Genomic DNA, 288,358 nt, shown 5'->3' on the forward strand with positions numbered 1-288,358 from the left:
AGAGTCTTGTTAAGAAATATGATATGATATACCATGTAGCTAATAACTATTGTCACTACAATATACTTTGTACAGTTCTATGCTTTTAGTATATCCAAACAATTTAATTCTGATTTGTGTTAAAGAACAATTTGATCTATTAAAGTCAGTATTAATAGTAGATAGCAAACTGCAGTATAAGGACTGATCTTATAATGATATTTTTTCTAAACTTAATGTGTTGCATTTTGTTTTTCAATTTAGGCAAAAAAACATATTAAGGTCATAGTGCATTTTAAAAGACGTTTAAGATATGTAAAGTAGTTATACTTTGGGCCCTTTATTGTGGACTGGGAATTAGTCCATATTACAATAAAACCAAAGAAAATATTTTACCCTTCTGTTCTGGACAGATAAGACAGGAAGCATAAAAAATATATGAAAACGATAAAATAAATGTTTTGTGTTGTAGTTGCATACACTTCCTACTAGTGAAATGCAGGCCGGCCCGATACCCGGGTTTGCGTCGACCGTGCAACCCTCTTTGCGGTGTATGTGTATATATATATATATATATATATATATATATATATATATATATATATATATATATATATATATATATATATATATATATATATATATATATATATATATATATATATATATATATATATATATATATAAAATCCAAAAAGGTAAGGTGCACACTGGGATCCTTTGTAGCTTTTTTTGAAAAAGATAAATTTTATTCAATACATGTTAAAAGGAGGTCAACGTTTCGGTCTGTTCCTAAGACCTTTATCAAGACCAATATATATATACACACAGTTAGGTCCATAAATATTTGCACAGACAACTTTTTTTTCTAATTTAGGTTCTGTACATTACTACAATGAATTTTAAATAATGTACCAAAATTGGGACTTAACCTCTAGTCTTGGGTCCGTGGATAATACAATATTATAATTATATGAAGCCAAGTGGTAAGATAAAAAGCAATATTTATTCACAACCATGCCATGATGAAAAGTTAAAATAACATACAATTAAAATTAGAATTAGCAGCGCTGCTTCCAATTTTAATTGTATGTTATTTTAACTTTTCATCATGGCATGGTTGTGAATAAATATTGCTTTTTATTTTACCACTTGGCTTGATATAATTATAATATTGTATTATCTACGGACTCAAGACTGGAGGTTAATTTCCAATTTTGGTACATACATATTTAAATTTCATTGTTTGTGGACACTCTTATTCTTGTGGCCCTGGTTATAATAACAATCACTGATATCTTTTGCTATTTTCAAGAATTTTAAATGAAACAACTCAGACGCAGCTGCAGACTTTCATCTTTAATTCAGTGGGTTAAACAAAAAGATTGCATAAAAATATGAGTAACTAAAGCCTTTTTTTAAACACAATCACTTTTTCAGGGGTTCAAAAGTAATTGAACAATTGACTAAAAGGCTATCTCATGGGCAAGTGTGGGCAATTCCTTTGTTATGTCTATCAATGAAGCAGATAAAAGCCCTGAAGTTGATTTGAGGGAGGGGGGCTTGTATGTGGAAGATTTGACAACATGCGGTCAAAGGAGCTCTCCATGCAGGTGAAACAAGATATCCTTAAGCTGCAAAAACAGGAAAAAAAAACATCCAAAAAATTGCCACAATATTAGGAGTGGCAAAATCTGGTGAAAGCACTGGTGAACTCAGCAACGCAAAAAGACCTGAACGTCCACGGAAGACAACAGTGGTGGATGATGGCAGAATCATTTCCATGGTGAAGAGAAACCGCTTCACAACAGCCAAACAAGTGAACACAACTATCCAGGAGGTAGGTGTCTACCATAAAGAAAAGACTGCATGAAAATAAATACAGAGGGTGCACTTCAAGGTGCAAGCCACTCATAAGCATCAAGAATAGAAAGGCTAGATTGGACTTTGCAACAAAAAAAAAATCTAAAAAAGCCAGCACAGTTCTTGAAAAAAGTTCTTTGGACAGATGAAACCATGATCAACCTCTACCAGAATGATGATCCAAAGCATACCACATTATCTGTAAATTGGCGGAGGTAGTGTGATGGCTTGGGCGTGCATGGCTGCTAGTGGCACTGGGACACTAGTGTTTATCCATGATGTGACACAGGACAGAAGCAGATGAATGAATTCTGAGGTGTTCAGAGACACTGTCTGTTCAAATCCAGCTAAATTCAATCCAGCTAAATTCAGTCATAATACAGATGGACAATGACCCAAAACATACAGCCAAAGCAACCCAGGAGTTTATTAAAGCAAATAAGTGGAATATTCTTGAATGAGCATGCATTTCACTTGTTGAATACTAAACTTTAGACAGAAAGGCCCAAAAATAAACAGCAACTGAAAGCCGCTGCAGTAAAGGCCTGTCACAGCATTAAAAAGGAGGAACCCCAGAATCTGGTGATGTCCATTAGTTCAAGACTTGATTGAATGAAGTGATTGTGTTAAAAAAAGGCTTTAGTTCCTCACATTTTTACGCAATCTTTTTGTTCAACCCACTGAATTAAAGCTGAAAGTTTGCAGTTCAACTGCATCTGAGTTGCTTCATTTAAAATTCATTGTGGTAATGTACAGAACCAAAATTAGAAAAAGAAGTTGGACCTAACTGTGTGTATATATTGAATTAGTTTAGAAATAGATGTCTGAGAAAATAGTCCATATGTGAAAAGTCTTGACAAAATCGTACAACAGTTAGAATATTCGACCGAAAAACTTGAATTTTTTTTAATATCAAATGAAAAACAGCGTCAAACAGACTGAAACTCTCGACAATCATGAAGGCAAAAACCATGTTCCAATTGTAAAAATGAGTATTGCCTTTCACATGAAGTATTTTTGGATTAGGACTTTTAGCATCTTCAGAGCATAATAAATCTAGCAAAAAAATTAATTTTTGTCTTCTAAAAATTTGAGTTATTCTCCTTAAAAACTCGACCTGAAAAATTTGACCTGACAGCTTTTACTAATTCCGTACTCTTGTATTCGTAGATTTTACAGTCTTTACTAGTGATGAGCAAATTTTTTCGCCAGGCATGGATTTGTGGTGAAATTCCGCACCTGAGATTTTTTTTGCAATTCTGTGACAAAAATTTGCAGCAGAAGATTACATAGTGAAAAAAGAGTGGCCAGGACTAAAAAGTTGCCAAGACAAAATTTCCACAGCAACAAAAAAGTCGCCATAAGCAAAAATGGCCATTGACTTTAAAGGGGTTCTAAACCCTACCATTACACTGTCCCACAGGGCCCCCTGTTTTTTATAGGAGTTATAAATTATAGTTGCAAAAAAAGTCACCAATGAGAATTCTTCTGATTAAATAAATTCAAGAGAACTGACCAATGAGAATGCTGAATAGGGATGGGCGAATTTTACCCGTTTCGCCAAAAATTCACCTCCGGTGATTTTTTTTGACACACGTCTTTTTTTTTGACACACGCCGCCATACAAGTCTATGGGCGTCATTTCCACGGCGAAACAAGGCAAAAAAAATCGCACATCCCTAATGCTGAATCCCAGCACTATGTCAGGCATGTTCCTGTTACCTTACATATAAAGATTACTATGGCATTTTTTTTCTTCATTATATTACATTGAAATCAGACATGGGATTAAGGACAGATTTGTTCAGTGCTGCTTAAAGCTTCAAACTTTAGTTGCAGGAACAAAGAACATGGAGCAAGATTTATACAGATCAGCTGGGATTCTCATTGGAGAATGTTTTGCATATTAATGCAGCCGGTGCCCGGTGATTTGGGGAAATGTTTTGTAAAAATTTAATTGAGCAATTTTGCTTTAAGAATACAACCCTGATGGTGCTGGACTACAGCTTCCAGCATGCCTCAATTTTTAATATATAGTATAGTATTCTGGGATTTGTAGCCCAGCCACATATACACAAATAGGCAGGGATATCCATAGCAGTACATAATCTATTAAAAAACTCCTGTCAGTGTATAACATTTATGATCAGAAGATTCATTAATGGTAAAGGTGCCACATTATAAAAATAGTAAAATAAATAGAGTAAAACTGCTTCTGTTTTAAAACAAAAAAAACAAAAATTTTAAAATTTTAGCTACAAAATAAAGTGTTAGGGGATGTGTTTCCTATTTATTCTTAGATGTTGTCAAAATGTGCTGCAGCACGCACTGCTGAATGCTCCACAATCCCATCACATTCAGCCATGCTGAGTTATCGTAAATGTTTATCACATTGGATAAGTGTAATAAATGCTACACTAGTACACTGTAAGATCCAATGTAATAAAGCAAAATTGAAAATTCTTGAGACAGTACAAATATGTTGCTCCTAATGATTCTGAGATGGTTTTACAGCTCCACCTCCGCAGGTCATTGCTTTCAATTTCTGAGTAGGGTGGCATGAAATGAACTTGAAATAGAAGAACACTCATAAAAAAATGTATTTGGGAAAAACGATAAATAAGGTACTAGGTAATAAATTGAAGGTATAAACATTTTGAAATATAAACTGAATTCTGCCAGGTAAGGCATTTGTTAGCATCACTGATCAAACAATGGCACTTTTATATACGGGAAATATGTAAAGGGTTAATATTACTCAAACCTTAATGCAAGTGATACTTCTGTGACCCAAGTCACTTGTTTTACCACCTCTTTACATTGTTTTAGAAGGAATCAACCTTCCTGTTGCTGGTTAGGACATGTAGGGAAGTTGGTGCACTTATTAAACCACATCAATTTAATTTTTTAACGCCCAAGAAAGCTCAATGTATGTGCTACAAAAAGGTATATAATCCATTAGTAAATACTCAACTGCCCATTGGTTAAGATTGGTTTACCATTTTTCCAGGATGTAACTGTTGCTACCATTTAAATATAGTATTCATAGGTGTAGGTTTCATATGACTTGTGGGCACATAGTTACAGTACTTCAGACTAGAGCACTGCAAGGACAGCTCACAGGAGAACTTACACGTACTTTCACTGAGCCTTCTTAATTTAGAAGCTTTACATTTAAATGAATTTATCTCAATATCGACTGCTACAAACTCCGATCTAACCCGCTCGGGTTTTTAACACTTATTTATTATTACGTTTTCCAGAAAATTTGCTTTGCAGGAAAAGCTCAGATTTTCAAGTTTTTTTCATGAATTTTCCCCGAAATCTCAGAATTTTTCAGAGTTTTCACCCGAAAGCTCCGAAAACGTTGTGAAATTGCCAGAAACCCCCGACACAACCAAAAATCAATGGGTCTGTTCCCATTGACTTTTATGCAACCTTTGAGATGCTGTTTGAGATGCTGTGTTTTTAAATTCAGGCTTTTTAGTCCTCTGGGTTTACTAAATTTGTGATTTTTTAAAAGTCCGATTTTATAAAAAATAAAAATCACGAATTTTTTGGATTTCGGGGAACTAAGGGTATTCAGAGCTTAGTAAATAACCCCCTTAGTATGGGGGGGGGGACTTAATTTTATTAGCAACAAGCGTCACTGTACTTTAGAACTGGAAAACTTATGACTCACTTGTCCCTTTTCTATAACATACATTTATGACATGTTCTAATCTATGGATTACATAGACAACACAAGATCATTTGGGTCTTCATACCTTAAGTCTACTAGAAAATCATTTAGGCATTAAATAAACCCAACAGGCTTGTTTTTCTTCCAATAAGTAATAATTATGTCTTAGTTTGGATCAAACACTAGGTACTGATTTATTATTACAGAAAAAATGAAATCTTTTTTTTGGAAAATTTGGATAAAATTGAGTCCATGGCCTTCCTGTAATTCAGAGCTTTCTGGATAACAGGTTTCCTGATAACAGATCCCATGCCTGTTATAGTATAGCAGAGTAACTCGTCCCACTCCTTTCACTCACATACATTATCTCTTGCTCTCACTCCCACCCCTCTTCCAATAGCAATTTTACAGTGCAGGACATTTCCTTGTCGCTCACTGGCACAAAACATCAAATAGCTTAGAACTAAAGAAGCAACATTTAAAACTGAAGACCAAGTGGAGAATATGTTGATGTTTCTAAGTCATTTTATAAATTGTTTTACTGCAATATTTTAGACATTATTGTTTTTAAAAATGTATGTTAAATTAAATATTATTTCAGAATTTTTCACAAACTCTGTGAGTAATGTAATGTGCAGCATCAAACCCTTAAAACCTCTATACCATTTGTAAGAATTCACATTTATTTTTATTCACTACACACATTTCACTCAGTCAATACATAAGAATAAACGAAAAGGCAAATAACTGTATTTAAATATATATTTTAGGAAGGTGCTTTCTTTTCTAAAAGGATGTTCACAAAAAGTTAAAGCTGAAATCTATTTATAGATTAGTTCAGTTTGCCCTTTGAATGAACATAACCACGGCAGAGTTTGTCTGTATTTTATTATGACTGTCACATACACTGCATTAAGAGTTCAGAAAATGTTTCTCAAAAATAGCTCTTTCTGGTTTTTTTTCTTATTACTTGCAGCATCTAAAAGAGCTGTCTGCTCTAGTAGAATTCAGTTTCAATAAAACTTTAATAAAGTATATTTATAATAGGATTGCACTTTTATGCAAGAGAAGTTTCCCAAAAGTGAGTGATACAATAGTAAATCTTAATTTCAGCTGTAATTTATACATTTGTTAAAAGGTATGCACAACTGAAGTCATAGCTTCATAGGATTAATATGGCTGTAAACTTTTAATTTATTAAAACTCAAGGTGTTTTCTAGACAAGTATCAATTTCTTCCCATACAAGCCAATGGATTAAGCCATTGACTGATTTTTTTTATTTACTTTTACCGGTTTCATTTTTTTTTTTACCCTTTGCTTTGTTTTTACATGTCAGCAACCTTAAAACTAGGGCTCGATGGTTCAGTGATTTAAAGGGGATGTAAAGTCAAAAAAATTAATTTCTTTAAGGGGCCCACTTCAATAAAAAATTCTGTACCCTTTCATAAAAATAGTTATTTTCTGTGCTCCAGTTCCCCCTTCTCTCCACCTGCACAGACTTCAGTCTGCATGAATTCCTTGACCCGTCCGGCCGGCCAACTTCAAAACAATCTTCCCTCCTCTGAGTTCTGAAGTGTCAGGGAAGCAGCATGCGGAGTTGTCAAAAAGTTTAGCTTTAATCAAGAATGAACAGATTAATTACCCCAAAGTTTAGAAGAAATCAGACAAAAATAGTGAGTAACCAGAAACAACATAATGCAACAATAGATAAGCAAAATAAATAGTGGAATTCCACAGCCATGTAGAGGTCTTACAAAATAGAAGCCGCAGGAATGTACTTACCTGGGACAGATCCAGCAATACTTTGGGAAACAGTGAAGGTTGTCACCAGAGGTAATCTCATCATGCTAATCACTAAAGTAAAGAAGAGCATGAGGAGAAAATACAAACATTATTACAAGAAACAAGAGCACAACAGACCAAACACAAAGAAACACAGATGAGACAGATACAAGAAAAACTAGAAGAAAAGAGGCTCATTCACAGAGCAAGCTTATCTAAAATACAAGAGAGACTGCTACTCCCTAGGGAATAAACCCACTAAGATGCTGTCGGTATTAATAAAGGAACAAAAGAACAAAACTTTTTTAACACAAATGAAAGACTGTAAACAAAATTACACCATAGTTACCCAGAAATTGTGAAGTGCTTTCAGGAATTTTACCACGCACTGTTCAATTTGAACCCAGGGACACAGTCTGAAAAAAAAATGAAAAAAAAAATTGAAATGTATTTACAACAACTTCACCTACCCAAAATCTTAATATGAGTACAAAAAGAACTGGAAAAGCCTTTCTCCAAGGAGGAACTAATAAAGGTATTCACCAGCTAATAAAAGCTCAGGTCCAGATGGATACAGTGCAGGATTCTATAAGGAATTTCATCAATAAATTTTACAGACATTACTAAACCATTTTAATGCTATTTCAGAAAAAAAACACTTCCAAAAACAATCCCAAGAAGCACAGAGAACAGTATTACACAAGCCAAATAAGGATCCCTACCTATGCGGATGCTATACTGTAGGTCATTTCTCTTTGTCAAAAATTCTGATGCCGGTGACAATTCCGATGCTGGTGACAATTAAAGGTGCCCATAGACTTTACTGGGCATCGGAATTGTCACCGGCATCAAAACGATTTTGACGAAATACGCGTTTCTCACGGGAGAAATTCACCCATCACTGCCTAGGATAATGAGAAGGCTAATAGGGGAAAATACTAGGTAGTCTGATCATGTAAATTCAAGGAAAGGGATGTATTATGCTGTTTTTCTGTTTTATTTAATTGTTATATTCTTCTGGTTCTTTATCTCCCCCCCCTCTTCCCTTCTGTACACCCAAAACGACAACAGTTTTAATAAATAAAGACTTTCAAAGTATTGCTTATCATTTTGAAGTAAATCAGCCAACAGAGGCCGGCTGGGGTTGAGGAATTCATGCAGGCTCCTTGCACTTTGAGAAAGGGAGCTGGAGCACTGAAGATCATGGTTTTTATGAAAACTATACATATTTTTTAATTAAAGCAAATTGAAGATAGGTTTATTTTTAGGCAGTGTACCTGTAATTACACTTTTTTGAGTTTACACCCCCTTTGAACAGTGGCTTTAGGATAGGATGTTATTTGTGACAGTTGGGCCTACCATCTCAAAATTGCTACTTTCAGAAACTAAACTACTTGAAAATACATAAAATATTCAGTACCCAACTGAGTACCCGACTGAACCTTTAAACAAATATGTTAAATCCCCTCTTTTGGACATGTCTGCACTGTAGGAGACAAAATGCTAAATAATATACTGGACCCTTTCCCCCTCTCCACTCCCTGCTCAAACCATATTTTCTCTTTGAGCACAAACATAGTAAACCTCCTAATTCTAGAAAAAGAATGCAGAGATTATAGCATATAAGAAGGTGGAGGCTATGGGGCAGATTCACTAAAAGGCGAAGTGGCTAACGCTAGCAACTTTTTGACAGCGTTGCCACCCACAGGGACATCGACAATTCACTAACAGGCACAGTCACCAATTTGCTAGCGAACGGGACCATCGCTAGCATTCATTCACACTCTATCATCACGCGACTTTTCACTGTGGCGAACGATCGTTACTCTGCAAAGATGCAGACAGTGCTTACAGTAATGTAATATTTTACAAGAATACCAAAAACAGACATATAACAAAGACCAGTGGAAATCTCCTTGAAAAACTATTAATGGAGATTTTGTTGCTAAGAGCTTACAATCTACTGTATACACAGTTATTCCACAAAACATTCTTTATAGTGCTTTGTAATAGTTGTGCAACATAATAAATGTGCCCTCTTTCTTGAGTGCCAAAGTTGCATGTAGAGGTGTTGTTTCCAGCAAAAATGTGGAATTTATAACCAAAGATTAACTTAGTTTCCAACCATATTCAATAACTTTTGCCATTAAAAGTACAGCTATAACAGAGCTTTACTTTTGTAGACTGCTACTTTTACAAAGAAATAGCAAAACAAGGAGAAATTTGTTGAATTTCATTCAAAATGTTGTTAGGTAACACTGAAGACTGATGAATATAAAAGAACAGATCTATTTGTGTAAACCCGCCAATAAGACATGCCAGCTTGAATAATAGATCACACCAGGAAAATCAGTAGGAGCCAAGAACAAATTTTTGCTTTTGCTTTTTACTTGTCATGTTTTGGAAGCATTTGGCTTAGGTATGATTGTTACTGGCCAACGCCTTTGTTTCTAGAGTCTCTATCCTTTCCAAAGACCTGCATTCAGAAATGTATTTTGCCTAATAAAAAAATTCACATAAAAAAAGCCTTTTCTTCAACAGCTCATCTTTAGCAAATGATTACATCAATACGAGAACAATATTATGATAAACTATAAAGTTCAACATCACAGGAATATCGTCAGAGTAACTTGGTCATATAGGTGACATATTTTAAAACTATAAAGAAAGATATTGCAGATATCAGTCAAAAAATACAGGAAAGAAAGTGTGAACACAATCTATAAATTGAAACGTCTAAAGATCAACAAAACCAATTTCATGATTCATGAAACTATTGTGTTTAAAAGCCCTCATTTGTCACTGGCACCACTGCTAAAGTGTAATACTATTTATGTCCAATGCATTATTATATCTATTTACAGCACAAGAGCATCAGAGGTAGTGATGGGTGAATGTATTCGGCAGGCGCGAATTTGCTGCTGGCGAATAAATTGGTGAAACGCCCGCAAAAATTCACTGGCGAAAATTCGTTGGCGTCAAAATAAATGGAGCTTAAAGGAAGAAATTCTAAATAAGGCGAGAATTTCGGCACAACTCATCTTTGAAGGAAAGACAATTGTTTTATTTCAAGACCTGTCTAGGTACACCCTAACAAAGAGACAACACCTGAAACCCCTGACAGACCTACTCAAAGCAAAGAATATTCAATATCCCTGGGGATTCCCCTTCTGTCTTATCGTAATGATGAATGGCACACAAATAATCTTACGATCGTCTAAAGAAACAAGAACTGTATTCACTAAACTACAACTGGAAGAGGTTCCTTTGCCTGGCTGGATGGAAGAAGATGAAGAAGACTTTTCCATAGAGGTGGATTCGGACACCGATTGGAGAGAAGTACCAGCTCGGAGAAGAACACCGAGAACACCCAGACACAAATTGATGAAGGATTATAATCTTACCCCCAAAAGGGTTAAAGACTGACCTAATCAGCATGGTTCACCTGTGGTCAATCTTCTCATCTACCAGAACAGAAGTCCCATGTCGGCCGACTCAAAGTGGACTTATAACAACTCCCCTTATGCTTTACAACTTGGTCTTATAATTGCTAAAGAGGTCCCCAAGTATTTTTCTTTTCTCACTTTCTATTTTTAGGTGACAGAATGATTTTCTTTATTCGCCCTGTTTGACTAGGTGAGATCGCAAAAACTACGGAGCCAGGAAGACCTTGAAGGAGGCGAACAGGGTTTCCTTCACCCCCAAGTAAATCTACCTGCCACATTATCTTTCCTATGTGAGGTCTTTTTTTTTTCCTCATTCCTCATTGAGAGAAGTGGCTTGTTGTACAAGGTTAACATATCTGAGGTTAACAAATGTTGTTCTACATAAATTTAGTTATGCTACAGTTCATTAGCATTTTTAAATTCTTTTTTGAGTCACAGTTTATATGAAACTGTTATCACATAGTAGAAATGGTTAACACAAAATGTACATTGGAATCTTTTAATGTAAATGGGATAAATTAACCTGTAAAAAGATCATAGGTCCTTCGAGAATGCGGTAGACTAAAGGCTAAAATAGTGTTTCTACAAGAAACCCATTTTCATGTGGGAAAACAACCTGCTATATATTCCAAAATTTTCACTAATAACAATCTGGAGAAAAAATCTTTGGGGGTCATAGGGACATGCCCTTTAAAGTTAAAGACATATTAAAAGATGAGAAGGGTAGATACCTGATAATAAATGGCACCTTAGCCAATAATACTATCACACTTGCCAATGTCTATCTCCCAAATCAAGGCCAATTGAATTTATTAACTGAAATAGCAGGGTAGTTGTCCGCATTCTTGGAAGGCCTATTGATAATGGGTGTGGATATGAATATCCCATTGAACCCATTGTGAGACTTATCTTTACGCAAAACTAACATTTCATTTAAGGTTCTGAAAAAGTTCAAGTTAACTTTACAAAGTCAACGTGTTATAGACACATGGAGGAGCCTTAACCCCAAAGTTAAAGATTACTCACACTATGCAAAAGCATAGAACAGCTATGCTAGATTGGACTACATCTACAGCAAAATAGGTTGCATCTACTGAAAAAGGCTAGTATCGAACAAATAACAATATCGGATCATGCCCCTACACTTCAAAAACCAGAATTTATCTGGAGGATAAATGATTACATTTCTATAAAAAAAAGGAAAACCTAGAAATCTCCTTAATAAATATAGATTTGAAACTTTATGCCAAGATGATTGCAAATAGGATGAAGAAGATAATAACTCAATTAATCCATTCAGACCAATCAGGGTTTGTACCCTCCAGAGAAGGGAAAGATAATACATCGAGAATTATATCACTTATACATTATGCTAAGACTGAATCCATTCCATGTATGCTTTTGACAATGGATGCGGAAAAAGCATTTGATAGAGTGTTCTGGGACTTTCTAAAATTGACTTTATCTAACTTTGGGATGGGGGAAATATTGATCAACAAGATTATGGCGTTATACCAAAACCCAACAGCCCGAATAAGAGTAAACTGTCTCCTATCTCCAAATGTCCACATCAATAATGGCACGAGACAGGGGTGCCCCCTGTCACCAATATTATTTATCCTAGTAATGGAGGTACTCTTATCACATATTAGACTAAATGTAGACATAGCTGGGCTAAAAATCAACCTACAAGATCATAAATCGGTCGCCTTTGCGGACGATCTTCTTCTAATAATAACCAATCCCCACATAAGTTCGGCATAGCATAAAAAGTGTTGGTCTACCCAAAAGGCAAATTTTCCCTTTTAATGGGCAGAAAATACGATCAGATATCTAGGAACAAATATACCTAATAATTTAACACATATTTATAAATACAACTATATGCCCTTACTTGAAGAATTGGAAAAAATCAATTGCCAATTGGAATAGGATGCAATTGTCCTAGTTTGTTAAGATCCAAATAATTAAAATGATAGTCTCATCAAAACTTTTATATCATTTACAGATGCTTCCCGTTTACATACACAAATTTTTTTTCTGTAAAGTAAAAATTAATATCAATAGATTCCTGTGGAATGGTAAGAAACCAAGATTGAAATACAGTAAGCTAATATTAACAAAACAACAAGGGGGTTTAGCAGTACCAGATACTTACCTTTACCATATAGCGATACATTTGCATCAAATCCTCCAATGGAACCTGAAAGAAAAAAAGAAAAAAATTTGGGTAGAAACAGAACAATATTTTTCTAAAATTCCCATTTATTATACGATCAGGGCCACAATACAAAACTTCCCCAAACAGCTGACAAGACACCCACTAATAGGTGCCTCACTGAAAGTCTGGAAAGAAAATCTAAATACGTGGAATTTATCAACCAGCAGACCACCTATGACACCTCTCTCAGGAAACTTAGATTTCCCCCCTAGCATAGAAAGGGCATTTGCTCATTGGGTCTATGCAAACAATAGACCATCTATATTAGCAGATTAACAAAAATTCTAGATTTACAATCTATCCAAAAAACTAGACAAACGCATCCTCTGGATTTATGGTTTTATAAGCAGTTACATCATTATATATCCTCAATGGAGACAGAATTGTGGGACAGGCAACAGGGAAAAGTTAATGCAAAATCCAGAAAAGATTAAAAAACCAATCTCGTGGTTCTATAAGGGATGCGTTCTAAATGTCTTAGACCCTGATAAAGAGACAGAAAAACGGTGGGGTAAAGAGCTAAACTTAGAGATCAAGGATGAAATGTGGGCACAAATATATACATTTATGCAAAAAGCTCTGTAGCTACCAAAACACAGGAAACTAATTACAAGCTAATTACGCATTGGTACTACACACCTAAGAAACTTAATAAAATGTTTAAAAATGTTTCTGACAAATGTTGGCATTGTAACAGACAGACAGGATCTACAATGCACATATGGTTGTACATGAATTCACACTTTAACTGAGGATTGACAAAATATCACTAGTAGTCACTCAGGATAGCTTTATGGCTCTTTACAAGTGTAACACCCTCTTGGCGACCCCCATGGTGCCAAGGTTGTACCAGCTTACCAACTCGGGTCCTGAGTTCCCTTTGCAAGGTGAAAGGTACTGGGGAACTCTTCTCGGCCATTGTCTTCACCTAACGGGGTCCTGGAATACACCTGATGATAGTCCCATTAGGAAAAAATCACTCACACACTTTATTATATAGCACTTTATTATTATTCCCCCAAAAAAGGGGAAGTAAAACACATTTACATCATATCATTTGTAACCCACTCCCCTGGGAACATGTGGCAGTCCATTTCCTGACCCTCCATGACAGGCAAAATCCCGCAACTCCTTTGGCAGACAAAGAGTCTCAGTCCCTTTTCCCCAAAGAGCACATGTTTCACAAACAGGAGATACGCTAGATCCTTATTCTTTTTCTACCCTTCCTTAGGCACAACTCACCCTTGGGATTCACACAGATGGGTAGGCTTCTCCTGAGCTGGAACAGGCATCCACAGTGATGAAATCTTTAGAAGCTCCAGGCTCTCCTAGCCGAGCACACAACAAGGCTTTAAATCCTTCAGGGTATTGCTCCCAGCACTGTCTATAGTGTGAGCACGGTAAACCCCCTTTACACCTTACATCCAGCTCCCAACGTTGTCTATAACATGAGCACACAGAATTCCTCTGCAGAACTACATCTCCCAGCACCAACCATAGCCCGAGCACCAAAGATGTCCATCCAAGCTCCAAACCGGCATGGTTTAGCTTTCCAGGCTGTTGGAGTACCCTGCATCATCCCAGAGGGCTATCAAACTCCTTTTAGCCCCCCACATCTTTGCATAAGTTCTGGTCACCTTCCTACATGAAAGTGAAAGTAGGAATCCTCCAGCATTAATGGCTGACTGAGCACATGGCATCCCCTTTTATATGGTTGCACAGCACCACCATGTGGCTGCTTTTGTGTCAGCCATGCTACACCAATCCAGAAACCCTGTATACACCATGAGGCGCCAAATGAAAAGGGGAACCTACGCCTCAGGGTCCCTACACAAGCATTCCTACGTCTTTGCAATCATGGAATTGCCCACTTTCTCAACCTCCAGTCAGGTTATAATACACATATTTTATATATGCAGTGCATTTCAACAAATTACTGGTAACGGCCAGGCCCGGACTGGCAATCTGTGGTGTCTGGCAAATGCCAGAGGGGCTGCTATGAGGTTCCATAGAAAGTTAGTATTTAGTGGACTGGTGTAGGCTGTTTGGGCCTCTGTGTGGGGTGATTGGGCCTCTGTGTACCTGAAATGCCAGGGCTTATTTTTATTCTCAGTCCGGACCTGGTAATGGCCAACCATTTTTCAGGTTCAAACTGGACATTTTATTTCATTCTCCCCTGTCCAATTACAAGAGGCAACAAATCTGTTCAAATAGAACTCTATATAACAGGATTGCTGTTTTTTCTGCTGGGCACACTAGAAAATTGGAGAATTTGTTGCATAGACTAAAAATATAGCCCATTATGCTTAACCCTATATGGACTCATGATAGTTCTTTTGTTCAAGATGAATAAAAGCAAAATTATTACTTCATATTTACTTCTCCCTTAATATTTGTCCCTAGCTTCTTTAAGCTTGGCATTCACTAATTCTCCAGGTGCCATTAGCTTGGCTATTGAAGTTACAAGCTTGATTTTTAAATAAAGAAAATATCAAAATTCCATTTACCATTGCCACTCCCCATAGAGCTTGGTGTCAATGGTTGAAATTTCTTAATAAATAATCTATTCACCTTATGGATTCGGCCAAACCCCAGAATCCTTCACGAAAGATTGAGACAAATACTGAACCTAAACTGAATTAGCATATGCAAATTAGGGGTGGGAAGGGGAAAACGTATTTTATTTAATTGTTTTGTGTCACGCAATTTCCCTCCCCTAATTTGCATATATGCAGAAGTATTCGGCCGATTCAGAATCCTGCTGAAAAACGCAGAATCCTGGCCGAATCCCAGACCGAATCCTGGATTCGGTGCATCCCTAAAAAATAAATCCATTGACACATGAATGTAATAAAAATGTTTATTTTATTGTCAATCTTTATTGTTTATAAAATAAATAAAGAATTACTTTTAAAATAAAAATAAAGTAAATATCCAAACAAGCCTACAATTTAAAAAAAGTTATAGTTAATAGTTTTACAAAACAAAAAAGCTATTGAAAAACTTTCCTGAATGTTTGATTTAACCATATTGGAAAAGGAACCTTCTAAATGCAGACAAAAAATTGGCAGGTGCTGCCTTGCCATTCATTTTTATTTTACTCTAAGCAGTGTAAAAAAGAAATTCTGGAAGTTCAAGACAAAGACAAAGCAGTGTTTTAACCTCTTTGTACAGTTAACATACATATACATATAAAAAAAACAAAAAAACAAATACACCTAACATGCCACCAGGATAATACTGCATTAATATTAAAACTGCAAATCTGAACAATGATTCTTATATCTGCATATTACTGAAGCATTTACTGCTAATATAGGAGGAGGCACTCCTTGCACCTAGCTGTAAACGTACATTGAAAGTCACAATTGCTTATAATAATACACAATAATGCTTTATGTCAAGGTCAACAGTATTATGAGCTGGAAAGTAAAGCTAATTTTACAGACTTTTACAGCCTATCACCATGGAAAAGTGAAAAGACGCCGGCGTTTTTTGGGGACTTAGAACATTTTTCAACAAAAAAATTGAGGAAGTCCTATACACTCCATTGCACTTCACCTGGTCTGAGCTGACGAAGGCAAGTCTGGCGGAACAGCTACCATTCAGTAAAATCCACATCTTAGTGAATTTGCGCAGTTACATCCGTTAGCCAGAGCAAAAATTTGCCTGGCGTTAGAGTGCAAAGTTGCACTAGTGTCTATCTCCTTCACTAGCAAAGTTGTGCCTGCACCCATTAGTAAATCGACAAAGTACTGAAATTATGTCACACTGGCAAATTTTCGCCAGCGTTAGTCACTTCGCCCTTCAGTAAATTTGCCCCATGGCTCCTTAGCAGCAATGGATTAAAACAGAGGTGCATCGCCCATTGCGTAAAAAAACCTTTTATTATTTAAAAATCTTAAAAGTAATGCACTTACACTGTGCTTTAACACAAACGATTCTCAGTCCCAACGTTTAAGCCGTTTTGATGTTCATTCCATAAGAGATCAGGTTGCAGGCATTCTGGCACTCACGCTGAATCTTGACATGATGTAATCACTAGTTCCGCTGTCCAATAGCTTCTGCAGATGTGTGAAACTGTGGTGTGAATTAAGCACATTGTGTAGACATGATGATCAAATTACAAATAAGTCTGTGTAGCCGTTTCCATAAATATCCTATGTAGAGCCTATTATGTCTCAATCTTTTAGTTGGACATCCCTGTTGTAGAGCCTACAAAATACATGAAAAAATGTCTATATGGTTCCGACAGAATCCAAAACTTCTCAAATCTTTAATTAAGAGACTTTCCAGAGTGGAAGTGTCACGTTCGGCACCCTATATCCAGAACCCAAGCTAAGCTCCCTGGTCTCGGCTCTCACTTCTGCCTTTTACCGGCGCCTTTCACCTCGGGAGGAGCAGTTGTCCTCGTTTCTGGACGAGCAAAGGGGCACAATCATCTCACCAGGATACTGGAAGCAAGAACACCACCAGGAACAGGCAGGCTGGAATCAGGATTGAGAGCGTAGAATAGTCGATGGACAGGCAAAGGTCGGATTGGAGAGGTCAAAATAGTCACAGACAGGCAGGATCAGGATTGGAGAGATCAGAGTAGTAAATCAGGCAGGCAATGGTCAAAACACAATAGATCAGTCAGGATTCACAAGGAATTAACATCCAGGAACTTCTAAATAGAACCTAACAACGGGAAATACTAAACACACTGAATTCCCCTTTTAAACTGTTTGAATTTGGCGCCATTGTGCACTGACGTCACACGCCAGCGTCATTGTGCCTTTAAGAAACAGACCTGCGCAGCGCGCGCCTTAGAGAAAGCCAGCACTGGAGAGGAAGGAGCAGCGCATGTAGGCCGAAGATGTGCCGGTGGACCCCACTAGATCACTAGATCACCAGGGTAACTTTTTTCTTACAGGTAGGATGTAAAAAAAACTTATTATTGGTGTTCTATTGGTTCAAGCTGGGTGATGAAAAAGTAAGGCAATGGAAACCTACTTTCCGTTTCCATAATATGATAAATAATGTATTGATACCTTTCCCATTTTCTGTTAATAAAAATATAAACTAAATTAAAACTATAATCCTTGAATTCTCATAATTCTTTCAAATGAGTGGTGACAAATGGGACATACCACTCCCTCAATAACTTGGGTAAGGTTCAGCAAGTGAGCTTAACACATGAATACATGTCTATTTTTTTTTTTACGTGGTATGAATCTTTACATAAAAAATAATTGTCTGAATAATATTTTTTCAATAAAGTTTTGAAAAATTAGTACTTGAACAAACAAACTACTGGGAAAGTCGCAAAACACACAAATACAGTCATCTTGAAATATCTGACACAATGACAATAGTCTGCAAAGCCAATTTAAGTACAGGGTATCATTTAAATGCAGATGCAGTAAATGCATAATCCAGAGTCAGATTCTACACAGACAATGTACTTCTACACTAAGCAAGGATATATTCCCCACATACTGTATTTGTTTGAATTAAATCATTTATTTGTGTATGCTGTTGAGAGGAGTTTAAAGCATGTAGGCTTAAGAAGTGAAAATTACCTGAATGAATTCTGGAACACAAAAGAAGTGTTGAAATTGGTTTTGTTTAACATTCCATGTATGTGCATTTTACTCAATACTGTCCTCCGCAATAACATTCTGAAGGTTATATGTGCAGAGGTTATTCCCTCTTCATTGACTTAGGTGATAGATTTAAAGAATTATGCCAAAGGGAATCCTATTGGATTTTCAAATTGAAGACCAAAAAACTTGCAGTAATCACTTTTTTAGGTAATAACTTTTATTATAGTTTTAGTGTTATTATAAATTAGAAGTACTATCGATAGAATATTATTTTCAGAAGAGTTTTAACTTTTTCAACATTCATTGAAATATTTGTAAATACTACATTTTTAATAACTACGAGCCACAAATATGTGCACATTGTGTATAGTTAAGTTTTACATTGATATAGCTGTATAACAGTACATACAGTAATTATGGAATTTTGTTCCACAATTAAAGTTAAAGTTGGTAAAAACAAAATTATAAACAAGAGTCTGAGTTATTAACTATTCTTTACTGAGCAGAAAATACACTAAGGGGGTTATTTACTAAGATCCGAATGTATCTCATGTTTTATTCCGAATGAACACGATTTTAACATTTGGTTGTTTTTTCCTGAATTGTAGGGTATTTATCAATATTCCCGATTTGCGGTCCGTAAATTCTGATTTTTTTTCTGTATTAATCGTACAATTTATGAGTATAATTTTTCAAAAAATAATTGTGATTTTTGAGCAAACCCCGAAAAATTCTTAAATTTTGGAAAAATTTAAATGGACATTCCTTTCCATACCTCCTGTTTTTTTTAACCAATAGAAAGTTCTCCGGCATTTTAGGCACACTAGCGTGCATTGCTTTTCACAGTTTGGAAAGCACATTGAGGAGGTGGATTTGGAGGATGCCCAAACCAAGTTTTGGAAAATGGAGAGAATGGGAAGGGAGCATGAGCCTTGGGGTGAAGAAATGGAGGATGAATGGCTAGTGCATGGTGAGGAGTGATGAAAGGTCTCAGGACTTGTTTGAGTGGGGACTGGAGGAGGAAGAGGAGAGTGTCTCCACTCACACAAGCTGTGAGCCACAGAAGGGAAAAGGTAGTAGGGGATCCCAAGGGGTTAGGGGCAGGTAGGCTAGGTGGGGGCACTGGAGGGAAAGGGCACCAGACCCTGGGGAGGGGGAGGAAGAGGAGGAGGACTAACAGGTCTGTAGGCAGGGGGGGTGGGTATAGTGAGGGCAGGGGGACTCAAGGAAGGGGGGTTAGGGTTGGGTAGAAAGGGGGTTTGGGGTAGATAGGGGGACCCAGGACAGGGGGGTTGGGGAAGGTAGGGGGACCCAGGGCAGGTGGGTTGGGGTAGATAGGGGGACCCAGGCAGGGGGGGTTAGGGTAGGAAGGGGACCTAGTTTGAGTAGGGGGAAGGAGATTGAGGATGAGGGGCAAAGCTCCAAAATTGGCCCCCAATTGCCCCCAGTGAGGAGCATGAAGCAATGGTGGATGAGGTTATCCGACGATGGGACATTTTGTTTGGTGCCAATGCATGTCGGATCAATGCTGCCAGACGCAAACATCTCTGGCAGCAAGTAGCGGATGCTGTGAGTTCTGTAAGCAATGTATGCCACAGCACTGATGTGGTGTACAAGCGCTTCAGTGATTTGAAGAGGGGTATACACACCAAGTTTGTGGCAAGGAGAGCAAGGATGCAGAAGGCAGGTGGAGGGCCACCACCTGACCCCCATCTGAAGCGTTATGAGCACCGCCTTCTGGAAGTCGTGGGTGAAAAAGTCACCGGGACTCAGAGACAAAAGTTTATTGTCCCTATTGTCAAACATGTTATCAGAAATGTCTTGTCTTCTTACTTATAGTGAAAGAGGCCCCTATTTGAGGTGCCTTGAGACTTTCCCCTCTGCAAAAGCGGAATGTCCAGAAAAAATTATTTTTTCAAATATAGCAAAACAAAAGAGAGGCCTTAGGATCTATTACTCAATATAAGAGAAAAGATCCAATAAAGAAATGTCAAAGTACATAAAACAAACACAATTTTAAAGGACAAGGAAAGTTAAACTAAAGAAGTAGGCTAGAAATGTTGTACATTATGTTTTGTGCTTCTGTACCAGCCCAAGGCAACCACAGCCCTTTAGAAGATCTGTGTCTCCAAAGATGCCCCAGTAGCTCCCCGTCTTCTTTTCTGCTGATTCACTGCACATGCTCTGTGCTGCTGTCACTTACTGAGCTTAGAGACCCACTCACAATATACAGTACACATAGAATAGAAATGTCACAGTATGAGGCTGATTATTAATTAATATGGATAATTACAGTATGGCAGCACAGAAACCAATGCAACTAGAATGAGAATTTAATATTCAGCCCTGTAGCATCAGCTTATATGAAAGGCCAACCTCATTTTCTTTTGATAATTTGCCACAAATGAAAGAAGACCTGGAAGATGGCTGCTGGAAACTGCAATGCTGTGACTCTGCACCGAGGGGTAAGTAAAAAGTTAGGGGCATTTCTCTGGGGGGCAGCTAGGCTGGGGGGGGAGGGAGGGGCTCTACTTTGGGTGGAGGGGTAGGGGTTTTTTTTTGTTAAAGGGTTTATTTCTCCTTTAACTTTTTGTATTACCTAAAAGCACAATGCCCTACAAAGAATGGCTGCTTTTTGCCTTTTGAAACTTGGAAGACAGCATTTGCATTGTAAATATTAAGCCCTTACTGTCTCTACAGACCAACTCTTTTACAGTGGCCATTAAAGGGTGTGACCACAGGTGTGGGTGTTGTAACAACCCCCGCCCCCCATCATAGGCACAATAAAACTCTTCTAACTACTCAGCCATACTTAATAAGGGATTGTAATAAATGACATTTCTCAAACTTACACCGGAGGGAGGGGGGGGCAGCACAGGGAGCATGGCCAAGGACTGGTGGAAGGGTCCAGGCTGTTTGTCTGAACAGAACATAGATATATGTTCTTCCAACCAGCAGACCTCTTCATCAACAGTGTCCAGAAGGTGGCGCTCAAAAGTTGAGTGCGTCTGGCAGCAGGGATCAGATGGGACTGCGCACCAAACAACATGTCCCATTGTTGCAGCACCTCATCCACTAGCACTGCATTCTCCTCACTGGAGAATGGCAAGTTTTTTTCTTGAGGACCCTCGTCCTCCTCTTCCTCCACTCTCCTCCTCCTCCGCCTCTCCTCCACTCCGTCCCTGCTCCACTCCGTCCCTGCTGGGCTCTCCCCCCTGGCCTTCCATATCCCTAGCTGCTGGCCTTCCATATCCCTAGCTGCTGGGCTCCCCTCCCTAATTACTGGGCTCCCCTCCCTAACTAATGGGTTCCCCTCCCTAACTAATAGACTCCCCTCCCTAACTAATGGGGTCCCCTCCCCCTTCCCTCTAACTAATGGGATACCCTCCCTCTAACTAATGGGGTCCCCTACCTAACCTAACACCCTGCCCCGAGAACCGCTGCCAGGCCAGGTAACCTCCTGCAAGGGTACTGAGGATTCCTCCTATTCCTCCTCCAATTCCTCAGTGGCCCTTGCCCTCCACACCCTCCACCTGTCCTGGCTGTGGTTCCAGAGATTTCTCCCCCCCACACTGGCTTCCCTAACACTAGATCCCCTATCTATCCCCTGCCCCTGGGACTCAGGACTTGGTTGAGAGGCAGCTCCCTCCACTCCTTCCTCTTGGCCCCCCTCAAACAATTCCTGAGCCCCCCCACCACTAACTTCCTCCCCCCATTCCTGTGCACCTTTCCCCCCTCCTCCTCTCTCCCCTGTGGGCCATTTTTCAAAAATGTGTCCAAACTGAAAGTGCGCAATATGTCCGTTTATGCTCCTAAAATGGCCACTGGAGAACTTTCTATTAGTTAAAAAAAAACAGGAAGTATGGAAAGGAATGTCCGTTTTCCGAAAATTTTCCGAAATTTCCGTATTTTTCGGTATGTGCTCCAAAATCACAATTATTTTGTGAAAAGTATACAAATCAATCGTGCGATTGCTTCCCAAAAAATCGAAATTTACGGGAAAAAACAAAAAGTTAAAATCGGGTTCATTCGGGCCTTGATAAATAACCCCCGTAGTGTTAGAAATTTTATTTATATTAATTTAAATGTTTCAATCTCTGAAACAGTTTGAATACCTTTTTATAATAGTAATGTACAAACCTTGGTTTATAAAAGATTTGTAACTGTAGCCTCTAAAATAAATAATCCCAGTGATATACTTATTACATTAGCATTTTCCCCTCATTTTGCCTCAGACAATCAATTATGGCTACACTCCACTGAAAAAAAACCCTTAATTCTACATTCTTTAAAACCATGGCTGTACTTTATGATGACCCGGATCGTGCTTCTTCTGCCGACTCTGCATTCGTAAATTGTGCCAGGGGAAACGGGATGCGGAGGTGTATTGCACCGAATTCCGCCGGTGGGCAGTGGAAACTGGGTGGAACGACATGGCGCTTAGCAGCCAGTTAGGTATTGGGCTTTCTGATTCAGTCAAAGACATCCTTGTTAATTATCCTCTATTTACTAATCTGGAAGACCTCATGTCTCTTGCCATCCAAGTAGATAGAAGACAGAGGGAGAGAAGGGGTGAAAAGGGTACTTCCTCTCATTTTGGTGTTACCAATGTTAAATCTTTTTTTCCGAATTTGGTTACCAATGTCAAATCTCCTAATCCCTCTGTGCCTTTACCTCAGGAAGAACCCATGCAACTGGGCATATCCCATCTATCTCCTGAGGAAAAGGCCCACAGGCAATCTTTGAGTCTTTGCATTTACTGTGGGAGAAGGGTCATTTTCTGAATCAATGTCCTAAGAGGCCAGGAAACTTGGATACTGCCTTCACAGTAAAGTTTAATATTCCCTTAACCACTTTAAATCCTCCCATGAGAATATTAGCGGTGGATAAAAAACCCTTAGGGTCAGGTTTAGTAACCAAGAAGACTGAAGTCTTAACTATGTGTACAAACAAACTACACTGTGAGGAATTAACCTTTATATATATATATACTGTATATATATTTATATATATATATATATATATATATATATATATATATATATATATATATATATATATATATATATATATACCTTTATATTATTGAGGGTGCTTCTTCTCCTTTAATATTGGGGTTACCCTGGCTCCAGACTCATAACCCTCATATTTATTGGGTAACTGGGGAGGTTCTCCAGTGGGGTTCTAAATGTGGTGGTTCTTGTGTTCCTCAAGTGGTGGCTACTACCTCTTTAGAAGGGTTACTGTCAGCTTACTCTGAATTTGCTGATGTTTTTTCTAAAAAAGCCACAGAAACCTTACCCCCCACAGACAGTATGACTGTCCAATTGACCTTGTCCCAGGTTCTTCTCCTCCTCATGGTAGAACTTACCCTGTCTCCTTACCCGAAGCGCAGGCAATGAGGGATTATATCCAGGAAAACCTTGAGAGTGGGTTTCATCAGACCCTCTAGTTCCCCCGCTGGTGCGGGTTTCTTTTTTGTTGGGAAAAAAGATGGTGGTCTTCGCCTACAGGGGTCTTATTAAGATCACCATAAAAAATCTTTAACCCCTTCCTTTGATTTCCGAATTGTTCGATCAAGTTAAAGATGCAAAGATTTATTCTAAACTTGATCTAAGGGGTGCTTACAACCTCATCCATATCAGGGGCTGGATGAGTGGAAAACGGCCTTTAACACCAGGGATGGCCACTACGAGTATCTGGTAATGCCGTTTGGTCTTTGTAACGACCCCACAGTGTTCCAGGAATTTGTTAATGATATCTTCCAGGACCTGTTGGGGATATTCGTAGTGGTCTATCTAGATGACATTCTAATTTTCTCCCCCAACCTATCTGATGTTCAGGAAGTTTTGCTTTGGTTAAGGAGAAATAACCTCTTTGCAAAACTTGAAAAGTGCACCTTCGAGGTGTCTTCTGTTCAGTTTTTGGGTTTTAATATCTCCAGCAAGGGTCTAGAAATGGACCCTGGGAAAGTCAGGACCGTAATTGAGTAGGCTCAGTCTCTTTCTTTACGTGCTACCCAGAGGTTCTTGGGTTTTTCCAACTACAATCGGCAATTTATAAAGAATTTTTCCCTGATAGTAGCCCCAATCACTGACTTAACAAAAAAAGGTGCAGATCCTAGCATGTGGTCCCCTGAGGCTATTCAAGCCTTTGAATTCCTCAAGAAGGGATTTGTGTCTGCCCCCATTCTTCGTCACCCTGACACCACTCTTCCTTTCATTGTAGAGGTTGATGCATCAGAGGTTGAGGTAGGGGCAGTTCTTTCTCAAAGGCATCCGATAACCAACAAGGTGCACCCCTGTGCATTTTTCTATAAGAAACTATGCTAACTATGATATTGGAAATAGAGAACTGTTGGCAAATCAAATGGGCCTTTAATGAATGGCGCCACCTGTTGAAGGGGGCTAAGCATGTGATAACGGTCTTTTCTGACCACAAAAACCTGCTATATATTGAGTCTGCCAAACGATTGATGGGCTCTGTTTTTTACACACTTTAACTTTTCCCTTACTTACAGGCCAGGTTCCAAGAACACTAAGGCAGATGCACTCTCCCGGAGTTTTGAATCCAACTCGTCTGACTCTAGTCCTGGTGGCATCCAAGTAGCTGAGGGCTCCTCCAGAGGCAAAAGGCGGTCACACTACAGGTGAAGCACGAGCCGAGACCAGGGTGCTTGGCATTTGTTCTGGTGTTGGGTGCCGACCGTGACAACAACAAGGGCAACAGTACATTGGAACTAAACTTTAAAGATGAAGACTCCGAGCTAAATAACACCCCGTAAGCATCTTGTAGCCAAGATCAATTTTCATGTTGACTCAATGATGACACAAGTTATCCTAAGACAAATACTTTTATCATGATCAAGTAGGATATTAAATTAGAATAATGCAGCTGGCTGCTCTAAATGATAGTTTTTTGTTCTCTGAAATATAATTTTGGAAATCAGATTTTTTTAAACTGTATTTGAGAAAAAAAACCGGATCAAATGCACTGACATTATAAATTCACAAATGTATAGAGCTAGGATGCTATTTAATTAAAATGCAAGTTAATAGCTCTTTAATTTTTTAATAGTGAAAACAAAAGCAAACCAATTATCAAGACTGAAACTGTGTTTTATTCTTCTCTTCATCTAAAAGAATGGACTGTAAGAATGTACAGTCTGATAAAATTAAGGGAATGTGAAAGTATTTACTGCAGTAGAATAACTGAATTGCACATTTCAATAGCACGAGGAGGCAATTTACTTTCTTTCTGAACATGCTCTGCCATTGATAGCTTCTCATGGTATCAGTAGAGACTACACTCTTGTCAATCTACACAGCTCTTCAAAACTCCCCCAGCCTGCAATGTCAGAAAAAGAAGTAGCTTTGAAATCTAAATCAAAGAGCAGTGCCCCCTTTAGGGGAAAATGATCAACATATAAAAGGAATGTTCTTTTCTGTTTGCTTCCTCGAAAAAGTTCCCCTGTGTGTCTGGAAAATATTTTTTTTATGACTTTCCATGTGAATGTTACTATCAATGCATTTGCAAACTGCTTTTGTATCTGATAAAATAAACAGAAAGTGAGCAAGAAGTTCCAGAAAAGTACAGTCACACAAGCACAATATTTAGTTAAAAGGCTGTTTAATGATTCTGAAGTAAAAATTAGAAATCAGAACAGGCTATATCCCTAATGTTCTTGTTTAGTTTGTACTCCTACTACAAAAAGGTGATTGGTGTATAATATAACATACATGAATAGCAAACCTTTAAAATGCAGCCATCAAACATACTTTAACATGTTCTGTTTTTTCCTCAAAAGCTTTTTATGCTTTAAGTCAGCTGTATACAAGAAATGTAAAGCTCAACACATGCACCATGAACTGAACAACTAGGTTCTGTATGACTTAATCCCAATTAAATAGCAGAATACTGGTATGCAGCACTAACACTGTACAATATTATTAAAGTGGGAGTTTTTATGATATTTTGAAGTGGAAGTTCACCTTTACAATACATTTTAGTATACCCCAAAAATTACTTTAAACAGCCCCAGAATAACACACATTTCACCCTCCATTCATCCTTTTACCTATCTGAGGTTTTCAAAATCAGATAGTGAAGGAGGCTTCAGGAAAGAACAGAGGGTGGAGATTTATGCTAGACAGGGAAGTAGCTAAAAGAGCTGCAGTTAAGCTGTTTGTGATGGAGAAGAAAAATAAGACTGACTCGAAGGTGAAATGTATTTTATTTAGGGGGCTGTTTAGTAATCTTTTTTTTGTAATTTTTGTTTTTTAGTATTTGTTTTAAAGAATAAAAGTAAACCTTTTTTTCTCTCTAAAATTACTCCTTACGACTAATTGTGTGTGGGGGAGGTCAATTCCATCTTGTTTAAATAACAAGTACATCTAAGGGGTCTATTTACTAACAATCAAATTGCATTTTTCCACAAATCCTATGTTTCTAAAAAGCTCTAAAAATCCAAAATGTATAATGTGTAAAAACGACAACAATTTGTAATGTCAAGCTTCACCAAGTTTTGGGGTCCTAGAGAAGTCAAAGGGAGCTGTACTGGTCTAATTGGACTGCTTTTAACCCTTTAAGTGCCAGCAGAATTTCACATTTTGGTTACGCGAATTGCCAGCCGTTTTTGAAACATTTTGTGCTCTCTCACTTTAGGGGCATTTTCTGAGGGGAAACCTATAGTTTACCTAGGAAAACTATACATTGTTTTTTTTGGTAGAAACTGAGCTTTCTAAATCTGCCTGAGTTTTCATGTATTTCCACCTGTGCAAAAAAATTTATAGTGCTAAATACCAAAAAAAAATGAAAAATTACCATTTTTCATCGTATATCAATTTATACCAGAAAAATATTTCATTTTAGGGATGAAAATCCAAAAGCCTTATGTCTCTCGAACGTGCCAATACCAGATATGTATAGTTTTAGGGAGATTTAGGATTTCTGTACAGCAAAAACTCCCGGCAGTATATTACCGAATTTTGAAAGCACTAAGGCAGAAAACGGCATGCTTTAGATTCCAAGGCAAAAAATCCTGAAACCGTAGGTTTACCCCAGAAAACCATACATTTTTGAAAAGTACACATTCTGCCGATTACAAAATGGGTAACTATGTCTCTCTACTCCCAACTACCAAACATAAAAGCTTGTCTGAAAATAGCGGTTTTTCAAAAAAAAATTCAAAATTCTGAAAAATCATTTCAAAGGTTTTATTTTGCTGCTCTGCATATCCCAAACTATATTAGGTACCAAGAAAAAGCACCTGAAATATGATTGCCAGGGGTCCACTGAACAGTTTGATACCCATTATGCATAGGTTTACCAAAGTATCTGGCATTTAGAGACACCAATATGAAGTTAGCACATCCAAATTGATCAGGACTTTACTTCAGCTACTGAGAAATCAACACATTGACTGCATTTTTTGTGGGGTAAAAACACAGAAATATATGTTTACCCCCCAAACCCATATATTTTTGGAAAGTACACATTCTACTGAATCTAAAATGGGTACCCATGCCTTTCTGCTCCAAACTACTGAGTCGCAAGGCTTTCCCAAAATTGTCGGTTTTGGTGAAATATCTGAAAATTGCCTCAAACCTTCAACTTCCCAGCACCATATCGCCCATGTATCATTACGTACTAAGAAAAAGCACCCTAAATATGATTGCCAGGGTTCCTCTGAACATTTTGGTGGTCATTGTTCATAAGTTTACCAAAGTATCTGGCATTTAGAGGCCCCAAAATGAAGTTAGCGCATACAAACAGTCCCGTGGGTAACTTCAGCTAATGAAAGATCAACACATTGACTGCATTTTTGTGGGGTAAAAACACAGAAATATATGTTTACCCCCCAAAACCCATATATTTTTGGAAAGTACACATTCTACCGAATCTAAAATGGGTACCCATGCCTTTCTGCTCCAAACTACTGAGTCGCAAGGCTTTCCCAAAATTGTCGGTTTTGGTGAAATATCTGAAAATTGCCTCAAAGCTTCAACTTCCCAGCACCATATCACCCATGTATCGTTACGCACCAAAAAAAAAGCACCCTAAATATGATTGCCAGGGTTCCTCCAAACAATTTGGTGGCCATTGTTCATAGGTTTACCAAAGTATCTGGCATTTAGAGGCCTCAAAATGAAGTTAGCGCATACAAATAGTCCTGTGGGTAACTTCATCTAATGAAAAATCAACACATTGACTGCATTTTTGTGGGGTAAAAACACAGAAATATATGTTTACCCCCCAAACCCATATATTTTTGGAAAGTACACATTCTACTGAATCTAAAATGGGTACCCATGCCTTTCTGCTCCAAACTACTGAGTCGCAAGGCTTTCCCAAAGTTGTCGGTTTTGGTGAAATATCTGAAAATTGCCTCAAAGCTTCAACTTCCCAGCACCATATCACCCATGTGTCATTACGTACTATGAAAAAGCACCCTAAATAGGATTGCCAGGGTTCCTCTGAACATTTTGGTGGCCATTGTTCATAAGTTTACCAAAGTATCTGGCATTTAGAGGCCCCAAAATGAAGTTAGCGCATACAAACAGTCCCGTGGGTAACTTCAGCTAATGAAAAATCAACACATTGACTGCATTTTTGTGGGGTAAAAACACAGAAATATATGTTTACCCCCCAAAACCCATATATTTTTGGAAAGTACACATTCTACAGAATCTAAAATGGGTACCCATGCCTTTCTGCTCCAAACTACTGAGTCGCAAGGCTTTGCCACAATTGTCGGTTTTGGTGAAATATCTGAAAATTGCCTCAAAGCTTCAACTTCTCAGCACCATATCACCCATGTATCGTTATGCACCAAGAAAAAGCACCCTAAATATGATTGCCAGGGTTCCTCCGAACAGTTTGGTGGCCATTGTTCATAGGTTTACCAAAGTATCTGGCATTTAGAGGCCCCAAAATGAAGTTAGTGCATACAAATAGTCCTGTGGGTAACTTCAGCTAATGAAAGATCAACACATTGACTGCATTTTTGTGGGGTAAAAACACAGAAATATATGTTTACCCCCCAAACCCATACATTTTTGGAAAGTACACATTCTACAGAATCTAAAATGGGTACCCATGCCTTATTGCTCCAAACTACTGAGTCGCCAGGCTTTCCCAAAGTTGTCGGTTTTGGTGAAATATCTGAAAATTGCCTCAAAGCTTCAACTTCCCAGTACCATATCACCCATGTGTCATTACGTACTAAGAAAAAGCACCCTAAATATGATTGCCAGGGTTCCTCTGAACATTTTGGTGGCCATTGTTCATAAGTTTACCAAAGTATCTGGCATTTAGAGGCCCCAAAATGAAGTTAGCGCATACAAACAGTCCCGTGGGTAACTTCAGCTAATGAAAAATCAACACATTGACTGCATTTTTGTGGGGTAAAAACACAGAAATATATGTTTACCCCCCAAAACCCATATATTTTTGGAAAGTACACATTCTACAGAATCTAAAATGGGTACCCATGCCTTTCTGCTCCAAACTACTGAGTCGCAAGGCTTTCCCACAATTGTCGGTTTTGGTGAAATATCTGAAAATTGCCTCAAAGCTTCAACTTCTCAGCACCATATCACCCATGTATCGTTATGCACCAAGAAAAAGCACCCTAAATATGATTGCCAGGGTTCCTCAGAACAGTTTGGTGGCCATTGTTCATAGGTTTACCAAAGTATCTGGCATTTAGAGGCCCCAAAATGAAGTTAGCGCATACAAATAGTCCTGTGGGTAACTTCAGCTAATGAAAGATCAACACATTGACTGCATTTTTGTGGGGTAAAAACACAGAAATATATGTTTACCCCCCAAACCCATACATTTTTGGAAAGTACACATTCTACAGAATCTAAAATGGGTAGCCATGCCTTATTGCTCCAAACTACCGAGTCGCAAGGCTTTCCCAAAGTTGCCGGTTTTGGTGAAATATCTGAAAATTGCCTCAAAGCTTCAACTTCCCAGCACCATATCACCCATGTGTCATTACGTACTAAGAAAAAGCACCCTAAATATGATTGCCAGGGTTCCTCTGAACATTTTGGTGACCATTGTTCATAAGTTTACCAAAGTATCTGGCATTTAGAGGCCCCAAAATGAAGTTAGCGCATACAAACAGTCCCGTGGGTAACTTCAGCTAATGAAAAATCAACACATTGACTGCATTTTTGCGGGGTAAAAACACAGAAATATATGTTTACCCCCCAAACCCATATATTTTTGGAAAGTAAACATTCTACGGAATCTAAAATGGGTACCCATGCCTTTCTGCTCCAAACTACTGAGTCGCAAGGCTTTGCCAAATTTGGCGGTTTTGGTGAAATATCTGGAAATTGCCTCAAAGCTTCAACTTTCCAGCATCGTATTGTCCATGTATCATTACCAGCATAAAGCATCCTAAATATAAACATAGGGGTCTACTAAACAGTTTGATGCCCAATATGCATAGATATACCAAACTATGTGGCGCACAGAGACCCCCAAATGACAATATGTATAGACATTTTCACGGCTGACGCGCTGGCTGCTGCAATATAACCACTCGGTGTGTGTATTATGCGACATTAGACCCCCCTAACAGTACAGAGACCCCAGAAAACCATATATTTTCAGAAAGTACACATTCTGACGAATCCAATATGGGTAAATAAGTGTTTCTACTGCAAACTGCCAAACTGCAAAGCAATGCTGAACATAACGGTTTTTATCAAATTTCTGAAAATTGTCACAAAGCTTGAATTTTACCCCATTATATGCCCCACATTTCGTAACTTATCAGCATAAAACATCCTAAATATGAACGCCAGGGGTCTACTAAACACTTTGATGCCCAATATGCATATATAAACCAAACTATGTGGCGCACAGAGACCCCCAAATGACAATAGTGTATATACATTTTCACGGCTGACGCGCGCTGGCTGCTGCAATATGAGCACCTGGTGTGTGTAATATGCGACATTAGACCCCCCTAACAGTACAGAGACCCCAGAAAACCATATATTTTCAGAAAGTACACATTCTGACGAATCCAATATGGGTAAATATGTGTTCCTACTGCAAACTGCCAAACTGCAAAGCAATGCTGAACGTAACGGTTTTTATCAAATTTCTGAAAATCGTCACAAAGCTTGAATTTTACCCCATTATATGCCCCACATTTCGTAACTTATCAGCATAAAACATCCTAAATATGAACGCCAGGGGTCTACTGAACACTTTGATGCCCAGTATGCATAGATATACCAAACTATGTGGCGCACAGAGACCCCCAAATGACAATAGTGTATATACATTTTCACGGCTGACGCACTGGCAGCTGCAATATAAGCACCCGGTGTGTGTATTATGCGACATTAGACCCCCCTAACAGTACAGAGACCCCAGAAAACCATATATTTTCAGAAAGTACACATTCTGACGAATCCAATATGGGTAAATAAGTGTTTCTACTGCAAACTGCCAAACTGCAAAGCAATGCTGAACATAACGGTTTTTATCAAATTTCTGAAAATTGTCACAAAGCTTGAATTTTACCCCATTATATGCCCCACATTTCGTAACTTATCAGCATAAAACATCCTAAATATGAACGCCAGGGGTCTACTAAACACTTTGATGCCCAATATGCATATATAAACCAAACTATGTGGCGCACAGAGACCCCCAAATGACAATAGTGTATATACATTTTCACGGCTGACGCGCGCTGGCTGCTGCAATATGAGCACCTGGTGTGTGTAATATGCGACATTAGACCCCCCTAACAGTACAGAGACCCCAGAAAACCATATATTTTCAGAAAGTACACATTCTGACGAATCCAATATGGGTAAATATGTGTTCCTACTGCAAACTGCCAAACTGCAAAGCAATGCTGAACGTAACGGTTTTTATCAAATTTCTGAAAATCGTCACAAAGCTTGAATTTTACCCCATTATATGCCCCACATTTCGTAACTTATCAGCATAAAACATCCTAAATATGAACGCCAGGGGTCTACTGAACACTTTGATGCCCAGTATGCATAGATATACCAAACTATGTGGCGCACAGAGACCCCCAAATGACAATAGTGTATATACATTTTCACGGCTGACGCACTGGCAGCTGCAATATAAGCACCCGGTGTGTGTATTATGCGACATTAGACCCCCCTAACAGTACAGAGACCCCAGAAAACCATATATTTTCAGAAAGTACACATTCTGACGAATCCAATATGGGTAAATAAGTGTTTCTACTGCAAACTGCCAAACTGCAAAGCAATGCTGAACATAACGGTTTTTATCAAATTTCTGAAAATTGTCAGAAAGCTTGAATTTTACTCCATTATATGCCACACATTTCGTAACGTATCAGCATAAAACATCCTAAATATGAACGCCAGGGGTCTACTGAACACTTTGATGCCCAATATGCATAGATATACTAAACTATGTGGCGCACAGAGACCCCCAAATGACAATAGTGTATATACATTTTCACGGCTGACGCACTGGCAGCTGCAATATAAGCACCTGGTGTGTGTATTATGCAACATTAGACCCCCCTAACAGTACAGAGACCCCAGAAAACCATATATTTTCAGAAAGTACACATTCTGACGAATCCAATATGGGTAAATAAGTGTTTCTACTGCAAACTGCCAAACTGCAAAGCAATGCTGAACATAACGGTTTTTATGAAATTTCTGAAAATTGTCAGAAAGCTTGAATTTTACTCCATTATATGCCACACATTTCGTAACGTATCAGCATAAAACATCCTAAATATGAACGCCAGGGGTCTACTGAACACTTTGATGCCCAATATGCATAGATATACTAAACTATGTGGCGCACAGAGACCCCCAAATGACAATAGTGTATATACATTTTCACGGCTGACGCACTGGCTGCTGCAATATGAGCACCTGGTGTGTGTATTATGCGACATTAGACCCCCCTAAAAGTACAGAGACCCCAGAAAACCATATATTTTCAGAAAGTACACATTCTGACGAATCCAATATGGTTAAATAAGTGTTTCTACTGCAAACTGCCAGACTGCAAATCAATGCTGAACGTAACCGTTTTTATCAAATTTCTGAAAATCGTCACAAAGCTTGAATTTTATCCCATTATATGCCCCACATTTCGTAACTTATCAGCATAAAACATCCTAAATATGAACGCCAGGGGTCTACTGAACACTTTGATGCCCAATATGCATAGATATACCAAACTATGTGGCGCACAGAGACCCCCAAATGACAATAGTGTATATACATTTTCACGGCTGACGCACTGGCAGCTGCAATATAAGCACCTGGTGTGTGTATTATTTGACATTAGACCCCCCTAACAGTACAGAGACCCCAGAAAACCATATATTTTCAGAAAGTACACATTCTGACGAATCCAATATGGGTAAATGTGTGTTTCTGCTGCAAACTGCCAAACTGCAAAGCAATGCTGAACATAACGGTTTTTATCAAATTTTTGAAAATCGTCAGAAAGATTGAATTTTACCCCATTATATGCCCCACATTTCGTAACGTTTCAGCATAAAACATCCTAAATATGAACGCCAGGGGTCTACTGAACACTTTGATGCCCAATATGCATAGATATACCAAACTATGCGGCGCACAGAGACCACCAAATGACAATAGTGTATATACATTTTCACGGCTGACGCGCTGGCTGCTGCAATATAAGCACCTGGTGTGTGTAATATGCGACATTAGACCACCTAACAGTACAGAGACCCCAGAAAGCCATATATTTTCAGAAAGTACACATTCTGACGAATCCAATATGGGTAAATATGTGTTTCTACTGCAAACTGCCAAACTGCAAAGCAATGCTGAACATAACGGTTTTTATCAAATTTCTGAAAATTGTCAGAAAGATTGAATTTTACCCCATTATATGCCCCACATTTCGTAACGTATCAGCATAAAACATCCTAAATATGAACGCCAGAGGTCTACTGAACACTTTGATGCCCAATATGCATAGATATACCAAACTATGTGGCGCACAGAGACCCCCAAATGACAATAGTGTATATACATTTTCACAGCTGACGCGCTGGCCGCTGCAATATGAGCACCTGGTGTGTGTATTATGCGACATTAGACCCCCCTAACAGTACAGAGACCCCAGAAAACCATATATTTTCAGAAAGTACACATTCTGACGAATCCAATATGGGTAAATAAGTGTTTCTACTGCAAACTGCCAAACTGCAAAGCAATGCTGAACATAACGGTTTTTATCAAATTTCTGAAAATTGTCAGAAAGCTTGAATTTTACCCCATTATATGCCCCACATTTCGTAACGTATCAGCATAAAACATCCTAAATATGAACGCCAGAGGTCTACTGAACACTTTGATGCCCAATATGCATAGATATACCAAACTATGTGGCGCACAGAGACCACCAAATGACAATAGTGTATATACATTTTCACGGCTGACGCGCTGGCTGCTGCAATATAAGCACCTGGTGTGTGTAATATGCGACATTAGACCACCTAACAGTACAGAGACCCCAGAAAGCCATATATTTTCAGAAAGTACACATTCTGATGAATCCAATATGGGTAAATATATATTTCTACTGCAAACTGCCAAACTGCAAAGCAATGCTGAACATAACGGTTTTTATCAAATTTCTGAAAATTGTCAGAAAGATTGAATTTTACCCCATTATATGCCCCACATTTCGTAACGTATCAGCATAAAACATCCTAAATATGAACGCCAGAGGTCTACTGAACACTTTGATGCCCAATATGCATAGATATACCAAACTATGTGGCGCACAGAGACCCCCAAATGACAATAGTGTATATACATTTTCACAGCTGACGCGCTGGCCGCTGCAATATGAGCACCTGGTGTGTGTATTATGCGACATTAGACCCCCCTAACAGTACAGAGACCCCAGAAAACCATATATTTTCAGAAAGTACACATTCTGACGAATCCAATATGGGTAAATAAGTGTTTCTACTGCAAACTGCCAAACTGCAAAGCAATGCTGAACATAACGGTTTTTATCAAATTTCTGAAAATTGTCAGAAAGCTTGAATTTTACCCCATTATATGCCCCACATTTCGTAACGTATCAGCATAAAACATCCTAAATATGAACGCCAGAGGTCTACTGAACACTTTGATGCCCAATATGCATAGATATACCAAACTATGTGGCGCACAGAGACCCCCAAATGGATATATAGTAGATAAAATTTACAAGGCAAAACAAAATAAGGCAGTAAAGGGTGAAATGCAAAAAAATCCAATAAAACCACAAAAATCAATGTTTTTTTTCCAGACTAGTGTTATCGGCCGTCAGAATCACAGTTTGAATATTTTAGATGGTCCAAACAGGTTATACGGCTAGAAACAAGTGAACACAACATATGCAGAGCTGAAAATGCAATAAAATGGCTAAAAATTCAATAAAATGGCTAAAAATGCACCAAAATACCCAAAATTGCAATATAATCACCGAAATAACATACAAAAGGTATTGCACAGTACGGTTAGCGAATACGCTATGCGTAATGGCAATAAAACATTTTTTTCAGCCAAAAAAAGAAACGAAGCGATAAGAAAAAAAAAAAAAAGCCACAATGCCATGTATGTGCGTGTGCGTGTGTACAAATGGTAAATTACATGTTATGTGCGCGTGTGTGCGTGTGCACATGTGTGTAAGTGCAGTGAGTGTAAGTGACCCCCCCAATCCCCAAAAATGTATGTGTAAGTGTGTGTAAGTGTGAATCTAAGTGTGTATTACTGTAATAAGTGTGTGTTGGTGTGTTTGTGTGTGTAATTGTTGCACTAACCTGAAAAAGTCGCTGGAGACTGTTGCAGGCGATCAGGAAGAGCCTCTGGAAGACATCTGCCTCGTGGTTCCTGTCTGTGTGCTGTGGGGGCGGAGATCGTCGATCCGGTGCAGGCTGCAGCAGCAGGACACGTAAGTAACACGTGCCTGCTGCTGTTTTTGGGCCCCTGGGCGATCGCGCCCCAGGGGCCACTCGATCCCCTGCTCTGCTCGTTGCCTAGGGGCAGGGGATCGAGCAGGAACGGAGCGAACGGCTCTAACAGCCGCTCCTCCGCTCCTGAACCAGGAAATGCTGCAGAACGTAGAATCTACGTTCTGTGGCATTTCAAGTACCTTTGCCACAGAACGTAGATTCTATGATCTGTGGCATTTAAAAGGTTAATCAATTTCAGGTTTATTTTTCTCTAGAAATTGTCAGAAAACCTTGAATTTTTTTAGGTATTTGCATTTTTATTGCTTCATTCAGCTCTTTTTTCATTCACACTTTTTGATAATTGAATATTTTAATAAAGACAATTGTGGTTTTAGAATTTGAGGGGGTCATTTATAAAGTTTGCGCAGCGTATCATTTATTCGACTTCGACCATTCGCCATCTAAAACCTGCCAAATTGCAGGAGTCATTTTTGGAGTCCATTGGTGGATTTCAAAATCAAAGGTTTTTTTTGTAAAGACTTCCAATCGTACGATTCCAATTCTGGCGAATTCGAACAAATTCGGACCTGCAAAAAAGCTTTGATTTTTTTTAATAAATTTTGGTTGGTCTTTATGGTCTTTATGAATTTGAATTTCGAAAGTTTTTCAAATTCAAAATTTGACCATTGATAAATCTGCCCCACTGTATTATTTCCAGGGAAAAAATGTGTTACACTGTAAATTGCCTGCTAACAATCGGTTAAAATGGTGTTGAAGGGACACTGTCATTAAAATATGTCATATCTAATTTTGATTGAACATTATATACAGGTATATGGTTATGTAAATAACCATAGCATTAGACATTTTCAGAAAATATGATGGTTCATTTTCAGCCTGCGTATGTCCAATCTACATGCAAAGTAAATGGCACAATTTGTGAACATTTGATTTCCCAATCAATGTTCATGAAGTGTATGAAGTAACTTTGCAGCCAGTCACCATGTTTTTGCAAATCACAATCATTCAGTATTTCCCCATGTCATTATAGACTTATGATTGGTAAGAGAAGGAACCATCTGGATTAATACAGTATGTTCCCTGGATCTTTGATGATAGCTAAAGGTGGCCTTGGCTTACAGGAAGCTATCTCTTTTTCGAGGCATATGGAAAATGTTCATGATAAAACACAACCTTGCCAGTTACATCTGTTCAGTAGATTTACATGGACTTTTATGCTGGAATTAGTGCATCTTGCACAATCAAAATTACCAAAAGTATAGAATCTGTAATCACAAACTTCATTTTGCCAAACAACAGAATGCGGTTCACATCAGGAGTCACTATAACTAGTTTCTTAACACAGGTCAGAGCCTACCCATTTTAAGATGTATGGCTATTGACTATGTTCCACAACGCACTAGGGTTGATAACAGATTCACAATGCTTATTTAAAGTGAATCAGAATGTATTTATAGGCTTAGCACTTAGCCTAACAGGCTCAATGAAGAATTGTTTAATCCAAGTTGGCAGTGGTATATTTTTCTTTAGATGCTGGTGTAGTCAAGCTTTTTATGTTTAAAAATTTCTGTTTAACTGGAACACCCATATTTATGTATACAGTTTAATTCCCATATAGGGTCACACGTGTTGTTTTATTAGTGAGCTAAATCCAGATTATCTGTAGATGATTAAATATTATTTTAGAAGAAATATGGTTGTAAAATAGCCTGTTCTGATGTGCTTACAAATATGCAATACACTTATGTATAGTGATGGGCGAATTTATTCGCCAGGCGCGAATTCACGGCGAATTTGCGCGATTCGCGTCCAGCGAATAAATTTGCGAAACGCCCGCGAAAATTTGCGGTAAAAATTCGCCGGCGTCAAAAAAAAAAAAATTCCGAAAAAACGGGCACCGGCGTCAAAAACGGGCGCCGGCGCCAAATACGGGCGCCGGTGTCAAAAACGAGACGCCGGCGCAGTTTCGCTGGAATCGAAAAAACGGGCGCCGGCGTCAAAAAACGGGCGCCGGCGTCAAAAACGAGACGCCGGCGCAGTTTCGCAAATTTTTCGCCATTTCGCGAATTTCGCGAATTTGTCGGCGAAGCGAAACGGCGCAAATTCGCCCATCACTACTTATGTATTCTTTATTTCTCTATTTATCTTCTATTCATACCCTATTAATGGGTCTTCCACGTTGTATTTTTGCTTGCATATTTATTATTGTATTTTATGGGGAAATTTGAATGATTCAGAAGCAAACCCTATGGGTTTTGGAGACTTGTTTTAATACCTTATAATTAATGTTATTTCAATCAATATTTCATACTGCCATAAACGTTTCAGTAATACAATTTGTTTAATTAGATTGTTACATTCAATTATATTTTACATTTCTTAAATCATTACAATTCATGCAAAATAAATATATACACTAAAATAAAAAACAAAGGATTTTGCATAGCCATTTACAAACATATATTAAATTAGTTTTATAGAAAACTGGAAAAAAGCTCTGAAGTGTGATGTCTCACATCTTATAAATGTTCATTTATTTTGAAAGCATGGTACAAGGTGGACTGACAAGCCCCACTGAATCAAAAATAATATCAAATATCAAGACTCTGTTCATCCAGCTGAGGAATGGTCAGGGGTGAGCTACTAAAGTCTCAGCAAACTATTTCCAGGGGATTTGTTTTATTCCTAGAAGAGAGAGAAAATACATTGCAAGTTATTTAAAGCATTTATATAACTATTCATAGTATGTGTTATATTTTACAAATATTTTAATCAATGACTAAAAATGGTGTATGTATAGGATATAACAAATACTGTACCTATTTGACTATGATGTTTATTGAATTGAATCAAGATCAAAATGTTAATGAACCTTTCAACATTTATGCCTTTATGCAAATTATGGCCTACGTATTTGGCACGATTCCCAATGGTCCTCTTTTCCCCACCTCTCTCTTAGTTTAAGCCCGGTGCTGGTTAGAGTGGTCGACGCCTCTCCTACTTGAATAACCCCTGCACATTTCTTTTCTTTTCTGTTCTCTCTGGTAAATTTTCTTCCTTAGGAGGTTGGTAATTTCGTATGACCGATTTGTGTTCATTTAATAGTATTTTCATGCTCCTACTGGTTTGGCCTATATAGGCCAAGCCACAAAGGCATTTTATAGTGTATATTATATTACTGCTGTCACAGGTGTGAAACCCTTTAATCCCGTGTTTTGTACCTTTTTGGGGGTGTTTGGGTACTGTATTCCCTTTAATGATCCCATTGCAGTGGCTACAATTACGGAAGGTGCCATTTGTTTGAATCATAGGAAAAGGTTTTCTTTTTATCTTTTGTTTAGGTTTTATATAATCCCCTATACTCCTCCCTCTTCTATAAGAGAAGAGCGGTGGTGGGCCAAACAGTTTCCCGTATTTTGGATCTGATTTTAGAATGCCCCAATATTTTAGAATTGTTTTGGGTACTGTTTTTGCATTAGCACTGTAAGTAGAAATGTAGGGTATTGTATTTTGTATTTTTGCTTTTTTATTGCCTTTTCTCAGTGTACTTTCTCTAGGGGTCTCCCCAATTTCCTTTTGTATGGATATTAGGTGTTCCTTATCATAGCCTCTGTCTACGAATTTTTGTATCATGTTGGTTGATTCGGTCTCATATAATTCCTCTGTAGATGTTATTCTACGTACTCTGGTAAATTGGCTGTGAGGTAATCCTTTTATAAGGGCAGGTGGATAGAAACTGTTGGCCTTTAGCAGATTATTTCTGTCCGTGGCTTTCTTGTACAGTGTAGTGCTAAATTTTCCCCCTGTATGTGCTATGCCTACATCCAAAAAATCTAGTGTACTTGGGTTACACTCTAATGTGAACTTAATGGAGTGGTGAATACAATTCAAATAATCCAAAAACTCAAACAATTTATCTTTAGTACTTTTCCAATGGACTGATGTCTGAAAACAATATACTAAATGGGTCACTATTCAAGAGGACCGAGAGGGTTTATTTCTAATACATGGACTCATGTGTTTTTTGAGTTTTGCACTTTTCACTTACATGATTATATTAATAATTTACGGTATAAAGCACATTGTGTGAGTTGTTCTGCATGTCTGACGAAAGGGCACCCCCCCCGAAACGTTACATCTGACGTAATAAACGTGCAGGGGTCACCCCCGCTACACTTGCTATCGTGTGTCTGGTATCTTTCACGGATCTACGTATTTGGCACCCATGAGAGTGTTTCTGACATTGCCAAAAAGATATACAGTGTATGACAGGTGGAGGTGTATTTATCAACATTCTTATTCTGGTGTTAGAGGATTATGAAACCAAACCACAACTAAACTCAAATTCTCTAAAAACTCAAATGTCATGGTATGAACAAAAAAATGCTGAACAATGCATTAAAAATCACATATACATCTAAAAAGTTGTTTTTTGGACAATTCCTAGTAAAAAAATCTGAAAACCTCTAAGTCCCAATTGATTAAAGTGGTCCAGTAAGATCAATGCAGCTCTGATTGACTTCTATAGTATAGCATCTCAACAACTTTAACTTGACAAATTTTGCATTAATAGTTTTTACACTTAAAAAATTTGTGGATATAAAAGAAATGTGGTTTTTAGTAAATGGGCTCCTTAGTAGTAACATAATTTAATTAATAGTAACTTTACAGAATATAGTTGGTGCTCAAGGTATGTGGAAGTCAAGCTTCCAATAATTTACAGTGCAGGCATAAGTAGTCCAATATTAATATCATTTAGAAAAGAACATCCTCACGTCAGACCTTTTCAAGGCACACACAAAAAAAAACATTTATCTACAGAGCCTTATTTTCTGACAATGCCCCTCTTTTTTAGCAACATACTGTAGCTACCCACAATTCCAGGTCCAGCTTATTTAGGAGGTTTAAGTACCAGGGTTTCTGTGTGATTTTATAACACTAGGAGAAGTAACATGAGTCAGTCCTGGTTTTTCAGCTGCTTAACCAAAATTCCACTATTTTGAGCCAACAAATGTGTCATCCCCTCATTTTCAGATATTTATAATTAAAGTAACATGTTAAAGGCTGCTATGTCAGTGTTTCTACTGATTACTGTGTACTATTTGTTTTTGTAGATGGCTTATTGAGCTGCTCCAGAGAACAAGACACTGACAAGATATCTTCAACACATTTTAAACAAATAATAATTAACCCATAACCCTACACTATACTATGCCCTAAAAGTACTGATTTAAAAGGAAGGCAAATATCTCAATCTGAGGCAGTTTTTCTAATGCCAAGATTCTGGTCAAAATATTAGGATCCTGGTTAGTTAGCTCATAAAACATAAATTTAGCAGAGAATGATCATTCATCAAAAAAGTATGTTAAATCTGTTCTGCATGCAGCTCTGTATAGCAGGATAATAAATTAATACAGCAAAGGGGTAAATACAGTAGAAAACACAAATAAACACAAATAAATAAAACACAAATAAATACAAAATACAGTTACAGTATAAGTGCTAAGTGTTAGATTATAAACTCTATGGGTTCTATGGGCCAGGAGGAAAAAAAACACCAGCACACCCTGGCCTCTCAAAGGATATTTGTCCGGTGCTCAGTAAAAAAGGGTCGGCACCCTCAAATAGACTTGGATAAGGAAGAAAATTACCTGCACTCAGGACTCGATGCAAGCGGGCCAGGCCCTGCCTGTTTATTACAGAGTAACGTTGAAACATTACTCTGTAATAAACACGCAGGGCCTGGCCCGCTTGCATCGAGTCCTGAGTGCAGTTAATTTTCTATGGGCCAGGGACATCCTCCTACTTGTCTCTTTAAGTGGGTGGGCAACTTGCAGACATAGTTAGGAAGTGCTGCATTTTCCATTAATTATCACTGTATTATAAGTTCTTGAACCAGGTTAGATGTTATTCAAGTGTTGCAAGAGTTTTGAGTTTATTTACTAAGAGACTGAGGGTAAATTGGCTCAGGAGAAATTCAAAGATGACATTACAAATGTAAGCAGCAGCAAGAGAGAAAGGTTTACAGAGAGAAACAGCAGTTTTAGTGGGTTGCCCAAGCAGTTGAGAGGAATGAAGGAGGAGGCCTGGATTGTATGGAGACGAAAAGGAGTTCTGTTATTCTTTGATTTCACTGTCTTCCCACTAGGGCTTTAAAAATAGCCAAAACACTTGATTCTATGGTACAGAATTATTTTTTGAAAGTTTTTACAAGTTTAGCTGTTGCTCACATTTATTTACAAAAAATGGTTAACCCCTATGCAACCCCAGACTAAAGATGTTAAAGGAATTGTTCAGTGTAAACATAAAAACTGGGTAAATAGATAGGCTGTGCAAATTAAAAAATGTTTCTAATATAGTTAGTTAGCCAAAAATGTAATGTATAAAGGCTGGAGTGATTTGATGTATAACTTGTCAGTCAGACACTACTTCCTGCTTTTCAGCTCTCTTGGTTTACACTGACTGGTTACCCTGGTTACCAGGCAGTAACCAATCAGAGACTTGAGGGGGTGCCACATGGGTCATATCTGTTGCTTTTGAATCTGAGCTGAATGCTGAGGATCAATTACAAACTCACTGAACAGAAATGTACCATGAGGCCCCCCTTCAAGTCGCTGACTAACTCAGAGTTATAGAGCTGAAAAGCAGGAAGTTGGATTCTGGCTGTTTTATTAGACATCCAGTCACTCCAGCCTTTATATATTACATTTTTGCCTAACTAACTATATTAGAAACATTTTTTATTTGGCACAGCCTATGTATTTATCCAGTTTTTCTTTTCACACTGAACTATTCCTTTAAGATGGACAGCGGAAAAAAAACTGGTAGTAGAATCTTCCTTTCTTATATAACTCCTTAGTTCCACTATTTCACTGTTAATGTTTTTATATTAGCAAAAGTGATACAAATAATACTGTTTCTTTTCTTATACAATATTCAGCTATGAAGTGGTATTATATTATAACAATATTTCTACTCCTAATATATTAAAATTGTAGATCATTGAGATAATGATGTCAGTATTTCATACATGACTTCAAAATAAGTATTTTCTTAATACTTTTCAAGAACTGTACTTCTATCAATCTGGTGCACTTTCAAAGAACATGGAATTCATCATTTTGTTGTTAATTGACACATACTGAAAGCCAAAACTTCTCTGATTCACTTACTGTTGGTTTTCTTGGATGACTTTATTGGCATTAAACTATAAACACCAGCCGGTCATAATTAGAAACATGTGAGCTGGATGGAGTTAAATTTGTCATTAAGTTTTAGGTTTCACATCCAAGAAGCTGACTAGTAGTTTAATAATGGTCTACTAATCAGATCATGTATTTCTCAGTTCAGAGGTTCACGTGCAGCATTTTCCCATGGATGGGGTTACAAGCAATTACATTGACAAATCAAAAGGATATGTAGGAAGGTGTATTTCTAATTTTAATAAACCAAGTTAAAAAAGATTTTACTTATATGTGAATATATCAGTACATATTGTTATTTACCTGGAACTCCTAAAAACGTGTTTATTTCATGATCTGTAGAATTTTGTTAATCTTTGTCCCCAATAAAACCTGTTATTAATATTATTACACAGACAGTAAAATATAGGTATCCTCCTACTATCACTTCAGGTTAACCTTTTCTTTTTTTCCTCTTCCTTTGCTTTGAGGCTCACACAGTCTAATGATCTCCTTGTTAAATGAATTTCTGAAATATAGAAGCTTCTTGTAAGCTACTTTTCCACCTCTAGCTATTATCGAAGGTTCATGTGAACATATTAAATCATTTTAACGGCAAAAGGAAGGGTTGGGTTATCTTTTGATAATATTTGTGTGTTCTTTGTTGCCCTTTATACTGGACTGTATTATCTAATTATAATATAATTATAATGTGTTATAAACATTGTTTCTCTAGTTATGGGCCATTTGGATTTGTACAACCCTGACAAATTTGTAAATTTTTTTTTTATTATTTCCAAATCCTAAAACTTGATCGAATATTACTGAATTTGAATCAAATTGGACTAAACTTGAATCAAGTTTTTTCTCCGAAAAGAACTCGAATGTCAGGAAGGCCATTGACATCTTTAAATGGTCATCACTGCCATTGACGTCTACACAAACTTGGCAGGTTTTAGGTTATGAATAGTCAAATTTGAGTTGTTCCCTGGGTCAAGATATGATACATATCGAATTCCAATTCAAGTTTGTATTATTCCATATAGTGATGGGCGAATTAATTCGCCAGACACAAATTTGAGGCAAATTTCCGAGTTTTGCCACAAGCAGATTATTTAGCAAAACTGCGATGAAAATTCGTTGGCAAAAAATCTGGCGTCCAAAAAAAATAGACGTGTGTCAAAATTGTCGTATCATCGCATGCATCAAAATTTTTCATAAAGCAGAAAATTATATTTGCCTGTCATATAAGCTGATGCTACAAGAATGATTATTAAATTTTGATGCTAGTTGTGTTGGCTTGAGTTGCCAGGAACACCAATAATGAAAATTATTTACTAATTAGCATTATATTACAGTTATATTATGTATATTCAGTATATTGTGCATCTGTCCCTAAGATTAATAACTGACAGTTGCACAAAGCATGTGCAGTAAATCAGCAGAAAAGAAGACGGGGAGCTACTGGGGCATCTATGGAGGCACAGATCTCTCTGCTAATGAGCTGTGGGTGCTTGAGCTGGTATATGCCTGAATATCTTTAAATAGATACCTATGCTATTAAATTGTACATATATTTGTTGGAGAAGAAACTGCATTCATAAACTGACTTTGACTAGTGGTACTTTTAGAGGCAAGTGAAAAATATTTATAGCTATTAATTACTGATATTTAGGTTATTTCAATCTTACCTTATTCCTAATTACTTCCCAGCTCTTTGCCATGTGATTGAAAATGTAATATACAAACATGTATGACCTATTTATGATAGGTCATAATCTACTCAACAGTAGAATGCAATTTCTTTACAATCAATGTAACTTATTAGCTGCATAAGTGTGTAGAATAATCATACTGAAATATAAAATGTACAGTAGTCATAGTACAATGTACTGCATTGCCTTTGCTGAGAAGCATACCATAAGTTCACATATGGTTGTTGCTCAAGGATAGTGAGAGATCAGTACAAAAGCATAATGAGAATATCCCTAGTGAACTATTGTTTATTGTAAACGTTCACACCTTACAAAGTATTCGAGAAATATTTAACTGCAGGAAATGGATTAAGCTGCTCCTTAGGATAAAACATATTGATGCTATTTGTTCTTAGAGTTCAGTGCTCATTGCTCTTTACAGCTACATGTGATATTTATTAGTGAAGCCTTTTGTATAAATTACTTTGTCCGTCCAAAAGATTTTTACAGGCTACAATAAAAAAATAAAGGAAATCATAACGGGGGAAAAATAACAGGATTAGTATGGCAGAATTTTCTACACTTCAGAATTACAGCTTGAAATAATTAGCAGAACTATACAAAATACCCAAAGGGGGTGATTCACCCTTTTTCCAGAATTTAACTGTTGATACAGTAAGTTTACAGGAAATGACTAGGAATCTGGGTGAGGCTCTATATATTCTGCATTTTAGTGATTCTTTTATATAATACAGTCAAATCAATGTATCTGAAAGTAGTTTTTTTCCCCAGTAGATAAAATGGCTAGCCTAAAGTATAAATATTAAATATTGTTCCTGCTCTTCATTTATTGAAAAAGTAATGTGAATTTATATAAAGGGGCACTACCACTGTTTGATATTGTCATATAGTTCTGAAAAGCAAAAGAAAGCATAATAGTATTTTTATTGTATACAGTAAGTGAGTATTTATGTTACATCAGTACTATGAAAGACTTCCCTTTACCATACCAGTGCTGTAAATATGCTAAGCTGATCTTTTTTTTCTGGGATCCAGGGAAGGGAGTTTGTGTATGTAACGTTTTAATAACCATAATAACAAGCATCATCATTCCCAGCAAGTAACAATTTGTAACCTCAAAAATCTCATCTATCATGCTGGAGTTCACTAACAGACACATGCATTCATTCATACTCAAAATAAGAATATCATTCATATGAACAGGTTATGTCCCAAGTCCAAAGAGATAAAGTACAGGTACTGTGCAACACTTCTCTTGATACTGATGGACAGAAATCTTAAAAGGCTATTTACAGTATATAGATTAAATAGGCTTTTAAAGTGGAACTGTGACATTTTTTTTAAATCTGTATTCATAAATATTTGTATTTGTTTTATAATTTATTTATTTGTATCAGTGAATATATTCTATAGATCTGGTCTGAAAAATAACCACATCTAGTCCTATAGACAGCAGCATGCATAATTGTATCTACACAATCCCTTATGCTATGCAGAGTAGGTGTAACGGTCGGCACCCAACACCAGAACAAATGCCAAGCACCCTGGTCTCTGCTCGTGCTTCACCTGTAGTGTGACCGCCGTTGGCCTCGGGAGGAGCCCTCAGCTACTTCGATGCCACCAGGACTTAAACGATAGGTGCAAGGCTATAGGTTCTGGATAGACAGAGGGGCCACGACTGTAAAGCAAAGTCTTTGGGCAGAAGGTCGTAGTACAAGGCGTTGGGCAATAGAGTAGTCAGATCACGCTGGGTCGAGGCAGGCAGAGAATAAGCGTAGTCAGGCAGGCAAGGGTCAAACCAGGTAGTCAATCAGAAAGGATTTAGCAGAAGAGGTAGTCGGTATTCAGGCAAGGGTCAGGATCCAGAGGTCAGAATAGTCAAAAAGCCAGGCAGGGGTCACAACAGGAATCAAAACAGGTTCAGACAGAGTTAGCTTAAAGCTCAAAAGCACCAGGAACAAATCCAATCACGGGCAAGGTCTCACAGCCCCAATGAGCCTTATATACAGTTCAAATTTCGCGCTGGTGTCATCACGCCAGCACGCCTGCGCCTTTAAATTCACCAAGAGCGCACCGCACGCGCCCTAAGACACCGGCGCCTGCGGCCTACAGGAAGCCACTCGACGCGGCGGGGAAGGTCCCCATATGCTTTCATATGGTTTTTTGGTCGTAGAAAAATCGTTCGTTCCAAGGATTTAATCGATCGACCGATTTTTCGTTTGATCAAACTAATTGCGGTAAATCCTTCGACTTCGATATTCGAAGTCAAAGGATTTACATTCGGCAGTCGAATATCGAGGGTTAATTAACCCTTGATATTCGACCATATGTAAATCTGCCCCCAAGATTTCCCTTCGGCATAATTATATCATAGATGGGACTTTGGTGCTGAGCCCACAAACTTATCTGAACATATGGAATTATTCTGCTTCAGGAGCTGCTGATGTGAAGAAACAAACATGAAATACATAGCTCTCACTATTTTCAGGTTTGTTTGTTTAGTTTCAAATTCAGTTATATAAAATGGATGAATTCATTTTTTTCACCTGATATGCATATGTGGAATTAGTTTTTAGTGAGTAAAGAAAATGTTTGCATCAGAATTTTGCCATGCATTGTTTTGACAGATAAAAATACAGGGAAAATGCAAGAAAATGCCCATTGACCCAAATACATTTGTTGCACGAAAAATGAGAAGAAAAAATGCTCACTGATTCCAATGCATTTGGAATAAGAAAAAACAAGGTAAATGTATATTGACTCCAATGATTTTTCCACTGTTTGGTAAATATTTTTGCAAAACAGGGCAGTTTCACTCATGACTAGAATAGATACTAGAGGGCAGATTTATCAAGAGTCAAATTCCGAAGTGTTAAATACTTCGAAATTCGACCATCAAATTGAAATACTTTGACTTTGAATATCGAAGTCAAAGCATTTTTCACCGAATTTGGCCATCGAACGATCGAAGTAAAATCATTCAATCATATGATTAAATCGTTTGAATCGAACGATTCAAATGATTTTAGCGTACAATCGAACGATTTTACTTCGATGTGTGAAGAATGGTCTAGAAGGTCCCCATAGGCTAACATAGCACTTTGGCAGGTTTAATTTGGCGAAGTATTGAAGTCGAAGTTTTTCTAAAGAGACAGTACTTCAATTATCGAATGGTCGAATATTTGAACGATTTTTACTTAGAATCGAAGTCGAAGTAAATTCGAAGTCGTAGTATCCTATTCAATGGTTCGAAATATCCAAAAAATTACTTTGAATTTCAATTTTTTTTACTTTGAAAATTCCCTTGAATTCGACCCTAATACTTTTCATATGTCATCTTAATGGTGCAGTCACACTTATGCCATGCACTCCTTAATGCTCGTACCTGATACCCATAAGGTAGTTACTAAATAGAATTATCTCCATCAGATTGGGCAACATTAGGGAGCATATTTATTAAGGTTTGAATTGTAACAACTCACAAATTCGAGTTGGGAATAATCCAAACTCAAATTCAAATTCGAGATTTATCATACCTTGACTCTGTGAACAATTCAAATTCGATACGCCACCTAAAACCTGCAGAGTTCAAGTTTTTTTCAGAGAAAAAAAATCTATTCAATTTTAGTCTTATTCAATTCAGATTGGATTCGAGTTTTCGAGCCTGTAATCTTTGTTAGAATTTTAGATGTTTCGAGTTTTGTCTTAAATAAGATACTGTTCTAATTTTTAGGTTATTCAAGTTCAGTGGAGGTAATAAAAAACTCTATCACTCAACTTTTGATAAATCTGCCCCTATGTATTTGTTAAACCATGTGGCCCCACAGTAAAATAGCTGTACAATCTTCTTTTGATTAGAAAAATTATTATTTTTATTTATTCAAGGTCATTTCACAAGGGCCTATTTACGAAGCCTCTAAACTAAAAAACTTTAAAAAGAATTTGATTTACTATGCTCCAAAGCTGCTAAAAATCCAGAAATACTTCAGCTTAAACCTGTTGAAATCATGTAAAAGTCAATGGCAAATGCTCCCTATAACTATTGGAAATCAATTGTTTCAGGTTGTTTGCCCTGGTTTAATTTGATAATACAAATTATTTGAGTGACAACTCAAAAAAGTTGAGTTTGAGGCCATCAATTACAAAAAGTTGCATAATACAAATTGAGGTTTGATTTTGTCACAATGTTTTTTCGAACAGATTTATTTCTGAACAATTATTGGTAAATTAAGGGGGTTTGGGAGTTTGTCGGAGTGAGGAAAAAGTCAAGTTTTAGTAAATAACCCCAACAAACTCTAAAACCACCACTGTCATTGAATTTTATAAAAAGTGCAAACAAAAAAAAAACACTGAACGATGCTGGAAAAAATCCAAAAACCTCAAAGACCTTGCAAAAAAAATCCAAAAATGTCTAGAAGTCCAAATTGATTTAGAGAGGTCCAATAAGATCAGCACAGATCCCATTGACTTCTATAGGACCTTGACAACTTTTACACGGTGAAGTCTTGCCTTTTCTTGGTTTTCATGACTTTTACACTTAATAAATCACAAATTTTTTGAGTTTTTTTTAGAAATACAGGAAAATCACACATTTTCAAGATTTGTGGAAAATACAGAATTAATTTGTTGGAAAATGGGTCACTTAATAAATTTCAAATCTTTGGGGGGGCAGATTTATCAAAATGTGAGCTTAGAGCTTTATAAATAAAAACTCACCCACGTTCTATTCATTCCTATGTTTTAAAAAAAATATTGAAAAACTACAAATTTTTAGAAATTTGCGTAAAAAAGAAATGTTCCAATGTTAGTAAACATGCCCAAATAATGTTCTTACACAGTCTAGCCAGACTAGAACTCAACATGTGACTAAAAAAAACCAATGTGTATTAGTGTAATTATATAAATGAGTGTAATGTGGGGGGAAATGCCTTTTACATACTTTACTCATGAAGAGCTTCTGGTTACTTTTTGTCTTGTTACAATTTGCTATTTGTATTACATTTCTGGCAAAACTCTTTTAATTGTGCGAGATCTGAGCCTCTAAATTATTAAAATATATAAAAGAACACTACTTAGGAGTATGTAAAAAGAAGTGCATACAAACATTGGATGGAATTATAGACACTTATAGACACATCTAGGTGACAATATTAATCTCCAATCAGATTCTGTATTATGCCACAAAGTGAAAGCAGTTGCCACTTTGAGATCTATATTTCCAAACAGAGAAACTGAAAATCATTCATTTTGTTAATACATTTTTTTTCGATAATGAATTAGCATGATTAGCGCAAAGTTTAAGGCTTCCTGAAATAGTTAAATCATGCATTAATTCTGCTTATCTTCCTATTAATGCCCCCGAAACAAAATTAATATCTGTCATATAACAACACATTTTATGGGAGGTTTAATCAATAGCTAAGTAATCCTCCTGTCAATCGCTAATTAATATAAAGCTAGTTATTTCCTTTTCATTTCATGGCTGTTTTAAAGAATAAAGGAACCTTTTTAAAACTCCAGGTTCTTTACTTTGACCACAAGTAAATATCAATAATAATTTCATGCAAATCAATTTCTTGTTATAAATGTGATTATGATCTTTTCTATGACTAAATATCGATTTATTCTGTACTATTTTGAATTGTATTTTCTTTTGTATGATTTGAGGAAAACAGTTTATAGATAAATATGCAGTACTTTAGAGTGGCATTTAACTCCAATGAATTGAATAAATCATCAAAAATGAAAGACTTCAGACTACTTTTACTTAAATAATGGGTTGTTTATTATAACTTTTTACTGTTTGCAAATTATTTTATTTTAACAATGAAAAACAATACATATTTTTAATGGTATTTAATGCTAACTTGTTTGTATTATGTCAATGGATGCCAAAATGAAGTACAAGCATCTATTATTTACAAACCCAGTTTCTAGTTAGTTACTCATAGCATAACCCTTGAAAATGAGCATGTGAATACAAAGATATTGCAGTTGGGATACTAATTGAATATATTTAATGTGGATATTCAGATGCATATTTGAGCTCACTCTACAAGATTTGTATTTTTTATGCTACTGTATATGCTAGAATGCTTGTTGGTTTCTATTTAGCTCAACATCATGGGTTTCCTTAGGCAACTACGTTGATACAACAAACACTGTGTGCAATTGTTCAGAGGTCTGCGTATGGTGCAGTTTTACCCTATGTTGCTAAGGTTACTGCTGATAGGAAAGGAGCCTGCGGAGGCTGTGTTTTGAATTCCACGGTAGCGTTGTTTGTTGGTTTATTGTCAGATCCATTGGTACGTACCTGTAATGAAGAGTAACAAGGGCATAAGTTAAATACTCGTCAGGGGAGTTGTGGAAATATCCTTGCTATCCCAAATGTGGATAGAGATGAATGCCATAAATGAATAGTATGTGACTTTGATGTTTTTAATTTACACTCAGGGGCAGATTTACATAAGGTTGAATATCGAGGGTTAATTAACCCTTGATATTCGACTGCCGAATGTAAATCCTTCGACTTCGAATATCAAAGTCGAAGGATTTACCGCAAATAGTTTGATCGAACAAAAAATAAACCTTAAATCCTTCGAAATCGTTTGATTCGAAGGATTTTAATCCATCGAACAAACGATTTTTCTTCAAGAAATTGTTAGCAAGGCTATGGGGACCTTCCCCATAGGCTAACATTGCACCTCGGTAGGTTTTAGGTGGCAAAGTAGGGGGTCGAAGTTTTTTTTAAAGAGACAGTACTTTGATTATCGAATAGTCGAATATTCGAACGGTTTTTAGTTTGAATCGTTCGATTCGAAGTCGTAGTCGAAGGTCGAAGTAGCCAAAAAAACATTCGAAATTCGAAGTTTTTTTTTTATTCTATTCCTTCACTTTTTAAGTTTCACTTGCTCACTAAGCTCCAGACAATTGGTGCATTTTTCTAATGTTATATTGTTTCACTGGTTGGGGCCAAGCCCACTTATGATATCATCAATTTCGGTGTCTTTTCTTAATTTCAAAGAGATTGTATAGTGTATAGTTTTCACTTCCTGAAGATGGCTCGAGTATAGGAGATTAAACTTTGAGAAAAAAAAATATATATACAATAACAAAATAAACCGCACTCACAGGTCTTTTATGCAACAATGCTGTGGTTTAATTAAGTGTATCAGCACTCACCATCGTGTTAGCAAAGGCCAGGTGCTCAAAAGGTAATTTCATTAGATGTTTTTACCGATAACAGCTGCATGACCAGTTTCTTTTGAACTGTGAAAGATCCTCTCCAGTTGGCTTTTCGAAGTATGTTGTTGTTATCAGCTACCTGCATATCAAGTAAGAGTAATAAAAACTGAAATAGCCATCAAAAAGTTCTTCAAAGTATTCCAGTACTAATTACTGTACAAGTCTGTACTGTTTGCATTCATGCATACATAACATATATTAATATTATACATTTGCATGTATAGGTATATATAGTCCCCATATTATAACCTCCACTTCCTGCCCCTTAAAGTGGACCTGTCATCCAGACACAAAAATCTGTATAATAAAAGTCCTTTTCAAATTAAACATGAAATCCAATTTCTATTTTTTATTAAAGCATTCATAGCTGTTGTAAGCTCATTTAAAAATCTCAGCTGTCAATCAAATATTGTCTGCCCCTCCTCTATGCCAGTGGCATAGAGGCGGGGCAGACAATTACTTTCACTTTCCATTCAGCACTTCCTAAATGTCACTGCTCTCCACACCTTCCCGCATTCTCATAACCATTTAATTGTGTAGCCAGGGCAAGGAAATGGACATCAGGTCCCCCATTCTGGTGCACAAACAAGATTCTGAGATGATACAAGGCTTGCCTTAATAAAACTGTCCACAAAATGGCTGCTTCCTGCTTGCTATAATTATGAATTCCCAGACTGAAGAAAACAAAATTCAAATAATTTATATAGTGTAATTAAAGTTCATTTTGCTTGACTAATGTGATAAAATAGGATTTGGAATGTTTTTTTTGGGTGACGGGTCCCCTTTAATCCCCATCTGCTTACCTCATGTCTTTACACAGCCACTATTTTATAGGATCTGCTTTCCTTCCCTTGACCTTGTCTGCCCTTTCCTAGCACAATCAGGCCTTCTCCTCTTATTACAAGCCCCAATCTCATAAACCTTAGTAAATAAATAATTATGGTGAAATGTATTAAAACTTTAATAGCATATAAAATGTTCAATGCAAACCATGTTTCCAAACAATTAATTTTTATAAAAATATAAAAAGTTTAAAAAAGATTTGCTTATGTACTGTTAATTGTATGTACGGATTGTTTGTGTTGTTTATGTATTGTTTGCAGTTATATTTTAGACTATACTATAGGCTTTATATTTTCATCAGTTTTATAACATTTCTTTTAGCTGGTTTATCTTTACCTCAGAGACAGGGCTTTTCGTTGTCCTTTGGTAATTTGCTGTTTTAGACCTTGTTTATTTCTTGTAGTTCAATAAAGCAAGTGGATTTAGTCATTGATTTTAAAATTATATATGTAGGAACCACAGCACACAATATTAATAGCTTGTTATATGAACAGTAAAGCAAAGAAGAGAGACACAAACAAAGAAACAGATGCATGCACTTACCAACATACTGTTTTGTTTGCTTCTGCCTAATTATTAGGCTTTCTGAATCTTTTTTTTTAATGATCACTGGTATCTTTTAACTCCCATTGGAAAATGAGATTCCTGTGGGATTAAAATGAACCACCCAGCATTATGACTACAAATGTTTTTTTTTAAAAAAGAAAGCATGAATACTCTGTTCACAATGAAAGGGCAAGTCAGTAGAGTAAATTAAAACACTTTTTACAAACTACCACTTCAGCTTATTCTGACATTAATGCAGCTTCCTGTAATAGAGAGAAGAAAATGCTATGTTAAACAGTATGTTATGTTTCTATTTCAACATCAGACTGTTATTATTATGCCTTCTCAACGCTAACATAATTTTTTATGGTAATCTAAATGGATTGTTGACAAAGCAAAATGCCTCCAATGGAAAAAAAAAGATTTAAATATGGGACTAACTAATATAATGAAGAAACAACAAAAAGTCACATATCATTGATGATCATATTTTTTAAATGTTTATTTAGGGGCAAATTTACTTAAGGTCGAATATCAAGGGTTAATTAACCCTCAATATTCCACTGTCGAAGTTAAATCCTTTGACTTCGAATATCGAAGTCGAAGGATTTATCGCTATTTGTTCAATTGAACGATCGAACTAAAAATCCTTCAATCGAACGATTAAATCCTTCGAATCGTTCGATTCGAAAGATTTTAATCCATCGATCTAAAGATTTTTGTTTGACCAAAAAAAGCTTAGAAAGCCTATTGGGGGGGGGCGGTCTTAGCCATGGTGGAGAACAGACGTCTGTGCTAGGAGCTCCGTCCATCTGATCCATAGCAGCCTGAACACAAGCAATTATTTACGCCGACACACAGCTCGGGTCATTCACCCAAGACACAGCAGCATGGGGAGAAGGGGGACCCGTGCACAACGCACCACCATGTCGCCATACCTGCACAAAACTCCCGGCCGGGACACATTACGGAGCTCTCAAAATGGCGCCGGATCCGATGACGCACCTTCAGAACGCTTCACACAGCTACTTCACCCACCGGTTCAGTGAGTACTTCGCCTGCCTCGACCCCCAAACACCAATCCCCTCAACATTCTCCCACAGATGCACTGCACACCAAGCGCTCATTAGAGCAGCCTGTGACTGCGCAGATACTGGCTGAACAGCTCTCTTATTTACAGACGGCCCTCACCTCCACCATTACACAAACTGTCTCTGCAGCAGTTAATGTTGCGATTAAAGAGATTCAGAGGGAGGTGACTGATATTGGGGACCGCACAGACAAATTAGAAAACTTTACTGATGATTTGGCACAACGCCTCATGAATGTTGAGGACGACAATGCCGCACTTCGGGAGGAAATATTCCAATTGCGGGACATGTGCGAGGACCTGGAAAACAGGTCCCGCAGACAAAACCTGAGATTTAGAGGGTCCCAGAGGAGGTGACACCTTCATAGATTCCAAACTACCTCAAGGACCTATGTTCCCAGATTTGTCCAGACATCCCAGATACCATGTGGAGATTTGATAGTGCCCATCGCTCCCTAGGCCCCAAGCCATCCTCTCCTAAGCCCCCACGGCATATCATAACCTGCTTCCACTACTACCAAGGCAGGGAGGCCATACTGGCAACCACGAGATTCACCAACACTCTGGACTTCCGCAATCATAAGATCCAGATTTTTGCGGACCTCTCCCCTATCACTTTGGGTAAGAGGCATGAACTGCGACCCCTCACACAAAAGCTTAGGGAGCATGGGATTCCCTACAGATGGGGGTTCCCATTTAAACTGGTTGTCAATCGTGCAGGCCACTCATACATTCTGCACAACCCCCAGAATGCAAACAGATTCTTAAAGGCGCTTGGCCTTCCCACCAAAGAACCACCGGGATCGAATGGCAAGGCGACTCAGGCTCACCCAGCTTCTCCCATCAAGCCTCAATTGGGCCACTGTCAGCAGCAACACCACCCCGCCAAGGCTCGCACTGAGCCCCTCTCCCCTTTGGGACACTTGAAAATATTCTACCCTGACCCCTTGGGTCTTCATTTCAACTATGAATTTTGGAAAAGCTAATTTTAGTGCCTTGAGGGCTGCCCTACAGAGCATTGATTGGGGCATTAGGTTTTCAGCTAAAAACACAGAACAGAAATGGTTGTCCTTTAAAATGATATTAAATCATTACTGTTCTCAATTTATTCCCTTAAGGACTAAACGTAGAAGCTCTAAGAATCATCCTGTGTGGCTTAATACAGAAGTAAAGAAGTTAATGGGAAAGAAGAGAAAGGCATTTAAAAACTACAAATCTGTAGGGACAGAAGCTGCATTTAATGAATATAAACACTGTAATAAATGTTGTAAATCAGCAATCCGGAAGGCTAAGAAAAGAAATGAAGAGTTAATTGCGGTGGAGGTGAAAACTAACCCTAAAAAGTTTTTTAAATATATAAATAGTAAAAAGATGCAGGTTGAGACTGTTGCTCCATTAAATAATGGTACCAGTATGGTTGTAACAGATACAGATAAGGCAAATGTGTTAAATCAGTTCTTTTCTTCAGTGTATACAATAGAGGAGTGGGGTCCCCCAGGGCTCAGTATTGGGTCCACTTCTATTTAACTTGTTCATTAATGACTTAGGGGAGGGTGTTGTAAGTAATGTATCAGTGTTTGCAGATGACACAAAATTATCCAGCCCAATTAATTCCATCCAGGATGTGGCATCCTTGCAACATGATCTTGACAAACTGGCAATCTGGGCAGCTAAGTGGCAAATGAGATTCAATGTTGATAAATGTAAAGTCATGCACCTGGGATGTAAAAATATCCAAGCCACTTATACCCTTAATGGGACTGCACTAGGCAAATCCATTATGGAAAAGGACCTTGGAGTCCTTGTAGATGATAAACTTGGCTGTAGCAAGCAATGCCAGTCAGCAGCATCAAGGGCAAATAAGGTCTTGAGCTGTATTAAAAGGGGCATAGTGTCAAGGGAGGAGGGGGTCATTCTTCCACTGTATAGAGCACTTGTAAGGCCCCATCTAGAATATGCCATACATTTTTGGTCTCCATCACTCAAACAGGACACTATTGTATTAGAAAGGGGAACAGAGAAGGGCAACTAAGCTGGTAAAAGATATGGAAAATCTTAGCTATGAGGAAAGACTGGCCAAATTGGGGATGTTCACGCTGGAGAAGAGGCGCTTAAGGGGTGATATGATGACTATGTATAAATATATAAGGGGATCATATAATACTCTCTCTAATGCTTTATTTACCAGTAGGTCTTTCCAGCTGACACAAGGTCACCCATTCCGATTAGAAGAAAAGAGGTTCCGCCTAAATATTCGGAAGGGGTTTTTTACAGTGAGAGCTGTGAAGATGTGGAATTCTCTCCCTGAATCCGTTGTACAGGCTGATACATTAGATAGCTTTAAGAAGGGGTTGGATAGCTTTTTAGCAAGTAAGGGAATACAAGGTTATGGGAAATAGCTCATAGTACAAGTTGATCCAGGGACTAGTCGGATTGCCATTTTGGAGTCAGGAAGGAATTTTTCCCCCTCTAAGGCAAATTGGAGAGGCTTCAGATGGGTTTTTTGCCTTCCTCTGGATCAACTGGCAGATAGGTAGTTAATAAAAAAAAAAAAAGGTTGAACTCGATGGACGTGTCTTTTTTCAACCTTACTTACTATGTAAACTATGTAAACTATGGGCTATAGTCCCAACACATTGGATCTTCTGGATCAGACGCAGACCTTTCTGCTTCAAGCACCACCTAGTCCAGACTAGTATCCGCCAGGGCACAATGATTATACCCCCTCCTGGAGGAGCCTGTCTTGCCCCTCCGGAGTCGCAGACCTCAAATCTGCGCCTCGCACGTTCTACTTACTACAGGCCATTTTTGTTCTAACAGCCCTACTGTTGGCGCAGCTCAAGCCAACTCAAGTTAATCTCCCTTTTTCTCTATTTTTTTTTTTCTTCCTCCATTTTTCCTTTTTATTCTTTAATTGTTCTACTTTTTTGAATATGTTTTCAGTTTTGATGTTATTGATATTGTTATTTATCACATGCAGGCATTGTATTTCAGTGCACTACTGTTTCGATAGGAATGAGACAGTGTGGGAGGACTATCTTATGGGACACTTAGAATTTGCTTCTATAATATTGTATCATGCATGTAAGGGGAGGGGAGAGCCTGGACAACTTTACTTCACTCCCGATTCTATACATGGGCTATACATGAACAAGCAACCATTTACCCCTAAGGATTATGGCTAAACTAATCTCCATAAATTCCAAAGGCTTAAATAGTATCCATAAGCTATACCTTCTATTAAAGGAACTAAACAATGCCCGAGCAGACATTGCTTACATCCAAGAGACCCACTTCCCTGCAAGTGGTTCAGGCACAATTACCTCCAAATTTTATCCCAAAAGCTTTTATTCCTCAGGCCCACATAAAAAGGCAGGTGTTGCCATTCTTATCCACAAAGACTGCCCATTCTCAGTTGACCAGGCTATCCCTGAAACGAATGGTCATTTTTTGCTGCTAACAGGGACGTACGCTCAATTACCAGTAACGCTCCTAAATATATACTCCCCTCAATAGGAAACAGATCCATTTTATACGTAAAATCATTCGTAAAGCCCAAAGCCAAACCCCTACTCACATTATCATGGGAGGGGACTTTAACCTAACCTATTCTCAAGTCTCAGACAGATCCCATCCGTCACCTGACCAGGCTGCCCACAATCTTTCCAGGCTTTTTAGACAAGCCATGAGACAAGCCAACTTATTCGATGCTTGGCGTATCAAACACTCAACATACAGGCAATACACTTTCTATTCCCGGGTGCACAAAACTCACTCCCGTATTGACTACTTCTTTATATCGCATCCCTGCCTCCATTTACGACATTCCTCTGATATCCTCCCAATTTCTTGGTCTGATCATGCTCCTATCACCCTCACTTTGGAACTGTCTAAACCCCCTCTAAGGGAAACACACTGGCGTCTTAATGAAACCCTCCTACACGATTCAGAAGCCTTTAAAGATATTGAAGCCAAGCTCAAAGATTATTTTAAACTCAATGAAGGCTCTGTTGATTCCTTAGCCACGTTATGGGAAGTCCATAAAGCTATGATCAGAGGCCACCTTATTGCCCTATCGGCCCATAAAAAGAAAACACGCATGGCCAACTACCTTCTGCTACACAGACAACTGCGAGACTTAGAAACACAATACAACATGTCAGGTTCTGAAACCTTACTGAGGCAGCTCAATCAAAAGCGTAGGGAATTGGCAGTTTTAAAGCATAAACAGGCAGAAAAGGCCATCTTTTGGACTAGGCAACTTTTCTATGAAAAGTCAGATAAACAACACACTCTACTAGCTCGAAGATTAAAACACCAACAGGCTCAATCAAGAATAACCTCGCTCAAACTCCCTTCGGGCAATTGACCTTTGACCCAGAGCAGATTGGTTCCCAATTTTTCGACTATTACTCTAAACTGTATAATCTGACCCCCACATACACAAATAAAGTGACCCACAAGGAACAGATCACAAAATTTCTGGAATCTCTCAAACTCGCCAAATTCTCTGAAGATGACCTTTCCTCTCGGAATGCTAATATTTCTGCAGAGGAGCTCACAAATGTACTTAAGCAAATGCACAATGGGAAATCGCCGGGGCCTGACGGCCTACCCTACAAATATTACAAACTCTACCAGCACATAATTTTACCCTACCTGGTCCAACTCTTTAACCTATATCTACAAGGCAATCCTATCCCTTCCACAACTTTAACTTCCTATCTATCATTGATACCGAAGGAAGGGAAAGATCCCACCATGTGCCCCAACTATAGGCCCATAGCCTTACTAAATACCGATCTAAAGCTGTTCTCTAAACTCTTAGCAAACAGACTAGCCCCTATTTTGCCAGGCCTAATCAACAGGGACCAAGTCGGCTTCATCTTAGGCAGACAAGCAGGGGATAACACCAGACGCACCTTTGACCTGATTGAGATTCTCCAGAGGAGAGGCGACCAGTCCTTAATCCTCAGCCTGGATGCCGAGAAGGCATTTGATAGATTGGACTGGACCTACTTGTTCTCTTGCTGGAACATCTCAATCTCTCTGGCCCATGCCTTGCTGGCATCCATAACTTATACAGTACGCCCTCAGCCTACCTCAAACTCCCCAGACAATCGCGTAAACCCATTTCAATCTTTAATGGGACGCGGCAAGGCTGCCCCTTATCCCCCCTGCTCTATGCTTTGAGCATAGAACCTTTGGCAGCCGCTATACGCCTCCATCCAGATATAAAGGGAGTCCTAGTAGGGAAAACTCACTATAAAATAGCTCTCTTTGCCGATGACGTCCTGCTCACGATCACCAACCCCCTTGTATCCTTGCCAAATTTACATCAGTTGATAAACACATATAGTACCCTATCAGGATATAAATTAAATGTTGATAAGACTGAGGCCCTTCCCTTACGTATCCCACAACGAGCCCTATCTGCTTTGAAAGCCGCTTTCAATTATAAATGGAAAGATTGCTCTATCACCTACTTAGGCACCTAGATCCCAGCTGACTTGAGTCAGACATATAACCTGAATTTCAAACCCCTTATACAACATACAAAGAGCTTGCTGTAAAACTGGTCCAAATACACCATTTCCTGGCTGGGCAGAGTAGCAGCTTTAAAGATGTCTATTTTACCTAAATATTTGTACTTATTTGAAACTCTCCCCAGCTACATTTACGGCTATCCAATCTCAATTCAATCTTTAATGGGATGCGGCAAGGCTGCCCCTTATCCCCCCTGCTCTATGCTTTGAGCATAGAACCTTTGGCAGCCGCTATACGCCTCCATCCAGATATAAAGGGAGTCCTAGTAGGGAAAACTCACTATAAAATAGCTCTCTTTGCCGATGACGTCCTGCTCACGATCACCAACCCCCTTGTATCCTTGCCAAATTTACATCAGTTGATAAACACATATAGTACCCTATCAGGATATAAATTAAATGTTGATAAGACTGAGGCCCTTCCCTTACGTATCCCACAACGAGCCCTATCTGCTTTGAAAGCCGCTTTCAATTATAAATGGAAAGATTGCTCTATCACCTACTTAGGCATCTAGATCCCAGCTGACTTGAGTCAGACATATAACCTGAATTTCAAACCCCTTATACAACATACAAAGAGCTTGCTGTAAAACTGGTCCAAATACACCATTTCCTGGCTGGGCAGAGTAGCAGCTTTAAAGATGTCTATTTTACCTAAATATTTGTACTTATTTGAAAGTCTCCCCAGCTACATTTAAGGCTATCCAATCTCAATTCCATAACTTTATCTGGGCTCACCAAGGCCACAGAGTTGCTAAATCTGTCTTGCTGACACCACTTAGACAGGGAGGTTTGGGAATCCCGGACCTACAAAAATATTATGAGGCTGCACACCTAAGACAGCTACTGGCCTGGTCTAGCTGGTCCTCGCACACTAGCTGGGGTCATATTGAAAATGTCTTGATGAATGATTTTCATTTAAATGCTTGTACTTGGGACCACTCAGACTTTGCCCAGATTCCCACCTCTGCACTTTCTGCAACCCAACTCACCTGCTCAATATGGCGTAAAACTAGGCTCAAACATAACCTAAGTTCTTCCAAGTCAACCCTGGCCACGTCAAATTTCCCCCAGGGATGGAATCCTCATTTTACACAAAATGGTCCAATTCTCACTCACCTGCTCAATCCCCTCACTCATGAGATCCTGCCTCTCCAAACGATCCAGGAAATGTTTCCACAGACACCCATCAGACTTTTCGAATACTTCCAAATTCGACATTTTTTGGGACCCTACGTTGCTTATGCCAAAGCAAACCGCCTTACGGCTTTTGAACTGTTAGCAACGGTCGGCTTGCCACAGAAAGGCCTTATCACTAGAATCTATCAACTAATTTCCATTCCCTCAGGTCCCACACAACAGAGACACAAATACATGGACAAGTGGGATCAGGCATTGCCACATCCATTGACAGCTGAAGATTGGTCCCTTATTTGGGATAATGCTAGGCGAATGGTCTCCTGTGTCCGTCAAAAGGAGAGCATCTTTAAAATTCTGAACTTCTGGTACTACACCCCGGACCGCTTGCACAAAATGTTTCCAAATCAACCTCCCACTTGCTGGAGAAATTGTGGGGCCCAAGGCACACTCCCACATATTTTTTGGGACTGTCCCTCCATACAACAGCTCTGGAAAGAGGTAGCAGATCTCATTAGCCGGATAATAGCCCGTCCTGTCCCATTGGATCCAATTGTTCTCCTACTTGGTAAACCCATCCCCAAATTACGTAGATGTGGTCAGGCTCTAGTGAATCAGATCTTAACGGCTACATGTCTAGCAATTGCCTCCAGATGGAAGGACCCAACACCCGCCAACTAAGCCTGAAATCATCCGGAGAGTTAACAGCAACAGAATATTTGAGTCAAACATTGCCTACATGCAAAACAGGATGGATTATTATCTCAAGGTCTGGTCATTGTGGGAACTTAGAGGTTTGGCCTCGTAGCAATCCTTGAGACCCTTGTGCAGTCCTCCCCATATTACGTCATGATGCCCATGTCCCTTTGGTCATATCACTGGTTCTATCTCCATGCCTGAGCCCACCCCCTCATTGCTCATTTTGTCCCCCAATATGTATGTAGTTTATCATAACCCAAGATTATGCCTGCCTTCCATACAACCGATGCAAATGCCTGTTGCACTACAATGTCTCTTGCTCCTATTGGAGCCCTTTTTATTTTCTTTTTCTTTTTATGTTGTTTTGCACTAACCTGTGACATATGCATTAACTTTTACGTTTGTATGTACCACAAAGTGCTTTATTTACTGAAAAATTGCAAATAAAACATAAGTTACAAAAAAAAGAAAGCCTATGGGGACTTTCCCCATAGACTAACATTGACTTCGGTAGCTTTTAGGTGCGAACTAGGGGGTCGAAGTTTTTTCTTAAAGAGACAGTACTTCGACTATGGTATGGTCGAATAGTCAAACGATTTTTAGTTCGAATCGTTCGATTTGAAGTCGAAGGTCGAAGTAGCCCATTCGATGGTCGAAGTAGCCAAAAAACATTCGAAATTTGAGGTTTATTTCCACTATACACTCAAGCTAAGTAAATGGGCCCCTAAGTGTAAATATAATCAAGATCCCATAGAAATCATTGGGAGCCGTGCTGATCCTATTGGACCTTTTTAATCATTTAGACTTATTAGAGGTTTTCAGATTTTTTTTTGCTGGTAATTGTTTGAAAAACTAAAATTTTTAGTTTCAGAGGTTCAGCATCTTTTTTAGAATTGGATCTTTTAATAACTTTCATGGCATTTGTGATTTTAGAGAAATAGCATTTATTCATGGTTAAGCATGGTTTCAAAAACCTCAAAAACCACTAAAATTCGACCTTCAATAAATATTCCTCCCAACTGAAGATTTATTGTTAATGACAATTAGAATGGCCACAAATATGATGAAATGAAACAGAAAACAGTGTGGCAAAGGTAATGCCTGGCATTTTAGTAAATATTATTTAAATTTTAAGGGTGATGGATTATTTTTCTGTTTTTCAAAATAATACACACAAATATATAAAAATAATTATATAACAAAACAGTAGTACTGAAATAAAAATATACAAAAAGGTGGGATTTAAAAGTTATAAAAAGTTGTAAAAAAGAAAAGAAGCACATATTAATCATTATGTTCTGGGTAAAAACAGGAGAAGGCAAATAAGAAAGGACCTAAATTATGACTCATATGATAAAGAGATGTTGAAGAACATAATCTATCTTTTGATACAATTCACATTCATGTATGATCACATTTAAATTTAATTGACTTGAGCACAGTTTACCTCTTTATAGATCCCTCACTTTTAATATGCAGTGTAGCTTTGGATACCCATTCACAGGTGTGCTACAAAACGAAAACATACACTACAATGAAACTGAGGCGAGATAAACAAAAGTTACAGGTTGTGGTACTGTAACTCTTTACAAACACATTAGAGGGCATTACAGAGTGGTAGATTTTTTTTCCACACAGACAACAATAAAAAATTATACAGAGGGCTTCTTGGTGGGCCGGTAATTTAAATTAATCAGATTCAAAGAACCAGGAATTTGTCTCTTACTTTTTGTTCTTTGCCTGTTAAGTGCAAGAAATATATTTACAAAATGTAAAATGTAAGTAATGCAATAGATACGATGGAGCCGGTATGGGCGGAAGAGGGACATGACTGTTAGGTTATGGGGGGAGAGAGAGAAGGGCAGGAACTTTGGCCAGATAAAAGAGGAAAAAGGAAGTGTAGAAAGGGGGGGGGAGTTAGGGGTACAGGGGGATAAATAGGAAAGGCGGGAGAGGGCACTTCCTTTTCCTACCTGGGATCCACAGGTGACACAAGCCCACCCTACCCTCCCCTGTTTTTGGGATTTCATGGAGATACTTGGTTGGTATACGGGGGAATAATTTTTAGGGGGTTTTTCGGTGGTGTGAGCAGTAATGGGTTTAGTTTTTGTCGCAGCATTTGGCGGTGGTCCTGGGAAAAAACAGAGAGTTAAAGAAGGGATTATTATGAGTTACGGAAAACGCAGGAATAATGGATAATTCGCCAGCTCGGGCATGGGGTCCCTTGGTGGCAAAAAATGACAAATACCATCGAGTCGGTGTACGGCGGCTGTTGGGTAAAAAACATAATTCATGTGGGTGCAGTGGTACGGAGGTACAATGCACATGATAGTAATCCCAGGACCATCTGCCCAAGGCCATCAGGACAGTTTAAAAAATAGTTAGGGTTAAAATAATATGTAATGTTATGGATGTTTAAAAATGTTGCATATTTGTTAAATATGAATAATATTGATTATGGATTATTGATGTTTGGTTGTTTGAACAGAAGGATTAATAAAGAAGCTGCGGCCATTATTATCCAACAGAAAATGGGTGTTGTCTTATTTGAAAAAGAAGGTTCTGTGGGTAAGGCCTCAGCCTGGGTGAAGGTGGTAAGTATAAGGTTAACCCCTATTTATCCGAACTCCCCTCCAGACCTTAGACAGTCATGCCAATATGTACTGTACAACACACCTTTTATTCAGTTGTAAACAACTCACACAAGATGTAGATTACTGAGCAGCCCTGCTTTAACTGGCCAGAATGAACCAGCAATTGTAATGCACTACTGATAAACAACATGGCTGAGCTGTATGCAGTAGGAAAAAATGTTACAGTGTGGAAGCACACTAATACACCATTTATATCTGACAATCTGTAAGAAAAAAAAAATATGTATGTATGTATAAAAAAGTAGTGATGGGCGAATTTATTTGCCGGCGTCAAAAACGAGACACCGGCGCTGTTTTGCGAATTTTTCGCCATTTCACGAATTTCGCAAATTTTTTGGCGAAGCGAAACGGCTCAAATTCGCCCATCACTATGAAAAAGTATTATTAACTGCACACCATAGTTTGGATGTATGTTTATTTCAGCAACAGCTTTAAGTAACACAGCTTAGTAAATGGGCATAGAAATGTAATAAAATGTATTTACAAATTAATTCTATATAAGACTAGTGTTTTAGATTTCAGTGGTACATGAAAGCAGACTGAAAATCCTATTGGTCTTTGTGATTGTCAACCATGCTATATGGATCCTCTTCCACATGAACCAATCATTACTATGGGGCAGTTCAATTATTTCTTAGGGGTGGTTTTGCTTAGAAAATAATGTTGTCCTAAAAGAAAGTAAATGCTGATCAGATTTTGGCATATATGTTTGAACAAACATGCTTAATATTCAAGTATATTTGCCTGGAAAGTCATATACAGTTTACTATATAATGTGGTTTGTTCTTAAGTCAGGCAATATGGTTATTTCTCTTCTCTTGCTAAATCGGCTTGAATTTTCATTTGCTATACAATAATTTAATAATAATTGCACTGTAGAGAAATAACTGCCTGAGGGTACAATGAAGATGAAGTCATCCCAGCATTAGCAAATATTAGAATTTACTTGTTTTACTTAGTTATATCAGGTCAATGTTTTTGAAAAACATTGCAGAATAATCATGTCCCCTCTAACCAGTTTAAGTGCACATATCTGCACTCTCTCCAGCTCATTTATATTCCTCTTAAAGACTGGAGTCCAACACTGCACTGCATACTCCAGATAAGAGGGACAACACCTGATTTCTACTTTTCTAAAATGGGCGTTGGTTAAGGCAGTCTCTCCCTCTTAAAAGCCGCTCAGCAGTTGGTGGGGGAGGATTTAGCACAGAGTTTGAAACCAAGGCACAGGAGATGTTTACATAAAGAATTGGTACTACACAGAGAGGTAATATTCCTTTTTTACTATGATTAAGAGATAAATAAGTTAATGACCACCGTGTGGGGTTTTACCTTGACGTGGTATGGTGGTTTATCAATATTATGATCATAACTTTGTAATAAAAAAAACCCTGTTTCAAAATTACATGCACTTGCATATTTACTTGAATCATTTAGACAGGGCTTTAAACTTTTTGAAATTGGCCTCAGGTGTGCATCCACAATCCCCCCTAATCCACCATGCATAGTATTTTATACATTTAATTTGATATTACCGCAGCATATAACGTCTAAAATATTAATATCATAGCAGACTGCTGCGTTTAGAACGAAAGAGGCACTATCTAGGTGCGACCCTTAGATTTATTGCGGCGGCAGCAGAAGTAGGTTCTGTTTCCCAACCATTCCGAACCAACCCCTTCACCCACAGTATAAACCCTCCCAGGTACTGAAAGAGGGAATAAGTGAGTGCAGCACTAAGCTTGCTGCGTTGATGAATTTATGATTCCATTTACCCACTGTTTCCAAGCCAACCCTTTCTCCCGCAGTGAACACCCTCCCGGTCGTTAAATAGGAGCAAAAATGTACTCGATGGTAAGGACATTAATTGTGTAGGATATAAAATAAGACAGTCCCAGCACCACAGCCACACCAACCCCTTCACCCACAGCATAATAACCTCCCAGTGGTGACAATAATCCCATTTCTTTCAGGTATCTTGAGACACCCTGCCTAACTAAATTAAAATCGTGAAAGAGTATGCGCCTGATGCGCGTTTCATTCACAGCATGTGAACTTTGTCAAAGGCTGCAAATCTGCTGACAGTATACATCTACTTATAGACATGGATCAGTTGTGTTTTGCATTCACCAATGAATCCATGCTGCATCATAAGGGGCGGGGCCAGAGGCCAGAGGCAAATAGAGCAGAATCCCTCTACCCTAAATATTGTATTAAAGTGGCCACATTCATGCATCCTGCATTGTATTTAGAGCGGAGTCCCTGTACCTTAAATATTGTATTAGAGTGGCTACATTTATACATCATGTTTCAGGGCAAGAGGATTCTAGACACAATGTTGCGGATTATTTGAAATAATTGCATAAAGTAAAAGACTCATAAGGCGCCATACAGTGAAAATCATGTTGTGGCCAGGATTATATCATTTAGATCTTGATTGAAGTTATTATTATGTTTCATCATTAACATTCTGTCCTTATTATTATGCTAACACGTTAACATCACGGAAATATATCACATTCTCATCATGAAGGATTTGAGCCAATATAGCCTATTGTACCCCAGCTGGTATGTATGGGAATATACCCATAGTCAGGGAAGGTGAATCATATGAATACATTCATAATTATACTTTCATTCAAACCAATAGGGTTGAGTGCATTCATAGTGAAAATCCATTCACTTTCTTTGGAAAGGAGTGCTTTCTCAAGATCACCCCATCGTATACCCAGAGATATTTTAGAGAGCCCCATGGCTTTAAGGCCACTACTGGAATGGTTATGATGTTCCAAAAAGTGGCGGCTGACCGGTAGCAGTTTCTTATTAAACTTAGCTAGATCTGGGGCATTATCAATGCTTGCGACATGCTCTAGTAGTCTCTTCTTAAATGCCCGGTTGGTCTTCCCAATATAGATTTTGTCACAAGGGCAGATTAACATATAAACAATGTTAACTGTATTGCACGTAAAACTATGTGTGATTCTGTGAGTTTTCCCAAATCTGTCTATTACTGTATTTCGGTTATGCATATATTTGCATGCTTTGCATTTACCACATGCAGAAGTACCCGTAAGTACAGGCCGATTTTCTAATTTGGGCAGATGGCTTTTTACAAGCCTATCCCTAGGGTTAGGTGCCCTGCTACAACAGGTTAGTGGTCATGGTCCCAGCATTGTAGATAGTACTGAATCTGTTTGTAAAATGTGCCAATGTTTAGACAGATTTGTATTGATGGTAGGCCATTGTTTGCAGAAAGTACCTATATATCTGACCGGTTGTTCTTTGTCATATGCGTGTCGATTTAGTCCCTCCAATAATGTTTCTCTGCGTGTCTTTAGTGCTCTTGAATGGGCCTTTTAATCACATTTCGTGAATAACCCCTTGCGATCAATCTTTCTGTTAGTTCACACGCTCTTTTATTGAGTGGAGATCTGAGCAATTACGGCACAGACGTAAGAATTCACCAACATGGATGCCACGTTTTGTAGCCATGGTATGATGGCTCTGAAAATGAAGAATCAAATTGGTAGCTGTCGCTTTCCTAAATAAATCAGGACAGATAGTACCCTGCTCATTTATTGAAATTGTGATGTCTAAAAAATCAATACTGGTACTGCTAATGGTGTGCGTCATTTTGATGTTAAGATTGTTCTGATTGAGCTATTTTATGAATTCAATCAGTAATTCCCGATCTCCTTTCCACAGAAACACCAGGTCATCGATATATCGAAACCAATGTGTTACATGTTGCGTGTATTGGGACATAGGATCACTAAAAACCCAATTAGCTTCCCAGCAACCTATGAAAATGTAGGCATATGTGGGAGCAAATGCAGCCCCCATTGCTACTCCTCGCACCTGTAGATAGAATTTCTCATGACATATAAAAAAATTATGGTTAAGGCAGAAATCTGTTAGGTCAGCCATAAAGTCTATAAATTGGCTATCCCATTCACTTTCACTTTCCATAAAAAAGTGGCCTGTAAGCCCTGTTTATGTGAAATAGAGGAGAAGAGAGATTCTACATCACAACTTACTAGTAATGTGCCACTGTCTATTGAGATGTTCGAGAGTTTAAGGAGGAGGTTGCCAATATCCCTGATGTAGGAGGGCAATGTAGTTACGAACCTATGTAGTTTCCTGTCAATATAACGACTTGCTTGTTTACATAGGTTACCATTGCCAGACACTATTGGTCGACCCAGGGGTTTGGCCAGGTTCTTGTGTACTTTGGGTAACATGTAAAATGTGGGGTAACCAAGATGTTATTGTATAGTGCCTTAGATTTAGTTTTAGTAATTAAACCTGTCTGTAAACCATCACGTTTTTAATCTAAATTCAAATTATCATTGCCACAATTGGGTAGATTTATAAAGTCCGTCATCACTAAAGCCCCAAAAATAATTACTGCAGAGCTAGTATTTTTTGGAAACAGACCGAACTCTGACGAGAACACTGCCGCATATTTCAACACAAATAGTCCTACAAACTAAGTGAGTAGTTCCGAAGCGCATATTACCTCCCCTTAAGAGGTTAATACACTATTGTGATTTTTCTTTTCTTCAGGTATCGGGATTATACCGAACTAGCGCACCAACAACCCCCTTTTTTGTCTGTTCTAACAGTAACTCATTGAGATCAGATAAGGCCTGTTCGTATGCCTGTTGCTCTGTATGGGGACTGGCCAAGGTATGCATGAGGTCATGTGGGTTCTGGAAATCTGGTGTCGCCAACAGTGGATTAACTAGGGATTGAACATCTCTATCAGAGCCTTTATAAAAATGTTTCTTCAATAGTAATTTATGACAAAACAAAAAAAGATCCTTATATAGGTAAAAGATATTGATATCATGGCTAAGAGAGAAGGATAGACCCTTTGTTTAAACCAATTGTTGTGTTACTGTAAGGGTATAATCACTCAATATCTCTGAGTTTGTCTCCCTCTGCTTCGATTCCATTCTCAATGATTGTGTCGACGGTATGCCCATCTGTCTCTGTTTCTTAACTCTCTCCCCCCCTCTCCGAATCCTTTTCTGTGATCTACCTCTAAAAAAGAGGCAGAGGGTGGTGTTGGATTAATAGGCATACCCGGATTGTTAGGGGTATCATCATCAGATCTTTCTAATCTTGAGAGTTCACTCTGAGATGTATACCTCATTCTCTTTGTGACCCCATTTAAACACCATTCCCAATGTAAAATCTGTAGTATCTCTCACAAATTTCTGTTTTTTCCTATCAATAATTTCTTGTGAAATTCGGTTATTTTCCACATTAATTCTGGACAAGCGTGAGGTATATACTTCATTCTGTGAAAAATTGGACAGTTGTTTCTCTATGTCATTAATCTTAATAGTCAGATCTGACATAACCTGTCTCTCATGCTCACATGCTAAATTGATTAATTGCATGGAACATTGGTGCAGTATACCTTCCCACTTAGATTTGAACTGATCATCTTGTACTTCAAATGTGGGAAGAATCTTAATGTGCATCCCCCTCAGAATTATATTATTTTTTATATATTCATCATATGTAGATACTGTCCACCAGGCTTGGTAAGTTTTATTTCCTGTTGTTGGTATTCATTTAGTAGCAGTTTCAAATCATTATTAGTCGATGTGGGACCACCACTCTTGTCAACATTAAATACATCTGATAATTGGGTCTACCATTTGTCAAAACTGGATTGCAGATTAGGAATGGGGGTTGCCATACCTGCACCTATAGAGGTTGTGATTGATGTGTGTTGCACCCTGATTTTCCAAGAAATCGTGGAAAAGCTTATAAATCAATAAGTAAGGAGTATTGGGGAGCACCACCCATCAAATAGGAAACAACCGATGGTGTGCAAGGTCAAATGATTAAACCAATATAGAAAAAAAAAAAGAAAAAGAATTGACCTACATATTGCTTTGCACCTTCCCATCCCTCTTAGTCCAAAAACACAGTCATATGTCTACCCCACAACATGTGTTAAAACTTTTAATAAATATCATTAAGAAAGAGAAAGAAAAAAGTCCAGATTAACACCATTAAAATAATTTTGGATTCTTTTTACTGCTTGCTGCAATATCCTTTTACATATCAATTTTAGCTTGACTTATAGCTTTTTTTGCATGATTTATTGGCCTCCTTGTACCTTATAAATGATTTGGCTGTCCCAGCGAACTTGAAAGCCTAAAAACCACGTCTTTTCTTACCCACCTCAACACCAACACTTCTATTGAACCAAAAAGGTTTTGCTTGGCAACGACGTTCCTTGCTTACAAGGGGAATATACGTATATTTATTAAGCAGCATTTTAAAGACTTCCCATTTTGCTCTGTGTTTAACCCTGTGAAAAGCATTTCCCACTTAATATGTTGCAGAGATGCCCTTAACCTGTCAAAGTTTGCACATCTAAAATTTAGTGTTTTAGTTACTCCCTTATAGAATTGCTTCTGCAACAGAATCTCAAAGGAGACCATTAGTGATGGGCGAATTTATTCGCCAGGCGCGAATTCGCGGCGAATTTGTGCGATTCACCGCCAGCGAATTAATTCGCAAAACACCTGTGAAAATTCGCGGCAAAAACAGGTACCGCCGTCAAAAACGGGCGCCGGCATAAAAAATGAGATGTCGCCGTCAAAAACGAGACACCGGCGCTGTTTCGCTAATTTTTCGCGCAAATTCGCCCATCACTAGAGACCATGTTATGATCACTATTCCCTAAATGCTCACCCACAGAAATGCTAGAGATTAGTTCAGTATTATTAGTTATTACAAGGTCCAAAAGAGAGTTATTCCTAGTAGGTTCTTGAACGAGCTGGAATAAAAAGTTGTCATTCAGCATATTTACAAACCTACTAGCTTTTTCTGTCTTAGCAACCCCATTACCCCAGTCAATGTCTGGATAATTGAAGTCACCCATAGCAACAACTTGACCCAGCTGTGAAGCCGCTTGTATCTGCAAGAGTAGCTGGGCTTCATACTCGAGACTTATACGAGGTGGTTTATAGCATACACCAATGATAATTCTCTTTGTAACCTTTTGCCCAGTCAAAATCTCTACCCAGAGGGATTCGACACCCTCACCAGTGCCAGCTATGGTTATTTCTTTAGTGCATGGCTTTAATTCAGGCTTTACATATATAAAAAACCACACTCCTCCACACTTTTTAATCCCCTTGTCATTCCTAAAAAGGGTGTAACCATTTAAATTCACAGTCCAGTCCAATGTTTCATCCCACCAGATCTCAGTGATACCAATAATATCATAATGTTTAGAGCATGCAATTAATTCTAGGTCTCCTATTTTGCCTGACAAACTCTGTGCATTTGCCAGCATACAGCGGAGGTTACTACTTTTACTTTTGAAATTTGAATTACTTGGTGGAGAATTATATGTTAAGTTAGTATTATTCTGTTTTCCTTGTAACAGAGGGACTCCTTAGCTGGTAAACTGTATGCCCCCCTCACTCCTCCCCCATAGCAATCCCCTTACTAATCCAACTGCCCCATCTACCCTAGCTTCCCCATAATTCTTTATCTCACCCACCCCCCCCCCCCCTTGCCTAGTTAAAGACTCCTCCAACCTCTTAGCCATTATTTTCCCCAACACAGTGGACCCCTTCCATTGAGGTGCCAACACACGACTGTATAGGTTGTACCCCTAGGAAAAATCAGCCCAGTGCTCTAGGAACCCAAACCCTTCCTTCCTACACCAAGACTTGAGCCACACATTTGGCACCCTAATCTCCCACTGTCTTCCTAAACTTGCATGTGGCATGGGCAAAATTTCCAAAAAATTTACATTGGAAGACCTTCCCTTGATCTTAGAGCCTAGATCCCTGAAATTACTCTTTAAGGTCTTCCATCTACCATTTATTTTGTCAATAGTACCGATATGCACTAAGACAGTTGGGTCATGCCCAGCCCCATCCAATAATTTGTCACCCCGATCAACCACATGCCGAACCCTGGCACTAGGTAGACAGCAAACTGTTCGGACAACAGATTACCCTATCTACTTTCCTAATAATTGAATCCCCTACAACCACAATCTGCTTAAACCTGACTCTGCTCTCCTCCCCACAACTACTAGAGAAACTGGTCTTCCAGCTGTTAGATAGATCAGCCCCATCTAGATTTGCTAATCCAGAGTTCACACTCCAATCTTTTTAACACAATCTGGCAAATTTGATGAGCTGCGTAAACTCTGGATCAGCCTTCATTTTCCTTTTGCCCACCTTAGATTTTCAACTGTCACCCAGCTAGCTGCCTCAACATCCTGCTGCTGTTCTCTTCCCCCCAAGTATCTGACCCCACTAGGTCCTGCTCAGTGAGCAAGAGACTCCTTTCAAGATTGTCAATTGACTGCAGTGTTGCAATTTGTTGCTCTAGTGCTCTAACTCAAGCATTCAAAGTGGCAATGTGCTTACAACCACCACAGAGGTAAGCATTTTGGATCTCTTGTTCCAAATCTGCATACATATGGCAGATTATGCACTGAGTCATACCTTCAATCTTGCTAGCACTCATTATCCCGGTTACAGATCAAAACCATAATAATAAAAAAAAAAAAACTGAGGGAAAACTAACTGCAAAGTAAAGCAGGTTGTGACAAACTTGCTGAAAAAAACAGAAAAACCTACAAAAATATAAAAACTTTTTATAAATATAAAACTTTACTATTAAATAACAGTTAATAACAAATACTTATCCTTTTCAGTTGATTTGTTTGCTTTTAGCTGCTTTTTCCAGTCAGTAGCCTGTTTGAAGCAAAACTCTTTTCAGCCAGCATTCCAGAGTATACAAGAGAGACTGAAGGAAGAGATCTGCATGTCCCCTCTTTTCCAACTTCATCATCTGTGAAAAGACACAAAGCATCAAAGATGGGCAGCTGTGTTCATAATATTCTGTAGTATAGATAAGAGAACTTTCAATGCAATCCCTGTGTTGTTATCTCAGCTACTGATGAGGGCAGCAACGCAATACACTCTATATTCATTTTTCTGATGTCTACTAGCAGATAGTGATGGACGAGTTTGGGCCATTTGGCTTCGCCGGAAATTAACAAACTTTACGCGAAATTTGTGAAACGGCGAAAAATTTGCAAAACTGCGCCAGCGAATTTTCGCATCGGTTTCAAGAATTTTGGGAATTCGCCGCAAATTCGTGCCTGGCGAATATATTCACCAATCACTACTGGCAGAATCTAGGATGAAAAGACAATTATTTTGTATCTTATTCTACTATTCTCCGATTCCTCTGCATAGTCTGGTTTGATGAAGATAAGGAATCTTTTCAAATGAGTTCAAATACCAGATTTATAGATAGGGGTATTTTACACTGTTAAATAATTCTGCAAAACTATAATTGCCTTCTACCTTTCACAATTCACTTTCTGCATTTTGTAAAATCTGCAAACCATTATTGTATTGCATTATAATGTTAATATCAATTGTGTAACACAGTAACCAAACATCAAAAAGGAGGAGATACTGTTGTTTAGGATAGCAAAGGTGTTTTTAAATCTTTCTGCTTTAATTACAGCAACAAAGAACATGGAGCCAGATTTACATAGGTCACATGGGATTCTTTTTAGGAGATTCTTTTCCATTTCAACTGGGCTACTGCAAGACTGTGTAGTCTGATTCCCTCCCCTTCCCTGTTACTGCGTGAGAACAAAAGACACAAATACATCAGCCTGTGTGGGTAAGAGGTCGGCCACAGCTTTATTAAAACAACAACAATTGTCCTTGGCCTCCCTAATTCCTGAACCACATAACAAGTGGGTTATCGCAGTGGGCATGTAAAATAAACCAGCACACACCAACATTATGAGGCCAAGGACTATACCCGCCCACTGCTGTGACATTGAAACATACAAATTGAGTTCCATTTTTAACAACAAGATTTCAACATATATGAAATGCATAGCTGTACATAGGCAGTTTTTTTTAAAATGTTATTTACTTATGTATTTAATTTTTTTTTTAAATAAAACATGTAATAAAGACATACAATCAGCAAACTATCACCATCTTTTAAAACCAGGGATGGGGGGGATGCTGCTCCGGATTGAAGTACCACGAAAGAGCGCACCGTGGGAACAGTCCTGTCCCAGAAGAGGTGGGGTGGTGAAAAGGAGGATGCCCTATTCTAATCTGCCCGGCAACAGACTCCTCACAGCATGGAGGGAACTGTGCAGACACTTTTAGCTCCACAGTCCCTCCGTGCTCTTGCTATGCGCTTCATCGCTTCCAATACCAGCATAAAAGTACACTGGGATTTGTAGTCCAGTAACAATTTATTAAAGTGTACAGTCATTTAGATCTCCTTAAAAAAAGAGAAACAGAACAAATCAAGACACTGTAGGAATATTTTAAAGCAAATTTCAAGGAAAATTCATGCTTACTCATTCAGAATGAACACCTATTTTTTACATTAGAATTCATACAACCCTAGCTAAAAATTGAATCATGGCCACTTCACACATATCTAATTGTTGAAGTGATGCTGCATGAAGCACAAAATGAGAAAACCTCTTTTATAAGCTGAATAGGTGCATCCAAATGCATGAGTGGGGAGAAGAGGGACTTTTTGGTCGTGTGGGGGTGCTGCTACATCCTAGAAAGAGTCAGCAAACTGGGTATGTGACTGTAACAACTTACCCCGGTTGGGGTCGGCGGGGACGCCCGCCATGATCTTCTGTGCCGGTTCCTATGGCGTGCGCGGCACGCCTTCTTGCGTCTTAAAGGCGCAGGTTAGCTGACGTATGACGTCAGCGCGCAATGGCGCAAATTTTAAATGGTACTTAAAGGTACATTTTCTTTTTGCAAACTTCCTGTGATAGGAGTTTGTTCCCAGTGCTTCCTAAGCTTTTGCTATTCCTGTTTTGAACCTGTTTGATTCCTGTTGTGACCCCTGCCTGGCTTTTGACTATTCTGACTTCTGGATCCTGACCCTAGCCTGAATACCGACTACCTCTTCTGCTTAACCATCTGATTGACTTCCTGGTTTGAACCTTGCCTGCCTGACTACGTTGATTCTCTGCCTGCCTCGACCCGGCCAGATCTGACTACTCTATTGCCTAACGCCTTGTACTACAACCTTCTGTCCAAAGACTTTGCTCTACAGTCGTGCCCCTCTGCCTATCCAGAACCCTCATCTTGCACCTCTTGTTTAAGTCCAGGTGGCATCCAAGTAAGCCGAGGGCTCCTCCCGAGGTCCAAAGGCGGTCACACTACTGGCGAAGCACGAGCCGAGACCAGGGTGCCTGGTGTTGGTTCTGGTGTTGGGTGCCGACCGTTACAGTAACTATACATTATCCTCCTTTTTAGGACCAACATTTATGCTCAAAAGAGGATCATTGTGCAAATTAAAAGCAAATATTATAAGCTACTGTACTGTATTTTGGGTTATAAAATCCAGATCTAACTCTGACTATGGATCATGAATCATTTGATCACAAATGCAGGTACATTAAAAGGCCCTTTTATCAAAATTTACATTGGTGTGGTTTTAAAGGTTTTTGAAACCACAAAAACAACACATTTTCTCTAAAACCATGAATGTCATAACAATTTTAAAAAGCACATATGAGCAAATATGCAGAACAATCTGAATAAGAATATGAAAACCTCAAAATTGTCATTGTTGTACAACTTTTCACAAACCAATAAAGCCACAAAGCAATGGAAGATTTTTACAAGGGACAGCTCCCATTGACATCTACGTGACCTCAGCAGCTTTTAGATGGAATTTGAATTTGTGTTTTTTATGGTTTTAATATTAAATAAATTACAAAATAATCATGGATTTGAGAACTATTGCAATAATATGATTTTAAGCGTTAAAAAGTACAATTTACGGGAATGGGAAAAATGCAAACATTTATAAATCAGTATTATGATATATTTAATATGAGCTAGAGAGCATCTTTAACTGAATTATACTATTATACTGTATTGTACTGTAGTAGTACTGCAAATCTTTTACCCTCTGCACATGTTTATTTAGGCTTAAGCAGAAGCAGGCTATTGTCATATGTATCATATTATTCATTGTCCATGAACTAGTCTTCTTCCTCCACTGATTTCAGCATTCAGGTGCCATATCAAAAGAAAAGGAATACCAGGGTTAATCTACTGACATTCAAAACAATATTCAACTGTGAATTTGGGTAAAAATAAATAAAAAGCATTTTTTTACATTTTTGAAAACTTGATTTAAACAGATTTTAAAAAGCACAACATGAAGGGAAAGAAAGTACTTTGCTTAGTAAATAGAGTGTTCAAGTTTGAACAGAATCCATGAACCAGATAAACAATACACTTCTACCAGAAGTACATTAGAAATGAATGAGCGTTCATAGAACTGTGTTAATTTCAAACTGTAGTCTGTCTTTAATCCTCAAAATAAAGTGTGTATATATATATATATATATATATATATATATATATATATATATATATATATATATATATATATATATATATATATATATATAGAGTGAATAAAGTACCCCCTCTTGTAAAATATAAGGATATTAAAAGTTACCGAGGAGTTTCATGACCATATAAAAACACGAGGCCGAAGGCCGAGTGTTTTTATACAGGTCATGGAACTCCGAGGTAACTTCTAATATCCTCATATTTTACAACTGGGGGTACTTTATTTATTATAATACACAAATTTTAGTAAGTCATGTGACAGAAATGACATCACTACTCACCGTTTATAACTGATGACATCACTACTCACCGTTTATAAGGATATAATTTACAGGATATTCATGGCTTTTGTGTATTATATATATATACACACACACATTATACCTGTGGCTGAATTCTCCTTTCACAATAGCTTGTTATTGGTAAAAGCTTAGTTGTCAAGCATTGCAGTAAAGAGCAAATCTTCAATTGTGTCTATTCAGTTGATTCTGGCTTCATACCAGGCTACACACCTGCCAGATTTATCACCCATCTCAACATGTCATATCAAATCACTGCTCAGTTCCAGTTTTGTACTGCTTGTTAAAAGTGTAATAGTTGTAACTCTTAAGCCTCAGGCTATAATTTTATGTGTGTTTTCTCATTTTTGTCTTTATTTTTTTATACTGTGCTTTGAGAACTTTCCTTTATGTGTCATGCATTTATAGCTGCTGTTAAATAATGGTTATGTTAAACAGTAGAAAACAAAACCTGACCCATAGTTTATATATTACTGTAGCTGCTGATAATGCTCACTTTTGTGCTTTTATTTTAAATAGTACCGTTTTAATGAGTTCTCTTGTAAATGGGGCAGTATTGTGATTAATACTTTTGTCTGATAACTGGGGATATTTATATATAGAACCACAATCTTTTTAAACCCTATAGTAAGGCAGCTGTGCATGTGTTACTTGCTCCTCACAGCAAGAGCACAATTAGACCATAAAACTTAGCTCACAGTGCAATCTTAGTGATGGGTAAATTTGCCCCGAAAAATTCGTGAAACGGTGCCAGAGTCTCGTTTCTGATGCTGGCGTCCATTTTTGGACGCTGGCGCACATTCGGCTGTGAAAATAAAAAAATTTGCCGATCACTAGCAATCTTAAGTCAGTAAAGTGATTTATTTGTACAAGAAACTATACTGCCACAAAGCAATGTTATGGGGTATAATGAAATGACCTTGGGCATGTTTACTATCATTGGAGATATATATCACCAGTGATGTTGCCCACAGCAACCTGTCAGATTTTTGCTTTTGTTTTTTTAACTTGAACAGGTTTGGGAGCTGCTATCCAGAATGCTTGGGACCTGGGGTCTTCCAGATAATCTGCATCTTCAAACCTTAAGTCTGCAAGAAAATCATGTAAACATTAAATAAACCCAATAGGCTGCTTTTGCTTCCAATAAGGATTAATTATATCTTAGTTTGGATTAAGTACAAGCCACTGTTTTATTATTACAGAGAAAAAGGATATCATTTTTACATTTGGATTATTTGGCTAAAATAAATTCTACGGGAAACAGCCATTCCGTAATTTGGAGCTTTCTGGATAACAAGTTTCTGGATCCCATACCTGTAGTTGACTGAATCTAATTGCTGTTTGGTTGCTATTGGCAACATCACCAGTGATATCTCCATTGGTGGTATTAGAAACTAAACAAAAAATTTAAATTCAATTGTTAGTAAATTACCTCCCGTAGTAGGCACCCTCCTAAAAGCACAAAGAAGATAATGTGAGGTCATAGGAGGTTGGCTTTTCTGACAATTTTTATGTACACTAGGGGGCTAACTTTTCGAATTTCTAATTTTTTTTCTCTAAAAGTTTCTGTTTTTATTTCTGTAAAACACAAAATGGGAGATTTATATAGGGGAATGTAATAAAAGTCGGTAACCGAAAAACTATTTGCAATGTGAAAAGTTATGCCTTTGCGCAAAAAATTTTGCTTTACGCTAATTTAATATAGCATTTGCAAACCCAGAAACTGTTTAGCGACCACTTCCGACAGTTTGCCAATTTTATAGTTTGCGCCAATGTGCAGTAAATGTAATAAAACTTCTTACTGAAAAAGTTATGTTTGTTCCAAAAGATTACGTCACCTTCAAGCACTTCTTAAGAGTGTGCAATTAAAATTCGAGATGGATAACTATGTATGTGAAAGTGTAGTGAGAATCTGAATGTTAAATAGCTCCTTTGTTTCTGGGCATGAACAGCAGATTTTTGTCTCAGAAAGAAGGTCTGCCTTGAAATAAGTGGCAGTGGCAAGGAGTTAGGTGGAGAAGAATGTGGTATTTAGAGCCTAATAACCTTGAAGTGAAGGCTGACTGTAAATTTGGTCCAGTAAGGGTAGGGTTATTGGGCCCTTGTCTACCTCCATTGAGCATTCAGAGAAAGCCATTTATAGATCCTGCCAACCCAGGCATATTGCCTGAACAAACAGGATTCTGTGTTCGAGCTATGTTTTCCTGGAAAATTCAGATCTAGAGAGTGAGCTCTAAAGCATCTTCTAGGCAAGGAGCCCCCCTATAAGATATATTGGATCTAACTGTCAATGAATATCTTTGAAGAAAGACTTTGTTCTAACAACAACCACATGTGTTAATGCTTTCTTTCCTTGCTTAGGTCACACCAGCCAGACAATGCAATACTTTCAAACTGAGGGATAGGATGGAGCACGCAAGTTTGCAGGCTCTGCTGCAAAATACTTTTATTAATCCCCACATGTTTCAGATCAACATGGATTCTTTATCACTTGATAAAGGATCCATGTTGATCTGAAACATGTTGTGATTAATAAAATATTTTGCAGCAGAGCCTGCAAACTCGTGTGCTCCATCCTATCCCTCAGTTTGTCAATGAATATCTGACACCCAACTCCTGCATGAAGAGAGGTTGAAGAGAAACAGATGCTGAGAGAGGGATAGTGAAGATAAACTTGATTATTTCAGAAATTATAGAGAATGTTTAATTTATTGTATTTCGAAAGTTTCTTATTTCAGAATGCTGAATCTTATATAAAATGTTTATTTTGGCTATAGTTCCCCTTTAATGAGCAAACAGAATTGCAAGTTTTTATTCACACTGTGAATGTACATAATAGCTTTTTAAACATGGCATCATTGCAAATATTTATGTGCACACTCTGTGCTTGAGTTCCACCACAACTGTGATGGTGGAGAAAATATTCTCAAAACAGTTTTCACAAATTGTGATTTGAAATGTTAACTGTTAACACTTTTTTCCAGTGCAAAGACTGTGCACAGTGGTCACATTCACGCAAACACTAGTCTTATTTGTGAGCTAGTTGAGAGTATTTGTGTGCAATGCTAATTTGCAAAAAATAGGAAGGTGAGCCCAGCAGTGCAATATTTTAGTATTTAGGAACATGTCAATACAATGGAGGAATCGGCGTCCCACCTTGTAGCAACGGATCAAACGGAATTCCCTTTAGCATGCTTGATAAAGGCGGTTACCCCAAAACGTTGCATGCTGCAAATTATTTAATAAATCAGCAAGGGTTTACCCTGCTAGCAATACCTGTGTGCCAGTGAATTTCGTTTGATCCAGCCTGAACTGTAGCCTCATCACTGGTTACTAGTCCTGCCCTCTAGGGAATGACCAGTTGACCTCTGTCTCTTTCAGTGTTCTGACACTGCTGAGATGAAGTTGCATTTACTCTTCTATTGCGAGCAGCTCCCTCTGCTTCTGAGTAGCAGCTCCTTGTTCTCAGCAACAATATGTCTTGCTTGCAGGACAAACCAATTTTATTTACTTGTTACAGTCTAACTAATGCTAGCAGTGTGCCCAGAATTATCCTGTGTTAATTGAACTACAGTGTAGTTCTGCAGCTACTTCATGTGCCTAATCATAAAGATCATTGCCTTTAATTTGCACTGGATTAAAAGACACTAGGATCCAATAAATGTGAACGCTTATGATACTTGTGAACATAACACAGACATACTTGTATTATATTAATAGCATATAAACAAAATTAAAGCATTGTATTAATATGAAGTTTATTTTTGATTGATGTATAAAGTATTTATATAATGCAGCAAAAGTTTGTGACAACATCATCATGATGTTGGAAATGTTAACAAGAATAATAATGCAGAAAACATGTCTCAAGCTTAAAATCGAAAATCTGATTTATACATACACAGATATATAATATGAAAGATATTCACAATTAATTAGTGTACATGCTGCTTTAATGGAGATGTTATTAAAATGCAATTTTTATGCCGAATGGAAAAGTACATTATGGGTGATTACTGATTCATCTGTCTGAGGGGAAAGACTTTGAAAATAGCTGAAGTCAAGTCCACTGCTAAGGAGAAGTGAACTGAATATTTGGGTGAGGGATTAGTTTGACTTATATTTTAGGTTAAATTACAATAGCATTACTTTTTCTGTTGAATGTCTGAGAGATTGGTTATTAGCCATCTATTAACAGCAGGCACTTAGATAAGCAGATGGATTAGGGACATTAGTGGGGATATAACTATTTTTGTTTAACCGAAAACCAAATAAAATGCATTGTGTTTGGGAGAAACATATGAGATCTGGAAAAGCTGCATTAAACACTTGTCTAACAAGAAATATAAGAAATATATCCAAAAAACATGCATTACAATTGTGATTCAGTATACTTCACTGCCTTCTGATTAGATGGATAAAATAAGCATATTTACATGTTCAATTGGCATCATACATACAGTATGTACAACCATGCTAGAGCCTTTAGGATATCTAAATTTGAAAGAAATTGTAAATAAATCTGCTGCATATTTTTGATAAACCACAGCACTCTAACACCGAGTTCCATTAATTTTATGTATTTACATAATAATGCATTATTACTGTTAATGAGTACCGTATATACTCGTGTATAAGCCGACCCGTGTATAAGCCGAGGTACCTAATTTACCTAAGAAAACTGGAAAAATGTATTGACTCGTGTATAAGCCTAGGGGCCCCATGTCAGATTTCAAAATGTGAATGTGTAAATGTGTAATCATGTTTTATGGCATAGAAATCTATCTAAAACTATTTAAAAGAGCCTCCCCATAATTCCATCAGCAGGAACATGACACTGCAAAAATATGCTTACCCTATGTACATGTACAGCTCCACAGATAGCACTCTGCTGCTGGCAAACTTGGAATCAAGCTTTAGGACCTTTTAACAATGGCCGCCAGGGGCCCTGTGAAAGAGCTGCAGGACGGTTCACTGTGTCCACTCTAGGGGCGGCGCGTCCTTCCCTGCCGGCGTAGATACCGTAGATATGCCCAGCAGTGCGACCCCCTGTGACCCGGCCCCAGCAGGACTGTCTGTGACGCCGCCCGGAGCAGGTCCAGGAGCTCCGGGCGGCGCGTCCTTCCCTGCCGGCGTAGATACCGTAGATATGCCCAGCAGTGCGACCCCCTGAGACCCGGCCCCAGCAGGACTGTCTGTGACGCCGCCCGGAGCAGGTCCAGGAGCTCCGGGCGGCGCGTCCTTCCCTGCCGGCGTTCGCTCCCAAAATGGCGGCGCCCATGGCCGCCACGTGGGTAGCGGCCGGCGCCGCTACCCACGTGGCGGCCATGGGCGCCGCCATTTTGGGAGCGAACGCCGGCAGGGAAGGACGCGCCGCCCGGAGCTCCTGGACCTGCTCCGGGCGGCGTCACAGACAGTCCTGCTGGGGCCGGGTCACGGGGTCGCACTGCTGGGCATATCTACGGTATGACCCGCGTATAAGCCGAGGTTGAGTTTTTCAGCACATTTTGGGTGCTGAAAAACTCGGCTTATACGCGAGTATATACGGTAAGCAAATTCTTTTTATTGTCAAGAATTAATAATGGAAAACTATACCCCAAAACAAAAGTTTACATCATTTTAAGTGGCATATTAAAGAATCTTACCAAAATTAAATACATATTAAAGTAAATATTGCCCCTTTCCATCTTTTCTCGAGTCCCCATTTTATGATATTCTCTGTTCTGCCTCAGAGATCACCTGGCAAGAAATACTGCAGCTCTAACTGTAACAGGAAGAAGTGTGGAAGCACATGTGACCTAACATGTATTGTTTATTTGGTTTATTTGTGTGCAACGTGAATCGCAGGGTCCCAGGGGGTGAGCCTTATTTCTTAAAATGGCAATTTTCTATTTAGGATTACCCAATGGCACATACTACAAAACAATATTATCATGAAAAAGTTTATTTACAGGAAGCAAGGTTTTACATAAGAGCTATTTTTATTTTTACAGAGACCTACATTTTTGGGGGGTATAGTCTTCCTTTAAACTGTACCAAAAAATTAACTGATGAGGGGTTGTTCACTTTAAAATAACTATTAGTATGATGTAGAGAGTGATATTCCGAGACAATTTGCAATTGGATTTAATTGTTTTATTATGTGTGTTTTTTGACTAATTTAGCTTTTTATTCAGCAGCTCTCCAGTCTGCAGTCACAGCAATCTGGTTGCTAGGGTCCAATCAATGCAACCATGCATTGATTTGAATAAGAGACTGATATATGCATAGGAGAGGCCTGAATAGATGAATAATATAAAGTAGCAAAAACAATACATGTGTAACCTTACAGATCATTTGTTTTTTAAATGGGGTCAGTGACCCCCATTTGAAAGTTGCAAAGAGTGAAAAGAAGAAGGCAAATCATTAAACAAATAATAAAAAAATAAATAATGAAGGCCAACTGAAAAGTTGCTTAGAATTAGCCATTCTGTAACATACTAAAATTTTAAGGTGAACGATCTCTTTAACTGATATGGTATAGTTATTATTTAACAGAAAAAAAATATAATCACTTTTAATGTACATCTTTATGTTTGGGCATGATAACCTTTCCTTAAAGGAAGCAAACTGATTTTTACAAATATTATTAAAAATTTTAAAATGATTTAATGCAAATCAGTCATAATGTCTTTAGATATGAGATCTAATATTGGGAACCCCCTTTTTTTAGAAAGTTAAAATACTTTTTAGATGGGGTCAGTGACCCCCATTTCAAAGTTGGAAAGAGTCAGAAGAAGAAGGCAAATAATTAAAAATACTAAAAAATTAATAATGAAGACCAACTGAAAAGTTGCTTAGAATTAGCCATTCTATAACATAATAAAATTAACTTTAAGGTAAACCACCCCTTTAACTGATATGAAAAATGTATACAATTTTAAACATTTTAAAATATATTTAATGCATTATTTAATGCAAATCAGTTATAATGTCTTTAGGCATGGGATCTAATATTTAGAAAGTTAAAATACTGAAATTGCGATTTTCTACAGTACATGCATTAATAAACATGTCTTTACTGTATAATACTTTTCCCTCTATATTAAGAAATCAGTGCATTGCATATGTGAGTATTTGAGAGAGATCATTTATCTAGAATACAGTATATCAGACCCCTGCAGTCCAGACTATAGATCCCCCATACCATATTTCAATATATCACTTGTTTGTTCTGGTATCAGGCAGACCTCCAAAGGGTAGTAAAAACTAAGTGCACTGTACAGTACCTCATCCATAAATGGATGAAGTATGGGCAAATTTACATAATAAATACGAAATATCAAAAACCATAGAATTTTTTTGAAAATTAAAAATGTGGGGGTTAGAAGAAAATGCACTACAAATCACAGATCGTTTTCATTTGTGAACTGCAAACTATACAATTTATAAAGCATTAACGTAGCAATTAAAATTCATAATGTTATATTGATCTAATGAAAAAATAGCTTCACAAAACAGCATCAAATGTACTGTTTGATTGCAGTTCATAGACCAATTTGTGTGTCTAGAGAGTCACAAATATGAGAACTTGAACACCTATTTTAATAACTTTTTGATATGGGGGTCAGGAGCAGTCAGTAGCCAGTCGGGAGCACCCTTGAACAGGGAATCTGCACGCCGATATATCCCAAAGAGACCGCTCTGCCCGCGGCTTGCGAACACTTCAAGAAACAGGAAAAGGGGACTTCACCGGACAGACTTAATCATCACGTGGAAACCATCTTGATAAAATCGTACATGCTTTATTGAAAATACTTCTAAAATCACAAGCGGGCAGGGGATATGTGCTTGACGCGTTTCGTGACCTCTGAGTCACTTCATCGGAAGCATAGGTGCCCCCTACTGGGCTCACACTAATATAACAGTCATCATTAAGATCAAAAAGAAACACCTGATTAAAAAGATCACATAGAGGCGTGCAATAGCACTCAGTAAAGGGATGTAAAGTATCAAAAATGGTATATATAAATAGTGAGGCTATAATGCAGTCCATACATGCAAAGGTATATCCAGATACCCATCTGTCGAACATGTATTACAATGCCAAAAATAGAAATTAAATTACCACATCAAAATAATAGTTTAACAAATTAACGATTTAGCTAAATTGGACATTGTAAGCTGGGAGAACAAAGAAGAAAAACGAAAACAATTAAATAAATTTTTAATAACTTTTTGACCTGTGTGTTCATGTATAACCACCTTTGAAATGACTGAAACCAACCTAAAGCAAGACAAAACCTAACAATGCTTACTTACTTTAGAACAGTCACAATTGTAAAGTCTAGCTAGCATCTTCAAAATGAACAGCCGTGAACATTAAATCTATATCTATCTCTTTCCTATCTATATATTTATGTATCTAATAGGTGAAGAACTGATGAATTAATAAATAATTATTTCAGGCTGTAGGTTGTCAAGGAATAAAACACGATTAGACCCCTAACTCAAGGGGGCAATTTATTAAAAATTTAAATTCTACCTAACTCCCAACCACGATCTGACTTAATTTACTAAAAATTCAGATACAAGAAAAAAAAACATACGTGAGGGAAAAAACTCAACAATTCTAATTGTGAAACAGTAACAGCAAAAAACATGTTCCGATTGTAAAAGGGATCATCCATCTGCCATTAACTTCTACATGACATTGACAGGTTTAAGCTGGAGTATTTTCACGGAGTAGGACAGAAAGCAAAACACACCGACAGATAAGAAATTTATATGCTATACTAATTGTTTTATCATGTGAGTGTAATTTTGTATGCAGGGATGTGTTGAACTACAACTAAATACTGCACTTAGAAAAGATCCCTTGTCTCTTTGCGCTTTTACTTTTAACTACATATTAACCATTGCTGTTATATGGCATATGGAGATTTTTGCTTCATTATATTACGCTCTAATCAAACATTGGATGGAAGACATATTTCTAAATCAATTTAAGGCTTCCTGTTTTCATTTGCAGGAACAAACAACATGGTACCAGATTTACATGGATTAGGTGGGATTTTCATTACTGGATAATTTAGCATTGCTGGGTAAACGTTTTATAGCAATTATATTACTTACAGCACTTACTTTACATGGGATATAATACATCTATAAGACTCACAAGGTTCCCTCCATATTTTCCGAACCAAAAAAAATTACAGATAATTGAGAATTTACTAATATAATACTGGTTACCATTAATTGTATATACATTTTATGATATCAATGTTGCTGTTTCCTATATTTATATATAATTTATTGTAAAAATTTGTAGGGAGGACATGCTGCTGTTTAGTTATTCTGTGATAGAAAAACTGTATTTAAAACTGTCAGCTCCAGTTGAAGGAACAGTAAAAATTGAGCCATCTATTCACTGATCAAGTGGGATTTTTATTAGTTGAAGAGAATTCATTGATGATATTATATGCAAATCCATGGCAATACAGCCATACCCTTCTCACTCTGCAATAAAATAATAAAGCAGAACAATAATAGTTCTAGTATTTTAGAACTATTATGTAAACTGTGGTTGAACTAACATAAATACCCCCTATACAATATTGCTGAGCAAAATCTATCTTTATCTGTCCAGTGTCAGTGACCCAACGTATGCAGAACAATCTGCTAATAAAAATGCTGACTAATCTGAGTAAATTTGGTTTCATGTCCTTTCATCCTGAAGGGGCTGAATGTATTAAAAATAAATGTCCATTATTATACTCCCCCTTCTAAATTTTGATTAAACAAATCAAAAAATGCACAGTTATCTCTGCTATGCTAGATAATGATAAGATGACTGATAATGTGCTGGTAAGTAGGATTCTTATTGTTGAATATTCTTGCATTTATGCTGTAAATAGGTTTGAACTGCCTACTACAGGGACCTAAAGAACTAATTGAAACAAAGGTCGAAATCCTTAGTATAGGTTGATCCATGAACTGACCCTTTTCTTCCTCTGTATCATCTAGGCTTGAGGTAGGTGATATCAGGTTGATCCAGTCATTTGGCCTAAGGGTCAAACAATTTCATCACAATGATTGAGATACAAGCTGTCAGGTCCTTGCCCCTACAAGGATTTTCAAACCTGCCCTGGCTGAATTTCATACAGATATTGCTTGCTTTTAGGCAAGTTTGACTTGGTCAAATGGTCATACTTGATGGACAAGCATATTTTTTTCAACCTTCAATCTGCTATATAAATACATTTTATTGATTTTATACTTACATGAAATCTTTATAAAATATAAAAATAAACATGATTTTACCACAATATTTAGTGTAAAATGTTGTTTTTTTTATGCACCTTAAAAAATATACCACTTAATGTAAGCATCCAGAACCATGACAAAGTAAACAAAAATAACCAAAAAAAATGTTTTCAAAATAGGCTGCATACATATTAGCCAACATTTCCTGTCCTTTTATCTCTTAATTGATAAATGTGCTATTTTCATTTTTTATGATTCCAGATCAAGGAACCGTTTCTTTGAATCAGCCACCGCATGCTTGACAAAATTTACAGGAAGTCATAAGTTGTATACAACATTGGCACTGATAACATTACAGCAATAAAACATAACCTAGAGCCAATGATTTCAAAGTTAAAGAGCTTAGATAAGATGGTATTGTTTCAACTGACAAAGCTCTGAGCTATAAAATAAATTACTAGACTTTATTTCTAATAGGTCAGTTCTTGCTATAAAGTTAATCTTCTAGAACTTTCCATATTCACTTCTGAATGTGGCATTATTAAAGTTTCATGGAGCGCACTAACATCACTAAAGGACACTTTCAAAACTCTTATTTCAGATGCAGCTGTATAATACCTAACTAGGCTCCATTTGATGTAGGTAGCAGGAAAATCCCTTGTAACATCGTGTAACCATTTATCAAATGATATCAAGTGAAAAACGTCTTGAACATATCAAATCACTTAACGTGTTCTGTCACATGCAAGAATTACTGCTTCCAATAATCTTATACGGTTTTAGTAAATAAAAAACCAGGAGTAGAAATATTACAAATATTCCTGCAATTAAATTGAAAGAGCAATAGAAAGTTTAATTTCCATAAAAACGTAAATTACATTAGTCTTTCAAAATTACATGAATCCATATAAAATGAAGACTATAATATGCACACACAAAAGTAATATCTGGACGAGAGAGAGAACCTTCACTCTGCCTTACTTATAATCATACTGTAGGTGTTAATAAAGTGTTAATGTTTGTCAAGCACCTGTCCTGCTTGTTTTCCAATCATATTCATCCTTGGTCTTCACTTAAAACCTTAAAAGGTACAAGAGTCCCCTGGTGGTTCTGACTTTGTCAGACACATGACTTACAAAATTGAGTGGTGAGTAATTTCTCAGTTCTTATTACAAGCATGAGTAAATCTCATGTTATGTCACTTTTTGGCTATGTGTGTCCAATAATATTACTCCTGAATATGGCAAAAATTATTGCATGTTATATATTGACCACAACTGCCCATACGGCAAAACGTATTACATTTTGTATACAGACCACAACTGCCCATACCGGTATATAAATTCCTTCTTGCTTTCGAGAGAAAGTGTAATAGTATGTATGTTGTGTACAGACATTGGGACAAATTCACTAACCTCTGAAAATTTACCAGCGACGGCTTCGCTCACATCGCAATACGTCGCCAGCCGTAGACAACGCTAATTCACTAGAATCCGAAGTTACGTCCAGGATGCTGAACGCTGGCAAAGTTTCAAACTGCGCCAAGCTAAGCGAAGTTGTGCTAACATTTCAGTAAAATCCACATCTTAGTGAATTTGCATAGTTACGTCCATTCACTTTGGGAGTGAAGTACCACTAGAGTCTATCTCCTTTGCTAGCAAAGTTACACCAGTGACCATAAGTAAATCTGCGAAGTTCCGAAATGAAGCCACGCTGGCGAATTTTCACCAGCGTTAGTCACTTGCCCTTTAGTGAATTTGCCCCATTGAATCAAGAAGAAGGCAGTAAGATATTATTAGCTAAAATGTTATTCTGTAGTCCTATCTAGGGAATTACTTTATTCAGCAATGGCTTGTAGCATTGTACATATATAATTTGGGTTGACATGGGCAACTGACAAGTTCAACCCTATAGTATATCTTCCAGTATAAATGATTCAAACTAGACTAGAACTAAAAAAAAACCTTGCTATGCCTCTGTCTCTTAGCTCTTTTTATATTCCTTGCAATTTTCTATTTATTTTGTTGCTTTTGTCAAACACAAACAATGTTAAGTATTATTAGAATGGTAAACATGAATTCTAAAGACCTTCTAAATTATAGTGTCTGTTTTAATTACTTGATATTTGTTTTCAGAAGACTTAGATAAAGTGAGCGCAGATCACCATAATCACTCTGCAGAGGTGAACTAATTAGGAGCATTAGTAATATCCAAAAGGATACCTTGGAGTTCTTTCACAGCTGTCAATAGTAAAAACTGCAATCTTGAATCCTGGCATTACACAGCACAGGTGATTTTAAGGGATTAAACCCTTTCGTACATTAGTAGAAAATAGTTTTTGCTAATTACGTTCTAGGAGATAGAAAAAAAAATACTGTGTGATAAAAAAACAGCAAGAAAGTGACATTGTTACTTAGCTATCAAGAGCTGAATTGTCTGTAAAGTTTTTTAATTTCTTCTTATAACTTTCTAAGTACATAAGGGAGAACAGTTTGACATTTGAGACATGAATCCCTTAAGCTACTATGCCCTGTTCAGAATGGATTGCAACAGACAGATTCTTTGGTTGTCTAGTTATATAATAATAAAGCCAAGGCACTAAGGAATTTAATACCAAGTGGGATATACAACTGGATGATAACAAATGAGTCTCTCTAAATTAAAATGTGTGTAGGGCATGTTCATAACATTTATCGTATCCCTTATGAGTGAATGAAGTCTCTACAGTTTCTATGAACTTTACTTTAAAAATTGACATTTTTCCATGCTGAGTCATAGGAGCAATGTGGTCCAAGAGGATTTTTTTTGCTGCTAAAGTACATAATGTGAACAAGCTTTCTATAATACAGCAAAAAGACAGATTTCCCACTGTCTCAGCATAACTAATCATTCAAAGGATGATAATTTTTGAATAATATTTCTTTCTCAGATCTATGTATGTATTGTAATGTTGGAGATACTAAGGACTCTTACTGATGAGCAGTTGAAGCTGAACTCCCCTGCAGCTGAACGCAGAAAAACGGAACGCAGGTGAGCGCAGGAATACACGCATTAAGCTTTTTTCAATGGGGCTGTACTCACACAGGCGCGTGTAGGCGCCGAACGCAGGTTGAGACGCAACATGCTGCATTTTTCCTGAGTTCGGTGCCTACACGCGCCTGTGTGAGTACAGCCCCATTGAAAAAAGCTTAATGCGTCTATTCCTGCGCTCCCCTGTGGCTGAACGCAGAAAAACGGAACGCAGGGGAGCGAAGCTTCAACCGCTCATCAGTAAGAACCCTTAGAAGCACACACAAGGGTTGAATTTTGAATTCATGTGAGTTTTTTAAAACTCCAATTAACTTGAAATTTTTTAAACTCGGGTGAACAGGATCGACCTGAAAATCTAATTTGGATTTTAAAAACACGATTTGACTTTTTTTCTCTGAAAAAAACTCAAATGTTAGGAATTCTGCAAAAAACTCCAAATTGATCCTTGGATGCCTTTTTATTGACTTTAACAGCAATTCAGCAGATTTTAGGTAGCGAATAGTGGAAATTAAAGCACCAGAGTATGATAAATCTCAAAAATCGAATTCAAATTTTTTGAAAAACTGGAATCGAATTTGAATAGCTACCTAGTCTAATTTGACAGTTTTGACCATAAAAAAACTCTAAAATTCAAATTTCAAATTCAAATTTTCACTTCAGATACTTGATTAATCTGCCACTTACTGTTCTTAAAGTGGAAAGCTCATTAATAATGTTTAAACTAGTGATCCCTAACTAGTGGTTTGTGGGCAATATATTGCCTACCAAGTCTTTTGAAGTTGCTCCCAGTGGCATCAAAGCAGATTATCGTTTTTGGATTTTGGACTTGGAGGTAAGATTTAGTGGCATTAAGATCATGTGCACTGCCAAACAGACCCACCCATAGTCTAAGTCTCCCAGTCCAAATAGGGGCCACCAAATAAACAATTACAGCCCTTATTGGGCACCCTCTATGAACTTTGGCACCCTCTCTGAAATGTAGCTCACAGGTAAAAAAGGTTGACAAGCCCAGTCCCTGTGGCTGGAGATGATGGCCAATACATTTGGCCTTTTCCCTTCCTTCTTCAGGTTGCATGGTGGTGATCAGGGCATACATGAATGTGCTCAAGATGTTAGCATGTATGCATTCCCGTGGCCACTATGCAGCTTGCCATGTCATGCCATGACTATGAACTGGCCATAAAAGTTAAAAATCTTCAATAAGCAGTTCAGTTTTGCATAGTAAGAACATAAAATAGATGAACTGGAATCACACTCTTCACTGTTTTAAAGGGGAACTAAAGCCTAAAAAAATATGGCTAGAAATGTTTGGCCATGTGTTTTGGGCATTTGTACCAGTTCAGAGCTATCAAAGCACTATAGAAGTAAAGATCCATGCCTCTGAATATACCCATAGCTGCTCTCCATCTTTTGTTTTGCCAAACTAGTGAACATGCTTAGTCTGCTCTTGGCTGATGTCAGTGACTTGAATGGCTCACTTTGAAATTCGAAGTATTTTTTATTTTAATCCTTCACTGGAGCTAAATAAATGTGCCCCTGAATCTGTTTTGTGGAGCAATGCTGTATGCTTTATGAATAAAACAACTTAAGGTTGCTGGATTACATTTCCCAGCATGCTTTAACAATTGTTTGCAACGTTAACTATTGCTGAACACAAGTGCTAAGATCCCCTTAAATATGTAATATCAAACTGTTATCTACACATCACAGATAAAGTGACATACTATCTCTTCTCTTTGAGAAGAGACAAGGAATGAAGGGACAGTTAGTGACAGCTGCATTGAAGTAGGTTTCTGGTTTCTTCCTCCCTTCTGCAAATTATATTTTCTCCCTCCCTTCTTCATTTGAGATTAACGTTACTATACATCCTTGAACAGTTTGGGAAGTAGAATTGCTTTACATGAAGACTGGCACATTTGATCCAGCCTTTTTACAGGAAACAGGGCAGCTTTGCTTATCACTAGTAATAAAACATTCCTTGGGGGTGCTGGGCACTTATTATTTAGAACAAAGCCTCAGAATAAATTTAATTTGAAATTGTGAAATGCGGAGGACTAGGGGATGCTTCATTCTTGCTGTAAATCAGTAGTGACATTGTTTTAACAGTGGGTAGACTGTTTCAGTTTACTTTCAGTTTCAGATTTTGCCCTGTTTAGTGCAAGACATAAAAACAGATACTTAGCACAATATTTGTTCATTAAACTGATGTTAATGAAATAGTGTTTACTTCACCTTTCATTTGTACATATATGTTTTTATATTTTCATTCATGGTTTCAATATTTATGAATATTAAGTTCACAGAAACACATTCCCCTTAATGTTTAACTTTAGACCTTCTTTATCTTAATCCCTTTCTTGTGGCACTTTATGGGGCACATTTACTAAGCTTGAGTGAAGGATTTGAAGTTAAAAAACTTTGAATTTCGACATTTTTTTGGGTACTTCGACCATCGAATAGGCTACTTCGACCTACGACTTAGAATCGAACGATTCGACCTAAAAATCGTTCGACTATTCGACCATTCGATAGTCGAAGTACTGTCTCTTTAAAAAAAACTTCGACTACCTACTTCGCCACTTTAAACCAACCGAGCATCAATGTTAGCCTATGGTGACCTTCCCCATAAGGTTTCTAAGCTTTTTTTGATCGAAGGAAAATCCTTCGATTGATGGATTAAAATCCTTCGAATCGAACGATTTTTCCTTCGATCGTTTGATTGAAGTATTTGCGGTAAATCCTTCGACTTCGATATCCGAAGTCGAAGGATTTTACTTTGAGGATCGAATATCGAGGGTTAATTAACCCTCGATATTCGACCCTTAGTAAATGTGCCCCTATGTGTGTTGCCAGTGAACATATAGTTTGGCACAAATCAACAATAAATCAACAAGAATCTGAAAACAGTACAATCTATAGAGTCACAACTATACTAAATTTCTGCTGGAACTGTACATTATGTAGCAGGAATACACACATTGTTAAACGATTGTTGGAGACAGAACCATTTTAAGTATATATTTTGTAATGACATTTATGGGCATTATACTTTGAAATTATTAACTACATGTTTCTTCTCAATAGCTTGAAATAATGTTTAGAAACTGTATTTTGTTTTGAGAATAGGAAAGTAATCATTTTTGGTTGCATTTTACAACAGAAAATATACATGTTACTGTTTAATTATTTCTGTCTTTTCTCCTACCTTGCGCATTTTGCAAGGCAAGTGGGAAGTTTAACGTTAAATGTGCATTTCAGAGCTTGACCAAAATGAATATAAAAAGTTAATTAAGTAAAAGGTTGCTCTTTGAAGGCCTACTTAGAGGATTTATATTTCTGATATTTGCCTGGTTACATATGCTGAAAAACGTAATTTAGAAAATGTGATTCGGTAATAAACATTTTATTATTCAGATACTTCACGCTTAAGCAGTATTTGGTGATTTAGCCCTTTGACTTAAATGTTTAGAATTTTGGAATAAGGGTAATATAATCCCCATTTTTATAAATATCAAGTCATCTGAATATTATTGCAGAGTTATGGCATGATGATTCACAGGAAAGGATACAAACTAGTCTATACCTCAACTTTTGAGGTTAACATTGGAAAAGTCAACCAGTTAGAAAAGCCACCTTTATACTTTCAAATATATTTTATAAATAAAATAAATGGATCTACTGAAAAATAAGTTTGACTTTGACAAAGCAGCTTTCCACAACTCCTTCTTTCACTTGTTTTTCAGTTCAGAATTTACCATATAATTTAACAAAATTATTGAATGATGCCCTACCCTACAGCTCCATACTGACAGTTTGGACAACTCTTCTTTTGCAAACTGCTTTAGTTCACCCAGATTTTAAGAATGCCTTCTACCAACTATATCTAGATCTCTTCTTAAGTGTTCATTGTGATTTAGATTTACAGTAGATCTATTGCTGGCCACTTCAGAACCGTGCAGAGTTCTGTCTTCAACTATTCCTGGGTGCCTTTGTAGAATGTTCTTCAGGTTATGGTCATGCTGCATAATCCACAAATTGTAATCTGTAATCTGAATATGGTTTCTAAATTGTGCTTTAAAATGCCTTGGTAATCTGCTGCTTTCATGATGCCATGAATATGCAAGGTACTCAGTTCAATGCAGGCAGCAAAGCAACACCAAAATATTACTAAACGTCTTGCATGTTTTATGTTGAGAACATTTTCTTTTCTTTGAACACATCAAGGATAATTGCTTAAACGGAAAGCTTCCTGAAGGATTTTGGTTTGTTTATGTGTGTTTCGGTGAACTCAAATCAGGCTTTCATATTTGTTTCTGTCAACAGCAGTTCCAGGCCAAAACAATATCAGTGATAATACAATATCAGAAATCATCTACCCCTATTGCCCCCTCCCTCACACCATAGCAACCATCATCACTACCAACCTCCCCACTTGGAAATTTCTGTTTCATAACACAAGCTTGCCGCCCTCTGCCTAATGCACTGCTGCTGTTGCCTCCCATGCTAATAACTGCTGGTGTTATAGAAGGGTTAAAGTAGGGGTTGTCAGCCAGAAGAGGTATGAACTCAGTGCCTCCCTAGTGCTGCACTAGTGCCTATCCCTAGTTCCGACCTTGGTCATCAGTTGGGTCTTCATGGGTCTCCTACCATAGAACCCTATATCCTTGAGTTAGTGATGTTTATTTGAGTTAAAATTGTTGTACCTTGTGACTAACCTTAGCATGAACCTGCCGTTGAGATTGTCTATGTTTTCTTACAATTTTTGTGAATGAGACAAATCTTCTGTGATGAGTGATCTCATGTGAATGAGAATCTCCTGTGATGAGTAAAATCACCCTGAATAATTCATGAAATCATGAAAAAGTTTGTGAAATGGTGACATTTCACAAAATGCTTTGAAGTGAATAGGTGTCTTTTCTTCCACATTCTTTTTTGCACAAAAAACATTGGAATCAAAGTGGTGTTTTTTCCTAAATTTTTTTGGGGGTGGAAAAAAATTCTAATAACGCTGTACATACGATGTCTATAAATTTTTTCTTGTGACAAAAACTGTTTTTTTTTTTTGCCAAAACTCTAATACTGCCAGTGGCATATTTCTTACATTTTCTCCCATGTTTATTCTTGCACAAAAAATGAATTTCTCTCCTAGGGGCACATTTACTAAGGGTCGAATATCGAGGGTTAATGAACCCTTGAATTCGACCCTCAAAGTTAAATCCTTTGAATTTGAATATCAAAATCGAAGGATTTTGTGCAAATTCTACGATCGATCGATCAAATTAAAAATCGTTCGATCGATTGATAAAATCCTTCGAATCGGATGATTCGAAGGATTTTAATCGATCGATCGAACGATTTTAATTCGATCAAAAAAAGCTTAGAAAACTGATGGGGAAGGTCCCCATAGGCTAACATTGTACCTCGGTACTTTGACTATCGAATAGTCGACTAGTCTAATGATTTTTACTTCGAATCGTTCGAGTCAAAGGTCGTAGTAGCCTATTTGATGGTCAAAGTACCCAAAAAAATACTTCGAAATTCAACGTTTTTTTTCATTCAAATCCTTCACTTGAGCTTAGTAAATGTGCCCCATTAGTGTAAGAAACCCCACTGCGAAATTCCACTGCAAATTCACTGAAATATTGCCATTGGTAAAAACCATGAAACTGAATCAGGCAAAACATTTGCTCAGCCCTACATAAGCTCACACTGTGGGTTAATGTTAGTTCCTTCATTAGTGGCTTGTTAATAATATTAACACTTCTTCTGCTACTGTTGCTGTTGATGCTAGATGCTTATTAGCAACATGAAATAATGAAAACCAACATCTACCTACTTTTTTGACTTCTTAAAAGAATTGTCCTTTGTCTTTTCATAAATACTAGCAAAGGCAAATTGAGTTATTGATATATTTGTTAGTAGTAACATTATATGCTGTACACATGGCCCAATAGTGGCTAACAAAACATATTGACATCATTGGATAATATGAAAACAGGATCATGGATAATATGAAAACAGTATAATAAAGTAAAAATATTAAATCCATGTTTATGGTTTTAACCATCAAGAGGATTACAGAGGATTAGGAGGTTGCAGAGATTTTTTCCAGTGAAGCAATCACTCTGATAGTAGAACATATCATTGTTACAACTGATACAAAATAATAACTACAATTACTGTAGAAGAATTTTGGTATGTTTAAAAACTGCCTCCTATCCCCCTCCTATTCCCCAATGAATATATGTTTCTTTTTTGAGATGAAATTTGTTAAACTACTTGACTATTTACATCATAGTAACTTTAATCAAGGTTAATATTTCAATATTCTAAAACTAATATGGTGAAAATATATTTTGTAATGCATATGTGGTTATAAGCTTCATGCAAATGCAGATGGCTCCAGCATAGGCACAGGTGTATGTGTCAAAATGATTAAACCACTGACTGTACCAACTGTGCTCATGTTTCAATTCCTTCAAATCATGTGATGTTGGGGTCCTGTGGACAACCTTTTAAATACTGTACTACATACATGCATGTATATACAATGTTTGTATAGAAATAATCAGTTGATTTAACATTACTAATACAAGATGTAATTACTGTATAGGTTTATGGTGTTACATTTGTGTGAATGTCTGAAAGGTACATTATAGCAGAGAAAACTTGAACACTTAATTTGAATTATACACATTGGGGGTTATTTATCAAGCTCCGAAATTATCTCAATATTGGCTGCTACAAACTCCGATCTAAGCCTCTCGGGGTTTTAACGCTTATTTATTATTACATTTTCCAGAAAATTTGCTTTGCAGTAAATACTCAAATTTTCATGATTTTTTCAGAGGTTTCACCCGATTTTCACAATTTTTTGGAGTTCTCACCGAAACCTCAGATTTTTGCCCGAAACCTCCGAAAATTGCAGGTTTGGCACAAGACCCATCGCAAATCAATAAAATCATTGGGACTTCTCCCATTGACTTATATGCAACCTGAACAGGTCTGAGATGCTGGGATTTCAGATTCTGAGTTTTCCAGTCTCGGGGTTTAATAAATTCCGAAAAAATTGTGAATTTTTAAAAGCCAGATTTTATAAAAAAAAAAATCACGATTTTTTGTGATTTTTGCATTCGGGGCTTAGTAAATAACCCCCATTATGTTAGTTGTTGGGATGGAGATGGAGATGGAGAATTGTGTTGTGTTTTACAAATATTCAGGGAACCAAACCAAAAACAAGAAACACAAATTCATTACAATGTCCAATATATAATTGGTCATCCCTTTCTAGCACTGCCACTGGTTTTGATCCAGACAGCCCAGTTTTTTGAAGGGCTTCCCGGGTTAAATCTGCCTTCCCATTTTTCCAAATGAGAAAAAAATGGGCAGGATTTCTTGTGATTGACGCACTGACCAGCCAATTGCCACATCATAGCCCTGATTGCACAATCCCCCCTTTTTTGGCTTGAAATTATTCATGTTATAAAATATAGAGGATGAATGATTTATGATTTAAAATCATGTTGTGAGAAGTTTACCTTGTGGTCTAGTGGGGGTGCGTCAGGGACACCCATGGTGCCAGCCACGTCCACATCCTGCTTCCTGCGCATCACACTCTGTAGATCTGGCATGTCTCGGCTGCTTCAGGGTTTCCATGCTGTTGTGTGTGACATCATTGCTCATTGGTGCGAAATTCAAATATTTAAAGGGGTCATGGATAATAACATACTACCCAAACTAGGTCTATTTTCATAGTTCCTTTGTGAGTTTTCTAATCTCCTGATCTGTTCTTGACCCTGCCAGTCCACAACAAAGTCTTAGTTTGCTGCCTGTCCTGACCTTAGCTCGTGTCCTAACTATTCCCTTGGATCCGGTTTTGATACTGCTATATTTGTGTGTTGACCCGGCTTGTGACCTCGACTACACTCATTTCTCCTGATTGTGTACTGCGCTGCCTGATTGGGATCGACCCAACCTGTCCCTTGACCAGGCCCCAATTTGTGGAAAGGCCACCAAGCCATCAGGATTTTAAGGATATTTGCTGGAATTTTTCAAAGATAGATAACATTTAGATACAATTAGACAGATAAGATTGATAAAAATTGTTATTATTCTCTCTTGTTTTTGTTTTTTTTCCATGATTTTACAAAGTATGATTATTTTTGGAATGTAAATATTACCGATACTAGATAATTTCTAAAGTGCTGAAAATATTGTTCAAACTACAATTTTTATGTCTTGTTCAACCCATTGGAATATTGAAGGTTTTTTTTCTTTCAAATTATTTAAAAATACTTCAATTGTTCCAAACTTGTCAAAAACTTGTCAAATTGTAGAGATTCATGGTGTTTCATCAGTTTTATACTATTTAAAGGTTTGATTTTTCTAATTCTACAATAGAAATCATCCCTTCCAGCATTTTATAATAACCTTGCCATTTGACATTAATAACAATATACAGTGTTTAATTACACTGTAATCAAACTTCTTAAGTGGACTTTTAGGGGGAAATTTAATAAAATTCACAAAGTGAACAAATTTGTTTAAGAATAAAAAAACACATGTTGCATTTAATATTCTTTATTAGCTTTTATTGTATTGCAAATATTATTTGTGCATTGCAAACTCTTAAGACATGTTTTGAATGTAGTGTAAAGTTGGGGCAAACATAACATTTTATTACATATTGCTGTTGCTTGAGGGACAAAGGTGCAAATTCACTAGTGCAGATTCGCCAGCATGACATCATTTGGTTACTTTGCCGATTTACTAACGGGCGCTGGTGTAAATTCTTTGGTTAAGTGGACCTACTCTAGCGCTACTTAGCACCCTTATGCCAGGTGAAGTTGCGCTATGGCGAAGGGACGTAACTACGCTAATTCATTAACTCGCGCATTTTACTGAACGTTACCTTTTGCGCCAGACTTGCCTTCGCCACCTCAGACCAGGCGAAGTGCAATATAGTAGATAGGGATTGCTTCAAAAAAAGTTGAAATTTTTTCTAAATCCCAAAAAACACTGGCATCTTTTCCTTTTTTTAGGGTGATAGGCTGAAAAAGATTGCACATTTTTTTGGGGGCACCGTCCTTCCCCCCTACATTTCCTAACATATGGCACCTTAACTATACATTGCATTGCAAACAGTTTTTCCATTAGTGACCTATATTATATTTCTCATTATGCTTTCAGAGCTAAAAAAATGTAGAAAGTTTAGTGCCCTTCAGCAATAATTATAAAACCAAAATTAGTGGAGTATCAAACCAAGAAATGAAGACTGTGTAAACAAAGTAGGCAGTCTTTAATTGGAGGATCCTCTTGGATCAAGTTCAGATCCTGACCCTGGAGGACCCATACAAATTGTATTCTGCAGTGTTTCTTTAAGAATACTGTACATCTGAATTATTTCTTGACTACAATTACCACCATGTTTTAATCCTTGATCCTGTTTTAATCCTTGATGCTGGAGAATGTTGAGCACATGTTATCTTTAAATTCCTAAATGAAAAATGAGTCCGTCACTAGGGGGAATGCCAACAGCAACACAATAGAATGAAGGCAGCGCACTCCTGGGTATCAGAAAATAATCGCTTATCTCCAAGTCAGTAAAAAATGTTTTATACTTTATTTCAACATAGTATCAATCAAATAAACATAGCATCTGCGGTATGAAATGTTTTGTGATACAACACTTCCTCAGAGACGTCTCTGAGGAAGTGTTGTATCACGAAGGGACAGTCAGGTTAGCAAAACAGTCAGGTTTAGGAAATTCAACTAACAATTACTTACAAATGCAGCCCTATCAGTGAAAAACGATCAACATGATCTAAAGGTAAACTTTTGATGCATATTAATATTTTGAATAATAATTTTTTAATGTCAGTATCACTTTAAAGAACTCTTTGGAAGATCACGTTCCCTTAACTCAGAGCTTTTTGGAAAAGAAATACTATACTTGTAGTATATCGCACTGTAGTTTATACACAATAGAGCAGAGGATGGCAGGTCCCATTAATGTCCCACTGGTGCTCTGTCCTGCCATGTGTGGACTGCAATAAATTCACACATTAGCAGTAAATCTGCATTGTTGTTCTTTTGTCCTCCACTTCAAAGTACTATTGATACCAACTCACCTTCACCCTCTAAGATAAGAATAGCCTCCAGAACTCCTATCCGCGATGCATCCTGTGCGAGAGATGTTCATGTCTGCTATCTCTTCCCTTTTCCTTTTCTCATATTTCTTCCTTTCCTCCCTCCTCTTCCTTCTACAACGGATGCCTTATGTTGACATTAGCGGTTTTTGTTACACTCGGGGATGTAATGTTGCTCCCTCGATATTACTGTGATATTATATGATGTGTGACCAAATGGACACCTTATTCTTTTATCTGACACCCTGAAGTGTATTTCCCCTTTTCTTCTTTCTGTAACCCCTTTGGAAATTTCTAATAAATCGGAATTTAAAAAAAAAGATAAGAATAGCATTTTAATAATTTTATCCTGACAATAATATTCCAAATTTCTTTTAACAGTCTCCATGAATTGAATTGAAATGTTGACATTTAAATGATGTAAGCTATAAAATGCCCATTTCAGTGTATGAAAATTATTTCATTATAATTTTGATTCCTTGTTTACAGAAACTAGTTAGATCAAATGTACCCTCTGTTCATTTTTTAATAAATATTATTCTATGTTATGGGCAAGCACTTAACAAGATGCGTGTTGTTTCTTTCTTTATCTAAATTCAAGTTAAGCATGCATACGTCCGTTTCCCCATCAAACAAAAGCAGAAAATGAGTGCCTAGCAATATAAAAAATTTAGTGCATCATAATTAAAGAAATATATCACTATTAAAAACATTCAGCTATTAATAGTTTTAGCCCAGTGTTAGAAAAGCCAATTAGTGGTGCTTTTATAAACTAATTATGGGTGCATTTAATTGTCATATCAATAACTGCAGTGCACCCCTACAGTAAAGTCGATTATTACACCAACTAATCAAAAACAAAACTAAAACAATCAAAAACAAAACAAAAACAAACTTTCATGTTAACTCAACGAGAGTTCTGTTCCTGAAATGCAAATTTGTGCAAGGGAAGTAATAGACAAAAATCAGACCTGATGGTTCATTTTTCATTTTTTATACTGACTGACCTAAAAGTGTTGTGTCTTTGTGCTATTGGAAGTGACTTCTTGATTGGCATAATGAGTAAAACAGAAAAACAGATGGTTTTCATCAGAAGTTGCACAGAAATCCCAAAAGTCTGTATAAAATGCTGACAGATAACAAGAGAATGCTATCCTCTTGAGCTAATGTGGATTAAATTTTAAACATCCTGTGAACAGCCTCGCAATATGCAATGTTTCTGGATTTTGTAGTCAAGTATAAGGATTGGATTAGCATGAAAAAATTGAATGTGGTTATAATTAGAGTCACTGTACATAATGTTGATGATAGGGATTTACTGACAACAAAGCTGCATCCTTCAGTTCTCTATGTTGTTATTTACGTAGGTTATTTAAAAATGTGTCCTTTGAATCAACTTTTTTTTGCTAAACTTTTTAGAAAAAATAATTATATATGATACACAGGATAATGTAGTTAACTTACTATTCACATTGGCAAATTTTAAATTATTTCAATTTAATCAATATAAATATGTATGGCTGCAATGAGCCATGATATGGGGAAAACACAAAGCAATACATATCCAGAAATTCAATGCAAGCTGTACCTTGTAAGCAAATACCCCTTTAGTCCTTTAAATTAGTGACTCAAAAATAGATGTCGAAACAAGAGTGTGTCCCGTAATGTTCAGTTACAAAACATTGTGGTGAGCATGGAGTGCCAGATCAAAGAACAAATTTAGAGCACTAGACCTCTCTAGTCATGCCATAATGAATTCAGTCCATTTACTGCATCAGTATTAGTGGTTCTGTGTATAGGAGTGCTGTTCCAACCAAAATCAGCAAGGCAAAAATAGAAAAATGGACCGAACCTCCATAAAAATTTAAAAATCCATTTAATTTGTAGCTATTAAATAAATATAAGAACAAATAGAAATATCATCACCTGATATGTTTCAGAAACATCCAGTACTACAGCCTATGACTAGGGACAGGATGTGTCAGGTGATGATGTGTTTATTTGTCCTTACAGTTTTTTAATAGCCACAGATAAAAAATCAGCCCATCCTTCACAAATATTTTTTACTAATACATAAATGAACAGTAATACCAAAAAATTCATGTTTTAATGGAATGACATTATAATATACTGTTGCCCTCCACTGTTAAAACTGTCATGGGGGCAGCCATTTAAGCATAGGATACATAGTAGATAACAGATACATTCTGAAGAATCAAGTTGTATACTACAGACCGTATGTGTTATCTGCTGTGTATCCTACACCTTTTCTCACATGTGGCTATTATTGAAGACTTCCAGTCCAGGTTCAGTTGTGACTAAGTTATCACCTGCCTCAAATAAAACTGACTCTAGTCTGTGCATGTGGTAAGGAACTTAGAATGTAAGCTTCATGCAGCGATGATGTCAGCGATGAAACTGGTCATCTTTTTGAAGTGCAGGAGAATACTCTGATGCTATATAAATAAAGGATTATGGCATTGAGTGCAAATCCCAGACGTTTTCTCTTAGTTCTGTAATCAATAATCTTCATTTAGACTTGAACTGTAAATTGATGGCTCTAGGATGGAAAGGCTACATCTTGAGTAAGGTGAAGTATCAGAAAGGCTTTCTACTGTATGTATAAGAAGAAAAACAAAATGAATGCAACAGATCTGAGTATCCATAGATGCTTATGCATTGTATAATTGAAGAAGTCCGAATGTCAGCGTGAAAGGATTTGTGATATAAATGGAAAAAATGTAATTGGCGCTGTCTTATCAAGCTGAGTTTCTTCCAGGAAGAAACCATTAGACGAATTTGTATGAAATATATGTTTCATAACATTGCCCATAGATCAAGACTGGGAAATAAAACAATGCTTGACCTTACAGTTTATATTAGACTAAGGCCAGACACAGAAAAATAATATTTAGGTCACACCAGTTGTCAAGGTATTTTTCATATAGAAGTTGGAGTTTGTAAAGCCAAACAAGCCAAAATATATACCCTTCTAACACATCAGCTATAAATCAGATCTTAGTGTGCCCAAGTACTTGAGGATATATATTTCAAGTAAGTCTAATATAGTTATATGACAGAATTATTGCAGAAATATCAACTGTGTCATTGGCAAATGCAATGTCAAGCTGCTTTTGAACTGGCTAAATAGCAACTAGTGTCCTTAAGGATTAAAGTGCATGATGAGTAGATGAGCCTGTCCTGCCAATCTGTTTATCTTACTGACATTTCGCCATATGGGGTCAGATCAGTTATTTCTCATATGATGCCAAATTATCTAAAAAGCCCTGCAGCATTTGCATCATACAAAATGTCTAAAGCTGAAAAGAAAATCTTTGTTTAGTTCTTGATTTTTTTGTTGTGTCTTCTATTTTTTTTTCTCTTTCTCTGTTTGATGCCTTGGAATTGTCACATACACTTTGTAATTTTAGAATGGCACAGCAGGTTCTTTTTAGCATTTTCTCCAAAGGATACACTATTCAAAATTCCTGTTGATACCAGTATTGGCTATGATAAAATGTGTACTTGCTTGTGTACAGAGATTGCATATATTATCTTTCTACTGCATAATTCATACATGATCATGATGAATGATGCTGAAAGGGAAATATCTTGTCCATATAAATACAGTATCCAGTTAAATACAAAAAAATATGTGTCAGTCCTGCTTCTTAAACTTCAAACTTGTTAGATTTATAACTGTTGCTCATACTGCATAACAAATTAGAATGTGAAACCATAATTTCATTTGCATTAAAGCCTATTTATTAGTCAGCAAAAGGGACATTCCTTTGAAAAAGGCACCTTGTGTATGAACAGAGTATACACACAGCATAGTACTTTTATTAGATCCTTTTCTGCCCTCCCCATATGTCTCACCAGAGTAGTAGGTGTTTTCCATATTAGGGGGTTTTCACCATACCTTAAATGATCAAACGTTAACTGAATAGTTACTGTATGTCTCATGTGTGTATGTCTGTATGCCCCCTTCATGTCACTGAAGAGGATAGAGACCTGCAAAGCAGGAAGTTGAGTTCTGACTATTATGTGAGACATCCAGTCACTCCAGCCTTTATACATTACATTTTTACCTAACTAACTATATTAGCAACATTTTATATTTTGAATAGCCTATCTATTTACCCAGTTTAATTTTACACTGAACTGTTCCTTTAAGACTACTAAAAACATTTTAACTCTATATGATTTTTATGCCACTATATGGATTTATGCAGTTCAAGTACAAGGTACTGTATGATAACAATGAAAAAGGAAATAATTTTAATTTTTCTTTTACTTTCGTTAAATTTTTCCATATTAGTGATCTCTTACTGTATGGGACTTTATTTGCTTGAGTGTATATATAAATGTAAGTTCATAACTATATGGATATTTCACATATGTTTGTACCCTTCTCATTTACCTGGTGCATCCATCCAAAGCAATAGATGCTGTTGTTCCGTGTGTGGGAAAAAACAAACCAAGAGGAGGTGGTTGCAAATCTACAGGATCTCATACATTTCTGAAACAAAACTACAATGATAAAGGAAAACTCTGAGCATATAGCTTCCTTTAAATGGGTGTAGGTCAAACACCACTTTATCGAACATATTTATTATCCGAGTAAACAGACCTTGCCATTACATAACACAACCATACATTTTTTTCCCAAATGCCAGCCACCACCGTCGCAATGGGCATGTAGGTTAAACCAAGAAAGCATATACCAAATGGCAAGTACGCACTTTATACCCGCCCAAATGCTGTGACAGTAACAAAAAAATGTACTTAATATGTACATGAAAATAGATACAATTTTAAGAAAAGTAAAACAAGCATAATAATGACAAATACACAGTATAATAGGGCTTCCTAGACAAGTGTAACTGAAGGGAGAGAAGCTTTAACCAGGTTAGGAAGGCCAGAGGGAGCAAGGGGTTAAGGTTGACTAGGAGTAGAAAGGAGGAGGGCTTACCAGGCCGGGAGAAGCCATTTGGATTGGTATTCCTCCAGTCTGTGTGATCAGCTGCTATGGCAGCTAGGTAAGCAAGGGGATGCTTACCAGAGTGAGGTAATGGGGCAGTAGCCTTCTATAAGGGGAGTTTGCTGGTTCCTCTTTGTATAAGGGTCCTGGGAGGTATGATTTTGAGTGAGGCTATTTGCTCCTACTTGCCCATCCAGGTGCAGCACATGTGGGTAGCCAGCATGGCAGTGGCATGTTCACTCGTGGAGTAATTGGTTAGGCAAGCATTCATGATGGATTGATATTTTACTACAGTTACATGTTCTTTATACTGATGTGCTTAATAAAGCTGCAGCCTTTTAAACTTCATCCTGGGCTCCATGTGGCATTTTTGTAATAATTATGTTATATACAGGGTTAAGAGGAAAGGGTAAGACCATTGACCTTAATGCTGCCAGGTCATAAAAGCAAATTTCCAGAATCAATTGAGCCAGAACCAATCAGCGCTCCAGGCTCCAGAGAGAAAAGGAAGTTGATAAAAAGTTACCCTTCCTTAAAAAACAGGCCCTCTGCAATTATTGTACATACAGGGCAGGGAACAAAGTGCAAGAAACAGGGTTGGTTGCCCCAGTTACACTTTGCACCAAGCTCTGCAAGAAGTAAATGATGCCTTATTTGCCTGAGAAAAAAAACAGATACATTTTGTTCTACAGTAAGTTTAAAATAAGGTGTGGTGTTTTGTGAATCAAAAGGCATGCATACCTTTTACTTGCCTCTAATTAATCTAAGGACCAAGTAGAGTGACCATATCCAGAAACACAACACTTCAGAGGCATCTGCTGTCTTCTGTGTTCATTAAATTATGCAATAGTGTTTGGACAGAAAGTTTGAATGTCTATAATTAAAGGTGTCTAGGAAGCTGTGAGAATAATCTTTGCATGAATGACATATGCAGATAATATAAAGTATTTTCTAGCTCAGAAGAGTCTAGTAGGTCGAGAGCTAGGAATGACTTGAGAAAATAAAATGAGAAAATTAAAACAAAATGAAAAGAAACATATCTTCAATGTCAAATTTGTAATTGATTGCTTTTTAGCAGACATGGCAGAAATGGCAACTAATTCCTAATCCAATTAACATAATGTGAACTAAATAGAATAAATGGTTTGAAGTCATAGTCAATACAAATTGTCTGCAAATCATTACAAATAATTTACAGCACAATTAGAATTTTGCATCATGCTGCTGTTGCACCAAATGGAATAATTTTCTCAACTTTACTTTTACATCAGTAATGCCCATGGACACAATGGAACAGACCAATAAAATAACAATAGCAGGAAGTAATAAAATCACTGTGTTGTGCCAAAGCTTCCCTACTTCTGGCCTAGTTAAACTGATCATGTTCAAAATGTAGAAAATTGGTATACTTACCATCGAAATCTTAATTTCCATTAGTCCGTAAAGCAGCACATGAAAGGGTAAACTCCCTGATTCTCCCTGGTAGAACAGGCAGCAAAACAGTCAATTAAAAATTTACCTCCATAAAAACCCCAGGAGACTCCTCCCACTCATGTTATTTGTCTAGCCTTCTGTCAATAAAAAAATTGACAACACATAGTAAGAAAAGGTTTCCCTGGTGGTCTAGTGGCAAACGCTTACCCTGGTGGTCCAGTGGCTTTCCCCTGGTCATGCGGGGGCACCCGCCATGCTTCCGGCAAAGACGCCCACAGCATGCATCCTTCTCCTTTGGTGCCCGGGTTCCCTATGGCTTCCTGGTTTATGTGCCGGTGTGATGACGTCAAGCGCAAGGGCGTGAAATTCAAATAGTATAAAAGGGGATTTCAGTGTTCTGCAAACTGCCCATTGTTAGGTTCTATTAGTTGTTCCTGGTGCTTTAGTAAATTGAACCCTGTCTGTCTGATCTTCTGTGCATTGATCCTTGCTTTGCCTTACTATCCTGATCGCTCCAATCCTGACCTTTGCCTGCCTGATTACTCCGACTTCTCCAATCCTGATCTTGCCTGCTTGCGACTTCTCTGAACTCTCTAATCCTGACCATTTGCCTGTCCACTGACTATTCTACGCTCTTCTATGCTTGTGCTGGCCTGGCCTGCCTGTTCCTGGTGGTGTTCTTCCTTCCAGTATCCTGGTGAGTATCTAGCTTAGCTCCTCTCTCAATTAAGTCCGGCTGCATCCAATTAGCGGAGGGCTCCTCCCGAGGTGAAAGGCGGCGGTTAAAGGCAGAAGTGAGAGCCGAGACCAGGGAGTTTAGCTTGGGTTCTGGATATAGTGTGCCAAACGTGATACACATATGCAATGCTTAATTCATTTATTTTGGGAGGAATATAATTTGTGCTGCCTTATGGACTAATGGAAATGAAAATTTCGATGGTAAGTATACCAATTTTCTACTTCCATTACATCCTACAGGCAGCACATGAAGGGGACTTTGCTAGCTTCCCGAATAATGGGGGGATCTTTATCTCTTTGGCATAACTGCTTGCAAAACTTTGCTACCAAATCCTGTATCCTGGGAGGACATGATGTCAAGTCTGTATTGCTTTGCAAATGTATGTAGACTTGACCATGTTGCTGCTTTGCAGATTTCTTGTGGGGAAGTGTATGATCTTTCCGCCCATGAAGTCGCCACCCCCTTGTGGAATGTGCATTCACATATTCTGGAGGAGTCTTTTCATCCAATTTATAACTTGAAATAATTACCTCCTTTAGCCATCTAGCAATAGTACTCTTAGAGGCTTTCCACCAAATAGTACAAAAAGATGCTCAGATTTTCTCCATGCCTTGGTTCTCTCCAAATGCACAGTTATCTTTTCAGATCCAGATTATGATATAATCTTTCTTTGTCATCATTAGGTTCAGGATAAAATACAGGTAAACAATATATCTGCATCTGAAACCCAGGGTATAGATACTTTTGGTACAAAGAAAGGCAGTGTTTTTAAACACACTTTAGCCTGAAAAAACTTGCTGATGTAACTGCTAGAAATATTGCTTTTAACATCACCATTTTCAGCGAAACCTTGTCTATGGGCTCAAATGGCGATACACAGAGCTTATTTAGTACCAGATTAAGATCCCAAGGTGGAACATGGATCTTTTGTAGTCACCTTTAAAAATCTCTTCACCATTATATCGACTGAGAGTCTCATATTAAGATGAGCCGACAAAGCAGACACTTGAACTTTCAAAGTACTGGGTTGTAATTCTTTTTCAAGCCCTTCTTGTAGAAAGTGCAACACCTATGGAATTTCTCCACATTTTGCAGACATGCCTTTTTGTAGACACCACTTATTGTAAGTTTTCTATACTCTTCTATATAGATGTGGACTTCTTTCTAGTGTCTAGTTTTTTTCTGTGAAAAGCCTTGGTCTAATAACCTCGAGCATTCAGCAGCCATGCTGACAATTTCAACCGGCTGAGGTCTGGAAACAATATCCCTTCCTGCTTAATCAGATCCTCCCTCAAAGGAAGTGTCCAGTAACTGCCCTGGGAAAGATGTAACAGATCCGGAAACCAATTCCGTCTGGGCCATCCTGGAACTATTGCCACCACTCATGCTTGATCCTGTTTCACTTTCTTTATCACCCTTTGTGGAAGAGCCCACCTCTTTGTCAACTATAAGAAAATATGCTGGTTCAATGACCACTCCTCAGGAACCACTGTCTGCTTGCTGAGCTTGTCTGTCCATCTGTTGTTTACACCTCTTATATGAATCGATGATATATGCGTCAGCTTCATCTGAACCCACTTCATCATGCATAACTGGATCAATCTCCTTGACCTCATGCCCCCTTGGTGATTTACTGTATGATACTACTATATGATACTACTGCCATATTATCTGACTGTATCAACACATTCTGATTGATAATCTGGTCCTGAAATTCTCTCAGCGGCTTTCAGACTGCCTTCATCTCCTCTATCTCTCTGTGACCATAAAACTTGGGCTGACTGCTTCCTCAGATGAGCACCCCATTCTCGTAATGACACATCTGTTGTTATCACTACTGGTAATGGGAGATAAAAAGCAAGACCTTTGTTCAGTTTGTGACTGTGTGTCCACCAACTCAATGACTTCCTCAGATGTTTCAACACTTTCATACTCTTGTCCAACCAGGAAAACTTGCAATGCCAGGCTTTCAACATGTGAAATTGAAGTCTCCTTATCTGAGCTTTGGCCCACGGCACCAGTTCTATTGTCACTGTCATAAATTTCCAGAACCTTTTGTTGTTTGACTTATCTTGGCTGTCCTGTTTTGCCTTATTTTCTGAGCTTCCTGAACAATTCTCTTAATTTTCTCCTGAGGAAAAAATATCTTCATTTGCTTGGAATCGTTGATAAATTCCGAAAATTTTACGTAAGTTGAGAAAAATAGATTTTTCAGTGTTCAGAATCCATCCATGATTCTTCAAAAACCTTAAAGTTCTTTCTAAATGGATTTCCATTTCCAGCTGACTAGATACTTTGATAACCCAGTCGTCCAGGTACAAAACAATGTAAATGGCTTCTCTCCTTAGAGGTGCTGCCAGAACCACTACAAACTTCATAAATACCCGTGGAGCAGATGTTATTCCAAAAGGCAGTGCTCTGAATTGAAGATGTCTTACCTTTCCCCTGACTCATACTGCCTGTCACAGCTCAGCAGAACAGCTCCGGGCTGAGCTGACGTCACCTGCTGAATCGGCCGGTGTCTCTGCGCCGGCGCCTGTTGTTGGCGCGGGCGCGTGTGCTGATGCGCGCGCGCGTTTTAACGCCGGCGCGCGTTTTGGCATGCGCGCGCGTACTGGCGCACGCGCGCGTTCTGACGCTGGCGCACGTCATGACGCAGGCGCGTTCTGACGCAGGCGCGCGTTCTGACGCAGGCGCGCGTTCTGACGCAGGCGCGCGTCCTGACGCAAGCATGCGTCCTGAGGTTAAAAGGATGCTCAGGCCTAGGCTCAATGCGAGGTGATCGTCTCTACTGACACTAAGCGTTTTGACTTTGATGATTCTTCTGATTACGACCACGGCTTGTTCCTGACTACTCTTCTGATTACCCCTGGATCTTGTGACTGATACTTCTGATTTCGACCTCGGCTTCTCCTGACTACTCTACTCGCTTATTCCCTAACCGGCTCCAGCTTCCTGATTGTCTCCAGTGTATGACCCGGCTTGTTCCTGACTTTTCCAGGGTAAATGCCCAGTGGAAGATTATGTGACGGATTTCCGTACATACGCCACCGACACCGAGTGGAATGACAAGGCTCTTAGGCATCAATTCCGTTTGGGTTTGAGCCCCACTCTGAAAGACGAATTAGCCAGAGTAGGAATACCTGACTCCTTGGAATCTTTGATTGATCTTTGTGTACAGATTGACCGACGTCTAAGGGAAAGACGTGCAGAGAGAGCTACAACATCCTCTCTTGGAGCATCCTGGGTTCTACCTAAAGCCCCTCTATCTCCACATGTCTCTTCAACTTCCTCGCTCATCTCGTCTTCTGCTTCTACGGCAAGTGTCCCGGAACCCATGCAGATTGGACTTATTAGAGCAGCTATCTCAGCTCAAGAAAGGACTCGGAGAAGAGAAAATAATCTATGCTTATACTGTGGGCTTTCTGGGCATTTTTTGAGAGACTGTCCTACCCGGCCAGGGGGTAAGCATGTTCACCCAGTTTGTCTTCCATCCTCATCTTCCATCATTCGAGATTTGCCTCTGCTTATTGTTCCCATTTCCTTGCAGTGGCCCCAAGGGTTCCTCGAAAGTAAGGTCGTCATAGATTCGGGAGCCTGTGGGTGCTTTGTGGATACGGAATTCATTAAGACTCACGATATTCCAACTCGGCCCAAGACACAGCCGTTTCTTGTAAGAACTGCAGATGGCTCTCAACTTTCCTCCGGACCAGTGATGCTGGAGACTATACCACTGTCTGTTGTTATGGACTCTAATCATATTGAGACTTTGTCATTTGATATGGTGTCTTCTCCTCTTTTCCCTTTGATTCTTGGTTTCCCTTGGTTGAAAACACACAATCCTTCAATAAATTGGAGCACTGGGTTATTGCAATTTTTGTCCGCAGCCTGTAATTCTCATTTTGTCTCGCCCAGAACCAATTCCAAATTATTAGCCTTGTGTTCACCCCAAGACCCTAGTTTCCAGGCTATTCCGACCTTCCTTCATGATTTTATGGACGTCTTTGATCAAAAGGGAGCTGACACTTTACCCCCTCATCGAATCTATGATTGTCCTGTGGACTTGCTTCCTGGGGCTCCTATTCCTTTTGGACGCATCTACCCTTTGTCTGAACTGGAACTGTTGGTCCTAAAAGAATATATCCATGAGAATTTGAAGAAAGGATTCATTCGTCCTTCCACTTCTCCTGCAGGAGCAGGTATTTTCTTTGTAGAAAAGAAAGATCATTCCTTACGTCCTTGTATTGATTACAGACACTTGAATCAAATTACAGTGAAGAACCGTTATCCATTACCCCTTATACCTGAGCTGTTTCAGAACCTTCGTGGGGCCAAGATTTTTTCAAAATTAGATTTACGGGGAGCATACAACCTGGTAAGAATTCGACAAGGAGATGAGTGGAAGACAGCTTTCCGTACACGTTTTGGACATTATGAATATCTCGTTATGCCATTTGGCTTATGTAATGCTCCCGCTACTTTTCAGCATTTTGTCAATGACATTTTCAGAGATTTTTTGGATCAATTTTTGATTGTCTATCTGGATGATATTTTAATTTTTTCTTCTTCAGAACAGGATCATGAGATACAGCTAAGAAAGGTCTTCAATCGTTTGCGGACTCATCGGTTGTATGCTAAATTGGAGAAATGTGAATTCTGCAAGTCTTCAGTGGATTTCTTGGGGTTCGTAATATCATCCGATGGAGTCTGCATGGATAAGAAGAAGGTGTCCACTATTCTTGACTGGCCTGTTCCTTCTTCCCGAAAAGCAGTGCAAAGTTTTGTTGGATTTGCTAATTTCTATAGGAAATTTATTAAAGATTTTTCGAAGATTATTGCTCCTATTACAGATCTAACCAGTTCCACTAAACGTTTTCAGTGGTCTACGCAAGCACAGGAGGCTTTCGATCAGCTGAAACTTCTTTTTACGTCTGCTGCCATTTTGAAACATCCTAATCCTGTGTTGCCGTATATTTTAGAAGTTGATGCTTCTGAGACTGCTATTGGAGCCATTTTATCTCAAAGAACCGGCAATAATAACGCCCTTCATCCTGTGGCTTTCTTCTCAAAGAAACTTTCAATGTCGGAGAAGAATTATGATGTTTCTGACAGGGAACTCTTGGCCATTAAATCAGCTTTTGAAGAATGGCGTCATTTGTTGGAAGGGGCTTTACATCCAATCATTATCTTCTCTGACCATAAGAATTTAGAATATTTGCGGACCGCCAAACGACTTAAGCCAAGACAAGCCAGATGGGCATTATTTTTTTCTCGTTTTAATTTTCATATTACTTACAGGCCTGGCTCTAAGAACAAGAAAGCAGATGTTCTTTCACGATTGCACGCTCAGGAAGAGAATCCTTTGCCGCCAGATACAATATTACGTCCTCAAAATTTTTTTCTTTTGCAGACTGAACTTATGTCAAAGATCAAGGAAGCGTCCTCTTCTTTATCTCCACACGGGGATTTGCAAGTTTGTGATGGATTATATTTTCTGAAGGATAAAGTCTTTATTCCAGAAGCTCTTCGATTGGAGACCCTTAAGTTACTCCATGATCACCCGTTGGCAGGTCACATGGGATATGTCAAAACTCTGGATCTTGCTCAGAGATTTTTTTTCTGGCCCCATATGGCTAAAGACTGTAAAGATTACATAGCCTCCTGTGAGACGTGTGCTCGTTTTAAGGATTCACGTGTGAAGCCTCTAGGTCTACTACGTCCCTTGCCAGTTCCTACTCGGCTTGACTTTCTGTTCCATTTCTGTTGACTTTATCGTGGAACTTCCTTCTTCACAAGGTTATAATATGATTTTTGTAATTGTGGATCGACTCTCAAAGATGGCACATTTTATCCCTCTTTCCGGGGTGCCTTCTGCAGCCTCTACAGCGGAGGTATTTATTAGAGAGATTGTCAGGCTCCATGGAGTTCCGGATGAGATTGTTTCGGATCGGGGAGTGCAGTTCACTTCTAAATTTTGGAGAGCACTATGCAAGGCTTTAAAGATTAAGTTGGCCTTTTCCACAGCATTTCATCCACAGTCCAATGGACAGACAGAGAGGACTAATCAGACATTGGAACAATATCTTCGTTGTTTTTCGTCTTTTCTTCAGGACAACTGGAGTGAACTTTTACCATTGGCGGAGTTCTCCTATAATAATGCTCTTCATTCCTCTACCAAGCAAACTCCTTTTTTTGCTAATTATGGTTTTCACCCTCATGTTATTCCTAACCTTCCGAAGGGAATAGAAGTTCCAGCAGTACAGGAGAGACTTTCTTTTCTTCTTGAGAATACTCAGAGAATCCAACAAACGATGTCTCAAGCACAGAATAATTTTAAAGTCTTCGCTGATCGCAAGAGGAGGAAGGATCCAGAATTCCAAGTTGGAGACCTGGTGTGGTTGTCTACTCGGCATATCAAACTTCCGTGTCCTTCCAAGAAGTTGGGTCAACGTTTTTGGGTCCTTTTTCCATTATTCAGCGTGTGAACGAGGTAACGTTTAAACTTAAATTGCCGGCTACTTACAAAATTCACCCTGTTTTTCATGCAGCTCTACTAAAACCAGTGGTGAAGAACACCTTTTCAGGAAGAGATCACAATCCTCCAGCTCCTGTGTCCATTGAAGGGGTGGATGAATTCGAAGTAGAGGCTGTTTTGGATTCTAGATTCCGGCGAGGTCGACTTCAATATTTGATCCAGTGGAAAGGCTTTCCTCCCGAAGAGAATTCATGGGAACCCATGAGTAATGTACATGCTCCTCAACTTATTGAATTGTTTCATAAGTCTCACCCTGAAAGGCCAGATCCTACATGCACCCGGAGGTTGCATATTGAGGGGGGGCAATGTCACGGCTCAGCAGAACAGCTCCGGGCTGAGCTGACGTCACCTGCTGAATCGGGCGGTGTCTCTGCGCCGGCGCCTGTTGTTGGCGCGGGCGCGTGTGCTGATGCGCGCGCGCGTTTTAACGCCGGCGCGCGTTTTGGCGTGCGCGCGCGTACTGGCACACGCGCGCGTTCTGACGCTGGCGCACGTCATGACGCAGGCACGCGTTCTGACGCAGGCGCGCGTCCTGACGCAAGCATGCGTCCTGAGGTTAAAAGGACGCTCAGGCCTAGGCTCAATGCGAGGTGATCGTCTCTACTGACACTAAGCGTTTTGACTTTGATGATTCTTCTGATTACGACCACGGCTTGTTCCTGACTACTCTTCTGATTACCCCTGGATCTTGTGACTGATACTTCTGATTTCGACCTCGGCTTCTCCTGACTACTCTACTCGCTTATTCCCTAACCAGCTCCAGCTTCCTGATTGTCTCCAGTGTATGTCCCGGCTTGTTCCTGACTTTGTCTCTTCGTTTGCAGATAAGTGCTGAGTCCTTATTCACAAACTGTTACTTTCTGTGGGCTCTATCGGCACTCCTGCTATTCCTTATCTGGGACCGTCCTGTACCAACCCCCAGGGCGCAGCTCAGTGGGAAGCGTGGGGAAGGCTTATACCTTCAGACTCGCCCTGATACCTGACAGTGCCACTCTTAGGAACTACTTGCTTCCTTGATGTACCGGCACATGCAGGTATGCGTCCTTTAGGTCTATCGTGACCATGAAATCCCCTTTGTTGAGTATGCTCTGCACTGTTTTGATTGATTCCATCCGGAATGTCCATCTTTGAATGAATTTGTTTAAGTATCTGAAGTCTACTACTAGCCTCATTTGGCCTCCTTCTTTGGAACCCAAAACATTTCCTAATATATCCTTTGACCAATCTCAGAGTTTGAAACATCCTCCAAAACCTTAATTTGGATAAAGTTTTCCACACGTTCTAGTAATTTGATCTCTTTTTGTGATGATATAACATTTTTTTAAATAGGTTGAATTCAAAAATCTATACGATATCTGTACTTTATTAAGTTTAACACCCATCTGTCTATTATAAATGTTTTCCATTGATCGTAAAATTGGGAAAGCCTTCTGTCAACCTCCTAAATTCCTTGAAGACTTACGTCAGAAATCCAATCTCTCATTTTTAGGATTTTTGGCCTTATTTCTTCTGTCTCTATCGAAGTCTTCTGAAGTCTTCTGAAGTCCTCTGTTAGAGTATCTGAGCTGCTTTGCCCTGGGAGATCTACTTCTGGATTGATAGCGGAAAAACTATCTCTTTACTGCTCTAGCCTTATCTTGTGATAGAATCTTTGCTTTGTCTCCTTTAATGCTCTCGATCAGAAAATCAAACTTTGTCCCAAATAACCTTCCTGGTTCAAAGGGCAGGGAGCACAAACTATTTTTGGAAAATTAATCTGCCTTCAAAGCCTTTACCCACAAGGCTCTTCTACCCTCTAAAGACAGAGCTATCAATCTTGCACAAAGATTGACAGATTTAACTGTCGCATCGCAGAGAAAATCAGTAGTCATCTCTTTACATACCTAATCTCTATCCCTTGAAACGCCACTTTCAATATCTTCTTCCAAATTATCAACCCAACATTTCAATGTTCTAGACACTGAGACTGTTATTATTGCCAACTTGGACATAGCTGCAGCCACCAGATACGACCTTCTTAAGTCTGTTTCTGCTCTGCTATCCATCGGATCCTTTAGCCCAGATGTTTCCTCCACTGGTATCATGGTCCTCTTGGACATTCTTGCATGGAAATATCTACTTTAGTAGGCTCCTCCATGATACATCCTGTTCATGCAGTTTAAACATCTGTTTAAATCTTTTTGACACCTCTGGTTTTTAGTAGGCTCCTTCCACTCTGCCTCCATTCGCTCCTTTATTACGATTTGTCTTGTTTTTTCTTTTCATGATCTTCTATCACCTTATTTACCGCCTTGACCAACGTATGGAAATAAATATATTCCTTCTTTTGTATCCATTTTAACAGAAGCTGATGGAGAAGAAGCTTCTCCTGAATCGGACTCCTCAGAGACTTGATCTAATATAATAACATCATCTTTATCCCCAGGAGACGATGGTGCAACAGCCTGCTTCATTTCTTCATACGTTTGGCTCATCATATTCTTCAAGAATCTGGTAAAGTATTCTGACTGCTTGACCTGGTCTTCCCCTATAGATGCTTTCATGCATTCCATACACATCTTCTAATTATGCTCATCCGGAAAGGGCTGTTCACATGCCGCGCATAATCTATGTTTCATCTTGTGTAAGCGTTTTGTGGAAGACCTAGACATCTGGTCAAAAAGAGATTGAAACAAACATCAGCACAGCTGACCTAAAAGCATAATGTATTAATGGGACCCAAGAGAAAAGATACCACTGTCCTCTAAGCGATCACTCTCCCAGCCTGGTATATTGCTTATAAAGAACTGTTGCCAAAGGTAGAAACCATTTCTGAGGTTATAAATACCACTACCTCCATTAGTCTAGTGCTTGAAGAGCGGCCAAGCGCAACCAAGCGCTAGTGATGGACAAATTTATTTGCTCGGCGTGAATTTGTGGCACATTCCTGTGTTTTGGCACCGGCGAATAATTTCACGAAACTGCAGCGAAAATTTGCCTGTATTTATGAACGAGACGTCGGCGGTGTTTTGTGAATTTTTTGCCATTTCACAAATTTCGCTGAAAAATTTTCAGCGAAGCAAAACAGGACAAATTCGCCCATCACTACCCAGTGCCATGATCACTTCCTTCACGCGCGCCTACTGATGATGTTATCATTGCGCACCGAAACCCGGAAGTGTGCACTGTCAAACAGCGTGTCTCCCTCCAGCAACAACACGGAGCATCTCCTCTGCTGGGTTACCTCTTCTAGCTAACAAAGCAGCATAAAACCCAAACAGACTGCTACAGCACCTGGGAACTTCTTGTTCCCCTGAGAGCTCACCCTAAGGTAGCTACCTGGACAGTCCTCAAACCCCGCAGAGCCTGGATCTTCATCTTTCTTCGCCACTGTCCACAAGTAGGACAAGAAAAAAACACGAGTGGGAGGGGTCTCCAGGGGTTTTTATGGAGGTAAAATTTTAATTGACTGTTTTGCTGCCTGTCCTACCAGGGAGAATCAGGGGGTTAATCCTTTCATGTGCTGCCTGTAGGACGTAATGGAAATCATTTGAAATATTCTGAAGTGTATCTAAATATTCAATCTGGGGTGTTAGCACCCATTGTCTATCACTGTATATATTAGTATATATATTAGAATATTGTATATTATTCTTGGAAGAGGTGTTATGGAGAGCTTGTTCTTGTAATGTGTCTGTTTAGGGGCCAGGCTAGATAGGTAAGACTCTTTGCATCATCTGGGGTTGGGGGCAGAATCAAGCAAAGACTACTGCACAACAAAGTACAGCTGAGGTAATAGTAGGAAAAATGGAAAAGTCATACCCAATTAAAATCCAGAAGAAATGCTTATCAGTAAAATGTTAAAGGGTAGAGTTATCAAAAATCAAGCTGTCATATTTTTACTCCATTTTTGAAAAGGCATGGCATAAAACGCAAACACTAATAAATGCGTGAGTATATGAAAGAAAAAAAAATGGGAAAAGTTGCCAGAAAAAAAACGTGGAAAGTAAAAAGCTGGCAAGTTTCTATAGAAGCCAAAGGGAATTGTTTTCCCCTTTAAAAGTCCGACCAGAAAAACAATTTGACTTTAATAAATAACCCCCTGCGCGACACTGCAGAACATTGAATTCCACATATCCAACAGACAGTCCTGAAAGGGATACTGTCATGGGGAAAAAATTTTTTTTTCAAAATGAACCAGTTAATAGTGCTGCTCCAGCAGAATTCTGCACTGAAATCCATTTCTCAAAAGAACAAACAGATTTTTTTTATTCAATTTTGAAATCTGACATGGGGCTAGACATATTGTCAATTTCCCAGCTGCCCCAAGTCATGTGACTTGTGCTCTGATAAACTTCAATCACTCTTTACTGCTGTACTGCAAGTTAGAGTGATATCACCCCCCTCCTTTTTCCCCCCAGCAGCCAAACACAAGATAACAGCTGCCTGGCAGATCTAAGAACAGCACTCAATAGTAAAAACCCATGTCTCACTGAGACACATTCAGTTACATTGTGAAGGAAAAACAGCAGCCTGCCAGAAAGCATTTCTCTCCTAAGGTGCAGGCACAAGTCACATGACTGGGGGCAGCTGGGAAATTGACAAAATGTCTAGCCCCATGTCAGATTTTAAAATTGAATATAAAAAAATCTGTTTGCTCTTTTGAGAAATGGATTTCAGTGCAGAATTCTGCTGGAGCAGCACTATTAACTCATTTTGAATTTTTTTTTTTCCCATGACAGTATCCCTTGAAGAGATGGCTTTACTGAATATTCTGTTTTATAGAAAATGTCATAAACCAGCAGCAGGTTTACTACCAAAATCACATTGTTTCTGAATCAGCTCCTTTACTTATCCCTGATGCATTAATCCACTTTACATATTAAAAATATTTATGTATTTATTCTAATGCTCTTAGTGACATATAAATGTTATGTGGCTCCAATAGTTATAAAATCATGCTTCTGTATATGCCATCTAGCTAACAGTTATTTAGATTTTATGCAAGGTCCTCAGGACATAACAGACATCAGTTGAAAAAAGAAATATGTCTGATGCACTCCATAAATTCCCTTGAGAATTCTAAAAACTGCCATAAGCCATTCCCTCATTTTCCTTCACTTAAGGCTGAACATAAATCAGAATAACTCATTTTCCAACCCACGTTAATGGACTAAACACATATCATTAACCCAGTCCAGCGTAATTTTATGATATTTATGTATTACTAGTATGAGACAGGATGTTACGTCCAGACTGGCTGATGAGAGATTAGAGATAAATGTATTTCCTGGTAACCCCTTGTATACTGCTTTACTTATAAGCACTTCATGCCTACTAAATTTGCAGTACATTCCGAATAGGCATGTTTTTCCCCTATTTACTTTTTTGCTCTACCCATTTATAAATAAAGACAATTAATCAATGATAAAGTTACAGGAATTTAAAATAATTATAATTGCCATACAAGAGGGAACATCACTACCATTATTCAATGAATAACACTCTAATTCTGCTTGTTCTGCAAAATAAGGGTATATGATCAATAAACTACAAGCTATTATTGAAATAGAAAATTATACTATACCTGAATGACTGCCTATGGCTAAATGGGTAAGAAATCACTGGCACTCATAGGGCAGGTGCAAGCAGGGACAAGCCCTTGCGTTCATTCACAGAAAATGCAACGTTTCGGGGTCAGACCCCTTTATCAAGCATAACATTTTTCTTGTGAGAGAAAGCTATTTAACACCCTCCTGCGTGACATCATACACTCATCATCAATATTAGCATAAGTAATGAAAAATTTAACCCCATAAATGACAAATAAAAAACAAGTGAATTATACAAAAATTGGCATAAAATTTACATAGAAAATAGTAATCTCCGTTTATCCCAAAGTGATATAGTCCCATAAAAATTCATTTATTAGCTGGATAAAATCAGTTGTAGAAAAACTTGATAGAAAAATGGTACAAAAAAAGTACAGAAAAAATGTACAGAAAAAACTTAGCCAAAGAAACTCCACAAAAATGATATTTATGGTAATGTCCGAGCAGTACATTTACAGAGCAGCCTCGATTATTAAACATACTGCAACAATGTATCCAAGGTAGCTCATCTTAGCAACATATGTATCGTACATGTTAGCACGTTTATCATACTCAGGGGAAAGAAAGTATAAAAATTTCTTAACAAGATACAGTACACTGATAATCACATGGCATAACCCATTGCACACAATGTAACATTCGTAATTAGAGTAGCAAAAAGCTAGATACAATGTGTCTAATGGTATCTTACCCTACTTGAAGGGAAGGGAAAAGGGAAGCTGATCCTATCACTGCTGAAAATCACCCGCAGCTTTACTATCTGAAAAAATAGATAAAAATATTAGATAGTTTATATCACAGATAGCATGCCATATTGAACTCTTCTTTTACCCCCCTGGGATGTTTGGATTGAAGTAACCAGGTCCAGTAACATTCACGCTGCAAAAGCAATTTTTTGATCTCATATCCCTGTTTGTGCATCACCTTCTCGAGAATTTGCCATCTTAATTGGGAGACCCGATGCCCATGATCAAAAAAATGTTTAGCCAGTACTGTTTCTTTCTTAAATCTCTCTTTACAAGTACCCTTTTGCTCTTTCTTTGTATCAGTAGCTACCGGCCAGTAGTTACGTATAATGGATTTATGTTCATTCAATCTGAGTTTTATGGCTCTACTGGTTTGTCCCACGTACACAAGCCCACATGGGCATTTGATTGAATAAATCACCTCCTTGCTATCACGGGTAAAGTGCCCCGTAATAGCAAGCTTTGACCCCTGCTGGGGATGTGAGACACTATTCCCCGGGATTATACCGCTGCAGTGACTGCAGTTTCTACAAGGATATGTGCCCATGCTTCATTCAGATAGAGCGACAGTGGTTTTTTTTACCTAGATAATCTTAGGTTTTATCAGCTCATGAATACTTTTACCCCTTCTATATGAAAACATAGGGGGTTGTTTTACAATCCCCCAATGTTTTAAAATGGTCTTTTTAATAAGTTTGTGGTTAGTGTCAAATGTTGATACAAACGGGATGCGTGGATTCCTTATTACATTCTTTGGTAATTTCTTTAGGGTGATATCCCTTTTAAGTTTCCCCACTTCCTCCCGTGCATTCATTAAATCAGGTAAATTGTAACCCCTTTCCACAAATTCAAATTCCACTTATTCACCATCTTAAGAGATTCTTGTTCATATAAAGATTCCGTAGAGGTGATCCGTTTCACTCGCATTAACTGGCTTTTAGGCAAACCTTTCACCAGACCCTGTGGATGAAAACTTGTGGCCCTTAGCAGATTATTCCTATCAGTGGGTTTGCAATATAAAGAAGTAACAAACGAGGACCCTTGAACATGCACCAAGACATCTAAAAAATGTAATTCGTTTGTATTGGTCTCAAGGGTAAATTTAATGGTGGAATGAACACTGTTAAGGAAGAATTTGAATTCCTGCAACATTTCAAATGTGCCTGTCCAGATAAAAAAGGTATCGTCCACATACCTCATATAGGACGATATAAATGGGCTGAATTCAGCGTTAGGAAAAAATGTGTGCATATTCAAAGTGGTCCATGTATATGTTAGCGTACGCCGGAGCCATGTTGGCCCCATGGCGCAACCTTGCAACTGAAGGAAAAATTCGTTAGAATAGGTGAAATAGTTTGTTAACATCATTTCAAGTAGTACACAAATGAAATTAACTTTATAGTCAGGAAAGTTAGTAGCAGACAAATATGCCCGTATGCATTCAATCCCTTCACTATGAGGTATGGAGGTAAACAAATCCTTTACATCCAGTGAGCATAAAAAGAATTCACCAGTTGGTATGGTAACACCAGATAATCTATTAAGAAAATCTGTGGTGTTGACCAAACAAGGTTTGAGCGTTGGTAGAATATCCTGTAGAAACATATCTATGTAGATGGATAACGGTTGCCAAAGGGAACCTACATTCGAAACTATAGGTCTCCCAGGAGGGAGAGCTCTTGTGTATTTTTGGGAGGAAGTACAAGTAAGGTGTTCTTGGAAACTGTTGATATAAAAGTTGATAAATCTCTTCCGTTATAATTCCTTCCATTACAGATGCATTCAAGAATATATTTAATTCATTCTTAAATTTATGAGTTGGATCTGTATCCAATTTTTTGTAATGGTTAACGTTAGTTAATTGACGTGTAGCTTCCCTATCATAATCGCACTTATTGAGTACAACAGTGCCCCCTCCCTTGTCAGCTTTAGTAATAACCACCAAAGGATTCTGTTGCAAAGATTTTAAAGCATCTTTTTCAGCCAATGTGATATTCTGTGCACCATTAAAGTGATTAGAATTAAAGCTGTCCAATTTCTTACGTAAATCCAGTGTCACCATTGTTTCAAATATATCAATTGAAGGGAAATTCCCAGGGGGTACAAACAAACTTTTCGTGCCCAATTTACTTTTTAATTGTCTCGTGAAATCATCAGCCTTAACTAAGCTATCATTCTCACCAAAATAAGCTTTCAATTTAAGCGATCTAACAAATTTAAATAGATCAATAGTGTAAGAAAAAGATGCATTAGTATGTACAGGGACAAACCCTTGTTAAGAACCAATAGTTCGTTAGCAGAAAGTTTGTATGAAGATAAATTAAACACAGTATTTACCTCCCATATGGGCGTGTGCCCCTGCGTTTGGTTGGTGGGTAATATCTGGCTTCTGCCCTTTCCCCTCCGTGTCTTTCGTTTCCTCTTGTGCGGCCTGACTGTAAAAAAGGAGACCCAACAGAACTTTGTGAAGAGAGCAATGAAGATTGCTCCAAATCGGTCAAGCGTGTAGAGGATCTGTTGGAAGGCGCGGTAAAAGAAGAGCGCTGCTTGCGGTAAGATCACCTTGCATCCTTCCATGTATAAACCTCTCCCCTCTCGTAGTCGTGAGTGTCCCGTTTGAATTTCCGCAACTTGGTCTGTAGGATCTCGTGTTGCAGAGTTTAAATCTTTGCATCCAGCTCCTGTAGCGCGTTCCTGTTGGCTGGCTCAGGTATGGCAGTATATTCATCCTCTAGGACGTGTATCTGCTGTTTCAAATCTTTCGATCCCACTTGAAGCTGTTGAACGGTTAGCGCAATCAGGTCCAGGCTGCAGCGGTTGAGAATTCCCTGCCATTTCGCCGTGAACGCCTGATCGTCTTTGAATAATGCCGGCTTCAGCGTGATCCTTAGCCCACGTGGTATTCTCTGGGCCTTCGCATACTCGGCTAATGAGGAAGAGTTCAGCGCCCATGATATATCACGGCGCTTTAGCTGCTCTAGTTTCCGAAAAATCTCCGCCTCAGACGAGGTAGGTGGTGTAGGCAAACTCTGTGCCGACTGCAGGATTCTTTTTCTCTCAGTTTCAGTGAAGCCAAAAGTTTCAGCTTTCCTGGCCGTTGTATCAGCAATATCTGCAAATGACATATTCACTGAGGCTCGATTACTGGGGTGCTGAGCAGAATGCCGAATAGGGATGTAGCGAACGGCGGAAAAAATGTTCGCGAACATATTCGCGAACTTGCGTCAAAAATGCGAACGGTTTGCGAACGTCGCGAACCCCATAGACTTCAATGGGAAGGCGAATTTTAAAAGCTAGAAAAGACATTTCTGGCCAGAAAAATGATTTTAAAGTTGTTAAAAGGGTGCAACGACCTGGACAGTGGCATGCCAGAGGGGGATCAAGGGCAAAAATGTATCTGAAAAATACATTGTTGACACAGCGCTGCGTTTTGTGCTGTAAAGGGCAGAAATCCCAATACGTCACTCAGGTGATGTTTCTGGACACGGAATGTGAAAAAGCTCACACAGCTAGGTGGCACTTGGTTAAAGACTGGGGAAACAATGCCTGCAAGGGCAACGTATACAGTAGTGGATACGGAATATATTATTGCTGCTGTAAAAACATCACTCAGGTGATGTTTACGGACACGGAATTATTATTGTTATTTAGACAGAATGTGAAAAAGCTCACACAGCTAGGTGGCACTCGCATACCTCCCAACTGTCCCTCTTTTGACCACTCAACCCCCTGTCCCTCTTTTGTACTGGAAAGTCCCTCTTTTCTCTGCACTGAACAGCCAGAAAAAAAACAGTTTCTAACTTAATTAGCTTTTGGCAGAGAGCTCAGAACAGCTAACAGGTGCAAATAAGATACTTTGTAACAATTTTGACTCTGGTTGGTGCTGGTGGTGGTGAACTACTAGGAGGAGCAGCACACCAGTCCCTCTTTTCTCTGAACTGAACAGCCAGAAAAAAAACAGTTTCTAACTTAATTAGCTTTTGGCAGAGAGCTCAGAACAGCTAACAGGTGCAAATAAGATACTTTGTAACAATTTTGACTCTGGTTGGTGCTGGTAGTGGTGAACTACTAGGAGGAGCAGCACACCAGTCCCTCTTTTCTCTGAACTGAACAGCCAGAAAAAAAACAGTTTCTAACTTAATTAGCTTTTGGCAGAGAGCTCAGAACAGCTAACAGATGCAAATAAGATACTTTGTAACAATTTTGACTCTGGTTGGTGCTGGTGGTGGTGAACTACTAGGAGGAGCAGCACACCAGTTCCACTCCCCAACACAGCTAGACTAATAGCACTGGGCTCTTACAGTAGCAAAGTAAAAAAAAGAAAAAAGAAAATAAAAGCAGTCCTTACAAGGACTATTGGGTTACAGGCAGCAGCCAGCAGATGAGAGATCAGCAGCAGGACAGCTGCCCACAGCAGCTACATACAGAGCACTGCAGTAGAAGGTAGATTACTAGCCAGCAAAGCTACCTAACCTAAAATGTCCCTCAAATCCCTGCAGAGTTCTGTCCCTACAATACAGAGCAGTATCAAGTAGATTACTAGCCAGCAAAGTTACTATCAACTGTCCCTCAAATCACTAACAGCTCTCTCCCTACACTAGCTCTTCCAAGCACACACAGGCAGAATGAAAAAACGCTGCAGGGCTTCAGTTTATATATGGAAGGGGAGTGGTCCAGGGGGTGTGGGGGTGGTCCAGGAGGGAGAGCTTCCTGATTGGCTGTCATGTATCTGCTGGTCTGGGGTGAGAGGTCAAAAATAAGCGCCAGCTAAGGCGAACCCAAATTGGCGAACGTCGCGCGACGTTTGCGAACATTCGGCGGACGCGAACAGCCGATGTTCGCGCGAATTAGTTCGCGGGCGAACAGTCCGCAACATCCCTAATGCCGAAGGCAATGGATTCAGATGAAAAGCTCTTCTCGCACTCCCTGGCCTTCGTGTTGATTGCCCGGTGCACGGTGACGAAGGGGTCGGCGCCCTCCAACATCAAATGGATAAGAAATGACTGGCACTCAAAGGGCAGGTGCAAGCAGGGACAAGCCCTTGCTTTTATTCACAGAAAATGCAACGTTTCGGGGTCAGACCCCTTTATCAAGCATAACATTTTTGTTGTGAGAGAAAGCTATTAAACACCCTCCTGCATGACATCATACACTCATCATCAATATTAGCATAAGTAATGAAAAATGTAACCCCATAAATGACAAATAAAAAACAAGTGAATTATACAAAAATTGTCATAAAATTTACATAGAAATTAGTAATCTCCGTTCTTCGTCACCGTGCACCGGGCAATCAACACGAAGGCCAGGGAGTGCGAGAAGAGCTTTTCATCTGAATGCCTATGGCTAAAGACAGTGCTGTCCAACTTCTGTGGTAGAGAGGGCAGAAATTATTCTGGCCTACATGGTGGAGGGCATGCTGAATTGGAGGGGACTGCAATAATGGTGTAAAATGTGGAAGGTGCTAAAACATCCATTTAACACTTTGGGGCAAATTAACCCTCAATATTCGACTGCCGAATGGAAATCCTTCGACTTCGAATATCGAAGTCGAAGGATTTACCGCAAATAGTTTGATCGAGCAAAAAATCATAAGATTCGAAGGATTTTAATCCATCGATCGATCGAAAGGTCGAATAGTTGAACGATTTTTAGTTCGAATCGTTTGATTCGAAGTCGAAGGTCGAAGTAGCCAATTCGATGGTCGAAGTAGCCAAAAAAAATATTCGAAATTCGAAGTTTTTTTTATTCTATGCCTTCACTCGAACTAAGTAAATGGGCCCCCACATGCTCCATTGGCAGGAACAATATTGAGCCAGATCAGGTTGTCACTAAATGATTCTGTTGTATTCGATTGCATTCACTGGGTGATTATGAAACTATATCGTTTAAACAATGTTGATGTTGCTGCACGACAGCACCCAGCATGCACAATATAAGACTGTGATGAAACTTGTTCCAAGCATTCATGCTTCATGCCCAATTTGCAGGGACAACATTTAACCAGATTTACACAGATTGGGTGCAATTGTCACAGAATGATTCTGTTGCATTCATTGGGTCAGTTTATCAAACCAATGTATATTTCTTTAAACATTGTTGATGTTGCTTGAACTATAGCACCCAGCATGCTTTAAGCCTTTGTAATTTGTTACATGAGCTGTACATGAATTCACTGAACAAGGCTTGTGTCCATCAGTTACACATTACAAACAGGGAAATTGAAGCTGCTCCATGTTTGTATTTGTGTGGTAGATACTGTAATTAGCTCTCAGTCACCCTGGGTGCCCTGTTTAGCTGTTTATTCGAGGAATAACAAATACTGGGGAGCAGCTCAGTTCTGTTGTTCCTGCTGTACCCAATTAAAACCACAATAATACAGCTACACTGAGATCAGGTCACCTACTCACATAGTACATTAGACAGCCTGAACCTCATGCCTCATCATGACTCAGTTGCATGTGCCAATTCTGATACAGCACCTCCAGATCCAACCTGCACTGATGCATCTCCTCCCCAGTTTCTGAGTAATTTGCACGCTCCTCTATCGACTACTCTAAATCCATCTTCATTACTTCTCTTCTAATTAATCAATTTAAAAAGGTTTTCTGGATGTGTTATATGCACCTGATATATGCACCTGATATCCCAAATTATCCCAAAGACCTCTGCACCTGTGTCTGCGTATCAGAGCAGATTTGGGGCTGCTTGATAGAGCCCATCATTTCTTGAGCTCCAAATCACCATTCTTTAAATGCTGTTGCATGCTTTCATTGTTTGCAGACAAAGGGACCATCCTTGCCAAGATTTGCACCTCTAGCGCCATAGGCTTTCTCAATCATAAAATTCAAACAAACACAGATTTATGCTTGGCAAGAGGAAAGATTTAAGACCAATCACGCTGAAATTAAGAGAGAATGGTATCACCTACAGATAGGCCTACCTACATGTGGTAAATGATATACCACATATGGGGGAATGTAATATGTTTTGTTAGCGCAAAAAACGTTTGCAAACACCTTTGTGAACGTTAGCGACCATGTTTGCGTAATTTTTGACCGATTAAAGACCTCGATGACTTCATTGCAAACTTTGCGACAATATTGCTTTTGTGAACTTTTGCAATGTATGTAATAACATTTCACAATCGCAAACCATTTTTTGCAACAAAATATTTAGCAAAAATCCAGAGCAGGTGTTAAAGGTTCGCAATGCGCCAGTACGATTCGTAATGCAATAAAAGCATAACAAAGAATATTACATTGCGACAGACAAAATTTTGTTTGCAAAGTTTTGCTCTTTGCAAATTTTATTACATTTCCCTCTAAGTGCTTACAAAAGTATGGATACATTAGTTAAAAAAAAAAAGTCCACTTGCTTTTTGTAAACTACTCAGTAATCCCACCACCAACTGCAAGAGCTAGAAGTACAGTATAATAGTGATGGGCGAATTTGCGCCGTTTCGCTTCTCCGGAAAATTCGCGAATTTCGCGCGAAATTCGCAAAACAGCGAAAAATTCATGAAACGGCGCCGGCATCTCGTTTTTGACGCCGGCGCCCGTCAAAAAAATTGACGCCGGCGAATTTTTGCCGCGAATTTTCGCGGGCGTTTCGCGAATTTTTTCGCTGGCGGCGAATCGCGCAAATTCGCCGCAAATTCGCGCCTGGCGAATAAATTCGCCCATCACTACAGTATAAACTTTTCATAAGTGTTGCTCCATTTAAATGTCATTAGAATTCCATCATTCATCAGCATATTATAAAGGGATACATCTTTGGTAGATAACAAGATAACTGATATTGCACTAGTAGGGATGATCCTCAATGGAGAATCTTTTTGAATCTGTAATTACATTTGATATGACTGCTTTGGAGAGCTAGAGAGCCTGAACTTCAAGGTTTACCTTCATATTCCATTTATCTTATTTTCTAATACCTCTCTGCAATGTGTGATGCTGGGTATCACACCGAATTTCCGGTTTTGGCAAAAAATTTTGGACGTACGTTTGGAAAAGTCGCTCGCACCAAAACCGTCACGCGTCAACACTATTCGGACACCCAATCACATTAACGCCGGCGTCACTTTTCGATGTTTTGCTGAATTTTTTGGTGAAGCAAAATGCAAGAAATTTGCCCATCACTAATGCTGGGGCAAAATTAAAATATGCTATATTTTGATATTTTGTGTATATTGTATATCATGTAGTAAGTAAGTTTTTAAAAATAAATACACATATAGCAGTTTAAATTACATTATCCCTGTATAATGCAAATAATGAATCAATTCATGTTGAACTAGATCTGTAATTTAAAAAAAGAACAGACCTATGTGTTCTAAATGCATATTGTATATATATACCTATATATAAATGTATTTTTTTCACATATGAATGTCACATCAAGCATTTAGCAGGGGTTTGCAAATGGTTCAGATATTTAATGACTGACATATATAAATGGAACAATTTGCATCTACTTTAACAGTACAGTGGTGTCATTGCTTCATTTCTCAATATTTATATTTAACAAAAGAACATTCCAGGGATTATTCTGAATAGTGTACAGAACATTATACAGTACAGTAAAGTGCACTGCAATTATTATAATCATTTGTCTTACAGAGGCGCTTAAAGTTTTCTTGTTGTAGTAGGTCAACAAGTTTCATTGCCTTGAGGTAATATCTAGGTAATAAAGATAAAAGTGTCTCTCACCAATCTTAGAAATCTACAGAGAGTAAATATGAAGGTCAGAAAGTGGCAAGAGATGTCTTAGTAACAATATGTTCATCATGGGGAAGGTAAAAAAAAAAAACATATGTTCAAAATAAGCTTAACTTGCCTGACAGAAATACCCATATGAGATTAATTTGTCGAAATTTTTTACTCATGGTTGGTTATAATAGACTGAAATAAAAAATGTAATCTTGTTTTATACAGATTATCTGAAATTGTAACTCTTGTTTAAATGTTTGCTAGTTTGTGGTTTAGATAATTATCATAACTCTTGGTTTAGGTAATTACAACCAGCTTTTCCTATAAGAGAACACACTTTGTTTATATTATACATATTTTATAGTATACAGGTACGGGATCCGTTATCTGGAAACAACGTTATTCAGAGAGTTCTAAATTACAGAAAGGCTGTTTCCCTTTTTCTCTATGATAATAAAACAGTACCTTGTACTCCAACCAAACTAAGATACAAGTATGGGACATTTTCTCCAGAATGCCTGGGACTTGAGGTTTTCCAGATAATAGATCTTTCTGTAATTTGGATCTTCATTGTGCTGTACCATTGGTTAATTGTCTTGTGATGTTTAAAATGTATATGTTTTGTGCTTTTATGCTTACTTATCATGCCACCTAGTGACCAAAGCTATACGACAGGCTCCATATTTCCTTGTTTGTAAAACCCTCCTATTCCCTTCCTCATGTGTGATGTCAGTTCCTCCCATCATCCATTTGTGCTCCTGCTTTCTATAAGTGAGGAGCTACTCTGAGGTTAGGAAAGTAAATATTCTTTTTGACCTGCAGCACTTGTACATCAACTGCTACATTTATCCATCCACCCCAAATAAAGCAGCTGTGTGGATTCCAAGTGTCTGGTGAGTTCAGCTGACAAAGATTGCCTTCAGTGGTTGGACCATCTCCATACAGGCCCTGCAGAGAGATCTCATGGGGAAAAAAGTAAAAAAAATTCGAAATTCGAAGTAATTTTTGGATACTTCAACCATCGAATAGGATACTACAAATTCGAATTTACTTCAAATTTGATTCAAAGTAAAAATAGTTTGAATATTTGAATATTCGACAATCGAATATTTGTTTACGAAAAAACGTTGTTTACGAAAAACTTAGACTTCAATACTTCGACAAATTAAACCTGCCGAAGTGCTATGTTAGCCTATAGGGACCTTCTGCAGCATTTTTGTAAGTTTTTGAAGTCGAAGTAAAAATCGTTCGATCATACGATAAAATCGTTCGAATTGTTTGATTCGAAGGATTTAATCGTTCGATTTTACTTTGACCGCAGAATAGCCAAATTTGATGAAAAAAAGTTTGAATTCAATATTCCAATTCGAAGTATTTTAATTTGATGGTTGAATTTCTAAGTATTTTTTACTTTGAAATACGACCCCTAATAAATCTGCCCCTAAGTGTCAACTAGAAATCATATAGTATTTTACCTTATTAGGTGAATATCAGGTGCAAATTGAGCATAGAGATAGCAGAAATATGTTGTTTTTTTTAGCACATGTTAATTTTTCAAAACTTTATCAGTTATTTTATGAGTAAAACATTCATAACTACTTATTTTGCTATATTCTCAAGTTGTTACACCAGTGAGTTTTTTTCATCTTAATAAATCTCAATAATCTAATAAAAATTGGGCATCACAAGTTCAAATATGATATTTGCTGCAAGAAAACTAGAATTGCAGTGAAAAAAAAAAGTCAAAAACTCAAAACTATGGCCAAAAATTAAGATATGCAAACTTTGTAAAGACATATCTGCATCAAAAGGTTAAATACAGAAGTGAAATTGAATTACTGAATTTTATTAATTGTATGTCCTGAAGTCTATGCAACAATATTTTGATGTGCAACAATATTTTGCATTGAGAAAAACATTCATTTAAGGCTTTCAAGTTAGATGGGACAGCTGAACTACATAACTGTGAGTTCCTTTTTAATAGATCCAATTAGTGATGGGTGAATAAATTTGCCAGGTGCAAATTCGTGGCGAATTTCCATGTTTCAATGATGGCAAATAAATTTGCAAAATTGCGGCAAAAATTTGCAGATGAAAAATCCACCAAATCAAAAAAATTTGGAGTGTGTCACAATAGTCGCACGCATAAAAATCGTATTGCGTCAAAATAATTCGGACGCCCATTAACTTCAATGAGTTTTGCAAATTGTTTGCTGTTTCACAAATTTCCCAGGAAATTCGCGAATTTTTTGGAGAAGAGAAATGGGACAAATTCACCCATCACTAGATCCAATTCTAGTAATTTAATTATTGTTGGCTGGTTTAAAATAAAGTAGCATATATCCTTTTAAAGGATATATGCATTCATACTGTATTTATACTCTCTTCCCCATACTCAGAAAAAGAACCCTTTATTAAGTCTGTTGTTCTCTGTGTGATTCTGTTTATATAATAAAAAGATTTTGGAAAGTTTCCCGTGAGGCAAATTGGCGGTTTTCTCCGGAAACACAAATTACTCTATAAAGTCTACATTTACAAACAATTGAAGGGTAAAATTAGCTAAATGGAGTTGACTGAAACACCCAAAGGTTCAAATGAGCTATGATTAACATTGAAGAAAGAGGTTTAAGTCTAAACTCAAAATGCAATTAAACAGCTTGATTATTAAATATGCCATTTAGATATTTCAAGCACAGTTTATGCATTCCAAGGTATTTACATAAACTACTTCATCCAAATTTTATGAAAGTAATTTTAAGTATAGTGAAGAAGGTGTAGTTCATACTGGGGTCTCATACTGGATCTGATATTCAACAGTGAAAAGAGCATGTTTGGCTCAATTGTAGGTTAAGTGCTCACCTACAATGAACAGCCTCCCATACAAGGAAAGATTCATGATTAATTATTCACTACAACTATTCCACAAACATGTTGAGGGTGAAAGAAGGGTTTGTAAATAATTGCAACATATACTTTGGCAAAATATTATACCATATTTAATATAAAGTTAGGCACTCTTGAAAATCATTCCTAATGCCAATGTAATGTAAGGAATAAGTTACCTGGCAATACCAATTTTTAACAATAACTTGGTTTTGAGATTTCAAGTCAAGTCATCGTAATACATTTTTAAAATTAGTATTGCCAATCCAGTTTTTAATCCCCTTAAGGAGCTAAAATGCACTAATTTTCTTTATAGATACTTAAAAGTAAAATTGGCTGTCAAATCTGCAGTAAAAAAATTGATATTCCATTGTTATTTTGTGCTTACCAATGGGTTGGTTTATCAAATATCGTATAGGAGAATCCTACTGAAATCACAGCAGTTCATTACTGTCAGTACATTTTTTCTGCCATTCTAGAAGTGATGAGTACTCCTACTTGTCCCCTTTAAAGGAACAGCAGTTATTGAATATTATAATATACTTTAATCCCTGAAATTAACATTGTTTATCAAATATATGAACATTACATCACTCATGCCATCTTATTTACTTGACACTAAGGGGCAGATTTACATAGGGTCGAATATCGAGGGTTAATTAACCCTCGATATTCGACTGCCGAATGTAAATCCTTCGACTTCGAATATCGAAGTCGAAGGATTTACCGCAAATAGTTTGATCGAAAGATCGTTCGATCGAACGATTAAATCCTTCGAATCGATCGAAGGATTGCGATCTAGGGGGGTGAACTAGGGGGTCAAAGTTTTTTTTAAAGAGACAGTACTTTCGAACGATTTTTAGTTCGAATCGTTAGATTCAAAGTCGTAGTCGAAGGTCGAAGTAGCCAATTCGATGGTCGAAGTAGCCAAAAAAAATCATTTGGAATTCAAAGTTTTTTTTATTCTATTCCTTTACTTGAGCTAAGTAAATGGGCCCCTAGTTCGAGTGAAGGAATAGAATAAAAAAACTTTGAATTTCGAATGTTTTTTTTGGCTACTTCGACCTTTGACTTCATATAGAACGATTCGAACTAAAAATCATTTGAATATTAGACCATTCGATATTCAAAGTACTGTCTCTTTAAAAAAACTTCGACCCCCTACTTCGCCACCTAAAACCTACCGAGGTGCAATGTTAGCCTATGGGGAAGGTCCCCATAGGCTTTCTAACAATTTTTTGGTCGAAGAAAAATTGTTTGATCGATGGATTAAAATCCTTCAAATCGAACGATTTTTTGTTCGATTGTTCGATCAAACTATTTGCGGTAAATCCTTTGACTTCAATATTCAAAGTCCACAGATTTACATTCGTAGTCGAATATCGAGGGTTAATTAACCCTCGATATTCGACCATATGTAAATCTGACCCTGTGGGGGCAGATTTATCAAGGGTTGAGGTGAATTCGAGGGAATTTTCGAAGTAAAAAAATTCGAAACTCAAAGTCATTTTTTGGATACTTCGACCATCAAAAGTAAAAATTGTTTGAATATTCAACCATTCGATAATCGAAGTACTATCTCGATTTGAACGATTTGATCATTTGATCGAATTATTTTACTTTGATCGTTCGATGGCCAAATTTGGTGAAAAATACTTTGACTTCGATATTCGAATTCAAAGTATTTTAATTCGATGGTCGAATTTCAAAGTATTTTACACTTCGAAATTCAACCCTTGATAAATCTGCCCCTTAGTAGTACAGACACAAGTCACATCCACATAGTAATGGGAAACGCATGACTTAAACATTTCCACACAGGACAAAAGTTTTTCCTCAAGGGTGGAGAAAGCTTCATCATAATATGTAATAATGTAATAGTTGCAATTAAAACACAATAGTTTTTTTTATCTTTTTTCATGTTTTTGAAATCTTTCCTACATGAGTGATATTTTAGAAGTTGAATATATTATGTAGCCCTTTCTGTGCATGATTACTGTAAGCTGCACTTGAACTGACCTGCGTGCCCTTCCAAAAGCTCTGCTTTTCTTGGCTTTCAGCAGATTCTGCAAACAATGACATAAAATCAGAAGAAAACTTTAACTGTGGTCCCTCTGGAGGCAAAAGTCTATGGCAAGTCCACATTTTACAAACAGAAGTATAATGACAACTTCGTTTTTTTTTTTTTTTAAAGGTAAGTTTTATTTCTCATTTTTAAACACACACAACAATCATACATACAACGAATAAGTACACTCGCAGATTAAACTGTACAAGTTAGGCAGGAAGAAAATATGGCACAGGCTATCACCAAGCATAACACAATGCAGTCATTGAGCAGAAGAGATGGACACTATCAAACTCTGGTGAACTTTACATCTGAAGGCTAGGTTGGGACCCTCGAGGATATGTAGGATAGCAAATCATGAAGGATTTCATAGGAGGAGATGGACTCTGCTAATACTTGTTATAGAGGGGTCGGGTCAATGTCATTCCACAAGCCCCAAATTTTATCAAATTTTGTTGGTGTTCCCCTAACTTCGTAGGTGAGCTTATATAGGGGTACTGCTTTGTTAACCAGTTGTATCCACGCATTGAGAGAGGGTGAGAGGTTACCCATCCAATGAAGGGCTACAGTTTTTTTTGCATAAAAGAGTAGGATACGAAAAGAGATTCGAGTATATTTAGCTGGGATTATGTCTTCTAGGACCCCCAAAAGGCAAACTGTAGGTGAAATTATTCTCGGAAAGTCAAGATTATCTGATAGATAGTTTACGACTTGTGTCCAAAAGCTCAATATGTAGTGGCATTCCCAGATTAGATGGAAGAAATCCGCAGCTTGTTGGTGACACCTGGGACAGGAGTCGCAGGGGATCTGGCCCATCAGTTTGAGTCGTGTGGGAGTTATGTAAATATGATGCATAATTTTATATTGTATTAGTTTGTCTTTCAACGATATCAGGCCAGTGTATATATGTTCTGTTGCTTCCTCCCAGTTATCTTGCTCAAGGCCTACAATTTTGGTATTCCACCAGTCTTGTGCTGATCGAAAAGGTTTGGGGCCGGATATACGGGTCAGGGTTAAAGCACCAGTGGAGGTAATATATTTGTGAAGCTATGAAATACCAATGGAAGTTGGGGAGGGCCAGTCCTCCCTCTTCGCATGGTGCACACAACTTTGACCAAGCGATTCTGGGTGTTTTCTTGTTCCAGAGAAAGGGAGTCACGATTTGGTTTATACTTTTAAAGTATTTTTTTGGGATAAATATTGGCGCATTATGGAGTAAGTAGAGAATCTTGGGGAGGTAAATCATTTTAATGACATTTATTCTACCCCAGAGAGACAGAGGGAGTTTAGTCCATCGATTTAAGGTATTGGCTAGATTAACTAAAATTGGGTCGAGGTTTAAGGTAGTGTATTTGGTGAGATCTGTATGGACTATCACTCCTAGGTACTTGAATTGGGTGGCCCATTCGAGTGGGGTCTCTTTTGGTAGAGATCTAGGTTGGTCAGGGTCAATGGGGAATAAAACAGATTTTTCCCAGTTAACTCGTAGTCCGGAGAATGAGCCAAACCGGGTGACCAGGTCCAGGAGGGCAGTAAGAGAATCATTGGGATCTGCCAAATATATTAGGAGGTCGTCAGCAAAAAGGGAGATTTTTTCCTGAATAGTGCCGTAGGTTAAACCCTTGATTAAAGGAGATTGTCTGGTCAGTATTGCTAGAGGTTCTATTGCTAGGGCAAATAGAATTGGGGAGAGGGGGCAACCTTGCCTTGTTCCCCTTGTTAGTAAGAAAGGGGGGGGAGATATGGCCATTAACTCTCACACGTGCGTGGGGTTCTTATATAGAAGTTTGATCCAGGATATGCATCTAGGGCCAAATCCGAAACAGGCTAAAACCTCCCACAGGTAATCCCACTCCACCGAATCGAAATCCTTAGCAGAGTCTAGGGAGGCTACTACTCTGGTGCCTGTTTCAGTATGGGCAATCTGCAGGTTGGTAAAGAGTCTGCGGAGGTTGATGTTAGTGGAGCGTCCTGGCATAAAGCCAGATTGATCAGGGTGGATAAGGTCAGGGACTACCTGTTGGAGGCGGGAAGCGAGGACCTTAGCCAGGATTTTAGCATCTGTATTTAGGAGAGATATAGGGCGGTATGAAGAGCAGTGAGTTGAATCTTTACCCGGTTTAGGGATGACAACTATGAGGGCCTCTGTAAATGATGGAGGAAGAGAATTACTATCAAAAGCACTTTGCAGCGTCTCTAGATATTTCGGGACTAATTGTTCTGAGAGAGCTTTACAACTTCGTTTTTTTAATTCCAATGAGAATAAAAAATGGCACACATTTTTTCATAAATTATTGTATGCAGAAAACATGAATAAAAAGGCAACTCTGAAACAAATGTAAAAACAAATATTAATGATGTGCCAGCTATGTATTATGTTGTCATTTATTATTCATAAATAGGGATGTAGCGAACTGTTCTGCGGCGAACTTGTTCGCGCGAACATCGGCTGTTCGCGTCCGCCGCAAGTTCGCGAACGTCGCGCGACGTTCGCCAATAGGCATTCGCGTCAAAATCCTTCGACCATTCGACCATTCGGTCGCTAAAATCGAACGATTTTCGTTCGATTCGAACGAAAATCGTTCGATCGAACGATTAAAAATCCTTCGAACGATTTTCGGATGTTCGAAGTTCGCGAACTGTTCGCGAACTGTTCGCATTTTTTGCCGGTGTTCGCGAACACATACTCGGCGGTTCGCTACATCCCTATTCATAAAACACCAATAACAACCCTTGCTCATTACAGTCTTGTATTGTACCTTTCAAACTACCAAACCTTATTTCTGAAGACAACAAAAGACGGTAGAAACTTTTTTTTTTTTTACCATACAGAACTTAAGAAATATAAACACAGTAAAGTTTGTCATGGTGTTAAGGTTAAATTATAGTGCACACAAAGAAGACATTTGTAATGACAGCAGTAAATTCACTGTAAAAAGTGATGGATTTTCTAGAAAAATTTAGACATATTTACATTAATATTATTTGTGATATTGCTGGGAGAGATTAGTAAAATTTGGTTTTTTTTTACTATGATCCCAGATAGAAGTGCAAAAACATTAAGGGGGGTAAAAGCCCTATAGAGCACATTCAAAGGAAACTTCTATCTTGTGGTTCACTACAAGGCAAGCAGTATGTTATGTTAAGTTAATGCTCTTGTTTTATGAGGTCTCTTGTATTACAGAATTAATTATTACAAGAAATTGCTAAATGTCTATTTCAAATAGATGAGTACAGTATCAGACTAGTGTTTTTAAAAACCCATCAGGAGACATTAAACATGGGGTCTGCAACTATTGGTTGTTTTTTCCTCTGCTTTCTCTTCACTTCTGTATCTCATTGTTTGTCTATGCGCTGCTTTGACTCTTTAATGTGTCTTTCCTTTATATGAAATATTCACAGATTCCATTGTTTACTATTACATCACTGTAGTATGGTGAGATCCCTATAGAGAAATGGAAAAAAAAGAAATAAGCTGAACTTGGAAAAAACAAAAACAAAAATGCAGGTCCATAAATATGTAAAATATATAATTTTAAGATATCAGCTATTATAAAGGTTTAAAGATGCTGGCACTTGTAAACTAGACAAATTTAGGATGGATCCTTAAAGCAATACAGTCTGATAAAATTTGCTCCAGCTCTACAGGGATACTGACACGATGAGTGTGTGAATAGCCTCCAGGGAGAATCTTGCACAGTCTGTTTATTTGGTCTTCAATGGAAGCATTAAACACATTTCTTTTAGCTTCAGCTGTCTTGCTTTGCTTAAAGGGGATGCAAATATTATTCTCCCATTTGCTGCTACACTACAAATCACAGAATACCATATTAACATAGTCTATACCATGCTGGGAGCTTGTCACTAAAAAGTAAGTAATAGTATGTTCTTCCTTGTGATGTTTCAACACAGTGCGATATTTTTATGAACCAAATTCACACAATAACCCTTTTTGTAAGATAACAGATAACAACAGTGACATTATGTATAGTGATGGGTGAATTTGGGCCATTTCGCTTTGCCAAAAAATTGGTGAAACGGTGCTGGAGTCTCGTTCTTGATGCCATCGTCCGGTTTTTGGACGCCAGCGCACATTTTCTGGCGAAAATGCGCTGGCGTCAAAAAAACAGACACCGGGGTCAAATTCTTTTTGACGCCGGTGTATTTTCTCTGAGGTTTCGCAAATTTATTCACCGGTGGCAAATCGCGGGAATTCGCGCCTGCCAAATAAATTCACCCATCAATAATTATGTAGTACTAGACATTAAGCCCGTTAAATTAACGGGCGCTAGAACATATGTAGTCAAACATTTATAAATACAAAATTGTTCTAGTCTAAAAAAAATTTGCCAGAGACGGTCCGTGGGGCACATGCGCAGTAGTTCGCCAGAGACGGTCCGTGGGGCACATGCGCAGTAGCGCAATCCCACGGATACAGGGACTGGACGCAGAGACACTTGAACTTTATTATATAGGATGGGTAGTGTAATCATTAGTGAATTCTTTCAAAATACTATCAAGAGTTAAAGCATGCCAGGAGCTGTAGTCCAGCAACACAGCTTTTCAGGTTCAAATACCCATTGAATGCAAAAGGGAATTGCACTTGATTAGCATAGATGAACAGATTGGGCATATTTGTAAATGTGAAACAGCAAAAGAAATGTGGGAGGAGCTACAGAAAGTAAATGAGAGGGCACATCTCAGTAATAAACTGTACATAATTAGAAAGCTCTACCAGACTAAGCTAATGAAAGTACAGTATATGCAGAATTATATAAAATGCACCTTAGAATAAGATGACCATCTGTCCCCATCCCACAGGGACAGGCCATGTTTAAGGACTTGGTTTTCTTCACTGCCCTGTCTCCAAAACAGTTACCAGAAAGATACCTGTCAAAAATGTCCTATATGTCCCAGCTCTTGAAAGTAACTTGTTACTAAAAAAGCTAACTAAACAAGATATATACTTTAAATTTAAAGGTGACAACTGTGTTATTGCTAAAGGGAGTTGCATACTTGCAAGGGAAACAATCAGAGATTAACTCTATCAGCTGCACTGTAAGGAAATGGTTAAGACTGCCAAAGTGGAAAGACATGTAAAGTGTATTCACACATCACACCGCCACCTTGGGCACAGACATCCTGAAGCAATTAAAAGGCTAGTTCAGGACCAGCCTGTCAGTGGTATAAAAATTGATGCATGTAGTAAGTTAATGATATGTACTGTACTACTACTGCATAAAAGGGAAAATTACAGAGAAACCTTTTCCAAAGGCCAGTAACAGCCAAGCTCAACAGCCCCTGGATTATTCATACAGACCTATGTGGTCCAATTAAAACTCAGACTCCAGGAAAGAAGAAATATTTTTTTTACTTGTATTGATAACTCCTCAAGGTACACACTGCTGCAGAGCAAGGATGAAGTTCTAGGCCTGTTTTCTTAATTATGGACAACAAAATGTAAGCTTTTTTAAACTCTTTTACAACCTGACTCCAGCATTGCTACTTCGTAGTTCTAGGCTTGTGCCAGCCTCTTTTGAAGTTTTCCTGGTGTTTGACTCCCCTTTCTGAAGGTCTGGGGCGTGTGCACCCAGGCCCAGCAGTGATAGCGGTAAGCTCATATAGAACGTTCTTAAATGTAGTAGATACTGGTTAAATCATTTTGGTCACTTATTATTAAATAAAAGTACCCAAATTGGGGTTATCCTCAATCACTTTGGTATAAGTGCAAGGGTATGAGCTCATCAATGGACACAGCTTACCTAAAGTCGGAAGATCTTCTGCCAAACAATAAAAAATACCGACTTTTTTGCATTGCTACCACTACACATCCAAATACTGTACATTGCCATGTCAATTCTTTGCAAACATGTACCTATGGGATCTACTGGAACAAAATGTGTTTGAGCTTGTGTACTGTGAGACTCATGATATGATAGCAGATGCTGTGACAAAGCCACTTCCAAGATCCAACCTTGAAAAGCTCAGACAACAACACCTTCTCACTCATGTACTGTTATACTGTTTACTTCTGCCAGTAGGTGTCAATGTTCATGTTGTATGTTCATACATACAGTTTTAGTGGAACATTTATGTGCATTCTGGGAAAAGTCTCCCTGATGTGATAATATATCCAACTTTCTTCTGCATGTTTTGAGGAGAATAAAGTACCAGTTATGATTGCAGCATCATTCTGATTGGTAAGAGTTCTGACTGCCACTGCACATCCAAGTTACCCAGTTACTCTGCTAACATGAAGCAATGTAGCTATGGAGGGTATATGTCCTCTTAAATATTATACTGTTCAAACCTATGGATTGTTATGACTACTGCTATAGATAGAGCATGCTCAATCTTTTTATATCTTGAACAATACTGTATATAGTGTACATATTGCACACCCCCTCTGGAACTCTGAATGCTCTTAATATAGGCAAATCCAAATGAATCTATTTAATAAATGAAATACACACGAATGTGAGTTATCAACCAGCCTGTATTTGAGAGTAGGCAATAATGTAAAACATCTAATTCCTACTATATATGGATCTTGTATTTTATAAAAATTGCTAGGCCAAAGTTCGGTATTTATTTTTGCTGTAAAAAAAAAAATCAATTTATCAATTTCTAGAACTGTAGGCATAGTAGACAAGCAGTCAGCACAACGATTTTCACTCTTTTTTTGTGGGTGGTGCACTTCCACCAGTGGCCACTTTCCACTGGCACCACAAACGACAAAAGACTTCAGGACAGCACCAACAAATTCTTTTATATTAAAACGCCTTTATTCGTGCTTCACAGGGGCATCACGGCAACGTTTCAGGCCACATGGCCTTTTGTCAAGCTTACTGACACATAATCAAAATTGGCCTTTTATACTCTATCTCACCACCCAGTGGTCTAAAAGTGTTAATACATTCACTTCAATAACAATCCAAAAATAAAGTGCGTATTACCAAATATCAAGTGTCCATCATATCATCACATGTAAATCCATCGTAAAGTGCAAATTAGACAAAAAGTCTACAATATTAAAATCTGTAGAAAAGATAAAAGTTGCTGATGTGTGGGATAATACTGTTAATGCGATAAATGTCCCCCTTTTTGATTATATCTACTTTTATCTTTTCTACAGATCTTAATATTGTAGACTTTTTGTCTAATTTGCACTTTACGATGGATTTACATGTGATGATATGATGGACACTTGATATTTGGTAATACGCACTTTATTTTTGGATTGCACAAATAAAGACGTTTTAATATAAAATAATTCGTTGGTGCTGTCCTGAAGTCTTTTGTAGAACTGTAGGCATGTCTAAAACAGCAAGAAGAACCTTTTTAATATGTTAGGGCTGTTTTGAAGTTTGCAGTTTTTCAAAACACAAATACATGTCTGGAGACTTTAAAAAAAAAATTAAAGGTTTCGGTTTATCTTAGAAGTGGTGTCTAAAGCAGTAACACATATCTTTTAATGTACAATGTTGACTTTTTGAAGCTTTTTAACCCAGCAGCAAACCTTCCTAACATTACTTAGAAGGAGTCATGAATTATTCTTTTCAGGTAAAAGTTTAAGGAAAGCATAACATAGTTATTTTGAATGAAGATAAAGTTTTTCCACCTCTGAAAAAAGCATGAGAATGATTGTATCAGTTCAGGCTTTAAAGAGACAGGTAGATAAATGTACCTCTAAAATGTCGCTGGTAATTATTTAAAGCATTATTACAGGTTCTATTTTTAGCACGCTTGGGAGAAGCCCATTTATTGATCCTACTATAAATGAAATTCACAGTGCTGGAGAAAAAAAACATCATGCCACTTTGCCTCTGATCATCACACCACAGCCTTACAGGGGCTCTAAACCCCACAGTTATACAGTCCCACAGCGCCCCCTAGATTTTTATAGAAGTCGCTAAAGAACCTTATTATAAATTCAAGAGAACTGACCAATGAGAATGCTGATTTCCAGCACTATGTCAGGCATGTTCCTGTTATCTTACATATAGAGATTAGTATGGCATTTTTTTCTTCATTATATTACACTGGAATCAGACATGGGATTAAGGACAGACTTGTTCAGTGATGGGAAACTGTGCTTAAAGCTTTCAACTCTAGTTCCAGGAACAAAGAACATGTAGGCAGATTTATACAGATCAGCTGGCATTCTAATTGGAGGATGTTCTGCATATTAATGTAGCTGCTGGCCATGGTGATTTGGAGAAAAGTTTTTGAAAAATGTAATTGTGCAATGCAACAGAATACAACACTGATGGTGCTGTGCTACAGCTCCAAGCCTACATCAACCTTCATTATATAATATAGTATTTTGGGATTTGTAGTCCAGCCACAAATTAGTAAAGTTTGGTTGAGCAGTGAAGCAGGGTTTAGAACCCCTTTAAGGAAAATCCTGCCCAGTTTTCCTTATTTGGAGAACTGGGCAAGCAGTATTAACCCAGGCAGCTCTTCCAATAACCAGGCTTTATGGGTCAAATCCAAACATCTGGCAAACCTAGAATGATCCTTGAAGGGTTAGAAAGTATGGTAGCTGTAGAACAGCAACATCAAAGTTGTATTCTTAAGCAGGGGTGTGTAAAGCTGGGCAAATAGGGAAATTGTTATGTCATTGGGAGGTGCACAGATAAACTCCCCGTCTGAGGATTTCTGCTTACAAAACAGTTACAAAGGGAGAATGGAAAAGGTTAAATATGAATTATCTATGCCCCAAGGCCTAAATTTCCCCATTTGCCATGTTTAGTTCAAGTCACAACAAAAACATAGATTGTTTTGGAATGAATTAATAATTAAAAGTTATGATCACTATTGATGGGCGAATCTGACTTGTTTCGTTTTGCTGAAAATTCATTTTTGGGAAAGGTAGATTCTCTCTTAAAGGGTTACTTTCACTGATATAAAAAAAAAACACTTACAATTTAGTAGTTGCTTAGTAATAGGTTTTATCTTATTATGTTTAAGATATAATGTAAATGCTTTAATTAGTGTTACAACATTGTTGTTTGTCTTAGGCGTATGGCAAATTCTTTGTGCATTGTGGTGAGTAGTGATGGGTGAATTTGTACCGTTTTGCTTCGCCGCAAATTTTGCTAATTTCCCACAAAACTGGCGAAAAATTCACGAAATGGCAATTTTGACGCCACCGACAAGTGTCGTAGAAACTTCAACGACGCCATCAAATTTTTTTTTGACACAGGCTACTGCACGAATGCAGCTAATGCACAAATTTATTCGCCGGCGCCTGCCGAATAAATTCGCCTATCATTAGTGGTGAGCGAATTTTTTAGCCACACGTGGATTCACAGTGAAATTCTGTGTGACTGTGTTATTGTAAAATGCAGAAAACTATTTGTGAAGCAGATTTATCAAACATCCACTGCAGTTCAGTGGATTTTGCGCTATAGCTATGGTTGACCTTTAATTTATATGTTTTTCTTATTTACCGGTAAGTATCACAGTTCTTTATACCACTCCAGTATTGTTTAACTGTTACATTAAAAATGCAATTAATTATTCCCTATAATTATAAGAGCACTGAATGTCAATGTGGGCATGACATTTCCCAATGTAGTCCTAACTGGAATTTGCACAGTATTACTTTGTTCTGATCTATTATTTTTTTCTTTGGAAAAATACCTTTTTTATAATGCTCTTTGCTTTCCATTTCTTCATTTTATAGGTGCTACAAAACATTAATACACCTTGGCAGAATAAGCAGGTCACAGCTTAAATAAGATGAGAGAAATAATCTCAAGGGAGTGTAGAACTGTATCACAGTTGACCATTTTCAACTCATATAAATTCAGATATTCTCAATGTGAAAGTAGTTATTTCAAAATGATACTGACAGTAGAAAAGAGTGATAAGAAATATTGTTTGGCTTTTGGAACAGATTTACCCTATTGTAAAGCTTGTAATGCACAGTATTTTTTACTATGATAGAATACATTTGATTTTAGTAAAATGTATGTATTAATATTGATATATTGCTGACCACAGTTGTGACCACAATTGCTGATCAAGCTGACACGCATAAGAACTTTCTAGTACATCACTGTCAGGCTTTCCGGGTCTAAGTTAAGACTGGCAAAAGATCACTAGAACTGTCAACTGGAAGTCAAGTTGAAGTCAGAACCAAAAAGACCCAGGTTATTATTAAGCATCAGTCATGATCTCAGACCTACCATCCCTAAATAATCTTAGCACCTGTGAAAGCATACTTACTAGCACCATGATGTAACTGATGCATATTATTAATGGAGAGGTATAACACAATCCACTAATACAATGAAAATGATTGCAGATATTCCCCCACTGGACTCATTCCAGTAAATATATGAATGCTGATTGAATAAAACATATTTATTAACTGCTGAGTTTCTAAAACATATCTATTAACTGTTTCTGGAGATCCCATATAATATCCAATCTTTCAATTTCCTGTCCCTTTTCATTTCTCTTACTATGCCTGACCATGAATGGTTGAATTAAAACAAATTGCAATTTATCCACCTTAAATGATGAATAACTCTCCACCTAACCGAACCAGGAACCACAATAATATTAATTATCATAATAGTTACCCCAACCCAGTGCTTTAGTAAAAACAGCTATATTTTTATAAGTATTCAAAATAAATTGGAGAGTTGTTCAGCAGTCAGATGCTATTGCCTATGCCTACATAATAGGGGCAAACCTCAGGATCTTTCTCTGTTCCTGGGGCCAGTTCCCAAAATAGATCCAAGTCAAACCAAGAATGAGAATCTGCATTGTTAATTATTCCTGGTATGTATTTATCCCTAAATAATTTACTTATTTTTAAACAAAGTAACAGAGCAAATGAATACTAGGTTCCAGGAATGTTAACTCCTGGGGCCATAACCCTAGACATAGTCCCCAACATATGGCCCCAAAATCCAAAACATCACTCTAAATCCCAAGAGTATTAATTTGTTTGCCTGCCAGAATGATTGGATTATGTTATCAACAGAATATAAAATGCAACTCTTGGTGTGTTTTTGTTCCCTGCTAAGACAAAAATAATTTGCTATTTTCGATGACCCCTTCTTCTTACCTTGTTGCATACCTTGAGGTTACAAATTGTTTTACTTAATGGTATATTTCTAGACAGTCATGTCCAAAATATTGACACCTTTGCACTTTTTAAAAAAAATAACTCAGAAATTAAAAAAACAAAAATACTGATGGTGTTGTTTTCTTTGAGGGCTTTAATTAGTTGTTTTTTTTTTTTACCAGAAAGCTTTAATCTGTCCACAGGACATTCATTCACAAGAATTTTAATTTTTGTGTGTGATTGAAAACCCTAGTTGGTGAAAAGATTGTGCATGTTGAAACTGTTGTGTCTTGTTCCTGAATGCAGATAGCGAAGAAGCACGCACTCCATGGACCAACGGATAAAATAAAAGATCTTTATTGAAACAGCTAAAACAATGATCCTTACGCGTTTCGTATCCGTAGATACTTAGTCATAGGCATAATTGAAAACAGCCGTGAGCTAACATTTAAACAGATAAAAAGGATATGACGTATAAATCAGTGATCCTAAATTTGAATTTTAAATTTTTAACCCTAAAATTGTTTCAGCTGAAACGAAAAATTCTGCTTTTGTACATATTCTTAAATCAAATTAAATAGTTAATTTATAAATCACAGTTAATATGATATTTCTTAACATAATTTTTATACAATTTTTATACACAAAACGATCTATTATTTATGTGGATAGAACACTAAAATTAATAATGGTAAGTTAACAATGATAAGTTAATGAATCACAATTTACATAAACTTTAATCGCTTTAAATCTAGCATCAAATTCAGAAGTATTCATTTACATTGCGAGATTTATGTTAGGTATAGACTTGTATTGCATATCATATTTATATCTATATCAGGCATCAGGTTTAAAAGGGAAAAGGAAAGAGGAAGGGGACGCAACCCAGACCATCTTTCGGCAAAAACCCAGAGAATAGCATTATTTGAGCTTCATCTAGACGTCTTACGGTTGAACTAAAATATTAGAACTGATCCGTTATCAGCTTTATTAGGCTTAAGATCGAAGCAATATGCCAAAGTAGATTACTATTATCTTGAAACAAGTTCACCAAAACTTAATGTGCTTTTTACAAATTAAATTATAACAAAGGGTGATTAAACAAGCTTGTTTAATCTACGGATACGAAACGCGTAAGGATCATTGTTTTAGCTGTTTCAATAAAGATCTTTTATTTTATCCGTTGGTCCATGGAGTGCGTGCTTCTTCGCTATCTGCATTGATATTACTCCCCCAGCTACGGGTTCGGGGCGCTGCACCCGGGCCACTCTGTGAATTCGGTGAGTCTTCATCTTTACTAAGATTGCTGTGTTTGTGATTTGTATGCTGTGCACCGAGTGAAATTGCACCCTCCAACGATAGACCCAGGGTTTCTACACCTGGGTCCTACTCTGCGCTGGGTGAGCGGTTAATTAATTAATTTTGGCTTTACTTAGGGACCAAGCCGATAATAATTTTCTTGTTCCTGAATGTTGGCTTGAACCTGTATTGCAGTAGATTAAGTTTCTTTTACCACCATTCAAACAATCCTTTGCTGCAATATTTAATCAATTTATCTGAAGTGCACATCCAAGATCATTTTGAATGCCATAGCATTGTGTTATTCAACAATTCAGAAATGGTTCTTTATTTGCAAAGGTAATATATTGTCAATCTCTCCTTACATTTCACCCATTTGAGAAGATATGCAAAAAATCCCCACCATAAAGGACCCAATATAGAATATCCCATAGGAAATATCTGATCAATTATGATCTTGCATTTGAAAATTTGTTATATTTTTAAGATGGATGCATCATCACATGATGAATATAAATTATCACCAAACTTTACTATGTCATCATTAATTAATGAACCCTTTTGATGGGATCAATTTTTTCTAAATCATTATAAATACGTGATTGGTGAAGCAGGTATGCAGGTATGAAACCTGTTATTCCGGAATGCTTGAGACCTCAGATTTTCAGGATAACTTTCTGTAATTTGGATCGTCATACTTTAAGTCTGCTAGAAAAGCATGTACACATTAAATAAAGCCTATAGGCTGGTTCTGTTTTCAATAAGGGTTAATTAGATATTGGTGTGGATGATGTACAAGGTACTTTTTTATTTAACAGAGAAAAAGGAAATCATTAGATTATTGATATAAAATTGTAATTCAGCTTTCTAGATAATTGTTTTCCAGATAAATGATTCCATACATTTATATTGAATAAAATATCCTCTCAACAATGCATGCATTCATTTTCTAAATACTATTTCAATTACAATCACCAATTGAATAAATTGAAAAAAGAGAGCTTATATCTATGACTGATATCAGACCAAGTTGTCATATCAAAATAAATTCAAGCACAGTGGGTGAATTTAATTAAAAAGATATTAAATACAAACATTATGTTATTCAAACTGTTTTTTTTTTTTTTTTTGGTTGACCAATGTTAAACTCTTTGTAAAGCACAGTGTTAACGAACAGTAAAATAAATAGTTTTCTTCTTATTAAAAGGAAAATATCAATTGAACATTCTAGCCACATGTGTCTGGTATATGTCTTTTTGCCTTTCATGCATGAATACATTCTATTAAGTAATTTTATAATGTGCTACGTTATGATGACCCTTTTCCTAGTCCTTCTCACCATAAAAACATCAAGAATCATTTTACATTCTACACATTATGAGTTAGCTGGAGCAGAACACATTGAGGTTGGAGTTCAGCTCTTTAGGCCCATTTGTACAGCATTGATGATCGCAAATATTTTCTGGTTCAGAGAAAGACAGAGTACTTGGCAATTAAATACAGATAGTATCAATGAACTACATAGCAAGACTTTTTAACACTTTAGGAAAATTTAAGAACGTATTTTATTATAAACATTGAATTGATGATATGAACAAACTTCACTCCTTCAATCTCTGCATAACAGGCCCATTAGAAATATATTTTTTATTAATACATGTAAAGCAATATTAAACATTGAGGGGCAGATTTATCAAGGGTCAAATTTCAAATTTGAAAAACTTAGAAATTCAAATTCAAAAGACCAACCGAAATTAAGGCAAAGGTTTTTTTGGCTGAATAGGTTTGTTTTCGATCAAATCTGTCCGTATTCGGCCAAATTCGAATTGTATGAATCAAAGTAATAGCACATTCGATTGAACAAAAACCTTTGATTTTTCAAAGTCCACCAATTGACTCCAAATAGGTTCTAGGAGGTCCCCCATAGGCTAAAACAGTAATCTGGCAGATTTTAGATGGCAAATTGTCGGTCTAATTTTTAAAGAGACAGTACATGGTAAATTTCAAAATTCAAATTTTCTATTTTTTCAAATTCAAATCGAATTTGGACTATTCCCTAGTCTAAGTACACAAAAATTAGCTCAAAATTTGAATTATTTTTATTTTAATTTTTACTTCGACCTTTTTAACATCCTGGCAAGCATTCATATTTAAATTACTTGATTTGCAGTACAGTAGTGGTATCCATTAACCCCTTATCCAGAAAGCTCTGAATTATGGAATGGCCATCTCCCATAAATTCCATTTTATCAAAATGATCCAAATTAGTATTTCCTTTTTCTATGCCTTAGGCATAGAGATGGGGCAGACAATTATTTTCACTTTACATTCAACACTTCCTAGATTTCACTGCTTGGGGATGGACATCGGGTCCCTATTCTGGTGCACAAACAAGAATTTGAGATGATGCAAGGCTTGTCCACAAAATGGCTCCTGCCTGCTTGCTATAATTATGAATTCCCAGAAGGAAGGAAACAAGGTTCAAATAAGTTATATAGTGTAATTAAAGTTAATTTTGCTTGACTAATGTAATAAAATAGGATTCTTAATATTTATTTGGGTGACAGGACCCTTTTTAATGTTTAAATTATTTTCTAGTAGACTTAAGGTATGGCATGCTAAATTACAGAAATAACCATTGTCATGATACAGGCCTGTAATAGTTAATAAAACAGGCCAAGGTATCATGAGAAATATTTCTACCAGCATCTAAATCAGACACATAACAGGCCTCTGTTCACTATGGTCAGAGGGGTCAGAGCTGTAATGCCCTCCTCCATGCCCTGGCTGATAAGAGCCATTCCATGGGGAGGGGGAAGCCCAAGGAGTGAGAACGTAAAGTTCCCAGGAAGACCCTCAAAGGTGAAGTGAAGGTCACATATAAGGTATACTCAAATATATTTATCCTTACAGAACCCATACCTGTTGTACGAACAGTATAAAAAACTGATGATGGGTTCAAGGCAATTTCATCTTTCCAACGAGTCCAAACATGACTAGGTTTGGTACTCTGTGTATTAGATATGGATATCTGCGCAGGGGCAGGTCACACAGTATTGATGTATTTAGTATCTATGGAATCCCTGAGAGAATTAATAACCAATGAATATAATATCATCTCTCTCCTATGTTCCAATAAGGAGTTATGGTCATTATATTCTTGGTCCAGTTCCTACTCACAGGAGGTCATAAAAACTCAATCTGTGTCCTGCTAGGCCACACCCCCTTACATTCCAGAGAGAGGGGGGAGTGTGCAGTTACCTGATGCCCTGAAATCACTAATAAATAGTCAGCTCTTCTGACTAAACTTTGGATTTACTTTGGAGGACCAATTGCGATTGGAAGTTATCCCGTTTGTTTCCCCTTGCCTCCAGGACCAGGAATTCTATATCTTTGGAGTTAAGTATAGGTTTTCCATGTTTTCCCTTTTATTTTACAACTGTTTGTACTTGTATTATTGAATGTATGTCTCTTTTGTAACATCTTTTTTGTATTTTGCACTGTTATACCTTTTATAATATTAAAGAGGATTTAATAAGATTGTCTTTGATGCTCTAAACGAACCTAGCCTGAAAGAGTGTAACTGTGAGCCTTAACCCTCTGTATGCTGAAGTACTTGTTGAGTCAGTTGGAACTAACTGACTAAACTGAGAGAGTGTTTAATGAATTGGTGTATTGTGAATTATTACCTGTTAGAGAGAACAGGGGAATAGTCACAATAGGTTTCTATCGCCTGTGAATGATAGATGGTGGCAGCGAATGAGTTTTGTGGGTGTTGGTTGGTGTTTGGGGTGCTTTTGTGTTAGTCTAACCTGTGTGCAAGGTGGGTGAGAGACTGAGTGAGTGACCCCTGATAGCCACACCTAAAGTCACGTGCGGTTGGAAGTACCGTGTTCGTGACAGCCATTATCCGGAATACCCAGGTCCTGAGCATTCTGGATAATAAATCCCATACCTGTAATAGCCATACTGTATACTGCATATATTTCTGTGTTTAATATATTCAAACATACACACAGTAGTCTTTATCAGGAAAAAGAATTTATCTTGGAGTGCATGATTCTGAACAGCCGAGTAATTATAGATCAAGCAGACCGCAAGGACCTAGGTGGGTGACCAGGGGGTCTGCTGCATAAAAATCCCCTCAGCTCCCTTTTTAACACAACAAATGATTGCATGAGTGGCATTCTGGGAGGTGTTGAGAGTGAAGTTGCTGTGTGTGCCAGCCCCAATAAAGATTTTTCTCTAGTGGGAACCAGAACTATATATTTTTGTGTAATGGGAAAAACATTGCACCACTATATATCACTTTAGACATCTGATATACTGTATAAAACAAACATTGACAAGTCTAGTGTTGTTTCCTTCTTCCATGTATTCAAAATCTACCAAAGTAGCTGCAACCAAGAAATTAGAAATGTTGTCTACAAACATGAAAGCAGAATAGTACTGTTTAGTTAAATAGTCTCAGTCAAGAACCACTATATCATATGCATAGTGTGCATGGAAATATACACCTTACACAATACAGTTCTTTTTTTCTGCAACTAGAACCGAAAATTTTAACCCAATTTTTCATTGCAGTATGTTCCATATCAATTAAAGTTTAATATAATAAAGTTAAAAAACACAATAATGTCCATAAGTAAGATAACCACAACATGGCTGACATAGTGCATGTAAACTGCATTATAATTGGTGAATTTTCTCATACCTAGGTTCCTCATTTGAATCAAGTGCTGCCTAAGGTAGACATTGCTTGTTTGTAGGGGCAATCTGCAGGTCTCCGCAGAGACCAAAGTGCTAAGACCTGTGGCTATTTGCACAATACCCTACCCCAACTGCAGCCTTTTTTTGCAAACTGCAACATGAATGAGCCCTGCTAAGTTTGCCTAGTAACAGTAAGCCACAGCAACCAATAAGATTTGCTTTTAAACAGGTGACTGGTAAATTTTATATGTTGATTGGTTGCTGTGGGTTAATTCTCCTGGCCAAACTTTGTGCTCTTATTAAGTACCCCACACAATGGTTATTAGAGAGATGCTAGAGTGCGTACTAACAAAAAAAATCTTGTTTTAAAATATTACAAATGACTGCATAATAGGACAAACAACAATGTGCATAAAGATTAGAAGATAGAGTATGAATTTATAATAAAATAAGCTTATATTATATCTTGTCACCAAGGAATGCTTTAATAAATAAAATGTTCAATAAAAAAAGGAAAACTTCTGTTAAAAGTAAGAAATCCTTGTGCTTTGGACTTGTAGCTCAGTAATAAGCACACAAATTACAAATCCATCTAGGATAACTGTATATCTTCTAATAAATCCTCATGTTCTGAAAGGGGCAGCTGTTTCAATAACATAAAGTGATGTATTTAGTTTTTAAATCTCTGGGAGATTTAATGTTACAGGTCCAGTTATGAATAAGAAATAACATTTCTGACAATGATTTGTCATTGCAGACCAACTTGGCAGTGCTTCAGACACAACTCTTCATTCAGAAAATAATTTGTTATGAAGCCTTATTTTTAATTTGTCAAGTAGAACACATAGGGGTTATTTATCAAAGTCTGAATTTATCGTATTTCCAGCCACAAACTCCGATCTAATTTCAGGTGGGTTTTTTCAGGGGGTATTTATTATTAGATTTTCCCGAAAATTTGATTTGTGGGAAAAAAAAATCTGAATTTCACAATTATTTCAGATTTTTTCCCCAAAAACGATTTTGTATGCCTTTTTCTCGAAAACACATTTTCGGGGTATTGCACAGCACACATAAAAAAAATCATCAGGATTTCTCCCATTGACTTATATGCAAGCTCAACAGGTCTGAGATGCCGCACTTTCTGATTTGGACTTTTCCATCCTCCGGGTATAATAAATTCTGAAAAATTTGTGATTTTTTTAAAAGTCCAATTTTATACTGATAAATCAAAAAAATTTGGGATTTTTGCATACACATTATACAATGACAATACACTCATGACTTAATTATTTTTTTAGTGTCCATGTTCAGCAACTTTGACGGTGATTTGAAGATTTCAGAATAATTTACAATAAAAATACAAGCTCATTTCCAAAAAGTGCTTCTCATTGATAATTGTGTTTTGCAAATATTCGGTGGGGTCTTTTTTAAAGTCATAAAGTCGGACCGTGCCTAAAAAGAGATTTGCAAACATTAATTTCAATAGCCATTACATTTACAAACAACTCTTTAATTAATTTATATTGGATAGTTGCTTGTAATTATATTTTTGGGTAAAGGATCCTTTTAATAAATTTACTTATTTTTCAAAGCTGATAACTTTGTTAATTCATCAGAATGTGTTTATTGTTGCGCACCACATGCATTTTTACTAACACTTTACTATAGACTTTGTTTGTTGTTCACATGGGAGTGCAATACTCTTTGTACTAAATGGGGAATGAATGGGTGACAAACGGAGAAGAGGAAAGAGGGTTACACATTGGAGTAAACACAGGTAATAATGGTCTATAGGGCTCATTTACCATATAGAATACAGTGTGCACTGTGCAAAAAAAAAAAAAGGCTGCAGTTGGCTATTTTTGCACACTGAGTTCTTCTCTCCTTGCACTGCAGCAGGTCTCTGCTGTTAGTTTTAGGTTTCTGTGCTCCATAAGTCAGAATGTAATTTGTGAGGGGCAAAGTGGGGGAACAAGGGCTCTCTATGTGCATTCTATTCATCCAATTACTTGAGTGTCATTCAGACATGAAAGTAAAGGAGTGGCCAGCTCCATGTAGTAGCTCCCATCCTACCCAGCTATAGTCAGGTGATCCCACTGGTGGCTAATAAAAGGACAGCCAAGTTTGGGAGTTTTACTTTGAAAGCAACAAGTAAGTTGCAGGAAAAACTTAGTCCCTTTCTAAAATGTATTATAAAGCAATGGAATTCTTAATGAATCAGATGCAATTTGAGTGTAGGACTGGCCAGATATGGGATGACTTTGACGTAGTTGGACAGCTTAAATACATAGCTGTATGTACAAAATGTCTCAATGTCTTAAATATATTGATAATAGGTTGAGTGTAGAGGACCTCTTGTATTTGTCTATATGTATTTTGTGGTCACAGCCTAATTACACCCCTGCCTAATGGTTTTTATTTAATCAATGGTGAGCACAACTTTCCCTTGTTTGTTTTAAATTGGAAAACTTGGCAGCAAACTGTAAAATAAGGTTCAATGTTGATAAATGCAAGGTTATGTACATTGGTACATATAATATAAATGCAAGTTATACACTAAATGGCAGTGTCTTAGGGGTTTCCTTAATTGAGAAGGATCTAGGGATTTTAGTGGATAACAAGTTGTCTAATTCTGGGCAGTGTCATTCTGTGGCCACTAAAGCAAAGTATTGTCTTGCTTAAAAAGGGCATAAACTCAAGGGATGAAAACGTAATTTTGCCTCTTTATAGGCCACTGGTCACCTGGAGTATGCAGTGCAGTGTTGGGCTCCAGTCCTTAAAAAGGATATAAGTGAGCTGGAGAGAGTGCAGAGATGTTGAACTTATGTAATAATTACTGCTTACCCTGTTGGTCCAGTGGTGTGACCTCTGGCATGTGGGGGGGGGCAGCCCGCCAGGGCAGCCATCAGGGGGAGAGTTGTAGGGGGCCCCAAGGGTAAGGGGGGCCCGGCCACGCCACACTTCTGACTGACTTCGGGAAGGCATGGACGTTTAAGGGGCCCTGGCCACCAATTTTCTCATAATGTGGGGGGGGGCCCTGGCCACCAATTTTGGCCACCAATTTTTTTTTCTCATGTGGGGTCCTAGCCACCAATATTTTTTAATGGGGGGCCCTGTCCACAAATGTTTTTTTTATATTTGCCGCCATTCTGGCGTCTAGATGGCATTTTTATTTTGAATTTGGCGCCATTGTGACGTCATTGACGTCCTTGCGCCGACGTCGGCGCGCTGACGTCATCGCGCCGGCGCCGCTACCCACGTGGCGGCCATGGGTGCCGCCATTTTGGGAGCGACGCCGGCAGGGGAGGACGCGCCGCCCGGAGCTCCAGGACCTGCTCCGGGCGGCGATCGTGACAGTACCCCCCCCTCACGGGGGGCCTCTGGACCACCAGGACATGGCTTCTGGGGAAATTTAGAGTGGAAATCCCTCACAAGACGAGGAGCATGCACATCAGAGTGTCCTTCCCAGGAGCATTCTTCAGGGCCAAAGCCCTTCCACTTGATGAGGTACTGAAGAGAGCCCCTGGAGATTCTGGAGTCAAGGATCTTCTCCACCTCATATTCTTGTTGACCATCCACAGAAATAGTAGGAGGGGGAGTCTGGTTCACAGAAAAGCGGTTGGAGGTAGCGGGTTTCAGCAAAGAGACATGAAACACGTTGGGAATTCGCATCTCAGGGGGAAGCTGAAGTCTGAAAGCCACAGGATTGATCACCTCCGAGATGGAGAATGGACCCACAAACTTCGGACCCAACTTAGGAGATGGCACCTTCAACCGAATGTTCCTGGAAGACAACCAGACTTTATCACCAACCTTGTAGGGAGGAGAGGGTCTACGTCTACGATCTGCAAACGTCTTGTGAACCAGAGCGCTCTTCTCTAAGTTCGACTTGGTTGCAGCCCAAATAGCAGACATGTGGGCTGCATGGTCATCAGCAGCCGGGACGTCAGACAACACAAAGTCTTGGGGGAAGGCTTGAGGATGCTGACCATACACCGACATGAACGGAGACCTTCCAGTGGAAGTGTGGCATGCATTATTATGAGCAAATTCCGCCCATGGGAGGAGATCAGACCAGTCATCTTGACAAAGGGAGACGTGATTCCTCAAGAACTGTTCCAAAGCTTGGTTTACTCGTTCAGCTGCTCCATTAGTCTGGGGATGATAAGCGGAGGAGAACTGGAGAGTAATACGCAGATCTTTGCACAGGGAACGCCAAAACTTAGCAGTAAACTGAGAACCTCTGTCAGAGACCACTTCCACAGGAAAACCATGCAGACGGAAAATATACTGGATGAAGAGCTGAGACAACTCCACAGCAGAGGGAAGCTTCCGCAGGGGAATGAAATGGGACATCTTACTACAGCGGTCAATCACCACCCAAATCACAGTGTTACCACTAGAGGGGGGAAGTTCAACAATAAAGTCCATTGCTAAATGAGTCCATGGACGAGATGGGATAGGCAATGGTTGTAATAACCCACTGGGGCGAGAATGGCTAGGTTTGGTTGTAGCACAAACGGTACAAGCAGCAACAAAGTCTTTGACATCTTTTTGGATAGTCGGCCACCAGACTAAATGTCGAAGGAGTTCAAGAGTCTTTTCAGGACCAGGATGTCCTGCTTGCTTGGAACAGTGGGTCTGTTGAAGAATGGGCAGACGTAACTCGGAGGGAACAAACGCCATCCCAATGGGGGTATCAGGAGGAGCAGAAGATTGACCAGCCAGAATTTGATCAGCAAATTGAGGGTACAAGGAAGCGATGATCTTGACAGGAGGAATAATAGGCTCTTGTCTTTTAGGAGTACGATCCACTGGAGTGAAACTTCGAGACAGAGCGTCGGCTTTCCGATTCTTGGAGCCAGGGCGAAAAGTCAAGACAAAGTTGAAGCGGGAGAAGAGCAGGGCCCACCTGGCCTGACGAGGATTCAGTCTCTTGAGAGAATGTATGAACTCCAAGTTCTTATGATCAGTGTAAATCGTGACCGGGATTGAAGAACCCTCTAGGAGGTGACGCCACTCTTCGAGAGCAAGTTTGACTGCCAGAAGTTCTGCAGGGGAAAACTTTCTGGAGAAAAAGGCACAGGGGTGCAATTTCCCATCGGCAGAATGTCTCTGGTATAGAATAGCCCCAGCACCTACTTAAGATGCATCCACCTCAATGCAAAAGGGTAACTTAGGATCCGGATGACGGAGGACTGGGGCAGAAGAAAATGCGTCTTTTAGGGACTGAAAAGCTTCTATAGCAACTGGAGGCCAGGACCTTGGATTATCCCCTTTTCGGATGAGAGTAAGGATAGGTGCAATACGGGAAGAAAACCCCCTGATGAATTGCCGGTAGTAGTTGGCAAATCCGATGAACCTTTGAATAGCCTTGGTGCTCAAGGGAAGGGGCCACTCTTGGATTGCTGACACCTTAACAGGATCCATCTCGAAACCTTCTGGGGAGATGATATAACCCAAGAAAGGAATCTTAGACACCTCAAAGACACATTTCTCCAACTTGGCGAAGAGAGAGTTCTTCCTCATACGAGAGAGCACTTCTTTCACCTGGGAGCGATGAGATTCAAGGTCTTTCGAGAAGATTAGGATGTCATCCAGGTACACGACCACAGACTTTCCCAAGAGATCCCGGAAAATGTCATTCACGAGCTCCTGAAAGACAGCGGGGGCATTACAGAGGCCAAAGGGCATCACGAGATATTCATAGTGCCCATCCCGAGTGTTGAATGCCGTCTTCCATTCGTCCCCTTCACGAATGCGGATGAGGTTGTACGCCCCACGTAGATCTAATTTAGTGAAAATCTTAGCCCCTTTCAATTGGTCAAAGAGTTCAGCAATCAAAGGCAAGGGGTACCGGTTTTTAACAGTGATCTTATTAAGGCCCCGGTAGTCAATGCAAGGACGTAGGCCTCCATCCTTCTTTTCCACGAAGAAGAAACCTGCCCTGGCAGGAGAAGTAGAGGGGCGGATAAACCCCCGCTGGAGATTTTCCTGAATATAGTCTTTCATAGCAGACGTCTCAGCCGGAGAAAGAGGATAGGTGCGACCCCTAGGGGGCATGATTCCTGGCAGGAGATCGACAGGACAATCGTATGGTCGATGTGGAGGAAGGAATTCTGCGGATTTCTTACAGAATACATCAGAGAATTCCCTGTAGAAGGAGGGTAGAGTCTTCAGATCAGACATGGAGATATTCACCCTCTGGAGGGGTTCAGCAGGAAGACAATGCTGCTGGCAAAATGGGCTCCAACTGGAAATCTGTCCTGCAGACCAATCAATGGTTGGCTTATGCAGGCGCAGCCAAGGGAGACCCAAAACAACAGGAACGGATGGGCAGGAAATAATTAGGAACGATAGTCTTTCTTTATGCAGCGTCCCAACCTGCACAGGCAATTCCCCAGTCGTCTTAGAGATAAATTCAGCCTCCAGGGGTCTGTCGTCAATGGCAGTGACACGAAGCAGAGTGGACAATGGGAATAAGGGAACTTCCATGTGTTTGGCGAAAAGAGCGTCCATGAAGTTCCCAGCAGCTCCAGAGTCAATGAAAGCTGAGCCGACAATGGTCTTAGTGGCTAGGAGAATCTGTAAAGGAAGGAGAAACCTGTGAGTGTTCTCTTGAGACTTCGGAGTAGTGCCCCCTACATGAGTTACCCTAGATATACCTCGGGGAACAGAACTCGTGGGCTTCACCGGACAAGAGTTCGCAAAATGAGACTGTCCGCCACAATACAGACATAAGCCAGCCATTCGTCTACGGAGTCTTTCTTGTTCGGAGAGACGAGCCCTTCCAACTTGCATCGGTTCCTCCGGAGCAGAAGGAGAAGCTTGAGCAGCTGGAGTTTGCAAGAGAGGTCTCTGGAAGCGAGGTGCCAACAAGGGTTGAAATCGTTTACCATGCTCCCTCTCTACTTGATGCTCTCTGAGACGAGTGTCCACCTTAATGGATAGTGCAAACAGATCTTCCAGCAGATCAGGGAACTCCCTGGAGACAAGATCATCTTTAATGCGAATAGACAGACCTTGATAGAATACGGCCTTATAGGCATCGTCATTCCAGGAAGTCTCAGCCATCAAAGTTCTAAAGTCAATAGCATAGTCACTGACACTGCGGTTTCCCTGTCGGAGTTACAGAAGACGAGAAGGGGCATTTGTGACCCGACCCGGGGCATCAAACACAGTACGTAATGCTCAAAAGTCAGTGGAGAATTCTTCTCCCAAAGAGATGTTGCCCAAGCGGTTTGCCCACCAAACGAGACATCACATACCCCACCTTGGAACGTTGATTGGGGAAGTGCGAGGGTTGAAACTCTAACTGGATCTGGCACTGTGTAGCGAAATCTCTGCAGGCCTGTGGGTCCCCACTGAAGCGAGGAGGAGGCGGAATACGAGGCTCACCAGACGAGAAACCTGTGCTAGACGAGACGTCTGCCATGGGAGGATTTACAGCTGCTTGGGAAGCAGGAGGCGCTGGAGGCACTCGGGAGAGAAGGGTATCGAGTGCCTGTCCTATGCGGTACTGCTGGGCTTCATATTCCTCCATGCGGGATGCCAGTCCGCGGAGCGCTCGTCCGACATCAGGCGTAGCTTCCTCAGTAGGATCCATGGCCCAAGTATAATGTCAGGGAGCCGGGAGGTCCCTCCAGGGAGGTAGTCAGGATCGAGGAGGAAGCCCTCTTGAGGGAGCAAGGTCGTGGTGTCCAAAGGGTTAATCAGAAGAGTAGTCGGGATCCAGGCAAGAGTTCACAGGCAGGCAGAAATCAGCAAAGTCCAAAGTCCAGGCAAAGGGTCAGAATATCAATCAGGAACAAGATTTAGCAAATAAGCTCACAGGAAACCCAGGATACACTTAGGGAAAGTATTCCTATACTTGGGCGCCATTCTGGCATCTAGATGGCGTTTTTATTTTGAATTTGGCACCATTGTGACGTCATTGACGTCCTTGCACCGACGTCGGCGCGCTGACGTCATCGCGCCGGCACCGCTACCCACGTGGCGGCCATGGGCGCCACCATTTTGGGAGCGACGCCGGCAGGGGAGGACGCGCCGCCCGGAGCTCCAGGACCTGCTCCGGGCGGCGATCATGACATTTACAAAGTTACAGTACAGAAAATTATAATGACAACCAAAAAAAAAAAAAAGAGACCCACACCCCCCACCCAGCTCTGGGACTTAGCATATTTGTTTAAATAGTTACATAAATCTTAGGTTTACATGTCTTAGGTATATAAATCATCACATACATGTATATGTTTCCAGTAGCCTGCTATTTTGGAATTTATTCCTTGAGAGCGAGCAAAAGAACATTCATATGTTGCAGTTTGATTCAATTCATTAATAATTGCTTGTATTGGAGGAGTATCTTGAGATTTCCATTTCCTTGCAATTGCCATTCTAGCTGCAAATAAAGAGTGATATATCAAATATATTTGGGCTTGATTGCACTGCAGCCTCAAATTTGTTTCCATAATGCCCAGAAGTGCTAAGGATGGAGTTAACAGAATTTTAATTTTTACGATTTTTTGGATCATAATCTCCACTGATTTCCAAAGGATTTGTATGACCGGACAAGACCACCAAATATGCAAGAAATTGCCTAAACCACCACAATTTCTCCAACATTTATTAGGTGACCCATATATTTTATGTAACTTATATGGAGTTAAATACCATTGATAGATTATTTTCCTAGCATTCTCAAGATGGTTAACACACTTAGAATAAAGGGATGGCGATTTAAAAGCTTCATTCCATTGTTGCAATGAAAACGATTGTTGTAGATCTGTTTCCCATTTTTGAATAAAGTGGAATTTTAGTGGCTCATTTAATAGTACTAAGTGTTTATACAATGCCGAGGTACCTTGCTTCTTAGAAGCTGGATTTTGAAAGAACTCTTCCCAAATAGGGATGTAGCGAACGTCGGAAAAAAAGTTCGCGAACATATTCGCGAACTTGCGCAAAAATGCGAGCGGTTCGCGAACGGTTCGCGAACCCCATAGACTTCAATGGGAAGGCGAACTTTAACATCTAGAAAAGACATTTCTGGCCAGAAAAATGATTTTAAAGTTGTTTAAAGGGTGCAACGACCTGGACAGTGGCATGCCAGAGGGGGATCAAGGGCAAAAATGTATCTGAAAAATCTGCCTGTGTGTGCTTGGAAGAGATAGTGTAGGGGGAGAGCTGTTAGTGATTTCAGGGACAGATGATAGTAACTTTGCTGGCTAGTAATCTGCTTGATACTGCTCTGTATTGGAGGGACAGAAGTCTGCAGGGATTTGAGGGACATTTTAGCTTAGGTAGCTTTGCTGGCTAGTAATCTACTGTTCTCTTTAAACAACTGCCATACGTTGACCTTGTAGGCATTGTTTGCCCAGTTTTTTTGGACGCAGCCACTGAAGCACAGTTGCCATAAAAAATATGCCATATAAATGCTGAAAATAGTAATTTTTCGCCATACGTTGACCTTGTAGACATTGTTTGCCCAGTTTTTTTGGTTGCAGCCACTGAAGCACAGTTGCCAGAAAAAATATGCCATATAAATGCTGAAAATAGTCATTTTTTGCCATACGTTGACCTTGTAGGCATTGTTTGCCCAGTTTTTTTGGTCGCAGCCACTGAAGCACAGTTGCCAGAAAAAATATGCCATATAAATGCTGAAAATAGTAATTTTTTGCCATATACGTTGAGTCAATGTATGGCAAAAAATGACTATTTTCAGCATTTATATGGCATATTTTTTCTGGCCTCTGTGCTTCAGTGGCTGCGGCCAAAAAAACTGGGCAAACAATGCCTACAAGGTCAACGACGTTGACCTTGTAGGCATTGTTTGCCCAGTTTTTTTGGCCGCAGCCACTGAAGCACAGAGGCCAGAAAAAATATGCCATATAAATGCTGAAAATAGTCATTTTTTTGGTCGCAGCCACTGAAGCACAGTTGCCAGAAAAATTATGCCATATAAATGCTGAAAATATGCATTTTTTTGGTTGCAGCCACTGAAGCACAGAGGCCAGAAAAATTATGCCATATAAATGCTGAAAATATGCATTTTTTTGGTTGCAGCCACTGAAGCACAGAGGCCAGAAAAATTATGCCATATAAATGCTGAAAATATGCATTTTTTTGGTCGCAGCCACTGAAGCACAGTTGCCAGAAAAATTATGCCATATAAATGCTGAAAATATGCATTTTTTTGGTTGCAGCCACTGAAGCACAGAGGCCAGAAAAATTATGCCATATAAATGCTGAAAATATAAATTTTTTTGGTTGCAGCCACTGAAGCACAGAGGCCAGAAAAATTATGCCATATAAATGCAGAAAATATGCATTTTTTTGGTCGCAGCCACTGAAGCACAGTTGCCAGAAAAATTATGCCATATAAATGCTGAAAATATAATTTTTTTTGGTTGCAGCCACTGAAGCACAGAGGCCAGAAAAATTATGCCATATAAATGCTGAAAATATGCATTTTTTTGGACGCAGCCACTGAAGCACAGTTGCCAGAAAAAATATGCCATATAAATGCTGAAAATAGTCATTTTTTGCCATACGTTGACCTTGTAGACATTGTTTGCCCAGTTTTTTTGGTTGCAGCCACTGAAGCACAGAGGCCAGAAAAAATTAAACCAGTAGGGTTTGCACCCTAGTTTGTAACGGTGGCGGAGGGAGGAGGAGGACGCTAAAGGACAGCTGTGTGTGGAGTCATGAGGCTTGAAGAGAAGGACAGCTGCATAGAAGTCAGAACAAGTCTTCCGGCGTGCAGTAACCCTCCGAGATCCACCCCTCATTCATTTTAATAAAGGTCAGGTAATCGACACTTTTGTGACCTAGGCGAGTTCTCTTCTCAGTTACAATCCCTCCTGCTGCACTGAAGGTCCTTTCTGAGAGCACACTTGAGGCTGGGCAAGACAAGAGGTTCATGGCAAATTGTGACAGCTCTGGCCACAGATCAAGCCTGCGCACCCAGTAGTCCAGGGGTTCATCGCTCCTCAGAGTGTCGATATCTGCAGTTAATGCCAGGTAGTCCGCTACCTGCCGGTCGAGGCGTTCTTTGAGGGTGGATCCAGAAGGGTTGTGGCGCTGCCTTGGACAGAAAAACATTTGCATGTCTGACGTTACAGACTGGCCAAAGGGCTTTGTCCTTGCAGGTGTGCTCGTGGCAGGATTACTGGCACCTCTGCCCCTGGAATGTTGATGAGTTCCTGAAGTGACATCACCCTTAAAAGCATTGTACAACATGTTTTGCAGGCTGGTTTGTAAATTCCGCATCTTTTCGGACTTGTGGTATGTTGGTAACATTTCTGACACTTTATGCTTGTACCGAGGGTCTAGTAGCGTTGCGACCCAGTACAGGTCCTTCTCCTTAAGCCTCTTGATACGGGGGTCCTTCAACAGGCATGACAGCATGAAAGACCCCATTCTCACAAGGTTGGATGCAGAGCTATCCATCTCCGCTTCCTCATTATCAAGGACTGCATCATCCACGGTCTCCTCCCCCCAGCCACGTACAAGACCAGGGGTCCCCAAAAGGTCACCACTAGCCCCCTGGGAAGCCTGCTCCTGTTGGTCCTCCTCCTCCTCCTCCACAAAGCCACCTTCCTCCTCTGACTCCACTTCTGGCACCTCTCCCTGCGTTGCAGCAGGTGCCTGGGTTCGTTCTGGTGATTCCGACCAGAAATCGTGCGCTTCCAGCTCCTCGTCACGCTGGTCTACAGCCTCATCTGTCACTCGTCGCACGGCACGCTCCAGGAAGAAAGCGAAGGGTATTAGGTCGCTGATGGTGCCTTCGGTGCGACTGACCATATTTGTCACCTCTTCAAAAGGTCGCATGAGCCTGCAGGCATCGCGCATAAGCACCCAGTAACGGGGGAAAAAAATCCCCAGCTGTGCAGATCCAGTCCTACCACCCAGTTCAAAAAGGTACTCGTTGACGGCCCTTTGTTGTTGCAGCAGATGTTCCAACATAAGGAGCGTTGAATTCCAGCGAGTCTGGCTGTCAGAAATCAAACGCCTGACTGGCATGTTGTAGCGCTGCTGAATGTCAGCAAGGCGTGCCATGGCTGTGTAGGAACGTCTGAAATGGGCCGACACCTTTCTGGACTGGGTGAGAACGTCCTGGAATCCTGGGTACTTGGAGACAAAACGTTGGACTATTAAATTTAACACATGTGCCATGCAGGGCACATGTGTTAAATTGCCTAGTCTCAACGCTGCCAACAGATTGCTTCCATTGTCACACACCACTTTTCCGATCTGCAGTTGGTGTGGGGTCAGCCACCGATCGGCCTGTGACTGCAGAGATGACAGGAGTACAGATCCGGTATGGTTTTTGCTTTCCAGGCACGTCATCCCCAAGACAGCGTGACAACGGCGTACCTGGCACGTCGAATAGCCTAGGGGGAGCTGGGGGTGCACAGGTGTGGAGGAGGAGAAGGAGGACCCAGCAGCAGAGTAAGAAGAAGAAGAAGACGAGGTAGAGAGCGATGGAGGAGTAGAGGTGGTGGCAGAACCGCGTGCAATCCGTGGCGGTGACACCAACTCCACTGTTGTTGTTGAGCTACCCATTCCCTGCTTCCCAGCCATTACCAAGTTCACCCAGTGGGCAGTGTAGGTGACATACCTGCCCTGACCATGCTTGGAGGACCATGCGTCAGTAGTCATATGGACCTTTGGCCCAACACTAAGTGACAGAGATGCGGTAACTTGGCTCTGCACATGTTGGTACAGGTGTGGTATTCCCTTTTTAGAAAAAAAATTGCGGCTGGGTACCTTCCACTGCGGTGTCCCAATTGCTACAAATTTGCGGAAGGCCTCAGAGTCCACCAGCTGGTATGGTAAAAGCTGGCGGGCTAAGAGTGCAGACAAGCCAGCTGTCAGACGCCGGGCAAGGGGGTGACAGTCAGACATTGGCTTCTTACGCTCAAACATGGCCTTCACAGAAACTTGGCTGGTGGCAGATGACTGGGAATGGGAACAGGTGGTCAAGGTGGAAGGCGGAGTGGAGGGTGGTTCAGACGGGTCAAGGAGAGCAGAGGTAGAGCAGTAAGATGCTGGACCAGAAGGAGTGTGGCTTTTAGTTTGCCTGTTGCCTTTGAGGTGTTGCTCCCAAAGTGCTTTGTGCTTGCCGCTCATGTGCCTTCGCATAGAAGTTGTACCTATGTGGCTGTTGGGCTTACCAAGGCTCAGTTTCTGACTGCACTCATTGCAAATTACAATGCTTTTGTCAGAGGCACACACATTAAAAAAATCCCACACTGCTGACTTTTTGGAAGTGTGCGATCTGGCGGTAACAGTAGAAGTTGGCGGCATTGGCGGCAATGGCGGGTGCGTTGGCCGGCTGAACACAGGTGCCGATACATGTTGTTGCCCTACTGATCCCTGCGGGCTGTCCTCCCTGCTTCTTCTAAGTCTTATTCTCCTACTGCCTCTCTGACTCTCCGTCTCTCCATCTGAACTACCCTCCTCTTGCTCTCTTCTACTAGGCACCCACAAAACATCAATCTCCTCATCATCATTCTCCTCAGATGCATCAATTTCTTCTGACACATCACAGAAGGAAGCAGCAGCGGGGACCTCCTCCTCATCACTCATTATGTCCATCTCTATCGTGTTCTCTGCCAGAATTAAATCTGGTGTAAGGTCCTCATCTCCTTCATCTTCTTCTGGCAATAATGGTTGCGCATTACTCAGTTCAAGAAACTCATGGGAAAATAACTCCTCTGACCCCAGTGAAGAAGGGGCACCGGTGGTGGAGGAAGTGTTACGTGGGGTGGCCATAGCAGTGGAGGATGAGGAGGATGTTGTGGTAAAGTTAGAAACGGTAGAGGATGGGGTGTGCTGTGTAAGCCAGTCAACTACCTCTTCAGCATTTTGGGAGTTCAGGGTCATTGGCTTTTTAAAACTGGGCAATTTGCTAGGGCCACAGGATTGCATAGCAGCACGGCCCCTAGCACGGCCTCTGCGTGGCGGCCTGCCTTTGCCTGGCATTATTTTTAAAAAAACAACAACAACAACAAAAACTCAGTTGGTTTTTCTGGAAACGATAATACACACAGCTAGATGGCGGGTTGAAGAAAACAGTGTGCAAATAATGCCTACAAGGTCAACGTATACACTACTACAGCGGTGGATACGGATTACGTAAAATATATGAATGCTGCTTGAAAAAAAGTAACTCAAGTGGTTTTTCTAGAGACGATAATATTATCAATATTTAGACAAAATGTGAACAAGCTCACACAGCTAGATGGCGGGTTGAAGAAAACAGTGTGCAAATAATGCCTACAAGGTCAACGTATACACTACTACAGCGGTGGATACGGATTACGTAAAATATATGAATGCTGCTTGAAAAAAAGCAACTCAAGTGGTTTTTCTAGAGACGATAATATTATCAATATTTAGACAAAATGTGAACAAGCTCACACAGCTAGATGGCGGGTTGAAGAAAACAGTGTGCAAATAATGCCTACAAGGTCAACGTATACACTACTACAGCGGTGGATACGGATTACGTAAAATATATGAATGCTGCTTGAAAAAAGTCACTCCGGTGTTTTTTCTGGAGACGGTAATATTATGGATATTTAGACAGAATGTGAACAAGGTCACACAGCTAGATGGCGGGTTGAAGAAAACAGTGTGCAAATAATGCCTACAGGGCAAATAATGCCTAAAAGGTCAACTTATACACTACTACAGCGGTAGTAAAATAAAAAAAAAGTAAAAAAAAAATGAATATTAAAAAAAAAAAATTAAAGTTGGTGCTGCTGAACTACTAGGAGCAGCAGATTAGCACACCAGTCCCACTCCCCAACACTGCTAGACTAATAGCACTGGGCTCTTATAGTAGTAGTAGTAGTAGTAGTAGTAAAACAACAAAAAAATAAATAAAAGCAGTCCTTACAAGGACTACTGTTATTGCAGCAGTCAGCAGATGAGATCAGAAGCAGGACAGCTGCCCACTGCAGCTACATACAGAGCACTGCAGTAGAAGGTAGATTACTAGCCAGCAAAGCTACCTAAGCTTAAATGTCCCTCAAACCCCTGCAGACTTCTGTCCCTCCAATAACAGAGCAGTATCAAAACGATTACTAGCCAGCAAACTTTCAACTGTCCCTGAAATCACTAACAGGCAGCAGCTCTCTCCCTACACTATCTCTTCAGCACACACAGGCAGAGTGAAAAAACGCTGCAGGGCTTCGGTTTTTATAGGGAAGGGGAGTGGTCCAGGGGAGAGCTTCCTGATTGGCTGCCATGTACCTGCTGGTCTGGGGTGAGAGGGCAAAAAAAAGCGCCAACAATGGCGAACCCAAAATGGCGAACGTCGCGCGACGTTCGCGAACTTCCGGCGAGCGCGAACACCCGATGTTCGCGCGAACAAGTTCGCCGGCGAACAGTTCGCGACATCTCTATTCCCAAAGTGTAGGTAACCTATTGATTTGGTCGATCCACTTATATGAATAGTGACGAATCTGTAAATATTTATAAAATTCAGAGTGAGGCAAATGGATTTCTTTTGTATAGAGACAAATGGTTTAAACCCATGACCCTCCATTAATTGTCGAAAATATTGTACCCCGTTTTGGAGCCATGTATTAAGTTGTAAGGAGGGTATATCCATAGAAATAGTGCTTAAAGGTAAGAATGGAGATGGAAATGGTGAGATGCATTTACCATTACGTATTGTTCGCCAGTTCTTAATTATCCACCCTAGATGGGGTGGAATCGTTTGTAAATTACAAACTCTTACTGGATTTACTGATGTAAAATAATTTTTTATGGGGGGCCCTGACCGCCAATATCTTTTTATTTTTTATTAACATGTGGAAACCCTAGCCAGCAATATTTTTTTGTTTTTTTACTGTGTGATGGGGGGCGGACCTGTGGGGTGGGGAGGGCGGACCTGTAGGTGGGGCTTGTGGTGGGTGCAGCCCAGGGGGCCCAGGAAATTTTGTCATATGGGGCCCTGCGATTTCTGATGGTGGTCCTAACACCCGCCACCATGAGTCCTGGTGCCTTCAGTGTCTGGTTCCCCTATGGCACGCACGCTGGCAAGCTTCCTGGTTTATGCGCCGGCGTGATGACATCATCGCGAATTGGCACGAGATTCAAAACTATAAAAGGGGAATTCAGTGTTTAGCAAGTTGCCCTTGTTAGGCTCTATTTGGAAAGTTCCTAGGTGCCTTTCCTTGTATAATCCTATCTGTTATTACTGGTTTTGACTCTTGCTTTGCCTGTGACTATTCTGATCCTCTCCAATCCTGACCTTTGCCAGCCTGATTACTCCAACCTCTCCAATCCTGATCCTGCCTGCTTGTGACTACTCTGACCTGTCCAATTTGACCTTTGCCTGTCCTACAACTATTTTACACTCTCCAATCCCAATTCCGGCCTGTTTGACGATTCTCTGTTTGTGCTGGCCCGGCCTGCCTCTTCCTGGTGGTGTTCTTCCTTCCAGTATCCTGGTGAGACGATCATGCCCCTTAGTGCTCGTCCAGAACCATTAGCTTAGCTCCTCTCTCAAATAAGCCCTGGCGGCATCTGATTAGCCGAGGTGAAAGGCAGTGGTTAGAGGCAGAAGTGAGAGCTGAGACCAGGGAGCTTAGCTAGGGTACTGTATATAGGGTACCGAACGTGACAACTAAACAGGTTAAGGGGTTTAACATTGATGGTGGAGGTACAGTGTCAGGGGTGGTGGAGAGGTGAGCTGGAGTTTGGCCCTTTACTCATGTTTTTGATGGACCCTGGCTAACCCAGCCAGGCAAAGGATATTGTGAAAACCATCAAATCAAAGGTTTTAGGCTCACATGTATGTAGATGTATGTCTTGAGCTATGCATTTTTACACTGGCTTTTCATATAAATAAATAAATCTTATTTTCCATTTCATGTTATTTGCCAGATGCATTCTAAACAGGTATAGAAGCTTGTAACAGTTTTTTTTATTATGCTTTAAAAAACTGGTCTGCAAACACAATATTTAGTAAAAAAAATTCTCATTGCATTAGATTAAACATTCTGATTTTAGAACAGTTGATAAACTCTATCCCTAGTCAGTGGCATGTGCTGGAAAAACTCCCAGATTGAAATTCATGAATAATACATGATAATCTCTTTGTGTGGATGAGCTGACTGCTTGTGATGTGAATATCTTCTTGTTTGATTCTGATGTTCTCGCAAATGGGAACTTTATAACTATCCCTCTGGAAGCTTCAGCAACATTACTGAATTTCATTCTGAGTGTGAATGCCACTCTTTCTCCTTAGATTACAGACGTCATCAGGACAAAAGCAATTTTTAATTTCCAGTGCAGAGCCCTACAAAATCAAAGAGATTAGGTGATGTCATCAAGGGTACTCTGGCATAGGGGTAATTTAATGACTGGCAAAATCTTTTTTTGAAAGCAGCAGCTTTGATCCATACAGCACCTGATGCTCATTTATATTTTTCGCTTGCAAGTTTTGCCAAGGAAATTGTATTTTCTTCCATAGAAATGATACAATATCTATTCTAACATATGACACAAAAAAACAGTGGCTTCTTTATCAGTCAGTCTTCCAGCTGCTGAATTTTCACAACTTTAGCAGAGATGGTTTTTCAAGTTAATCTTATTAATCAACAATCACGTTTTTACATTTTAAAATGTATATTTGCTTTAACAGTCTTTAATCACATATGTTTGGATGATATATTGGGCTTTATTATCTTTATTAGTGTCTATGTTGTTTAAATTTATGTATATGGTATGCACATGTTTAAACCCCCAATTACTCATTATTTTTTAATGAAAACCAATAAAACAGCTATTCGTTGAACTGAATGGAAAATACAAGGATAGTAGTACTGAGAAGTAATACTGAGAGGGAGTTCAAAATTCAGTTATGGCAAATCCTCACCAGAGGTAAAATAGGCACATGAACATAGATTACACTCCTGATTACAGAATACAGATTTCCCCCTGAGAGTAGTATACTGTTTCTGGTGATCCTCAGTGTCTTTGGTCTTGTATCGTGGTACCCTACATGGTCCTCAACTCACCCACTGAAAATCCCTATATTAATGGCTTACCCACAACAGGGTAATAATCCCACTATTCCTCCTGCTCGCTACCTTTCCTAAGCCTCCCTCCTGCTCCTACAGCGATTACAACTTTGAACTGTTGTTTTGAGCAAACATTTTGGGGCAAATTTACTAAATTTGCATAACACAGCTCATATGTAAAACCCTGCTTCATGTAAACAAACCATTTTCATAATAATATACTTTTCTAGTAGTATGTGCCATTGGGTAATCATAAATAGAAAATTATCATTTTAAAAAATAAGGGCCCCCCCCTGGGATCGTATGATTGGGGCAAATTCACTAAGCCGCGAAGCGCCGAACGCTAGCGTTAATTCGCTAGCGTTTGGCATTTTCGCTACTGCGCAAATTCACTAACGAACGCTGGCGTAGTTTCGCTAGTGTTACTTCGCAACCTTACGCCAGGCGAATCTTCGCTAGCGACGAAACTACGCAAATTCACTAACTTGCGCAGTGTACTGAACGCTACCTTTTACGCTAGACTTCCTTCGCCACCTCAGACCTGGCAAAGCGCAATAGAGTAGATAGGGATTGTTTAAAAAAAAGTCAATTTTTTTTCTAAGTCCCAAAAAAACGCTGGCGTGTTTTCTACATGATGGCTGATAGGCTGAAAAAGATCGAAAAACTTTTGGGGCTCCCCTTCCTCCCCCCTACATTTCCTGACTCATGGCAACTTACCTAGACAGTGGGCACATGTGTAGGGCAAAATAAATTTTTTATTTGCTGATTTGAAGGTTTTCTAGGCATTTGTAGTGCAGATACGTGTTCCTCCATTGAAATTTGAATTTCGCGCCGTATGCAAATTAGCCTTCGCTAGCGTACCTTCGCTTTATATAGCGAATCAACGCTAGCGCAACTTCGCAACCTTACGCTACCCCTGTGCGCAACTTCGGATTTTAGTGAATTTGCGGAGCCCTGTCGAAACTACACCTGGCGAAGTGCGGCGAAGTGCGGCGAAGTGCGGCGAAGTGTTGCTTAAGTATTCATTTTGGGGGTATAGTTTTTCGAATACCGAACCGAATCCGAATTCTAATTTGCATATGCAAATTAAGGATTGGAAGGGGAAAACATTTTTACTTCTTTGTTTTGTGACAAAAAGTCACGCTATTTCCCTCCCAGCCCCTAATTTGCGTCAGACCCTAATTTGCATACGCAAATTAGGATTTGGATTCGGTTCGGATCAGCCGGCAGAAGAATTCGGCTGAATCCCGAATCCTGCTGAAAAAGGCTGAATCCTGGCCGAATCCCGAACCGAATCCTGGATTCGGTGAATCCCTAGAACTAAGGGACCATTTTATCAAAAGTTTAAATTTTTTTGTTCAGTTTTGGGGAAAAACAGACATTTTTTCCCACAGATGGAACTTTTTTTTTGATTCATGGATTTTTCTGGCATCTTCTTGCCAGAAAAATCCATGAATCCAGAGCCCCTAAAACAATATTTAGGGGCTCTAGAGCTCTCAAAATCCACTTAAATCAATGAGCAGATAGTCTGAATGAAAATTCTGAGTATCCACCAATTGCTTTATCGTTTTTCACCAAATTCACAACTCAAATGCACAAAAACAAATCAAATTAAAACACTCTGGGACATTTTTAATATTTAACATGAAAAAAATGTTAAGAAATATGATTAATTGCTTCCAAATAGTGATTGGCAAATCGGACCCAATTCACTTTACTGAAAATTTGTGAAATGGCAAAAAAATTTCCAAAATGCATTGACGTTTTTGATATGCAACAAACTTTTTCACCCATTAGAGTCTATGGGCATCACTTTCTTGGAGAAACTTGGCAAAATATTTTGCTCATTGCTACTTCCAAAGTGTTTATTTCAGAAACTTGATATAATTCATATATGTACAAGTAGAGTTCAAAAGTAATTCAAGTCTTTACACATCTGTAGGCTAAAACATAAAAAAGTTGTCAATAAATATTTTTTATTTTTTACATTTTATTTTATATTTTTATGTAGGTGTTTACAAAAACACACCCTTTGCCCCCCCCCGATTGGTTGCTATTGTATCATTTGTAATTGTTCAGTCATCATAGTACACACTGTTTCACTGAACTGAGATGAAGCTGCAGGTGTTGACCTTCTATAGATTCCCAGAAAGCACTAATCTGACCTGATTACCATTCAATGAACATTTTTAAAGATAATTTAATAACAGGGTGGTACAATGAGAAAACCTGTTCCAACTTTTTACATGCTTTACCATGCCTCTCAAATATTCCAGAATATGCTCTGAGTAGATGCCAGCCTTAAAGTTAAAATAATAAATAAATAAAATGTACCCCTGAGATGTTTGTCCAATGCGGGACATGCACATAAATATAGAGAAATTAAAATGATTTTAGTGATGATTGTTGAAACCAAGAATAGGGAGCCAAGTGTAAACAGAGCAGACAAAATTCTTATTGGAGGATCATCTTGGACAATTGGGCTACAAGGCCTTGAGAATTAGAAAAACTCTTATTTGTGCAGTGCAGCTTTAATTATCTGTTCCAATGGTTGCTGGATTACAACTCCTATCATGCTTTAATATAATATGCTGAAAAATGCTGGAAGCTGTAGTCCCATGACACAAGAAGGGAGCAGCAACACTGCCATGGAAGGTGCATGTCCCTTTTAAGTGAAGCACAGACAAAATAGTATATTTTTAATCTTATTTCCTTTTTCTTATATGTTGTACCAGAATATAATATATACAGTACCATACAACCGTAATTTATATTTGCAGAATTATTAAGGAATTATTTAAGCACTTACTGCTTCAGAAAAGGGTTACAGTATTTTAGAGTACAATATACTGTATGTGGGATTAGTCTATTATGACTACTTTTTTAAAACTGTCAAGTTTGAAATCATCTTTTCATTGTGCCTAATAGTGTTTTTAACATACATGCATTTTTACAGTTAGTTCACGATTAGCACAATGAACCAAAACCATCTTCTTATTAATTTTTTGAGAGAATAAAAAACTTTACCTTGTAATTAATTAGCCAACAAGGGAAAACTGCAGAGAAGACAGATTCAGATAAAACAATCTTTCTTAGCAGATATGTCATTTGTTAGAGAATCTTTTTGAAGACTTTTTAAAACATGCATGAGAAACTACCAATTACTAAACCCACTGAGAGTTCTGTGCAGAAAAATACAGAGAAATGTTCATACAATAATAATATAAACACAGTCGAGCTAACCTAGGGCATTAGCCTATATAGACTTCTAATACTGATGAAGGATTAGGTGATTAATTTTGGCTGCACTAAAATCTTTCTTTTCCTAGAGTTTATTATATTGAAAGTAGTGGATCCAGGAGTTATACACTTTTATTTAGGGGTAATTTATCAAAGGTTAAATTTCACATTGATGTGAATTTTTTTTTTTTTTTTAAATGTTTATTTTTTATTGTCAGCGAAGGCCAAAAAGGATCACAATACACAGAGAAGGCACCATATACAATCATTAACAGTGGTAACTAGTAGGTATGGCATGAGAAAGCAGATATCTAGCCGCATGCCCTTCACAAGGTGAAAAGCACGCGCCTACTGAAAAAAAAAACAAGTAAACCACTGTGCGCTGTCAAGGAGCTAGTCAGTCAAGGTGGGGGTCAGTCTACGGGAAGGTGTGTACTGGATCAGCAAGGTAACATAAAAGAGAAAGGAAAAAGGAAAGGGTGGAGGGGTCAGGGAAAGAGCAGAAAGAAGGAAGGAGAGGGAGGGGGAAAGGGAAGGAAAATGCAGAAACTTCAGTATTAAATCCCATACTACATATTACATACAACTTGTCAGGAGAAAAGAGCATTACAGTAATATTATTCATATAGTGAAATAGCCTAGCATTCAAAAGAAAGCAAAGTCACGCAGAACAATGTCCCAAGAAAGGCAATCTGAAGAGGGGGGTATGTTTGGCGGAGAACTCTCTCAGACATTTTTAGGAAATAGAATCAAGATATTGTAGCCAAGGGCGCCAGGTCGCCCAATGCTGCAGCATCGCATTAGGGGAGTCAGCATGCGTTTCCTCAAATTTGCGTATCTCCTCCATTTCCCTCATCCACTCAAGCAGAGTGGGCGAGGCAGTAGTTTTCCATTTGCGGGGAATCAAGAGTTTAGCTGCATTCAGAGCAACCTGTGTTAAGGACCTTCTGTACGAGGACACAGGGACCATATTGTGGTGCAGCTGGGTCGGGAGAAATATCAAGGAGGAGCGTATCTGTGCAGATATCCAATATCTGGAACCAGAATTGTTTAATGAGAGGACAGTCCCAGAAAATGTGCAGCATAGTGCCAACGTGTTGGTTGCATCTCCAGCATACGTCCGTTGTTCCAGGGAACATAACATGCAGTTTCGCAGGGGTGTTGTACCATAAGGAGAGCACTTAATAATTATTCTCCAGGATTCTGCAACTTCTGGGGCCTGTAAGAGATTTAGCCAAGATGTTTTCCCAGTCTCGTTCGGAAAATGTGACATTCAGAACAGTTTCCCATTTTTTGAACCTCGGCAAAGGAGAGTGTTTAGCTGCAGCTGGCCCATGTAGCAGTTGGTAAATAGCAGATATGACTCTGAGAGGTGGAGAAGCATGACAGCACAGCTTTTCGAAACCAGTGTATAGCGAGGTTCCTACAGGTCGAGTGAGCACTCGTCTTGCAAAACTGGCAATCTGTTGATATTTAAATTGTTCGGTTGTCGGAAGCGTATATTTAAACTGTACCTGTTCCCATGAGGGTAGGACGCCTTGAGGGCATATGTGAAAGAGCTGCTGCACCTGTCCACCTTGCCAGTTATTGAAGTAGCCAGGTTGTAAACCAGGAGGAAAGTCCCGATTGTCAATAAACGGTAACAGAAGTGAGCCGGTGGAAGTCAGGCCCAAAGGGCCGCTGATGGAATCCCATTGGCGTAGGCAGTAGGTGAGAAGGAGGTGAGAGTCTCTGATGTGCCGGGGCTGCGTAGAAGGGGTCCAGGGAAGCAACTTAAGTGCAGATGACACAAAAGTTTGTTCAATTTGTATCCATGCCTTGGAGTTAGTGCGAAAAGTCCAGTCAACTATCCGAAGTAGGACACAGGCTAAGTGATAAAGCTTGAAATCCGGAAGGCCGAGCCCCCCAGACAATCTGGAACAACTTAGAGTCCCCAGTTTTATCCGTGGTTGTTTGCCATTCCACACAAATTTACTGACCAAACTATTGAGAGTGGTAAAGAAGTCCCTGGGCGGTTGAAGTGGAAGCATCTGAAAGATGTACAAAAGCTTTGGTAGTGTATTCATTTTGAGAGAGTTCACTCTGCCAAACCACGACAGGGTTTTGGTAGACCACATTGTGCAATCTCGTTTGACCACCTGTAGAATAGAAGAATAATTAACATGCGCCCAATTCTTTATTTCTGATGTAAGTGTAATGCCCAGATATATCAGTTTCTCTGTTTCCCATTTAAAGGGGAATTTATCACTCAAGGCTGAAATCACGGAAGGAAGCAAACTGATATTCAAAGCACTAGACTTGCCATAATTAACCTTAAAGTCACTTAGGTAGCTATAATCCTTAATCTCCTGTAGCAGGTTGGGGATTGTGACCACAGGTTGCGTCAGTGTAAACAGTAAATCGTCCGCATATGCACATATCTTGTGTGCCGTGCCACCAACCGACACACCTTGGATATTCGCGTTATTACGGATTTTAGCCAGTAAGGGTTCTAGAGACAAAACAAAGAGAAGTGGCGAAAGCGGGCAGCCCTGCCTGGTCCCATTGCAGAGGGAAATAGGGTCGGAAAGTGTGTTATTGATTTTAAGCTTAGCGGTAGGGTTATGGTACAGAGACTTAATCCAAGCGGTCATACGTGAGCCCACCCCTATGTGCGATAAGCAGCTAAACATAAAATCCCAGCGTACTCTGTCAAAGGCTTTCTCAGCATCAGTTGACAGAAGGAACAGAGGGGTGGACTCACGTCGAGCTACTGTGAGAAGGTTTATGAGTTTGTTAAGGTTATCTCTAGTCTCCCGACCGGGGAGAAAACCTGCCTGGTCCAGATGGATGAGTCGGGAGAGACCTGGCTTGATGCGGGAGGCGAGTATTTTTGCAAGTAGTTTCATGTCATTATTGATTAAGGAGATCGGTCTGTAACTGGCCGGTTGGGAGGGGTCCTTATCCTTTTTGAGTATTAAACTAATGTGGGCTTCTAAAGTGGACGGGGACCAATGATGTCCCTGGTGGATCCCATTGTATGCTCTACACAGGCCCATAACTAGGTGAGGTTGTGGGGTCTTAAAGAAGGACATAGAGAATCCGTCTGGGCCAGGGCATTTGCCTGAGGGGGAGTCTTTTATGGCCCATTCAATTTCCTCTGTGGTTATGTCTTGTTCTAGTGCTTGAAGCCAGTCAGGGCTGCCCTTCAGCATGCCAGATGAGGTCAAATAGTCAATGTAGCTGTCATTAGTCAGTGTGTCATTGCCAATTGCTTGTTGCTGGTAAAGGCGTCTATAAAAGTCAGTCAGAATGGATTGTATGCCGGCAGGTGAAACATGGACAGTGCCCTTGGAATCCTTCATTTTAAATATATGACTTCTCCTTTCCCTTGTTTTGAGTGCCCTAGCTAACATTTTCCCACATTTATTCCCATGGTCATAATACAATTTTTTAAGCAAAAAGGTAGCTCTGTCTGACTCCTTCTGTATTAATAGTTTAAGGTCCTGTCTGGCTTTCGTTAACTCAGAGAGTGTGTGCGTCGCTCTGGTAAGTTTATGGTGTTGGTCAAGTTGCTGTATTTTAGAGATAAGATTTTGTTTCTGCTTCTGCCTATCTCTCTTGAGTCTCGCTCCTTGTTGGATAAGAATACCTCGTATAACGCACTTGTATGCTTCCCATTCGGGAATAGCTGAGCTGGCAGTGTCAGCATTAGTCTGGAAATAGTCTTTAGTGGCGGTAGAAACTATTTTAAGCACTGTTGGATCTTTCAGTAGGCTATCGTTAAGTTTCCAAGTGAACTGTTTGGATCTAGTGAGGGGGGTGTGAAGTCGCAGAATTACTGGAGAGTGATCCGACCAAGTCGTGGCCTCTATTGTAACATCTCTTAAGCTATCGAGAGTAGCATGAGAAAGAAAGATATAATCTATTCTGTTGTGTGTATTGTGGCTATGGGAGAAGTGCGTGTAATCTTTCCCTGTAGGGTGGTGAATTCTCCAGGAATCCAAAACTTGGAGCAATTGCAATTGAAGTTTAATGTGTTTGATTTTCCTATAGGTTATGGAAGCAGTGCCTGAAGAGCAGTCAATTTTGGGGTCGAGGGGGGTGTTAAGATCCCCGCCCAGAATTAAGGTGCCTTCCGCAAACTCCAGCAATTGAATGCAGATCTGCTCCATAACCTTATTTTGTTCAGTATTCGGTAGATAGATAGAGGCGAATGTATATTTTTGTGAATGTATTTTCCCTTTGACAAATGTGTAGTTTCCATGAGTGTCATTTTTGATATGATCCAGTTCAAATTCAAGGGAGTTAGCTATCAGAATGGCCGTACCACGGACTTTGGTGGGCTGTGGCGTGCTATGAATTATATTCGAAAAATGTTTGTCGTACCATTTTGGGATATGATCAGTTTTGTAGTGAGTCTCCTGTATTAAGGCAACGTGAATTCTCTTGGCTTTAATTTCTTGCAAAAGAGTCTTCCTCTTCCAAGGAGAGTTTAAGCCATTGGCATTAATAGTTTATATATTAAGTGCTAGGGATTGTGATGTCAGGGTGTATTGGAAAGTTATGTCTGCTCGTGCAAGAGAGGGAAAGAGAGAGAAGAGGGGGGGTGGGAGAAAAAAAAAAAAAAGGGGGGGTGTCGGTCGAGAAAGAGGGGGAAGGGTGGAAAGGATGAGCAACGGCTCAAAGTGTAGTAACAACCACTAACAAGTCAATCCGACCTATTACTCAAAAAGCGATGTGGTGTGAGGTCTGCCCTCTGGGAGGGGGGTGGGAGACGGGAGAAAGTGTCGCGATGGGAGTATGCCTGTGTCCCACCACAAGCCTATCAATAATATGCAAAGCAAGACTGGTCTGGCATAGTTTGAACAAGGGGCATGTATAGGGAAAGAGGGGTCTGTCCTCAGAGTTACAGTTACATGGTCAAAGTAAATCACAAAGTTATATCAAAAGATAACAAGGAGAGGGTAGGCCAAAGGCTGTCCCTCCCATATAAATCGTCATAAAAAGCAGGTAAAAGGTGGTCTATGGGTGGAGCCGCCACGCTGCGGGAGTCGCATTTGCACATGTATTAGGGAAAGTATCTGACAGAAAGGTCTCAAAATAATTTGCCTGTCTATGTACAGGGCCAGTATGAATAGCACACGGATGTTGAGGCAAGAGGGACAACCAGTGTCCGCCCAAGTTACCTGTGTAATTGAGTCAGTATGTAAATAAATTGCAGCGTTGCGCCCGTGGCGGCTCCCCCCAGGCCCCGAAACAACCTAGACATCAAAGAGAATAAAACATATCATAGGTTATGCATATACATAAAAGGGAGCAAAATTGAACAGAGCATGCAAGTAGAAGCACCAAGAACGTTATGCCTGATGAAGGCACGGCATGCCTCAAAGTTCCATAGGACCTAGATCGTAGCCCAAAAATTAGAAACTATAAGCAATCAATAAAGAGTAAAGTTAAGGGAACTTAGCCTGCAGAAATAATTGGAGTGATGGCAAACTGGCAATGTAGATGCAAAAAAAAAAAGGAGGGAAAACCGGGTGGCTCTCCTGAGTACCCATATGAAGGGAGGGGCGAGCTCCATAGCTATGGTTGCCTCTTGCTGGGTGTAGTAGACTTAACCGGGGAGAAAGCCGGGAAGCGTTTCCGCCACAGCTTAGGTGGAGTGGAGTCTCCCCTGGAGCTTTGGTTAGCAGAGGTGCCCGAAATCGGGTTGGAAAGTTCCTCGTCAATTGTGCCCAAGACATAGTTACGCCATTCCTGAAGATCCACTGGCCTGATGTCTAGCTGTTGGCAGAAAAAAGAGACATCCGTTGGGTAGCGTAGAGCATAAGTCTTCCCTCCTTTATGAGCCAGTAGGGCGAAGGGGAATCCCCATTTATAAGAGATGCTTTGTTCCCTAAGCACAGTGGTTAACGGTTTATGCAATCGACGTTGCATGACCGTAGAGGCAGATAGGTCTTGGTAGAGATTAATTACATTGTCCTCAAAGTGAATGCCATCCACACTACGTGCTTTTTGTAGGATATGCTCCGTAATCTCAAAGCGCGCGAGATAGCACAGGATATCTCTAGGCATATTACCTCTCAGGCTGCCTACTCTGTGGATACGTTCAATCTCAATACGAGGAGGGTCAGTAGAGTCCAAGACTTCAATAAACAGCTTAATGGCAAGCTCTCTTAGCCCCTCATTTGGGACATTCTCTGGGACCCCCCTGATGCGAATATTGCAACGTCGACTTCTATTTTCCAAGTCCTCTGTGTGGCGTCTGAGGTCTAGAATGGCCTGGTTATGCTTATAGAGGGTCCTGCTATTACTTTCTGCGGCTGCCCCTGCTTGCGCAACTTTATCTTCTAGTTCCTCTAGCGTGTCACGCACTGCAGATATCTCTTATTTGAGCACAGACGTTTCAGTCTGAATAGCCTGTTTAAGATCAGCACCCCAGATTTGTAAATCTTCCTTACTGGGTAGTTGGGCCATAAGCTGCAATATCCCCTCCAGGTTGCCGCTTACCTCAGGGGCATGGTTCGGGCCATCCTGTGGGTTATCAGGCTCCTCGTGGCCGTCCGCCGTATTGGATTCTTCCAGCGGGTCCAGCCGTTCCTGTGATTTCGGGAAAAACTGTTGAATGCCACTCGCAGAACACACTTCCTTGCTCTAAGTAGTGTTGTCCGTCGGGTTGGGATTGGTAAGTTTTCCCATATTTGCGAAAAGATGCCAAAAACCAAGCTAAATGTCGACTTGTGGTGGGAGCTCAGCAGAAGTGCGTCTCACTCTCTCGCCATGCGGCCACGCCCCCTGATGTGAATTTTTTTTAATGCAATAAACTTGAATGTACTCACAACTCGAATGGGGGGTTATTTATGAAAAAATTTGAACATCTAAAATCCTGCTCAGATCAATTGTGCACAGGGATTCCTGGAATTAATATCTTAATCTTATTTTTCATAGTTCCCCTACTATGTTGATCTACATATGCAACTGACTTTCCATAGTGAATTGCATTACTGATTAAGTAAGAGAAAAACTATTGGCTTTAAGTAGATAATTTGTATCCATGTTGGTAAATTGTGCACAAGTTGCAGTTGCCCACTTTAAAAAATGCTATGTCGTTGTCAAAAAAACTGACAATATCTGTCTACCTTTTGCACTTTGAACATTATTCTTAGAGGCAGATTTATCAAGGGTTGAATTTTGAATTTAAAAAACGTCGAAATTCGAATTAAAAAAGATCAACTGAAATTTATTTTAAAAAAAATCTAAGTTTTTTTTGCGGTTGAATAGCCATATTCGTTCGAATTCATATGAATCAAAGTAATAGCTCACGCGATGGAATACGAATCAGTTTTTCCCAAAAAATCCTTAGATCTTTCAAAGTCCACCAATTGACACCAAATAGGTTGTAGGAGGTCCTCCATAGGCTAAAACGTCAATTCGGCAGGTTTTAGATAGCGAATGGTTGAAGTCAAATTTTTAAAGAGACAGTACATGATAAATTCTGATATTCGAATTTTTGAATTTCTTTTCAAATCAAATTTGGACTGTTCCCTAGTCAAATTACACAAAAATTAGCTTGACATTTGAATTTTTTAAATTTGAATTTTCACTTCCACCTTTGATAAATCTGCCCCTTAAGTTTGTTAATGAGACTTCATATTTTTTACTAAATACCAAGTCTACCAATGTGCAGAAATATAAAGGGTACTAGGCTTTGTGACATCATGTTTATACCAATCCATGGACCTATAGCACTGTATTAGTAAATGACAGCAGGGGGCAGCTTTATCAAGGGTCAAATTGAAAATTTGAATTTGAAATTAGGTTTTTTGATTTATATTTTATAGTCAAAACTGTCAAATTAGAATAGGGAGTTTTTTATAAATTCGATTTGAGTTTTATCATACCCTGGCCCTTTAACAATTCAAATTAGACTATTTGCCTCCTAAAACCTGTTTGAGTCAATGGGAGAGGTCCAGGGATTCATTTGGAGAAAAAACTTGAATTGAGTCGATTTAATTCATCCGAGTTTTTTAAAAAAAAATTTTTAAATAAATTTCGATTGGTCGAATTTTGAATTTATGGGATAAATCTGCCTCCTGTGTTTATAAAAACTAAATATTATGAGGCACTACTGCATAGGGCATGTTACAGCACTGTTTTTGTAGTAACTTTCAGTTTAAAATACATTGCTCATCTTCTACTAGATTCATTGTGTTGCTCCCTGGTCGAGGCTTTTTCAGTTCAAGTTGCTGCATGTTACATTGCAACGTTTTCAATTACCGCTATTTTGTTTGCCACTAATTGTACCTGTGATAGATCGAATGATCAAAATAAAATCTGTTCTTCCCAATTTATAAACTTCTTTAGGATACAGTAAAAAGTTACTGAAAAGGGAACTTGTATAGAGCTGAATTGCAACCAGTAATGATCTCTCTATGGAATATTAGTATCAGAGCTAGAATAGAGAATCACACAGTTCTGTGGCCATGTGGGTATATTCACCAAGGAATCAATGCTACACAGTACTGAATCAATACATTGCTACTGTACTTTAAGGAAGTGCATTAAGGAGCTCTTCTCTGTCTCACAAAGGACCATGGGGAAATATCAAAGTGGTTTTCTAACCTCAAGAGTACAGATCCAGTTCATTCCAGTGATTTCTTCAGTACTGAAGCAACAGGGCATAAAGCATAGCACAGCAAATGACCTGAGTAATGAAGTGTGAAATCTAAACATTTTATGCTTTTTCAAGTTTTGCATACTGTAAGATCAATGCACTCTTTTTTTATTTTTACTATGAAACGCACAAGAGGAGAAAACGTTTGACTGTCAATAAAACAATCTCAGTGTCTGTAAGATTTTTTTTATTAAATACACTGAACAGGATTTAGAGAAATGATTTTGACAGACTATAGCCGAGTTTATTTACATTCACAAGGGCCATTTTCCATCAGTCAGTTGGACTGAAAACCACTTTCATTGAAGGTAATTGTGTCAAAATACACTTCCATATAGTTGTGTTTGTGCTGCTCAGTTATTCTTAACTTCCATTCCAGATCAAGCACTGCTGCTCTTATTGACCCGGGACTTCTGACCAGGCAGTTCCCTTCTTGCCCACTGTCAGTAGGTGCACACCTAAATAATCAAGGGCAGATATTGCTTGCACGTCAAACACCGGATATACTGTAACACCAGAAAACTTCCACGCAATTTGCCAGGCCCCAGGTTAAATGTGTGAAGCACAGTTGTGATTGAGTTTGCACTGTACTTACCGATATAAATGAGATGGAAGATATTAAGGGGCATTTACAACTTCATAAGTAGGGATGTAGCGAACTGCCGATTTGGTGTTCGCGAACGCCGTTCGCGAGCACCGGCAAAAAATGCGAACGTTCGTGGACAGTTCGCGAACTTCGAACACCCGCTGAAATTGTTCAAATCGAACGATCAAAGGATTTTAATCGTTCGATCGAAGGATTTTCATTCGAATCGAACGATCGAAGCCATTCGATCGAAGGATTTTCATTCGATCGAATGCTTACAATCGTTCGAACGAATGGAAATCTTTCGATTTTTAGCGGTCAAAGGAATTCGAATGGTCGAACGATTTGTATTCGAATCGAACGCGAACTCAAAATGCGAACGTTCCCAAGCGTTCGCGAACATCCGGCGGACGCGAACGGTCGAAGTTCGCGCGAACTAGTTCGCGGGCGAACAGTTCGCTACATCCCTATTCATAAGTGCAAGAGCATTAAGGTTGGCAAAAGCTTTGTATTTCAATCAGGGAAGGCACAAGTTGGGTGGCGGGTAGGGAGCATTGGGGGGCACCTATGTTCCTTCCACAAATTTGCCAAATGCATTGTAGTCTATGGGCAACATATTTTTTTTTTTGATGCACAAATTTTTTTTTCACCCATTGGAGTGTATAGGAGTATTTTTTGCGGCGAAACCTGGTGAAAAAATGTGCTCATCATTACTTTCCTCCCCTTTATTTAATATGGAACTAGTAACTGGTAAGTTAACAGACAATGCTTTCCTCCCACAGGGCGTAGGGAATTGACTAGGGGCATCCTGAACAGTAGGGGAACGTTATCCCTATGGGCCCCCTATAAAGTTGCCTGATTTTCTTTCTTGCAATCTGAGCAGGGGAATGATGCTGGTGAGATTTGGAGGGCAGACCAAAGTCATAGGTACAGGACAATGATCTGTAGTGGCAGGTTAATGAAGTTTGTGGGTGGCAGTCTGTGATTTTTCAAAATGCATGTTACTCAGGGAACAGAGGATTGTTTTCCTAATTTGATAAAACATTATCATAGACACTGTTGAATTCCACATTATAGTCATGCCCCATGATATCACCAATCCACCCCATGACATCATCCCTCTGCCCATCTTTTGGCACAGTGAAAGGTGGTAACCCTAGTTTTGAACCAAACAGCTGGTGTAAAAACTTGACTGTTGTATCCCTAGTTCCCTACAAGTATTTAAATCCCCTTTGAATCATCTTTTGTCAGCTAACTTAGGCAGGGTAAGTTACCATTTACAAAATACATGCCTGAACAGACATTTAGTTCTTTTATGATAAAGACATGTCATCATACACCAAACTGACTGAGAGGATCTAAATATGTTTAGACACAAATGATGAGTAATGATGAATCTATTATGTCAGGAGGGGTGGTTGCAAATTAAATGGTACCAAGATGTGTCACTTCCTGTAAGTGATTTTATTGATGCCCCATGCCATAGATTACATGTATGTATTTAACAGCCTTTGGAGAAGCTGCTTGCCATGGCTGACTGCTTCAGGCTTCTTCCTAGAGCACTTAATTCTTAAAAGTGATTGTTGTCCCTATTCATAGATCTTCTTTTTTTTTTTTCTCTGCAGAACAGCTTTCAGCTTCTACAGATCATTACGTAAATGCTGTAGGATTCAATTCTGCGCAATAAAATAACTCTTTTCAACAATGTATTTCTTACCTGATAAAATTAAATCATAAATATTTATCTGGCAGAGGTGGTTTTTGATTTAAGTAAATGTCTTGCACAGGTCTTCACTCTCAGTGTGTGCTTATGACAATCCCTTCTTAATACAGGCTAATTGAAGCAGCAAGCAGTCCTATGCAAAAGATCCCTTGCTTTCTCTAAAACTTTTATTTTGACACTGTGGTGGTGTATTAAAAATGAAACAATTGTTTCTGCTTAGCTGGTAATCAACACATTCATCAGATATAATGTGCACACACTAAACAAAATAGGTTTACTATGCTGAGAAAGATTTTAGACTAATGAAACGAAAAACCTGATATCCAAAGTAATTAATTTCATAAAGAGCACTCACAGAAACACACAAAAACTTGCTCTGAGGATGCATGGTCTGGTACTGTTTTATTTCTCTACTCAAATTAACTAAATAACACTAATATATAAAATGTTATCAAACTTATACATCTAGGTTGCTTTATTGCATGTAGGGTTGCCACCTTTCTTTTAGAAAAATTCAAACCTGAGATGAGCAAGGCAGGGGGAGGATCAGTGACATGATGGAGTGGAGCATTTACATATGGGCAGGGTGGTGATTAGGGTTGCCACCTGGCCGATATTTTACCGGCCTGGCCGGTAAAAATTATGGTTGATCCCAATGTTATTAATAGGGAAAAAAGATAAATATATAGGAAGGCCAGTATTTTTCCAGAAAAAGTGGCAACCCTAGTGGTGATATAAAAGGGGGCAGGGCACTGTAGGCAGGAGAGTGAGTGACAGAAAGTGTGTGAGTATGAATGATAAGCACCAGTGTCCTACTAGTTTTAGCAGAAATTTAGAGCAGGTTGAGGGCAGAATGACAGGTAGTTAAAATTCTTCCCAGCAAAGACATTTCTGGTAAATTTGTAATGTAGGCCCTGGCCATGGCTGGTATTTTACTGGCTAGGTCAGATGGCAACCCTATTTGCAGGCCTGTGAGTAGTCTTTATTAAAACCCTATGAAAAACTGTCCAGCTGTAGGCGGAAGAGGCAAGAATTTTCACCAATGAGATACTTACCAGAATACGGTATCATAAGTAGTGATGGGCAAAATTATTCAGGCAGGTGCACATTCGGGCGAATTTCCGCATTTCGCCGACGGCGATTAAATCCGCGAAAATTTGTCAGCGTCAATATTATTTTGACGCTGGCGACAATTCTGACGCCTGTGACAATTAATAGGCGCCCATTGACTTTAATGTGCATCAGAATTGTTGCCGGCGTCAAAATAATTTCGTGAATTCGTTAATTTTTTGCTGTTTTGCGCATTTCACGGGAAATTTGATAATTTTTCGGTGAAGTGAAACAGGAGAAATCCTCCCATCACTGACCATAAGTTATTTTGCTGTTATTTAACATAGAGAGATAACTGCATATGTTGTATCCCAATATTAAAGTATAATAAAACATCAGAAAGGAGCACATATTGCAGTTAATTTGTTCTGTAAGCCAGATCAGACAGATCAGAAAGGCTGTCTCATGGTGGCCTTGGACCCAGAATTGCCTCTGGAGCAAGTGTAAATGGGGGATCGTCTCTGCATGTTTATTGCTTCATAATCCAACATTTGTATTGGATTTTCATGCTGGTATTTTGAACAGTCAGTGTGGGTGTTATTAAATTCTTCTGAAAAATCAATACCTGAACAAACTAGTAAAGCCAACCAGATTGTTGTAACCATGTAATTTATAGTCAGTCAATCTTGTAAAGGAATGCTGTCATTATTTTATGCTGTAGTTTTTATTTCTAAAAAACTGCAAATAATTCAATCTACCATGTACTTGCTAGGTAGAGTTAGTACCTCAGGATGGAACTGCTTTCAGGCAGGCTATTGTTTCTCTTACGCAATGCAACTGAAGGTGTCTAAGTAGGACATGGATTTTTACTATTGAGTGCTGTTCTTATATCTACCAGGGAGCTGTTATCAGGTTACCTTTCCATTGTTCTGCTGATCAAGTGTGATACTCTTGTGTCGTTGTACTTCTGGGTTCATAGTAATGACCCCTAAAGAATTCTACTCAAATACTCTACTCTAAATATTCCTTTTTAATTATTCATTTCTTGCCATTAAAGTGATATCATTTTTTTACAATAAGAACACTATAATATGAATATCAAAGTATAATTCTCTGTGCAAGAAAAAAAAACTTATAATTAAATGTCACTTTACTTTGTATGCAACATTATTTTCAAGTTCAGGGTCAAATGCACATTTTATATTTTGGTGACAGTATCACTTTAAATTTCTGCAACCCAAACAACCTTGTTGTGTTTTCGTTTTATAGTTTATGGAGCTTCTGATAAAGTGATGCTACCATGTGATTTAAGCTAGCAAATACCAGTCTGTTTCCCTGCTTGCATCTCTGTACAGGAATGGAAAGGTCTGATTATTACTCGTAACTGCTCGTATCAACAGAACTCAGCTGGATGCTAAGTGATTAAAGAAATTCTGTTTCACATTGCTTCTAACATTGCTCACTCTATAATTCATCTCAGCTTTATCCATACAACCAATTACGTATAAATCAAGGGAGCCAGCAAGATATTTTGTTTAAAAGAAAATAACAATTCAATGTCAAAATATATGCAATAAGAAAATGGAAAGGTATATTTATTTATTAAATTGTACAAGTCTGGGGGCAAGGCCGGATGGAGACCTAGACAGACTTGTATCTGTATCCGCACGCAAGTATCCTGAAGCCCATATTACCGAGTGATAACTCGCCTGTTACACATTTAAAGCAAGGTACTCATGGAGTAGCACCCTCGGAGCATGGAGAAGAATTCAAAAAAGGTGCGCTCCGATGATTGAGCAGTACGCCTTCTCAAAAATCCAAGAGTCACTGGCAGCTGCAACTGCTGAACAATACAAACAGCGAAGAGCAGGTCCAGACTGAGAATTAAAATAGGCCCTGGCATTTCTGGTACACAGAGGCCCAATCAGCCCACACAGAGGCCCAAACAGCCCCCACCAGCCCACTAAATACTGACTTACTATGGCACCTTATAGCAGCCCCTCTGGCATTTGCCAGAACCCACAAATTGCCAGTCCGGGCCTGGCGAAGAGGCTGATACGCCAGCCCCTCCTGCAGATCCTACTTCTATGGATCTTATGGCTGCTATATTACAATGCCAAACCACGCTGACCACCACTTTTACCTCAAAGCTGGAAGAGCTCAGTGTTGATCTCTCAGTGATCAAACAGGATCTACAGAACATATGCAAGAAAACAGGCGTGGCCATAATAGTAAGGAAATCCCTTAACTTCAAATTTGAATCACCAATAACAGATAGAACCGGGAAATACCTAATACTCAAAGGTCAAGTGGATAAAAACCACATATATATTGATGAATGTATATCTCCCACCCCCAGCAAACACACAGATCCTCAATGAAATCCTACAAAAAGTTGCTACTTTGGGTAGTTTTCCCTGACCCTGTAATAGACAGACTCTGTCCCATAGCAATTGACTCTAAAGTCTTTGCACATAGGTTAGAAACGACTGGTCTTACAGATTCATGGAGGTGGAGAAATCACTACCTTCAACACTTTTCTTGTTACACCACCTCTTCCTCAGCATTATCTAGAATAGATCTTATTTTGGTCAATGCAGAGCTGACGTTCTTATCACGTCCCTCTGGTGTTAACTTTAGAAGGAAATGATACCGCCGATGCACTTTTGTGGAGACTCCCCCCTAAGTGGATCTCTAACCCTAAAGTAGCTGAAGGGTAAATCCCTCTACTAGAAAACTATTGGCATGATAACCCAGGTACAGCCCCGGAAGATTTAGTATGGGATGCGGGCAAAGCCCACACCAGAGGTATATATATATCTCATTCTGCTAAAAGAAAAGAGACTGAGGCCAACATTGAGACCGCTAAGGTGGAATTGGCTACTCTAGAGCGAAATAATATCTTATCCCTTGGACACATCTAAGCAAGAATTTGCAACAGCACAAAGACAAATTGACCTGCTATTCATTGACAAAGTCTCCCAGAGTGAGTTATATCGGAAAGCTGCATGATATGATAAGGGGGATAAAAATGGGAAATGATTAGCCTTATTAGCTAAGGGGGACGCCCCCCCAATACTGTGATACATAGTGTTAAATGAAAAGAAGATGACCTGATTATGTACAAGAAGCAACTGGTTGACAGATTTAGACAGTACTTTCAAAAGACATATGCTGCACTCCCCCCACTCCCTACAGAAAGCCTGGCTGCCTATCTAGCCTGCATAGAACTCCCATGTCTCTCACAACCCATGATGGATGACCTTGAAAGGGACATATGCCAGATATGCCAAAGGGATGCTCTCCAGGCCCAGATGGCCTCCCGGCTGAGTGGTGCAAGGCTCACTTGACAACTTTAACCCCCAGATTGTGTACCCTATTTAATAACACCTAGCAAAATAAACCCCTTCCAGAAACATGCTACAGTATATGGCCCATATTGTTTTGATACCAAAAGAGGGAAAACTGCCAGAATGCTGTGAATCATACCGCCCCATTTCGTTACTAAACTGTGATATAAAAATATTCGCAAAGGTCTCAGCAAATAGGGTCAAAAGGATAATTACAGAGCTTGTACACCCAGATCAAACTGGCTTTATGCCAAGCAAGGCTACAGACATTAATGTCCGGAGGCTGTATAATAACTTGGCCCTAAATCACAATAACAGTGAAGAGTATAATTAAACCCCAACAGTTAATGCTTTAATTGCAGAAAAGCAATGCCATTCCCTATTTCAATGAGAACAAAGTGGCTAAATAGATGGAATAATAGATTATAGTATATAAAGAAAAGAGGTTAATAGAATAGAGGTTGAGTGAGAAGAGAAAGAATAATAGCAGTGAGAGTGTGCCCCTGGTCTAAGATTACATAGTGGGCCCCTGTTCAAAGTTTTTTGGATGGGCCTCTGGTGTCCCAGTCCGACACTGACCCAGGCTGAGGTATTGACTCCTTTAAATTTCCAGATTAAGACTAGGACCCTAGAGCATGGTTGTAAAGTACTCTTGCCAATTTATCCGCAGGTGGTAATGTTTAAGGGGACTCTGGGTAAGCTGAGGGAGTTTGGTAAGATTGGAGAAGCTGGGAGAGAAAAGGTTCTATTTTTTTTGTAACATATTTTTTATTGAAAATATTCAAGTTGGTTTACATTAAATGAATCACACATATGACTGACGGCATTTTACAAGATACAGTATGTACAGTAGGTTACAAAAATAACACGTTCAGATTCTATGTAAATCCAAACCCCACTTTACTATATTAGGTAGAAAAGGCGCTATTTCAACCTCTGACACTGGGACTCCAGCAGCTTCCCCTTTTTATAACTGCCCTCCCTAAGTGCCATCAACCAAGCTTTCCACCCTATGTAGCCAGTCCCAGGGTTCCCTCTGCTCCCAGCATCTCCCCACAGTCCCGGGAACCCTTCGTTACCCACTTTGGTGCCTTGCAGACTTTTGCTTTGTGTTCTTTAAAAACTACAAGCTGGTGAGACTTTGCTTTACTGTTGTTTTTTTCTTCAGCATGGAAATTGTGCCTGTTTATTTTGTATTCTCTGAAAACAAACCCACAGGTAGGAGTCTGCAAATTTGTGTTACCAACCTGAACCCCCTGTCTCGAACTGTTTTGCCTAACCCCTATCCACTGCTACAAGCAATCCCCTAGACCTGTAATAAAATATTCTTTATTATTAGTGCAAGGAAGGCAATTAGAAGAAAACATATTTTCATTTAAATTAGCTATAACACCCTGTAACCCTAATTTGGCTAAAGAAGCCATATTCCAACTAGTGGGGTACAGCATGGGCTACACTGGATCCTCTTTCAACAGGATGGGCTTAGTTAAGTGGCTAGAGCACCTGAGGGTTTTGATGTACTACACCTTTATGATGCCAAATATGTAAAATAACAGCCAAAGGATGCAAGGGGTTCTTAACAAACAAAATAACAGGATTTTTTCTATATGAAGCGCCACAAGGTTAGAAATGTCAAAACTGTGGTCCCTTTACAACAGGCAAGCTGAGCCTGGGGGAGAGTTGTACCTGTCTATTCTCCTTGTAGCTCAAAGCTGTTCTTGTTAACTAAATCTCACTGACTCACTTCTCCTAGAGAATGCTATAACAGTGGCTATCCTGCACACTAGCTAACCTTATTCACAGGGTCCCTGTTTCCCGACCTCTCTAAAGGGCATTTAGGGCCTAAAACTTCTGGGGCCTTGTTGACTCCAGACTCAATGGAACATCCACCATATCAACTGCTATAGAAAAAGAGAAAGGACCTCTGCCTGCCAAGTACTATGTTACAGTGAGGCAGGAAATGGTCATCAACCTGAGGGTCAATGAACTGGGTATGCAAAATACATTGAAATGGTTACATGGGGTTTATCCCAGCAACAAGGAATGAGGTACTACTAGGGAACTAAAGCCATAGGGACCATGATACTATGGGTCCCTACAACCCCAGACATATATTTTGATGTATTGGTATATACATACTGAAGGAAAAGGGAAACACTTAAAGGACATGTCAACCATTTTTATACTTTTTGTATGAATGCAAACGTTACCTCTGCCCAACCCGAACCGCATTGTTAGCGCACGGAAATTCTGCTCCTGTTCCCTGCACCATCGCGTTCTATCTTCATAGATCTAAGCTTTTACCCCGCGGCCATTTTGTCCATGCTATTCACTTCCTTGATTTATTGCGCATGCGTTTCTGTACACCAATAGATGTTTTATCCCTCTGAAGATCAGTGATCTTTTATCCCTCTGAAGCAGTGAAGTAGTTAAAGACTTTGGCTCTCTTCCAAGCTCCCTGCAGTCAGCAGCAGAAATATGAGCAAGGAGCTGGGGGAACAGAGTTAACGCTGACAATTCTAAAGTCGCCATAGCAACCACCAATGCTATTGCGAGATTGGTGGATAGCATGGATAGGCGTGTCATCAGAGCTCAGTGTTGCTCCGCGGCACAAAGTTTTTTTCTGACGCTGATTCCCCTGCACTGCGCATGTGCTAGATTGTGAATGAGGAACTGCGCATGTTCAGAACGCCAAGCAAGAGCGCTGATTCTGAAGGAAGGGGGGAGAGTGGCAGATCGTGGAGGAAACCTGCAGGACACTTAAATAAACAAAGCTCCTTTGTTGTTAACGTAAAAAGGACTGGAATGCTAGGTATGTGACTAATTCAATTAGGCTTTTTACTGAATAAAATCTTGTTTTAAGGGTTGACATGTCCTTTAAATAAATGTACCAATTTGTTAAAACACTTTGCCATGATTGTTGAAAAAAATAGTCAAGAAACTGTTAATAAATCTGATAAAATTCAAACTGCTAGCGATCCATTAGGAAACTGGCTCAGACTTTCTGTATTTCAGAGCTTTCTAGATAACCTATTTTCTGATAATACTGTAGATCCCTGTATCTGTATTGCTACTACATAAATGAATGTAGTAAATCCATACGATATTTTAACCTTCTCTTTGTTCCATTATCACAGCATCCCTATGTTTCACCCTACAGATGATTGAAATATTAAGAGCTGAATCTATAATTATTTCCATCTTGCCTTATTTCACTGGCCTCTAGGAAGGTGTTTTTTACTCAACATGCTGTATAAAGCTAGTGATAAATAAAGTTTAGCTTTGGTCCTCTCCCGATGGAATTTTATAAACAACTGTAAAGATATTTAACCAATTCTCGGCCACAGGCTTGCTTATCATGCAACAAATACAATTTGATAATTGTAATTGTTTTGCGGGAAGACAAATGAGGATACATACTTATCTGGTTTGCTTGGGGGCCTCAAAGTCAGCTCAAAGTGGACAGTCAATGCACTAGGCATAGCATTGCAAAGGTACATCCCAGTACAAAACTGTGGATACAATCAGAATAAAGTCTCTTTCTGAATGGGTTAACAGAACCACTATTTGTTGTTATTTTTATTTACTACAATAAACTTACAAAAAAGCCTCTCCATTAACAAGCATTTTCTTTTTTTCCTACCAATTAATGTGTTAGTTCCTGTAACTTAATTAGGAAATATGTTTGCCAGATTTGTATTCACTCTTGTTAGCAATTTAATTAAGTTACTGTAGATTCTTTTTCAAATGCCAGTTGTGCTTAAGAAAATCTAATTCGAACAGTTGAAATGTAAGTATGCTGGTAAAAAAGCATAATTATTGCTTAATTTTGCGGCACTTAGCTTGAGCACAGCTGGCACAAGGTGCAGAGAACGGCTAAGTTGTGTATGTATGTAAGTGAATGAGCACTAACACTATCTATCTACAATACCTATTGTTTATCATTATGATACATTAGTCTATGGGCATTTTTTCATGGTGAAACCTGATGAAAAAATGTCACTATAAGCCTTAAGTAAAACGACTTATGCTTAAGTGATGGAACATCTGGCAATCGCAGAAATAACCAAAATATTAAGGGAATACAAATAAAAACTCCCGGCATAAAAGTAGCACTATATGCTGATGATTTACTGGTATTCATAACACAACCTCATACTTCGCTTCCATCTCTTATGCATGAGTTCAGAGAATATGGGACCTTCAGTAAGTTTAAGATAAACTTTGATAAGTCTGAAGCCCTTAACATCTCGTTGCCAGCAGCCAACCTAACCCAATTAAAAGCCAACTATCCATTCAAATGGAGCACAGAATCTATAAAATATTTGATATTACATACCTGTAAAATTTGCTCCTTGCAAAGCAATTAGCACATAATCTACACAAAGAGCAGCTACCGAATATTTCCTGGTTTTGCCAAATTAACATAATTAGAATTAATATTCTACCAAGTGTTTTGTATTTGATACATACCATAACTGTTGAACCCCCAAGGCAATTTTTTGATACTTAATACTTCACACGGCTATGCAAGCCCTGCTAACAGCAGACCTAGGCTAAATAAGAAAACTTTATTCCGTAGCAAATCCCAGGATGGACTAGGTCTTCCTGACTTTAAGCACTAACTGCAGGCCACCACACTGAGTAGGGTAGTAGAATGGTTTCATAATTCTGACTCTAAATAATGGATTCAAATTGAACAAGCTGCATTGGATTTTCCTATCCAGGGCTTATGGTGGCTTCCCCCAGCACATAGACTGACACCCTCCTAACAACCTTTGATATGTAGAGAGACTCTTTGACTAGCAGATAAATTCCTAAAGAGGTCACCCTCTCTCATCTCATGTAGAGGGAATTACCACAGTTTTGTTTTATGTGACCTCATGTATATGCTTTGAATGTTCTGACTTGGTTTCTTGTTTGTAAACCTGCATTTTTGAAAACAGTAAAATGCAAAATAAAGAATATACAAAAAAAAAGGTAAACATGTTAGATATTTCTCTAAAATAATTATTCAGAGTAACTGTCTCTCCAAGAATTTATGTGTGTGTGTGTGTGTGTATACATACATACATTTATATGGTATAATAAGGATAGGGTGGGTGAGAACAGAGGTTTTGATACAGCAGTTTCAAGTGACTTCAGCTATACCATTAAACAGCACTTCAAAGATATGTCTGCCACCCATGAGAAATGTAGGAGTGCTGTTCATGCTTGTATGACCTTTTGCTATCAAAGCACTTTACAGGCATTTTATTCTGCTTTTATTCACTTCATCCATTTTTGACTTTGCTTTTTCACTGGAAACAATATGGTTGGTAGCAAATGTTTCTCAAATCCCTCGGGTTCAAGACGAGTAATAAAATAAATGTCGGATTCCATTTTACTTGTTGACCCAAACATATTTGCAACATTAGCTACCAAAAAAAGAAAAATAAACAAAAATAATAAAATGTATTTAGTTTGTGTGTCACTATTATAAACACATAATACAGAAAAAAGTATTTTAACCTTTTAAATGCCATAGACCGTAGAATCTACATTCTATAGAAAAGTCTCTTGAAATGCCACAGAACGTAGATTCTACATTCTGCAGCATTAAAGGGGTTGGGAACAGAATATTGGCTTTTAAAGCCACTCGCTCAGTTCCTTCTCATTCCCCAGCCCTTAGGTATCCAGAATCCAAGCTAAGCTTCCTTCTTCTCGGCTCTAAATTTAGGACAAAACTACAGGTACTACGGTTTTTAGGTTAATTGGGGAGAGGAAATCTCTCTAGCCAAATGGAGCTACCCTTCTCCACTTAGGTCTTGGACTTCCTGGCCTCTTGGGGCAATTTTTAAGGAAATGCCCCTTATCCCCACAATATATGCATAGACCCAGGGATCGCCTATGGGCCCTTTCGTCAGGGGACAAGCTATAGCCCTCAATTGCAGGGGTTTCCCCTGAGAGTTAGGAAACAAGGGAGTAGGTGATTTGTCATTACATATAATAGGAAAATCTGTATCCCCCTCAGTCAGTCTCTCTCTTTGCCTCCTATCAATTTGAATGGCTAACCTCATGAGGTCATCTAAAGTGGATGAAGGAGGGTAATTAACCAGGCTGTTTTTAACAGAGCTTGAAAGCCCCACCAAGAATTGACTACAAAGAGCTGTATCATTCTCAACTAACCAGAGGAATTCTGTACAATACTCCTCAATTACTCTTTTCCCTTGATGGAGTTTATGAATCGCATTAGCACGATCCAGGTCATTGTATAGCATGGCCATGGTAGCAAAAAATGCTTCTAGGGAAAGACGGGGGTCAGAGCGGGGTAATCTTAGTGCCCAGACTTGTGGGTCACCTTGTAGTAAGGTCATAACGAACCTTACTTCATCCTCACCAGTAGCGAAGTTGTGAGGGAAAAAAATGGAGGTATAACTTACATGCCTCTTAAAAAACAAGGGGATTTTTGGGTCATGGGAAAAACCTCTATTACCCGGAGTAGATGACAGAACAGACCCCTCAGGAATCGTAGAAGAGGATTGCTGAGCTGCATCCAACCTCTCAGAGAGAGACCGCAGACCTTGAATAATATAGTTCTGTTTTCCCTCTTGCTCATCTAAGCGGGTCGAGTAAAGCAGTTCAGAGGTTTGTGTAATATCGGTAGCATGGCTTTCGGCGTCCATTTTCTTTTTTTGCATGGGCCAGTTGTACTGTGACGAATGGCACCCTGAATCCAGAACCCAAGCTAAGCTCCCTGGTCTCAGCTCTCACTTCTGCCTATAACCGCCGCCTTTCACCTTGGGAGGAGCCCTCAGCTAATTGGATGCCTCCAGGTCTTATTTGAGAGAGGAGCAAAGCTAACGGTTCTGGACGAGCAAAGGGGATGATCGTCTCACCAGGATACTGGAAGGAAGAACACCACTTGGAAACAGACAGGCCGGGCCAGCACAAGCAGAGAATAGTCAGACAGGCGGGAATCAGGATTAGAGAGCGAAGGATAGTCAGTGGACAGGGGAAGGTCAGATTGGAGAGGTCAGAGTAGTCACAAGCAGGCAGGATCAAGATTGGAGAGGTCAGAGTAGTCAAGCAGGCAGGCAAGGATCAATACACAAAAGATCAATAGGATTTCACTAAGAATATCACACCCAGGAACAAGCTAATTGAACCTAACAATTGGCAATGTGTTAATCTACAAATCCCCTATAAATAGTTTGAATTTCACGCCGTTGCACGATGACATCATCACGCTGGTTTATAACCATCGGAGCACGCGGCCGAGCATGCCATAGAGAAACTGCCGATACAAGGAAAAGGATGCATGCAGCGGGCGTCCCCACGGGAGACATGACGCCCACTAGACCACCATGGTAAGGTTCCTTCCTTACAAAGAGGCCCCTGAGGCGCAATCGCCCAGGGGCCCCAAAGACAGCAGCAGACAGGTGCAATGGATTGCAATGGATGTGTTCTGCTGCTGCCCGCACTTCCTGGCCATGTAGCTCTGCCTCTTTTACCAGAACCAGCTGTGCCATCATGCCTACAGCCCTCCTGGATGATCTGGACCCTGCCACCCCAGGTTAGTGCCCATCCACACACACAAAGACACACTTATTTTACCAATACACACTTACATTTACACACACACACACACACAATTTTGGGGGATCAGGGGGGTCACACACATTCACAGCACTTACACACGCTTGCACAATAGCGTATGCTATTCACAATGGTAATAAGCTAAGTATGCTTAGCTTATTACCATTGTATGCTATTTTGGTTCTTGCAATTTCTGTGATTTTTATGCATTTTTAGTCATTTTATTGCATGTTTAACCATTAAATTTTCAGTTGTTTGCTTATTTCTGTCCGTAAAACCTATTTGGCCATGCTAAATGATTCAAACTTTGATTCTGATTACACTAAGGGGCAGATTTATATATGATAGTTTAAAATCCAATATTCCCATGCTTATTAATTGCAAAGCTTAATTCATCAAAGTGCAATGGTATATCTAAAATTGATTAAAAGTGCAAGTAAAATACCCAATTATTCTTAAAAACAAATCAGACTTTAAATTCGAAAAATATTCCGTTTCATTGTGATGTAAGAAATAGTTGTAATTCAAAATGACTGTTCATTCCCTAAGATATTATTGTTCCCAATCTAAAAATCCAATTTGACTTTAGTTTTAATAATTCATGGACCTGAACTTTTTCATCCACGCTATATCAATCCCAAACATATTTATTGTTTGTGTAGATCCTATATGGACAGCTTCAAAATGTTTAACAATGGGACTATCCTCCTCCTTCTTATTATTACTCCTCAGATGCACCCCTAACCTAACCTGTTATTGCCTAATGGTACAACCAACATAAACGGCACCACATTGACACTTACAGCATATACCACAAACTTCGAGGAACAAGTTATAACTTTTCTTATCTCATATTCCTGACTATTATTTTTGTTCCTAAACTTTACCACTTTCTTGCTGTTATTATTTTTACAGACGACACAACACTTGCATTGGAAAACCCCCTTCACGCTTGCCAGCCATGTAGTGTTTTTTTGGCCTTTACGTAATCTGTTAGGGGCAATTTTACTTGCTAAAGATTTAGCTTTTCTACTTGCCACCATTAGAGTTAACTTCAAAGATCATATAACCAGATCTACATCCAAAATATAAACATTTTTAAAATGTTTTTCTTCTACATTTGCAGACCATATTCTAAAACGCATCTTACATTTTCACCTCCTTCTCCCCCTCCTTTCTTTTTTGACTTAACTTTGTTTCTATTACCTTTATCCTCTTTTGTATCTTTTAACATTTCTATTTTCTTCATACCTTCATGTAGATCTGATTTTTTATAGCCCCTAAAGCTTAATATTTCGCATTCTTCTCTGGCCTGTTGATAAAAAAAACTCTCTTATCTGTGTATTTACGGTATATTCTCACCAACTGAGCATAAGGAATGGATTTCACTATATGGCAAGGATGAAAGAAGTCATTTCTCAGAACTGTATTTCTTTTCTATATAGTTTGGACATTACCTTGCTGCAAAAAAGGTTAGATCTAAAAAGTCTAAATGTTCTAAATGCTGCTGCATGGAAAATTTTATATCATATGTGTTATCATTTGCATAGTTGAAAAACCCAGACAGATCCTCAATAGAGACACTATATATCATGATGACACAAGATTTTAGTTGAATTAAGGTCAGGATATTGACTTGGCCGTTTCAGAAAATTCACTTTATTTTTCTTTAACCATTCTTTGGTGGAACGACTTGTGTGTTAGGATCAGTGTCTTGCTGCATGACTCTTGTGATTCAGTTCACAGACAGAGTCTTTACATTTTCCTTTAGAATTCTCTGTTATAGTTCAGAATTCATTGTTACATCTTGTCATTATGGCAAGCTGTCCAGGCTCGGATACAGAAAAACAGTCCCAAACCAAAACACTCCCACCACCATGTTTCACAGATGGGATAAGGATCTTAATCTGGAATGTTGTGTTTTTCTTTCTCTGCATGTAACACTCCTCATTTAAGACAAAAAGTTATATTTTGGCTTCATCTGTCCACAAATTTTTCCCAGTATCCTTCTGGTTTGTCCACATGATTGTTTAAAAAAAATATCTTATTGTCCCAATAGCAAAGAATAATAAGCTTTCTGGCTTGAATGATTACTGGCCTGTTGCATAGAAGTTGGTGGTTATGAACGTGTTTGAATGTCTTATTAAAACTGTTACATCTGTCATCCCTAGTAATGCTGACCCATTACAGTTTGCTTGTCACTCAAATAGATCAACAGAGGATGATATTTCTTATGTTCTATGTGCAACTCTCAACCATGGGGACAAGAAACATGGAAATTATGTGAGGCTACTATTGATTATAGTTCAGCCTTTAACACAATAGTTCCATATAGATTGTTCACTAAGTTGATAGATCTGCGACTGAATAATAGCTTGTGTGCCTGGGTTTTTAATTTTTTAATAGGAAGATCACAGGTGGTGAGAGTTGGTAGTTGTGTCTCTAATACTATCATATTAAATACAGGTGCTCTACAAGGCTCTATACTGTCTATACCCATGATTGTGTAGCCATATCCAACTCTTATTCCAAAGTAAAATTTGCTGATGACAGTAGTGCTGGGCTTCATCTCCAATAATGATGAGTCAGCTTATAAGGTAGAGGCGGAGAATCTAGTATCATGTTGTCAAGAGAATTGTATTTTGAGAATTTATTCGCCGGCGTCGAAACACGCAAATTCTACACAAATTCACACCTGGTGAATAAACCCATCACTAGTCTTATTCCTCACGTACTATCGGTGGGGCACCAGTAGAGAGAGGGTTCTGAAGACTTGACATGGTCTAAACATATATATGGTCTAACAGATAAGGCCAGGCAGCACCTTTATTATTTAAGAAAATTGTGGAAATTTGTAGTTTCAGCAGAAATTTTAAAGACTTTTTTATATCAGTGCTGTTGAGAGTGTTCTGACACAGAATATCATCTCATGGTTTGGGAATTGCAGTGTACAAGATCGTAATGATTTACGATTTGCTTTACCATCACTACACAATATATAGGTAAGGAGATTTAGAGAATTATTAAAGATAGAACTCATCCTGATAATTATCTGTTTGACTTATTAAAATCAGGAAAACATTTTAGGAGTCTTAAGGCCAAAACAGAGAAGTATAAGAAAAGTATTTTATCCTCAGGCTATTAGGCTTCTTAATCAAGATATGCCACCACAGATTTTTTTGATGAAACTAGGAATATATTTTTGTGGATATTTTAAATGTTATCCTCTGATTACTGTGTTTTGTTAACAATATGGCACTTAAGTACGTATTGATTACAATATATGCACAGAACACTCAAATTTATGGATATTGTTAGTGTTTCACAGTAGGAAATTTAGTATTTCATATTATAAGCACAATGCAGTTGTGTTTTTTCAAAAAAAAATGGCACTGCATTTTATTAATTATATATTTAGTATGTATTGTATTTTATTGATTGGTAGAGTCAAGAGAGAGAGAGAGTCTTGTAACCTTTTCATCTTGGACTATTCGACATCTTGCAGTAGGAGTTATCTTTGACTTTCCTCCATTTGTACAGAATCTGTTTGACTTGATTGGTGGAGTCAAAAGATAGTCTTATTACCTTTTCCAGCTTTATGGACATCAACAACTCTTTTTCTGAGGTTCTCAGACACCTTCTTTGTACAAGCCATGATACACATTCAACAATGTGTTGTATGTACGATCAGGCTTTGCTGGATACCCGTCCTTGAAATTAAACGGGGTCTCTCACTCAAACCTAATTGTACTCCGATTGACTGAAAATACCTGAATATGATTTCACCTTCAAGTTATATGATATTCCTAAGGATTTACTTACTTTTGCCACACACAGATATGTTATTGGATTATTTTTTTCAATAAATACATGAATATATATAATAAATTTTGTTTCATTTGTTTAACTAGATTTTTTCATCTACTTTTAGGACTTTTTTGAAAATTGCATGATATTTTAGGTTACATTCATATAAAACATATAGAACATTTTTTTAAATGTCATTTTTATTATAGTTCAAAGTTTATAATTAGACAGAAAACAAATAGGGAAATCCATATTAATAATAAATCGAGAATAAGATCTGAATGAAGGCATTCATATCACATTGAAAAGTACAATCTCATGGATATAGCAAGAAATGGATTAGGTGGGGGAAGTAGAGGGATAGAGGGGGTGGGGGAAGTAGAGGGATAGAGGGGTGTAAGTCTACTCCAATCTATTAGGGAGATGTATGTTTTTTATACCATGCTTGCAGAGTTGGTATTGTGGTTTGTTTCTACTTAATATTTTAGCTGCATTCAATAAGTAGGGTTCAATTGTGGAGATAAAGGCTGAGAGTGGTTTGTCCATATGGAACAACAAAACATAGGCTAGATCATCAGGTATATAAAGATTCAAAATATGGCCTATCGCTTGCCTGATATTATAACAGTAAGGCTTAATGAGAGTACATGTCCAAAATATATGTATCAAGGATCCCTTGTCTGTGCCACACCTCCAACATCTATCGTTGGCATGTTTATAGATACATTTTAATCTAGAGGGAGTATAGTACCATCTGGAGACTATTTTGTGGTTTGTCTACTGGAGTCTGCAGCACCTGGTGCTCCTAAAGAGTTTGTTCATGAGGTTGCTAAACTGGTCATCTTGAAACTGATTATTTAGATCTTTCATCCAGGAATCTAAGTATGTTGGATTAACAGTGAGTGAGTTTGGCGTAAGTTTTTATACAGTTGTGAGATAGTATGTCTGGGAGGGAGCTTATTAGAGCAAAAGATTTCAAAGGAAGTCAGAATCCGTCTCAGAGCCTCCCATGCTTTGAAAGAGATGTTTTATCTGTGTAAATTTAAGGTGGTCTATTTGTGAAAAAGGTTTAACCGATTGAAAACTGTGCTTATCTATAAATTCACCTTTATTAAGAAAATGAATCATTTGTTGGTTACCTTCTAATAACCAGTGGGAGAAATAGTTAGGTTGTTGTCCTACTAGGAAAGCTGGGTTATTGATTATTGGCAGGAGGGGTCAAGGGAACTGAGTAAGCTTATATTGTAGGCAGCATTTCTGCCACACTGTGGTCTGTAAACCTGATAAGTCTGTACCTCTTTTCAGGCTTTGTAAGATGTAATAAGTAACTGAACATAGCTTGTTGTTCTATCTCTACCCACAGCTTAGAATCTGCATGATGTGACCAATCGATGATATGTCATAACACAGATGCTGAATAATGCAATTTACAGTCAGGAAGCCCTACTTCTCCTTGTTTTTGGTCTTTTGTCAAAGTCTTGTAACAAAGCCTACGTTTTTTGCCTTGCTAGGTAAATCATAGCGGCTTGAAAGGAATCTAGTATGGGTTCATGTGCGTGTAGCGATAGAGTCTAAAAGATATATAGTATACGGGGAATTAAATTCATTTTGATTACATTAATTCGGCCAAACCAAGATAAAGGTTTATCTAACCAATGGTCAAGATCTATTTTTATATATGTTAATTTTTATCCCGAGGTAGGTCAAATAATAGGAGGACTACTTAAAGGGAAAATTTGGGAGAGAGCTTGCATGGTACGTGAAGTTAAGGATATATTTAGGGCATTAGATTTAGAGAAATTGATCTTAAAATTGCTATAATATCCAAATTGTGTTAATAGTTGATTAAGAACTGGAATAGAGATTATGGGTTGCGTAATGAAAAAGAGCAGATCATCTGCGTAGGCAGCGATTGTGTGGTGTTTGTTGGCAATGGTTATCCCTTGTATGTCTGGGTTTAATCAAATATGGCACAGAAGGCTGTTTGATAGCAGGCAATTGATGCGTATGCGGGCTGTGGGGTGGTTGTATAGTGCTTGTATCCATTTTAAAGCATTAGGGCCGAGGCCAATGTATCTTAAGCAGGTGAATATATATAAGACCAGATGACACGGTCTAAAGCTTTTTCCACATCGGTAGATAATAGTGTAGTTTAGATTTTTGGGTTTTAGCCCAATGCAGTATATTTATCCATTTGTATTATCATGGCCTTCCCTGCCTGGAATGAAGCCTATTTGTTCCGGGTAAATTATTATGAGAAGAAAGGCGTTCAATCTGTCTGAGATAATTTTTGTGAGCAAATTGACATAGTCATTTATTAATGAAATTGGTTTATAGCTACCAGGTTATTTTTTCATGTGTTAGATATATAATCAAATGGTTATTTAAATTATATTTTTCCAGTATTTAGGATAGATATGATATTTTATTGTGCACAATCCAGTGGCACATACATTGTCCAGGTCAGGAGCAGTGAAAAGAATACTCACTCTTCCCTGCAAGTGTGGAAGGGGATGGGGGTCAATGGCAAAAGTGAGAGAAGGGAAAGGAAAAAGAATGAAAAGTCATGGTTGGGGGTTAGACAATATAAAATATAGGAACAGAGAAAGTGAAATACAGTGTAAAAAGCACATTAGAAAATATAAAATGGTGGATGAGAGCAGAAAAGCAACAGGCTATTTGGCCAGTTTATTTATGTGTGCATTTACAGTACCTAGCTGATTGTACCCAATTTTGACTAAAAAGTGATGCTACAGCTTTGAAATCTTTTAAAATATACTTGGTGTGTCAAATCTTTGACACAACAGAGATTTTCTGCAATGCTATTCAATGCCACAATGTCATTGGTGTGATGGCACAGCATTTGTGGTAAACCATTAAGTTTTCCTGGCAAACAGACCACATAACCAAGCTCAGCACCATAGAAAACCCCTACTTGTGTGGCTCCTCTTTGCAATCAAGTGCTATTCTATTGTGCTATTTTTTTCTGATACCACTGAATGGCATAATACCTTTAAATGCACAGATGTGTGATTTTTGGGTAAATGGATAGCAGGTTGAAAACCTACCAAGGTCCCAGTGGCCCATATTTCAAGTCCATTTTTATTTTAAGCAAAATATTGTAATTTTTTACATAGCCCTAAAATGACACATCTTTTACATACTCTCCAGGCTAGTGTGCTATTACCCCCCTTCTCTCACTGTTTTTAAATTTGATTTTGTAACATTTACAATAAATAAAATGCTAAAGACTATTTCAGTTTTTCATACAGAAATTGTCTAATAAGTAAATGCTGTTTTCCATTGGGCCATAGAAATGTGAAGAGGATTCTGTAAATTAATCATGATTATTTGAAACAAAGATGTAAATTATAGAGTAGCTAAAGTGGGTTGCTTAGTTCACATTTACCCAAAACATGGCAAACCTCCTAAATCAAATTCTTGTATTTAAACAGAACAGTTCAACAATGCCTCTTGCAGTTGCAGCTTATTTAGTTTGCATCTGTATAAAGGATGGAAGCCCTTTTGTGTTAAAAAAAAAAATGTGGGCTATAAAAATGTTTGCTTTGCCAGTCAGTGCATTTAAGCTAAGATTTTAACCTTTGTACATTTATGGCATAACAATCAAGGGGCACATTTACTACAGGTCAAATTGAAATCGAAGTGAATTTTCGAATTCAAAAACTTCGAATTTCGAAGTAATTTTTGGGTACTTCGACCATCGAATAGGCCAAATTCGAATTTGACTTCGATTTGAATTGAAAAACTTTGACTTCCAAAATCGAAGTACTGTCTCTTTAAAAAACTTAGACTTTGACACTTCGCCACCGTATACCTTCCGAATTACTATGTTAGCCTATGAGGACCTCCTAGAACCTATAGCCAACATTTGGCTAAATTTTTAGAAGTCAAAGTTTTTTTTTAAAAAAAAAAAATCGAAGGATTTAATAGATCGAACAAACGATTTTACTTTGATCGAATATGGCCATATTCGATCAAAAAAAACCTTTGACTTTGACTTCGAATATCAAACTACTGCAATTTGATGGTCGAATTTCAAAGTTTTTTCACTTCAAAATTCGACCATTAGAAAATGTGCCCCCAAGTGTCTTAACTAAACAGTGATGAACATTTACAGTGAATAAACGCTGATCTAGAAAGTTGCTTTACATCTTCAGTGTCTAATCATGTGTATTGAAATCATAGATAGACATCCCATGAATTAAAATTTACTTTAACTTAAAGTTATGTCTATATAAATTTCATCCACCTCACTTAGAGAAGTCATTATATTTCTACTTAAGACAGAATGTAGTCTGAAAAAGGCTAATACACTTTTGCATGCTGAAGTTGGCATGCATTGCGATATCAACAAATGAGCTGCTTCAATAAAAGGGTCGACAATAAACATATAATTTATGTTGCTAGTGCAATTAGCATTTTATGAGGGTGTGGCAAATTCTATATTCTATGAGACTAAAAGGGTGCAAGGGCCACTATACGCTACATTTTTTCCCCTGAAATAGTGATTTTTAAAAGGGTGTACCAATCCTGCCTTAGCTCTGTGGATTCTATCACTGTTAGACTTACCATATAAGTATAGAATCTACGGCACCCTCATTAAAAGGCTATAGTTCTGTAACATAGATTCTGTTGTTCTGGTCAGTCTTTATTCTAGACCATGAACTTTTTTATATTTGCATCATAGATCATAGAGCTAAAATGATGCTCAAAGCTCAAATGTTAAAATTCTGAAAAGTCTGCTCCAAACAATCACAGCACTTACAAGGTAAAAAAAGTAACATATTCACCTTTTAATTACCTTTTAATTATAGCTTTTTTTAGGTATTCTTTCTAGGCTAGCCATGTAGCTGCATATGATTCATACTTATTATTTATGTATGCTGTTAGTTCTTCCATTGAATAAATATAATTTACCATTTGGAACCATTTATCTTTGTTTGGGATATTTTTGCGCCTCCATAGTAGGGGGATTTGTGCTTTAGCTGCAATCAATAATTGTTAAGAGTAACTTTTTTTTCATACAATCAATTGGTGTGTAATTATGAAATAATAGGATTGATAAGGATATTTGTTCTCCTATTATTTTCGTGCATACTTCTGTGACATTTGACCAGTGTTTGTAACTTGGGGCATGTTAGCCATAGGTGTTCTAAGGTCCCTGTATCCCTTATAGGTGTTCATAGTAAATTATTTATATTTTCAGCTATTATATTGCATATTTTTATTGTGTATTTTTAAGAGCTGTATGGGGATAAGGGAATTTACTCTTACCTGATTTGCTTGATATTCATAAGGGACAAGGTTTTAATGAATTAACACTAGAATTTCCTAAATTATTTTCTTCACACTGGTAAAAAAGTTCAAGGAAAAAATGCCTACTGACTTCAATATATTTGGCCTAAGGTAAAAAATGTAAAAAAAATTGATAGTTCAATCCCATGCATTTGGTGCATGAAAAATGCCCATTGCATTTGTCAACATTTGAAGAAGATCAGCAAGCACTCCGGAAACCTCTCTTTTGGTAAAATTCAGCTTTTATTTCAACAGGTTAAAACCATTACATCCTTAGGATCTTTTACCAAAAGAGAGGTTTCCGAAGTGCTTGCTGATCTTCTTCATATCGTATACAAACACCCATTGCTACGGGTTCGGGGCGATGCACCCGGACCACTCGATACGTCGGGTGAGTGTTTTCTCATCTTAAGGCGGCTTCCTTTTATTCTGGCTTACTTTTATTGTGGTTTACGCTGAAGTGTTGGACCTGGGGTCTTTACAACCAGGTCACAGTTGTTACAGGGTGAGAAAGGGTTAAAGCCAAAATACATTTTGTGTAGCGCTTTTGAGATGCTTATATTTAACACCCTATGAACATGTAATTTTTCAATCAATATAGGACTGAGCAGCTTTAATTGTTTGTTAATTTGTCAACATTTAGCAAATTTTTATGGGCTCTGTAAAGAGAAATAGGGCAGTTTTGGTCATCACTAGATATAACAACCGCCTTTAGCTTCAGGAGGAGCAGGACCAGGGAGAGAGTACTGAGCAGGCAATAGAACCAAATGTTAGCAGGGAGAACCGGGAACTAGGAGCATGGTCATGGAACAGGCCAGGTCAATACCAATCTGGAGCGGTGCCAAATAAGGAGGCAAGAGGGTAGTCAAGGTCACAGGCCGAGCTCAGACACACCAGTAGTGCAGTATAGAATCGTGATCCTAGAGAGTAGTCAAACAGGCAAGAGTCAGAACAGGCAGCACACTAGACAAGCTCAGGGACATGCAAGGTCAAGAACAGGTTAAGTACTTTTAGAATCACACCCAGGAAGTATTAGATTAAGACCTATGTTGGGCAATAAATTATTGGCCGTGGTCCCTTTAAATATTTGAAGCGCAATGGCAGCACACGCATTGATCGCATCAAAACCTGGAAGCTGCGCAAGCACACATCATTTGTGCACTGGGTTACGAAGAAAGACCTCCCCACCGGGAGCATGGCTAGATCACCAGGAATTCTTACAGCTGTGTTCTGGACACAATTTGCACAGATTTCTTTTACTTTAAAGGAATTGTTCAGTATGAAAATAAAAACTGGGCAAATAGGCTTTTCAAAGTGAAAAAAAAAATTGAATATAGTTAGTTTGCCAAAAATGTAAAGTATAAAGGCGGGAGTGACTAGTTGCCTAACATAATAGCCAGGACACTGCATCCTGTTTGCAGCTCTCTTGGTTTTCACTGATTGTTTACCAGGCAGTAACCAATCAGTGATTTGAAGGGGGGATACATGGGTCATAACAGTTTGCTTTTGAATCTGACCTGCAATTGCAAACTCACTGAACAGTTAAGTGGCCCCCCTTCAAGTCACTGACTAACTCAAAGTTAGAGAGCTGCAAAGCAGTAAGTTGTGTTCTGTTATATTACATATCCAGTCACTCCAGCCTTAATAGATTACATTTTTGGCTAACTAACTATATTAGAAAGATTTTTTATTTTGCAAAGCCTATCTATTTACCCAGTTTTTAGCACTGAACTGTTGAAATACAGTTTGCAGCTATGTAAATGTGTAGCATGTAGGGATGGGTGAATTTGACCCATTTTGTTTCGCCAAAAATTCACCACGGGCGAAATGGCACAGACAACCATTATGGGCCTATGGGCGTCAAAAAAATTTTGTCGCATGGCGATTTTTTTTTTGACGCGTGTCTTTTTTTTTGTCGCACGATGCCATACAAGTCTAAGGGCGTAATTTCTGCGGCGAAACAAGGCGAAAAAAATTTACTATAGCAAGTGCAAAGTATGATCATATTTGTAATAGGTATAGATGGGTCCACATTTCCTAAAACTAAAGATGTTAAAACACATAGGAGCAATTTGAAAATTAGTGCTGTGGTTGTTCATTGAAATTCATAAGTGATTATATATAATCAAATCAAGTTTCTGTTTTGCTGCAAATTGAATTGTTCCATATGGGGTATTAACTTCTATATCTGTATCTTGCATCACATTCACAATTTACATAGTTACATAGTTAAATTGGGTTGAAAAAAGACAAAGTCCATCAAGTTCAACCCCTCCAAAAGAAAACCCTGCATCCATACACACACCCCTCCCTACTTTTAATTAAATTTTATATACCCATACCTATACTAACTATAGAGCTTAGTATCACAATAGCCTTTGATATTGTCTGTCCAAAAAATCATCCAATCCATTCTTAAAGGCATTAACTGAATCAGCCATCACAACATCACCCGGCAGTGCATTCTACAACATCACTGTCCTGACTGTGAAGAACCCCCTACGTTGCTTCAAATGAAAGTTCTTTTCTTCTAGTCTAAAGGGGTGGCCTCTGGTACGGTGATCCACTTTATGGGTAAAAAGGTCCCCTGCTATTTATAATGTCCTCTAATGTACTTGTAAAGTGTAATCATATCCCCTTGCAAGCGCCTTTTTCCCAGAGAAAACAACCCCAACCTTGACAGTCTACCCTCATAATTTAAGTCTTCCGTCCCTCTAACCAATTTAGTTGCACGTCTCTGCACTCTCTCCAGCTCATTTATATCCCTCTTAAGGACTGGAGTCCAAAACTGCACTGCATACTCCAGATGAGGCCTTACCAGGGACCTATAAAGAGGCATAATTATGTTTTCATCCCTTGAGTTAATGCCCTTTTTTATGCAAGACAGAACTTTATTTGCTTTAGTAGCCACAGAATGACACTGCCCAGAATTAGACAATGTGTTATCTACAAAGACCCCTAGATCCTTCTCATTTAAGGAAACTCCCAACACACTGCCATTTAGTGTATAACTTGTATTTATATTATTTTTGCCAAAGTGCATAACCTTGCATTTATCAACATTGAACCTCATTTTCCAGTTTGCTGCCCAGTTTTCCAGTTTAGACAAATCACACCAAAGTGGCAGCATCCTGCATGGAACCTATAGTTCTGCACAATTTAGAATCATCTGCAAAAATAGAAACAGTACTTTCAATGCCCACCTCCAGGTCATTAATAAACAAGTTGAAAAGCAAGGTGTAAGGAACTTACCTGGTGGTCTAGTGGGGGGACAGCAGGGACGCCTGCCGCCCCCTCGACGGGGACGCCCGTCACGACGCGCTGCTCCTGCGCCGGCTCCCTAGCGCTCGCGCGCGCGCATGTGCACTCTGATTTAAAGGCGCAGGCGCGCTGACGTAATGACGTCAGCGCGAGAGGCGCCAAATTCAAAAGAGTATTTAAAGGGCATTCCTATAGTTTACCATTGCCCGTGATAGGATTTGTTCCTGGTGCTTTTGAGCTTGTTGCTATATTCTGTATCCTGTTTGATTCCTGTTTTTGACCCCTGCCTGGCTATTTGACTACTCTGATTTCTGGATTCTGACCCTTGCCTGATTACTGACTACCGCTTCTGATTACCCCTCTGATTGACTTCCTGGTTTGACCCTTGCCTGCCTGATAACGTTTACTCTCTGCCTGCCTCGACCCGGCCTGTTCTGACTAATCCTTTGCCTAACGTCTTGTACTGCGATCTTCTGTCCAAAGACCTTGTCTTACTGTCGTGCCCCTCTGCCTATCCAGAACCCTCATCTTGCACCTCTCGTTTAAATCCAGGTGGCATCCATGTAAGCCGAGGGCTCCTCCCGAGGCCCAAAGGCGGTCAAACTACTGGTGAAGCACGAGCCGTGACCAGGGTGCCTGGTGTTTGTTCTGGTGTTGGGTGCCGACCGTGACACAAGGGACCTAGTGCAGAGCCCATGCGGTACTCCACTAACAACACTGGTCCAATTAGAAAATGTTCCATTTACCACCACTCTTTGTAGTCTATCTTTTAGCCAGTTCTCTATCCAGGTACAAATACTATGTTCCAGGCTAACATTCCTTAATTTAACCTGTAACCTTTTGTGTGGCACTGTATCAAATGCTTTAGCAAAGTCTAAGTAAATCACATCCACTGCCATCCCAGAATCGAGGTCTCTACTTAAATTCTCTTAAAAAGAAATTAAGTTAGTCTGGCAAGATCTATTACGCATAAAAAACCATGCTGGCACAAACTCATAGTATTATGATTTGCTATGAAGTCCAGTATCTTATCCTTTATTAACCTTTTGAAAAGCTTTCCTACAACTGACGTCAGACTAACTGGCCTATAGTTTTGAGGCTGAGAACGGGATCCTTTTTTGAATAGAGGCACCACAATAGCAATTCGCCAGTCTCTCGGCACTATGCCAATGAATCCTGAAAAATTAAGTAAAGAGGTTTGGCAATCACAGAGCTAAGCTCGCTAATTACCCTGGGATGAATACCATCTGGCCCTGGACCTTTGTTAATCTTAACATGTACTAGTGTCTTTTGAATTTCTTCATGTGTGAACCATGCATCATTAGTTGTATTACTAAAATTGGGACTGTTAAGAAGGAAACCTTTACTTACTGGTTCCTCATTTGTGTAGACAGATGAAAAATATGAGTTCAGAATCTGTGCTTTTATTTTGTTTTCATCAACTAGCTGACCCCCCTCTGATAGTAAGGGTCCCACCCCTTCCTGCTTCATTTTTTTACTATTAACATATTTAAAAAATAATTTGGGATTTTTTTTTACTGCTTGCTGCAATATCCTTTTCTATATCAATTTTAGCTTGCCTTATAGCTTCTTTGCATGATTTATTGGCCTCCTTGTACCTTATAAATGTTTCGGCTGTACCAGCTAACTTGAAAGCCTTAAAAGCACGTCTTTTCTTACCCACCTCAACACCAACGCTTCTATTGAACCAAAAAGGTTTTGCTTTGCAACGACGTTCCTTGCTTACAAGTGGAATATACTGACAAGTATATTTATTAAGCAGCATTTTAAAGACTTCCCATTTTTGTTCTGTGTTTAACCCTGTGAAAAGCATTTCCCACTTAATATGTTGCAGAGATGCCCTTATACTGTCAAAGTTTGCACATCTGAAATGTAGTGTTTTATTTACTCCCTTATAGAATTGCTTTTGCAATAGAATCTCAAAGGAGACCATGTTATGATCACTATTCACTAAATGCTCACCCACACAAATGTTAGAGATGAGTTCAGTATTGTTAGTTATTACAAGGTCCAAAAGAGAGTTATTCCTAGTAGGTTCTTGAACGAGCTGGAATAAAAAGTTGTCATTCAGCATATTTACATACCTACTAGCTTTTTCTGTCTTAGCAACCCCATTACCCCAGTCAATGTTTGAATAATTTAAGTCACCCATAGCAACAACTTGACCCAGCTGTCTATTTTAATATCGGTTCCTTTACATTATAAAAGTTAAACACTTGGGGGCATTTTTATCAAGGGTCGAATTTCGAATTGAAAAAAACTTCGAAATTCAAAAAGACCAACCGAAAATAAGTCAAAGTTTTTTTTGATCAAATAGGTCTGTTTTCGATCAAATAGGCCCGAATTCAGCCAAATTCGAATTGTACAAATCGAATTCGAATTCGATTCAAAGTTTTTTCCCAAAAAAACTTAGATTTTTCAAAGTCCACCAATTGACTACAAATGGGTTCTAGGAGGTCCCCCATAGGCTAAAACAGCAATTTGGCAGGTTTTAGATAGCAAACGGTCGAAGTAGAATTTTTAAAGAGACAGTACATGATAAATTTCGAAAATCAAAATTTGGTATTTTTTTAAACTTCAAATCTAATTTGGACTATTCCCTAGTCAAAGTACACAAAAAATAGCTTGGAATTCGATTTTTTTTTTCATTCGAAAATTCACCTCAACCTTTGATAAATCTGCCCCTTGATGTAGCAGTTTAGCCAGTTAAGAGATTCTGCATGAGATGCAATCACGATGTCCTGTGATCAGCAATGATATATGTTTTTGTTGCCTCTATATTAATTACATTTTGTCCAATCTGCACACAGGGTCAGACTGGCCCAGTAGGACACCGAGAAAAAACCCGGTGGGCCCTGACCCTCATGGACCCCCACCGAGCCAGACCCCCTCTCCCTATATTCAGGTTAACAAAACAAAAAAATTCTGATGCCATCTGCGCATGCGATACTCGGCACATCACAGTAAGGGAGCGTGGGGGGGGGCTGGAGGGGGCCCTGGACAGCAAAAAAAAAAATACTAGGATTTTAATGTCTGTTATCATTAACTTGATTTCTCTATATTTCTCTATATCTCCAATGGTGACGGCACTCCATAATCAGCCAAACTGGACAAATAGATAAGTCTTTCAAAAGTTTATTAGTGGACCAACATTTCAATTCCGCACAGGAATCTTCGTCAGGGTGAGAATAGTGCCAAACACAGATAGCCAGTATATAAACAGAAAATGGCGCCAAATACTCGTTGCTAGGATGCCTAGCAACACATGTGTAGGAAAGAGAAGAGTGCAAAAGTGTTAAAGTAAGGAAGACACGCAAAATCGTACAATACCCCTTTACCTTATGTTATGTGCGCATTCTGTGGAGTTATGATTCGGTAATCAGGCCTGTAATAGAGTCGGCGATGTCCAGTCTAACCCGTCCGCGGACATAGCAGCAGTGAGCCGGCAACCCGGAAGTTGCTTGCAGTCTCCGTGAGCCGAACGCTTCTAGCGTTGCTATGCAACCCGTGCGGCTCAGTTGTACTGTGAGTGCGAACCAGCTATTCACGCGGTAGCTGCGTCCCAGTGTGTGGTGACACGGGCAGCTCAAAACCGCTTCTGCTGACTATGGAACTTGGCATAATGGCAGTGGCATAGACGGGAGTGTAGACAGTACACCAAAGGTGCGCTGACACGCTTCTACAAGCCACTAGCCCCACCAGTATGTATGTAAATGCACAAGTACCGGTCATATTGGATAGTTCACTTGCCATGTCCTGGGTCTGGGACACCATGCGATGCCGATCTAATCTATACTCAAGCATCGGTCAGGCCATAAACACCAAAACCAGGTGTCTGAGAGGGTATGCCCGCTACCCACAAGCTTAATGGCACATGCTGGGTACACCTGCTACCCAAGGTACGGTGGGGGACTTAATGTAACGATTTATAGTGCGTGAGAGGTAAGAACAGAGTAAAAGCAAAGTCTGTGTGAAAAGCAGACACAGAGATAGACAGTAAGAATAAGCAGTGTATCAAGTTGGCAGAATAAATGCAACATATATTGAGGAATTAGAGAGTGAACTATATCATAGCAACATACACATTGTAAAATGACAATTACTGATTCCAGTTAGTAACATATGATGTGGATATAGATATAGTGAGGATTGAAAAATTGCCACCAAAGGAAACATCCTAAAGGTAATGTCTCATTGAGGCCGCGGGGGGCCACAGTGTCAAGTTTATAGATCCATCTGGATTCAAGCCTCAAAAGCGACTGGTGGGGCTAGTGGCTTGTAGAAGCGTGTCAGCGCACCTTTGGTGTACTGTCTACACTCCCGTCTATGCCACTGCCATTATGCCAAGTTCCATAGTCAGCAGTAGCGGTTTTGAGCTACCCGTGTCACCACACACTGGGACGCAGCTAACGCGTGAATAGCTGGTTCGCACTCACAGTACAACTGTTGCCTAGCAACGCTAGAAGGGTTCGGCTCACGGAGACTGCCAGCAACTTCCGGGTTGCCGGCTCACTGCTGCTATGTCCGCGGACGGGTTAGACTGGACATCGTCGACTCTATTACAGGCCTGATTACCGAATCCTAACTCCACAGAATGCGCACATAACATAAGGTAAAGGGGTATTGTATGATTTTGCGTGTCTTCCTTACTTTAACACTTTTGCACTCTTCTCTTTTCTACACATGTGTTGCTAGGTACCCTAGCAACGAGTATTTGGCGCCATTTTCTGTTTATATACTGGTTATCTGTGTTTGGCACTATTCTCACCCTGACAAAGATTCCTGTGCGGAATTGAAACGTTGGTCCACTAATAAACCTTTGAAAGACTCATCTCTTTGTCCAGTTTGGCTGATTATGGAGTGCCGTCACCGTTGGAGATATTTATAAAAAGTTTACAGACTGGCACCCAGCATTCGGATCATACTTTTGGCTGTGCACTCCTAATTCATTTGGATTATATATATATATATATATATATATATATATATATATATATATATATATATATATATATATATATATATATATATATATATATATATATATATATATATATATATATATAGTATCCAACCAGATCGCAACACCTTGATAAAACATAGCATTTATTGTTGCTATTAAAACATTCAAATGTGCACTTCCATTTTCAGCATTATTTCAACTTATCTGTACAAAGTCCAGCATTTTTTAGGTCCAGCGATATCGCCACATATTCAGGCACCCACGCGAAGTTTCGGGAAATCCTCCTTCCCTTTCTCAAGCGTTTACAGCGTGCAGTGGCGTCTAGGACTCCATTGTTGCTTCTCTATGCGAGGCGGAAGTCGCGTAACCGGTCACTGTGATGACGCGTCTTCATATTGGAGACAGATCTGCACGTAAGCGGACACACCTCCACCTATTGGTTGCTATGTAGATTCCTTAGCTATGAAATATTTGAAAAAACATTTATAGAGATATGCATTTCATATGTTCGCTATATGGATCAGCACCCGATATACATTGTAACCGAATCTAATTGATTGGTGCATCAAAATTGTTGGATTTAATATATATATATATATATATATATATATATATATATATATAAATGTCGAAAGAAAAAAGATGCACACCAGGGTTTGTGTACAAAAGATTAAAAATCCATATTTATTAAATTACATTAAAAAATTCGGCCAACGTTTCGGTCTGCTCCTTCATGGTCTTGATAAAGGTCTTAGGAGCAGACCGAAACGTTGGCCGAATTTTTTAATGTAATTTAATAAATATGGATTTTTAATCTTTTGTACACAAACCCTGGTGTGCATCTTTTTTCTTTCGACATTTGGATAATTTTGCCCTTGAAGATAGCACCCAGGTATCAACTCAGAATCATGCATTACGGTGTGCGTTAAGAACTTCTGGACTATATATATATATATATATATATATATATATATATATATATATATATATATATATATATATATATATATATATATATATATATATATATATATATATAAACCAACTATTAAAATTCTCCCTGAATTAACATGTATGAATAACCTCTCTCTGACTCTCAGGGACTATTTCCCCACCCCTTAGGCAGGCAGGGTTATTTAAACAATCTCTTACCTTGTTTCATTTTGAGGTGATTAATTCCAGGACTTGAAGTACCTCTGAATTCTATGGGGGGTGGTGCACAGATCCTTTGGAAAGCGGAGGATCTTAAATTATCAGAGGGGGTAACATAATCCCAATTCAATGAGCTTCTTTTAAAAAAAATTTTTCCATTTAATATTTATTCCAGACACTTTCTGGTTTATGCAGAAAAGAATGCATGCTTCATATTGGGACTCACATTTTATATAGTAGAGGGGAGAATGAGTTGCACATATATAAGACCATTGATTAAATAATAATAATATAATATTAACTTTATTTTCTAAAAATCAGTGCTGAAAATAATTTCACTTATCACGTTAATGCCTATCTACATTGATCAAAGCTCTATATTAGAACTTCCAATAAAAACCCATATTAAAGACAGCAACAGCTAAAACTTATTGGTAGCCTGAAAATATTCCTTATCTCAGTCATTACTAAGCTTACTACACAGCTAATAAACCCGCTATAACAAGATTCAAAGGATAAAATATTAGAAGTGACAATGATTTTGTCATAGCAGATGTCAGTAACCATATGATTGCACCTTTTTCAGAAAAAGGAAAATATATGAATGACAAGGAAAAGTATAAGCAGTGGAAAAATAATATACTAATAATTATACAAAAGAAAAGTATTATCTGCTTAACAAAACAAAAAGTACTATGCTGACTACTGAAATAAACCAACAATAAATCACAATACATTATGCTACTCTATAATAAGGACTGTACAAATATTTATTTGCATATTGCTTAAGAATAAAAAGCAATTAGAGACAAGAAAACAATGGTTTATTACAACACATACCAGGCCTGGGGGATTATAAACATATGTATATTATACAGTATGCAAGGGCAAATTGATTTGTTTAGTATGCCAGCCCTGTGCAAAGAGTAAAGTAGTTTCTCTGAGCTGAAAATTATACAAATTCCCTAAATATTAATGCACAAACTCCAGAGGACAGTGGCAGTACACTTGTTATCATGCATACCAGAACTGATTGCTAGTCTTGATTTCTTATTGTTTGGCAGCATTCAGGGTCCCCACATTCTTATTTAGTGAGCAAGGTAAACTTTATGGCAAGTAAATAGTATTATGAGTGCATACTCTGCTACAACTGTTACAAACCTGTTATGCTGTCCAAAAGCACCTGGTCATCACTGGTACATTTGTAAAACAATAGTGATGAGGGAAACAGCCCTGTTTCACTTTGTGGATAAAAAAAATATAGTTTAACTGTGACATCACTGTGACTGTTTCCTCTTTGTAGCTGACACTGTATGTACAAGTGGCTAAAATACTGTAGAACCGGCAACCATGAACTCAGTACCCTGGGACATAAACTCAGTGCCCCAAGCATCGATGCAATTCTCCTGGAGTAATAAGTCCATCTTTCATGAATACTAAATAATAAAGCATCAAGCATATTGCATAGTGCTATATAAATGGACTGTAACAAACTGCACAACGGCAAACTTGAACCTTTTATTTACATAGGTGTGATTTAAAACATAACATTTTTTTCATGAAATACAGTATTTTCTTTGGGCCGTGCCATTATAACTAAGACATGAATGCTTTTTTCTTTCATTTCTACAAGCCTTTGTGCAAAAACTAAAGTATAACATTTGTTCACTATTGAAACAGAAAACTACAGAGTGTGCTGGTTTGAGTCTCCAATACCTTGTAATGTTAAAAATCTAAAAATCTAAAAATGTGTTAAATGCCAATAAATTCTAATCATTCAGCTAATTAACCAATAATTTGCGTAGTATGAACCATTACAAAGCAAACATGCAAAATATAACAAACAAGAAAGAGCTCTAACGTGGTCAGATAAAAAAATAATTAAGAGCACCTATTGGGGCACAATAGTGTTCTTTCACAATTGAATACTATGGGGTATACTTATCAGAGAGTGAAGTTAGAGATCACCACAATCCTCTAGAGTGAAATTCCGCTACTCTCCATTTATTTCTATGGGATTTTGAAGATGTACTGTATTTATCAAAGGATGAACTTCCACCCATTGATACATACTCTTTTAGAAATCCCACAGATTTGGTAAAGTAGTCTCTGCACAGGAATAGATCGTTTCAGGGTTGGAAATAAATGATTAAATTAAGGGTGGAATTTAGCAGCTGCTAAATCAGTAAAAACCTATGTATGTTCAAAGATATACTAAGGTTAAGGCTTAAAGGGGACCCGTCACCCAAACAAAATTATTCCAAATCTTATTTTATCATGTTAGTCAAGCAAAAGGAACTTTAATTACACTGTATAAATTATTTGAATATTGTTTCCATCAGTCTGGGAACTCATAATTATATTAACCAGGAAGGAGCCATTTTGTGGACACTGTTATTAAGGCAAGTCTTGTATCATCTCAGAATCTTGTTTATACACTAGGGGACAGGGACCCAATGTCCATCCCCATCCCCTGGTTACACAATTAAATGGTTAAGAGAGCTGGGGGAATGTGGAGAGAGCAGTGACATCTAGGAAGTGCTGAATGGAAAGTGAAAGTAATTGTTTGCCCCGCCTCTATGCCTAGGCATAGAGGCGGGGTAGGCAATATTTGATTGACAGCTGATATTTTTAAATGAGTTTACAACAGCTATGAATGCTTTAATAAAAAAAAGAACTTGGCTTTCATATTTAATTTAAAAAGGACTTTTATTATACAGATTTTTATGTCTGGGTGACGGGTCCACTTTAAAGGAGGTTCTATAAGATGACAGCAATTAGTTGAAGGACTTTGGTTAGGAAAGCTAATTTATCAAATTTTAATTTGGTAAAATTTCTCATTTATTCTAATTGAAAAATAAAACCTAATATTCACAATCTGTAATGTTTGTCTATTTATTTAAAATGTGAGTCCAAAAACTGTATTGAATTAAACCATGGAAAAGAAAACTTTTATCAAATTTGTTTTCTACCCAACATTTTCAATGAGTCTACAAACACTCAAAGGAGGTTCTATAAGATGACAGCAATTAGTTGAAGGACTTTGGTTAGGAAAGCTCATTTATCAAATTTTAATTTTGTAAAATTTCTCATTTATTCTAATTGAAAAATAAAACCTAATATTCATAATCTGTAATGTTTGTCTATTTATTTAAAATGTGAGTCGAAAAACTGTATTGAATTAAACCATGGAAAAGAAAATTTTTGAGAAAAAAAATGAGTCTACAAACACTCAAAGAATATAGAAAAACTTGTAAAACTTGAATTGACAAACCACATAAACTTTGCTAAGAACAACACCCATTGATTTCTACATGAAGTCAAGCTTTTAGAAGTTTTATATGCAAAATTGTTGGTGTTTTTTTGCTTACTAAATATTTAAATTTAATAAAATAAATACAAATTCAAATAATACACTTTCCAGGTTTGACATCTATCATTCAAACATGGGAGTTATTGTGCAACTTGTGTACTGTATATGCCATGTAAGACCTGCCTTTAAAAATTACTTTGCTCAAAATAAGCAAAATTTTTTTAAACCATGCAGCATTTTTTAAATTATACTTCAGAATCTATGGGAATATTTTTGCTATATTGCTCATTCCTAATTGTAATCATTTGCTCTGTTTTAAACAGTGTCTCATGTTTAGAAGTTTAGAATCTACAGTGTGTGGTGTTTGCTGATGTTTGAAAAACACATTATTCTATATTAATAAAGAGATGGAATGTAACAGCAGGTTTGTAGCATTTCTACTATCAACATACATTTATATGGGATCATATGTTCTTTATAGTCATTTATCTACTTGCTAACTGTACAAAAAAAAATAATCTTACCAGAACCGTCAGGGAAAACCAAATGATTTGTAGGGATTGTCTTATTGGAGCAGTGCCTCACAAGTTAAGGTCCCCATAGATGCAAAGATTCCTCTTGCCGAACGACCGATTTTAGTGAAGTCCGACCAATCCTTCAAAATTATAGTGCGCTTAGTGGGATTCGAACAACAGTACATCTTACGATTTTTCGGCCATCGTTCAGAAAATTGATCGGCCAGGTTAAAAAATCTTTATCGGTCCCAGTGCAATCTATCTATGTCTGCAGGGACAAGCAGGCAGCTACCCTTTTCCTGGCAATATCGCCTGAAATGGTCTTTTTAGTTGATGGACAATCGTACGATTGTTTCGAGAAAATAATGGTCTCACGATAACGATCGGATCTTTTAAAAATCTTTACATCTATGGCCAGCTTTACCAGTTTTCAAACTGGAAATTCAGCTTCTCTAGTGCAGAGAGTGTCATTACACTCTCTGCAAATACACTCTCTGCACTTAAAATTCAATAATACTTTTTTTTACAAACCATTATTACCTTCTCAATATGCAGTTTTTATGTTCTCTTTATTAAGTGCACTGTCTGAATTTTTTATAAGTTGGTCACAGAGATTCATGTATATATTAGGGTAAATAATTTTTTCTCATGTATTTAACAAATCACTTTTATATGTAAATAGATATTATGATGAAATAAAGCAACACTGAAAACTATGTATACATTTAGGATTTGTACGTGGATCTCACCTTTAATAGGGCCAGGCTGAAAATTTGAATATGGCATGTGCTCTTGACTTTATGGGAAATATGGGAATATGGGGCAGAGTAAAGGGCGAAGTGGCCATCGCTAGAGAAAATTTGCCAAAACTGTTATGAGATTTACAATTACTCAGGAATAATGCTGAAATAGCATATGAATTAGAATAGCTCCATTATACACACACACACACCTGACAAAACTGGCACACTTAAAAAGTAAAATGGATTATATTTTTTTAAAAAAACTTTCCTGATAGGATGGTGTTAATGATAATGATTAATTCAGGGTCCATTTTAAATTTGAAAAATCTGCCCTTGGGTTGAGTTTTGGCAGAGAAGAGAAATACTGTATGATGAGAAAAAACACTTAGGGGCCGATTCACTAAGCTCGAGTGAAGGATTCGAATGAAAAAAATTCGAATTTCGAAGTATTTTTTGGGTACTTCGACCATCGAATTGGTTAAATTCGTTCGAATTCGAACGAAATCGAACGAATCGAACGAAAAATCGTTCGACTATTCGACCATTCGATAGTCGAAGTACTTTCCCTTTAAAAAAAACTTCGACCCCCTACTTCGGCAGATAAAACCTACCGAAGTCAATGTTAGCCTATGGGGAAGGTCCCCATAGGTTTGCTAACCTTTTTTTAATCGAAGGATTTTCCTTCGATCGTTGGATTAAAATCCTTCGATTAGCGCTAAATCCTTCGACTTCGATATTCGAAGTCGAAGGATTTCAATTCGAGGGTCGAATTTCGAAGTATTTTTAACTTCGAAATTCGACCCTTAATGAATCTGCCCCTTAGTGGCAAATTTACCTAGGGTCAAATATCGAGGGTTAATTAACCCTCGATATTTGACTGCCGAATTAAAATCCTTCGACTTCGAATATCGAAGTATTTAGCCCAATTCTCTTGATCGAACGATCTAAGGAATAATCGTTCGATCAAACGATTCGAAGGATTTTAATCCATCGATCAAAGGATTATCCTTCGATCAGAAAAACCTTGTAAAGCCTATGTGGACCTTCCCCATAGGCTAACATTGGCCTCGGTAGGTTTTAGGTGGCAAACTGGGGGATCGAAGTTTTTTTTAAAGAGACAGTACTTCGATTATCGAATGGTCGAATATTCGAACGATTTTTTGTTTGAATCGTTCGATCCGAAGTCGAAGGTTGAAGTAGCCAATTCGATGGTCGGAATAGCCAAAAAAAACATTCAAAATTCAAACTATTTTTCCTCTATTTTCCTCTATTCCTTCACTCGAGCTTAGTGAATGGGCTCCTTAATAAATATTGTACATTTGATTTAAGTGTCTGTTGGCTCCAGATATGTTTTTTAAAGCAAAGGCATATCACTCACCCAATCACTCTGACACATTTAAAACAAAAATTACACATCTGTTTGTGTGTGTAAATGTTAATTTATAGAAACTATATTTTAATGTGCAACATATAAAAATGATTGCCTTCTTGTAAACAAAACCTAAAAAACAGCTTAATTTATTATTTTTTTTGTCTTATCAGCAGTAAAGATATAATCAATGAGTCCAGTGAATGTTGTGTCAATGAGTGCAGTGAACAACTGTATATTACATATAAGTATTTTATTTAAGTAAATTCAGGTGTGTATCGTTTCCATACCATAAATCCGTAGTTGTAAAACAGTTAAAATTAAACTGTATATGTTTTCACAGTGAACATGCACAAAAAAAGATAATTTAAAACAAATTAGTTTTTATGATTAAATCAGACAAATATATCAGCTAATAATATGACATTCATCTTAGTTCATTTGACCTGGATCAGCTTGCCCAGCGGCATTGTTCTAAAGGAGACTTGGAGACTTAATTAGCCCAATGGAAACTTTTTTTCTCCTTGATATGTAATACAAATTCAGTAGCTTTGCTCAATTCTCTCAACCTTGATATTAAAGGAAAAAAGAATAAAATAACATCTTATATTGTACATTTTTAAATTATGTTATTTCCTTTTCTCCCTAGCCTACTATGCACACAATTTATTTTATTTGTAGTTCTGTTGGGATTTTTAAATAATACATGAAGTTTTCCTATATCATTAAGGCATAATCAGACAATATGAAAATACAAGCCTTAAAGAAAAAGAAAACAACATATTTTATTAATATCATATTTTTGGTGTGCTATCTTTCTTAAAAACTAGGTAGAAATAGAGCTGTATTTCCAGAGAATTATAGGAAGAGAACAAAAAAAAAAAAACCCTAGGCTGTTATAAAAGTTAGGATAATTGTTATACTTAATATGAGAAACAGAAATGTATAGCTTAAAGTTTAACATTATAGAGCTAATTTACTAGAGGGAGAAAGGTACAAGGTGAAAATAAGAGTTGTAGCACACCAAGGGACTTGGTGACCACTTAAAGAATCTGACTTAGTCTGACAGATGCTGTTTGTTGTCTAGAGAACGTTTAGAATATGAAGTTGTCAGTTTGTGGTTTTTTAGACTCTTTTTGAAACAGCATATGACATTTTTTTTACTTAATTTTATAACTATCCTTATTGTGTATGTTACACTGCACTAGTACATCATCATAATACATAGGGGCATATTTATCAAAGGTCGAAGGTCAAAGTTAAAAAAAACTTTGAATTCAAAAAGACCAATGGAATGGAGGTCGAAGAGTTTTTTAACTTCGACCTTCGATCTCCCAAACCCCCCCAATTGCCTCCGTACAGGTTGTAGGAGGCCCCCCATAGGCTAAAACAGCACTTCGGCAGCTTTTAGGTGGCGAGTGGTCGAAGTCAAAGTTTTAAAGAGACAGTACTTCAAAAAAATTCGACCTTTGAATGTCAAAGTTTTTTCAAATTCGAATGGAAGTATGACTATTCCCTAGTCGAAGTACACAAAAAATAGCCCAAAATTCAAAGTTTTTCACTTAGAAACTTCACCTCGACCTTTGATAAATCTGCCCCATAGTATTAGTAGTATTGTTATTAACTTGTACTTGAGGATAGTTTTATTGGATTATTATTATTATTATAATAGTTATTCTCATTATTCTTATTATGTTCTTATTGGCAAAATGTGAATAAAGAACGAGTAAATCAAACGTTCATTGACAGAATTGTTACAGTAATGCTTTAGACAACAAGTTCTGCAGAACCTTGTCTTAAGGACAAGCAAGTTAGAAACGCTGGAACGTTTTCACAATGTGGGTAAAGGCTATTTGAGTGTTTTTTGTGTGTGTATATGTACCTTGAAAAATGTCCCAATGGGAACCGAAACGTTGGTTATACATACTATGCAACTATACAATTAATTATTTTTTACACTGCAAGACCCTTGGTGCTGACTTTTGATTTTCTATTATATACATATATATCATATTCTAATAATAGATATCTTTAAGGTGATATACAGTAAAGCTTTTGGTCCGATATGTCAGCATATTAACAATGTTTAAAACACGCAGGCAATTGTATTAACATTTGGGCTGGATGCCTAAAACAAAATTTTGTCTTAAGCAATTTGGGGATAGTGACCCACCTAAAAGGTTCAATGAGAATTCTGCTTCTTTAAACCCCTTGTTCTCATTTAGATTTCAGAATTGTATCTCATTACTTAGAGAAATAACTTTCTTAACATAAGACAACACATGACTTTATTTACACTTAATATCATCTACCACCTCGATGCAGTGGTGTAACTACTGGGGGTGCAATTGCACCCAGGCCTGCACCAACTTGGGGGCCTGCTGGAGACTCAATAAGTGTTATTGCGGGTGGCAGAGCAGGGGAGAATTTCTTGGTTTGTGTGCTGCTTTACGATTCTTTAGAGGGCGGGCCTGAGGGGGTTAGCACCGATTGCTAGCTACATCACTGCATCCATTTTCAGGTAAACATATTAATCTGATTTCTAAAATACCCACAGTAGGGCCGCCTTCATAAATCACAGGGCCCTGTACAGCAAAATTCTGGGGCCCCTGATCCCGCCCACCCCATACAGACATCAGAGCTAAAACATTAAACCCCCCCTAAGTTAAAAAAAATTCGTTGGTCGCCAGTCCCTCCACACGTTATAAAAAGTCATTGGTGATCATTGCCCCCCAATCATGTAAGAAAAAAATACTGATGGCCTGGGCCTCTCCCCTCAAGTTATCAAAAAACTATTGGTGGCCTGGGCCCCCCACAAGTAATTAAAATCCACTGGTGGCGAGGACCCTCCTTTAAGTTAAAAAAAAACATGTTCAAAAAAACATTGGTGGCCAAGCCCCCCCAATGGGTGATCAGGGTACCCCCCTGCAAGCAAAAAAATGATCGATGGCCAGCCCCACACACACATGTTATAAAAAGCTATTGCTGATGGCCTGAGCCCCCCCACAAGTTATAAAAAGCCATTGGTGGCCTGGGCCCCCCCACAATGGCTTTTTATAAGTTGTGGATTTTAAAATCCACTGTTGGCCAGGACCCTCCTTTAAGTTAAAAAAAAAACATTGGTGGCCAAGCCCCCCCAAAATGTAAAAAAGATTGCTTGCCAGGGTTTGGCACTTAAGGGGGGCTTGGCCATTCTTCACTTACTTGATAAGCCTGCCCCCCTGCTGTCAGTGTGCTGCATGCTTCAGAAGAGAGGAGGCCCTCCTTAGACACAACAACCTGCTGGGCCCAGGACAACTGTCCCCCCTTTGCCCCCCTGATGGTGGCCCTGACCCACACTGGTCAGTTTTGTGAAAGGTTCACATACCCATAGTCAGCGGTGATTCTGGTGAAGAAGCTGCCTGAGGCGGCTCCTTAAAATGCCCCCCCCACTTGCCGGCTTACCTATCTGCAGTGGAGGCATCCGAGGCAGGAACACTAGTGCAGAGAGCACAACTGGACTTTTTAAAAAATTACGAATTTTTTTAAATTTATTAAACCCCGAGTTTAAAAAAGAATCAGAAAATCCAGCATCTCAGACCTGTTGAGGTTGCATATAAGTCAAAGGGAGACGCCCCAATGATTTTTTGATGTAATACCCAAAGTTTTCTGAATTTTCGGGCAAAAAAGCATAAGAAATCAGAGTTTTCGGATGAAAAATCCCAAAAAAGTTTGACATTTTTTTCCTGCAAAGCAAATTTTCAGGAAAATGTAATAATAAATAAGCATAAAAAACCCGAGCGGATGTGATCGGAGTTTGTAGCTGAAAACATTGAGTTAAATTTGGACTTTGATAAATAACCCCCATTGGCAAAATGGGTAAACCTGAGTATTAAGTATTTAGGTATAAGTATAAGTATAAGGGCAGATCTAGAGAAGTCACACCAAGATCATTTGGTACCCCCAATAGCCAGAGTACATTATACTGGAAAATATGGGCTCCATGAATAAACTATGTAAAACCATGTTTAACTATGCTAAACTATACTAAATATATAGTCTAAATTAATTAGATCTTATAGAAATACATTTCCATTTACAACTAAAGATATTTGGTGTAATCTAAGAATAGTATCGCTATATTGGTATAATCTAAGAATAGTATCGCATATGTCTTTATGAAGGAACGACTTGATAAACTTGCCTGCACATAAAAGACCAGTTGCATTCCATTTTTTACTTTTATACAGAAATCACCCTCTGCATGTCAGACTAGTTCCCTGAGTATACCTATCAACTTCCAAATGAAGATTAACATGACATTTGTGGGAAAATGACAAAAATATCTGACACATGAATTTTGATATATATTGTAAGTGGTTATTCACTTTAGGCAGGGCTTGTATTTTCAAGTAGAAAGCCAGGTTCAATGAATATGAACAAAATGTACCATAACGAACATATATACTGTTTATGTATTTCTTACATTGTTATAGCTTAATGCATTGTATTTCATGAATTACTTTATAAAATATACATGATGTTATAGTAAATACAGATTTTATTCTCTCTATTTTAAGCAAATACATTTCAAGATATTAAACAATACATGTACTGTTAATATGAATGAATTTTGTTACATCAGCACCACTTTCTGGTTTGATTTAATCACATACAACTGAATACTGCTTCACTAAAAAGCTTTGTTCATAAAACACCCAGTAATGAAAGACATACCACTGTTATCTTTTTTGTTGAAAGTGGAGCAAATAATTATGCAGGCTGAGACGGGTTCCCAAACTTTTTCATAAGACTGTATATGAACTATTGGAGGTGATAATAAGGGAAACAAGTTAAAAGACAATGAAATACAGAAGAAGGAGTATGCCTCGGGAAAGATAATTGTGATCATTTCTTGTCTTTGAAAAAGAGCAAATGAAGAAGGCAGTTTAGTGCATTTCCAGTTAGAATCATCTTAAATTTAATTTGATGCATGTACCTATATATCTTCTTTTCCTTTTTGCATATGCCTTACAGCCTGAATATGTTATTCTATACAGGCAATCCAATTGAATTAAATTGAATTAAATATTGTTATCAATTAAGGCTATTATTTATCTATTATGTTAGATATATACCTGATTAGGGAAACAGTGTCACAAGGACCATGTAATTAATGAACACAATTCTTACAACAATAATAAAATACCTATAAATCAACCAACAACTGATGTGTACTACTATACATCTCAGTATCCACATTCCATTTTAGTGCAGGGCAAGAAAGTTTAAATTAAGATACATAATTTAACCACTAGCAATACAATACACATACTGTGCATTGGACACAATGTCCAGCACTTCATTTAATCCATTGGACACAAAGGTATCACATTGATAAAACAAGTACAATTCTCTGCAACTAAATTACTGCATAGTATCACTCGGGATTTCAAAGCAAAGGCATTCTAATAATTCTAATCCAATAACATTAATATTCTAAAAGGGGAATGTAATTAAAAATCCCAAGAGTTATTTAAAATGGCGTTTTTGCCAATGTTTAGCACTGCTCGCAATGTCAAATTATTCTCTGGTAAATATAAGATGGCTCACTATCTCTAAACAAAGGTTAGCATTAACACCTGCTCTGGAGGTATTTCAAATGCTTTGCAATTGTGAAATTTTATTACATACAAGGCACCTTTGCATAAGCATTATTTGCAAACAAGGGAAAGTTGTGCTCACCATTAATTTTTAAAACCATTAGGCGGTGGTGCAATGAGGACTGGCCAGATATGGGATGACTTTGACTTAGTTGGCCAGCTTAAATATATTGCAATATATGGACAAACAATCCACAAACAATCCCTGTTTTGTTTAAAGGGTAAGGCATCTTTAGTAGCTGTATGCACAAAATGTCTCAATGTCTTAATTATATTGATAATGGGTTGAGTGCAGAGGACTCTTCTATTTGCCTATTATTTGCAAACAATGTGAGGAAGTCATTGAGGTCTATAATTTGTCAAAAAGGATGCTAATGTTTGCAAAGGGGTTTTTGAAAGTTTTTAGTGCAAAGCATATTGCGTTTCCCCATTAGGCTTCATTTCTTGCATTTTTTCCAGTTAAATGTATTTAATGAAGGGTATTTCTGACCTTTGCTGTGGTTTCTTTCTGTATCTGGTATGTTTCCCCTTTAAATCAGTTTATTAATGCATTGATGAACAAAAAATATAATTTAAAAGGATGTGGTTATTTAGGAAACTTTCGACATTGAGCATGATGAGTGGAAATGGGATGAAATGCAATGATCCTGACTTGCTACAGTAAGTACTTAATGTCACACACAACACCACAACTAAAATGCATGGTATTGTATTTGATTATGCTTATTGATATACCAAGAGAAGTTAGGCAATAGGAAGATGAGCTTGCTTTCCAGTAGTTTTAGTTTAAATGATATCACTTTTTCAGTCCTTTCCATTTCTTTAGAGAGAGAAGTGGCTTTGGCTAGTGATTAGCAAAACTGCCTTGTTTAGCCTTTACTGAAGAATTTGCAGAACCACAGGAAAAATCACGAAAAGGCAAAATTTAATAAAAGAATTTCACTAACTTTCTTTATTAACGTGTTTCCTAAAACTACAGTACACACAAGGATAAAATTGAATTATTTAAAAAAGAAGAGAAAGGACAAAGAAATTTGTTTGTGTCTGTAAATTGCCTTAATATTTAGATTTAACCCTCACTTCTATGGACAATGTATCAATTGACTTGATGACCAACTTTTTATTATTAACATGTATTTATATTATTAACATGTATTTATATAGCGCTAACATATTGCGTAGCACTGTAAAGTAAATGTGATTATACAACTACATCACATGAATTACATACATAGAATATATGGAGTAACAAACATCATAATCAATACAGGTACAAAAAGGTGAGGAAGGCCCTATGCATAGGCATACAGTCTAAAGGGAAGGGAGTAATACACAAGGTGTGGGAGTGGGCAAGATCGAATTAAGTGGGTGAGAAATGTGGTATTGCGTTTGGTAGTTAAGCAGAGTGAGGGTAGGCTTCTCGAAAGAAGTGCGTTTTCAGAGATTTCTTGAAAGTAGAAAGGTTGGGAGAAAGTCGGACAGACCGTGGGAGAGCGTTCCAGAGGAGGGGTGCAGCCCTTGCAAAGTCTTGAATGCGAGCATGTGAGGAGGTAATGAGAGAAGAGTTGAGTAGCAGGTCAGTAGAGGAGCGTAGTAAGCGAGTGGGTGAGTATATAGAGATGAGTTCAGAGATGTAGGGTGGGGCAGAGTTATGAAGTGCTTTGAAAGTCAGTGTCATTAATTTGAATTTGATTCTGAAAGGTAATGGAAGCCAGTGCAGGGATTGACAGAATGGCGAGGCAGAGGAGGAGCGGTTGCTGAGGTGTATGAGCCTCGCAGCAGTGTTCACCATGGACTGGAGAGGTGACAGTCTCTGGAGGGGGAGGCCAATTAAAAGAGAGTTACAGTAGTCTAGACGCGATATGATGAGAGAGTGAATAAGAATTTTGGCAGCGTCTTGGGTGATAAATGATCGTATTTTGGATATGTTCCTTAGGTGGAAGTGACAAGATTTAATAAGTGACTGGATATGAGGAGTGAATGACAGGGCAGAATCTAGGATAACCCCAAGGCACCGGGCCTGGGGAGAGGGGGTGATAGTGGAATTGTTAACTATGATGGATACTTCGGGGATGCTACTGGTGTTAGTTGGAGGAAAGAGAACCATTTCAGTTTTAGAGAGGTTTAATTTAAGGTAGCGTTGTGACATCCAGGTAGAGATAGCGGACAGGCAGGAGGAGACGCGAGTTAGGAGTTCTGGGTTGAGATCAGGAGATGAGAGATAGATCTGAGTATCGTCAGCATAGAGGTGGTAGTGGAAACCATAAGAATTTATTAATTTGCCAAGGGAGGAAGTATAGAGGGAGAATAGTAATGGTCCCAGGACAGAGCCTTGGGGAACTCCAACAGAAAGAGGTAGGGGAGAAGATGCTACTCCATTGTAGGAGACACTGAAGGAACGATTGGTGATGTAAGAAGAGAACCAGGACAGGGCTGTGTCACGAAGGCCAAGTGACTGGAGGGACTGGAGGAGGAGAGGGCGATCTACAGTGTCAAATGCGGCTGAGAGATCAAGCAGCACCAGTAGTGAGAAGTGATTGTTGGCTTTAGCGGTCAAAAGGTCATTAGTCAGTCGAGTCAGGGCAGTTTCCGTGGAGTGTTGTGGCTTAAAACCAGACTGTAGGGGGTCCAGCAGGCCATTGTCAGAGAGGAATGAGGTAAGTCGGTTGCAGACTAGGCGCTCAAGTAGTTTAGAGATGAAAGGTAGCAGAGAGATAGGTCGGAGGCCGTCAAGACTGGAGGGATCAAGAGAGGGTTTTTTCAGAATGGGGGTGACAAGAGCATGTTTTAGTTGAGAAGGAAACAGTCCAGTTGAGAGGGAAAGATTAAATAGGTGAGTTAAGGCTTTGATTAGACAAGGATTGGTATTGCGGAGAAGTTTTGAGGGAATTGGATCAAGCGGGCAGGTGGTAAGGTGAGAAGAGGCCAGAAGCTTTGAGACTTCCTCATCAGTGACAGGGGTGAAGGAGCACAGGAGGGACTGGGGAGCGCGGAGGGAGGGCGGTGGAAGTCTAGGGGGGTTGAGCAGTGTAATGTCCCCTCTGATAGCGTCAATTTTGTTTTTGAAGTGCTCAGCAATATCTTGAGCAGAGACAGATGTGCATGGAGGGGGTGGAGAAGGGGAAAGGAGAGTGTCAAAGGTGGAGAAAAGTTGCGCTGGCCCTTTAGAAAGGGAGTCAATGAGTGAAGTAAAGTATGTTTGTTTGGCTTGGAAGAGGCTGGTGTTAAAGGAGCGCAGGGCAGATTTGTAGCTCCAAAAGTCTGATTCTGAACGGGATTTGCGCCAGCGACGCTCAAGTGCACGTGAATGTCTTTGGAGAGCCTCTGTATGAGCAGCACACCAAGGTTGAAGTGGTTTGGGTCTAGAACGTTTAGTTTTTATAGGAGCAAGCTCATTTAGGGCAGTGGTGAGAGCACCACAGTAGACAGAGGTAGCCACATTAGGACATGAGATGGCTGAGACACTAGAGTGAAGAGAGCCAAAGGAAGAAGAGAGACGCGACACGTCCACAGCCTGCAAGTCACGGCAAGTACGTGTCTGGGGAATAGCAGGGGGTGAGGAGGGAATTAGTGAGAGTTGAAATGTGAGCATATTGTGATCAGAGAGGGGAAATGGTGAGTTAGTAAAATTGGTGGTTGAACAGAGTCTGGTAAATATGAGATCCAGAGCATTACCATTGGAGTGAGAGGGGGAGTCTGAGCACAAAGACAAGCCTAGGGAGGAGGTTAGTGAAAGAAGTTTAGAGACAGAAGAGTTGTTAATGTTGTTAACGGGTATATTAAAGTCACCTAATATGATGGATGGTATGTTAGATGAAAGAAAGTAAGGAAGCCAGGCAGCAAAGTTGTCCAGAAATTGTGCAGTTGGTCCTGGTGGTCGATATATAACAGCAATGCAGAGTGAAACCGGAGAAAAGAGCCTAATGCAGTGAGCCTCAAATGAGGAGAATGATAGGGAGGGAACAGGTGGAAGAACTTTAAAAGTACAGCGGGGAGAGAGAAGCAAACCCACCCCACCTCCAGGTCTGTTACCAGGCCTGGGAGTATGAGTAAGGTGTAGGCCCCCATAGGACAGGGCAGCAGGTGAGGCGGTGTCAGTAGGAGAAAGCCAGGTTTCAGTAAGTGCGAGTAGGTTAAAGGAATTTGCAATGAAATGGTCGTGTATAGCGGTGAGCTTGTTGCAGACAGATCTGGCATTCCAGAGAGCACAGGAAAGATTAACTGGGTTTTTGGGTATAGGAGTAAGTGTTCTGTACTGTTGGAATTTGCTCCGGAGAGAAGGAGCTCGTGGTCGTGATATAACTGGGATGGGGTAAGGGCCAGGGTTTGGGGAAATGTCCCCAGCTGCCAGCAATAGAAAGGAAAGAAAGACTAAGTGTGAGTGGGATTTATAAGTCCTTCGTTTGTATGAAAAGGAGGAGTTTTGTGGAATAGCTAAACAGAGTACTTTATAGACTTCATGTGTGGAGAGGGAAGGAGAGGAGAGAAGAGAGGCTGAAATTTGTATAGAAGTGGGACTTGCCGGAGGAGGTAGTGAAAAATGCTTTATGAAGCATGAGAGTGAAAGGAGGAGAAATGCAGGATAAAGCATGTTTGGAGTAAGAAGTTACAAACTAGCAGGTACAAACAAATCTGTTTTCTTCTTATCCCAGATGGTTCACTGTTGATTGCAGGGGAATCCGGTTCCTTTTGCCTTGTCAATGCCTTGTCCAACTGTCTTGTTTAACTGTCATTTCTAAGCACTTGAGAAATTTTAGCACTTAGGAAAGGTTAGCACTCGTGCCATGCCCCAGACACGAGTGCCATCCCCAATACTGGGTCTGAATTTATATGTAGCAGAATAAACAGTTGCAGTATATGGATATGGCAGTATGTGGATATAGCAGAATTACCAGAATAAACAGTTGCAGTATATGGATATGGCAGTATGTGGATATAGCAGAATTACCAGAATAAACAGTTGCAGTATATGGATATGGCAGTATGTGGATATAGCAGAATTACCTGTAGGAATGAGAAGATATAGGAGTTAGTTCCATGGAACTGTCTTGTTTAACTGTCATTTCTAAGCACTTGAGAAATTTTAGCACTTAGGAAAGGTTAGCACTCGTGCCATGCCCCAGACACGACACCTAGTTCAATCACCAATCTGTTAACACTTGTATTTGAAATTCACATCTTGTGACAATAAATATAAAGTGCTTGTGCTTGAATTAATCTAACCAATTAAAATATTGATTGACACTACACCGGCTCTGTGTGTTTTTTTATCAGTTAATAATTCTATTATAAAAACCAATGACAATTAATTTATACAAATTCTTAGTATTGTATCATATGGTTAATAAATTATGATTGACCAATTTAAATTATAAAGTGCCTGTGCTGCTTGAATTGTTAAAAAAACTCTCAGTTCATAATTATCATGATAATTAAGAAAGTGACCAGTGCTAATGATATTTTGAAAAAATTAATGAATTCAGTATATTTAAATTAAATTGGTGCTTCTCGATTGTAGATTTGCCTAGCTGTTCCTTGAGAGTAAGTGAGGAATTGAGAAAATAGATAGTTGGTGGAGTTGCTCCCAAATTTCTAACTACAATTTTTTCTAGGTCCCTAGGAGCACCACAAAGTGGGAGAAGGCAGAGACTGAAGGGCTGCGGTCTCATTTGTTTAACTTTTTCTATCTTATAAGAGAGGCTGTTTAACCCTAAAAAACCGCAGACCATTCAGTTCTTGGAGAGAAAACAGATTCAAGATAAAGTTTTAAGAAAGATACCTGTTTTTAAAAAAGAGTGCAATCTCTATTCACCGTGTTGAATTAATTTTTAAAAAGTTGAGTCGTGTCTTGCCCTAACGCGCGTTTCGCCACAGCTTTTTTAAAAGGCAAAAAAACCTTCTTGTTTTCAAACAAAAACCAGCGTCAAACACCCAAAAAAGGGTAAAACATCTTCAAATGGTTAAAAGCACCTCTGCCACTGACTTTTACATGAATTCAACAAGTTTTAGCTGGAGTCATTTTGGATTCTGATTTTTTGCTGCTTTGGGGTTAATACATATCTAAAAATTATATATTTTTATTTTGGTGAAGAAAAACTTGACCACAGAAATTCAGATGCCTTATTGTTCAAATGATTTTTACTAGTGGAGGTATGGTGATCCAGATTACATAAAGATCCCTTATCCAGAATTATGTGCCCAGTTTTGTGTTTCTAGCATAACTTTCAGAGTATTTTACTTCTGTTTAACCTACATAAAATACTGTAATCCCTTAAAAAGCACAAATAATTGGTGTAAATGCTGTATTAAAGTACAGATTTAAAAAATGTTATCATTAAGATTTTAAATGTTACTAATTTAAAATAGATTTTTAAATGTTGTTCATTGTTTGATAATATATTATTATTGACTAGATAAGGATGATACTATAAAAAATACTATAATACTATAATAGTAACAACTTTAAAAATAAGCACACATTTATTCTTTTGCTTTTTGTATACCAAAACTCTAGTGGGGTCTATTTATCAAGCAGCAGATAGAGATACAAGTAAGTGCTAAAATTTAAAAAAAAAAATAAGTGAATCACTAATTATAACTACATTATAGCTTTATGACTTTGTCCTCTCATAGGGACAACTGAAAGCAACCTAGTCTGTACCAGTTTCAATAAGCAGAACATTAAACAAGAGAGAAGAAATACATATTAACTAAGGAACTTCTTAAATCTAATTTAGCAGCAAGTCTATTGTAATTTCACCCAATCACAGAGGATTAGTCTCCTCATGTGATTGGATGTATTTCTGCAGTCAATCACAGAGATTGGTAATACAATATAAAGTAATACTTAAGCTTTTAACACAATGGAATTTCTGCTCTTGTAATTAAGGATGGATTGGGGCCAAGCTGGGTGCCTGCTGCTTACAGACTCAGATGATGTTTGAAGCTATTATGTTTGCCAGAAATAGCCATGCGTTTAGCAATGTATTCCTTTTGCAGTGCATGACTTGTAATACTGTGTGGGCATAGCCTATAACCAAGTAATATCAATTTAAAGAAGAATAGGTCTCAGAAGACAACATTTCAGAAGATGTTTTATTATTGTATTTTTGTAAACCAGGGACATCAACAGGACTTTTCATTTTATACCAGACCTAAACTAGGATATGAACAAAGAGATGGCTTGACACTGCCATCACTATGCTCACACAATAATTAACCTAGATTCATAACTACGGTTGTTACGATTACAGTACTTCTGGCTGCATGTGACTTATGTGTGGCTATCAGGGGTCACTAACTCAGTCTCTCACACACAGGTTAGACTAACACAAAATCACCCCACAAACCAACCAACACCAAGAAAATTAATTTGTTGCCACCATCTATCAGGTTATCAGGTGATAGAAACCTAATGTGACTATTCCCCTGCCCTAAAAGGTAATAACTCACAATACACCAATGCATTAAACACTATAGTCAGGGTTAGTTCGTACTGATTCGACAAGTACATTAGCACACCAAGGGTTAATCAGCATACAGACTAGCTTTTCCATTCAGCATGCAGAGGGTTAAGGCTCACAGTTAAACTCCTTCAGGCTAGGTTTGTTTAGAGCACCAAAGACAAACTTATGATGTTATATGTTTAATATTATAAACTGCAAATTAACAAAAAGATTTTACATACATTCAATAATACAAACAGTTTGTAAAATAAAAGGGAAAACATGGAAAACCTATACTTAGCTTCAAAGATATATAATTCCTGGTCTCGGAGGCAAGGGGAAAACAAATGGGATAACCCCCCAATTAATATCAAAGGCCTATTGTGATACTACACTCTATAGTTAGTATAGATATGGGTATATATAACTTATGTGTAAAAACTATGGAGGGGTGTGTGTATGCATTCTGGGTTTTCATTTGGAGGGGTTGAACTTGATGGACTTTGTCTTTTTTCAACCCAATTTAACTATGTAACTATGAAATGGGTCCTGCTAAGTAATCTAAATTCTTAGTCAAAAGAGCTAACAATTTATCATATCATATTATAGCCTAGCAGGACCCAGGTTGAGTTTTTTAATGATCTCTTGTGAGTAGGAACTGGGCCAAGAATATAATAAACTCTTTATAGGAACATAGGAGAACGATGATATTATATTCATTGGTTATTAATTAACTCATGGATTCCATAGATACTAAACATCAATAATGTGTGACCTGCCCCTGCCCAGATACTCACATCTGATATACAGAGTACTGAATCTAATCATGTTTGGACTCGTTTGAAAGCTGATATTACTCTAACCCATAACCAGTTTTTTGTACTGTTGGTACAACAGGTATGAGTTCTTTAAGGATAAATATGTTTGAGCATATGTTATTCCAAACTTTAGTGAATAGAGGCCTGTTATGTGCCTGAGCGCTGTGAAATATGCTGGCGCTATATAAACATATGTTAATAATATAGGTGAATAAATGTTTTTTCATGATACTGTACCTTGGCCTGTTTTATTAACTATTACAGGTCTGTATCATGACAGAAGGATTCACATTTTTATAAATAATTATGGAAACAACATAAGTACATGGAAAGAAAGTGATACTGGTTTGTTTTGCAAAAGTATTTATGTAAATTCTAACTCCATCTTACCAAGATTAGGAGACATGATTTCAGTTTTTGCATTAATACATGTACCAACACAAATATAGAAAATAATACAAGGATTATGTAAACCACAGACATAGTTCTAGACCTGACCACATTCCAGTGGAAGCAAATCCAATTGATATTAGTGCTGTTTTACAAGCTAAAACGTATCAATATTGCTAAAAGGGTAATAAAACTGGTTATACTAAAAGGGTTGTGGATGCTTTGCATAAATTGGTATATGCCTTCTGTAATGACAATTCCAGGAAAAAATCCCTGTGTAAATGAATCAAAACCCACCTATTGTTTTAAAGACTTACGCTGGAGAAAAACAAATTGTATTGACAAACATTTTCCCATCTCTGGTGAGCTGTGAGAAATTAAACTGATACAGGTCCTCTTTTGTGCAAACAATCTAGAATACTAGATGGGACCTGTTCATATGTACCTGAAATAATGTATCACCCTTTTTACATGAAAACTGTAAAAAGAGCTAGAGCTATACAAGGTGATTCTTACCATTTACAAAAAAAGAAAGTAGTGTGTGCCATTACTATACAGAGTCATATCGATATTATGTGTTGACTGTGTGACTTAATGTAAAAAAAACAAAACCTTAAATTCAAATAATCAGTGTCTGATTAATGAAATTTAAAACATCTAGGCTACACTTTCCACAGACCCCCCTGATGTAGATCCTGGCGTTGAGAGCTCAAGTACACTCATGCTTGCATCTCCATGCATCCGAAAACATAGACTAGCCTTGCCTGCCTTCTTCTTCCAGGTGCACCAGATCCAGTGCAAATAAATAGTAAAACATTCAGAAAGAGATATAATAATTTAAAATAGCAAGATGGGCCCCTGCCCACACACGACCCTTAGGCTATAGCCTAAGTAAGCCTATGAATCTGCCCCTAAACAACCCCATAATTATACAGAAGGCAACCATAAAATAATGACATAATTCCTGTACCCTGTATTAAGCAGGAAAATATTAAGCTTACATAGACATTGACCATTTGAGCATCCATGTCACCTTGGGGTAAGTATTGAAACAACATCTTGCATTCCTATTAGATCACAATTGAAATTGAGCTGCATGGCGTTGAAATAAAGTGGAAACCACATTTGCATTTGGCCAGTGTATGCTAACTTTGAGATAAGAGTCATTAACAGCACACTGTAGGTATGTATATGCTCATATTTTAATAAATGATGTCATTAAGCATTAAAATGTAAATTATTCATTGATTACATACCCAAACACAGACAGTAGTGCAATCATGTCCAGTAAACAAGATTTCCTATTTACTGAACATTTTTCTTAATAGTAATGAAAGTAATAACATTGAGAAGTAGATGGCATAACAGAGGCATGTTAGAAACAGGAGTTTTATTAAGCCGGCTGTGTGGTTTGTTGTGGTAAGGTAATGAAAGAACATGAGACAGCAGATAAGTAAATCTGTAGATGAACTGCCAGTCTTATAAACCATATCCTGCTTTATAAGTGGATTGGGAGTATTTGGAAGGAAGTAGCCGAAGACAAGTGAACTGAATTGAAGATACAAAGGATGTACTAAAATGCTCTTCCTTGAACAAGTGCAGGGATATATATTAACTTTTGTTTTCGTAAATGAATTCTTTATAGCCACTTAGCTGGAGACATTTATGAATGCTGAAGAATGTCAAAACTACTTTTGAAATGACCTTCATTTGGAATGACCACACACTATAAAAAGAAAAGAGACACAGATAAATTTAAATACATTACTGTCTGGAGAAAAAAAAACAGGACCTTAATTGTGTAAATTATAATCATATATCATATCATAGCAGCAAAACTGTGTGGATTTTAACTAATTTCTGCTTACCGAATATCTTGCCAAAATGGTCTTCAAGAAATGCAATAATAATAAAAGCATTTGCATGCTCTTGTTAGTTTAGCTTAAGGGTTAAGTTACTTTAAACATTATTTCCTCATTGTGGAGCTATTTTGTATGGATAATTATATTTTGTTGAGAACATCTGTGCTTTAAGCTGATATAATTGCAAACAAACATGCTTGAAGTACTCCTGGAAATCAATGTTAAGACTGACCTCTAACTGTAGCAAGAGTTCCATCAAAACTATAATTTAATTTCAGTGTTTGTAGGAGCTATGTTTCAAGGACATTAAATGAAAAGTTTTATTGCTGGATCATTGGAAGAGAATCAGATGCTGCTATCCTGTGAGGTAAAAATAAAAGAGGTTGTATAAATCTATTTAACTTTCTTTTTTGTACACAAGTAGCTTTCAACTAAATATACTGATTTGAATTGAGTTAAAGTGACATAAGTTGTTACTGACAATAAAATGCACAAAGCTAATTCAGTAGTGCAAAATCTACCACTGGCAAATTTTAAAGCAGGTTTCTGTTGTTACTGAATACGTGAATACGCTTTCTTCTGCACTGTGGGGACATAGATGAAGGATGTAAAAAATAACGTAAACAGAGTTTTGATGTACTAGACTCTGTACATACCTGGAGATATAAGCACAGGGGCTGCATGACAAGGGATCCAAATGACCAGCAGACAAATTATACTGGTCTAGGTCAGAGATGGGCAGAATCACATGTAGTGGTGTTTAGGTGAGAAGGAATGAATAAAAGCAGGAGATGGCCGGGCCCAGGGGCAGAGTCAGAGAGGTGTGTAATGTCAGGGAAGATGCAGTTCACTTCCATATCGTCTGAGCAGGTAGAAACATCCCACCTCCCTCCCCCATTTTGCTTATTTTGCATATTTAGCAAAATGTCAGAAGTTTTTTTCTTTGATTTCATATTATCTATTTATAATGAAATATAAAGGTTGTTCCTGAATATGCTGTTACTTTGTGTTTTTTTTTTATCTTTATACAGTATAATTATGAGAGCCTGGATTGTATTAATTTATGTTAAATGAATGATGTCAAATGCTTGATCCAGGGAATGTTCTCAATCGCCATTAGGATCAAGAATGATTTTTTCCCTCTTGAAGCATAATTGGCATTGGCTTCAGGCTGGATTTTTTGCCTTCCTCTGGATCAAAACAGTGCACACATTATATTTTGTTTTATTTGTCACAGCAGTGGTAGGACCTTGCCAGAGTACTGCACAGGTAAGTTTAGAAGATGGAGAAGGGGGGTTCTCTTCTGTGACTGCATGGTGGATTGATTTATACAGACGCTACCACTGCTTGTGCTAGAGGGCAGCCAGTTTGGATTTACTATCATCGAGACACTGCAGATGCAGGTCCGGCAGCAGGGCTGCTGAACTTCTCTCATGTTGGCGGCAGAGCATAGTAGCGATCTCTTGTTGAATTCTGGCTTTCGAATAATGCCTCGGGTTAAGCTGGTAAGGTCCTATTTGTTTGATAAAATGTGAAAAAATTATGTGGCCATTTTACACCCATCTCTGTTTCCTGGTTTAATTAAGGTATATAATAATGGGGTTCAGTGGGATAGCTCAAGGTGAAAGGTCACATTAGGAGTCCCCTTGTCATGTGCTTTATGAAGTAATAAAGTCAAATTTTATTCATGGTGTTGTGGTAGACTACTGCTGTAGTAGAATTAAATGATCTTTTGCCTTAATGGACAATCGATCCGGAAACCTTGATGTATCGTGTGGTGATGTTGCGCAATCCCCCGGAAATAACGTCACAGCAGTCGTTCTTAGCTGGGGTCCAGTATTCTGCCTCCTTCTACAGTGGCCAGTGGTTTATTATACACCAAGACAAAAAGTGGTCTTACAATATATCCAATCAATGAGCATGTTATGCTATGAATCAATTGGTGGAACCAGCACACAGACACATGTCCATAGAAGAGGGGGGGGGAAAGGTAGACTGCCCTAGGCAAACAAAAGACACCAGGACAAAAGGCACTTCCCCCGGTAATATACATATACACAGACACAGTGATCTTAGCATGGCTTGTACTGATCTTGTAAAAGTACCCCTTTGTTCAGTGGTCCGTATTCCTCAACCCCACCCGGCGCCACACCCGACATGCTGCAGTCATGCCTGATGAACACAAATCGGATGGGAATCGGAATGATCGGGCGACTGTGCAAAGGTCGGTCGTAAAGACGCTTATCCCGCATCGGTGGCGGCCATATGGCAAAATACAAGAAATTTCCACATCAGTCCCTCCTTTTTCACCATATGTCGTCACAGCAACTGCTTCCTAACGCTACAATCACTCCAACCAAAGCTTCTAAAGGGTACAGAAAGAAAAGGGAACATGCTACACTACAAATGCACTAACAAGAAGAACCGGCCTAATATTCTTGATCTTCTTTATATCTTGATCATGAGGTCCAGACTGGCCTTCAGGGAGGTGATGTCATCATACAAGGTTTCTGGTTATGTCTTTTTTGAGAAGAACAGCCCAAAAAAAAGTCTCCAAGAAGGGTAGAAGTCGGTTCTTTTAGGGACAGTCCATAGTTTGTTAAAAAAAGGTGGTGGTTCTTCCTGTGCTGATCTTCCTGAGGTAAAGGGTTCCGGATGCTTCAGGCGATGGCTCTTTATGGAATCATCACATGGTCCTCTGCACGGCTCTTTGCAACTTGGTTCACCAAACAACAGGTCATTCTCGCCGTCACATAGAGGAGGAAAAGAAAGCAGAGCAGCATCAGGACATACACTTCAACTTCTTTAAGCCATGATCCAATAGAAAACAACATATCACCGAAGCCCCCTAAACCTTTAAAGGGGTTCCAACCCTCCTCTGCAATAGCGCATGCTTGTCCCTGTAACTCTTTCACCTTGTCAAGATGGGCCTGAACCTTGTCCCCAGTATCTTCCACCCAGGTACAGCAATCCTCCCCGATGAACTCACAGAAACCCCCCTTTGATGCTAAAAGATAGTCGAGAGACATTTTCTCCTGAAGCATAAGGGTCTTCAGCTGTCGTTGTTCAGAAGAAATTTCTCTCATGGCTTCGACTGTCTCATTAAACATCTCGTCCATTATGATGGAAAAATTATTTAGCCGCTTCATAAGTTCTATACCCCATCCGGTCTATGCCGGAAACCATGCCCATGCACGGTCCCCTGCGGAGAATAGCTCTCTCCTGGTCCTTCTTCCCACACTCACCCTCCTCTGCACCATTAGGTCCTTGTGACCGTCGGCAATGTAGGAGGCAGGGACTAACCTGACTAAGGAGCATGACCCTCTAGTATTAGGGGGAACGACTCTATAGGCAGCCTGGCCGCACAAAAAGTAATAGGGCCCAGTTAATGAGACACAAAGGTCATTGGGGTTACGGTTACGGGCATTGCGCAACAACTGGATGTATAATGGGATTGCTGCACCCTCCTGAATGTCACACCCTCCCCCCCAGCAGACATAATCATGTCTGGTGGTTAGGTTGTTTTGTCAGGGATTCTATGGTTGATCTGGATGGTTATCCCAGATGGGCATTCGGTCCTCCTCAGGGACTTGGCTCCAAAACCAGAGCTGATATTAAAACAAATCCCGGACTGGCCTAATTGACCGGATACCCACACGGGTCTGCTAAGTCTAGTACAAGCCTCGGGGCTGACATCAAGACCATAGGTGACATTACCATCTAAGAATGTCTGATTAAATTCTATGGACAGATGGCGTTCCACTGATCTACCTGAAGGACTAAACCTTCTCATGCCCACCCTGATGTCATAAAGGGCATGTACTGCCGCCATTGCCGGGATGCTCTGGCTCGGAGGGGGTTTGGAGCACACCCAGCAGTTGGACCTATTTGCTGTCTTTGCTAATTGTAAATGCATCTTGAATAGGGATGTAGCGAACGTCGGAAAAAAAGTTCGCGAACATATTCGCGAACTTGCGCAAAAATGCGAGCGGTTCGCGAACGGTTCGCGAACCCCATAGACTTCAATGGGAAGGCGAACTTTAACATCTAGAAAATACATTTCTGGCCAGAAAAATGATTTTAAAGTTGTTTAAAGGGTGCAACGACCTGGACAGTGGCATGCCAGAGGGGGATCAAGGGCAAAAATGTATCTGAAAAATCTGCCTGTGTGTGCTTGGAAGAGATAGTGTAGGGGGAGAGCTGTTAGTGATTTCAGGGACAGATGATAGTAAGTTTGCTGGCTAGTAATCTGCTTGATACTGCTCTGTATTGGAGGGACAGAAGTCTGCAGGGATTTGAGGGACATTTTAGCTTAGGTAGCTTTGCTGGCTAGTAATCTACTGTTCTCTTTAAACAACTGCCATACGTTGACCTTGTAGGCATTGTTTGCCCAGTTTTTTTGGACGCAGCCACTGAAGCACAGTTGCCAGAAAAAATATGCCATATAAATGCTGAAAATAGTCATTTTTCGCCATACGTTGACCTTGTAGACATTGTTTGCCCAGTTTTTTTGTACGCAGCCACTGAAGCACAGTTGCCAGAAAAAATATGCCATATAAATGCTGAAAATAGTAATTTTTCGCCATACGTTGACCTTGTAGACATTGTTTGCCCAGTTTTTTTGGTTGCAGCCACTGAAGCACAGTTGCCAGAAAAAATATGCCACATAAATGCTGAAAATAGTCATTTTTTGCCATATACGTTGAGTCAACGTATGGCAAAAAATGACTATTTTCAGCATTTATATGGCATATTTTTTCTGGCCTCTGTGCTTCAGTGGCTGTGGCCAAAAAAACTGGGCAAACAATGCCTACAAGGTCAACGTCGTTGACCTTGTAGGCATTGTTTGCCCAGTTTTTTTGGCCACAGCCACTGAAGCACAGAGGCCAGAAAAAATATGCCATATAAATGCTGAAAATAGTCATTTTTTTGGTCGCAGCCACTGAAGCACAGTTGCCAGAAAAATTATGCCATATAAATGCTGAAAATATAAATTTTTTTGGTTGCAGCCACTGAAGCACAGAGGCCAGAAAAATTATGCCATATAAATGCAGAAAATATGCATTTTTTTGGTCGCAGCCACTGAAGCACAGTTGACAGAAAAATTATGCCATATAAATGCTGAAAATATAAATTTTTTTGGTTGCAGCCACTGAAGCACAGAGGCCAGAAAAATTATGCCATATAAATGCAGAAAATATGCATTTTTTTGGTCGCAGCCACTGAAGCACAGTTGCCAGAAAAATTATGCCATATAAATGCTGAAAATAGTAATTTTTTTGGTTGCAGCCACTGAAGCACAGAGGCCAGAAAAATTATGCCATATAAATGCTGAAAATATGCATTTGTTTGGTCGCAGCCACTGAAGCACAGTTGACAGAAAAATTATGCCATATAAATGCTGAAAATATAAATTTTTTTGGTTGCAGCCACTGAAGCACAGAGGCCAGAAAAATTATGCCATATAAATGCAGAAAATAGGCATTTTTTTGGTCGCAGCCACTGAAGCACAGAGGCCAGAAAAAATTAAACCAGTAGGGTTTGCACCCTAGTTTGTAACGGTGGCGGAGGGAGGAGGAGGACGCTAAAGGACAGCTGTGTGTGGAGTCATGAGGCTTGAAGAGAAGGACAGCTGCATAGAAGTCAGAACAAGTCTTCCGGCGTGCAGTAACCCTCCGAGATCCACCCCTCATTCATTTTAATAAAGGTCAGGTAATCGACACTTTTGTGACCTAGGCGAGTTCTCTTCTCAGTTACAATCCCTCCTGCTGCACTGAAGGTCCTTTCTGAGAGCACACTTGAGGCTGGGCAAGACAAGAGGTTCATGGCAAATTGTGACAGCTCTGGCCACAGATCAAGCCTGCGCACCCAGTAGTCCAGGGGTTCATCGCTCCTCAGAGTGTCGATATCTGCAGTTAATGCCAGGTAGTCCGCTACCTGCCGGTCGAGGCGTTCTTTGAGGGTGGATCCAGAAGGGTTGTGGCGCTGCCTTGGACAGAAAAACATTTGCATGTCTGACGTTACAGACTGGCCAAAGGGCTTTGTCCTTGCAGGTGTGCTCGTGGCAGGATTACTGGCACCTCTGCCCCTGGAATGTTGATGAGTTCCTGAAGTGACATCACCCTTAAAAGCATTGTACAACATGTTTTGCAGGCTGGTTTGTAAATGCCGCATCTTTTCGGACTTGTGGTATGTTGGTAACATTTCTGACACTTTATGCTTGTACCGAGGGTCTAGTAGCGTTGCGACCCAGTACAGGTCCTTCTCCTTAAGCCTCTTGATACGGGGGTCCTTCAACAGGCATGACAGCATGAAAGACCCCATTCTCACAAGGTTGGATGCAGAGCTATCCATCTCCGCTTCCTCATTATCAAGGACTGCATCATCCACGGTCTCCTCCCCCCAGCCACGTACAAGACCAGGGGTCCCCAAAAGGTCACCACTAGCCCCCTGGGAAGCCTGCTCCTGTTGGTCCTCCTCCTCCTCCTCCACAAAGCCACCTTCCTCCTCTGACTCCACTTCTGGCACCTCTCCCTGCGTTGCAGCAGGTGCCTGGGTTCGTTCTGGTGATTCCGACCAGAAATCGTGCGCTTCCAGCTCCTCGTCACGCTGGTCTACAGCCTCATCTGTCACTCGTCGCACGGCACGCTCCAGGAAGAAAGCGAAGGGTATTAGGTCGCTGATGGTGCCTTCGGTGCGACTGACCATATTTGTCACCTCTTCAAAAGGTCGCACGAGCCTGCAGGCATCGCGCATAAGCACCCAGTAACGGGGGAAAAAAATCCCCAGCTGTGCAGATCCAGTCCTACCACCCAGTTCAAAAAGGTACTCGTTGACGGCCCTTTGTTGTTGCAGCAGACGTTCCAACATAAGGAGCGTTGAATTCCAGCGAGTCTGGCTGTCAGAAATCAAACGCCTGACTGGCATGTTGTAGCGCTGCTGAATGTCAGCAAGGCGTGCCATGGCTGTGTAGGAACGTCTGAAATGGGCCGACACCTTTCTGGACTGGGTGAGAACGTCCTGGAATCCTGGGTACTTGGAGACAAAACGTTGGACTATTAAATTTAACACATGTGCCATGCAGGGCACATGTGTTAAATTGCCTAGTCTCAACGCTGCCAACAGATTGCTTCCATTGTCACACACCACTTTTCCGATCTGCAGTTGGTGTGGGGTCAGCCACCGATCGGCCTGTGACTGCAGAGATGACAGGAGTACAGATCCGGTATGGTTTTTGCTTTCCAGGCACGTCATCCCCAAGACAGCGTGACAACGGCGTACCTGGCACGTCGAATAGCCTAGGGGGAGCTGGGGGTGCACAGGTGTGGAGGAGGAGAAGGAGGACCCAGCAGCAGAGTAAGAAGAAGAAGAAGACGAGGTAGAGAGCGATGGAGGAGTAGAGGTGGTGGCAGAACCGCGTGCAATCCGTGGCGGTGACACCAACTCCACTGTTGTTGTTGAGCTACCCATTCCCTGCTTCCCAGCCATTACCAAGTTCACCCAGTGGGCAGTGTAGGTGACATACCTGCCCTGACCATGCTTGGAGGACCATGCGTCAGTAGTCATATGGACCTTTGGCCCAACACTAAGTGACAGAGATGCGGTAACTTGGCTCTGCACATGTTGGTACAGGTGTGGTATTCCCTTTTTAGAAAAAAAATTGCGGCTGGGTACCTTCCACTGCGGTGTCCCAATTGCTACAAATTTGCGGAAGGCCTCAGAGTCCACCAGCTGGTATGGTAAAAGCTGGCGGGCTAAGAGTGCAGACAAGCCAGCTGTCAGACGCCGGGCAAGGGGGTGACAGTCAGACATTGGCTTCTTACGCTCAAACATGGCCTTCACAGAAACTTGGCTGGTGGCAGATGACTGGGAATGGGAACAGGTGGTCAAGGTGGAAGGCGGAGTGGAGGGTGGTTCAGACGGGTCAAGGAGAGCAGAGGTAGAGCAGTAAGATGCTGGACCAGAAGGAGTGTGGCTTTTAGTTTGCCTGTTGCCTTTGAGGTGTTGCTCCCAAAGTGCTTTGTGCTTGCCGCTCATGTGCCTTCGCATAGAAGTTGTACCTATGTGGCTGTTGGGCTTACCAAGGCTCAGTTTCTGACTGCACTCATTGCAAATTACAATGCTTTTGTCAGAGGCACACACATTAAAAAAATCCCACACTGCTGACTTTTTGGAAGTGTGCGATCTGGCGGTAACAGTAGAAGTTGGCGGAGTTGGCGGTATTGGCGGCAATGGCGGGTGCGTTGGCCAGCTGAACACAGGTGCCGATACATGTTGTTGCCCTACTGATCCCTGCGGGCTGTCCTCCCTGCTTCTTCTAAGTCTTATTCTCCTACTGCCTCTCTGACTCTCCGTCTCTCCATCTGAACTACCCTCCTCTTGCTCTCTTCTACTAGGCACCCACAAAACATCAATCTCCTCATCATCATTCTCCTCAGATGCATCAATTTCTTCTGACACATCACAGAAGGAAGCAGCAGCGGGGACCTCCTCCTCATCACTCATTATGTCCATCTCTATCGTGTTCTCTGCCAGAATTAAATCTGGTGTAAGGTCCTCATCTCCTTCATCTTCTTCTGGCAATAATGGTTGCGCATTACTCAGTTCAAGAAACTCATTGGAAAATAACTCCTCTGACCCCAGTGAAGAAGGGGCACCGGTGGTGGAGGAAGTGTTACGTGGGGTGGCCATAGCAGTGGAGGATGAGGAGGATGTTGTGGTAAAGTTAGAAACGGTAGAGGATGGGGTGTGCTGTGTAAGCCAGTCAACTACCTCTTCAGCATTTTGGGAGTTCAGGGTCATTGGCTTTTAAAACTGGGCAATTTGCTAGGGCCACAGGATTGCATAGCAGCACGGCCCCTAGCACGGCCTCTGCGTGGCGGCCTGCCTTTGCCTGGCATTATTTTTAAAAAAACAACAACAACAACAAAAACTCAGTTGGTTTTTCTGGAAACGATAATACACACAGCTAGATGGCGGGTTGAAGAAAACACTGTGCAAATAATGCCTACAAAGTCAACGTATACACTACTACAGCGGTGGATACGGATTACGTAAAATATATGAATGCTGCTTGAAAAAAGTAACTCAAGTGGTTTTTCTAGAGACGATAATATTATCAATATTTAGACAAAATGTGAACAAGGTCACACAGCTCGATGGCGGGTTGAAGAAAACAGTGTGCAAATAATGCCTACAAGGTCAACGTATACACTACTACAGCGGTGGATACGGATTACGTAAAATATATGAATGCTGCTTGAAAAAAAGTAACTCAAGTGGTTTTTCTAGAGACGATAATATTATCAATATTTAGACAAAATGTGAACAAGGTCACACAGCTCGATGGCGGGTTGAAGAAAACAGTGTGCAAATAATGCCTACAAGGTCAACGTATACACTACTACAGCGGTGGATACGGATTACGTAAAATATATGAATGCTGCTTGAAAAAAAGTAACTCAAGTGGTTTTTCTAGAGACGATAATATTATCAATATTTAGACAAAATGTGAACAAGGTCACACAGCTCGATGGCGGGTTGAAGAAAACAGTGTGCAAATAATGCCTACAAGGCCAACGTATACACTACTACAGCGGTGGATACGGATTACGTAAAATATATGAATGCTGCTTGAAAAAAAGTAACTCAAGTGGTTTTTCTAGAGACGATAATATTATCAATATTTAGACAAAATGTGAACAAGGTCACACAGCTCGATGGCGGGTTGAAGAAAACAGTGTGCAAATAATGCCTACAAGGTCAACGTATACACTACTACAGCGGTGGATACGGATTACGTAAAATATATGAATGCTGCTTGAAAAAAAGTAACTCAAGTGGTTTTTCTAGAGATGATAATATCATCAATATTTAGACAAAATGTGAACAAGGTCACACAGCTCGATGGCGGGTTGAAGAAAACAGTGTGCAAATAATGCCTACAAGGCCAACGTATACACTACTACAGCGGTGGATACGGATTACGTAAAATATATGAATGCTGCTTGAAAAAAAGTAACTCAAGTGGTTTTTCTAGAGACGATAATATTATCAATATTTAGACAAAATGTGAACAAGGTCACACAGCTCGATGGCGGGTTGAAGAAAACAGTGTGCAAATAATGCCTACAAGGCCAACGTATACACTACTACAGCGGTGGATACGGATTACGTAAAATATATGAATGCTGCTTGAAAAAAAGTAACTCAAGTGGTTTTTCTAGAGACGATAATATTATCAATATTTAGACAAAATGTGAACAAGGTCACACAGCTCGATGGCGGGTTGAAGAAAACATTGTGCAAATAATGCCTACAAGGTCAACGTATACACTACTACAGCGGTGGATACGGATTACGTAAAATATATTATGGCTGCTTGAAAAAAGTGACTCCGGTGTTTTTTCTGGAGACGGTAATATTATGGATATTTAGACAGAATGGGAACAAGGTCACACAGCTCGATGGCGGGTTGAAGAAAACAGTGTGCAAATAATGCCTACAAGGCCAACGTATACACTACTACAGCGGTGGATACGGATTACGTAAAATATATGAATGCTGCTTGAAAAAGTGACTCCGGTGTTTTTTCTGGAGACGGTAATATTATGGATATTTAGACAGAATGGGAACAAGGTCACACAGCTCGATGGCGGGTTGAAGAAAACAGTGTGCAAATAATGCCTACAAGGCCAACGTATACACTACTACAGCGGTGGATACGGATTACGTAAAATATATGAATGCTGCTTGAAAAAAGTGACTCCGGTGTTTTTTCTGGAGACGGTAATATTATGGATATTTAGACAGAATGGGAACAAGGTCACACAGCTCGATGGCGGGTTGAAGAAAACAGTGTGCAAATAATGCCTACAAGGCCAACGTATACACTACTACAGCGGTGGATACGGATTACGTAAAATATATGAATGCTGCTTGAAAAAAGTGACTCCGGTGTTTTTTCTGGAGACGGTAATATTATGGATATTTAGACAGAATGGGAACAAGGTCACACAGCTCGATGGCGGGTTGAAGAAAACAGTGTGCAAATAATGCCTACAAGGCCAACGTATACACTACTACAGCGGTGGATACGGATTACGTAAAATATATGAATGCTGCTTGAAAAAAGTGACTCCGGTGTTTTTTCTGGAGACGGTAATATTATGGATATTTAGACAGAATGGGAACAAGGTCACACAGCTCGATGGCGGGTTGAAGAAAACAGTGTGCAAATAATGCCTACAAGGCCAACGTATACACTACTACAGCGGTGGATACGGATTACGTAAAATATATTATGGCTGCTTGAAAAAAGTGACTCCGGTGTTTTTTCTGGAGACGGTAATATTATGGATATTTAGACAGAATGTGAACAAGGTCACACAGCTCGATGGCGGGTTGAAGAAAACAGTGTGCAAATAATGCCTACAGGGCAAATAATGCCTAAAAGGTCAACTTATACACTACTACAGCGGTAGTAAAATAAAAAAAAGTAAAATAAAAAAAAATGAATATTAAAAAAAAAAATTAAAGTTGGTGCTGCTGAACTACTAGGAGCAGCAGATTAGCACACCAGTCCCACTCCCCAACACTGCTAGACTAATAGCACTGGGCTCTTATAGTAGTAGTAGTAGTAGTAGTAGTAGTAAAACAACAAAAAAATAAATAAAAGCAGTCCTTACAAGGACTACTGTTATTGCAGCAGTCAGCAGATGAGATCAGAAGCAGGACAGCTGCCCACTGCAGCTACATACAGAGCACTGCAGTAGAAGGTAGATTACTAGCCAGCAAAGCTACCTAAGCTAAAATGTCCCTCAAACCCCTGCAGACTTCTGTCCCTCCAATAACAGAGCAGTATCAAAACGATTACTAGCCAGCAAACTTTCAACTGTCCCTGAAATCACTAACAGGCAGCAGCTCTCTCCCTACACTATCTCTTCAGCACACACAGGCAGAGTGAAAAAACGCTGCAGGGCTTCGGTTTTTATAGGGAAGGGGAGTGGTCCAGGGGAGAGCTTCCTGATTGGCTGCCATGTACCTGCTGGTCTGGGGTGAGAGGGCAAAAAAAAGCGCCAACAATGGCGAACCCAAAATGGCGAACGTCGCGCGACGTTCGCGAACTTCCGGCGAGCGCGAACACCCGATGTTCGCGCGAACAAGTTCGCCGGCGAACAGTTCGCGACATCTCTAATCTTGAACAGTAAATTCGGATGTGACTCCTCATAACAGTATCCAAAATACATTAAACAACAAGTGTATATAGAAACAATGCACCTGATCATTGCACTTGATAGTCCAGCAGCTTCTTGCAGTGGCTGGCGTGGATCCGCCCGTCACGGAGGTGGATGTTGTACTGCTTCTGTCTCGGGTTCCATGAGTTCAAGACAGTTGTGATTGTCTGTTGGTTCTGTCATGGTTGGGTTAGAGTCAGTCACAATCCCTTCGTCCCCCCCTCTTCTTCCGAGTCAGAATGGGTCGGGAGAAGAGATGCGGGATTGAGGATTGTACATCGTCTCAGTGTGAGGTTAGTAGGGGTAAGGAGAGTCACTTCAGATTTGGTCAGACGTGCTGCTGAAAGATGTTTGGTTTGGACCTGGTTGAGAATTTCTTGGACAGAGTGTGGGATGAGAAAGGTTAGAGGGGAATCTAAAACTATGTCACCAACTTTCTGTAATAACACAGAAAGTATAGAGAGGACCCATTCTGAATAAAATATTAGGGATCCAATCTCTGCTGTAATTGATCAGACCTAGAAGGGCTCTCAACTGTCGGGCATTACGAGGTCGGGTGAAGTCTTTGAGAGTCTGTATCTGTTGTGTTATTAGGTGTTGGGTCCCTTTTGAGATACAGAGGCCTAGAAAAATAACCTTCTCCTTACAAAACTGCAATTTTTCCTTGCTAGCCTTATTCCCAGTGGATGCCAGATGGTTCAGTAGCGAGATAGTGTGTCTATTGCATGAATCCTTCTCCGTGCAACAAACTAATAGATCGCCCACATATTGTAACAATGCGACCTCCGGATCCTCTGGCACCCACTGGTCTAATACCACCTTTAGCTTGCAACTATATTCCGATGGGCTAGTTATGGACCCCTGTGGTAACCGGGTCCATGTCAGCTGTCTACCCTGGAACGAAAAAGCAAAGATGTATTGACACTGTGGATCTAGGGGAACAGAAAAGAAGGCATTAGACAAGTTGATAACACTAAAGTACGAAGCTTTAGGAGGAATGGATGCAAGTAATGTGTGAGGATTAGGCTCTAACAAGGCATCACTGACTATGATTTTGTTATCATGGACCAGTCGGTAAGTGACTTCCTGACCCTTGGCTGGTTTTTTTTTTTTTTTTTGCCACTGGAAATAAATGTGTATTACAGGGTGATTGTGTTGGGGTTAAGACCTCGATTTGGAGATATCTATCAATCTGGATCTTGAGACTGTCCATCTGCGCTATACTCAGAGGATACTGTAGCAATTTTGGTAGCATGCAACCGGGGGCAATCCGTATAGTGGCTGGAGGTACTGGCAGCAAGCCGACATCATTTTTGTCAACCGCCCAAACCTTAGGGTCTATCTCAGCTAGTACATCCAGGGACAAATTTGTACCAGGTTCTCCAGTATACGGGACTGCCACCACTGCACACAGCAACTCGTCTGTGAGTGCACTAGTTACCACAACACCCTCTGGGGTATAAGTGATGTTGGCCTGAATCTCCGACAGAATGTCTGCTCCCAATAGGTTGATAGGGACATCATCTGAAACTAATAGAGATCTGACTGCTTCGGTGTGTTGACCTAACCTGCAGTACAATGGTTTCGTCTCCCTAAGAGTCACTGGATGACCTGTAAGCCCAATGGTGGGGGTTGTGTTGCCAGAGAGTGGAATCCTGCCTTTTAGATCTTGTGTTTTTAGAACAGTCCTGGCTGCGCCGGTGTCGATGAGGCAGGACAGAGGATATGGCAATTCCTCAAGAAATAGATGGAAATGGGCCGACACCGGTTTGCCTTTCCCCTAGTGGGCGAAGCTATGGGACTGTGTAGCAGCTCCGAAGGTTTTAACTGTTTCAGGGTCTGGTATGAAATGGTAGGTTCCCGGGGGGCCCTCCGTACTACGGTAAGATTTCCCCGGGTTTGGGTTATGTGCATGAGGCCGGTCAGGAACAACTTTATAAGGACTAGGAGAATTTTGTTCTTTCTTGTCCTCATTTTCTGGACAGTGGCGCGCTAAATGTCCTTTTTGATAGCAATTAAAACAAGTTATATTAGTACGTTTGGTGAGTTTCTTTTTCCTAGTATAGGGAAGGTGGTCCTGGGCTATTAGCTCAAGAGCTGCCATGATTTTGGCCGACTTGGCATGCAGGTCCAGTTCTATGGCCTGGATTGTTGCCATAAGGGAGTGGAAACTCATAGAATGGGCCTCTGGTCGTGCAACCATTAGCCTATCTCTTAGCTTAGGCACCAATCCAGCCAGAAATTTAGCCTTTAACATTAGATGGATGGGCGATACTGACTGGGTGTTCTCTGGGGCATCTGGACCTGGCTCAAACCCTGCATCTGTTACCCCTTGTTTTAACCTCTGCCAATAGACCGAGGCGTCCTCATCTGGGCCCTGGATCGCTGTCATAAACTGGAATGGGGACACAACACTATACATAGTGGGCATTTTGTCTGTCAGTTGCTTACAGAATTCCTTGCCCCCCCCCCGTAGCGCCTGTAATCCCCCTCAGGGCCCTGTTGGAAGTCATCCCTTTCCAAGGCCTCTATGCATTATAATTTGGATTTGTCTATTATAGAGATACCTCTGGCTTCACATAAGGTGACCAAATCGGATTTTCCAAGGCGGCAGTAATCCGTTTTGTCAGAGGCATCTTTTGCGGATTCCGGATGTGGGGATGGTGATGGAGACAGATGAGCTGAGGCTGTTGAGATGACGTGTGTTGCTAGCAAATTTAAACCTGTTTGCAGCTCTGTCTCGTCCTTATCATTATTGCTTTCTGCAGTTCTGGCTGGAAGGAAGTACATGATTATGTTTGACCTTACTGTCTGAGACTTTTGAATGCCCTGCTGCTAAGGCTTGGTAGATTCCTGTAACCACAAATTGGCCTTCTCTAAAGACCCATGTGTTTGGAGTCTGGAGTGGAACTCACGGACGAACTTTTCCCAGATCCAGACCTCAAACGTCCCCTCCTTAGGGATGGACCATTCTAAACCTGAAGACCATTTGTGCCAATCTTTGAGGGGCTTAACAGTCCCTCCTCCATATGTGGATTTCATGTGCTGCTGAGCTGTCCTGAACTCAGAAGTGGTACCCTTCTGTTCCCTAGATTTCCCTACACCAATACTCGAGTCTTGAGCTTTTTCCAAGTAGATGCGTCCACCTACAGTGTCTACGTCCACCGCGCAGACCGCCGTCGATCCTTACCTGTTCGTCCTCTGAGTAGCTCTAGGGCTTCAAATACGAACCACGGACATTATCCACCATAGCCCACTCAGAGAGAAGGATCAGCGGCCGAGGGATCCGGACAGGTACGAACCACGGACACCTTCCTTATCCCTCGTGCTAAATTGGCTCAAAACAGCGCCCTGACTGCAGGATAAGAGTCCCCAATGCCTGGAGTGTTGACAGAAAGTGAGAGGGAGCGACAGGAAGTGAGAACAAGGGAGATATAGTTGAACCTTCCTAGGGATTCCGGTACGAACCACGGACACCTGGTCTCCCCAGTCAGGCCAATAGGTTTTGAGAGAAAGTGGCTAGAAAAACAGATAGAAACAGAGAAACCCCTCCCCAGTTCACCTCCCCAAGTTCCGTCCCCCAAGCTTCCGGTACGAACCGCGGACACCTGGTCACTCAGTGACGAAAAGTCAAGAAAGCGAACAAGAAAGGGAACAGTCCTCAATAATTTCCCCACAAACTCCACCCCCGGGCTTTGGTACGAACCACGGACACCTTCCACCCTTAGGATGGACCTCGAGGGGAAGAGAAAAGAGAACAAAGCTCACGCGACAATTGATGAACCCGAGTAGGCTTGGCCCACTTTTTCTCCTCACAAAAAGCTAACCAGTTCACTGTTTTTTCGCCCTATACAGTCCGACTTCGCAGCACAGTCCTTATGGACGTAATTAACAGGAATTTCCTTCCTAACAGCAACTTTCATAAGCAGACAGCAGCTATCTTACACTACCAGACTTCCAATGACGGAAAAAATGTCTTCCAACCAAACCTACAGAGAATGTGTTGGTTTGAGAATAGATTAAGACAGAAAAGAGGGCTAGCCAAAAGCAAGGTAAAGAGTTAGTGTGGTAGTTATAGACAGAGAGAGAGAGTGGGTAAGCAAAAGTGTTTTAAAAGAGAGAAATGGAGAAAAGTGAGAGAGATGGGGATAATAAAGGACGGAAGGAAGGATAAAGAGAGGAAAATAAAGAGAGAAAGAGCAGGAAAACAAGGAGTATAAAAAGAGAAACAGCTAGTTAACAAATAGCCTTATGTTGTAAACCATGCAACACTCTTCCTTCACTCACACAAAAGGACAATTACAATTACAACACCATGTGATGGTCTCTTCCTTAGGAAAACCCCCTATCCTGGAGGAAGTAGGAGTCAATAGACTGCAGGGAACAGCAGAGAGGTATAACAAAAATGTAAAAAATGTTCCAAAAAGTTTAAAGAGAACTTTGCTGTTATGAAATGTAAAGATGAAAATCTATTATATACAATAGAACAACTGTTAGGGTTATATGCAGGGGATGTGCCTCCCACCAATAGCCCAATATACCTTTTCAAAAATTAAGACAACATGGCCGCTGGCACATGTGCTTAAAGACAAAGACAAAATGGCCACTGGCACATGTGCTATTTCAAAATGGCGTAGGCTCCCCCCGTTCAGCGCTCAGCAAGGGCTAGAAACTTGGTTTGTAATTCAGATTGGTCAGATTGTTACCCAACCTCCAATATTGAAACTTATAAGCAATACAATCCTCCCAAACAAAAGATTTTCTCAAGGATGAAACCTATAGAGTCGCAATTTTAAAACAAACACCACTTAGTAGAGAGACAGAAAACAAACACAAATGAAAAAAACAATGATTCTAAATCCCCTCTAGATACTGTTGGCCATATCTGCCTGCTACAAGATTATCCTACAACCACCCGACATACACAGAAACTCCCTCCACTGGTCTGAATCACTCACAGATCCTCCAGCAGGGGCAATAACAGTCCCTTATGGTTAAAAAACTAAATAAACGAATAAAACCCCACAGCAGTTATGCAGATATACCCCAACCAGTACCTGGGCAGTTAATACTGAAAAACACCACACATACACCCAAAAGGTTCTTTTGGTAGATTTTTACCTGATTCCAGCAGCCTAGAGACCACAAATCAATTTGCAGACAGCAAAAACTTTCTCAAATATGAGAGTATCAAAACAAAAAGGTCTTACCTCAATGCCGGCCTTTTTGCTGCCCGAAATAAAATATGGCTCCTTTTAATTCTGCTGAAATTAAGGGAAAAATTGAACCACCTGCATTGACTCGCCATCTGTTGTGGTAGACTACTGCTGTAGTAGAATTAAATGATCTTTTGCCTTAATGGACAATCGATCCGGAAACCTTGATGTATCGTGTGGTGATGTTGCGCAATCCCCCGGAAATAACGTCACAGCAGTCGTTCTTAGCTGGGGTCCAGTATTCTGCCTCCTTCTACAGTGGCCAGTGGTTTATTATACACCAAGACAAAAGGTGGTCTTACAATATATCCAATCAATGAGCATGTTATGCTATGAATCAATTGGTGGAACCAGCACACAGACACATGTCCATAGAAGAGGGGGGGGAAAGGTAGACTGCCCTAGGCAAACAAAAGACACCAGGACAAAAGGCACTTCCCCCGGTAATATACATATACACAGACACAGTGATCTTAGCATGGCTTGTACTGATCTTGTAAAAGTACCCCTTTGTTCAGTGGTCCGTATTCCTCAACCCCACCCGGCGCCACACCCGACATGCTGCAGTCATGCCTGATGAACACAAATCGGATGGGAATCGGAATGATCGGGCGACTGTGCAAAGGTCGGTCGTAAAGACGCTTATCCCGCATCGGTGGCGGCCATATGGCGAAATACAAGAAATTTCCACATCAATGGGTCCCCCTCCCTCAGTCACAACAAAGAACTACCATTCCAAAATAACCCTACTCACCAGGGTCGGACGGGGGGGCCTAGGGCCCACCGGGACTTGCTGTCCAGGGCCCCCCTCCGAACCCCCTGGGCCCCCTATCGCGATGCCGCACAAAGCTGCACAAGAAGCGCATGGAGCATATATGCGCAAAGAGCTGCACAGAGCCGCACAGAGTTTTGCAGTGCCCCAAATTGTTTTTTCTTTTAGGACCAGGAGATCAGGAGAGGGGGCCCATGAGGGCCAGGGTCCACTGGGTTTTTTCCCGGTATCCCGCCGGGCCAGTCCCACCCTGCTACTCACTGTACATAGAAATAAAAAGTTGTGCAGCAGAGATGGTGACCGCCATGACAGGCTGCTAGTCTTTTGATCCTCTGTTCTTTGGTGGTGTCACCAAGGATCATATGAACTTGAAGCAAAGAATATGGTAGGGTTCATTTACCAAGGGACTACAGTGTGCAAAAAACAGGCAAAATTTGCATTTTTTTTGCACTTTGCATTTATTACATAACTTTTTACATTAATAAATTGCCACAGGTCTCTGTGCTCTATGAAAATACTTTAATTATAAGGTTACAATAAAACATTTAAGGGGGAATGCATTATGTCTCACTAGCACAAAAAACATTTGCAAAGATGCTTGTGAACATTAGAGACCAAGTTTGCTAAATTTTTGACTGATTAAAGACCTCAACGACTTTCTCTCAAAGTTTGCCACCAAATTGTTTTTGTGAATGTATGTAATTAACTTTCGCAATCACAAACCATTTTTTTGAGACAAAACTGCAGAGCAAGTGTTAAAAATTCACAAAGCACAATTAAGAATCCCAATGCAATAAAAGCCTAACGAGGAATATTACATTGTAACCGGTAAATATTTATGTGCAAAGTTTTACTCTTTGTGAATTTTATTACATTTCCCCCATAATTTAATAAAAACTGCCAATGTTAGGCTAGGGCCATGCTTTGCGGATCTCAGCCTGGGGAGAAACGCATTCCAAGAATCCGCTCTGCTGCTGTCCTTAATTATGTGGCTGCATTCGGAAGCATTAACACTACTCGGTTGCAAGCATTGACACTGCTTGGTTGCCGACATCCATGGCTGCCTGAACCCGATACTAATGGGTGCAGGCAGAGCAGGAGCAGCAGGTGAGCAGTCCCTGTTTTTCTCTGCAGACCAATATATGCATTTGTGTGATGCTAGCCTAAGGGATACTTTATTAGTGATATATAAGCACATTTTAGCACTTTCTTATATCATACCTTCGGAGTAGGAGTATAAGCTTATATGGGGAGTAGTGACGGGTGAAAAAAATTTGGAGAGAAAAAAATAAAAAATAACGCCCATTGACTAATGTTTTTGGATATAAAAGTCTCCATGAGAAAAAATTCCATTGACTTTAATGCATTAGGACAAACAACGTCGCCATAAGAAAAAAATGCATATTGACAAACTGTTCGAGATTCATAGAAAAAAATTACATTAGTAAATGGTCCCCTAATTTAATATTTTAAGTGAGATGAAAGGTTCTTTTTATTTTTAGTCAAACTGGGCCAAATTCAATTCAGTTAGAAAAAGATTTCTCATATTTTATCATGTGAAAAGTCATGTACGAGATGAAATTTGAAGAGAAAAAACTTTTCTCCAAATTAAGTTCTGTTTTTTACCTATAGACTTCAGTGGAGTTTTCATGTGATAAACCGTGAGATAAGTTTTTCTGAATTGAATGGCATTTCAAACTGAATCTCGTACATGCCTTTTCACTTGATACATTTTTTTAACTTGATAAATAGAATCTTGCCCATTGTGTTTTTTGGCTAGATTAAAAGGGGATCTAGTCATGTCTGTTGAACCATAATTTACTATAAATGATTTGCTGCGGATTGTAGATTCTATAGCACCCACTCTAAAGTACCTGACTGCCAGCATGGCTCTGTTCTACTACTCTACTCTACAGCTGGTATTAAAAGGGTTAAGCACATGATTTTTTTTAAAACATTTAATTTAAATAAATGTTATAATTAACAAACATTGGTCCATACTCAATTTAATGAGAAAAGCTAATCCCATCATTTATCACATGCCAACTCTTTTGAAGTCTATGGGAAAATCTGGAGAATCAAATTAGGAGAAGTTTTATCTCATCAACTCAAATTGTGTATATTATATCTATTAAACTAGGGCAGAAGTGGGGCAAGGACTGAATGGGTTACATTGACAGCCAAAATGCTTTCAATCACTGCAGTACTGTTTGCATACTGGCAGTGGCTGTCTGTGAAGGACTAGGAGTAGGTGTCAAGTACAGTTTATCATTTTCAATGTTAATTTTCTAAGATATCAGCTTTACAAACTGATCTAAAACTTGGTAAATTGTTTACTTTTTTGTATACTGTTTAAATAACCTATTGGTCTGACATAATTTTAATCAACTAAGATTAAACACTTGATATATTATTTTGCTTCCCAGTGCCTCTAATGTTGTTCCAGTACTGTAGCATCTACTTGTGTCTTTGAGAACAATCATAATTCTGAATAGCTTATTCTGTATTTTTATTAACTTTATTATCTATCTGAAAAGCACTTTAGAGCTCACCTATGTGAATGAGCAAGAAGAAGATGTCACGAAGATAACTAATTGCTAAATCATTAAGCACAAAATATAAACAACAGCAAGACTCATTAAAAACAACTCCTTCAAATGAGGTGCAAAAGTTGATACTTTTAGCCACATTGGATATAAATTTTTACTATTCGTCTATGACCTTTTCAGTTAAACTCAACAGCTGAATGGTAAGATGCTTCATGTTATTAATAAAGGAAGACATCTGTTCACTGTTTAGCCATGATCCACACTTTTTGTTTATCACTGTTGTTATTATAGTGACGCATGAACTATTAATTCAACTGTTTATATTCTCCTAAAATTATATATATGGAAAGCCTACTTAAACACAGCCAAAATGTAAGTTGTGACAACTTTTGTCAATATAATTTTTACTTCTTTATGCTTTAATTAGTTTTCAGGCATTAACCTCCTACACCAGAGCACATTTAATGAGTTTGAGTGTTACAAAATAACAGACAGTAGCAAAACAGTTTTTCAGCAGCTACATCCTCATACAATTCATTTTTTCTTTATTCTCATGCATTGATCTCACAGCAAGAACTCACATTTTGTCTCAATTCAGTTCCCAAAGGAATGAAAGAAAAATGGCAACTACACCCAGGGGGTTATTTATCAAATGTCAAATTTAAGGGGCCGATTCACTAAGGGTCGAATATCGAGGGTTAATTAACCCTCGATATTCGACTAGGAATTAAAATACTTCGACTTCGAATATCGAAGTCGAAGGATTTAGCGCAAATAGTACGATCGAACGATCGAAGGATAATTCCTTCGATCGAACGATAAAATCCTTCGAATCGAACGTTTCAAAGGATTTTAATCCAACGATCGAAGGAATATCCTTCGATCAAAAAAAGTTAGCCAAGCCTATGGGGACCTTCCCCATAGGCTAACATTGACTTCGGTAGCTTTTAGATGGCGAACTAGGGGGTCGAAGTTTTTTTTAAAGAGACAGTACTTCGACTATCGAATGGTCGAATAGTCGAACGATTTTTACTTTGAATCCTTCGATTCGAAGTCTTAGTCGTAGTCGAAGGTCGAAGTAGCCCATTCGATGGTCGAAGTAGCACAAAAAAAACTTCGAAATTCGAAGTTTTTTACCTTCGAATCCTTCACTCGAAGTTAGTGAATCGGCCCCTTAGAGTAATGTGAATTTTGTTAAACTCTAATAAATTAATTTTATTCACAATTCGAATGGTATGTTATATATGAAAAAAATTGAATTTCTAAAATTCGATCGAATAGTCCCAAACTCAAAACTCAAAACTTATTCTACTCAAGTTTTCCTCCAAAAAAACCCTAGACTTTTTACTTAATTTTTCCCCCTATTGAAGTCTATGGAGTGTTATTTTCTAAGCGAAACTTGTCAAAAATTTGGCTTATCACTACTATTAACATCTTCAAATCATTCAAGGAACCTCTGCCATTGACTTCTACATGAAATCGGCAGGTATAAGGTGGAGAGTAGTCAAATTACAACTATTTCGGGGTTGAGGTGTGATAAATCTCACATTCAAATTTGAGATGGTGATTTTAAATTCAAATTTGCTAGTTTTGACCAAAAAAAATTGGAATTTGAACTTACAATTCAACCTTTAGTAAATCTGCCACAGTGTCTCATGTTAAGCAGTTTGTTGACCTTAACAAACAGGCATATTAAGAATTTTAACTAAAAGAAAAAAAGTGTATTACTTTTGGTCTCATATATACTATTGTCAAATTGCATTTTTCTTTACAACTGTACAATAAATGCTTGTTATGTGTATTCACTAGAGAAGGCACAGAATTTAAAGCGAAAAATGTATATAGGACATCAGGCCAATATTTTGAACAGATTTAATGCAGCATTGAATAGCTTCTGTTATTGAGTATATTATTGAAAAAAGGAGACTACACACAGGGGCACATATACTAAGGATCGAATATCGAGGGTTAATAAACCCTCGAATTCGACCTTCGAAGTAAAATCATACAAATTTGAATATCGAATTAGTAGGATTTACCGCAAATCCTACGATGGAAGGAAAAATCGTTCGGTCGAACGATGAAAGGATTGAAGGATGAAGGATTTTAATCGATCGATCGAAGGATTTTCCTTTGATCAAAAAAAGCTTAGAAAAGTGATGGGGAAGGTCCCCATAGGCTAACATTGTAGCTCGGTAGGTTTAAAGTGGCAAAGTATATAGTCGAAGTTTTTTTTAAAGAGACAGTACTTCGACTATCGAATTTTTGAATAGTCGAATGATTTTTAGTTCGAATCATTCGAATCGAGGTCATAGTCGAAGGTCTTAGTAGCCTATTCGATGGTCGAAGTACCCAAAAAGACCTTCGAAATTCAAAGTTTTTTTCATTCGAATCCTTCACTCGAGCTTAGTAAATGTGCCCCACAAAGTTAGAGTTGTGCATCAGTTGTTGTAGCCATTTGAATTACAGTATACTAATCTGTGGGGCAAATTCAAGAAAGCGCGAATTTTCACCTGCGAAGGCTTCGTCCCACTTCGCGCTGCTTTGTCAGATCTAAATTCGTGTCCACTATGCTAAAATTTCAAACATGTGAAGTTGCATCTTTGCAGCCAAACACTGCCAAAGTTTCGCTAGAGTAAATTTGTCAGTGTGAGTATTTTGCGAGCGTTCGTTTCTGCCTAGAAAAACATCATTGGTACACTTTGGCTTAGGTCAATTTGAATATGGCGGGTACATGTAAGTCTATCTATCTACATCAATGCTGTCTAAATTCTGTACCGAGGGCCGAAATTTTTCCAGTCTACACAGTGGAGGGCCAATAATGGAAGCCAGTGTTGACCACTCCCTGTTTTTAAACCACACCCACTTTAAATCACACCCATGTTGACACAATACCATATTCACGTTAATTGTGGTAGCACACCAAAAAATCAAATGTTTGGTGCTCACTGCAGGGATATCACTTATCACTCATATGTGAAAAATGTTGTCATATTAAGATATACCCTTAAATCCATATGCCTCCTCTTCCCCTTGGATAACACAGCACCCAGCATATGATTAAACACCTTAGGGCCCCTAACAATAATTTATTTCCAAATACTAACAAACCCCCAGAACAAATACAAGGCTTATGTTCCACAGGCAAAGTATGGCGCACACATGCAGAGCAGGGCACATGCAGGCAGAGTAGGGCACACGCAAGCAGAGTATGGTACACACAGGCAGAGTATGGCACACGCAGGGAGAGCAGGGCACATGCAGGCAGAGAAGGGCACATGCAGGCAGAGTAGGGCACACGCAGGCGGAGTATGGGCACACACAGGCAGAGCAGGGCACACACAGGCAAAGCAGGGCACACATGGCCAGTTTGAAAGCCCTGATCTACTTATATTTATCTATTAAGATATAAAAGTGTTAAAATTTATGTAAAATTCTGTGTGAAAAGTGGTGGCACTTAACTCAGTTTTTATAAAGCTAGCAGTGTACATGTTAACCAAAATTACCTTGTATTAATACATGTGATTTTATATGTTATACCATTGTGTTAAAGTAAAAAATATACCCCTATGTTTACTGCTTACCATTCTTATTGTTTCTGTAAAATAAAAAAAAAAGAACTTGCTAAATGGCACAGCAGAATATGACGTCACCTGATACTGTATGCATAATTCATCAGTCTTCAAGTGAAAACTGAGAGCAACAATTAAAACTCCTCACTACTCGTTAAGGCAAAGCAAGCGGCCAAATGAAACAGAATGAAATGAAGCTGTTTGTGTAATGTGTATTTGTTAGAGGTTCTGGGCCAGCTCTAGATTACAGATTTAAGTACTAATTAATAATTAAAAAGGCATAAGAAAATAAGTAAATAGAATTCTGTAAACTACAGGTGCCATTTAAATACCTAGACACTGCTTGCACTTAGGATAAATATGCAGCACATCATAAGAACGTAAATAGAGGTTAGGCGGGCTGAAACACTCAATTTATTAAAGGGGACCCGTTACCCCAAAAAAATATTTAAAATCCTATTTTATAACATTAGTCAAGCAAAATAAACTTTAATTACACTATATAAATTATTTGAATCTTGCTTCCTTCTGTCTGGGATTTCAAAATTATAGCAAGCAGGCAGCAGCCATTTTGTTCACACTGTTATTAAGGCAAGCCTTCCATCATCTCAGAATCTTGTTTGTGCATCAGAATGGGGGACCGATGTCTATCCCCATGCCCTGGCTACACAATTAAATGGTAAAGAGAACGGGGGAATATATGGAGAGCAGTGACATCGAAGAAGTGCTGAATGGAAAGAGAAAGTAATTGTCTGCCCCGCCTCTATGATCAGGGCATACAGGAGTGGCAGACAATATTTGATTAAGAGCTGAGATTTTTAAATGAGCTTACAACAGCTATGAATGATTTAATAAAAAATAGAAATTGGATTCCATGTTTAATTTGAAAAGGACTTTATTATACAGATTTTTGTGTCTGGGTGACAGATCCACTTTAAGTTCTCATTTATACCACAAGACTAACAGGAAGGCTTAGGGTTAAAATGGATTGTCACTGAGAACTGCCATGACAACCTTTGCTAAGGAGGGTTTGATGGCAGTGCATAGTGCTTCTCCTTACATAAGAGTGCATTGTTCTGTAACAGATACAGCTTCCTGCAAAACCAATCCAAGAACAGATTACAAGAAAGGAGTTATTTTGCAGCAGCAACTTGATCTAAATTCTAACCTATGCTTAGATGTTTCCCAAATATTCCATCATGTATAACAGTCTTACAGTTTAAAGCTGTGCCATCACGTTAATCAGTCACAGAAACATTGATTAAGATATCTGCAATCAGTACAGTATTAGAGAGGAACATATTCAGTTAAATATTGTGATCTTTTGAAATATTTAATTAAACTTCATTAAACATGTTCGGTACCTGAGGCATTCCCAACAGTTGAAATTTTATCACAACTATTGAAAACAGGCTTTTAAAGAACTTAAATATGTATCAAAGTGGTTACTTTTCCTGAAAACGTGTTTGACTGCTTTAAGTAAGCAAATTCAATTATTTCCTGTGGGGTGTAAGTATATTAGCAGCATCAACTATAATATACAGTATTAACAGAAAAAAGGGCATTTAACACAACTATGGTGAAGTTTTTTTGTTCTGCACTCTTTCAAATCGAAGTTTAGTCATTTTCTCTTTAGCCAGATGTTATTTAGCATGCTAAACAAGGTAAAAACAAATATTTCACAGTTTAGGAAATATAGACTTCTAATAAAACACTGGTACCAATGTACTGAGACACAATATTATAACTTTATTTTACTCCAGTGAGCACATCAGAGTATATTTCCCTGTGTTTTATTTTGTGCAGTCAGTTATGGAAGAGAATATATAGGACATTCCCATGGATTTTTACAGGGAAATACTTGTGAAGTACAAAAAGGCAAACAAGCATTCAACATAAATAGGGCACTATTTCAACCTGTCACAAATAAAATTGGACAGGACAATGACAGATAGTGCTGCAGGAATGTATTATGCTCTTTTAGTAGAAATCAGCTACCTGTTTTGCCACTAACTGTACAGGATTACAAGTAAACTAGCATTTCTTGGCATTTTATGTAGGATGCATTCTTCCCTGTGGTGTTAGTTATTTTGATACCGGTAATCACTTGTTATTATTGTATTCAATTAATTGAATTATTATTAAAGTGTGGTAGTATTTCATACTACCTACTTGCTAAGTGCATTATAACCTAGGAATTTTTAATGTACTACATGCCAGTGCTGATCAGTTTGCCACTAGGTATAGCTATACAGAATCAATTCATCTGAATACAAATGTATAGGCATGTATTCCTATTTGGAATATAGTACAGACAACTACTTATCTATTCAAATAGATGTAGAAATGATTACATTCTTAACAGCTGTGTCACTTAGATAAATTATATAGCTGTAGCAAATTGTGCAAATCCAGATAACTACTTCCATTAAAACAAAAGGGGAATATTTAAAGAAGGGACTGACTTTATAGATGAATCTGGTGCACACAATGCCAGTGGCACTGTACCCCTTATTCAATAGATCCACACGATCCCTACAGGAGTAACTTCTGGCTTTAGGTGATCTTGCCATATGCGGTTGTCTGTAGATATAGCATCATATAATAATATAATGCATAAGAAAATAAAAAATCTATGATATTTGTGGTTTTAGAGAATGTGAGTTGTGCTTTCAAAAACCTCTAAAACCACTAAAATTAGACTTTTGATAAATAAGCCTCCACGTGTTAATATACAGTAAAATGTTGATCTAATTATAAGGTGGTCCATGTAAGCCATTTTTAAACTGCATTGTTACAGTGCAGTCTGGAAACTGGGTAGAGTTTTTGATATTTATTATTATTGTAAATTTTCTGAACATGAGATCAGTGGTGCTCCGCCAATGAGGCAAGTTGAAAAACTCACCTCAACCATAATGGTTGCCAGGGTCAGCAAAAAGCTGAACCTTTTTTAAACCAGAAATATAAGACTGCATTTAAATATCTTTCATTGTTTGCCAAAGTTAAATGTCGGAGTTTGTTAAATGACAAATTGCTTTGGACCATAATGTAAATTGTTTTCAAACATATGGATATGTAACCTTTTCTTGGCACGAATAGCCAGAGCCACACTAGGGTTTGGATAGATGAAATACCTCTACACAGAGCTAAAACCAAATATTGATGAGCATACAACTCCATGGGAACTGCAGTAGCAGTGATTACAGTACCCAATGTAGCAGACAATAAACCACACAATGGGTAGATATGCAGTAATTTGTAATGTTATCCATGAAATATATAGACATGCAATGAGAACAGTAAATTAACAATGTCAACATAACACATAAAATGTTAAGCAATGAAATAGTGATCACCCCTTGTATGAAATTGTCCAGGGTCCCTTTAAGAATGTATACAGTTTTGTAACCAGTATACGCAGTGTTATAAATTCATAGAATGAGCTTACCACTATACGCGGGCCCGGGTGCACACGCCCCAGACCTTCAGCAAGGGGAGCAGACACTGGAAAACATCAAAGTAGGCTGGCACAAGCCTGGTCCCACAACGTAGTAGAGCCGGAGTCAGATTGTAAAAGGTTAAAAAGCTTACATTTTATTCTCCATAATTAAAAAACAGGGCCTGACGCGTTTCATGTCTACCAGGGACACTTAGTCACAGGCTGAACATTGAATAATACATACAGGATATTTAAAAGAGAAGTAGCCAATTTGGAACAAGTAGGCAGTGCTACCAGGTGTGCCAATCAAGAGAAAACATTCAAATCCTAGGATTCATTAGACACAAACCCAAGGCCAAAACAATACATTGGTTAACTTAATTAGGGAGTACATAATACAAAATATAATATATAAAGTACAAAGTAAATGTGTCAAAAATTGGGGAAAAAGAAAAAGTTAAAAAAGAATTACTATTATACATAACAGGAGACGTCAAAATCAAAATTTAGACCTAGAGGCTGCCTTAATAAAAAATCAATTTGGTCTCTATTTTCAATAACTCCACCCCTTATATTAGGGACTACTCTATCTATGCCTGTAAATCTCAAAAAAGAGGAAGTCCTATTGTTACATTCGTCAAAGTATCTAGCAACTGGTGTTCGAGATTCCTTATGGTTGATATGAGGAATGTGTTCTCTGATTCTATCTTTTTGGCCCACGTATTGTTTTTTACATTTTTCACAGGTAAGAAGATAGATTACATTTTCAGTATTACAGTTAATATAATGTTTGATATCATAGTTTTTAGTGGTAGTGGTAGAAGTAAAAGACTTGGCATTTGTAACTCCATTTTGTATGCAACCAGGTTTTACTTGGAGTATTAGATCTTATTAGACTAGGGGATAGTATATTACCAAGAGTTTGTGTTCTTCTGTGTTCTGCACTAGTTCCATTTACCATGATGACTGAATGGAAAGTAAACTCCCTGTACCCTGACTATGGAGTTCCCTATATGGGTAAATGTTCTAAAGGTTAAACCCCTAGCTCCCAACTCAAACAGATTAGCAGGACCACTAACAGGAGAGAAGGAAGAATCTCAGGCTGGCTCTCAGTAGTTCTGTGCAGAGTCCGTGCTTTCCTTCTCTTCTTCTTGGAATGGTCTGCCTCACTCTCATTTTGACTTCAAAACCTCCTTCAGAGAGGTCACAAGGTCAGGAGCAAATCCCTCCTGTTAATTGGCAGTGAAAAATCAAGATTTCTTTTTTTTTTTTTTTTTTATAAAACACAACTTACTATATTCATACATGCATACAGTACCACGTATTCTCAGTGTAAGGTTTAATATATATATATATATATATATATATATATATACTCTATATAGTATATATATAATGTTGCTGCAATAAAAAAGTTCATAGAGTACTGTACAAGGGGAATAATCGGTAAACTACAGGCTTCAATTTAGACAAGGGCAGATGCCATGATTGCTAGGACAGTGTCAAATCAACCTGTTGAAACAAAAACAAATCTTCAATCCAACCCCTGGAATAACCCCAAAATACTCCCAACAGAGTCCCATATTAACAACATTGAGCATTAACATTTTAGGTTAAGGAGTCATTCAAAGGACCAGTAACATAAAAAAAATTTAATTTTTTTTGTACATAACGGAAAAAAAACCACTGACACATTTAACTTTAAATTAAAGAAATAACTTATCGATAGTCCGCTTACGCTCCTCTTCAGAAAAGGCAACAGGGCGACAATCCATCATGCGATGCTCATTTTCTCCTCCCTGCCTTCTATAGGAGATAGCCAGGGAGGAGAAATCAAGCGCGGCACAATGGATCGTCACCCTGTCGCCTTTTCTGAAGAGGAGCATAAGAGCAGTATAGGTAAGTTATTTCTTAATAAAGACTTTGCAAATTTAAAGTTAAATGTGTCTTGGTGTTTTTTTTTTCCTGTTATGTACAAATTTTTGAAGTTTGGGAGGAAACCAGCCCCACCAGAGAGACCTTGCTCTCTTGAGAGAGATTCAAGTTAGTACTCAGGAAGAAGCAATGCAAAACATAACTTTATCAATTGTGGTGCATCAGAATATTGAATAAAAATATAACAGACATGTGAAACATACCATTACATTTATTTAGAAAACAAAGGTTTTTTTCCTTGCACTCAAAATGTGATCTTATTTTTAAAATATGATATAAAAGCACATACAGAGTTTGAGAGTGATCAGAACAGATGTCTGCTAGTTTAAGATTATCACAATGACACAAATTGCCTCTGGATCTCAAACAGGGGATTTGGGGTCACATCCATTGTCAGCTCCTTGTTATTATTTTATAATGATGGCCCAGGATAAATGTAACCTTATGCAATTGTTTTATTTATTTGTTTATATATTATTTATTTATTTATTATACATTTATATGACAAACCTATTTAACCTGTTTAAAAGTAAAAAACTGCTTAGTTATTATAAAATGCATTTACAAGTGAGAATATATATATATATATATATATATATATATATATATATATATATATATATATATATATATATATATATACAGTATATATATATATATATATATATATAAAACACAGAATTTTAAAGAGATTGCATGGACAACAAAAAGAAAGCTGATTGGACATTTGACATCAATCTGTGTGACTGAGTGACAATACATAATATACTTTGCTTTATTAGTACACATTCAAATGTCACCTGCCAGCCTATAGCTTTTTCTTTTTTTTATTTCTATCCTGCAAATATCAAACTGTCCATTGACAATTTAAACAAGATTTTGAAATCTTCTCTTTATATTGAGCATTTTGACTTTTTTAAAATGTAAACATCCATGCTTGGTAACACAGCAATGGTACTGGTATATCATATTCTTAACCACATCCTTTATTATAATTATATAATGTATTTTAATTATACATTATAAAAAAACAAAAACTTGAACAATTATTATTCAAACACAGAGACATCTGTCTTCAATCACTTGTATATGCTGTACTGAGGGGGATTTTGAAAGAGGTTGGATCATTCAGAGGTTGAAAAACATATAAAAAATAAGTAATATATAAATCGAATCAAATGATAATGGATTTTAAAGATCTTGCTCAGTGTTCACCAGCTATTTAATCAGTTGGGGGCTTGGCTAGTGATATGTTATTTAGCAGCATTTTCACAAACTGATTAAATCTCTCTTCAGCTGTGTTATTTCAGCCATGTATAGTCATATACTTGTAAAATTGCTCATTTGATCCTTGCCCATTCACTGCAGAATGTGTAATGTTTGTGATGAGTCTTTCTGCATAGTACAAGCATTTATATAATATTAATTTATCTCTTGCATATGCAGCCTAAATATTTATATTTTTGTGCAGTCAAACTGTGTTAAAATTGCAAGGTCTGCACATTATCATAAATAAAGACAGTATCGGACTGGCCCACCGGGATTCCAGGAAAACTCCTGGTGGGCCCATGTTTGCTTCTAACCATTTAGCTTATTTCATTCCCTATTTCTTTATGGGGGAAATGCATAATAATATAATAATATAGTAAGTAGATATAAAAAAGCAAAAATAAAGGGGATGAGTGAGGAGAGGAGGAATAATAGTTTGGAAAGTGGGTCCATGGTCCCTGGCATCCCAGTCTGACACAATAAAGAGCAAGGAATTTGTGGGGCTTTTGGATTGAAATGCAGTTTATCATCAAGAAATCACAACTCAGAAATCAACTGCAAACTCTCTGATTATTTGCATGGACTAATCAATTAGCTCTTAACCTACTGTAACTTTGTACCATTCTGGTAGCTTCATGTTGTCCATGGTCAAACTAGATGCAAACTTTACTGACATCTTGCCTTATTGCTGTGTCTTTTAAATTATTCTCCTTTCTTTCCTTCCAATATCCTTCCTCTTTAAACAGTAAGCAGTTTAAGTGCAAGTTAACAGGAGAAACACTGAACTAGCACACCTAGGTAATACAGCATTAGCACCTGAGTCAATCAAGGCTTTCCTGCCGCCCATTTGTTTATATTTGTTGAAAAATATTTTAAATATGTCAGGTTTGGTTATACTAATACATATATATATATATATATATATATATATATATATATATATATATATATATATATATATATATATATATATATATATATATATATATATTAATGAGTGGTAACTATCTGTTTCATGCACCTCAGAAAATAATTAAGATATATTTTAAAAATACTATTTTTGTTTAAAACAATTGCTGTAATCAAATGATTTAATGATGATGAGTGAGTTGTATTTTGCTTCTGGCACTTTGATGCATTATCTTTACACCTGGCATCACTGATGGCTTTATACAGTTATTTAAAATGCATCAGGAGATCATCTTCGACACTCTTTTCATTAGGGACAGCAGAAGACAGTTGGGTTTGCTGGAAGGTGTAATGACATTGTTCAGTAATTGTTAGGCATTTTTAGAGTACCTGCAGCCCTTTAGCTATTGTTGAACCAAAACCAACAACATCCTCACAGCAGCCTAAGGCTGTCTCAGTTTACAGTGTTGTTTTTTATGTTAAGTTTGGGCCCATGGGGTCTGCTCTACTCTCTAGCAACATCCCAAGCAATATGTTTTCTTAATATGATAACCATCCACTCTGAGTGACATTCTGTTAGTTACAATATTTTCTACTGATAAAGCTAGTAGAATAGAAAATACTTATGTAAAGAGTTTAATTGGAGAAATTTACATTTTTTCAAATTGTATCTACACCGCACTATTTATTTTTAAAAATGAGATATTTGTTTTTGTTTTCTTAGCCAAGCATACGGCAAAGTATATTAATTAGGTTATTTACATGATTTCCTAATTTAGAGAAGTAAAACTTGCCTTCAGCTAATAAATAATTAGAATTGCTATTGCTTGTGATATCACAAGTTTGCTAATTATAACTAGCTCCATCAAGCTCTTCAAGAATACAGTAAATGGGCATTATTCAGCATCATAATGCTCCAGGTCTTTTATTTCTGCAGAACACCACTGGGGGTACTTTCAACAAGAGCAGTCTGTGCCAGCACCAAAGGATTTAATATCAATTCCATGGAGTCTAACTGTCAAACTTTGCAAATGATGTTGCAAAGGGAACGCAAAATAAGCTGTAGCGTTCTCCCAACTCAGTATTCAAAACAGCACTTCAATTTCCAGTTTAGTTACATAAAGAAATAGGTAACTCAGCTCAGGGGCATGACAAGGCATCCGAAGGACCAGCAGCCAGATTACACTGGTTTATGTTAGAGATTGGCAGAATCAGATGCAGCTGTGATTGGATGAGAAAAAATTAGTTAAGGCAGGGGAAAGCCAGCCTGGGGGTGAGGAAAGATAGGGATGTGAAGTCAAGGGAAGAAGCAGTCCACTTCCTTATCTTCTGAGCAGCTAAAAACATTATCTATTAATAACTGAATGTGAATGTTTTTTTTTTTTTTTCTGAATGCACTGTTATATTGTGGTTTTGGTATACGGTATAAATGTGAAAGTCTGCATAATTTTTCCCTCTTAAGGGCGTAATTGGTCCTGGCTTCAGGCTGGGTTTTTTACCTTCCTCTGGATCAGATCATTATATTATTTTACGTATTATTTGTCATAGCAGCAGTAGGACCTTGCCAGAGAGATTTTAGAAGAGGGAGAAAGGAGGTTCTCTGCATGCTAGGTTGATTGATAAAGATGCTACAACTGCTTGTGCTAGGTGACAGCCTGCTTGGATTTCCTATCATTGAGACACTGCAGATTCAGGATCACCAGCAGGGTTACTGAACTTCTCTCATGGTGGGAGATGCAGCTCCTGCTGGTAGGAGATTTGGGGCCATCCTCTCTGTAGGTAGAGGCAGCCTAATACTTAGTGGTGGATATAATGCCATAGTGCTGATCTCAAGTCTTCAGTGAGAATGGCAGAGCATAGTAGCAATCACTGGCTTAAGAATATTGCCTTGGGTTAGGCTGGCATGGTCCTATTTATCTGATAAAATGTGAATAGTACTGTGACAATTTTATAAAATTTTTATGATAAAGATCCTGGTGTTTCATTAAGGTTCTCAAAATTGGAGTGCAATGGAATGGCTGAAGGGTCAGTTGAGGAGTCCCCTTGTCATGACATATGACAATGACACCAATAATATGTTTTTGGAAGACATTTACACATACACATGTTTACACACTCTCAATGTTTTCAAAGATGTCCTGAAATGTTGCTGCTCAGTTCAAATAAACATAATATTTTGAAGCTTGATTTCTCCAACTTTTACTAATGATAAAACTGTAAAATTTGGCACAAAACTGCAGAACATTTTTCAAAACTGTGTGACATTTTGCAGAAATGAATCAATGGGAAAGTGAAATTAAATTGTAGTTAAAGAACCAGTAACAGTAAAGTTTAAACCTTTGTAGCCCCCTCCAGTAACAACTCTATCCTGCACAATGTTAACTATTTGTAATGCTTTATTTAAAAATTATAAATATTGGCTTTCAGTTGTGCAATATCTTCTCAAATATGCCAAAATGGCCTCAGCTACAGCCTACATGTGCACACTGCATCTCTCAGCGCAACTTTTCAACAACTGGAACTCACTTGCTGTGGTGCTAGAGACCATTTTTCAGCCCGCCTGCATTATCCTTCATCTCATTTATTTGTGTAAGTGCTGTGAACATTCCTTTACTGATCACTTATAGAAATAAATCACAAAGACAAGGAGATAAGAATACTCCCTCTCTCTTGACATAAATGCAACAAATGCTAACATAGAGGGAGAACATTCAAAACAGGCTAAATACCTTTTAGCAGGCAGCAGGTGACTTGCAGTTGTAGATGATGTTGAGCTAAAAGATGTGGTGCACACATGCTGAGGGTATGTCACCACATCACCATATTTAAGGAGACACTGCACAACAGGGGACAAGGGATTTTTTTATTGTTTTTAGTGTTACTTTTAAGGTGTTTTAGTTCTGCAATAGCTTATACACTGCTGTACCTTCTTACTTTTTCCTTTATGCAACAACTGTTCTTTTAGTGTTAATGTTCTTTTAAGTTGTTTTTAGTATTGCTATATCATAATCACTGCCCTACCCTTTTGCTTTTTCCTTTATGCTGTTCTTCATAGAAAAAAAGGGTACTGTACCATGTTGCCAATTTCTTCCAAATATTGCACCAAATCAACTCTTTAGATCAGGGGTCCATGACCTTTTTTTAGCCTGTAAACCTAAAAAAGCCTGAGAACAACATAAGCATGCTAAAAGTCCTAGGGTTCCAAATATTGACTGTACTTGACTCTGTTTGGCTGTTTTTTTATGCAACTAAATAATTTAGCAAGTATAGGAATACAGGGTTATGGGAAATAGCTCATAGTCCAAATTAATCCAGAGACTAGTCCGATTGCCATTTTGGAGTCAGGAAGGAATTTTCCCCCCTCTAAGGCAAATTGGAGAGGCTTCAGATGGGTTTTTTGTTTTTGCCTTCCTCTGGATCAACTGGCAGATAGGTAGTTAAAAAAATTAAAAAAAAAAGGTTGAACTCAATGGACATGTGTCTTTTTTCAACCTTACTTACTATGTTACTATGTAACTTAGCACTGATCCATGAATTATCATTATTTTTGGAACTGCAGGAGTCTGCTGTAACAAATAAAATAAAAGGAGAGTTCTCCCCCAGTGTGACTTAGTAAAATTAATTTATTCAAGTATTATACTTACAATGATATGGCACAAAACTAACTAATCAGACACACTGGTCAAACAGATAAATCCCAATGTGTTCAGGGGCAATTTGAAGTTTTAATAATTTCCCAAGGGAAGTTGTATTCTTCACCAAAATTCATCCAATTGTACCCGTCAGTGAGGAGATTGAGCCAGATGAAGTTTATTGTTTTTTACTACTGTACATTGACCATTAAAGAGTACACAGACATATCTATATGCATTTGTTAGAATTGAGGATACATTATTAGGTTATATACCTGTATATATATTTTATAACAGAACATAGAGTATATTATTTCTTATTGTTGCTTTGTTTTTTTATATTTTTCTTATTTATGGTTCTGCTGACCTTACTGCATAGCTCATATTGTTTTTTTGTGTATATTTTTGTGTTTGACAGTTGACTCCAGAAGAAATCTAGTCTAGTAATAGTAATAAGGAGCTCTAGTCTAGTAATAAGGAGCTGTTTGAGTCTGCATGTATGTATGTTGGCTAATTCTCTACAAAACGGACTGAATAGTTTTTCCTATATAAGCAAGTTTGCTTGAGAATGTAAATAAAACATTTTGTATTCTGCTGCCTGTAGATATAAATGCACAAAATATTACCATTAGATATGGGCGAATTTCTCCAGTTTCGCTGAACAATTCATTAATTTCCCGCAAAATTCCTGAAACAATTTTTAAAGTCAAGTGGTGCCTTTAATTGTCGCCAGCATCAAAAATATTTTGACGCTGGTGAAAATTTGTTGCTGAATTTTAGTGGCGATTTTGCTAATTCATCCGCTGGCGGCGAAACGTGGAAATTTGCAGTGAATTTGCGCATGGTGAATAAATTTGCCCATCACTAATTACCATACATTCACATAAAGGGAAAGGATTGCCTTCTTGAAAGGGGTATGAGATTATCACTACAATATAGCACCATTTCTAAATAAAAGATTTGGCTGTCTCACAACCTGCTTCATTTAAGAACTGTCCAAGAGTGTAAATAATGGATTTCAGCACTTTTAAGTCTAATTAACATTGGAATCATTAAAGGCCAGAGTAAGCATTTTCAGAAATAAATTATTTGTATGAGCTCTTAAGGTAAGAACTGTTAAAGATAGGAAATTGGAGAGACTTTTTTAGCACCCAAATTAAAAAGTTAGTTTATTGGATTTTGTTGATATTACTTTTTCAATTTTTTTTATAATTTAATGCTTTACTCTCACTTGTACAGGTATGGGACCTGTTATCCAGAATGCTTGGGATGTGGGGTTTTCCAGATAATGGATATTTCTGTAATCTGAATCTTCATACATTGTCTACTAGAAAATCATGTAAACATTAAAGAAATCCAACAGGCTGACTTTGCTTCAAATAAAGCTTAATTATATCTTAGTTTGGATCAAGTACAAACTACTGTTTTATTATTGCAGAGAGAAAGGAAATCATTTTTAAAACATTTGGATTATTTGGATAAAACTTTTTTTTATGTGAATGTGTGTCCTACGATGGACCACTATTTGCTGCTTGGAGTATGATTTTCTGAAAGAAAGATTAGGAAAAATTGCAGTATTCTAGCAGGAAAATCTTTTTGAAGAAACAGAATGTTGTTCATTAATAAAGCATAGCTTTTTATGAACTGTACCTTTCTTATGTTGGTTAAGATTCATTGACCTTATATGATCTCTCGTCCATTTTAGCAAGGGATAACTTTTTCTTAAAAGGTAAACTGTTCCTCAATTAGACCTTACCCAAACTACTAGAATACTTCTGCATATTAGTAAAGGCTAAGGAATGGTGAAAACTGTAGTCCTTAAGAGGAGCAAAGCAGATGCTCTGAATGAGCAAAGGGGCATGTGCGTTTCGAAGGTTTTGAACGGAAGGCAACAGTTCAGGGAATAGACGAAAAGCGTAGTCAAGCAGGCCAGCGTCAGAATAATTTTGATGCGCGCGACTTTTCTGACATGTGGGGGAAAAAATTTTGATGTAACGTTTCGAGGGCGGGCCCCTTCGTCAGAAGTTGTCTGACGAAGGGGGCCCCTTCATCAGAAGATGTCTGATGAAGGGGCTCGCCCCCCAAACGTTACATCACAAGACTTGAATAAACACGCAGGGGTCCGCCCCGCTTCACTTGCTGTTGAGTGTCTGGTGAATTTTTTGTCTCTATGTATATTGGAGAGGTGCCAACCTCTTTTCTGGACACCACACCATTTGACTGGAGAGGCTGGGGAAACAGGAATCCTTTTTGTGAGTTACTTGTTCATGAGTTTGCCTCACAGTTCTAAGGTTGTTATCTGATCCTAACCTTAGTCTGACTAAGTTTAGTTCTATCTTTACAGGCTCCTTCTCTGCAGCTGATGTTTGGCTTCCTCGATTGCCCCTGGAAGTCTCTGGGTTCTCATGCGGTAAGACCTGGTGACTATTATAAGCAGAAGAACACACCTAAAAAGATATTTCTCTGGGTTTTAGGCTTGCATTGCATGATTCCAAATAGCAGTATGCTCTTCCTAATAATGTTTAGTTATAGTGTAATATAAACTAGCCAAAACTGCACAATAATCTTTGTATGTAATAAAACATACAGTATATAGTGCAGATAAGCAGCTTTCTCAGTAAAAAAAAAATATCTTTGCATTATGTTACATTTTTTGAGTTGCTCAGTGAAACAGTTTTATGAGGGCTTTAACATCCCCTTGAAGAAATATTATGCGTGTCATCATGAGGAAAGAAAAAATTAGAATTTTCATTGACATTCATCTTTATTGGTGCAAAGCAGTACAACCTTATGAATGTAGTTAATTTGGTTCATTGGTGAAATGTGCATTATCTACATTTTTGATTGCTGACTAAGCTAATAAGAGAAAACAGTGGCTATTAAAAAAGAGTATCTATGTAGTATACACTGTTCACATATCTATGAATATATCTTTAACCCTGCCATTAATTAAAGGTCACATAACCTGACACCTTTGTAATGACTAAGAAAAGACTCAGCTGGATGGAGGTGATCAGAACTTTTAAACATGCCATAAAATGTATTTTCAGAGTGAAAATATTAAAAATATCACATGCAAACAACCATACTACTGCTAATGCTGAAATTATTCAAAACTATTTCCATTTTTGTTCTCCTATATACTGTATATTTGTGCATCCACTAGGTATTGGAATTTGGAACTATTTTTGGACTTTGCTCGTCTTGCTTTTTTTCCCAAAACAGTCTAAAGTACACCTACAATCTGTCTCACTAAAGAGAGTTTGGCAGTAGTATCCAAACAAATTTTTATTTTATATTACAGAATCTTATGCACAGCTGACTTTAACACAGAAAATAATCTGTTGTGAATTTTATAAAAATAGATGATAATATACTTCAAATTATAGATACTCTTTTAATTAGCATAAACTGTGTTAGGAAACTGTAAATCAATTGAGAAAAAACTGATAAATAGTCATATAATTTCATAAATATTTAGTTGCATATCTGATATTTTATTATTTTTTTTGCTGACAGAAAAGAAATAGCCACATAACTGGCAAGAATATACTAGACCATGCAGACAGAAAATAAAGTAAATCCCTTTACAGAAAAAGTCTATTTTAATATTGAAAATAATTTTTACTCACTTTTTTAAAATAACACCTTTCTTTTAAATTGAAGCTGCAATGTTGTATTAACAAGTCATTATCTTTATTGTGCACTTTTTGCATTTTGTTTTCCAGATATTTTGTTAACTCTGAAATCTGAGGTGCATCCCTTATAGAGTATTTTTTAAATTGTAAATTCTATATTTAGGATAAGGCTACAAATAATTTCTGTATGGTGATATAGCTATTTGATATATTTAGAGACAGTTAGGGGCAGATTTATCAAAATGTGAGATAAGAAAAAAATCATCCACTTTCTATTTATTCCTATGGGATTTATCTTAGGTGAACTTTTTTACCCACTGATAAATACACTTCTAAATATCCTATTGGTGATTTTTTTTGTGGTATATCAAGGTTTTTTTTAACCTAGTTTATCAGTACAGCTAAACAAATAAATACAACATAGCATGTATTAATGACTCTAAAAAGGAGAAAGAAAGCTCCAATTGATGGGAGGTGGCAAATCTTAATGCCCCCCCCAAGGATTGTAATGACTTTCCTGATACCCCAGACCTGTGCTCCTGTAGAAAACTGCATCGGCCTGGGGCACTAGCAAGGGGACAATCCTCTTTCATCCTTACGCCTTTTTTCATGCTGGTGCGCATGCACAGTAGAGTTAAAAGCTGGACTTTAACAAAAAGTCTTCTTTTTCTCTTTACTGTGCATGCGACAACCACTGGATTATGAAGAAAGGAGAAGAGAGGAAGAGGATTGCTCACTCACAAATGCCCCAGGCTGGTGCAGTTACCAGCAGGAGCACCAGCCCAAGTATCCGGTAAATCATTACAATCCTTAGATGTGATTTAACAATGCTACCCATTATAGATTTACGCTTTTGTTTTCCTTGTTCTTGTGTTCTGGTGTGATTTAAAGTGGGCGTGGTTTAAAAACAGGGATTTCTCAACACTGGTTTCCATTATCACCCCTCTACCACGTAGGCCATATAAATTCTGACCCTTGGTACCACAGAAGTTGGACAGCACTACTCAAGACAAACACCTTTGAAACAACAATTATTTGAGATTTGTTTAGAGGAGCTTCCTAAAACATTGGTTCATTTACATTTACCTGTTAAAGCTATCTTTTTCTCTAAAACCAGAAATGCCATGTAATTTAAATTATCAAAATTAAAATGCTGAATGTTTTTTGGACAATTACTAGCAAAAAAAAAACCCAAAGCCTCTAAAAGTCTGAATGGCAAAGAAAAGGTCCAATAAGATCAAAGCAGCTCCTGTTGACTACTTGACTGCTGTTCTTATAGCAGTCCCTTATATAGGTTAGGCTGGAGCACCAATACTTTCCCATGTAGCCTGTGTGCCTGTTGGAAGGGTCCATGGCACTTTTTCAAGGAAAAGCTAAAAGCCCCACAGTCCATATTTCAAGTACTATGTATATTTGGGCATAGCTATGGATGGTTAGGCAATATAAGGCCCTTTACAGTTCTCAATCTGACTTGGTGACAGCACACTCTTTATATAAGTAATAATATAAGTATTATATACAAGTGTTTTGCAGGTACTGGAATATTTCTGACCCACAATATTATCAGAATACTAAGCTAGATGCTACTAGTAGAATAGTAGCTAGATGTTTCAAAAACTGAAGTAGTTAAAGGGTATAAACATATTGATGTTTTAAACTGGGCATTGATCTATATCTATGACATATTTATTGTTTTAAGTTTTTATTTTCTGCTCTGTATACTCAACTCAAAATACTTAGGTTATCTGCTACAAGTGGTGCATATCTTAACAGGAATAGCAAGTAATTGTGACAATCACTAAGGGTTTTTTTTCGTACCTTATTTAGTATAGAAGACAACAAATTTTATTTTTAACAATTTACCTTTAAGTGTTATTTTTAGCTAAAACATGTTCTTTAGTTTTCTGCTTGTTATATCTATGGATTCTCCGGCAAAAATAAATATAGAATAATATGAACATTTACTACCACAGTACCAGTTCATCATGTGCTTTGCTATAACACATGGAAGCATTCAACATGCAGTTTTTAATCCATATTAGGATAAGTCAGCTCCTACACAAGAAGCAAAAGAGCATAGTAACTGTTCTTAACATGTATACTTTATGCTAAATCTCCTCCAGAGTGATGACTGTAGTTCTCTCTGATTTACTGCATATAGTTATTTCACATTTACCTTGGTATAAAGTTTAGCTTTGCAAATATATATTAATTTGCACCCAACTAAGATTGTGCAACAAGAAAAGACAAATTTAAGAAGAAAGCCTAATTAATTATGCAAATTCAATTCAAGCATAACATGAACTTAACACAATCATACTTAATATCTTATTGCATACTTTAAAACGTATTGATAGTGCTGAATAAACCAGACCCCAAATCAAGTTTGCGCAGAAGAATAAAAACACTGGAAAATGTACAGTGCACCACAGACAGAACCCTCAGCATGCTAAACAAAAAAATATATTCTGCTAAACTGAATATGGTGTCCAGAGTCATTTGTGCAGGTGGCTCGTGCATTCATGTTTCCTGAAATGAACACCTTAACACCTGCCATCTGACATGTGACAAGTGATGTTTTCAGTATATCTGACATTAAAATGACTCCATTTTGTAAAGCAAACATGTGGAATATAGTGTATGAGTTTCCAAAATTGATTTCTTCATTGGCTTGTCTCCTAATGTGTTTCTGCTGCATTATTCTATACTGAAATCACAGACTTTATAGTAAGTCATTTTAAGAAAATGGCATGCAATCTGATGATCAAAGAGAAAAATACCTGAGTTTCTTTTCATGTTATATAAACTTTAACCTTTGCAATCAATGGCTGGTACAAAAATGCTGCTAGGTGATTGATTGGAGCTTTTCTAGAAATCATACTGTTTGAATCACTTCAAGTAAGCTAATTGAAGTTAGTCATCCTTACAAGGTACCTGTAGTTTATATTATCAGCATGACTGTGTAGCTCTATTATTATGCTTCAAAACTTCAAGCCCATCAGTTAATACTGTGCAAAACTTATTATATAGAATTATTTTAAAAGACACTATGTAATCACACATTGGGGTATATTTATCAAAGAGTGGATTTAGAGATTGCCACAGTCCACTAGAGTGAAATTCCGCCACTTTCCATTCATTCATATGGCATTTTCAAAGGTGAACTTTCACTCATTGATAAATACTCTTTTTAAAATCACAAAGAAATTAATGGAGGGTGGCAGAATTTCACTCTAGGGGACTTTGGTGATCTCTAACTTCACTCTTTGATAAATATACCTCATTGTCTTACTGCAGTTTGTTGCTAATTCTGTTCATAAGTAAGATGTGGTACTCAAGTACTTTACTACCATAATCTTTTTTTCTATTAATACGTATATTGCCTTATTTCACTGGATCAAAGTAAAAATGTAATCAGATCCAAAGAAGATCCAATGACTGCAATTCCTTGAAGTGCAATGTATGGGACCTATAACTTCTCTGTTCTGTCATATACATGTGCAATGCAGGGATCTTTCCATCAACACTAATGTAGGAGATGTGGTATAATTCTTTAATTATAGAATAATTAGAGAGGTGTAATCTAACCCTGCATGCAAGAGATCATAATTTTCATAAAATCCACTCATTTAGCCCACAATCTGAGCCATCAGGTCAACTGATGACCACTATTGTCTGATGATGATGATGATGATGATGATGATGATGATGATGATGATAATTGTCTCATAAACTTGCTTATAAATTTGTTGATGTTTATTTTACCCCCTTACCTATCCTCCTATTCAATTTGTATTGAGACATTTTCCATGTTATAAGAATTAAAATGTTAAATCATTTATCAACCATGCTGCATTATATATCATATGTAGTATCATTGCCAATAATAGATTCTGTGATGATAAATTTCTCTTTGATTAATGCCACGTTTATTGGTAATAAACACACAGAAGGCCCATAAAGGGTTAAACCAAAGACATAAGAGATTTTAATTCACATACTTTAGATGGGAAGTACTCAGATTTAGTTAAATATAGACACTGTGCTCAGATGCTGTGCAGAGTAAAAGTTACAAAACTGCTTTAATTACGTATAAAGTTATTAAATTGTCAAAATAAGGAATAAAGGCTAAGCTGTAATTTCTAGAATACAAACATATCTTAAAAAGAATGGTTATCATAGGTACAAATAGGTTTTTGTAGCCTCTTTGAACTTTTGTATCACTTCTTTAACATGAAATCTAAAAAAATCTGTGCACAAAGAATGTAATTATAGTCTGTATGTTGTTAATGATTTAGTATACTGTATCTGTTTTAAGGGTGATAACTTTCCTGCATAGAAACAATCGTTTTTTTAAAAGTGCTAATCTTCCTTTTTAAATAATATTTCCTTAGAGTAGAGTAACTCAGAGTAAATGTATAAACACAGTAATTTCCAGTGTGCTTAATTTTAATTTGCCCACTGCTTATTATCTCAGTAATTTTTGACAGTTTATAAAAAATCAGTTCAAATCAAGTAAAACTAAACTCATGAAATTATTAATGCCCCTGTCATTAAACTTGCAATGCTTACTCCACCTGTGGCCTCCTATATAAGCATCCATTAAGCATAATGGTTCTCCTGTATCTGATGCTATTGGTATTGGAGTTGGTTTTAAAAAAACAACATTCATAATGTCCTAATAACTTTGTTTGTTCGTCCTGTTCATAATGATAGACACAGTAAAAACCTACATTGCCTACAGGTAATATAAAGGTAACTATGCACATACTATGCATCTATTGATGCAAGAGAACCCTGGAGCTACTGATTATGTTTAGACAGTCTCACTGCATCACTGTCTTGCACCCAAAAGGTTAAATGCTATTTTCATTTTGATATCAAATACTAATAGTGACACCTTCAACACTATGAAAATTTTAGCCACACTATGCACTCGGTTAACAAATTAACTATTGCTCAATTGCATTTGTTTTGACATATCGGATGCAATTGCAGAAACTCAATGCCTGCATTGACTCTAGAATTGTGGGGGAATTCTGCACTGTGGGTAAAAGACATGGTAATTTGCATCCAAAATTGCACTTTGCATTTGTGCATGACCATATGAGGTGCAGACCAATTACAGACTATTTACAGACAGAACCATGACAATGTATGCATCTGGTTTGTACTTTAAAATGTTTAATTCTCCTAATGATAACATTCACAGGGGACAGCCATTTTTGAGACAATATTTTGGTGTAAAATCTGTGGGAAAAAAAAGTTCTGAACTGACTAGAATACAGAATAGAATTAATGGAAAAGAAGAGACAAGGGATGCAGTTTAATGGAGGGTAAAGATTACTTTTAAAGGAGGCTAAAAAGTAGATTCATTGGGTGTGCAAAGTTGTTAAGTACTTTCTAGTGATTCTAGTCGCTTATTTAACCTAACCTGGGCCAATTCTCCCCTTCTTCAAAAATACACTAGGTTGGTGAACTTTTCATTTAAGAGCTGCCCTTGACAAGTGCTTGTGTAGGACAGCATTTTTTTTAACAAGTTCTTTAATGCACATGCACCCATCTTTAATAGGTGATGGGGATGCCCAAACAATATTGTGGTATACCACTTAAAGGATTGATAGTTCAGGCCAGTGAATTTTGTTTTAAGAAAAAGATTGGCATCCCAGGGTAGGAAGCAAGCAATAAGAATTACTGTGTGGTGCACCTAACCACCTTCCAGTGATTCTACCTTTCTTTCTTCGTTAAGGAAAACATTCCAGATATTGTCTTTTCTGATATTTCTCAGCATTTAACAGTTTCAAATAGTGATGGGCGAATTTCCCTCGAAATTCGCAAAACGGCAAAATTTTCGCCAGCTAATTTTGGCAGCCGTTTTGTGAATTTATTCACCAGCGGTGAATCGCGCAAATTCACAGTGAATTCGCGCCTGGCCAATAAATTCGCCCATCACTAGTTTCAAACTGTAGCTTCTGCAAATCTCTAGGAGATGATATTTAACATGGTAAAGGTTATTTTCAAATGTACTACTCTGTATTGCAAATGATCCAAATGAAACAAGCACTTGCAACATTTCTCAATGCATGAGTTAGTGAGCTTGTTTATTTGTTAGAAATTGGATGCAAATATCACATTAAATATGTTATGACCTTCATTGGTGGTGTTGACAAGTTTCAAAAGGTTTTCTATTCCTCAAAAAGATCTTATTAGCTTTTGAATGAAGTAAGCAAGTTTACAAGTAATGTACAGACCTGACTGCACAGATCACACTGTAATTGTGCTTTGCTGAAGTTAAATAGCAGTAGCCACCAGGGAGAGAGTTGTCAATACTGTGCAGGAAAATGTCTTGAAACAATGAAAATGATCAACAACTATTTCTGGCCAGGTTCTATTACTCTCAGACAGAATAAATTATGAGCATAGACCTTGAAATAGTTTTAATTGCATTGAATACTTTTCTATAGTGAAGGCTTTTAGCAGTGTAAAGTTAAAATTATAGCACAGTGTTTCCATAGTTAAAACAATATTGCTACCTTTACTTAAGGGGTTCTACATACACGCAATTAATATAAAAGTAATATAAATTCAATGCTTTTGCTTGGCCTACTGTAGTTAATGTTTCTTATCGCTCCTGTCAAGTTTCTTTAGCCAGAGATTAGGTAAATTTATAAAGCATGAAACCCTCAACCCATTAGATAAGGCTCATGAATTTTGTGTTTGATATTAACTAATGGAAAATCCCACGCTTAAACTATGATGGGATTTAAAATTTTCTGGTAAAAACTACATTTTGTTTCATATAATTCATACTCTGCTCCCCCTACTTTAAAAACAAGTAAAAGGATGTTAAAATAAAAAGGGAGGAAAGGCAACCAAACACCAAGAGGCATATTTACCAAGAGTCAAATTTCAAATTGAAAAAACTTCATTCAAAAAGACCGACCAAAATGTAGTCTGTTTTTTTTTTTTGGTTGAATATGGTCCGTTTTTGATTGAATAGGTCCGTATTCAGCCGAATTAGAATCTTGCGAATCAAAGTAATATCTCATTAGATCGAATTCGATTCAGTTATTCCTAAAAAAAAACCTTTGATTTTTCAAAGTCCACCAATTGACCCCAAATAGGTCACAGGAGGCCCCCCATAGGCTAAAACAGCAATTAGGTAGGTTTAAGATGGCAAATGGTCAAAGTCAAATTTTGAAAGAGACTTTACATGATAAATTTCGATATTCGAATTTTTGATTTTTTTTTCAAATTTGAATCGAATTTGGACTATTCCCTAGTCGAAGTACACAAAAAATAGCTCGGAATTCAATTTTTTTTTCATTAAAAAATTCACCTCGACCTTTGATAAATCTGCCCCAATAGTTATAATGAATCAAATTGCAAAGTAAATAAAGCTATTAGCTTTCTGAAACAATTTCTAGGATACTGTGTGACCAAGGATATATTTATGTAAACATGTATATGTAAGGGGGAAAAGCAGAGTTGAGACAGGAAAGTCAAAGGGGAGGGGACAACTGTGTGCTGAATAGGGTATATTTGAAGCTTGCCTCCGTTATGTCCTGATACCATCTAATATGTAAATGATACCATATTTTCATATGCCAATCACATTGTATATATAGAATATACATGACATATGAAGCCTTCATTTAACAATAGCTTACAATAAATTAACAATACCCCTCTTAAGCAAAACTCTTTCTCCAGCCTAAGGCTAAGTTTCCATAACCTACTTATTCTCCTACTGTGCCTCCTTGCCACTAAGCCTGGTCCCAGGACTATCCAACCTCACATTAACACTACTGCCCCCTTTTCAGGGGCAATGTAACCTCAAAGGACTAATTTAAAAGGGATGTATTGATTCTAGGAATTGAATTGCAAATTGGCAGACAAAACATTTTGCAGATATGATAAGCATATTCTATTTTGCAACAGAATGTACGGAATCAATTCTAAGGTACAACCTAAACAAAGCTTTAGCAGAGCATGGCAAAAATCCCTGCAGAATGTGCAGTACTAGAATATAATATTAGCTTGCTGTTATTCCCTTTCCCAATTATATTTTGTTCTCCACAAGAGATACTGAAATACTAGCTTTGCACATTCAATTACTTTTCCTTAAGAGGACAAATAGCAGTTTTTTCCCCAAAACAGACCATAAAGATAAAAACAAAGCCCTTTTTAATGACTGATTTGGGGTTTTTCAGCACGCAGTCATTTATAGAATTTATAGGATGATAGCGATACATTACAGTAATATGTGCAGAAGCAAGCACAAGATTGTTTTCTGAAACACATAGATCATTGTTTATTAAAAACAAGACAAAGCACAAAAATTGGGAACAAAGCATTTTTAGAATTTTCACATTGTCCTGCTTACTAAATGGATTGTTTCATCTCATTCTGAGTGCAACACTGCTTGTGGTCTCCAGCATTGCTTCCAAACAAGGCCACAGATGGGCAATACATGGGTCTCCCCTGGAACAATCCCCTGTGTCAGGAACTTCAGTGGAATCCGTGGTCTGACAATTTAGTAGCTCCTTCAGATCCTACCACACAGCACTCCTGGAGTTAGGAACAGTGGAGGTGTAGTATGAAAAGGCAGACATGCCAAAAAGTGAGCAGATCATAGTCTTATGCAGGCCAGGGTCAAGTCAGAGTAGGCAGAGATAAGTGGAGGTCAGGCTGAGGTTGGGACAGCCAGCAAGTATTGAAGGTCAGGATCAGGCTGAGGTCAAGACAGGCAGCGAGTAATCAGAACCAGGAACAGACAGGAGTCAAATATCAGATTTGGCGACTTTAAATATGCAAGGCACATGGGAGAGGATCCTGGCATTCATGCACACTTGGTCTTGGGGAGTAGGAATGCAACAGCCTTAGCTCAGCAGTGCGCATGAACAAAAGCCAGAGGACAGCCATGCACTGCAAAGGATGTGCTGGTAAGTGAGGATTGTGACACCCAGGTTGTGTGCCATTCAGATATGCAAGCTAGGGAGTGTGAGTTGTCATAAGGCACTTGGGGAATCTTACTGTTTGTCTATGGTAGTTATTAAGGGCTCCCTTGCACTGCCAACATCCAATGCAAGTGAAGCTTGTGCCACCAAAGCCCACCACAAGTGTTCTGTGGATATCTCTAAGTGGCATAATTTTCTGTGAGTCTAGTGCCTTGGTCAGGAAACACTTTTACCAACAAATTCAACCATGAAGGGAGGTGCCTAATAAAATATAACCAGAGGTAAATAGGACCAAAATATGGGGTTTACATTGGTATGGTTGCTTGATAATTTTATGATCATAACCTTGTAACTAAAAATACCTGTTTTTGAAAATATATGCACTTAAATTACTAATAAATATTTCATAATACAGTACCCTCAGCATTTAATGACACTGCATCCATGGGAATTAATCAAAGCAGCATTTCATTATACAGTATATATGGTAAAATAACCCTCATCCATAGTGCAACAATGCTACAATACATTGCACAGGGAACCCCTGTGACTGAATGACCCTAGTATAATGAACCCAGAATATATGGTACAGTGTCTAGCTCAGTCCAGAGATTGATTGTAAATTTGTAAATCCTTTCTGTCATACAGAGCAAACAAAAGTATAGTTACTGCTCAAGTCACACATCCTCCTGTGTTTAATGACACTATAAAACTTCAAACAGATCAGGTAGGATTGTCATTGGAGAATTATTTTGCATTTTAATTGTGTTGCTAATCCTGGACGTATGGGAAAAAGATTTCAAGCAATATTATTTTAACAACAGACTCAAGATGAATATATGAGTTTTGCTTGCAGTGTACTTTAGGGAAATAAATCCCATCCAGTCATTTTCTGTCTAGCTGATAGATTTTGCATTTTTATTTTGTTTCTGTAGGCTTAGGGATTTATTTATTGTTTTACTGTTTGTGGCACTTTTGTTTTGGTGGTATGTAATAAGGGTTAAATAAGGAGTTTGAGAACAAAAATATGAGAAACCTCTTAGGCATGTTTATCCTCAAATAATCCAAAAGCATTTCAACTATAAATTAAAATACAGTATATGTTGTCCTAATTTAGAACCCAGGAATCAGCACAAATTACATACTTCTCAGATTCCAGTAAATTTCACCAGCATAAAAATTTTAAAGTAGATTTTTATAATTACAATAAAGACAATTAAAAACACACACACACATACACAATTATGTTTTTGCAGTTCAGATACTGCTGCAGGTAGCAAAATCCTGAAAGGAATTTGGGTTTCTTTAATGAATCTCATTGCTTAGTAAATGGCAAAACATTTCGTTGCTTAGGAAATGGCAGCAAAGAAAATCATTTTAGATATACAGTGGGGCTCATTTATAAACTTTGCGCAGGGCAGATGGGTTCGCCCAGTGATTATATTTGCCAAGCACATGGTTAAATTTTTAAAGCTGAATAAAAGTGTGCAAACAGAATTACGAAATTCCCCTCCCATGCAATGTCTATAAGAGCAAAAATCACAAATTGCGAAAATTATGTGCACACTCTGAGGCCGATTCACTAACTTCGAGTGAAGGATTCGAAGGTAAAATACTTCGAATTTCGAAGGTTTTTTTGGGCTACTTCGACCATCGAATGGGCTACTTCGACCTTCGACTACGACTTCGAAACAAAGGATTCGAAGTAAAAATCGTACTGTCTCTTTAAAAAAAACTTCAACCCCCTAGTTCGCCATCTAAAAGCTACCGTAGTCAATGTTAGCCTATGGGGAAGGTCCCCATAGGCTTGGCTAACTGTTTTTGATCGTTCGATTCGAAGGATTTTATCGTTCGATCGAAGGAATTATCCTTCGATTGTTCGATCGAACTATCTGCGCTAAATCCTTCGACTTCGATATTCGAAGTCGAAGGATTGTAATTCCTAGTCGAATATCGAGGGTTAATTAACCCTCGATATTCGACCCTTAGTGAATCGCCCCTCTGTGTTTGAATTACGCCATACAACTTTGGTGGTGGAGAAAATATTCACAAAACAACGAATTTAAGTTACTGTCAGCGATATTTTCACGCACAACAACCTTGCACAGTGGGCGCACTCGTGCAAACACCCATCGCATTTTCGAGCCATGTGCGAAAATGTATTCTCAATGAGAATTCACAAAAACCGGAAAGACGGGCACAGCAGTGCAATATCTTAGCATTTAGGAAAAAACAGGGGCAATACAACCATTTGCGAATAAATATGCGATGCGTGAACTTTATAAATGACCCCCAGTATCTCTTTGGCATTGCTCTTGTTACAGCAGTGTAGCCCTGCTTCTGAACCTGCATTCATAGGACAGTAGAATAGAGAGTTGCATTTAGAACTCACAAAAACTTACTTAAACTACAAAATTACATATAATGCATATACAATAGGGCATAGGGTCTATTTTCATGCTGTTTAAAATGGTTACTGCTGAAAAAATTATGTAAAAAGCTGTGTAACAAAAATGGCAACTATATATATCGAGGTGTGTGTTCTATTCCATGCAGCCACATGCCAGATTTGACGCCTTTATTTTACACTACTTCAGACCTTGCATAATCCTTTAAAGTCAATGGTAGTAAATTCCTGGGAAGTTGTTGTGTAAAAATCAACAATGGATGAACTCTGTTTTTTCTCATAGCATTGTCAAACTCTGTTTACTTTTATGCCAGATTTTATGTATTTGTTCACAACATGATAAATAAGGCCCAATGTGTGCACTCTAACATGCTCAAAAAGATGCAGGAAACACTATTATGTGAACCTGTGTGTAACAACCCTGAAAGGAAAAGGGTGGCTAACAATATGCAATGCATAATCTCAACCATTAAATGACAAGGGAACCAAAGGAGAGATCCAGCAGCAATTTTTTTTAACATATGGATTGCTGATTTATTATTGTATCATTGTATTTCAGTATTGTGTTGTATGGCTATCCCTTAAAGCCATGTGTGGAATGAGGTGTTTTGCCACCTTTTCCACTTTAAAGTTGCTGTTCAAAATAGGAAATACAGCTCTTACCTGGGGTGGTTAAACTGGTAAATAGGTGGGCTGTGCAAAATAAAAAATGTTTCTAATAAAGTTAGTTAGCCAAAAAAGGCTGAACAGATATCTAATAAAATAGCCAGACCACTATTTACTGCTCTCTAACTCTAAGTTAGTGAT

The sequence above is a fragment of the Xenopus laevis genome, chromosome 8S (assembly GCF_017654675.1).
Source record: "Xenopus laevis strain J_2021 chromosome 8S, Xenopus_laevis_v10.1, whole genome shotgun sequence".
Lineage (NCBI taxonomy): Eukaryota > Metazoa > Chordata > Amphibia > Anura > Pipidae > Xenopus > Xenopus laevis.